The sequence below is a fragment of the Candoia aspera genome, chromosome 2, assembly GCF_035149785.1.
Source record: "Candoia aspera isolate rCanAsp1 chromosome 2, rCanAsp1.hap2, whole genome shotgun sequence".
Lineage (NCBI taxonomy): Eukaryota > Metazoa > Chordata > Lepidosauria > Squamata > Boidae > Candoia > Candoia aspera.
In genome coordinates, this window is record NC_086154.1 from 96722996 (window position 1) to 96945133 (window position 222138).

The 222138-nt window shown below is 41.1% G+C and overlaps 8 protein-coding genes and 1 long non-coding RNA gene across 13 annotated transcripts; 5 read left to right on the forward strand and 4 right to left on the reverse strand.

Moving 5' to 3' along the window:
- The first annotated feature begins 15992 nt into the window (after positions 1-15992).
- Positions 15993-38646, forward strand: PWWP2A (PWWP domain containing 2A). Of its 3 annotated transcripts, none has more exons than XM_063292475.1 (3): positions 15993-16716; positions 25427-26391; positions 36279-38646. In XM_063292475.1, exons 1-3 carry the CDS (start codon positions 16058-16060, stop codon positions 36290-36292), a joined length of 1638 nt encoding a protein of 545 aa, XP_063148545.1. In that variant the 5' UTR covers positions 15993-16057; the 3' UTR covers positions 36293-38646. The 3 variants fall into 3 exon arrangements, with proteins under 3 accessions (XP_063148545.1, XP_063148544.1, XP_063148543.1); XM_063292474.1 differs by having other exon boundaries at positions 15997-16716; positions 25427-27138; XM_063292473.1 differs by lacking the exon at positions 36279-38646 and having other exon boundaries at positions 15997-16716; positions 25427-28257.
- A 4460-nt stretch (positions 38647-43106) lies between these two features.
- TTC1 (tetratricopeptide repeat domain 1) lies at positions 43107-62977 on the reverse strand. 2 transcript variants are annotated; one of them, XM_063292476.1, is made up of 8 exons: positions 62876-62977; positions 61232-61538; positions 56231-56291; positions 49562-49674; positions 48598-48634; positions 47616-47764; positions 46174-46228; positions 43107-43677 (listed from the first exon to the last, which is right to left on the reverse strand). In XM_063292476.1, exons 2-8 carry the CDS (start codon positions 61529-61531, stop codon positions 43541-43543), a joined length of 852 nt encoding a protein of 283 aa, XP_063148546.1. In that variant the 5' UTR covers positions 61532-61538; positions 62876-62977; the 3' UTR covers positions 43107-43540. The 2 variants fall into 2 exon arrangements, with proteins under 2 accessions (XP_063148546.1, XP_063148547.1); XM_063292477.1 differs by having other exon boundaries at positions 62794-62904.
- Positions 62978-69480: 6503 nt separating this feature from the next.
- Positions 69481-95577, forward strand: RTBDN (retbindin). The gene is made up of 6 exons (XM_063292478.1): positions 69481-69606; positions 78853-79020; positions 89598-89682; positions 89903-90031; positions 91127-91223; positions 94697-95577. The coding sequence occupies exons 2-6, from the start codon at positions 78855-78857 to the stop codon at positions 94991-94993; spliced, it is 774 nt and encodes a 257-aa protein (XP_063148548.1). The 5' UTR covers positions 69481-69606; positions 78853-78854; the 3' UTR covers positions 94994-95577.
- Positions 95578-97779: 2202 nt separating this feature from the next.
- On the reverse strand, positions 97780-102909 carry RNASEH2A (ribonuclease H2 subunit A). The gene is made up of 8 exons (XM_063292479.1): positions 102737-102909; positions 102110-102181; positions 101799-101925; positions 100934-101021; positions 100712-100849; positions 100336-100423; positions 99452-99575; positions 97780-98521 (listed from the first exon to the last, which is right to left on the reverse strand). The coding sequence occupies exons 1-8, from the start codon at positions 102861-102863 to the stop codon at positions 98398-98400; spliced, it is 888 nt and encodes a 295-aa protein (XP_063148549.1). The 5' UTR covers positions 102864-102909; the 3' UTR covers positions 97780-98397.
- Positions 102910-103985: 1076 nt separating this feature from the next.
- PRDX2 (peroxiredoxin 2) lies at positions 103986-113527 on the forward strand. Its single transcript, XM_063292480.1, has 6 exons — positions 103986-104125; positions 107144-107249; positions 108091-108244; positions 108951-109073; positions 109602-109732; positions 113229-113527. The coding sequence occupies exons 2-6, from the start codon at positions 107147-107149 to the stop codon at positions 113312-113314; spliced, it is 597 nt and encodes a 198-aa protein (XP_063148550.1). The 5' UTR covers positions 103986-104125; positions 107144-107146; the 3' UTR covers positions 113315-113527.
- Positions 113528-125043: 11516 nt separating this feature from the next.
- JUNB (JunB proto-oncogene, AP-1 transcription factor subunit) lies at positions 125044-127003 on the reverse strand. Its single transcript, XM_063292481.1, has one exon. The coding sequence runs from the start codon at positions 126610-126612 to the stop codon at positions 125671-125673; it is 942 nt and encodes a 313-aa protein (XP_063148551.1). The 5' UTR covers positions 126613-127003; the 3' UTR covers positions 125044-125670.
- Positions 127004-127217: 214 nt separating this feature from the next.
- Positions 127218-142347, forward strand: LOC134492309 (uncharacterized). Its single transcript, XR_010067424.1, has 2 exons — positions 127218-127404; positions 142109-142347. It is a non-coding gene; the product is annotated as an uncharacterized LOC134492309 (long non-coding RNA).
- Positions 142348-159464: 17117 nt separating this feature from the next.
- On the forward strand, positions 159465-192085 carry HOOK2 (hook microtubule tethering protein 2). 2 transcript variants are annotated; one of them, XM_063292482.1, is made up of 22 exons: positions 159465-159581; positions 167912-167997; positions 169283-169355; positions 171100-171150; positions 171786-171918; positions 172422-172489; positions 172791-172853; positions 173043-173123; positions 175040-175197; positions 175553-175693; positions 177368-177569; positions 178199-178309; positions 178491-178578; positions 179531-179600; positions 180749-180886; positions 182145-182232; positions 185719-185753; positions 185998-186080; positions 186301-186404; positions 187282-187419; positions 189555-189626; positions 190786-192085. In XM_063292482.1, exons 1-22 carry the CDS (start codon positions 159534-159536, stop codon positions 190921-190923), a joined length of 2169 nt encoding a protein of 722 aa, XP_063148552.1. In that variant the 5' UTR covers positions 159465-159533; the 3' UTR covers positions 190924-192085. The 2 variants fall into 2 exon arrangements, with proteins under 2 accessions (XP_063148552.1, XP_063148553.1); XM_063292483.1 differs by having other exon boundaries at positions 187282-187389.
- Positions 192086-195057: 2972 nt separating this feature from the next.
- Positions 195058-205653, reverse strand: BEST2 (bestrophin 2). The gene is made up of 9 exons (XM_063296484.1): positions 205502-205653; positions 204753-204847; positions 203675-203908; positions 203151-203305; positions 200462-200539; positions 197286-197438; positions 196730-196810; positions 196354-196508; positions 195058-196032 (listed from the first exon to the last, which is right to left on the reverse strand). The coding sequence occupies exons 1-9, from the start codon at positions 205651-205653 to the stop codon at positions 195417-195419; spliced, it is 1719 nt and encodes a 572-aa protein (XP_063152554.1). The 3' UTR covers positions 195058-195416.
- Between the last annotated feature and the right edge of the window lie 16485 nt (positions 205654-222138).

Here is a 222138-nt window from a genome sequence, read left to right on the forward strand (position 1 = left end):
AGAGCCATATAGGGCCTTAAAAAGGTGATAATCAGCACCTTGAATCATACCCAGAAGCTGACTGGCAACCAACGTAACTGCCAAAGCAGTGGCATCACCCAAGAATATCTTTTACTGCCCGGGCCACTCATTCTGTACCTGCTGTAGCTTCAAATGCTCTTCAACAACAGCCACATGTATAGTGCATTACAGTAATCCCAATGGGAGGTGACTAGGGAACAAGTGATTGTGAACAAAGCCTCCCAGTCCAGGAATGGATGCAATTGGTGCAAAGATATAGCTATGCAAAAACCCTCCTACCCAGAGCTGCAGGAGTTGTAAGCCCAGGAGAACCCCAAACTGCAGACCACCTCTGAATGAGGTAGTACAACCCCATACTGAATCAAGGTGGAATTTCCTTGGAATCCTTAGATCCACAAACCCAAAGCCACTCTGTCTTGGAAAGATTCATTCAGAGTCTGTTCTTCCCCATCCAAAACCTGATAGCCTCCAGGCACTAGATCAACATTTCCACCTCATCACCACTTCAGTCCAGTGACAAGATATATAATTGGGTATCATCAGCAAGTTGAAGATACTGAACCCAGTGCTAACAGATGATCTCCCCCAGCATTTTCATGGAATGGAGAGACCCCTGAGGTACTCCCCAAAGTAGAGGTCTCCAGGCTGATATCTCCTCTCCTGCCATCAATAAATGGAACTGCCCCTTCAGGAAGGAGAACCATAGCAGATGGTCCCTTGGAGATGGTTCAGAAGAATACCATGGTAAGTGGTATCAAAACTTCTGAGAGATCAAGGAGGACCATGGTGGTGCAGTACCACTACCTAAGTGTTAGCTCCAAACCCCAGTGGGCAGATTTCTGAGAGAGGAACTTTTCTGAACTCCCATGTGGGGAGCAGCTCCCAGGGGACTGTTGCTGATGTAGTCCAGCAACCAAACTGTCCCAGGTTGCACTCCAATTCCAGACAATAGAAAGAGGACTATGCAATCAGGAAACACGCTGCTCCAGACCAGCCTCCAGAGCAATCTGGAGGTAACAAACAGTCCCTAGAGCAAAGTCCAACTGGAAAATTCACAGTTTAAAGCCAGCCTTCTACCAGCAGCCACCGCCTACCTAGACCTCCTAGAACTTGTGCAATACTTTCCTCAAAGGTCTTGTCCACTACCACTGCTAGTAAGCTCAGGCTTCTGCAAGACAGACAAGATGGTGACTGCTGGACTACAGCCACCCCAAACTCCAGCACCAGAAGAGGGGCTAATCAGCCTTCCAGTACTTGGAATGAGCACCAGGCAAGATCTATAACTCAGGCCATAGCTCCTCATTTCTTCCCCGCTAAACAGGCTGACAGAGGGCTCTGCTGCTCTTCTCTGGTGCTCCATACATTGTGTTCTAACAACATTGTTGCCTCTCAGATGGGAAGCATGTCTGCACTCTCACCCACCAATGCCCCAAACCAGGAGGCTAGTCATGCTCTGCACCCTAAAACCTATTTAACAGCCACCCTATAAGTTAACTCCGAAATCCAGCAATTTGCCCAGCTCAGTTTTGCTGTATTGTATTACATAAGTTAAACCCCAAATGGTTCTAGTTTGTCTTCCTACCTTGATTACCATACCCTTAAACTGATCTAGCTGCTAATGTTCAGTTCAAAGCCAAGGCCTATAAAATGAATTTGCCCAGTCTCAGAAACTCAGTTAAACTGAGCCTCTATCTAAAAAGCAGATATATACCAAAAGTTCATTACTCAGTAAAAGTTCTGAAATAGAAATGGATTTGATAGCGTATAGAGAACCATGTCCATAAATATCTAGTTTTATATTTTGGGGCTTTTATCTTTATTCTCCAAATCTCAGAAACCTATCCAAGTATTCACACAAGCACAAGGCTATAACTGAAATCAAAGGAAAATGGACAACATGGATAGCCCTGCCTTATATCACAAAGCAATAGCCAACCAAACTAGCAGAAATGCATGCACAAACTTTGGAGTTTTCAGGGAGCATCTACCATCACCCACTGTATTCAGTCTACAATCTCTGTCTTAAAATTGATTCTGAACAGATTGCATCCCTCACAGCTGGCCTAATTTTTGGACTTTCTTGCTTTGCCGTTTTTTGCTATAATCTGTATAATGAAGATCTCCAGTGAACTCAAAACCTTCCACACATTTTGTTTTTGATTGGCATGGTATTCGTGAGCTACCAAGACCTTCAAGAGCCAGCACTGACAGGCAAGCCTAGTGAAATGATGTCCATCAATCCGATCAGGAAGAGCCAGAAGTGACTGAAGGACTAAACAACAACAGTCATGGGACTGTTCTACTAGGGACACTGGATTTCTTTTTCTCATGGACCAATGTGGCTATCATTATGGTTTCAATACTACTCTGTAAATGGCTTTGCCTGCCAAGCAACTGTTACAAAGCATAAGACTTCTGCCAAGAAGAGGAGAAAGTGGCCCACAAAGGACTTACTTTTCTAATCATGTAAATTGACCGGCTTGCAGGAAATAAATCTGCCGATTAAGGCAGGGTGCAAAGAGTGCCAAGAGCTATTGCTCATGCTGGGAGCGGAGTGAAGGAAGCAGAAGAGAGGGGAGGTTCTATATGTGCCCCACAGTTTTCAAAGGCTTCCTCCACCTATTAGATCACCCTTCCCCCAACATCATACCCTGTAACTCCCACAATTCCCAGCAAGAATAACTGACAGGCTGTGATAAGTCCAAAATGTTTAGGTTGCATTAAATAATTTGGTGCAAAACAGAACACAGTTGCTGAAGAATTCATTTTCAAGTCGAAAATCTACAACCGTCATTAGCAGGTGTTTCTTGATACAAGCATTTCTCCTTCAACCATGGGCACTTGCCTATCAAAAGAGAAGCTTGTCCTGATGCCTGCTTCTTCTCCCACTGAAGCCCATTTCTGACTGCTGGCAGACCTCTACTGGAAGTAAAAATTTGCACCATCTGTATCCTAGGAGAAGTTCTTTTTGCTCAATTTTTATTTTTCATGGGCTGCTAAAGGCACAAACAAGAGCCTACAAGAGAAAAGAAACTGGCAATGGCAGCCCTAATTGCTTGGCCCAGTATATATTTTGAATGCTACCATTCTTCTTTCATCTTCTAGCTAATATTGGCCAGCACTGAGGCAGGAAATAGCTTTTCATCTCCTGTAGTAACAAAAGTCACTGTGCTTCCAAAACACCTCTTAAGAGATACCTGGCAGCAATCTGTCCCCAAAGGCTAATGGGGTTGGGCTTTCAGTTCAACAGATCTTCCTGGTGCATACAACTCTTTGTTTAGAAGGTCTGTCAGCTGAAAAACACATGCTTGTCATGCTTTTCCAGTTAAAGGCTTACCCAACAAATACAGCAAACTTTTTCCCCCAGAATGTCCTTTTAGGGGGCAGAGATAGATACCAAACAGCAACCTGTTCCTCTCTTTCTCTTTGAGTGTTTTATAGATATATATTTACAGTTCCCTGTGTTGGTCTCTCACCTTTTGCCAGCACTCTATTACTCAGCAATTAGCAGAGAGGAAAGAAGAAGCCATCTCAATTACCACAGTTAAGAAGCGGATGTTTGCAGAATAAAAGGATAAGCAAAGGAATGGTTAATGTCACTATAGTAACCACAGAGGCACACATCCTTCTTGTGCTGGGGGGCTCCCCTTCCCACACTTTTGCTAATGATCTTACAGCTGTATCTTACAGGGTTATTTTATTGATTTCTCCTTCCTTTGACTTTCTTTCTTTCTTTCTTTCTTTCTTTCTTTCTTTCTTTCTTTCTTTTTCTTTCTTTCTTTCTCTTATCCAGACTAGAATGCCCTGTACAGCAAAAATACTGTACCAATATTAGCAGTAACCAGGTTTGTCTTCTTATGGAAAATACTTTTTTCACTTTTAACCCTTCCATAATCACAAAGCAGATGTTTTCATACCAGATAAAAGCCAGAGTAACATGGCTATCAGCTTTCTTTCTGGGCCAAGGGAAAACTGACGCAAATATGATTCACAGTAACTCTTCGGCAGATTTATGTTTCAAAGTACAAAACACCTCGTGAAGAATTGCTTACCGGCCAACCTCACACAAATGAGGGCAGGAATTCACATTATCCTAGGACAACATTAACTTTTGTGTGATACATTAAATAATAGCTTTTTTTCACATAAGCCATATGGACTGGTTTGCCCTTCATTTGATGCACAGAATATATTCATATAGGTGCATTTTCTTAAGAGTCAGCTGCCAGTATATTTATTTTTAGTTAACTCAATGCAGTCACAACCACAAAGCCTATGCTACAATACATCTGGCTTGATTAGTTCTGACATAACATATTGTATCAACTCAGCCAAATGAAACTTGTAAACCATTATAGCATGTGTTCTGGGAACTCAACCATTTTTTATTTATTCAGTATATCAAGGTTAAGCAAACTGTAGTTATGACATGCAAACCTGCTCTCTGTTGGCTCTCTTATTACTTTGCCCATTCTTCTATTTACTATTCAGGGCTTTTCTGGCTGGGGAGTTCTGAGAGTTGAAGTCCACGCAGTTTAAAGTTGTCAAGATTGAAAAACACTGCTCCAGTCTATATAGAGACATGCACAACACAATACCCTAGAAAAGTGCATCATACATGGCCTTAGCACAAGGGTTAATAAATGGATGTGTCGTGTGACCTAACCATTATGATTTATAGATTAAAGTTTATGGTTTAACATGTATAAATCTAGCCAATTGTAGCTCATTCAGGTTTTTAATGTTTTTTTTAATATTTATATCATACCTTTCCTTCAGGCTCTCAAGGTGGTCTACATAACACTCCCTTCAATTTCCACCCCCAACAAGGTCACCAAGTAAATTTCCATCAAGCTGAGAGTAGAGTTGAACCTGGGTCTCCCCTTTCCTAGTCAATAATGGCTTTCTAAATATTCACCACTGCCTTCTTAATTTAAGGGGTGTTCTACTTTTCAACAAATTTTAGTTGGATTAAAGTCCTTCCAGAAATTTAACTGATAAAAACACAGTTAAGAAAACCACACCCCCACCCACACTGACAGGGCAAGCTTCTATCTATCTATCTATCTATCTATCTATCTATCTATCTATCTATCTATCTATCTACACATATATCATTTTTATAAATATAAATATTATATTATCCTGCCTTTATTATTTTTATAAATAACTCAAGGTGGCAAACATACCTAATACTCCTTCCTCCTCCTATTTTCCCCACAACAACAACCCTGTGAGGTGAGTTGGGCTGAGAGAAAGTGACTGGCCCAAGGTCACCCAGCCGGCTTTCATGCCTAAGGCGGGACTAGAATACACAGCCTTCTGGTTTCTAGCCCATTGCTTTAACCACTCGCCAAACTGGCAAACAGTTAACAGGTACACAGGTTAACAGGTTAACAGTTAACAGGTAAACAGGGAGCAAAACCCCACACTCACTGGCACCAGTGATGTTACCTAGTTGGGTAATGAAATGTCTGCAAGCAAACAACCAAGCTCGGAGAGCACTAAGGACTCCACAGTTCAGAGCTACAGATACTCTCTTCTGTTGATGAAAACACACACAGATACTTAAGTGCATTGTTACAAAGGCCATTGAAAAGTTGACAACCCTATTTCCATCTTAATGGGGTTGAGAAGCACCTAGGTACATGTGCAGTCATTCAGAGGTAATTTGCATTAGACTCTTGCACGTATGGCTTGCCAACCCATACGTGCAAGATAAGCTCAGAGACAAGAGGGTGGCATTCATTTATTGCTACATCTTGCATGATCCAAATTAACCTTCTGGGGAGGTATCAAAAAAACTATGACTGTATGATTGGCATACAGAGAACACATCCTCTGAAAAGGGGTGTCCAATTACATTATTCCACATTATGTATTGTGTAGGCATGCACACCATAAATCATTCAGGTATAAAACAGGGTTCTTCTTAAGTTCTTCTTAAGTTATGCAATATCCTTTTTGCTGTGGCAAATTATTTATGCTATGTTCACACGTACTAGTTTGGTGTAAAGTCAGTCAGTAGCCCCTGCCACAGTCTACCACCCAGGAACTCCCTGATAGTTTCTCGTCCAGTTCTAATCTGATCAGGCACTGCTTAGCTTCCAAGCCCAGACAAGCTCAGCCAAATGCTGCCGCCTGCTGAGGCTGCAGCACCTCCCATAACAGCAAAAGGTGGTGGTATGATAAGGATATAGATGACATGGTTGGAGGTGGACTGTGGCAATCTAGGTTCATGCCCCTGCTCAGCTATGGAGACCATGGGGTTATTTGGGGTCAGGTCCTTTTTTTAGTTCAACCTCTTATCAACTGTCACCTCTTATCTCAATCACACACACACACACACACACAGGTTGTTTTGTGGATGAGGGGAGACCACCATGTGTGTGTGTGTGTGTGTGTGTGTGTACACACACACACACACACACACACATTTCTTGCCCTTTTAGCAGCTGTGAGCACTTTGGGGAGGTGAAGTTTTCAGAAGGCAAGGTGATAAAGCAGAATGACTTGGGCTGTATCACAGATATGGGCAGGATTAGGATTATCTAGAATTCCACCACCACCACCACCACCACCGCAACAGGTTTTTAAGAACTGTTTTAAGTCTCCCACAAATTTTCACCAGAAAAATCAGCCTTCTCTTTCTCACCTTTCCTGCCCCTGATTTTCTTTCTTCCTCCTATGGTGCCTAAAGCAACATGAACTTCATCCTCTGCCATTCATAACCTGTTTTCTCTGTTGAATTCATTGCTGTCTTAAACTCTTCTTGGTCAGATGGCAACCAGGAAATATCTTCTCAGGATAGCATCATCCTCATGAGTAGGGGCCATTACCTGTTCTAGTTGTGGGTTTCCTTTTCCCAGATCAAAGCAGCAAATCCCTTTAACTTCCTCTTTCTTTTTCTTTTTTACTGTCAGGACTATGATTATGTTGCAAAAAAATTGATACCTGGCCTCACCATAGATATGCTCCTACCCAGTTCTTTTTCACTGTGGCCCCTTGGTCTTCGCTTCTTCTGTTCCTTTTCTTCCCATAGACCCATTCATTCCTTTCTTCTCAAGGCTCACCCTCTTTACTTCAGTGGTCTCCTCTGCTCTTTTTTATTTGTTTCTTTTCTTTTCTTTTTCTCATCATGTCCCAACCCACTGTTTTCTACCTCCTCCTCCCTTTCTCCCTTCATCCCACAAACACTGGTACAGGTCACCTGTCCACTATTCTCCACCTATAATCCTATTGTCCAATCAAAAGGCAAGAGAGAGACAGGAAGAGCTGGCAGATAGGCACTGGAGCAGCACTGGTTAAGGAGATAATTTTAGTTAATTTTTCAATAGTATAAATCGACCCATTCCATGGATTTATACTACTGTTAATATGTCAGGCCTCCAGGAACAGCCTTAAGAACCCAGCCTTGAAATGTACCAAATGGCAGTATTTCCCTGCTTCAGATGATCACTAGAGGAATATAAACTGAGAATAGCTTCTATGGTAGCCACCTCCAGGCTCTTGCATCGTGAGGCCATACTTTTAGGGCTATCACATCTGGCTGCAGAAATCTGGATGAACACCCTGTTTAACAGTCCAGTACCACCCCAGATCTGGTAGTCCTATTAGTTTCTATCAACCATTTTAAATTAAATGCTTGATTTTTATTTTCTATTAGTTTTAGTTTTTATGTTCTTCATAAAACTTTTAATAAATTTTATTTTTAAAAAAACATTTTAAAATAAAACCACAATGTCCTCACTCATGACACACAAAATGCATTCTATTATTCCAATACAGAACAGAATGTATGATGGCAAAGATTGGTATCTTTTTATCAGAATAAATAGTGAAAATGTTATCTAGGAGGAGGGATTACTGTCAGTTAGCTTCATCTGGACTAGTGAAGAAATTAAAATCACATTTCAAAACATGTTTCTAAAGCAGTTGTAATTTTTTAAACTTGCCATTAGAGGTTTGAGATAAAATCACAAGAAGGAGCAAAGCAGTTTTTCCACTGCATTTTTCTTAATATTGATGTTTACTTCCCCCACTAATTATCTCTTCCATTGAAATAAGCATGTTCAAATATGAAGGTAGCTGGTAAACTCTTCTGCAGCTATTTTCTCTCAGTATCCAGTGGAGTCTTTCTATCCATCTGGATCAAGTTTGTTCAAGAATGACTCGTGAAGGTCATGTTCCAGAGAGGAAGTATAATATTGGAGATATTTCACTGATATTATCATTAGGTCTGCAACACCTTATTGCATTGGACTCAATCTAAAAAATATATTTAATTTCAGAGAGGCAGTTTGATCTAATGGTTAAGGCTCCAAGTTAGAAACCAGGAGACTGTGAGTTCTGGTCCCGCCTTAGGCATGAAAGCCAGCTGGGTGACTTTGGGCCAGTCACTCTCTCTCCGCCCAACTCACTTCACAGGTTCTTATTGTGGGGAAAATAAGAGGAGGAAGGAGTATTAGGTATGTTCCCCACCTTGAGCAGTTTATAAAAATAAGAAAGGTGGAATAAAAAAATCCTAAATAATAAAATTTCAGTTAAAATGAATACGACCAGCAATGGATCTCTTAGTTCATTCCTACAACCATCTACTGTATATTGACTTTACAAGACCGCATCAGTTAGAAAGAGTCACTGCACAGCTATTGTGCAGTCACTTAACTATTCAAAATGCTTCTTTTGGTTTTAATCCTTTTTCTTTTCATGAAAAGAGTAAAAATCAAGGTATTCGTCTCCTGAAGGTCTTACACCTTCCAAACTAGCAAAACCCCTTATTTTGTAAACAATCCCCCTCCCCAGCTTTTCAAAATTTCAAATTATGCTGTGAATAAGATACTTTACATCATGATTGAGGCAGAATCAATTCTTTTCATTTGCTGACTCTGCTACAATGAAGAGAGTTTAACAACCTGTCATTGATCATAGACCCAGATATACCTGTATTTAGTTGCTGAATTAAAAGATATTCTCAGCATTTGGTGCTCAATCCTCTAATTTGTGTGTTTGATTTGAGCTGTCTTTTGCTCAATTTTTGTTTGGCTCAATACGTCTATTACTTGTAAATCTGTTTTGCGTGGGATCCAAATATCCTTCTCCCAGGTTGCCTTTTTGTGTGGGGAGGACTGCAATCCTATACTTTCTTGAGCATAAGGCCCACTCAACTAAATGGGACCTAATATCTGATTCAATGCACTTATTTGAACACTAAAGATCCCCTCCTCCTGTAAGGGGTCATAATGTACCAAAACAAGACAGAGCCTTTTGGAATGTGACAATGTAAGTGAAATAGGCATGCATTTGGCAGCAGCTGTGTCAGTGCTGTGGATAAACGGTACGAATTCCCTCCCATCACTGATTAGGAAAAGCACAGGGTATTTTGGTTTGTTTGCCAAGTGTATGGATGGTGATTCCTAAAAGTATCTGAAAAATGTAGCTGCATTCTGACACAGCTGCATCTTCCAGGATGAGAAGTTATAAAGCACATCTGATATGCTACAATCAGGCTCCAGCAAAGTGTGCAGATGATTCCACACACCCAAGGAGATTTGGCATTCCTGTTTTCAAACTGCAGTTCTCCAGGGCTTCTAACATTGTAGGAGAGCCATGTCTACGGTGGCAAAAAAAATTAGGAATCTGGTAGCACCTTTTCCATCTAAATATGTTAGTCAGAAAAGGTGCTACCAGACTCCTGATTTTTCATGCCTTCTGAAAATGTTTCTGAGACTGAATCAAAAGCAATTCATGGTAAGACATGTGAATCTGAAATTCAGACCAAAAAGGTTTGTAAAAACCCCTCTTATGGAAAGGAGGGGGGAAAAAACCTGCTAGAGTCTTACTAAAATAGGTATCAGGACCCTGCCCTATATTTCCAGTGAGTACAAAAGAGGAGCATCTTGTGAACTTCCTTTTCCAACAATTTAATAATTTATTGATCCATTATCAAAGTGTTTGATAATAGATTAGTATGATGAAATACAGTATTTTTTCCATTACAATTAAAAATAACTAGAAAAAATATAAATGTCAAAAACTGTTCAGGGCTATTAATTTCCTTTATCCATTTGAGTGCTATTTCTTTTTAACTTTTTATAAATATAAAAGCTTGAGACCTGGCTGTTCTTTCCTCATTAGAAAATCCTTTTGTCTTCATTTAAAATTACTGGTGGCACTGTCCATTGTATACTGTAATTAAGTACCTACATAGTGACTGAGGTTTTTGTAGTAAATTTTATTAGACGTTTTAAAGAGAACTTAAAAAAATAACACTAATACAAATCAGAGAGGAGAGAGAGAGAAGGAAAAAAACAAAAAAACAAAAGTAACTGAGATCTAATGAACTTCAACATGTAACAGTTCAGCTTGGATTTAGAAAATAAGATCATTCTGTAGCCTAAAGCAAATCATTATGGTAACTGGATTCATACATTGCATTAAACCATTATCTACTTAATAATAGTTTAGCGAACAAATCACAATTGGCTGGATCCAAACCCAATATAACCACGTTATGTTTTATCACATAGTATGAACCCAGTTCTTCAGCAAAGGATCGTTACCTTGTCGTGGTGCTGGAGCTTGAGCACCTCAATGATGCCATGAGCTAAACCGTGAAAGGCCACCCAAGACGGGAAGGTCATGACAGAGAGGTCAGACTAAATGCGATCCCTGGGGAAGGTAATGGCAACCCACCCCAGTATTCTTGCCGTGAAGACTAAATGGATCAGTACAACCAGAGATTTGTCGGTATACCATCGGAAGATGAGACCCCCAGGTCGGAAGATAGTCAAAATGCTACTGGGGAGGAACAGAGGATGAGTTCAACTAGCCCCAGACGTGATGACGCAGCTAGCTCAAAGCTGAAAGGACGGCTAGCGGCCAAAGGTGCTGGTGGTGAACGGCAAATCCGATGTTCTAAGGATCAACACGCCATTGGAACCTGGAATGTAAGATCTATGAGCCAGGGCAAATTGGATGTGGTTATTGGTGAGATGTCCAGATTAAAGATAGACATTTTGGGCATCAGTGAACTGAAATGGACTGGAATGGGCCACTTCACATCAAATGACCACCAGATCTACTACTGTGGACAAGAGGACCACAGAACAAATGGAGTAGCCTTCATAATTAATAGTAAAGTGGCTAAAGCAGTGCTTGGATACAATCCAAAAAATGATAGAATGATCTCAATTTGAATTCAAGGCAAGCCATCTAACATCACAGTGATCCAAATATACGCCCCAACCACAGATGCTGAAGAAGCTGAAGTAGAGCAGTTCTATGAGGATCTGCAGCACCTACTGGACAATATACCTAAAAGAGATGTTATTTTTGTCACAGGAGACTGGAATGCTAAGGTGGGCAGTCAGATGACACCTGGAATTACAGGTAAGCATGGCCTAGGAGAACAAAACGAAGCAGGACATAGGCTGATAGAATTTTGCCAAGACAACTCAATGTGCATAACAAACACTCTCTTCCAGCAACCTAAGAGATGGCTTTATACATGGACTTCACCAGATGGACAACACCAAAATCAGATTGACTACATCCTTTGCAGCCAAAGGTGGCGGACATCTGTACAGTCGGTAAAAACAAGACCTGGAGCTGACTGTAGTTCCGATCACGAACTTCTTCTTGCACAATTTAGGATCAGACTAAAGAGATTAGGGAAGACTCACAGATCAGCTAGATATGAGCTCACTAATATTCCTAAGGAATATGCAGTGGAGGTGAAGAATAGATTTAAGGGACTGGACTTAGTAGATAGGGTCCCGGAAGAACTATGGACAGACGTTCGCAACATTGTTCAGGAGGCGGCAACAAAATACATCCCAAAGAAAGAGAAAACCAAGAAGGCAAAATGGCTGTCTGCTGAGACACTAGAAGTAGCCCAAGAAAGAAGGAAAGCAAAAGGCAACAGCGATAGGGGGAGATATGCCCAATTAAATGCAAAATTCCAGAGGTTAGCCAGAAGAGATAAGGAATTATTTTTAAACAAGCAATGCGCGGAAGTGGAAGAAGACAATAGAATAGGAAGGACAAGAGACCTCTTCCAGAAATTTAGAAACATTGGAGGTAAATTCCAGGCAAAAATGGGTATGATTGAAAACAAAGATGGCAAGGACCTAACAGAAGAAGAAGAGATCAAGAAGAGGTGGCAAGAATATACAGAAGACCTGTCTAGGAAGGATAACAATATTGGGGATAACTTTGATGGTGTGGTCAGTGAGCTAGAGCCAGACATCCTGAAGAGTGAGGTTGAATGGGCCTTAAGAAGCATTGCTAATAACAAGGCAGGAGGAGACGACGGCATCCCAGCTGAACTGTTCAAAATCTTGCAAGATGATGCTGTCAAGGTAATGCATGCTATATGCCAGCAAATTTGGAAAACACAAGAATGGCCATCAGACTGGAAAAAATCAACTTATATCCCCATACCAAAAAAGGGAAACACTAAAGAATGTTCAAACTATTGAACAGTGGCACTCATTTCACATGCCAGTAAGGTAATGCTCAAGACCCTGCAAGGTAGACTTCAGCAATTCATGGAGCGAGAATTGCCAGATGTACAAGCTGGGTTTAGAAAAGGCAGAGGAACTCGGGACCAAATTGCCAATATCCGCTGGATAATGGAAAAAGCCAGGGAGTTTCAGAAAAACACCTATTTCTGTTTTATTGACTATTCTAAAGCCTTTGACTGTGTGGACCATAACAAATTGTGGCAAGTTCTTAGTGGTATGGGGATACCAACTCATCTTGTATGCCTCCTGAGGAATCTGTATAACGACCAAGTAGCAACAGTAAGAACAGACCACGGAACAACAGACTGGTTTAAGATTGGGAAAGGAGTACGGCAGGGCTGTATACTCTCACCCTACCTATTCAACTTGTATGCAGAACACATCATGCGACATGCTGGGCTTGAGGAATCCAAGGCTGGAGTTAAAATTGCTGGAAGAAACATTAACAATCTCAGATATGCAGATGATACCACTTTGATGGCTGAAAGTGAAGAGGAACTGAGGAGCCTTATGATGAAGGTGAAAGAAGAAAGTGCAAAAGCTGGCTTGCAGCTAAACCTCAAAAAAACCAAGATTATGGCAACCAGCTTGATTGATAAATGGCAAATAGAGGGAGAAAATGTAGAAGCAGTGAAAGACTTTATATTTCTAGGTGCGAAGATTACTGCGGATGCTGACTGCAGTCAGGAAATCAGAAGACGCTTAATCCTTGGGAGAAGAGCAATGACCAATCTCGATAAAATAGTTAAGAGCAGAGACATCACACTGACAACAAAGGTCCGCATAGTTAAAGCAATGGTGTTCCCCGTAGTAACATATGGCTGCGAGAGCTGGACTGTAAGGAAGGCTGAGAGAAGATCGATGCTTTTGAACTGTGGTGTTGGAGGAAACTTCTGAGAGTGCCTTGGACTGCAAGAAGATCAAACCAGTCCATCCTCCAGGAAATCAAGCCAGACTGCTCACTTGAGGGAATGATATTAAAGGCAAAACTGAAATACTTTGGCCACATAATGAGAAGACAGGACACCCTGGAGAAGATGCTGATGCTAGGGAGAATGGAGGGCAAAAGGAAGAGGGGCCGACCAAGGGCAAGGTGGATGGATGACATTCTAGAGGTGACGGACTAGTCCCTGGGGGAGCTGGGGGTGTTGACGACCGACAGGAAGCTCTGGTGTGGGCTGGTCCATGAAGTCACAAAGAGTCGGAAGCGACTGAACGAATAAACAACAACGTGAACCCAGTTATTGAATCTTCCAAAACGATGAGGTAGACTATGAGTTAGCAACACGTGGCTCTCTACTTATTGTTAAAGAATATGTAGACCTGCCATATTTGGGCTGCAAAAATGTGGACAGTTTCATGGCTACCATCTAGTTGTTGTCCAGAATTATGCTGCCAGATCTGGAAGCCCTAGTATATAGCAGGGTTCAGGGGCTGCTACCTAGTTGGACGTGCATACTTAGTATCTTCTAAAACAAGAGCATCATATCTCCAGCATGATTGCTCCCAAAAGTCGCCTATGGTATGAAATAAGGGCTATATATTCAGCCAATTATTGTAATTTTACAATAATTTTTAAGATTTTTTACAATAATGTTTAAGATTTTATTGTAACTATGAAATTATTGTCCTTTGAAGCAAGATGAAGAGTATAGAATGATTGTTTAATGGAGGGTTATTATTATCCCACCTTTATTTTTATAAATAACTCAAGGCAGGGAACATACCTAATACTCCTTCCTCCTCCTGTTTTCCCCACAACAGCAACCCTGTGAGGTGGGTTGGGCTGAGAGAGAGTGACTGGCCCAAGGTCACCCAGCCGGCTTTCATGCCTAAGGTGGGAACTCTCAGTCTCCTGGTTTCTAGCCCAGCACCTTAACCACTGGACCAAACTAGCTCTCTATCTCTTTATGAGGCTTAGGTCCCTTTATGCAGGGACTGCGCAGCTGGTATGCTGGGTTAGCATAACGTGATCTGGATATGTATTTACTTCTTTGAAATAGGCACAGTGATGTAGCCTTTCCTTCATCAAGTATGTGTGTGTTGCACTTTCCAGCTGGGTTTGCATGACACACTGAACCCCAGTTCACCACAGCATGTTGTGAGAAGCCAGCCTGTGGGTTAGATAATATCTTAGGGTATTGCATAATCCATGAATTTTGGACTGAGTACAGCATGTTAGTTAACCATAAGAAATCATGTCATGAAAACACAACTCCCAAAATAACCTGGAAACCATGTTCTTAATATTAAATGCATTTTGAAAGGGAAAAGGCCATCAATAGCTTTTGATACAGTTAACTTTAGTTCCACCAGACTATATTAACTCTATGTCTTCATCTTTTACAAAACTTAAAGCAAAGAGAAAAATTCCTGATCACCTGCAGCTAGGCATGAAAAGCCAACTGAGTGACTTTGGGCCAGTCCCGCTCTCTCTCAGTCCAACTCACCTCACAGGGGTGTTGTTGTTGTGGGGAAAAGAGGAGGAGGAAGGAGTTCTAGGTATGTTGCCACTTTGAGTTATTTACAAAAATAATAAAGGCGGGATAAAAAAAAAATAAAACATTTCAGGGACTGTGAAGAAGAGAAACCAAAACAACAGAAGGTTTAGATAATTAGATACTTCCCAGTTTGGGGATTTATAACCATGCTAATCAGGGCCCTAAGCCTCCCGTTCCTTCCGCCGTTGTGCAGCCGGCTCCCAGGCGTCTACTCGAGCGAACTGTTCCATTCAGCCGAACTGAGCACGCTCCCAGGTCCAGGCGCAGCGCTTTCCATACATACGCCGGTTCCCACCCTCTCCAGAGCCCACCTTTTCCAATACGGCCCAAGGGCAACGCTAAAAAGGGTTTCTCTCCCCGCCCTCTTGAGGCTGGCATGGCTAACGCTACCCAGAGCACTTTCCATGTGTTCTAACTACAGCGCAGCTCCGGGCTCCCTCCCTCCCAAAGCACCCTGGAAGTTCGGGCTTCCTGCAACGCTGTGCCTTTGACTGGCCGTCCCAAGCCCGAGATCAAGCGAGCTTCGGGGAAGGGGAAAGCCCGTCCCTCCGTTCTCTCGCATCTCCTTCACGGCATCCCACTCCGGCGCAGATCCAGAGGAAAAAAGAGGAAGCGACCACAGCTGCTAGTCTCCTCTGAAACCTACATTTCGCTAGACGTCTTGCAGGGCCAATGAGACGCTTCCTCGAGATGGGCGGGCTCTTCTTTCCCCCCACAAATAGAAGAGCTGCTCATTAACCTGCCCCCTTTTGATCTTTGTCGACACAGATACCGGGAACTCCGCCCTCTTTTCCTCTTCCTGCCCTCAACATCAACGTTTCCTCTCCGGACCAATGGGAAGTTATATCTAGGCTTGATGGATCTTTCCCGTCCCCAATAGGAGCTTAGAATCAGCAAGGTCCTGCCTCCCCAGTAGGCGGTGTCCCCCTCCCTAAGCAGGCGGGCGAGGAAGGCCACGGTTATCGATCCTGCTGCTGGTAGAGGGAGGAGGAAGCGACACCAGAGAAAATGGCGGCAGTGGCTGCGACTGCGGCGGTGCCGGGTGATGGGGGAGCTGGCGAGGTCGAGCCCATGCCAGGCAGCGAAGCCGGCGCAGACGCGCTCCCTGCCGGCACTCAGGCCGCCGTGGAGTCGGCGGTGCTCGACGCCAGGGAGGATCCCGAGCCAGCCCCGGGCGAAGAGGCTCAGCAGCCGCCGCCGCCCAAGAGCCCAGCGGGGACCCGAGACCTGCCGCAGGCCCAGCCCAATCCGGACCCCGTGGGAGAGCCTCTTCAGCCGCGCTCGCTAACGGCGGCGCTCTCCGGCCATTCTGAAAGGGAAGAGGAAGACGAGCAGTCCCCGCAGCCCGGCTTGCCGCTAGTACCTCCGCCGCTGCTTGCAGCTGGGGGCCCCGCGGGGCCGGAGCCCGGGGAGGAGCCGCCCCGGCCGGAGGAGGAGGAGCCGGATGCTGCCGCCGCCGCGAGTACTACCACAACCGTTGCAAAGCAGCCGGAGCTTTCGGTGACTGTGGAGCCGGTGGCTGCCGGAGCAGCGGAGGAGGAGACGCTGTTGCTGCCGGGCTCAGAGGTGCTGGTCACCCTGGATCACATCATCGAGGATGCGCTGGTTGTGTCGTTCCGGTTCGGGGAGAAGCTCTTCTCTGGAGTCCTCATGGATCTCTCCAAAAGGTGAGCGAGGCTGCCCGGCCGCGCCCTGTCGTCGCTCTAGTCCTTCCTCTCCCACCGGACCTCCAGGCTGTTGAAAGGAGACGCATCGGCCGCTGCCCTCGTCACCCAGAGTGGCTTTGGACTCCTCTAACCTTCAGCTGCTGCTGCTGCTACTGCTGCTTGTTCTTTTTTTTTCCCTTGTAGTGTCTGCCGAGTCGAGGCCTTGATCGTCTCCTGGGCGGCTGCACAGAGAGGTGGGGCGAGCCATGAGGTGTAGGGCTTCCTGGCTCCACCAAGGGGGCGCGAGTGGCCTGTCGCGAGTAGCCTCGTGGCCCAACTCGGAGCCACGAAGGCCTCCCTTTCCCTTCCGACCTCAATTACGGCTAGCCATTATTAACTTTTTGTCCTTCGTTTAGTTTTTAGATTCCTTCTCCCCCAACTTTGGTTCTAACTTAAGTGAAGAAGTGAATTGTACAATCAGGGCTGGAAGACCACCATCTGTCCTACATGGTGTGAATATACATTTTTCTCCATGCCTCTGAGCTTGAGAGGATACTGGCATCTTGTAGCTGTGGCAAAAAAAAAAAGACTGTTCTCACCAAACAGTATAGGTTTGTCCTGCCTTGTTGCTGTAGGTATTTGAGTGTTCCATCATTTGGTTATCCTTCCTTCCTAGTTTTACAGTACTGCAGAAATGATCAGTTGCTATGCTGGGAGGAAAAAAAAAAGATAGAATGTCTCCTGATACAGGTATACACATTAGAAAGATATTGTGTATATAGGCTTCCTTCCTGCAGGCAGGATGAAAACTACTCATTTGTATATTGCAAGGTAACTTCTTCAGGCATAAGCATTAATTGTCCTGGTTCTGAGGAACTTGCATGAGAGAATTCTGTGAATGCCCTTTAATTCAGTTCATCAGGTTGAAGTATATTTGTAAACACTCCCAATATCATCTACCTTATAGCTTTCTTTGGAAAAGATTTTAATTTTTACATGCACACCCAAATGCATAAAGAAATTACATGGCACTGGAGGAAGCAGTCTTATTTGTCTTTTCCATAGTGTACTTGATTGGCAAAAATCAGTCATATCCATCCCTATGTGGTAGGGTTGAGCCTGTTCCCTTATTTACAGAAAGAAACAGCTTGTGTCTTTAGATCTTAGCTAAGATGAATCTGAGGTCATATAGCAGGATTTCTGAGAACTTCAGCATGTGAGTCAATCTTTCAATTCCTAAGAGGAATATGAATACTGTCAATTTAAGAGAATATCTGTAGCTCAGGGTTGAACTGTGGAGTCCTTGGTGTTCTCTGAGCTTGGTGGTGTAGGTAGGGGTGTTGTCTACCAAGAAGAGAGCAACACCCCCACCAACACTGTCAGGGCAAGCTACTGTATATAAACAGAGAGCAAACCCCACTCCCTTCCAGCGCTGAAGATGTTGCCTAGCTGAAGATGTTTCCTAGTCGGGCAATGAAACGTCTGCAGGAAAACAACCAAGCTCAGAGAACACCAAGGACTCCACTGTCAATTTATACCATAAATTGTTTTGCATTTTTAATTCATTCTTGTGGGCTAAGCATTTCCAGGCGCATTCTATAAGTCTCTGCTTTCATGCTTAAAAATTTAAATCATGCAGAAGGAACCTTGTGAGATACAAAAGGGCTTGGAAAGCCTGCTACTTAAAAAAAAATGGAAGGAGGAACTCGGGAATTGAAAAAGATACAGGTGGTTGGGGACAGTAGCCTTTTAAAATTGCAATACTGCAAATTAACACGGTGGTTAAGAGGATGACAAGCAAGGTGGATTGCCTGAATTACAGTGGCAATGGGTGCACCCATGGAAATCCTTAAGAGCCAGGTTGGGGACAGATCATCCTGGAGAAGGTCTGTTTATGTGGTTGCTAAGAGTCAACACTGACTTGATGGCATATAATCAATGTAGGGTGCATTGCTCGTTATAAGAGGTGATTGACTTTTCCCTTGCAACACTATCCACATACATGGAATGTATATATTTCCCCCCCCCCTTTTTTTTTTTGTAATTGGTATATTTTATCTGGCGCTAAATAGATCCATGCTGGCTCTTGTCTTAAACAGATGGCACTATCTGGTACCTTATCTCACCTGAGTCTATCCTGGAGGGTCAGCCAGGTTTCTAAAGGAGTTTGAAGTGTGGTATCTAGCAATATTAGTTTTCTGGTAGGTGGGTGTATTGGGCTGTTTTATCAACTCTAGAACATGTAGCATGAGCAAAAGTCTTAAAACATTTCTGACTACCTGCCAAAATTTCAGGTACATACTTTAATTGTCCAATGTATAGAATTTTTCATATTGGTTACTATCTTTTAGTATATGAAGTATGACCATTCTTATAGCCTTACTTGTAAACAAATATAGGAAATGCTATTTCTAGCTCCTTCAGAGTATATAGTAAGCAGTTTATAAAATGTGATTGAACAATAATTATGCAACACTTGCAGCTATAGGAAGGCTGGTTCTTGTGATGTGTGAGAGGGTGGTACAATGAATTATATTTCCAGTATACACATTGTCATAGTCCACAAAGTATTTAAAGAGTATATTATATAGAATTGATCGTGTACTGCCATTGACGCTGGTGGGAGGTATAGTCCAGCATTTGAAGAAGAGAAAATATAGGCAGTGCTTATTCATAGCAGTCTAGGACCTAATGTGCATGCATTTTTCCCGCATATATAGCCTTAATGGATCTGGTAAAGTGTCTTACCTTACATTTTCTTTTGCAGGTATGATATCGGAACTATGCAGAGCTGAAGTAGGGTTGGAAAACAGTAACACCAGTGCTCTTGGTTTAGCTGGATAAAGCAAAACTCAAACCCATGAAAGAAAAAAAAATTAAAACAGCAAGTTGTTTCTCACACCAAGCATGTATATTGCACACCCTTAAACAGTGTTGTATTAGTAGCTTGTCTGCTCTCTGATGTTTCTGCAGCTATCATTAACATTCTTCTTTAACAAAGGATAGGAAACTTTGCCTCTGCTCCTTGCTTAGTTGATAAGCCATTTGATATAGGTGTAGGTAGGTGTTATTGTTTCATTTACTTCAAAGAACAGTAGTGCTTTTTGAGCTTCCTCTGTTCTGTTATATAGTGGATAGATAAATAGATGACACACACGCACACACAGGGGAGAGGATAGGGAAAGGACAGGGGGCATGCAGCTTTTAATCTGGTTGGCAAATTTGAAGCATGTTATAGCTTCAAATTAAATCACAAAACATCCTGTTAGCAAAATGCAGCCTGGAGAGATTGCTTCCTGCCCATTCACCCTGCTCATTTTAGCTTTCTTATTTTGTGCACTTATTTCAAAACCAAGTAGTGGGTGCAGTATTCTTAGAAATAAACATCATGCTGGATGTTAGTATTTTGCTGTGTAATGTGCCACCTACTTAAAATGAAAGAATCTTTTAAAATAATGGCACAGAGAAATTGCTGATGCTAAGGAAACTGTGTGCGTGTGTTGGTGCTTTTAGGTGCCAGGTTATTAAGTCTGGAAATAGTTCAGATATAATACGGTTTTGCAGTTCTGTACAGTTTTATAATAAAACATGACTAAAGCTTAACATTTTTATGAAATGCATATGTTTACCTACAGAACAATAACATTATTGAGGTGATTGTAACAAGCACGTTGTTATAAGGCATTATCTTACAAAGCTAAGATAATATTCATCTGATCACAGATTCCTCATAAGCCACATTCATAGGGCATCATAGTTAACCAAACATACTTGCTTACATTAGTAAGGCTCTTTGGGGTTTGATATTTGAAAACTCTGTGCCTAACACCTACAAGTTTTTCAAATGATCTTGGCTTGTTCAAATTGCAGTAAAAATGACTTTGCCTTTACATTTCAATGATTGTGATATAATTTAGAATGAGTGGGTTTGAATTACCCTTTTTTGTCCATTGAGCTGGTTGGAATAATATACAAAGATGGTCTTTTGCTGCTATGTGTATTAAGTAAACATTCTTGTGTGGAAGTCATAGTGAAGAGTTTGTGCTTAAAAGGTGTTAAAATGAAAAGGTGAACAATCATTTGATGGCTGGATCCTCAGTGTGCTTGGCAGTGGAGGTAGAGTGGGCAGGACCATGTGACATGCATCTGTGAGGCCAGGATTTTCTGATTTAATGTTTCCTGAGTTTTGAGGAAGAATTTTAAGTGTTCCTTTTAAAAATTAAGTCATTTTAAGCTCACACTGCAATATTCATGCATTACTTGCCTCAAACTGCCAAGAAATTTATGTTGTCAATTTTTGACAATTGTAGATGCATTCAGGGATCTCAGATTACAGAATTCTTATATATAATTACCTTGATGATTAGGGCTAGTATAACCAAGGAATACTGTAACACTGTCTTTTGGTGCAAAACCTTTAACCACTTTGTCTCCTGCATATGGTTTAAGTTCTCTTAAATCAGCTTGTGATGGAAAACAATCTCTGCATTATTCAACCCAGCCTTACTATCTATGTCTAGCCAATTTTATATCAAATATATATTTTGTAACACTATCGTATAGGTAATTCTAATTTTCAGATAATCAAGTTTAGATACCAGATTTTAATGGCATGGTAAACCTTCAATTAAGAAGACTTCAAATGCAATAGACAAAGCTGTCTTGATATTATATGCTTCTGCACATGCATAGAATCCCATTTACCATTTTATGCATATATACAATACATGAATATGCAAGTATAAAATCCCACTTGGATTTAACAGACATTCTGCTTTCACAGATACTTCCCTCCCCCCAAGTCCTTTGCATGGATGGCTATTACATACAGTATGGAAGCGCTACAGGCTTTCAAATCCATATACTTTTTTTTTCAGCCGTAACTATTTTTGATATATCCATGTATCTTGAGCTAGTATGTGTGTGATTTACCATATTATGAATGTACCATGTGGTTGCTAGAATAACTCCAGATTATCTTCCTTGAATTATATTAACTGTGTGGCTTGTGTCCTTGTGTAACATCCCTCTCATCCTGCTGCTTAGTGGTCATCTGAAACTTTGGTTTCATAAAGAGATTTTTTGGGGCTGGAGTTACTAGCAGACCAAAGGTTAACATAATTCAGGATGACTCTGAATTAAGAACAAAACAAAATTCCTTAAATTTACTTTCCAAAGCCCTCTGTAAGCAGGCAGTTCAGACTTCTAGCAAAGGTAATCTTATCTTTCCCAGCAGCCAGCTATATGAGAAGGATGAAAGAGCCAAAAAGAAAAGAATGGCAAAGACAAATGGTGGCTCTTCTTACCATTTGCTTCAACCCTTTTACCGTAGAGGTGTAATGGAGGCCTGAACAAGTTACTTCCCCAAAGGTGGCCCTTAATAAAAATAAAGGTTGCCCACCTTACCTTAGAACATTGCCAGGGTAGCAGCCTGTCATGTGACTTGCATAACTGAATCGGTGTAAGAATTCTCTGGCTAAGATGATACTCTAACAGTGGTACCTGTCTTTCCAGATATTGCTGACCTTCACTTCTAGCAGTCCAGCTAAGAGGGTCAATGGTGAAGGATGCTGGAAGGAACATTTTTCCATACCTGAGCTACACTAGGCTTGTTTTCTCTCTTGAATGTTTGCAATTTTAAACTCCCATTTTTTAAAACAACGAATATACAAATAGTTACAGAACTGTGCTACAAAAGTATCCTGCAAAGAAATATTTAAGCATCTTTTTTGTAGGTTCAGATGACTCTTAGGAGTATCACAGATGAAACTCAGATTCCCGAAGTGGAATGTTAAGGGAGGCTAAGGAAAGACAATGGTAGGTAGGACCAGCCACAAAACATTCATTTGCTAGGAGAATTGCATCATTAGGATGCTCTCTGCTACTCCAGAGGGCCTGTTCTGGGCCAGAGACATAGCTACAAATAAAGCACTATGCTGGAGGCTGGCGCTTTTTTAAAAAAGTCAAGTGGGATAAGGTGTCTAGTGAAAACAAAAGTAAAGTTTCTGTAGCCACAGGCACCATAGTTGTTACACAGATCACTGGCGGAGGAGGAGGGGGCCCTCTCCAGGGGGAAAAGTGCACAGGCAGTGTGAAAACCCTTGGGCTCCCAGCCAAGAAGATCAGAAAGGAACCGCCTTAGTGTTCTGGAGTTTTTAGTTTGGTTTCAGTTTTGCAGGATTCTGCCTAGGGTAGAACAATAAGTACTAGAATCCAATTCCTGATTCAGCGTAGTTCTTCGCCCTAAATTCCTAACAACAGTATGTAGTTTGCCATTAGGATAAATAAAGCGGTGTCCCAAAGCAAGCAGAGTTGGGACAAATAGTTATTTTACCAGGTCTGCTACAAGCCATGAAATAGCTGCTACTCTGCCCCTCTTAATAATGGCTGTAGGAAAGAAGCAGGGAAAGGTGTGTCTTGAATTAAGGCAGCAATACAGATTGTTGAGAGGGAGGAGAGCAGTTAGAGCCTGGGAGGAGGGAAGTTACATGTTTGTATTTATTTATTTTTTTTGGTACATGTATAAAACTAATATGGCAACTAACTATTAGCCTGGAATTCTATGAAAGCATCTTGACATTGAAATTACTGATATCTCTGTGTTACTGCATTGAATTCTGCTGAAAAAGGTACATTGGCAGCAGTTGTGGCTCACTGTTCAAAAGCTATTGTATGTTGGTACAGATCTAAAAACCCATAAGATGTTGGCCTGGCATGTCATTTTCAGGTGTTAATTTCAATTTTCCCAGCCCAGGAGTTCATAAAAATAAGTAATAAAATATAATATGTTCGATAGATCTAATCATAGAGAAGCTGAATGACAGTCTGATGTCCTTGAAAAGAGCTGAAATGTGGATTAAATATAGTCCATTATTAGATTTCCTCACAATTGTCAGGTTTCCAAAAAAGGTACAACATCAAATTGGTAAGTTAGCTAGAAATCAGCTGAATTTCTAATGTTAGGGAGAATAATCAATGCAAATTTAAGCCTTAAGCCTTCTTGATTTCAATGAAAAAGTTAAATATACATCTTCTATTGGAACTTTAAAAGTGCTTGGCATTGTCTAGATTGTGCCGGGAGAGTTCAGTATATATTTTTAATTTGGATTACATCTCCCATCATCACTGATCATGCTGGATTGGGCTGATGGAAGTCTAAAATGTTTGGGATGGAGGAGACATTTTCAACATTGGTTTTGAGATGTTGAAAATCAGCAGAACTTTCACATGGAAATATGTATGACAAATTCAGTAAGACATTTTTATAAGGAGACAAATATATATTCAGTTATAGTGGTTTAATGCTTCTAAATAAAAAGAATAGCAAAAGTTCCATATTTAAAGCGAAACATTGATAGTACAGCAATAAATACTGACTTGGTTCTTTAAGTTCATAGTTCCGTCAATGAGGTATAATAGGATGGGTAGTTTAGGAATATCTAATAATTGGCAGTCTCAGCTGAGCATCTCAGTACCTCTCTTATCCTGTAACATATGCTAGAGCATGGATTCCACATCTCAGTAGCACTTTCCCTTTTTAATATTTCGAGACCCTCAGCTTCCCTATCTGTACATGCCCCAAAGTATACATCAGGCCTCCACTGTCCCCTCCCCATTTTTGCAATGGTCTGTTGCCAATCTTCCTATCATCCTGCCCAGCCCCAGTCTTCCTGCCACACACCTGCCAAACTTAACAACACTTCCTTTCCTCCCATCAGCCTGCCCAGTCTTCCCAGTCTGTTAGATCTTCATTTGAAAATCACTGCCTTTTTAATGCTAAGTTTCCAAAAAATTCTTATCACAAAGATCCCATGGAATTTCTTCATGTCCCAGCCAGTTTGGAAATTCCTGTGTAGGTAATATTACCTACTACATAATATTAGGAGAGAAACAAGTGATCTTGTTTAAATCATGTTGAATGATACAAAGCTGTTAGGCAATACTCTGAAATAATTTTAAATTGGACAAACTAATTTTTATGCCAGTTACATAATTCTCCAGTGTAGGTATAAAATGTTGCTACTATCAAACAGCACTTTGCTTATTAAGCAAAGTTATTTCAAGTCATTAAATCATTTATGATTGTGTGCTTTGTGTTCTTCACTTGAACTGATTATATTGATTTGAAAACAGATGAGAGGCCCACACATTTTGACTAGACTTTCATTGTTAGTCATCTGGGTTATTACAGGATAGAATGGAAAGGAGTATTTCAGTTCTCAGGTTTTGTATATACAGGATGCAGCCAGAAAGAGTCTTGTGTATACTGGGCCTGTGTATGGGCTGCATAATCATGTAGTGAATTGGCACTTTCTAATGAGAAAAGCAATTTCTTTGAATGAGAGCTTGCCTATCTCTAATGTTGTGCAGTGCACATCCCCAAAACTCAGTCACAGTCCTCTACCATTTGAATTCTCTCCCAGTTCATATGGGGTTTGGACAAGCAGATCAGGGCACAAAGTGGTATTTCAGGACTGACAATTTCAAATCCACTGCCTTAGATCATAAAGTCAAAGAAAATGTGAACATCAAATTTAAACTCTTGATTTTTTTTTTTAAGCCATTCAAGACAAAGTTGAACAGTCCTCATGTGTGATAAAGAGGCAGTTGAACCATATGGAATGCCCATTAAATTCTAGTATATTATGGTATTCAAAATGATCCTCATATAAACTACTAGAAAGTGACAAATGGAGATTTGTGGTTAACTGTGTGTTTCTTTCTTGTTAAGGTTTGGACCTCATGGAATTCCTGTGACTATATTTCCCAAACGGGAATACAAGGATAAACCTGAAACCATGCAGCTCCAAAGTAAACCATTCCAAGATGAGACACAAGTGAAATGTGAAGCTAACGGTGTAGTTACAGACTCTTCTCCCATCCAGCCATCAGAACCTAGCCTGGCTAAAAGCCTGTGGACTTCCAAGCCGCCTCCCCTTTTCCATGAGGGGGCACCATACCCTCCTCCTTTGTTTATCAGGGACACATATAACCAATCAATACCTCAACCTCCACCTCGAAAAATTAAGCGGCCCAAGCGAAAATTGTACAGGGAGGAACCCACTTCTATTATGAATGCTATCAAACTACGACCCAGACAGGTCTTATGTGACAAATGTAAGAACAGTATTGTTGCAGAAAAGAAAGAAATTAAGAAGGGCAGCAATGCAAGCGACTCCTCAAGATATGAGGATACTAGGAAACGAAGAAATGAGAGCATAACTACTGTGAATAAAAAAATTAAAACTGATAATAAAGTTGATGGGAAAAGTCAGAATGAAAGCCAGAAAAAGAATTCTATGGTCAAAGTTGCAAATATTGTCCACAGCCGAAGCAGAGTAGTCAAAGTTCCCACTCAAGCAAATACATCAAAAACTCAATTAAATACTAAAAAAGTTCTCCAGAGCAAAAACATGGATCATGCAAAAGCTAGAGAAGTTTTGAAAATAGCCAAAGAAAAGGCACAAAAGAAACAGAGTGCAACTTCAACTTCCAAAAATGCACATTCAAAGGTCCACTTCACACGGCGTCTTCAGAACACCAGCTCAGGTTCCCTGCCTCCACGGTTGCGTCTCAAGCCACAAAGGTACCGAAATGAAGAAAATGACTCCTCTCTCAAGACAGGGCTGGAGAAATTGCAGAGTGGCAAGATGGCAGCTAAGCCCCAGTCTCGCTGCTCGTCTACCCGCTCAGCAGGTGAGGCCCCTTCAGAAAATCAGAGCCCCTCAGAAGGTCCTGAAGAGGCCAACAGTGAGGTTCAGGACACAAATGAAGTGCATGTACCTGTTGATCAGGATGAACAGCAGACCATGGGCAAGAGAGGCAGCAAAAGCAATATTACAGTTTACATGACCCTTAATAAAAAGAAATCTGACTCTTCCAGTGCATCAGTGTGTAGTAGTGATAGCACAGATGACTTGAAGTCCACCAATTCTGAGTGTAGCACTACTGAAAGCTTTGATTTTCCTCCAGGCAGCATGCATGCACCTTCCTCCTCCTCCTCCTCCTCCTCCTCCTCCACCTCCTCCTCTTTAAAGGAAGAGAAAAAGCTCAGTAATTCTTTGAAAATGAAAGTCTTTTCAAAAAATGTCTCTAAATGTGTCACACCAGATGGCAGGACCATATGTGTAGGAGACATTGTTTGGGCCAAGATATATGGCTTCCCATGGTGGCCAGCCCGTATTCTTACTATAACTGTGAGCCGAAAAGATAATGGCCTTTTAGTCCGACAGGAAGCTCGTATTTCATGGTTTGGGTCCCCAACAACATCTTTTCTTGCTCTTTCACAGCTCTCCCCCTTTTTAGAAAATTTTCAGTCGCGATTTAATAAGAAGAGAAAAGGTCTTTACCGCAAGGCCATTACAGAAGCAGCCAAGGCTGCTAAGCAGCTAACTCCTGAAGTTCGGGCCCTGCTGACACAGTTTGAAACATGAACAAAGTAAGGTAGGCAAGAAATGTGGAGGCTCCATGAAATGTCTAACCTAGTTAACTATTTTGAAGGACTTGGGCCAATTAGACACACACAAAAATGCACTCAGTTGGCTGCTTTTTATACTGAAATTTCCATTTGTAGCAATGTCTTGACTGAAAGTTAACCTTAACAAAGTTGTACATGCAATCAGATTAACCTAAAGTGAGAGCTCAGTATTTTTCAAGAGAACTCTTTATGTTTTTTTGTAAAAGTTAAAAGTTCCTTTGCCCACCCCATGCACGGGAGCCATAACCTCAGCTGAAGAGCAGTTTATTTGCAGGGAATTTTTACTAGTTTCTACCCACTATATATACCATTTCAGTGTGGAAAGGGGAGAGGGCAGGGGAGGGAAATTAATCCAAGAGATGGAATTTGCAGGCTTAACTTGGATAGTCCACCTTAAATGCAGAATCCTAGGTCCTATCTCACTCGTAAGCTTTATTTCTGTAGTTTTACCCAAACTACTTTTACTAGTGTAGGTGGGCCCAGAAAGGTCACCTATGCCTAAAAATGCTTCTGTTCCTGCTGGCCACTTTAATTCCTTTAGAAAACAGTCTGACTGGAACTCCGGTAGACTTGTTTGATCGTTAATAAATGAGTCTGTGGTCACTTCTTCTTTTCAAATGCTCGAAATTATGCTATGCACCCATGGATAAACATACAAACTTCAGGTTTTGGCAAGTTTAAGAGAAAGCCAGTTGCTCACATCAGATCTGGACAGTCCTTCCATGTATGGAGTCAAGGGCTGTTAATGCTGCATTAGGTGTGAATTATATAACTTCCTGTTGGGGAGGGGAGGGTGCTCCTAGGACACTTGTTCTGAGGGTTAGCTTGAGAATTTTGTGTTGTGTAAATAATTAGTCAGATTTTTTTTCCTGACTACTTGTTCTTAAATCCTTAGGATACGTCCCAGTAAATTACACTTTGTGAACTGTCAGATGTGTAATTGTTGCATTTGGATGTATCAAACTGCATATTTTTTTTAAATATTTCCATTTAAGGTATCTGTTTGCAGGTCAGAAAATATGGAAAATGTAATTGTGTAATGCTCTGAAATGTACAAAAATGTAAATAAAATTGACTAAATCTAATTATTTGTGTGTGTTTCTCAAAAAGCCTTGAAGAAAAATCAGGAAGTGAGGCTGGTCTGTTTATGCAGTTCTTAGATATTCTGAAGGAAATAATTCTTTTTTTGCTCAACATTAACTAAACTGGCTTCATTAGCTGCTTATAAAATAGTGGTGCTCAAAATAACAGAAGTTCTAATTTTTATAAATTCAATTGTTTCCATAAATGTTTATCAGTAATTCTGCAAGAAGTACCTTCCTAGATGATATTTCCCACCTGTGTTATTGAATGTTCCTGCTCTCAGATATTCTGCTTGTCTCATGCTTTGCACTGGGCAGTGAAATGGAGTTAATTCAGCTAGATAGCGTGCTTCTGTGCAACAGACTCTGCTACTTGGTGTTTAACTGCTATGAGAGGGCCTAATTTTATTGCCCAAAAATTTACACCTGAGTTTTATGAGTAGACATTTTCTAAAAAACAAAAAACAAACGAAAATCAGGCTAACATATGGAGTCCAAAGAAATAATGACTAAAAGCTCTGTTGTGACTGTTTGATGCTAAGGTATGTTTCTCGTTATAATCAAATGTTATTCAATTTTTCCAAAATACTTGAGTTTTAAACTGGTTGCTGTATACCTACTTTAGAAATACGCTTTAGAAAGTTTCTCTGCTTTCCTGAGGAACTCCATTTGACAAAGCTCACAATCAATTATTGTAAATTTCCAGATCTATTGAGAAATAAAGTTGTATTCAGTCAGCCAGTGCTTTTTGAAATTAAAGAACACACAAAATGGCATGCAGTCCTATTTCAGTCCTGTACTGTGTATTCTCTTTCCTGCAAACAGAAACCAATGTAGTATTTAAATGAGCAAAACATGCTATGTCTTTTTTTAAAAGGCAGGCTGTGCTCAGGATTATTTTTTAACATACACTGTCAGTAAATTTGAAAATATAGCTCGGCTTAGGGTTGCTGTGGACAATCTGAAAGTTTGTTCTGAATTTGTAATGGATGGATTAACCCTTCAGACATGGTCAAAGTTGAACATTAATACTAGCTTATGGAAGTACTCTCAACGAGATGCTTGCTCCTTCCACCTTGGAATCCTATTTCCAAACCAGTTCTTCTAATAAATTAAGAAGCTAATTTAAACTATTTATCTTCCAAATTAATGCTGTTTCCAATATAGAACAGGAATGCATAATTTTTTCCAAGACAAGGAATGGGCTTGAAGTGGCGTGTTGGGGGTACACTCCCAAGAATTAGGCTGGGGACAGGATAAATGTTTGACTTGTTTTCATTTACACTGAAAATTAAAGATAATGGATATGATTACTCCCTAATCAGGGTTTTTTTTTGCCACATTAAAAAAAAAACAATTTTGGAGGTCTCTAGATCATACCAAAGGCTTGCAGGAGCCACGTGGCTCTGGGTTGTGCATCTTTGCTATGAAAATGAAATTCTCTGTTCTGCTCACAGATTACAGTATGGAAGGTAATATACAACTTTACCAGTATCAAGCAGGAATTTATTAATATTTTTTCTTGTATAACCTGCTTCAGACTGGTGCCTTTTAAAAAGTTTGTTCTAAATGTGTTTGAATTCTGGAGTTGTTAATGGCATTCTGATGCCCTTGGCCATGACTTCATGTCATTTTATGTCCTATGAAAGTCTTCATTTACATGGTTAATTTTTTTAAATCGTATAGATGTCATACAATATGTAATGAATATCACACTGTTTGTTGCAAGGCATCAAGCTGATTAATGTGATTTATTCTGGATGATGCTTAGACTGGGAGGGAGAAAGCAACTGCTGAAGATCAAAATGAAATAAACACCGGCTTGGAGTTCCAGCCATTTGAGGAGAAAGTGCCTTTCTCATGCAGAATATTGTGGATTTTCATTCAATTACAGCTCTGTGGGTCCGTAATGTGGGGTTAATCACCCCTACTGCCCATGTAGCTTTTCAGAGGCTGAAGAAGCTGCAGAGGAGACTGATAGGATAACATACAATTTTCATGAGCAGGTTCTTTGTATACAAACTCAGATAAAGTACAATTTGATTACATCTTTTGATTAAACTTGGTATCAGGGACTACTGCAGCTTCTGTGAAGCCTTGTGGTTTGCGTAGCATATTGGACAAATTGTTTAAGGCAATTTCTTATGCCATTTCAGCAATCTCTTTAATGAAAGAAATAGTGACTGTGCTCTTGCATCAGTATGAATGAGGCGAAACTAATTCCCTTCATACGTAAGTTGAAGTGTCTCTCACCTTACTGTGAGAATCTTACCACAATCCTACACAAGTTGTATGCTCACATTTTAGTGGAAATTAGTTGCACAGACTTGCTGCATTGGTTTGCTGAATTACAACTTCTATAGGGCTGTTGGCAGATTAAAGAGAAGCTTTTCATGCAACTTGTAATTGATCTATTTTTAGTCTGCATAGTTGTAGTAACTATAATCAAAACTACACTAGCTTACTTCAGCAAAAGCAATGAAGAATCTTGTACAACTTCAAAATTGCCCATTTATTATGGTAGAAGCTCTCAAACTATTGTTCATTTCATCTCAGTTTTTAAGTTGACGATTTCATTTATGTCCTGCTTTTTCTGTGAAAGCCCAAGCCCAAGGTACAGTGGAGTTTTCCCTGATTTCATCCCCACAACAACATGGGGACAATCCTATGAGGTAGGTGAGGCTCGGAGAGTCACCCAGTGAGCTCCATGTGTAAATAAAAACATAAATGTGTATAAATAACTTACTTAACTTACATATTTATATTTAGTGTATATAATATCTATTACATTTATATATAATTTATATAAATATGTGTTTATATTTCTTTCACACTTGCCTTTTACACTTTTATGTGTTACGTATATTCAAGTGGAGATTTGAGGCCGGCTTTCTCTGGGCCAAGTCCAGAATCCTCCTACTACGCTGCTTATGTCTTAATTATATCAGGCTGCAAGCTAAAAATCAAGAAAAGCATAATGTGTATCCTAACTCCAAGAAATCTTAAAATGACTTGGCATTTGTCAGATTTAGCATAATTCCTCTCAGATGCTATTGTTTAGCTAATCTATGGCCTAATGATCACACATATTTAGAGCAATCTTTAGAATAAAAGTAACATTAGCACACAGAATGTATGTGCATGACCCTTTGGATTATGACCTTAATAATTTGTCCATAGAAATGTTTTAATCAGGATTGTGCTAGCATGTTTATTTTAACAACCTTTTATTGCATGTTAATCTGCACAGTAAATGAGTCCCCTTGGAGCCTGGTGTTGGGTCAAAAGTGTACTTGGGAAAGGACAAGTGTACGTCATTGAGAGTTGTCAAGTAGTTAATATAATAACACACTAATTTAAATGAAATGAGAAAACTGCTAGTTCCAAGCTCAAAAAAAGGAAAAGGAAATGATAAATAGGCCAGAGCTTGTATCTAGAGGAGCTGGCAGTGAATGAAATGATACTCCTGTGCAACTGGAAAGGCAGCAAGGAAGTACAATTAAATATGGAAAGTAATGGAATTACACCAGTAGCTTGGAATGAGTTCATACATAAAGAGTTCCACTCATGCCTTAATAGTAATCCAGCTATGAATAATAGGTCAACACTAGATTGAACTAAAATTGAGTACTTTCAGGTTTTGTTTTAGTGACCACTGGATTAATTTGTCTATCTAAATTTGCCCAATAAAAATGGCAAATTGCTTAGGAAAGGAGATAAAATGCAAGCTTTGAATTTATAATGGGAAAACACAAATATCTTAATGGACTAGGCAAGCAATTCACTTTGCCAGTGATCTCTACAGGAGGGATGTTCTAAGCTTTTCCATTGCCATCAGTCCAACAAGAACAAACTGCATGCCTTGCTGAACTAGACAGTATAACACACACTTGTGTGCATTTTAAACTCTTAAGTATTTATATATGTACACACACATACCCAAACTGAGTTCGAGCCTTGGAGACAATCAATCTTGTTACCAGGGCTGGATTTAAAGTTTTAATTAGACAAAAGAATGAAAGTTAAGGCTACCCTTTAACCATGCTAATAATGGCAGCTATATACCTTTAGGATCAAAAACATCTGAAAACAAGCCCTGGGGAACAGGAATGTGCTGGTGTGTTATATCTGGAGGAAGGAGTATTAGGTACGTTCACTGCCTTGAGTTATTTATAAAAATAATAAAAGTGGGATAAAAATAAAAAAATAAGATAGGTCTTTGGTCTGATCCACCATGGCTCCTCTTATGCTATTAAACCACAGGGCTATACAAAGAGGAACAGGTTTATCATTCTTAATGGTGGAGCAACCCAAGATAAGGTCAAGTCAACTGCAATCTTGTATTTTCTCTCATACATCTGTCACACGGGTTTCCTTTATGCTAGCCAAAGAATTACTAATTTTTACATAGGAAATATTTCTTCTTTAAGTGATGAAGTGAACATCAGTGAATCAAATTAAGGGCATTTGGTATTAGTACAAGAATATTAGAAGCAGAGAGGCTGAAAAATAGGATGTTAATTATAGCGGTATTAGACATCTTAAATCAGAATTCTTTGCTGTTTCTCCCATTAAGTAGGACTGACTCTATGGAGCAACCTCAGCAACATACATCATTTAGCCACTACTAATCACAGAGGAAGGTTCATCTGAAATCTAGCCTGTATGAAGGTTTTTGTTTCTTCGGTATGGTATGGTCTTCTAATGTTCTAAGTTGCAGTCATGACTTTCCTCATTTCCAATAGCTTCATTATCTAAAATCCTTTTGAGAGTAGTGGTTCCTAACAGTACTGTCTGAAATTTGGACATTCTAGTTTTTCAAAGTAGAAGTGTCCCCGTTGCTCTTTCTCATTCCCAGCTGGCCTGGTTTGCAGGCGTGTACCTTCATCGTGGACAGTCTCCTGGAGTAGTTGGAACAAATATAATTGCTGCTCTTCCCACTTTGAGCAGCATGAAGTAGTACTGTAATGAGGAAGCTCTAGAATATAACGCCTCTGTCCTTGGTCATAGTACAGCGTACTACTCTGCCTGCAGTGCTAATGCCTGTTTCTCCTGCAAGCTGAGACTCTTGGCAGATTTTGTCTTAACTTTGTGACTTTTTTCCCCAGCTTATGCTTCCTTGCTTCCAGTGTCATACTAGCCTAATACCTCAGTAGTTATGGGCTATATAATGTAGTGTGTTAGGGAGTCTATTGCTGGAGCCGAAGATACAGAAAAATTATCATTAGATGCAGGATTTCTGTTGGCTATTTTAGAATTTTCTGTTTTTGCATATAGGAGTTTCGGATTGCTCACATCAGTGCAAGTATTACAGTGGCATCATGGCTAACCTCACAAATTCTGACACAAATTATTTCAAAGCATGTAACTGTATGGATGATGCTCTCCTAGCAGATCTTGTCATGATGAAGTAGACATACTGAACTACTTGCTCTTCACTGAAACTTTAATTTATGAGCAAGATCTTTCAGGACAAATCTCCTACATTTTAGCTGTATTAGAGGACTCTGGATTATTAGAATAAATTTTCTCCATGTCTTTTTCCACATTCCACATTTTATGTATCACTCAGTTTTGTTCTAGGTTGAAACGAATTAAAAGTTTCATATATTATTCATAGGGAAGATGTTGCAATGCTTTTTTTCCATTTTGGTAGCTGCTCTTTACACCCTTTTTATAGTATTACCAACAGAATTCACCATCCTCATGGCAGTCATAAATTGAGTCAGCGTTTTTGTTAAAGCATCCCCAGCACATTCTCTTAGATTCCATGGATGGAGTTTCCACCCAAATATGAATTACCTCACTTTTTAATAAGGATTTTCCCTCCAATTTAGAGAAACCCTTTTGAGACTTTTCATCATCCTATTGAATGCTTTTTAACTTCAGATAATTTAAAAAGCATAAGCTCCAGTAATGACCTTGTCTACATCTCTCCATTGGGAGAACTGAACATTTATTCTTATCCACCTGTTCTTCAGGCTTCTGTCAATCCAAGAGTTACCTTTTCATGTCATGGCCGTAAGTATCAAGGGGTGGGGGGAATGCCACATGCATCATATCACATAAATGATGCAAATTATGCAAGCTGCCTCCTTGGCATGATAACATGCCTCACTGTAGTTTGGATCAGATGCTATGGTCACAATGGCTATAATTTAACAGACTCAAACATGGATTAGAGGCTTTGTTAAAAGCTTTTTGGAAATCTATCAGAAGACAGACAATATGATGTGGTGAGCACCAAGCATCATGATAATTTGCACCCGTGCCTTTGGGCCCCACTGGGATGGAAGAGAGCTTCCTAGGGATCCAATTCACCTTCTAGCAAAGTGTTTTGTGACTACAAATACCTACAATGGGTGCCGTTTGATGGATAAGCAGGTCTCCCTGTGGCTATTTTGAATGCGTGCCTAACACACGCTCTCAAATTCAAGTGTGCCCCCCCCCCACAAATAACTTGTATGTTCCTGACCTAAACACGCATTTACCATCTCTTTCCTTTCTATTTGTGAGATGTTAGTGGGATAAAACTTACCTTTTAATAGATAATGTTGATTTTTCTTCTACAAGACTTGTTCTTCCACCAATCTCTCAGACTAGATATTAACTCTAGCATTATGCTGACCATTTTCCCCAGTTGTTTTAATACAATCAATCTAGGGTAGTACCACCTATTTTTATTTAAAAAATCAACCATTTTATACTTGAATTAAGAACTCTAACACAGATACCATCTGGATCTAGCTTTGGGGGGAATAATAGTCTGGATCCAGCTTTGGAGGCGTAATAATGTGTATTAGAATATAATCCCTGGTCACAAATATTTGCCTTAATTCCTCAAATTGCTTTCCTAAAAATTGCAGTTTAGACATGAGTATCTGCTCTACTAATTCTGTAATAGGCAACCACAAAGATTATTTTCAGCTTTTCTGCAATTACCTTATTCTTCTTTAATATTATTTTAATGTCCATGTTGCCGAATAATTTAATTGCCTCTTAGATGGTTACCTCCCTCTGATATAGTTAAATATTTTTGTCATTGATTGTCCATCTTAATACGAAAAGTTATATGGCCCTCAAAATCTTTTTTTGACTATCTTATCAAATATGGTAATTTTCTTGACTTCTGATTTAAGCAAGAAAAATGATATTTTTCATTTTTAACAAATCCAATTACATGAGAACCCTTATTTTTTATCACTGATGGTATGCCTCAGAAATGAGACCTGATGCAATGTAGTATTTTAAATGTGTGCAATAAGTTAGGAGGTTACCTGTCCTACAAACTCACTAGATGGTCTTCAAAGCACACTCATCTCCACTTTTCTGTGGAGTATGGGAATACAGGTAGTCTTCACTTAACAATGGTAATTGAGCCTGGAATATCTGTCGATAAGCCATGCAGTTGTATAGTAAAATGGCATCGCTTAGTGATGGCAATCCTAGCAATTCCCCTTGCCATTGTTAAGTGCATTTTACCCATTGTTAGCCTAAGCACCCACCCCAATCCAAGCCATTCCAGATGGCCTTGCGCAGCGTGGCTGGGCTTGCTGTCCCTCAAGGCAGGGTGCAAGGCTTCCAAGAGGGCAGAGATGGGGGGAGATAGGTAGGGTGGGGGGAGTTGAAGCTCCCCTGCAGTTTTTAAATGCAGGCGGGCTGCCAAGTGCCCAAATTTTGATCATGTGACTGCGAGGGAGCTGTAACAGTCGTAATTTCGGGCATAGGTCGTAAGGCCATTTTTTCATAATTTCATAATTTTGAATGGTCGCTGAACAAATGGTCATTAAGTGAAGACTACCTGTACTGACCAGTCTTAGGGAATTATTTTATAAAGGTTATAAAATATGTTAAACAAATGCTGATAAGGACACATTGTGTTAACTTTCATATTGAGTTTAAATTTCTGCAATACTGTTTCAGTGGAATAAGCTCATATCCATTTTTTAAAAACTGATCTATAATAATAGTATGAACATGTGGAAATAAGCTTACACTATTAATTCATACTTTTTCTTTTTCAGCTCAGAGACATTAATCATCTGCTGTATTTATAGAACTCTTTTGCACTGGCATGAAGACCGTCAGCTAACCAGGAATTACATACACCAGAAATGCCACTTTCCTCTGAAATCCAGAACATGGTGTACACTGATACTTTTAAAAAAAGAATTGTACCCCTTTTCCAGGAAGATCTGTATGTATTGTAAATTTAATTTCAAATCCAAAATATTGACAATATTTTATAAACTATTTTTGCAATAAATAAGGCATGAGCCAAGGAGCCTATTCAACATGAACACAGAAGGAACCACTTGAAGTACCAGAATGAAGAATCACAAAGTGTACTCTTACTCTTCAAATGCAATTGTCTGAATGGGCACCGGCAACTGATCAAGACATCTGGAAAGTTGGCTGTAAAATTCTGAATATTTACTTTTGTTCTTAGTGTGTTACATTTTACATCTTAACAAATATTACTCTTTAGTGCAGGTGTTAGCCAAGCTGTAACCCTTTACTGGAAGCATGTCCAAATTCAGCTGTGTTAATAAGTACTGACAGATTTGTTTTGAGACAAAGGTTTCCACAAAGAAAGCAGCAAGGGTAAGAATAAATAACTCTACCTTGAGTAATTATGGCAAAGACCATCCCTTTTGGAAATAGTTTGTTGGCTAGAACAGAGGGTCATTTTTAAAATGAGCAGTGAAGGAGGCTGCATCAGTGTACAGATCTTGTATCTGCTTGCGTTCATCTAGCAGTATCTGCCACGAAGAACAGGTATGGTTAAGATGGAATAGTAATTGGTATCCAAAGTCATGATATGTCTTTTTCTAGCACAGTGGTATATTGCACATTAAGTTAGTCCTAACTAACATGTTCCACTGAGACTTCCTTAGCATTTTAAGATTAGTTGGTTTACACAGATTCCTGTCCCAGGAAGCTTCAAATCTGTTCTCAACAGGACTTGAGTTTTTAACAGCAATATGTTTTCACATTTCAATGAGAACAGGTTATGCCAAATTTTCACAGGATTACACTGACAGCCTAAAAGAGTTACTTGTTCAGTATTTTTAAACTGCTTCTCATTTTGAAAGTATGCAAACAATTGAATCAGCAGCAAGATTCACCAGTTAGCTTGACAAAGTGATGTCAAAATAAATGCACAATATAAAGATTGATATAATTAACAGTTTTCATGTCAATACAAGGATGCCTTCTAATATATAGATTTGAGTCTTGTAGGATATTAAAATACATTAATAAGAAAAATATTTTCTAAAATTATGTATTTTAGAAAATATTCCAGCAAATACAGCAAGTGTCCAATTCATATTTTCCAAGTTGCAATCATAACTTTCCCTCTTTATTTTATTTAGCAACAGATTTATATTTTAAATAGCATTTGAAGCAAGGGAAAGATGTTTATTATGATACAAGTCTATATTAAAAAATTTAATAATTGTCTGTGAAAACATTTTTAAAAAGTATTTATAAAGATTCCAGAGCACCTACTTAAAAAAAACCCCTACATAACAATGATTAATAGTAATTTCAACTATGCCACTTTTCAGAAAAAATTTGGTGACTTTTAAAGGTTCTGCAGTACTCTTTTCACTGACGTTAAAGTGAGAGAGAAATGGTGTAGGCTTTTCTCACAATTTTTCATTCAAAAAGATTATTAGAAACTAATTTGGAGGTTAAAAGATACTGCAATGAGATAATGCAGTGTTGTCTGCCTTTGGAGGGAAAAATGCTTTTTTAAAAGCATCTTTTTAATTTAAAATGGTGTGTTTTCACTTGAAAAGTTGCATAAAGCTTGAGGGGGTCACCATGGCACAAAGTGATAGTTTCTACTCAGGAAAATGGTATCAAGCTATACAAACAAGGGTACATATTTGATTATGGGCAGAGCCAATAGTGCCTGCATAGACAACATCCCACTGTTAGCCAGAGCTCTAATTTTTTTTCTTCAAGAGCACCGATTCTGCCTATTTTACCACCATAATTCAATATGTGGAGAAGCCACAGTCTACCTTATGTGTAAAAAAGAAGGGGCTAAGTTTGAAAAAGACACAAGATGGCTACTTTATATTGCTCATGAAGAATTGAATTGCAACCACCTTGTTTTTCATTTTGAGATGATGCTGTCAGGGAAAATTTTAGTGGTAGAAGTATGTATTGCTTTTCACTTTTTTCTTTGGTTGCTTAATATTTAAGCTTTGCTCCATATTACCTTTTATGTCCATATATTATGTCACCATGCCTCCTTTATTTGGTAGACTTGAATAAGGAAAAATATTATTCAACTTTTACAGTTTTGCCTGAAGTTAAATATTCAAGAATTGTTGTGTACCATATTTTCAAATAAAGCCTTGATTTGTTTTCTCTGCACTTTTAAAAAGTTATCCCAAGCAATGTTGCCATCTCTTCATCTGTTTGCTTCTTTGACAGTAAAAAGATTAATGAATGAAAGTTGTAAAGTTAAACAGACTATCTAACAGGAATTCCCACAGGAGACAATGGATTTCTAAACAATGTAGATTATGGCACTTCTAGAGTTTAGGGGAGGGAATACTCCCTCCACTGCCGCCAAACCTAGTGAAATCTTTCTGCAGCAGGGGAACACATGTCTCCCCATGCTTTTTAAATAGATGGTATTACTTTCCTCATTATCCTCTGGTCTAGTCTGCTTACAATTGTAATTTAATTTGTGTCAGTGTTAAGTGGTTAAGCCATTTAATGGGCTAGATACCTTGAAAACTTTGGTGAAACAGACACTGTAGATAGGGATTGGAGAATTCTCAGACGCAATCCCATTGAGAGTCCAAGTAGTCTCCCGTTGCCAAGCTGTGGGTAGTTACTCAAGTGCCCACCAGAATCCACCTGGATCCATAAAGCATCTGGGACAGGCCATATGAATGCTCTTGTTCACCCCACTGAGGTCCCAGGCAGCAGCCAATGCTACCTAGGCCAGGAAGTGATCTGATCAGGGCAAAGAACCAAATGTTATACTCTCCATATGCAGATCACTAAACTACTCTGAGGCCAACATAAGTTCAAGCATACATGCCTGAAAGTGCTCAGCCTGAGATCACAAGGGACAAGGCCGTGGTTGCATGGAGGTCATGCGCTCCCAAATCTGTCCAAACCCAACACCCAAGACATGGTAGCTGAAGCTGCCCAGCATAAATTGGCAAAATGCCAGCAACAAGATCAGGTCCAGAAATGCATAATTTCTGGAAGGAATCACGCTGGTCAGCATAACAGCCAGTATACCAGCAGGACCCTTAACTCGTTCCTATAGCTCAATGTAATAAATTGGCACTTATATTTGCTCACTGCATTTTTATAGATCAGTGCCACCACTCCCTTCCTGACCCTGGAATCAAGGTTGATGAACAACATGAAACACAATAGGATGAATCTCCAAGATGGCAACATTGGTGCCCTTGCCCAGACAGGTCCCGGTAATACACATGAGATCTGCCTGTTCATCCTCCATCAAGTTATAGATAACCAAAGCCTTATTAAAGATAGGTCTGGCATCAACTAGAGGCCAACAGCACCAACAATCCAGCTACCAAAACCCAGGTTTGGGGCCACTTTGCCAGAAGTGGAAATTACTAGCAATCTCCCCCTGGAGTGGCAAACCTGGCATTCCCCCATCATATCTTCCTCAACCTGTCACTACCAGGATCACATCACTCTCCCCACTACTAACTACTATTCCCTCAATCCAAGGCCACCAACTAATTTCAATCACCTCACTCAAACAATCCACCAATCACACATGGAGATCAGTAATCTGGCAATACCACATGACTCGGTGCCCAATTCACTACTTTTTCTCAACATCTAACATCACTCGGGAATCTCCAAATCGTGGATCACCCTCCCACTCTGCTCTGAGAGAATCCCCCCTCCCCCTACAATCTCACTCAGGTGGGACCATCTATCAGTTCACACCCAGTGAACTTTCCTGTCTGTATACAAAGGCAGCACACTTAAGAGAGAATTTTTAGCTTAGAAATACTGTGTAGATGAAAATCAGAAGCATCACCACTGCCTTAAGTACCAAGAGACTCAGGCTTCTAAAGATTCATCCACAAATGTTCGACACCTTGGCCAGACAACATACCTCCCTTTGTACTGAGTCCCAAAATGAAGGCAGTATTCCATGTTGCCGCTTTCTGGCCAACCCAGGGAGAAATAATAGGGATTCCCGCTCCCAACTCCACCACCCTCTACCTGAAACACAGTAGCGCATACTAATGTACTGTTGATGTTCTTAGTCTCTTTCTTCTACATTTTTGCTTACTGTATACCAGACTGATGAACAATCCTTAAACTTCCTTGCCAACTGCCAACTCATCAAAACACCCTCTGTCAGCATCTCCAACCACTAGTAATTACAAATTGGCTGATAATGAGCCTCTCCCCAGCTCTGGTCCTGTCTTTGTCTCTCCTACCAGAACTTGTGTAAGGTAAGTGTGTGACAGCTACCACGTCACACTCACCACATCTCAGGCTATACCAACATCTCTGATCCTGTATATTTCCACACTGGGCAGTCTAATAATTACATTTCCAGTCCCCACTCCAATCCATCAATATGAAGCAGGTCAACTGAGAATATTTACAAATTCCAGCATAGTCAGCAGATCTCAGTGACAGGGAAATGTCACTGTAGATGTAAAACAGCTTCCAGTTATAATCTCTCAGTCACATTCCATTCTTTGCCCCATCCTAACTCTTTCAGCTCCTTCCAAATTTTCTCCTAGCACTCTCAATTTAACTGATTAATTTTTTCCAACCACATAACCAAAAATTAAACCAACTAAACCAAAACCACATCATCTCTCACTAATTACATGGCATACTATAAATGCCATCTTGAACAAAAATGTAGGTACAAGTTTAGCCAACTCTAATCGAAATGTATGTTTCAATGAATCCCTGTATGAATAGAAGTTAACACAACCTCTACATGGTAAAGTTAAACGTACTGTATTATCTTTCCATAAATTTGAAGGTTGTTTCCAGATTCAAAATAAGGTAACAGTGAATGTAGCAAGTGCCAAAGTCTTATTTTAAGACCCCTCCTTTGGCAGAAATAACTTCCATATGCTTCTGTAGACAGCTAATAGTCTTTCTATTCTAGCTTTTGACATTTTTTCCCACTCTTGCTTGCAGCTTGTAGCTGAAAATACTTCTTAGGTCTCCCTGTATGCACTTCAAGTTGAGATCTCACAGATGTTCCATTTTCAAGTCTGGAGACGGTTACAGGTGATTTTTCAGCTTCTTTTCAAATTCAATTCTTTCACTAACTATGGACATTAGTTTTTAGGTATCTTAATATTTGGTTTCATCCATTCATTCTTCCACCCACAAAATGTTTCCTCTGCCAGTGGCTGCCACATAATCCCAAAGCCCCCTGTGCTTAACATTGAGAAAGGTATTTTCTTTTCTTCAAATGTTTCACCTCTTTTTTTCTCCAAATACATCTTGTGTGGCTGTGGCCAAATAATTTTTCTTTCATCAGCGCAAAACACTTTTTTCTAAAATGTTTCAGGCTTATCAAGGATTTCTCTTGCATACTTTAGACAATTACTTTTGAGATGAGGTTAAGGAAAAGGTTTCCTTCTGCAAACTCTTCCATGCAAATCACTGTTGTATAAGCAACTCTGTGAACCATGAAGTATTTATTAGAAAGAAAAATAAACATTTTAGAATGGCCTACAATTCCCAGACATTAATACTATTAAAAATCTGTGGGGAGATCTCAAATAAGCAGTGTGTGGAAGAAGATTCAATAATCTTTTGAACTAAGAGTTCTGCAAAGAAAAATAAAAAAATTCCAAAAGCAGGAATAGAAAGACTCTTAGTTAGCTACAGGAACGATTTGGAAGCTGTTATTCCTGTCAAAGATGTTACAAGGTACTAACAGAAAGGATGTCAAAATGTTTGCATCTGCCATATTCACTGTTTCCTTACTCTGAATCTGTAACATAAATACTAAGTATGCATTCAAATTTGCAAAAAGATGTTTTACCATGTAGAATTTCAGTCAGTTTCACTTAAGGATTCAATGAAACATACAATCTGATCAAAAATGGCTAAATAGTTGTTTACCTTATATGATAGCCAAATCATTTCTTTCAGATTTAAAAATCCATGAATTGACAAACAAGTGCAGGAACTGATATAGGAAGAAATGAATATACAGTATTTTCTTTTTTTTTAATCAAGTCTATCTAGAATTCACTGAAAAGAAGGCTGTGTAGTAACAATGTTTGAACACTTAGCTAATAATGGTGCTTGGTCCAAATTATACAATTGTATTCCATTACTTAAAGGCGAAACCAAATACAATAAAAGCACATTTAAACAGTTTAATACGCTTTTTAATGATACTGACAGAGATTACAACAAGCTGCCTATATATATCTTCTGCAGAAAAAGATACATTTTGCTGAGACCAATCTGATAAAGCACAAAGGCTTGGAAGGCATGTCTAAGTCAGGGATAAGAAGCTTTCTTTACAACCAGAGAAAGTTGCAAATAAATTACACACATTTCTGGTGATCAAGAGCTGGAATTGTTTTATCAGATGCCCCCTAATTTTTTGGATTTTCAAAAAAATAAAATAGATGTGTTTAAAAGTCTATTAATGTGTCTTCTAAAAAAAATTGGCATAAAATCACATGGGGAGCGCTTGGAGTACCCAATGAAGAATATGCAGGTGCTAATAATCACCTTCCTCATCTAAATGAATTCATGCTATTATGCAACATTTATCAAACACTGAAAAGGCTACTTTGAATAAAAAGGCAACAAAATGCAGGCACCAGTACCATTAATGATTTATTATCCATAAGGTAAAAGTATATTCTCTGAATAGAGAAACACTTCTGTATCCTTCAAAAAGACCTCCACATTTCACAAATGATGAAATGAGTGTACTATGGCTAAAGGTTTACGCGCACTGAAATTTTTCTAATTTGCAAAGCTAAACCCCACCCCTCCTCGAAAGGAAGATGTAGAGTACCCAAAGTGCATAAAACATCACTGCAAAGATCAGGTAACTGTCCTCTTCTGCCCACCTCTTTTGAAAGAATCTCACACACACACACACACTAAATGCATGGGTCTCAGTTCAAATCCTCTCATTTTAAAGAATGGTGTTATGCATTAAATGTTTACTCATCCTTTTTGCATTCGCTGAAACCACATCACCATTAAGCTTCAAAGCCCAACATTTTGCCACATGCAGTCTGCGCTCGTGTTATCGGTTGTTATTATTTGGATTTTGAACAAAGTTGATAGAATACGATCCAGTTGAAGAATCTTGCTTCACTTGGAAGTTCTCTGTTGATAGGCCAAAGGGACGGAGAACCAGGTTCCCAAGATCCTTCAGCTTGCCTGCAATGCATATACATGAAAAATATATATCTCCAACTACATTTTAAAAATTATGCAGGATCACAGTAATGGAAGGAGTGTCTTATAGCACTGATATGATATAGAACGAGAAAGTCTTAAAAGGGCTATAAGAACTCTATTCAAGAAATGCCAACATAAGCAGGATGATATTCTTTATATCATCCACCTCCAACAGTAGATGGTCATTTAAAACAGACTCCAATGGAAAAGATGCTGCATGTCTGAAATCTGCCCCACCATTATGCATTACATGCAGTTTTTCCCCTTTGAATTTACAGCTGCACTAGTATAACTCCTGTGGGGTTTGAAAGGCCCATAGCAGGTTTTTGACATGAAGGCCTCAACAGATCAGTAGTAAACAGAACACCTGTTTTCAGACTGAAAGACTCTGTTTGCAAATAGCAACTTGCCTTTTTACTCCAGTTATTTACAGCTAATCTGTTTATCGGCAATTCTAGAATTCCTTTGTTACCTTTTTTTTAAAAGGGGGGGAAAGAGCCCATGCTATCCTCCAAAATAGTACTGCAATTAGACATTACAAAGTACATGAAGAATTGAAACTGGGAGCAGCCCAAATTAAGCCTGCATTAAGACCATGAGGAACTAAAACAAAACCAAGCATGCGGATGAAAGATAAGAGGGCAAAGTCTGAGCTGGGTAAGCCTTCTTTGCCCAAAACAAACAATTCAAGTTTGTATAAACTGACATCAGCTACCCACAAAGAGTAAGACTAAATGATTGTAGACAAGCACAGACCTAGCACAAAACTCTGTCTATTGTTTTGGAAAATAATACTTTAAATAACAGTTTCACTATTATTTAACCATAAGAACATTTTTTTAAGTAAAATCCAGCTAAAATTACAACATCACTACCAGTATGTTTTCAATTTCGGACAAAAACGTTGTTCTATCTGGTTTCGAACCATTCACAAACACCTTGAACAACTGTGTGTAGCGCTGTAAGATTCAGCATTATATTCGGACAGACACCCATCCCTTCTGAAGGGCTGCAAATACTGAAGCAAAAGCTAGATTCTGATGAAAAGGAATTGGGCATGGAAAGGAATTGGATGTGTTTCCATTCATTGACCTTTCAACAGCTATTATCTACTCCCTACAGGTACTCCAGAGTGAAATGACCTTTTGCACTTCCCAGAGTCTTTTGAGAAGAGTGGGTGGCTATGATAAATCTAAAAAATAATAATAATAGCAGCAGCAGCAGCAGCAGCAGCAAAGGGCTAGAAGTCCCCCTTCTCTGTCTCTTCATACACATGCACATGCACCCTGCATGCCTCCAACTCCACAACGGCCATTAGGTTTTTCACCAAAATTTAATAGCAGCATGAAAGAGGCGGGAGAGGGGCAGGGCAGAATTTCATTTGTGCTTTTTCATCTCCTCCATCAGCAAGGGAGGCTTTTGTCTTCTTATTCAGAATATGCAAGAGTTCCTAAGCTCTAGGTGAAACTCAAAGGCTCCTGGCCAAACACAGAGCAGAAAGAAATATTACACTAATTTTATCAGAAAAGCCAAAAGATAATTTGGGATGATACACTATGTAAAAAGTGAATTAAACCAAACTGTACAGAATAATTGGTTAGGGGGCCATGAATCCTCAGAACATTAAATCTCTCTTCAAGGTTGTTAAAATTTTCCTCTAGATGCATATTCAATATTGGATGTTGCTGAGAGTCAGGCAGCATACAAGTTTTATTTATCATCATTTTCTAAGGAACATAACAATATCAAGTATAGCGCCCTAGAAGGGCCTTTTTGCACTCACGAACTGAGATACTACCTTAGCCATCAGGATTTTATTACATATTATATTTTATTGTCTATTTATATTTATATATTTATATTCATTGTATTTATATGGACATTGAATTTTAAATTTTGTTTTGTTGTAAACCACCCAGAGTCCACCTTGTGGGGGGAGATGGGCGGTGTTAAAAATTTGATAAATAAATAAATAAAATAAAGTATACCACCACAAAAGAACTGGCTCGTTGAAGATAAAAACAATTGTCTTTGTACCCAAATGCTACATATAACCTACAACAAACATGCAACTAGCCTCTGCATCCAGTCTATAATTCCCATCTTCAGAATTAATTTAAGCTGCAGATCTCCTGGCAGAAGCAACTTGCCATTTGCTTTTACACAAAAGCTTATTTCTCACTTCCAAAATGAATAACCTGCTGCAGTAGTGGGGGTGCTTCTATTCTTGTTCCCATAGAGATCAGGGTGACCCAGTACAGACAGTTTTTTCCTTACTGATCTGACAAGATACCTATACATATACATAAACCCTCCTTTTTTGAAAGATGGGAGACTCTGAAACAAGTCTGTAGTAGTATGGAATTCTGCAAATTCTACAAAAAAGGCAGTTTAAGAAAACCATGGTGTTTTACACATATACCTCTACAGAAACCATTATACAGCATAAGCAAAGTATATACAAAATTTACTTACCTAACATTTCAGCTTTAAGTTTTTCATTACGTTCTTCTATTTGTTTTGGCAGTCTCTAAAACAAAAAGCACACAGAAGACCAATTCTACAAACATAGTAAGCAACTTTATTTACTAACTATACAGCGTGCAGAGTTTGATATATCACTTGATGATGAAAGATCAGGAGGACAAAATTACTGTCAGTACTTGCTTTTAGTTCACATATAACTCAGGCCATTATCTGATATTAGAGACCCATGCACCCCAATCAAAGAGCAATTCTGCTCCCACCTAAGACAGAGAAATAGCTCAGTGGATGCATTCTTGGGTCTCTTAATCCAAGAGGTGTCCATCATATAACTACAGACTTAGATTTTCTTTCAAGTCATATCCATAGACAGTCCCTTCATACCTGCATTTAAAAAACTTCAAAGCCATTTGTTTAAAAGCCTACAGCTAAGTGTTAAAGATGTTACATAAAGGAAAGTAACATCTTTAACATCTTCCAATGTGTAATATACAGGAAATATATGAAGATGTTCCCCCATAAGAACATCCTGATTTTGTGATGTTTCCATATTTTAGACAGCTCTCCTCACGCCCCCTTTAAAAGTAGCTATTAGGACCACACATTGCTAACATTAAAAAGCAAATTATTGTGGAAGGGACCAAAGGCCTACGGTTTTATCTTCTGTTCTGAAGAATGTGAAAGTAAATGCTCTTCAAAAAGCCCCCCAAAAGAACACTGCATTAATCAACAAGGCCTTTTGTTCCTCCACAGTAGATTTTTCCCACACTTAAAGACTGAACCACATCTGTGTCCTCCATTCCATATCTGTTAAAAGGGCAAAACATCTACTTCCACCAGAACAATGAAAGAAACTAAATATTAAGGTATAAATGATATGAGATATATGTGCTATAGAATTACAGTACAACATGCTAGCCTTATGGCAAATGCAGAATACTTTTGTTGATCACCTGCCCCTGCCCCCAGTAACTTTACAGTGTTAAAATAGATAATCAATGCTTGCAAAAGTCCAAAAACTGAGCTAAATTGACAGCATTGTTTCAGTACATAGAAAGGTCTGCCACTCGCTGAGAATCATGAACACCTGGATTTGGTCATTCCACTCAACAGATAGTGATAATAGAAAATCTGCAGACAATCACAGCCAATCAGGGCAGCTGCCCTCCTTTAATTCCAAAGTTGTGTTTGCCCACAACTGAAATAGAAGCTTCAATTCAAGAAGCTTGTTGTTAGAATGATCTTCCCTCATCTCTTATAACTGATCCTTCAACTTGAAATCAGGGTTATTGTTTCAGTGCCTGTCCTTCTCTTCACTCCCCACTCCTTTGGATCATGCTTCTTAGACTGGCATCTTTTACCAGTATCCAGAAAAGTTCTCTGCTTTACAGGTATTACTATAATCATCTCCTTCATTACAAAAATTAGTTTACCATGCAAGCTTCCCTTGCTTGATATACCGATGGATCTTTTTCCAACAGGTTTTTGTAATCCTCTAAGGCTTCATCTAGCTTTTCTGTTTTTTCATACAGTTCTGCCCTCCTCAGCAGTGCTTTGATATAGTTTGGGTTTAACTCTAGGGCTGAAAAACAAAAAGAGAGCAACAATACAAACACTTTACTTGCAGTATTTCTACAAGATCATGTAAAATCATGCCACAGTATTATTTAGCAACTCCACTGATTTCATTACACGATATGCTAAATAGCAAATAGACTAAGCAGATATAAGTATCAAGATATTTTCTTACATGTTTGCTAGTTAGAACTCAGCATTTCTAACTCTATATCATATTGAACCTGAATCTATATTCATAGGACTGAAAACAATAGTTTGTCTGCTTTCATTTTTACACGCTGTATGAACCAACAATGTAGTTCATAAATTATCAGATTAATGGCTTAATATTCTGTGTGAACCCAGCCCATTATTATTTATTCAGTAAGCCATAGCTTAGCATGATACATGGATCTCAGTTAACAGTCATGGAAATCAACCTGGTTCCAGTGTTATTGGCTCTGTTCCATTCTATCCAGCCTATTTCCAAATCCCTCTAAACCTGCCCACCTCCTCATTTATTCTTTTAAAGTCAGATAAACTTAGCCCAATTATTTTCCATATACTGTACCTTCCTAGTTTTATGCTCAGTTGAAAGCTTAGAGACAAGCTTCATCAATCATGAAGTATTTCTTTGGCTTTCTGCTTATTTCAATCACCAAATCTTTCTAAAATAAACCAAATATTTGAGGGAGGCGGAAGGGAAAATTTACAGTGCCACTGACCAGACTTCATCCTAGCAAGCACAGATGATAATATCGGATATCTGTCAGATTCCCTGTATCCTCTCCCATGTCTAGTCTCCAAACATAAACATAATAATATCCTGACAAAGAGCAAAAGCAAAGAAGAAAATACCTTTGCTGCAATCACTTATAGCCATTTCTTTCTTGTCCTAAATAAGAGATAATATTGACATTTAATGTAAAATGTATTTTTCTAACATTCTTAAAGATTGGGAAAGATTATATGACAGCATAAAAAGATTGTGCTCAGCGTCTTAATCCAGAACTACGGGACAATAAGTCAGTGAAACCAGAGGCTAAGAAAGGTATGCTTAGCATCTGTAGGCAAAATCTAACCTATTCCAAGATACCCAAGAATTTTCCATTTACTAGAAAATAAAACAAACCAGGTCATAAAAGATACAACCCTAATTAATAGCTTTGACTGCAAAAATCAATTACCACCTTCATTGCATGGTGGGCAGGGATTTTCAACTTTGGGTCAAGTGAAAAAACATTACACTCATCCCTGCTTCCCCCTTTCAGGCAAACCCCTCCATCAGCCTTTTTCAGGGAACATGCCAGGGAGAAGGGGAGATGAGCTGGCAGAAGGCCTATTCACTAGGTTAGCAGCATCCAGTCCTCCTCCACCACATGAAAATGTCCAACAGGAAGACAAGTTTGCCTTTCTATAGCATACTGGCTGGGGAATTCTGGGAGTGGAAGTCCATACATTTTAAAGTTGCCAAGGTTGAAAAACACTGCTATAGCAAAGTCTCTTTCCCAGCATTCCTTTCAAGTGAGGGTGGGAATATGGCAAGGGATCACAGTTCAGCTTTAGACAGTCTCACCCACAACTCTACAGCTGCAGAGGAAGGCTGGCCAGTTAGCAAATGCTGGCAACACACCACTCTGCTGCAGCAGAATTGCTCAGATTTAATACAGTTGCACTGATATCTGAAATAACAGATCAACTTTTTTTCTGGTGTTATTCCCCCCCGCCCGCCCCCCCTCCCATAGCACGTAAAAGTTCTGACACAACCAAATATCAGTCTTATCAAAACTTGCCACTTTACAGTCTTGGAAATCAGCATTACCTGCTTCATTCTTGCTGCAGCTCTATTTGAATACAAAATGGATCTGTCTGTGTTACAAGAGGCTGGACAGACCTGCAGGGCTTTTGCGTATGAGTCTTCTGCTTCTTTATACTCTGAAGTTAGAACAGAAAAAAAACAAATTGTTTCAGCGACAATTTTTTTCTGAGAACACAAAACAATGCAGAAATATGACAAAAACAACACTAATATGGTTATGACTCATTTGTGGGACACAATATACTTCCCTAGTGCAAGTTCAAAACAGTACTTTTTCTTTTGGAATTAAAAGCAAAGCATCAACACATAACTTTTAAACATAGTTCAGATTCAGGATAATGGTATCTTTCAGCTACGAAAAACATTTACATACAAGGAGCTTCCTGAGCAAGGAAACACACAGTATGTTAATGTCATGCTAACATGAAAATACTACATAATAGAACTTTGATTTTCTGAGGTTATATATTTTTATGTTAACACTTGATTTAGATAGCCAGAATCCAATTAAAGATTAATAAAAGCTTGTCAGAAGCAAGCATTTACAAAACTGGTGGAGTTTTAAGTAGAAGATAACTTTATAGACATTACAAAAGGGACAAACTCACTGGCTGAGATTAGGACTCTACTATTCTGGCTAATATTAATAATTGATATTTATTAATGATATTAATATGCAGAATATAGACATCTTCCAGAATGAAATTTCTACCCACAACTAGTGAAAGTCTTCTAATTGCAACTTTTCTAATGAAGGATGCACACAATTAAAATATTGCATATCTTCTTTCACTTCTTTTGCTTGATACTTCTGTGAAAAATAGGAAAAAACCAGCCTATATCTGAAACTGTACAGATGTGTGGAAGAGATCAGAAGTACCACCATTCATGGTCCAAACCCTCCTGGTTCCAAATCTCTGCAGAACTACTAAAATTGTAAATTATACCGTTCATTGACAGCTCGGCACCATCTACTGATACATGAACCAATAGAGCCTGCAACTTTAGGCTTTTCTCAGCCAAGCATTAATCGACAATGAGATGGTAAACATAGCATGGGTGTATTATCTGCATTAAAACTGTCAATTCTTTTGTTTTGTTTTGTTTCCCTTTGTAGAATGATTTGGGACAATTGTTTATGGGATTAAGAAGAGATACTGATGAAATGCAAAGCTACATACAATAAAACCTTGATTTAAAGGACCAACTGGGGTAAGAGTATCCATTAGAGTTGAAAGGCCATTAGATAGGAGTGTGTGTGTGTGTGTGTTTTAATCACAAAAAATATAGGTGTCATTTTAAACTACTCTCAGACTTTGGGATATGCTGAAGGGATGAAAAATGGCATCAAGAGGGGGAAAGAGAATGTTCCACTTTATCTGAATAAAACATATATCCCAGTTCCAGTGTTAATCATTAAGAATCAACAGAAGTCTTACTATTACTAAACGTAAAAAAGTATTTTCCTTCCTGAGTTTCAGCAGCAGCCGTAACATGATATAATAGTCTCCAAATCAAGCTGATAAGGAGTCTGTAATACTAGGGCGTGCCATTCTGAATGACTGGCAAAGAGCGCATGTCTAAAAGTGTTCCAAGACAGAAAGGAAAAGCCAGTTAGGAATGTGGGTTAGAGTAGGAGCCAAAGAAAAGATCTGATAGCAACTGAGAATTCAATTTCTAGTTAAGAGGGTATTTCTCAGCCAGGAGACATTTGGCTCTTTACTAAGGGTTTTTGTTTGTTTGTTTGTTTGTTTATTTTCATTTGCTGGCTTCAGCTGGCATATATCTTTTTCCAGAGAAAAACTCAGGTGGACACTAATACACAAGAGCACTTTTTTTTAAAAGTGTAAGCAAAGCATGTCTCGGCATCTGGCTGTAGCTGACTAGATTAATCTGGGCTCGGAAGCTAAGCAGGGCGAGGCCTGATTAGTACTTGCAGAGGTACCATCAGAGAATCCCAGCACTGAAGGTTAGGCTGAGTAACTGAAAAAGCATCCTGAAGGAAATCAAGACCAAACTACTTCCATACTGTTGTCAAGAACCATGTGGTCTCCAGGGGTTTTGTTTCTACCTTTAACTAAGCAAAACACTCAGGAAATTGAAATGCTCTGCAGAACCTGGAGAGAAGCAGGTACTGTTCTGACAAAGTACTCCTGCAGGGAAGAACATCTGCAAACCCTCCCGAAGAATGCATCCAACATCACGCTTTCCCTAAGAGTCTTCTCTTTAGCTTTCTTTCCACTTACTTCTCCTCAAAAATTGTACACTTATTGCCTTTACTACTTTCTTCTATCTTCTTTACAAAAGTAGAGAGTGGACACCTCTGCAAAAAATACTGCCGAGATGGTTTTCTAGTTATGCTCTTGTTCTAACGCAAACACTTCCACTGGATTTTGCTACATGACTATGCTTTTCATGTATATTATGTTTATGCAGAAGTCCCATGATACGTTACTCTCAGTTTAATGTTCAATTCTAATGTCTGTTTTGAGCTTGCTGTTTTATGGTCTTCTTTCAAAACCCAGCTATTACTTACAGAGGTTTGTGTGAGATATTTTGGAATACCAGATTTTCATTAAGTGGCTATGGTTCTCAAACGTTTTGGTCTCAGGATCCTTTACATTCTTAAAAATGATTGAGGATTCCAAAGAGCTTTGGTTTATGTGGGTTATATCTATTAACATGTACTGTATTAGAAATTAAAACTGAGAAATGTTAAAATATTTATTTATTTGACTTCATGGGTCCCCAGACCAACTTTGAAAGTTGCTGCTCTACAGGATAGTTCATAGTTATTATTATGATTGATTATATGCCGTTGAGTCGTTTTTGACTCTAGCAAGCACACAGATATTTTTCATGACAATCTATCCCTGCCATAGTTATACCAAGCACAGATTTTAGAAAGTATCAAAACCAGGAAAAAATTGTGGACAACCATAGTAACAGACTCATTTACAAAGGGCCAATTCTTATATAGCCAAAACAGCACCGTTCAGGAACCAAAACGGGATGTGAACAGTTTGAAAACATCAAGTATTTCCTTGGTTTGATATTTCAGACTAGCTTTGCTGTTGGCTCACACACACACACGCACACACAAACTTCCCACTTCACTCTTTGTAAGGATCTCATTAACTCCGTCTTACTGCAACTTGTGTGATCCTTCCCTTGCTCTTGACCTCTTCATTCTTTAATTTCATTCATTCTTTCTATACTGTATGATCAAACCACCAACACTCACTTTTATGTTCAATCCACATTTATTCAGCACCATTAATTCTTGGCACTCTCTCTTCTTGTTTTACCACACAGTTTTTCAGTACCTTATTTTCACTGCATTCCACTTACTTCTGTGTGCTTTTTCTGACATACCCAACTCTCACTTCTTTTGACAAGCATTAATTCTTTGCAACAGGCTACCTACTATCCATTGCCTTTCTACCATCATTTGAACATCTTAAAATGTCTCCATCCATTATCCCACATTTAGTAAACAGTATATCAAAGTATGTAAATTGCTCTCTTTTTCTATCATTTATGTACAACTAGCAATTTTGCTTATCAAGCAGTCATCTTGCTCTCTGATACATTAATTTGGAGGTCCAAGTTCCTCTTGAGTCATAGAGTTAATCTAGCACTTGATGCAAATGAGTCAGGTTCTTAGCCAACGATTCAGCATTGTCTACATACAAAAATACATGCACATTTGTATCTCTGTCCAACACGCCTCTAACGTTCTCACAAGCATTCTTTATTCATCCATAAATACATAAACAACCAAGGAGACAACATATAATCTTGGCTTACTCCCTAAACCACATTTCATTTACTCTCATCCATGCTTTGCTTCCACCCTATAGCATTTCTACAGCATTCAGCAACCTATCTTCAACTCCATATTTGTGCAAGCATTCCACAATTCAAGCCTATTCATTTTATCATATATGCTCTCCAAATCAATACATGAACAATAAACTTTTTTCTCACATTCATGTTTTCTAAAGTGACCTTGGTTCTGTAAGAAAGATGCAAGGGAAGATATATTATGTAAGAGAGGGAAACATATATTCTACTTGGGTGGAAGTGCAATAGCCCTTGTATTTCTTTAGAGGCAGTTTACTATATTTCCAGCAGCTGCCAAGCCTGGATACTATTTGTAGATATTAAAATTGACATTATACAACTAAAAAATATCTTGTTTTTATATCATGAGAATATCTATTGCTAATTTATTAAAATAGAATCAACAACTTATAGGACAGTTCCTCAAAAATACCCCAGGCCATGGCAATGGTGGGGACATCAGAAACTGTAACTATTAGTTCTATATAAGGATAGCAAAAATGGAAGACAAAGAAAGGAAACTTAGGTAGGAAGAGTGCATTATCCACTGTTCTCTGGAAAAGAACTGACCATACCACTATCGATCCATATCCCTGTAAATCATAAGGTATCTATCCTGTACTCAAGAATATGAAAGATGATACCATAAACTAGTATTATGCTAGGATCAACAGCAGGAGCCATGTGATAGAGAAACACTCCAAGGATCCTCTCAACAAAGGAAAGCAGCCATGATGCCACCATGTTATTAAGAACTGCAGGAACAATAATATCTAGAACCAAGCACTCAAGGATGTGGCAATTCTCAGAGTTCATTTCTGAAAGTGAGCCTAATCTGTCTTCCACCTGAAAAGGTTCAACAGACTTTGCTATCAGGGGATCCAGAAACTTTGGAAGCACTGGAATCAAGACTGGGCAAGGAATTAAAGGAATTAAATTAATTTGCTGCAAGGAATTAAAGGAGACTAGACAACCCATGACTGTTGGGTCATCATTTCAGAGATATTTCCTTACCAGATTCCTCAGTGCCTTCAACAATGGCAGAGCTTCTAATGTACTGGGAAAGTTCTTAAAAATTGAGGGAGAGATATATCTGCCTTGAAAGTAGCCAGTGTTGAACATCAGGAGTTGACCACAGGAACTATTTTATGACATTTTGTATTGTCATAAAATGTTTTATAAAATTTGCCCAATTTCAATTCCACGGGAGTCATGGGTCCCAAATTTTGGACAAATTCTAGAAGTTGGCCCATTTGAGGTACTTGGTTCAAAAACTGTCAACCTATGATGCACCGTTTTGCCCAGTTAAAGGCTACAAACAGACACAAGAGTTTTAGTAGTATATAGATAATGTTCCAGTGAAGATAAAGGAGATGATAACATTGCTGCCTTTTTTCCATTTTTCCCATGTAGAAGGGCAGACTCTCTTTTTGACTCTCAGTACCATTCCATTTATACAGAATGACCTGTGCTGTATTAATTCCTGGATCAATATGGTTAACTCAACATCATCCACAAGGTAGCTGTGTTGATATTCATGAAGAACCAGCCAACTTTTCTGCCAAGGGCAGAGGCTTTCAACCAATGGAAGCCAAAGGAAGGGCAATGGTTGTACGGTCCATCATGCCTGTTGTCATGGTGCTCATTCCCAAAGGAGTGCCTGCAAGTATGATTTCTAAGGGCTTTCTTGATGACTTCTGGCAGCATATAATAACAACTGCAACTACAATTACAGCTATTACAACTATAACAAATATTTGCCTGCTGACATAATTTACCGGCACAGTGGGAGTACTTTTGAAAAGGTGCTCTACAGCCCATAGACCTTAGCTATGACAAGATGGCTCAAACCCCCAAAGTCTGCATTTTGACATTAACTCTTATGAATCATTCAATATCAGAAGCCCTCAGAACATGGAGAAATACAACAATCCAACTTAAGATATTTTTTTTAATTAAGCAAGCAACCCTCAGCTATGCAAACAAGTAGAAAGTAGAACAGATTAAGTTCCTTAAGATGTAATTACTGTAACAGCTGGGAGAAGCAACCAGGAGCGCGTACAATAATAATATGTTTCCTGTCCAAAATCACCTCAGTTATAGCAAGTTGCCCATCAGCACAAGCACGGGACCCGTAAGTCTGAGGCACAAAGACAAGGAAGCAGCCATGGACTTCATTTCAGTCATTTTAAGGCAGAAACCATTGAGAGGTTATGCCCCGGAACCGTGTTAGTCTTAACAGCTGCCAAAAGACTCATGTTTATCTCTATCAAGAAGTGGCTCTCACTGAATCCAACAATTATAAGATCTAAATGCAAGCAACCTTGCAGCCTTTTTCCAGCACAGGAAGGTTTTCATCAACAGGGAGATAATATCATCCTCCTTCATCCCCCACCCCAAACCAAAATCTGCTTTGGACCACTGTGGCAAGTTTGGAATAAATAACGTGTGCTGCACAAGTAGAAGTCCACTTATACAATATTAGATTTCATTCCTAAATCCTTAATGGACAGAATCTAAAGATAACTTCTAAATACCATGGTAAAATCTTATAATGAAACAGTTCTGGAGGATATATCCCAAAGATACCCAGTTAAAAGAAAGACTAGATAAATTCCCTGAGGATTTCATTGATTACTATATTGCACTGACTCCTAGTCTTGTGCTACCAGATGTCCAGATCTGTTGGATTCTTATTAATCTGGGCCATACTAGCTGGGATAATGGAAGAATTATTCTGCATACCTTAGAATCTGCCTTTAGACAACATCTAGGAGGCCCAAACAGTAATAGAATTTTGGATATTATAAGAAGCCATTTGCTTACCTCCATTTTTAAACTGTTTATTTCCTTCTTCTTTTAATTTTGTGCTTTCATTTCTCCTTTTCTACAAGAAAAATATGTGCTAATGAATTAATACAATAATTAAGATTTGATAGCACAGTTTGAAATTAAAATCAATTATCCATGACACATAGCAACCACTACCAAGTTTTCTACTGTCTAATATCTTACCTCCCTACTTTGTGGTTATTTTTTAAATTTCTTAGGAACCATACTTCAAAAATTTAGATGGAGTCTCCCAACCACTACTACTACCACAAATTATTTAACATTCTGGAAATGAATAATTTTCTAATGATATCTTCAGTGCTGGATGGGGTTGCACTGCCCCAGACAGTCCCGGAGCGGAATCTGGGGGTCCTCCTGGACTCACGACTCCTGCTCGAGGAGCAGGTGGCAGCTGTGGCCAGGAGGGCCTTTGCACAACTTCGTGTTGTGCGCCAGTTGCGCCCTTTCCTGGACTGAGAGGCCCTCCAAACAGTCATTCATGCCCTGGTCATCTCCCACATAGACTACTGTAATGCGCTCTACATGGGGCTACCCTTGAAGAGTATCCGGGAGCTAGAGCTGGTCCAAAATGCAGCCACGCGGGTAATTCTTGGTGCCCCAAGATTGGCACACATAACACCTTTGTTGTGTGAGCTGCACTGGGTTCCAGTCTGCTTCTGGGTCCAATTCAAGGTGTTGGGTATCACCTTTAAAGCCCTACATGGCATGGGACCAGGATATTTGAGGGACCGTCTCATCCCTATTACATTGACCCGCCCCATCTGGTCATGCAGGGAGGGCATGTTATGGGCCCCATCTATAAAAGAATTCCATCTAGCGGGGTCTCGGAAGCATGCCTTCTCTGCAGTAGCTCCCGCCCTTTGGAACATCCTTCCCCCAGAGGTGAGACAGGCCCCCTCACTCCTGGACTTTTGCAAAAGATTAAAGACCTGGTTTTGCCAGCAGGCTTGGAACAGGAAGGGGAACAGCCACACCTGGAGATGGCTAGAGCCCTAGAGTGATTTTCAATGTACCTATTACACTCACAGTCTGATAAAGAACTCTCAGCCGTTTAGATTTCATCACATTTTTATTTTTATTGTATTTATTGTATTTTAATTGTCCTGAATTTTAATTTTGTTTTTACTGTAAACCGCCCAGAGTCCCTCCTTGGGAGGGAGATGGGCGGTGATAAAGTTTGATTGATTGATTGATTGATTGATAAATAAATAAATAAATGTCTAGAGGTAAACTATATATTTTTTTTAGTTTAAATAGTTCATGGGACATACATTAAGAACCAATTGGTATCTAATAATACAATGTCAATTGTTTATTTTATTTTATTTATTTAAAAAGACTTATCTAGCCACTCGTATTGTAACAACAACCCTGGATGGCACAATAAACAGTAAAAATAACAAAAAAATCCAAACCATAAAATAAAAACTCATGGCACCATGGGCTGGCACTCTCCTATACATCCACACAACGTCTTGCTGGGCTCTACCCTCCCCCTCCCCCAAAGCTTGTGGGAAAAGCCAGCCCTCCAGGGCCTTTCAGAAGGCACAGAGGGTGGGGGCCTGCTTTATCTCCAGGGGAATGGTGTTCCACAGGGCAGGGCAGCTACAAAAAAGGTGCACTTCCTGTCCTGCTAGATCACAACATTTAAGGGAAGGGACCTGGACCCTGCCCACCCTTTCTGACCTGGTGAGACAGGCAGATACCCAAAGGGAGAGGTGGTCCTGCAAGTACCCTGGTCCCATGCCTTTTAGGGCTTTAAAGGTAATAACCAGCACTTTGAATTGCACCTGGAAAGAAATTGGAAGCCAGTGCAGTTCATGCCACAGTGGTGTAATATGGGGAAAAAGTAGAACACCCAGAACTTTGTACACCACTAGTTATAGTTTCTGGATGGTCTTCAAGGGCAGCCCCATGTAGAGTGCATTGCAATAATCCAACCAGGAAATGACCTGGGCATAAGTGATTGTAAGGCCTCCCGGTCCAGGAATGGCTACAATTGGTGCACAAGATGGATCTGTGCAATGGCCTCCCTAGCCACAGCTGCCACCTGCTCTTTGAGCAGGAGCCATTAGTCCAGGTGGACTCCCAAATTGCTCACCAACTCTGTCCAGGGAAGTGCTACCCAGGCAAGAGTCACAGATGACATATCACTGGACCCAGGAGGCCCAAAAACCCAGAGCCACTGTGTCTTACTAGGGTTGAGTTGGCCAGTTCCTCCCCGTCCAAACCGTTACAGCCCCCAGGCACTTGGCCAGTGCTGGGATAGTATTGCTTGGCCAGCGAGGGGTGGCAATGTGTAATTGGGTACCACACCTCATGCCACCAGGTGATCTCTCCCAGCAGTCTCATGTAGATATTAAAAAGGAGGAGTGAGAGACTCAAGCCCTGAGGCACGCCATTTTTTGAACTTACTCCTGCAACTGCAACCCTTAACCACAAAGTCTAGTCACAAAGTGTAAAATATGACGTAATACATATAAACAAGGGTTTTTAAAAAGTAATTTTTACTGTTCACATGTCATTGATGTTTCTAACAAAATTTATTTTTAGCTCTTTGAATAAGTCAATATTTGTAGAAAAACAAACCTTATTTGCTACCAATCTCATACACTTTTCAGTCTCCAAGCCTTGATAAAGATTACAGTGAATAATTTATGAAACTACCACTTAAGCAATAGTTGGACTGGGAAAGAGGTTTGACAAAAGGAAGTTGTACAGTTCCCAACACATGTAACTTTGTTTGTTTCTCAACTTCCTCTCCCTTCACCTCCTAGTCCCTCACTCTTTTCGTAGCCCTTTCGTTCTAATTCATCTGCCATATTCTCTACCCCAACGTCCCTCTGGCACTCACTCCCCCGTTGTCCTTTTCTCCTTACATCCATGATAGCCAGGGTCCATTCCTTAATAATCTTGGCTCTGTCCCACATCTGCTTCCCTGATCAGGCCCTATGACATCACAAGAACTCAACCAGTTTCAAGGCAACAGTCTACCCTGACCAATGGATACAAGTAATACACATTTCAGGTCCTGTTTTAATACAAAACCACCTAAAACAACCCACATACTGTATAACACTGCTACCAAAACATACAGTAGATAACAGTCATCTACAACATCAAATAGCTTGGCTGATTTTCATTTTGAAAAATAGACTGCTTCAAAAACATTCAATTATATTGATTTTTTACATGAATACATTTGAATTTCCAAGCACATTAATATTAACAGAGTACTGCAAGCTTTATCAATGCTTCAAACATTATTTCCTTTTAGAAGCATAACAGCAAAAATATTTCATTCCACCCCCAAACAATACAGTATCCAATGAATTAAAATTAAGCTAAAATGCATATTGAGAGGGCCAAAATTTAAGAGTCAGGGAAGATATTCAAAGATTAAAAATTGATTTTTGTTCAGTGGTATTAATTATGTATTCCCCCCACCCATTCTTTGATATTCATCCAGAATGAATACAAATTAAACAAACCCCAGAACAATCTTCCACATCTTACCCTCCAAACATACTAGATTACAATTCTCATCATTCCCAGCTAGCATAGCTAACACATCTGGAAGGAAGCAAGCTGGGGAATTCTAGACCAAGGAATAGGAGTTTCAACACAGTCAGGTTACAACGTTCTGTGCAGCTTCTCAATAAGTGACAAAAAGGATTAGACAAAGCAAATTTCTACAGAGTTGCTTATTGTGTATATTTTACGTGTGACTTCAGCCTCCTCAGACACAAGTTGCGTGCTGACTGGAAAAACTTAAATGGAAAATTCCATGCTTATGTATATATTTTGCTGAATCACACATCCTTTTCACTCTCGTGGAAAACACACAAGCAGTCCAATTCTATCTGCACACAGGAACTTTGAACAATGCTTCACCTGTGCTTTGATTCTCTTTATGAACTGGATTTCATTAAAAAGTTACAAAAATAATCTCCCATCAGAATGGCAATTTAAAGCTGTATGACAGAAATATTAATGCTTCTGTTAAATGGGAGGCATAACAAAATGCTTAAATATTAATATGGACATGGATATTCTTGAAGCTCAGTGAAAGCTAAAAAACCTGAATCTAGAAAATTAAGCTCCAAACAAAAAGTTCATACTACTTGGAGGCATCATGGTTAGCACCTCTTGTCAGTAAGGCTATTCTCACTCCAAGAGTCTTCTTTACAATGGACCAAAACACTGAACCCAACCACCAGTATAAGCTGCTGTTTCATCCAGCTCTTGTTTTGAACTGTAATTAATTAAGTCAAACTACACTGAGACTTGAAGGTCCATGAGAGTCTCTTACACTCAAAATCTAAGAAAAACATATACTGCATTCAGCACACTGAATGATGATGCACACTGCCCCTTTCAGATGTAGAGAATGACAAGCAAAACATAATGTAATACGTAGAACTGAAATAAACAGAAGGCAAGCAAAACTAATCAAGACTGTGATAAAAGAAAAACCTAACATGGGACACTTAAATATATGAGCAAATAATGACAATGCTTGCAAATTATACATAGCAGGACCAGAAATGTCTTTGCAGATTCCTTTATCAATCAAACACAATAGATATGAAACAGGGGGAAAGGGGGAAAAGAAATCAGAGTGCTGTTACAGTATTTATCCCCAAAATGTTATATATTAAAAGATTTCCTAACAGATTGCAACCTGAATGTCTATACATATGAACTAGGAAATAGATTCTATGCAGCTCTGTGAGAATACTGAATGAATGAATATGAAGACAGGCTGCAATCTCATGCAGTTATTTGGAACTCATTTTGAAAGAAAATTTGGACTGAGCTGCAAGGAATGTTTAATGGCTTATTAGCGTTCCAAGTAGAAATACAGAAATATTTTTGGCAAACAACTGCAGTCATTTCCAAGCAAACATATTTAGAGTCACAGCAATAGTAAATAACATTTAAAAATAGTTGCAGCTTTATATTAAAACATACCTCTTTTTCTTCCTCTGACATGTTTTTTTCCAGTTCTAGCAATTCTTTTTCATCTAGATCCACTTCATTTTCTGAAGAACCTGTCTCATTGTTGTGATTCTCTTCTACCACTCCTGATTCAAAAGAGTCATTACAATCATGGAAGAGATCATCATCTTCTCTACCTGAGTCAGACAACTGACTCACACCTTCTTCAATGACTCTGGGGACATATGTATTACATGCTGGACTGCTCTGGTCTTCTGAGAGTTTCAAATCCTCAATTAATTTTTCGGGAGCAATAGCATCTTCAGAATCCATGCTGAACCTGCAATCCAAGACAAAGAAAAAAAATATTACACAAGGCAATAGCCTTCACAGTATCTTTAAATAAAGATAGAAAGATATTTTAAATATATATATATAGATGGATAATTATGTAAAAACTGATATTCATGCCTAAGAACATGTTTACCATCTGTTTTTGCCTCATCTAGAAAACTCTATAAGAATACTTACCTATTTCAAGGCATGCTTTTGGAGCAGGTTAAATGATAAAATGATCTATACATATTTCTAGATTGAAAAAAGTCTAATTATACTACTTTTGATACTTTATATTGCTCAACATCACTCAAAGTGGCAAAAAGATAACCAAAGAACTAATAATAACTAATTTAAATCCATTTTGCCTCTGTACAACAGATGGGAAATGGTCACTAACTGCAACTACTCTCAAGGAAAATATTAAACTGTAAAGAACTATATTGGCTATATTTGCAAGATACCCTGAACCACACTTATCCTTATTTAGCAAAGCTTATGCAAACCCCACCCATATTGTTAGTACATTATTAAGTATGTTATGCAAAATCAGAAAACAGAGATCATTGAATAAACCATGATTTAGTTAATCACTGGTAAGCAAGTTGTGTGAACACAGCCCTTAAATTAGACCATGCTGACTCATGCTGTAAATGCCACTAGTTTTCTGCAGTCTGATACAAGGCCTTTTCAAACCATTTTCTTTATTGTACTGGAGATACTAGGAACTGAAACTGTTGCAGTTTTATCATTTAAAGGGTGTCCTCCACCAATGAATTATGTTTCTTTAATGGAGTCATATAATACCTTCAAGATCCCCCTCCCCCAAAGACTTCTAGCTCACTTTTAGCCCCCCCTCACATACGCTGTTCTCTAATATGAATCCAGTAATTTCCATTTCCAAAGCAACAAGCCCGACCTAAACTGCACAGAGTAGACAACAGAAGAGCAGCGCCTTTGCACCATCTCCTAACCGAAAGACAAAACCATGGGACTGGAAATCAAGAAAAACAAAGCCCCAACTCTGTTTCATTAGTGCTATTAAATGCACAGAACACAACTCCTGAACATTTTAAAATCAGGAACCAGAGGCTCCCCCAGAATTTTCCAATGCCAGTCTGGACGGAAAACGTATCAGCAAGAACGTCGAAATCTCTGGCAAGCTGGTCTGGGTCCCACGCTTTTCCAAACCAGACTGGGATCCCTTCCCTACCCTTCTGCTTGCCTGAATCTACCAGGCCTCTAATTTTTCCCCTCACCAGCAACCCCCTTCTGCTCCAACCACCCCCGATCTCCAGCGAACCACCCCAACCCCGCTCCCGCACGAGCAGGCCACTCAACCTCAGCCTGCCGACTTCACTTCACGCTAACTTCTTCCTGCAAGCAGGTCTCCCACAAACACGCCACTTCCGGTTTCCCGGCCAAGGCAATTAATACGTAAATCGCCGGGCGGCGCCGAAAGCTCCAGTCGGACTTCTTCGGACGAAGGGGACGACGTGACGTCATATGCAAATCGTAGGGAGGAGCCAATTGCCGCAGACGAGGCGGGATGTTAAAAACAGGAGCAGAAAGCGAAGCATTTTTTTATATATGGGGCGATTTTACAAATGTTCTTGATCTAATTTCTTTATATTGTTGCGTCCTATATTAAGGTTAATGAGGGAGCAGTGGATCAATAAGGAATGATCCCAACAATGACTGCTCTGTCCAGACCAGGGTCATTCAGGCGAAACCCATGAAGCGGGGGCTGAGCTTTGTTGCTTTTTTCTCTTTCGTTTCCCTGAAGTTTCCTCGGTTCTCACGTAACTGCGCGGCAGGCAGGAATTCAGAGCAACATCTGTTAAGGAGCTTGGCAGCTGGGTTTTTGTACTTCTGAGCGTATGTAGAGTGTCTTTCCCCGCAGTCATTTACTAAGAGAATCTTCACAACCAGCTTTTGACGCGCGTGTTGCCTTTTCTATAGTGAAACAATTAACTTGGCTGGAAATACAAACCAGGCGACTGAGTTTCCGGCTGCTTTGCATGTGGGCCTGCCTTCCTGCTTTAGGAATAGCTTCACAATGGTGGCCTGAGATAAAACAATAGTCAGCACACTGTCCAGATCAAACGTTTGGGTGGATTGCACTGGCTGACTGAAAAGCAATGTTAATATAAGAAATGTTTTTAGAAGGCCACCCAGAAACTTCCTTCTCACAGGTAAATCTTAATCTATTAGGTCACAGCAGGTGGCTGCACTTAGCTGACTTTGGCTGATCTCAGGAACAGCTTAACTAAGGATCAACTCTGGTTAGTGTTTAAATGAGTGACCATCAGAAAAATCCCAGGGCAGTAGTTTAGCTAGGGAACTTGAAAAGTAGTTCTGAAACAAGGTGGCAGCAAATGATTTTTACTTTGTTGCCAAGAAAACTAGTAGTTATCAGCCTTAGATAGTGTGATATTTTATCAAGGAAACCCCCCAGCATGCACACACCCAATCAAAATTACTTAAACAGATTTAGATTAAGACTAGAGATCTGGGCTGCATAAACCCAGATGATCACCAGCTGGCAGCAATGAGATTCAGCACACCTCTAATTCTCTGCTGCCATCTAGTGGTCATCTGGATTGTTGCAACCCAACCATAATGAAATTAAAAATAACCCTAAATAATAACCACAGTCACACCAGCCTTCACATAACGGCAGGAAAACTATAGGAAACAAAGAATAAAACAAGAAACAGATGGTATGAGGTAGAGAGACTCAAGGAAAGATCCTCCAAAACAACAGATATCTTGAACCAGGACTAGCCCAGGACTTTCTCAATGTATCTTGAGAACACTGGTGTGGTCTTAAAAAACAAAGATAAAAAGTGGTGATATGCTAGCCTCTGGACAGAGCTATGTCCTCCATATGACCTGGTTCACACATCACTAAATCATGGTTTATAGGGTCCTGAATAAATCACGATCAGATGGACTAGCAACATTCTAAACCAAAAAACATTCTTTATAGACCACTATGGGAAGGTTCATACAGCACATTAAGCCCAAGCCAACAAACTATGTTTTGACTAAACATTTTTTTGTGACCCAGATCCTTAAGCTGATGTTAAAGCATAACTAGAGAAGATGCATGTCCTTGCCATTAAAAGCCAATAGATGTAGCACTTAGAGGGTTGGGCTAGAGTTGGGGATAACCAAATTCAAAGCTCCACTGCGTCATGAAGCTATCTAAGTCTCACCAACAGCCTATGCTACCTACATTGCGGTTGTGTGAATGAAAGGAGAATGGGGAGAAAGTGAAGTATGAATGTTACTTTGCACTCTAGAGAAGATGAGATAGACGTGTAACTGCCAAATAAAAACAGAAAACAAAGCAATACTTTATTTTATTAAAAGTTGTGGTCCCTGGCTTCTTCCAGGTAGACAAAAGCCAGGGTGCTGCATTAACTCATAATGCGATGCTGAGCTACCCAAACTTACGGGTGGTGGTGGAGCCGGTGCACACACAGGCCCACTAGTCAATCTTACAGCTTTAGAATGACCTAGAAACTGGCCTAAGCTGCTTTAAGCCTTTCCAAAAGAGACATCATTTGATATCCCTTTAGGGCAGTGGTCATCTGCATAGTTACCACTGGGGGAAACACATTGAAGATGCAGAGACTTAGAAGTGAGTAAAAGCACACATAATTGTGCTGTACAGCACTTTAAAGAAAGAAAGACGACCTCACTAATTGGTTCTTACAATGTAACAAAGCATGCAAAACTTGGAGTTTAATTTAACACCTGGCATCTATCACAAAGTAAATGCATCTGGGACTGGGCTGCAAATCTTGGCAATTCACTCAATTTCTCCAAGTAAACAATTTGTTCCTTTTACTTTAGATACTTGGAACTGCTGTCATCCCATCCTTGCCTATTTTTTTCTCTAAAAATGTTCTTTAACTATATTTCATGTGTTGCATGATCTAACTCTTAGTCATCTTTGTCTTTCTTTTTGATCTCCCATTTTTTAACCCTGAAATGGTGACAAACCTGCACAAACATTTAAAAACTTTGCAGAGCAATATAGCTTCAGTTGGCATCTTGTCTTCTACAGCCCTCTGCTGACTGTGAATGCAATCCTTGATTCATCTTTGTGCCTCAATTACTATGTTTTCCTATCCCTTTAATTTCTGGAAACTTTTTAAAAGGAATACGTTTTTTCATTGTAACAATCAGATGTCCAATGTCTGTCTTATATCAACTAAAAGTGTTCACCATCTGTAGTAGACCCAAAAGTACACAAAATGCCCTTTTCCTATGAATGAATTTATATATCATAGATCAGGAAAATAAACTGTTGATAACTGCAACATGTGGCATATATACATATGCACACTGAGTTTTTGGTTCAAGACTCTTCTGTATGTCAGCCACACGTGATTTGTACATCTAATTTGCCACCTGGAGGTATTTAAGCTATGATATTATTTGATTTTGACTTAACATGTTTGAAACCAGTTCATTGTGGATTCAAATCACAATTTCAAGAAACCCTAGTTCAACCGGACCATATCTTATTGCAGTGTGTGATCTGGCCTGTGTATTTCTTTAAACAAAGTAAAATAAGATTAAAGCTGGCCTTTAGGCACATTAACAGTGCAAAGTTTCCTAACTTTATAAGTATATAAGCATATTTAATAAAAATATACTTCATTAGAGAGCCCAAATTACTTAGACATAAGTTCATCAGTTCCTATTTTTTTTAAGTTGAAAGATGATTAGATAAGCCAACACAGATGGGTAAATTTGAAAAATCTGAAGGAAATAATGTTGACATAACATACAGCAAGTTATTGTTTAAAGAAGTTTCTAATTTACTTGGCCATCTAGGCTGATTATATTTGGAATATAAATGGCATTTTGACCTTAAGACAATTTCGGTTGAGATCCTTTTAAAAGAATTTATATCCTCATCTGGGAGAGAAAAAAATGTCCATGTAAATGGGGGACATTTAGACTAAAAAGAATAAAATATTAATAACATATTTTATTTATATTATCTGCATAAAATAATATAGTTCTTATAGGGTACTAACCCATAATTGGTTTAACTGTGGTTTGCCAGATAAACCAAACTGGCTGGGTTTACACAGCATGCTAAGCTTTCAACTCAGGTTATAACACCAATGGACTAAGGTCATACAACATGCTAAGTCACAAATAAGCAAGACATATTATCTCTTAAGATCTTGTGTGAGTCAGATCACAGATGGGGTTCACACTTCGCACTAAGAGGGTGAGTATGGTGTAGTGGCTTGAGACTGCCCTCAGCTATGGAAGCACACGGGGGGACTTTGGGATACTGTAGTCATTCTCTGCCAGCCCCGCCCCCCCTTTTCATGATGGTTTTTGTTCTGGGGAAAAATAGGGGGAGGGCACACTAAATATGCCGCCTGGAGCTCCTGAAGGAAAGACAAGATATAACTCAAACAAATAAATAAATACGTCGCGGCTAACAAATTGATTGCAATTTTAAAAAAAGACAAGACAATACAAACTCAGAAAGGAGAAGAGAAAGAGAGAATAGGAAGTGCAAGAAATGAGGGGGAAAAGGAAAATGAAAGAAAGAAAAAATAAGAAAAAGAGAGAAGAAATATTTGAAGAGGTGACTTCCGATCTTCATCACAATACGAACAAACTTAGTAATTCTTCACCCCCATAAGGTTGCATGCAAATCTCTCTTCTTCCCATAACTCACCCTTTATCAACCTTTTGATCCTGGAAGAACCCTTAAATATTTTTCAGGCCTTGGGGGCCCCCCTGCACATTCAGGCTCAAATATAGGCCAGAAGTTACAAAATGATTATATTCATTTCATGCGTAGGCCTGTATATATGCATTAATAGTGTTCTTAAACTAAAAATAAAGAATGAAATTTACTGTCTCCCTTTTTTTTTCCTTTTATACCGAGAATCTTTAGTCCCCTCTGGTGTCCAATTTCTGAAATCATAAAGTCTCAAATTTCTGTTATGACTTAAGGTAGACTAAACAACTGAGTTCCCACGAAGGTTCTGTTTATTCATCTGGGCCCTTAATTCATTTCTAACTTTCTTGAATTAAAGTCTGATTTAGCTATTTGCCATTTATTTCAAATTCTTTAAATTCTTAAGTTTACAGTTAATTTTTCTTTTACTCTGGAATGAACCTGCTCGAAACTGCTGTCCTGCAGTCTCCTCATGAAGATCAGCTGTCCAGAGCATAAGTAGGCAATCTCCCATCCTCTCCGTATTCAGAGGGGTTCCATGGGACCAGTCTACTTGCCAGTCCTTTGGTCGTGGCATCATCTCATTAGGAGACATGCTAGCTCACCATTCCTCACCCAGAAGTCCTGATCTTGAGTGGTTTCTCATGGCATTGTTGTCAATGCAGCTGCCCAGAGTCTGGCAAAGGAAGGAAATCGATGTAATGGCAGCCCCATTATCTTGTCTGATCTTGACAAACTAAGCAGGGTTGGACTGAATGTATACCTGAATGAGAGATCAGGAGCAAAGCCCAAGGATGCAGCCAAATAAACATCCGAGAAAAAGGCAACAGCACATTTCTTCCATGTTATGGCCAAGGAACTACATGAATGTGTCCATAAAGTCACCAGGAGTCAAGCTTATTTCCTTTAGACTAGTCCTCCAGTGAAGCCAGTGAAAAGAATCTGATGTTTTAAATGGAATTTACTGTTTCTATTATGCCTTTTAAGTGCATTATATTCCTCACTCTCTTTCAGTTCAGCCCTGTGAAGTGAAGTGAATTCCCCAGCATGGCTGGCTGGGGGATTCTGGGAGTTGAAGTCCATACATCTTAAAGTTGCCAGGGTTGAGAAACCCTGGCCTAAGTGATTGTGGATGAGGTCCACTTACATCTGTCCTGCAGGATGCTTTGAACTTTAACTACATTAGATGTCACTCATTTTTTTCAGCTGGATCAGCACTTCCAGCAGCAACTTAAAAACATGACAGCTATATCACCGTCTGATGATGGGTGAGTCTGAACCCAGCTGGGACCATTAAGCAGAGTCTTCTATTTGTGATAGCAGAACCACATCAGAATGTGAGATGTTCCCTGCTGGGTCAGACCAAAGGCCAGTCTGGCAGAGTTTCCTGCAGGCTCAAAGCTGCGTCTCGCATTTTAAAAAAGAATCACACTGCAAAGGCTCAAGGTTCCAAACTACTGATGGACAAAGTGAAAATAGCTGCCCTATATAAAAATGGCTGCATAAATAAATACGTTAATTTCATGTAGCCCTGTTGATCCTGCCATTTTAGGAGCAGAAAGAAACATCTTAAGCAGATAAAATGCAGTCTGCTTATGCACACTAAAGAACTTTCTTCTTCCCCAATAACTTCAAGTGAGGCAGTAGATCCAGGAGGTGACATGTAATGCCTTATGGAACTTGTTGCCAAAAGAGGTAACTGGTGATGGTTAAACCCAGTAACTTCTTCTTTTTTAAGGATTAGATAACTTCATGACTGAGAGCCAGTTTGGTGCATGGTTAAGGCACTGGGCCAGAAACCGGGAGACTGTGAGTTCTAGTCCCCCCCACCCCACCCCCGTTAGGCACAAAGCCAGCTGGGGGACCTTCGGACTTTCTCTCAGCCCTAGGAAGCAGGCAATGGCAAACCACTTCTGAAAAACCTTGCCAAGAAAACTGCGGGGACTTGTCCTAGCATCGGACGCGATTGAACGGATTTAAAAAAAAAATCTACCGGTGGCTTCCGTCTAAATGGAAAAGGTTATCTCTCCTTCTGCTGAGGACAAAGACTTGTTACTGGGGTCAGTGCGAGGGCCCCTAGGCCCGATCCAATACAAAAGTCTTCGGCGGAGAAAGCCTTTTATCTTTCGCCCAACCAGCCGCCGCCTTGGGAACCTGCCCGAGGGCTGACGGGCGGGCGTCTAGCGCCGATTGGGACAGGCAAACGAACGCCAGAGGGGCGGGGGGGAGAGGGCTGGTATATTGCCGCAGCGGCGGTGGCGGCAGCTCGGCTTCCTTGCTCCAAAGCAGAGCGCGGTCGGAGCGGCAGCAGCGACGCAGTTCCTCCCGGTTCAGAGATTCGGAGGTCGGGGCGCGTTCGGTCGAAGCTCCGGAGGCGGGAACGAGGCGAGATCAGAGAAGGAGAAATAATTCTCATTGTGCAGCTCGCGCGGCTTAACAGGTAGGCGTCTCGCCGAGCCGCGGGGGTCCGTGCCCCGTCAGAACTGCGAAATCCGTCTGGAGTCGAGAAGCGACTCCAAGCAGGGTCGCAACGATCGCCCCGCGTCCTCTTGGCTTGCAACGCAGCCCGCGGAAGGCTCCGGTGGGGTGCAAGAAGGCGAAGCCGGTAGAAGTGGCTGCGGTGAGGGGGGGCGCTCCTTGGTACGCGGAGGAGCCAGTTCGGTTTCGATAGCGGGGTGGGGGCGCTGAAAAGTTAACCCTCGACTCTCTGCAGACCCTCCACCACCAGCAGCGCCTGGGTGGGGGCTGCTGAAAGTAGAGGTGTCTTTTTTCCCTCGCGCCTGTAAGAACGGGCGGGCGGCTGCAGTGCGGGTTCAACCCGTGTCTGAAGGCTGCTGAGAGCAGATCGGGGACCAGATTCCTTGTTTTTCCGAATCGATTTTTCGGAAGGAAAAGAGCGCGAGAGCGATTCTTCATGTATCAGCCTTAGGCTGGTCTCAGGAGGTTTCAGGGCAGGGAAACGGAGAAACTCTTGCTCGATCTTTCTTCCTTGGGTATCAGGAGCGGGTGCAATTTTTCTTACTGACATTATTTTAACTTAAAATAGCGTCGGATGCATAGCGCACGGCGGGTTGGAAGCTCCGATGAAATCAAAATCGCCGTGTTGCAGAGTTATAACCAAGTATAAGAGAGGACAGCTCACTAGTATAAAGGGTGCGTTAAAGAAAACCTGCTAGTGTTTGTGAAGTATGGATGTAATAGCAAATCAGTTCACTCGTTTGGTATCGGTGCGACAGTGGGATTTAACTATAATCTTGGGCTGCAGTTTAATTCAGGGGATTCAACAGGCATAACCTGTTGAAAAGCTTTTTAATCTATTAAAATACATCCCTACATATAGAATATTCCACAGAAGGATTTTCAGAAACTGTTGTGAGTGACAAGAAACATCATCCACTATTCCAAGATCGACCCCCCATCTCAACTGAATGGTGGGAAAGTTTATTGTTTGTTTGTTTATTTAGACATTTTATATGGCCACCCATCTTACATATGAACTCTGGGCAGCTAACAACAAAAAACACAAACCATATAATTAAAACCTCTAATACTCAAACAAATGACACCACAATAAAATGCTATAATACAATTGCCCAGGCACCATAAAACTCCATCACACGCATGGTACCTGTGTTGGGCTCACTCCACATTCTGGCCCAACACCTGGGAGAAAAACCAGGTCTTCACAGGCTTCTGGAAAGCCAGAATGACTGGAGCCCTCCAGATCTTGGCGGAAGGGGGTTGCTCTTCCACTGGGCAGGCTCTGTGACATAAACTCTCACCCCCACTTCAGAGGAAAGTGTGCATAATGGAGCTTATGTAGAGTTAGCATGAATAAATGAAACTAATTATAATTTATGAACAGGTATTTGTTGGCAGCAGTTTTAATATAACCTGCATCTTATTGTAAGTATGGAACTCTGTGATGGTTAAGGAAGAGAAGAGACTTCCGTAATTGTGTAAACTGGGGAGCAGAAGAGGATTTTCAATCAGAATGCATGCACATCTATGTAGCTGAATAATATTTTCCTAAAAAAGGACAAGATGCCCAGTTTTCTCCAAATATTTAGCTCTGTATGTGTGTGTGAGAAGGGCACATAGCTTATTAACAAACTATTGTGTTGAACATAGGCCCCAAATAAACAAAGTTTACTGTACCAATTTCTAATAGTGTAAATTTTAGATTAAGAAAATAGGCAAGTATATGGAATGAAGTAAGAATTTAATGTTACTTGAAAAATTGCTTGAAGGAATGGGCATACTCTAAAGTAAGCATCCATTCTTAATTCATTCTGCCTATCTGCCAACTCTTAAATCAATAGATGGTGGTTTAGTGAGAATGCAATCATATACACAGTGGCCTGGAGAGAAATGCTATTGAACTATATGAGACTTCCTTTTAGATAAGGACATTTATAGTTATAGATTCTAAAAAATGTTCATTTTCTGTGCATGATATGTTATTTATTTTCCAAATCAATGTATTCTATAGAATATACTGGCAGAGATTTATGGATCCCTGAAACTTGAAAAGTGAGTTGCTACATAGACATGGTGCAGGATTGAATTATGTGAGTGAAACCATAAGCATTTATCTTGAGAAGGAGAAAAACACCACACACATCCTATTCCCTGTGCATCTGTTTTTGGTGCTAGAAATTAAAACATTAAAATGGAATTCAGTTTTGTTCATAAGCCTACTGGAATATAATGGATTCATAATCAGGAAAAGCACTTAATGATCAGAGGAATCTTTTGCTCTGATTTAAAACAAAAAAACTAAACTCTGGAGGTGAGCTTTGATTCAAATTAAACCCAAATTAAGATGCTGTTTTTACAGCCATGGATGGAATCCTATTAATTCTAACCTGAACTGATACATTTTGCCTATCTCTGGGAAATGTCTGGCAAATCAGACTTGTTCATAAAACACTCCAGAAAAATGAGCAGGGGAGTCTAATATTCTTGACATGTGTGCATAGGACTTTTTACTTCTGAGGGTTGCCTTCTTGTGCTCCACTGTGATCACTGGAGGAATTGATCACTATAATTGCAGGAGCAAGGATGACAGTTGTTCAGGAAAACCTGTCCCTAATCTGTGTTGAGATTGAGGCCATCAGTATTTTCCAGGCTCTGTGCCAGGGAATAAAAGGATGGTTCATAATAAAGCCATGTGAGAGTCACTGTTCAATGTCAGCCAAGAAAGGAAGGTTTATTAATGGATGACCCTTTTGTGCTCCCAGGCCTGGACAATATCCTTCCATAAAGATTTAGCCATTCAGCACTAAAGTGGACAGAACTGGGTCTTACTGGGTAGGGGGCAATGGAGGGATTGCCTCCAACTCTGAGGATGGCAGTCTCTTGAAATCTGAATTCATTCAAGCTAGCAAAATTAGACACACAAATGATGATGCCAAGAGTTATTTTTAAATGTTGGGTCTCCCACCTTCCAGCCGATGGGACTATTGGTTTCAACTGGCAAAGCACCGTAAGGGAAATCAAATTACATCTCTTTAGGACAGTGTTTCTCAACCTTAGCCATTTTAAGATTTAAGAAATTCTGGGATTTGAAGTCCACACGTCGTAAAATGGCTAAGGTTGAGAAACACTGGTATAGGATCCAACAAGAAGCAAGTGTGTAAAGTGAGCTTCGACAAATATTCCAACTCCAGGTCTCTCAGAGTTCAAGAAAGATGCTGGAACTGGGATTGCTTACAATCGAATGGGGAGCCCATGAAAAATGAGAAACCAATGGAAACTTGCTGGAATAGACTTGAAAGAACTGAATTCAAATCTATGGCCACTTGGAAGGTTCCTGGCTCAGTTTTGATGATCTGATTATGATTATGTCAATAAACCACATTATGGTTTATTGGCAAACACTTACTGGCTCTTCCACAAGCAGACCGGCTAACATAGCACAGGTGACTCCAGTCATGGTTTATTTAGTTTGTCATCTGAAGCTGGAATTCTGGTTTGTCCCTTTTCAAACAATCCAGGAGGGGGGTGACAAGAATAAGGAAGAGGCACTGGTTTCTGCAGCTAGCCTTGATAACACCAAAAGGATGAAGAATGTCATGCCATCACAATGCAACTTCTGCCTTTTTGTACACATAAGAGGTAGAGTTTGTGCGTGACACAAGTATCACTTCCCTCCCTTTTGTGTGTACATAGACACCCAAGACAGGAGGAACTCCTGTCAAGAATTCTCTTTTATGACTGACCTTGGTACTGAATGTATCCGTGTTGTATCAAAAGGTAAAGTCTCCTTTGAGTTAAGTTTGACTCCTGGGGATTTCATAGACATGTGCATGTAGCTTCCTTGGCAGCAGCATGAAAAGTGGTTGCTGTTGCCTTCCTCCAGGATATCTTTCAATCTCCCAGTCTAACCTACAGCCCTGGAATTTTCTGATAAGTCTCCCATTCATGTACTAGCCAGACCTGACCCCAAATTAGCTTTTGAGGTTAATTAAGTGCTGCCACCTGTTGAGGTAAAGGGGAAAAATACTGGCAAGTACTATGAGCATCAAAACAGCTGATAATTAGTATTTTATGAAGGAAGGCTTATGAGACAGGGCTTGAAGTGGAAGCACAGGGTTAATTAATGACAGCTGAAGCAGAGAAATGACCAACACTCAATGTGGAGTAACAAATGCAGATAAGATGATTCTACACTGATGGTTCTCCCACACATGGGTTTTCAAAGCAGCTGCAGCGCCCTTTTTTCATGCTTGAACTTTCAAAGTTTATGGATGCATCTGGGTAGAAAGAAGTCCCTGAGATCTTGCCACAATTCCCATCCCTCCCAGTCTTGTCCTTCTGGAAAGTTTGGGAGAGGCCACAGAAAATTGTCCTTTCCCAGACAGCTAATCAGGGATTTTGGTTGAAACTGAGGTTTTTCTCTCCATTGGCTGCTTTGTTTCTCCACTGTTTCATATCCTGCAATGTAGTTTCTTTTTTCTCACCGCCACCATTAATTTTCCATACTCTGCATGTACATTCTTCTTCAGTTTTTATGTTTTTTAATGCTAAAATGCAAGAGCCCCAACAAAACATGAGATTAACTAAATTTATTTGACAACATATATATTCACGTTTTACTTTTTTCTTTACAGCTTGGAATTGCAGTTTGCTAAAGTGATCATGGTCCTTCTACATTTACTGCTAGGTTGTAGGGATGGCACCATAATTGCCATGATAGAACTTCTTCTAATTGGCTGCAGGTATCTCACTATCACCAAAAGATCTGTAACCTAAAGGGGACATACTATTATGTAGATTCTGTTTGAATTAAACTGATGAAAATTAAGCATTTTACTCATGGCATGGCAACTAACTCTTTGATCTTGGAGGGAATCCTTTAAGGCTTGAAGCAGCATGTTCAGAGTTCAGAAAGTACTGTGGGTTTTTTTTAATCTGTTCAATCGTGTCTGATTCTCGGAGACTGCCTGGACTATTCCCTGCAGTTTTCTTGGCAAGGTTTTTCAGAAGTGGTTTGCCATTGCCTCCTTCCTAGGGCTGAGAGAAAGTGACTGGGTCAAGGTCCCCCAGCTGCAGTCTCCCAGTTTCTAGCCTGGGGCCTTAACCACTACACCAAACTGGCTCTCACATTCACACCTTTTTCTGAGAATACGAATTCTTGAATCAAAATTTCTCTCACATTAAGAAAGATAGAAGAAACTGTCCATATAAAGTCAGTTATTCTTCCTCTCATATTGCTGAATGGTTGGAGATAAAGATGAAGGGATCTGGACTATGTGAATGCCTGTGCCAGCTCAAGGGTATATGGTACCCCTAGGCCAAATTGACTGATAATGCCAACTCCTGCCAATGCGAAGTTTTGCATTTTTAGAATGATTCAGAAGGAGGGGAGGCATTGGTGCCCCCTAAATTTTGGCGCTCTAGACCTGTCATGAGTCAGGATGGCGAGCAGGGGGCTCCCATCCAGACTGTCAAGCGCATGCGTAGCACTGAGGAATTGGTCAGCCATTCAAAGAGACACAGATCAGGACCGCCTTAACCCTTGGGGGTTATATGTCTGGGTTTTCCCACGCTTCTTCAGTTTGTTAGGATTCCTGTTAAGTACTAGCAATAAATATTAGAGACCAGTTCCTTGTCTCAGTGTGTTTCCTGGTTGTTAGGACAAGACCAGTGCTTACTTGTCCTTACCCTAAAGCCAGCCCTGGTGAATGGTGACAAAGATGGCACCCTTTTTATTACTATTGAGCTTCAGATAATGTCTTAAATATTAGCAAACATTATAAGGAAGACCAGAGCTGAATGATACGCAGCAAGAAGTAGAAAACAGCCTGGATGATAAAAATATTGGACTCCCACTAAAAAGCTGAGAAATGGAAACATTAGTTCTAGTTCTGTGGGATGTCACTGGCTATTTCTCATGCAGATTAGTAGGTGACTTCCCATAGTTCTGATGCCTACATCATTCTATTCTTTATTCATCATATTTTTATTACCGCCCATCTCCCCCACTCGGGGGATGCATGCAGGGTGAATGTGGCTTAGGTTGAACACATAGGCCAAATTCACATAATACAATATATTTCATGATGCGGTTTGCTACATTTAGTCTTAGTGTGTTAGGTGAACCTACCCACTGGGAAAAAAAACTTGGTTTTAAAAGGTAGCATGTATTTATTTTAAAAATAAATAAAATTGAAGATTGTAAACCATGATTTAAAAAGAGCCTCGTGTGGTGCAGAATGGTAGGCAGCAGTGTTGCAACCAAAACTCTCCCCGTGACCCAAGTTCGATCCCAGCAGAAGCTGGATTCTCAGGTAGCCGGCTCAGGTCGACTCAGCCTTCCATCCTTCCGAGGTGGGTAAAACGAGTACCCAGCTTGCTGGGGAAGGTGATAACTGGGGAAGGCAATGGCAAACCACCCCGCTATAGTCTGCCAAGAAAACATCGCGAAAGTGGCATCCCCCCAAAGGGTCAGACATGACTCGGTGCTCGCACAGGGGACCAGTCACCTTTCACTTCAAACCATGATTTATGCTTTAGAGTGCTAGGTAAACCCAACACATTGTGTTTTATTCAAAAAGCGTACTTGAGAACTCATGGTACACCATGGTATGCAAACGTGGCCAAAAATACGATTTATTTGATTTTGGCTTAGCATAGTGCTTGAGCTTAACCAATTAATTTATTCACCAACTTATGGTTAAAGAAATAATGGTTTGATGTGAGGGGATCAGATTATTCTTTATATGGCTTAGATGGGAGGCTTTACACAACTGGCTTTATTCATTATCCATTGCTTTTCAAACAAAGATCTGTCAAATTTCTGCATCCTAATACTTAAGATGACTCTGTTTCTAGGGAGCTGGACTTGTATTTCACCTTATTTCATGGTCTGCCTCATCGAAATCTGATACAGCAAAGGAAAGGACGGGGTAGAGAGTCACCTTGCCTTGAAAATGGTTGCTGCTGTAGTGAGATTTTGTCCTCTGGCACACTTTGTTCTAAGACACAACAACAAAAGCAGCAGGGAGTATGGATCAAATGTTCACCAATATTAGTTTTTGAAAAGAAATCTAGATATATTTTCCCCTCTGCTAGAAAATAAATGGCAGAGGATGTTTGGAACCTATAACTTGGAAGTGGGGAGACCTCTATTTTTCTTCTATCATTTTTAATAGGGTTCAGTGCTTTTCAGGATCTGCAGGGCTCAAATTGCAGAAAGTATGTGAGGAATTTGACAGGGGACAAGAAAAGAGATAACATTCCTAAAACCAAAGTAATTTCTGTATGTCAAAAATGCACAGTCTTCTTGTCTATGTCCCCAATATCTGGACTTCGTTAACTTGATTGCTCATGTATCAATATTTCTTGCAATGGGCAGGGGTTGCCAAAGAACTAAAATGCCACATTGAAAAGATAAATTGAGACCTGACATGCAGCAGTGGCAGAAAATCCTAGACAGACAGGCATATTTTTTTTTGTCAAAGTTTAAACTAATTGTTTTGCTTGCAATTACATATTTCCATGAACTTTTTTATTTTCTAATTACATAGTACATAGGGTCTTTGTAGTTGTCACCCTTGAAATATATCAACTTGGTATTTACATTTCTTGTTGCTGTCGCAGTATTTTATGAATTCAATAAAACAAAAATGAACAGTCAAATTTGGAAGAAGGTGTAGAAGCAGGAACTGAGACATGATGGGCTTTATGTTTGTCCATTAAACATCTTGTATCTCTGCTGTTTCTCTGTCTCTAGTGGTACCAGATTCACTAGAGCCTCCTTCCTTTTTTTCACAGTTCTATTGCAATGCTCTCTCCAGGCTTATCAGAACACTGTGCAAACATTAATTAAAGCCCACGTGTTCCCACAGATGAGACTCTGAGAGATAGAATTGACACACACAAGATGTGTGTGTCCACAGGCGGCAGTCAACACACGCTGAGCCTCAGGACTCTGAGTGCACTGCTGCACTGATACCCCCAGTCAGCATCAGGTTTTCTGACTGACCATAAAAATCTCTCCTTCATCTGTGTTTTGTTTTTTTTCACTGCATGAGGAGGAGAAAGAATGATTACTAAATATTTGAGAATTTTTCTATCCAAAGAAGCAGGAAAACTAGAAGTGGAAGAGACGTCAGATGTGGTCTGAAGTGGCCAAGTTTTCAACATTCTCATATTGAGATTATATTCCTCAGATGGATCAGAGCCTTCCCTGGGTTTTTCTGCTGAAAATTGTCCCCTCCCTCCCTGTTATTTAACCTGTCCCTCAAGGTAAGGTTTACAGCCAACAGCAAGTGGGGTCCCAGAGCAGCCAAGTGGGTGTTCGTTTCAGCAAAATACCACTGCAGGGCCAGACCGCACTCTCCATCAGGGGCATGTTTATAACTGGGACACCTCTCCATGCATTGCTTGTGACATCCCTTTTACTTAAGCTCTTCAACAGTGACTTTTATGTCAAGTCATAAAGCAATTGGCACTTCCTACAGCATGGGGATAGCTTACTCCAAATTGCTGCAGGCTGAGCCCTTGTGAAAACCTCAACCCTCTCCTCTTCAACTCTTCTCCTCCACCTAATATCAGTCTCTCCTGGAAGTGTATCCTTCCCCCAGTCTTGTGCTTGGTTACATAAAGGAGCAACTTGCTTACACATTTCTTAATTTCTCCATGAAGATGGAGGCATTGTCTCACACATTCTTCTTAAAAATAACTTTTCTTTAAGAAGGGAGCTGCTAGTGTTTCTCATGCCAGCCAGCCCTAATCTGGGTGCTGTAGAATTGCCTGCAGTTGGCTGCCTTGGATTACCTGGCAATGGGAATGGACAGAGCTGCAGATGTCAAACAATGAACAATGGGAAGAATGTAACTGCAGCCTCTTAGCAGCTTATCAAGAAGGAAGGAAGATTCAGGGAACTGTTGGGCAGAGATGAAAGTATGAGGTATCCAGGGATGTATGCCGGGGTGGGGGTGGGGGTGGGGGCAGGGGGGGAGATATGCCTGGGGGTTGGGGGTCCATCTCCTGTAATCTGATTGGCTGACTGACATGCTTAAAAACAGGAGAAGTGATCCTGTCCATAATGATTCAGTTTCCTCTGCCTTTGATGTTCTAGCCATGAGAGGTGGTGGCAACACCAACTGGGTAGTGGTGATAGCTTCGGCACTGACCATGCTTTGGGCCAGTGCAAAGGACATAGAAGATCATTGCTTGCCTGGAGGGAAGCACAAAGCCAATCCAAGCCCAGAAGGACAGTTGGGTGTCTGCCAGATTTATGCAGAGAGTAAGTACTGCTTCACTATAGAAGCTTGTAGAATTATGTGGTGGGGAGAGAAAATGAGGGTGCTGTAGGATGAGGGAGGGGTATAAAATATCCATAATATTTGTTGTTGTTATGATGATTTCAATTTTGAGAGACACACTCCACAGTAACTCTGGGTTCCTTACAATTAAAAAATTAAACAGAAAACAAGTTATGTCAAGGAAAAAGAATACAACTGTTGACTTGCTGGGAATTTCTATAACCTGATTACTACTAGTAGTAATCTATTTCTGTTTTATTGACTATTCTAAAGCCTTTGTGTGGACCATAACAAATTGTGGCAAGTTCTTAGTGGTATGGGGATACCAAGTCATCTTGTCTGCCTCCTGAGGAATCTGTATAACGACCAAGTAGCAACAGTAAGAACAGACCACGGAACAACAGACTGGTTTAAGATTGGGAAAGGAGTACGGCAGGGTTGTATACTCTCACCCTACCTATTCAACTTGTACGCAGAACACATCATGCGATGTGCTATGCCGGATGAATCCAAGGCTGGGGTTAAGATCTCTGTAAGAAACATTAACAATCTCAGATATGCAGATGATACCACTTTGATGGCTGAAAGCGAAGAGGAACTGAGGAGCCTCATGATGAAGGTGAAAAAAGAAAATGCAAAAGCTGGCTTGCAGCTAAACCTCAAAAAAACCAAGTGTAGTGATTGCCTATTCTAAAACACCATCAGGCTCATAAGTAGGAATTCAAAGATATCTGATTTATTAAAGAACAGCATGCAGGATCACAAAGAAAGCTGAGAATGATGAAAGCGCGCCAAATTCAAACTAAAAACCCTCAGTGCAAATGAAATCCCTCCCCCCATAGAATCTTCTCAAGTTCACAATCCCAGGTGCTCCTAACGGTTTCTCATGGTCTGCGGGAAAAGTCCTTGAACAGATAACATAACCCAAACACATTCCATTGTACTGATTTCACATACAGAGCTTAGTACAAGGTCTCACATCAGCTCCCTCCCAAACAGAAACATGCGTCAGCGCCATGGCATGTGAAACGTTACGATGTATAAACTACATTGAATCAGTGAACATGACATACTGCCCCCGCAAAACAAAGATTACATTAAGCAGCAGGCTTTAAAGGATAAGCAAGGTGGAAATAGTTAACTAAATGAGGAGCGTTAACATGGTGGGCAGACACCCATTCAGGATGAGGAAAGTGTTTCCATCGGACCAGGTACTGCAGGGTGCCACAAAGCTTGCGAGAATCAACGATGTCCTTGACTTCAAAGTGTTGTTGGCCGTCAATCATAACTGAAGCAGGGGGAGGAGGTTGAGGGTGCCAATGTGGCGAGTGGTGCACAGGCTTAAGCAAGCTGCAATGGAAAACAGGGTGCAAGCATTTCAAATTGTGAGGCAGGTCCAATTTAACAGTAACTGGATTGATAATTTGAACAACAGGAAAAGGACCAATAAATTTGGAAGCAAGTTTTTTAGAAGGTTGAGGTGATTTGATAAATTTAGTAGATAGATACACCTGATCCCCAATCTTGAAGTCGTGTTGTAAAGAACGATGCTTATCAGCTTGAGACTTGTAAGCAGCCTGGGCATCAGCCAAAGCTTGTTGAATTACTGGCCAGGAATCAGACAGCTTAACAGCCCAGTCAGATGCAGAACATGTGTGGGAAGGTGGCTGTGGTAGTTCAGGGATGGGAACAAAGTCGTGACCAGAAACCACACGAAAAGGGGTTTGGCCGGTACTTTGATGCACAGCATTGTTGTAAGCCACTTCAGCAAAAGATAACAACTCCACCCAATTGTCTTGATGGTAGTTGATGTATGCTCTGAGAAACTGTTCAAGAGTGGAATTTAAAATTTCAGTAGAACCGTCAGTCTGAGGATGGGACGATGTGGACAGTGCTTGTGTAGTGCCAATCAATTTTAAAAATGATTTCCAAAATTGGGAAGTAAACTGTGTGCCGTGTCAGAAATTAAATGGGAGGGGCTACCGTGGAGGCGGTAGATGTGGTGGAGAAAAAGGCGCGCTAATTGTGGGGCTGATGGGATGGATGCACATGGAATGAAATGAGCTTGTTCAGGGAAAAAAATCCTTCACAACCCAAATGACAATTTTCTTCTGACTGGGAGGAAGGTCCACAATGAAATCCATAGAAATCTCATTCCAGGGGTGGGATGGGCTGGCCACTGGCTGTAACAGCCCCTGTGGTTTCCCCCCTTTTCGTTTTGACATGGCACAAACAGGACAGGAAGCAACATAGTCTTTTACATCATGTCTTAAGGTTGGCCACCAAAATTGATGGCGAACCAAATGCAAGGTTTTGACAAAACCAAAGTGTCCAGCAAGTTTATCATCATGGGAACGCTGCAAAACAGCAGCCCTTAAAGTTTCAGGCACATAAAGGCGGTGTTCCACCCACGCCAGACCGTTTTCAAAAGGAATATTGTCTCTATTAGCTAGCAACCGAGTGTCAGATTTCAGTGCCTGGAGAAAGTCCTCCTGTAACTGACAAGAAACTTGCACTTTCCGCTTCCCAGGCTGGGCTGGGGGCAGGGTTGCCTGCGCACAGGTCTGGCTCTGAGTGACAGCAACCAAGCCCAGCTATGGTTCAGTGAGAACAGTCCCAACCACATCTGCCACCTGGTCAAGGTCCTGAGGTAAACGTGACAAAGCATCAGCCAGAAAGTTTTTCTTTCCCAGAATAAATTTTAACTGGAAGTTAAAGCGACTGAAAAACTGACCCCAGCGAATCTGTTTAGGGCTGAGACGTCGTGGGGTGAGGAGGGCTTCTAAATTCCTGTGATCGGTCCAAACCTCAAAAGGGCATTTAGCACTTTCAAGGAGATGGCGCCAGGTTTCTAAAGCTGCTTTTACAGCAAACGCCTCCTTTTCCCAAACATGCCAATGGCGTTCTGTTTCAGAAAATTTCCTGGATAGATAAGCGCAGGGTTTTAAGCAATTTTCTGAATCCCTTTGTAACAAAATAGCCCCGATAGAGGAGTCAGAAGCATCAATTTGGACCAAAAAGGGGCACTCAGGATCAGGGTGCTGTAGAATAGGTTCAGCAGTGAAAAGGGTTCTTAATTTCTCAAAGGCTGCCTGGCATTCAGGCGTCGAAGTCAGCACTGCCCCAGGGTTTTTTACTTTGTGTGTCTCCCCCAAACCCTTGGTTTGGAGCAAATCAGTGAGGGGCAGAGCAATCTCAGCAAACCCCTGGATAAATTGCCGATAGAAATTACTGAACCCTAGGAAACTTTGTAATTGCCTCTGGGTGCGGGGGCATTCCCAACTTAGAATCGCCTGAATTTTTGCAGGGTCCATTTCTATGCCCCAGTCAGACACTCGATAGCCCAGATAGTCAAGTTGGGTTTTGTGAAACTCACATTTGGAAAGTTTGGCATAGAGTCTGGCATCCCTAAGCTTGCGTAACACCTGTCTGAGGAGGCGTTCGTGTTCCTCCTCAGTTTCAGCGTAAATGAGGACATCATCTAAATAAACCAGAACCCCTTTAAACAAATAATCATGTAATACTTCATTAATTGCATGAAGACTCCGGGCACCCCCGCCAACCCAAAAGGCAGGACTTTGTATTGAAACGACCCTAGTGGGCAATTAAAAGCAGTTTTCCATTCATCCCCAGCTTTTATGCGAATGCGGAAGTAGACTTCGCGAAGATCGAGCTTGGAGAAAATCTTGCCCTTAGACAAATGAACTAACATGTCTTTCATGAGAGGTAGAGTGTACTTGTTGACAATAGAGACAGAATTTAACCCTCGATAGTCCGTACAGAGTTGAAGCGTGCCATCTTTCTTTTCCCGGAATAACACAGGAGCCCCAACTGGGGAATTTTGTTGTTTATTCATTCAGTCGCTTCCGACTCTTCGTGACTTCATGGACCAGCCCACGCCAGAGCTTCCTGTCGGTCGTCAACACCCCCAGTTCCCCCAGGGACGGGTCTGTCACCTCTAGAATATCATCCATCCACCTTGCCCTTGGTCGGCCCCTCTTCCTTTGGCCTTCCACTCTCCCTAGCATCAGCATCTTCTCCAGGGTGTCCTGTCTTCTCATTGTGTGGCCAAAGTATTTCAGTTTTGCCTTGAATATCATTCCCTCAAGTGAGCAGTCTGGCTTAATTTCCTGGAGGATGGACTGGTTTGATCTTCTGGCAGTCCAAGGCACTCTCTGAATTTTTCTCCAACACCACAGTTCCAAAGCATCTATCTTCCTTCTCTCAGCCTTCCTTATGCTCCAGCTCTCGCAGCCATATGTTACAACGGGGAACACCATTGCTTTAACAATGCGGACCTTTGTTGTCAGTGCAATGTCTCTGCTCTTAACTATTTTATCGAGATTTGTCATTGCTCTTCTCCCAAGGATTAAGCGTCTTCTGATTTCCTGACTGCAGTCAGCATCTGCAGTAATCTTCGCACCTAGAAATACAAAGACTTTCACTGCTTCTACATTTTCTCCCTCTATTTGCCAGTTATTGATCAAGCTGGTTGCCATAATCTTGGTTTTTTTGAGGTTTAGTTGCAAGCCAGCTTTTGCACTGTCTTCTTTCACCTTCATCATAAGGCTCCTCAGTTCCTCTTCGCTTTCAGCCATCAAAGTGGTATCATCTGCATATCTGAGATTGTTAATGTTTCTTCCAGCGATTTTAACTCCAGCCTTGGATTCCTCAAGCCCAGCATGTCGCATGATGTGTTCTGCGTACAAGTTGTAGGGTGAGAGTATACAGCCCTGCCGTACTCCTTTCCCAATCTTAAACCAGTCCGTTGTTCCGTGGTCTGTTCTTACTGTTGCTACTTGGTCGTTATACAGATTCTTCAGGAGGCAGACAAGATGACTTGGTATCCCCATACCGCTAAGAACTTGCCACAATTTGTTATGGTCCACACAGTCAAAGGCTTTAGGATAGTCAATAAAACAGAAATAGATGTTTTTCTGAAACTCCCTGGCTTTTTCCATTATCCAGCGGATATTGGCAATTTGGTCCCTAGTTCCTCTGCCTTTTCTAAACCCAGCTTGTACATCTGGCAATTCTCGCTCCATGAATTGCTGAAGTCTACCTTGCAGGACCTTGAGCATTACCTCACTGGCATGTGAAATGAGTGCCACTGTTCGATAGTTTGAACATTCTTTAGTGTTTCCCTTTTTTGGTATGGGGATATAAGTTGATTTTTTCCAATCTGATGGCCATTCCTGTGTTTTCCAAATTTGCTGGCATATAGCATGCATTACCTTGACAGCATCATCTTGCAAGATTTTGAACAGTTCAGCTGGGATGTCGTCGTCTCCTGCTGCCTTGTTATTAGCAATGCTTCTTAAGGCCCATTCAACCTCACTCTTCAGGATGTCTGGCTCTAGCTCACTGACCACACCGTCAAAGCTATCCCCAATATTGTTATCCTTCCTATACAGATCTTCTGTATATTCTTGCCACCTTTTCTTGATCTCTTCTTCTTCTGTTAGGTCCTTGCCATCTTTGTTTTTGATCATACCCATTTTTGCCTGGAATTTACCTCCAATGTTTCTAATTTTCTGGAAGAGGTCTCTTGTCCTTCCTATTCTATTGTCTTCTTCCACTTCCGCGCATTGCTTGTTTAAAAATAATTCCTTATCTCTTCTGGCTAACCTCTGGAATTTTGCATTTAATTGGGCATATCTCCCCCTATCACTGTTGCCTTTTGCTTTCCTTCTTTCTTGGGCTACTTCTAGTGTCTCAGCAGACAGCCACTTTGCCTTCTTGGTTTTCTCTTTCTTTGGGATGTATTTTGTTGCCGCCTCCTGAACAATGTTGCGAACTTCTGTCCAGAGTTCTTCCGGGACCCTATCTACTAAGTCCAGTCCCTTAAATCGATTCTTTACCTCCACTGCATATTCCTGAGGGATATTAGTGAGCTCATATCTAGCTGATCTGTGGGTCTTCCCTAATCTCTTTAGTCTGATCCTAAATTGTGCAAGAAGAAGTTCGTGATCGGAACTACAGTCAGCTCCAGATCTTGTTTTTACCGACTGTATAGATGACCGCCACCTTTGGCTGCAAAGGATGTAGTCAATCTGATTTCGGTGTTGTCCATCTGGTGAAGTCCATGTATAAAGCCGTCTCTTAGGTTGTTGGAAGAGAGTGTTCGTTATGCAGAGTGAGTTGTCTTGGCAAAATTCTATCAGCCTATGTCCTGCTTCATTTTGTTCTCCCAGGCCATGCTTACCTGTAATTCCAGGTGTCATTTGACTGCCCACCTTAGCATTCCAGTCTCCTGTGATGAAAATAAAATCTCTTTTAGGCATGTTGTCCAGTAAGTGCTGCAGATCCTCATAGAACTGCTCTACTTCAGCTTCTTCAGCATCTGTGGTTGGGGCGTATATTTGGATCACTGTGATGTTAGATGGCTTGCCTGAATTCGAATTGAGCTCATTCTATCGTTTTTTGGATTGTATCCAAGCACTGCTTTAGCCACTTTACTAGTAATTATGAAGGCTACTCCATTTCTTCTGTGGTCCTCTTGTCCACAGTAGTAGATCTGGTGGTCATTTGATGTGAAGTGGCTCATTCCAGTCCATTTCAGTTCGCTGATGCCCAAAATGTCTATCTTTAATCTTGACATCTCACCAATAACCACATCCAATTTGCCCTGGCTCATAGATCTTACATTCCAGGTTCCAATGGCGTGTTGATCCTTAGAACATCGGATTCGCCGTTCACCACCAGCACCGTCGGCCGCTAACCGTCCTTTTGGCTTTGAGCTAGCTGCGTCATCACGTCTGGGGCTAGTTGAACTCATCCTCTGTTCCTCCCCAGTAGCATTTTGACCATCTTCCGACCTGGGGGTCTCATCTTCCGATGGTATACCGACATATCTCTGGTTGTACTGATCCATTTAGTTTTCATGGCAAGAATACTGGGGTGGGTTGCCATTACCTTCCCCAGGGATCGCATTTAGTCTGACCTCTCTGTCATGACCTTCCCGTCTTTGGTGGCCCTTCACGGTTTAGCTCATGGCATCATTGAGGTGCTCAAGCTCCAGCACCATGACAAGGTAACGATCCTTTGCTGAAGAACTGGGGAATTAGCAGGTTGAATAAACCCCCTTGACAGATTTTTGTCAATGAAGTCCTGTAATGCCTCAAGCTCCTTCTGAGTCATTGGATAAATTTTTGGCTTGGGCAATTGAGCATTGGGGACCAACTCTATTGCACAGTCAGTTTTCCGGTGTGGAGGTAACTGATCTGCTTCCATCTCCCCAAGTACATCTGCAAATTCTTGGTATTGAGCAGGCAAGCCTTCTAAATGTGGCAAGTCAGGGCACGGCGTGGCTATCGCAGCCCTTCCAACCCCCGCTCATGCAACTATATCTGCTGTAGGAGCTTGATAAAATCCATCTGCAAAAGTCACAGTTCTGTGCTCCCAGTTTATATAGGGGCTTCGATAGGTCAACCATGGGATCCCCAGGATTACCAAGGGATTACCAACAGGTGCTACCACGAATTTCAAAGTCTCACGGTGACTGCCCATTTGCATTGCCACAGTTCCAGTGAAATGGGTTGCTGCCCCCCCCCCCCGCTGTTGAACCATCCAACTGTGTGAAGATCAAAGGATGCTGGAGGGGGAAACTAGGCAGGTCCAAAGCAGCAACCAGATCAGGGTGAATTAAACACCTGGAACACCCAGAGTCAAGTAAAGCCCATACCTCTGTAGTTCTTGTGTGGGGACCCAATTTCACTTTTACTGCTAAAGTGGGACAGTCAGCACTCACCATAGCATCTTCGTGCCCATCCTCTTCCACCTGTCCGGTGGTGCCCTTCATGGCAGGTGGCTGGCATTTCCCGCCGGCTCCTTAGAGTCGTCTTCAGCCTCTCCCGAGAAGTATATTACTTCTTCAGCATCGGCTGTCCCTTTGGCTGCTGTCATTTGCCGCGAGGGCAGGGTGATTTGGCCGGCGGCTTCCCCGCTCGATCTCCAGCCTTGGCTTTTGGGCAATCAGCTGCTCAATGGCCCTCCTTTCCACATCAGAGACACTGACCCCTCGCGTAGCGCCGATCTCTCTTCTCATCCCAGGCTCTATAGCTTGGCCGGGCAGCAGTCGCAGCACTTTGGGGTCCCCTCGTGGTGGGTGGTTTTTCAGATTTTCTAGTTTGCATGAAGGTATGCTAAGCATGCTCAGCCTTTCCTGCCAGACAGATCCAGTCATACAATGACTCGGGGTCGTCTCTACACAATGCCCACCGCAGGACATCCCGGTTGAGTCCCTCTTTAAAAGGCTCTATTAGAGTGGACTCAGACCAGTCAGTGATTTTCCCAGCCAGAGCTTTAAACTCTAGGGCATAATCAGCTACTGACATTTGGCCCTGGGTAAGATCCTTCAGTGCCTTCTTAGCTCTTGCCTTGGCCAGAGGATCTTCAAAATGCAGCTTTAACACCCACATGAAATCATCAAAATCATCAAGTGCAGGGGAGTCAGCATCACTTAATTGAACATACCAGTCAGCCACTTGACCCTTCAACTTGGTGGCAATAGCAGTTATCTTAGCCTCTTCGGAAGGGAAGCATGCCCCAAATTGCCTCATATAACTTTTGGCATTTGTTAAAAACAAAGATAATTTTGTTGGATCCCCATCAAATCTGACAGAAAAGTCTCTCACTCCACCTCTGGTTGGAGTGGGACCAGCAGGCACTTGAGTGGTTTGGCCCCAGGTTACAGTAGCTTTCCCCTTACAGGGTGGGGATACTGATGGCCGGGCTCTGCAGGGTGGAGATTCATCCCGGAGTCATCTCCGGCCCCACTGGCGGTCTGGATGGGAGGATGGGGGATGGTTGCAGGAAGCTGGGATCTCCTCCGCATCTCCCCTGCCCCTCCAGTGATAAAGACAGGTTTTTCAACATGTACTCCATCGATTCTATTTTGGCTTCCACCACTCTTAGTCTCTCAGGGTTCGAGAGTCCCCTCTCCTTCATGGGCCCGGTTTCCTCTCAGTTGACACCATAGTAGATTCTTTGTCTGGGGTTAGCGGGAACCGATACTTCCAGGACGCCCCCAACATCCCTGGTTGGGGTTCCCCCACCTCATCCAAGGTGATCAACTCTGTGAGTAATTTGCTGGGTGCCTGTTGCTTTGGCTCTTCCCTGTTGTCAGATTCCTCTGCATCAGAATTGGAACTTGATTCATCCCTTGACAGGTCTTGGGATTCTGAAGGTTCTGGGGTGAGATTCAGTTCTCCGCTCTTGACCGTCGACTCGGGCATCACGCTAGCTGTCTCCTTGAGTCCCCCGGCCGTAGATTTTGACTCAGCCATCGTTAACTATTTTCCCTCACAAGAAACTGATCTTGGTAGGAGCTAACGGTACAACTTTGGGGATTCTCAGCTTTATGTAGTGATTGCCTATTCTAAAACACCATCAGGCTCATAAGTAGGAATTCAAAGATATCTGATTTATTAAAGAACAGCATGCAGGATCACAAAGAAAGCTGAGAATGATGAAAGCGCGCCAAATTCAAACTAAAAACCCTCAGTGCAAATGAAATCCCTCCCCCCATAGAATCTTCTCAAGTTCACAATCCCAGGTGCTCCTAATGGTTTCTCATGGTCTGCGGGAAAAGTCCTTGAACAGATAACATAACTCAAACACATTCCATTGTACTGATTTCACATACAGAGCTTAGTACAAGGTCTCACAGCAGCTCCCTCCCAAACAGAAACACGCATCAGTGCGATGGCATGTGAAACGTTACGATGTATAAACTACATTGAATCAGTGAACATGACACCAAGATTATGGCAACCAGCTTGATTGATAACTGGCAAATAGAGGGAGAAAACAGAGGCAGTGACAGACTTTGTATTTCTAGGCACAAAGATTACTGCAGATGCTGACTGCAGTCAGGAAATCAGAAGACGCTTAATCCTTGGGAGAAGAGCAATGACCAATCTCGATAAAATAGTTAAGAGCAGAGACATCACACTGCAAAAAAGGTCCACATAGTTAAAGCAATGGTGTTCCCAGTAGTAACATATGGCTGTGAGAACTGGAGCATAAGGAAGGCTGAGAGAAGGAAGATAGATGCTTTTGAACTGTGGTGTTGGAGGAAAATTCTGAGTGTGCCTTGGACTGCAAGATCAAACCAGTCCATCCTCCAGGAAATAAAGCCAGACTGCTCCCCTGAGGGAATGATATTAAAGGCAAAGCTGAAGTACTTTGGCCACATAATGAGAAGACAGGACACCCTGGAGAAGATGCTGATGCTGGGAAAAGTGGAAGGCAAAAGGAAGAGGGGCCGACCAAGGGCAAGGTGGATGAATGATATTCTAGAGGTGACAGACTCGACCTTGTGGGAGCTGGGGGTGGTGACAACTGACATGAAGCTCTGGCGTGGGCTGGTCCATGAAGTCACGAAGAGTCAGAAGTGACTAAACAAATAAACAACAACACTAGTAGTAATTGTTCATCTGGCATCCATCTTCCTGGGTCTGGACTGCAATTGTTGGAGGGGTGGTTTGCCAGAAGGCTACTAGTTCCTTTCTCTCCAAAGAAATGGGAGGTGCTGACAGAAGGTTTCTTTCTACAGATGCCTGTTGCTCACCAGAATTTGCCCAGGAACTTTCCAAAGCCAATGCCAGAACCTGGAATCATTGCGGGAGCGTCAGCATCAGGTTGGCCCCAAACCTGCTCTTCTGCAAAGAAGTGGGCCCCAGTCATGGGCCCTTCTTCCCCATGGGCTGCGGAGCTGGGCCCTATCTCATGACCTTGCCTCAGCCAGCCTTACTTACCACTAAGCACCAGGATGGGGGGAGCTGCTGCCTGGTTGGCTTTTTTCCCCCTGCACCCTAGGGTCAATATTTATGACTGCTGTTGCTTCATTCCTTTTGGCAGATGTGAGGAGTACCTTCAGCAACTGGATTGTTTCTACCACTGCTCCCCCATTGCTGCTCAATGGCCTCATCCTCAACGACACACAGCCCTGCTGGCTGTGCCCCTCTGCCAGAGTTTCTGTGACCAGTGGTAAGTTATCACATGTCTCCACATCTAGAAGAGGCCATCCTGAAAGGGAGGAAGAAATAAGTACAACTCCTGTTGGAGGTAGGAGACACTATAGAAGCTTAGCAAGTGGCTCTGTCTTCTTTTCTGTAATTGAAGGCACGCATACAGACATTAGTCTAAATAGGACCATGATCCTTTACCTGCTGATCTGAGAAGAAGAGCCATCTTTCTGAAGAGATACACATATTTAGGGCTATTATTTAAGTAGTGTTATTTAGGACTACCATGTTTGGGCTGCAAAAATCTGGAAAAGCACTAGATGACAGCAAAGAATGTCTGCTACCACCTATTAGACAACCAGATTTTTGCAGCCCAGATACAGCAGCCTGATATTGTTGCAATGTAATTTGCAAGTCTTCTTAGGCCATAGGCACTTCTCTTTCATCACTCTAAGCCATTATGTGTTTCATTTGGTTTTGATTCACTGTATTGTATGTAACTGTTTCAGCTGTGGTTTATTCAACAAACCATGATTTAACAAAACATGGCTTAGTGTGAAGTAGGAAGGTCATATGTTTCCCTGATCCTTAAAAAGACAAAGCTTCTTTAAATTTGGGAGAACTAGTATCTCTATCAGTTTAACCCTGCTATTAGGGGAAATATATTTATAAAACTCGTATTTTCCTGACAAGGTAACTCATTCCATTCTGGAAAATCAACATCAGGCAAAAAAGGTGATTTAGGTTTGGAAGTTTGACTTGGGTAATAAAGTTGTTTGGAGGACATTCCTGTCTTCTTGCTTTTATTATTCTGTTAGCCAATGTGATAAAATGTAATATTTAATTTAAAAAATAAATAAATGGGAGTGGGGGCCTCAGAGGAAGGCAGAGATGCTATCAGCAACTATTTTAAGAGTTAACCCAGCAAGGAAAGAGGATGTAGGTGGTTTTTTTGGTAGAATATAGAAAGCTGAGATCCTCTCCTGAACTGAAGAGGATGGGGGCTACTCTGGAAAGCTTCAGATTCAGACTTCTAGTTAATCATAAGTCTCACTGAGTGACTCTGGGCCTGTTGATAAGCTGTCTTTCTTACTACCGGAACATACTGTCCACTCAGGTACGATGCTTGCAGAGAAGATCTGCCCTGCCCTGGTAACTGGCCCTGGGGAGCTGATGGACATAACTGCAGTCGGGAATGTCATTCCTATGGCCAGGTGAGGACGCTAAAGGTGCTGCTTAGTTCTGAGCAGAACAATCCCTTCTGTTGCTGTAGCCTGAAGGTAGGCGTACCTTTCTGGCCAAGGGCCAGGCTCAGCAGCTGTTGGAGACAACCTTCCAAAAAGTAGGCAGAGCCAGAGCAAAAGAGGAATTGGGCCAGGACAAACATACATACAATTTAATCAAAGCCACTTCTGGTGATTAATCTCCTTCAGCTTAATAGTTTCCCCCTTCAGAGGTGGGGGCTGAAAAGTACAAAAGTCTTGAGCTATGGAGTACAGTAGTTTCAGAAATGTAGAAAACCTAATTTCAGAATTAAAACAAATGTTTTTATTTCAAGATTTGTGAAACTGTATGCATTGGATGAGATCATAGCATGTTTATGTGAAAGAGCATATGGTATATGTTTGTACAGGGCCTGAAAATGATGCGTAGGCTGTGGTTTCCGAGCATGTTTGGGAAGAGTAATTGTGGAAGGTGGGGAGAAAAACAGGAACTGCATTTTCCCAAAAGGCACCAATTATACTAAAAAACCAATCCAAAGATTTCAGTGCTAATGAACTCAAATTGTGTGGGAAAGGTGTTATTTTATTTTAACTCATGTGACTTTTATAGAAAAATTTGCTTTTTCTCTAATCTGAATGATTTCCAGCATTCAAGAAAAAAAAATCAAAGAAAAGTATTCTTGGAGGATGGGGAAATAGGGAATGGGAAGGAAAAAGAAAATGCCAGATATATCCAAACACATAAACGTAAATGTCTTCTTCCTGTATGTTTTCTCAATTTCCCACAGCCTTGCATTTCCTAATGGTCTCCCATCCAAAAACTCCACAATTCACTGTGTTTAAATTTACTTCTCCTAATGGCTTGTATAAATAAAAAATCTGCAGTTTTTTCAGAGTGGCAAATTTGAATGAAAAATACCTGAAAGTTAAAGTTTATATAGTAGTAACTTTTCATTGCTAACTCCTTGCAATAATTGTGTTTGTCTTCTTGAAATATTGTGGAACTTAGAAAGCAAGAGTTCAATTTGTGGATATAAACAAATGTGCACTACTGGGGTAGTTATTGGAAAATAAAGGTTATTTACCAAGAAATATAGAGATTGGGAGAAGCAAGAATTGTCTGTGATTTTCTACTGACCTCCTGACTGAAAAACAGTTGGATTATCTCTTTCCGCAACATACAGCTTATATACAGAAATAGAAATGCAGTCAAGGGGAGGACAGTGGCTATTCTTTGAGCTAATATGAAAGATACATCTATCTATATACTAAAACTCTCCTGTTTGTCTGTCTGTAACCTTCAGTTGGGCAAAACGGTGCCTCATAGGGCAACAATTTTTGAATCAAAGTACCTCAGATGGGCTAACTTAAAGAATGCGTCCAAAATCCAGAAGCCATTACTTCTGTGAGATTGAAATTTGGAAACATTGTGGCCGCTTGAGAGCTGCCACGCTGCTGTGGTCAGCCAGTCATGTGATCATCATTTCCAATGCTCACTGCCAGCTTCCCACAAGTCAATGGGGAAGCTGGCAGGAAGTAGGAACTCTTCTGAGGTGAAATTGGTACCATATACCTCAGGGACTGAAATTTGGCAAAGTAAGCCAGCAGGAAGTCTGAACTCTTCTGAGGTGATGTCGGCACCATATAGCATTGTGGTAAAAAAAATTAAATAAAAAATAAATAAAAATATACCATCAGCCTAATTATGCTACATGGAAAGAAAGGAGGGCTGTCATGGTCAACAGATGACACCAAATATTGTTGGGAAGCAGCAAGGGGGAGAAGAGAACAAGAATCGGATGAGGCTGGGGCCACATGACTCCAGAATCAGTCAGGACAAATAACACGAGAGAAGGAGAGACAGAGGAGGAGAGGCATGCACTTCTCCAGAATGACAACCGAGGCACAGAAGGAGGAGAGAGGAAGAGACAAAGGAGCAGAGAAATGCACGTCTCCAGGATCAGAGACAAAGAACAAATAGCAAAAGATACAAACAAACGGAGGATGAAAGGGCTCCACATCTCCAGAATGACAATGAAAGCCACAGACTGAGGACACAAGAAAAATGGAGGAAAGGGAAGCTCAACTCGAGAATATGTGGCAAACAGTAGTTACTGCGAGAGTTCCTCAACACGACAATCACCGCCTTTGACGACAAGACCTCAACAGAGAAAGAGCAAGGGAAAGTGCACGACTCGCACGGCGTAATATTTCTGCTGATGTTGGTGCGATGGCCAAAGTCTGCCCTCACGGTAGAGCCTTCCAATTCCCTGGTGAAACCGCCAGTTTCTGCTGTATGAAAGGAAAGGTCAGGATAGGCAATTTGCAACCTCTACCTAATGAACTCCTCAATTTATACAGCAGTGATGAACCTATGGCAAACAAGTTCAGGAAGAACATCAGTCAATAAAACTGCCTCTTCCAAACGACATCCTTTGGTGCCAAAGAAGTCCTTCCAACAAGGAACAGATGGAATCCTTCTGTGATTATTCAAGGGCAAATCCATCATTTCATCTGACATTTAATGCCACACCCCAACCAGCAAGCCAAAATCCTTGAAATTTACTTCATGGATCCTCAAGACAGTGTAGTAGAAAATCCTGTGACCCATTGGGTCATCCTTTGAGAGAAAGATTAGTGCAATTTGATGTTACCAGAATGAACATTAAATTTTAGGCTGACCATATTTTTTTTACCCCAATGCTGGATGGTCCCGTGATCATCTATGAAGAGTATACATATATCCTAAATGGAAAAATAATTGTAGTGGCAAACAAACTTCAATAATAAGTCAGTATTTACTTATCTAAACAGATGAAGAGAATGACCACAGGTGGGCAAAAAAGCAGTGGGAGTGGGAGCGGCTTCAGACTTTCTGCTGGCTTCCCCGTTGATTTTCCTTGTGGGAAGCTGGCAGGGAGGTCGGAAATCACAGTCACGTGACCGTGGGGATGCTGTCCACCTGTGCTCGTTCTCTTTCTCTGCCTAGGTAAGGAAATATTTCTGAAACGATGACCCAGTGGTTCATGGGTTGTCTAGTTAGAAATGGGTGGTGGCTGTATGAAGGGTATGGATGCACCTGCCATGTCTAACCCTTTCCTTCTCCATGCCAGGATCTGTACAGCATTTATAAATGAAGAAGTACCTTTAATGGTATGAAGACTATCATGGTATTCCCACACAGAAATGTCAGTTATATTCCACACAACAAGGAATAATCACCATGTGGGGACATGAGCATGACTTCCTGGAAAAGTTAAGTCACAATGGCTCTCATTTTTAGAAGTCAAGCCATGTTAGACTGCTTGATCTCATGCATTTTTTGGGAAGACTGCATACTTTTCACACTCCTAGGTTTCCAACCTTCAGAATCTATCCCAGTTGGCTTTCAAACCTGAGTGGGGTTAGAGCAGTACCCCCTAAGGAAGAAGTATTTTGTAACATAGGGCTTCTTCTTTTCTCAGATGTACAGGGACGGCAAGGAGCTATGTGAGAACATCTGGGATGAAGCTTTCACAGTCAGCACTGACCCCTGCCAGTGCCTGATGCTGGGTGCCTCTGACACAGCCTTCTCCACCTCTTATTCTCACCTCAAAGAGAGCAACAGCCTGAAGGAAGCAGACATCAGCAAGGAAGGCAAGGAAAGAAAAGGTCACGTGAGCCCTTGCACAGGCAACCTTTTGCTCCAACGTCTGAGAAGGAATCTGCAGAAACGTTCTATTTTTGTGGAAGACATGGAGGGAAGTGGAAGTGGATTCTAATCCAAGGTAGCCACCCTTCCAAAAGAAAAAGCCCCCTCTCCAGTTATTGCCTGGGGCTTGGGGGGATCGCTTGTGATCTATGCAATTCTGTTACATCCCATACTACCAGCTTCCTGCCATCTTGTACAACTCTGTGCATCTCATGGCATAGGTTATGAATCTGGCACCTTCCAGGGCTCTGAGCCCTATGCCCTAGCAGTAGTTTAGACCATTAGGGCACCTCATCTCTTAGGTACTTGCCTATCACCAAGGTTTTCCCCAAACACTCAAGAGTAGAAAAGGCATTACAGAACAGTAAGCATTTTCCTCTCCATATTCTTCATGTCCTAAGAGAAGGCCCAAGGAAGAATCATCCTAGAAGGCAAAAGGCAAGAGCAGCCTTAACAGGCGTTGGCTGAAGGAAAATATTTGCTGGGGGGAGAGAATGAACAAGGGGGGAAAAACGTGAACTAATCAGTGCTGGAAAAATTAGCCTCAGTTGTTGCCATGGCTTCAAATACAATTGCAAGTAGGACTCAAGTAAAATGGAAGGATCTTCCTGAGCGACAAATGAAAAGGGGAAAATAGGGAAGGGCACTATCCATAAGGTTGTTGTTGTTTATTCGTTTAGTCACTCCCGACTCTTCGTGACTTCATGGACCAGCCCACGCCAGAGCTTCCTGTCAGTCGTCAACACCCCCAGCTCCCCCAGGGACGAGTTAGGTGGGCGAAGGTTAGGTGGGCTTTTCTGTTGCAGTTGTATGCTTGAAAGCAATGGTTACTGGGGGACCAGCATTGCTAGCTTACTAAACTGGCTTACACCCAAAACTGAATTTATTTTTCAAAGCAAGCCCATCTGAGGGGGGTGGGAGGAGAGAGGTTGTGCAAAAGAGCATGATTAAATAATAAACAATCCATATATCAAGGAAAAGGTTTGAGACATTTGATATAATACACATAGCATCTGAACAGAAGTAGTCAGGGTCGATATATGCCGGTCAGAAAAACATCTAATCAGTGATGGCAGCAAGACTCCAAGGGTTGTCATGCTTTTGCCTATCACATCTTTACACAGTGCTCCTTGAACTTCACCCAACCAACTCACCTTCTCCATGCTAAACACTACACAAATCCCCTTTATAATACTGTACACCCAAAACAGACCCACTTCCATCCATCCATCATTTATCAGCTACATTTCACACTCTTGTGTGTTTACCTTGGCTACGCTTACTGCAAATTTCACATTATGGATTGATTCAAACCTATGAATGTTGTGGGGAAATTAAAAAAATGGAATGTGCATGTTTGTATTGTATTATGAGAATGTGTAAAGAAATCAATATAGAAGACTGGAACTTAGTGATTATTCACTAGCAAGTATGCAAGTATACAGTTCTGAAAAGAAGAATCTCTGTCCAATTTATCATACACCAGATAAAAGAAGAGTTGTAATATCATGAAACCTTGCCAATACTCTCCTGGTGCAAGGGCTTATGGGATATCAGGCATTTCCTGGAGAAATTGTATATTCCACATTCCCAAAAAGGTGTGCTACCAGAACCACAGGTAAGATTTGACCAGGGAAACAGCCAACTGAGTTAAGTGTGTAATGACACTATGGCCAATGGCAAATTAAACAGAAATGAGGCAAAATTTCTATTCATAGTTCAGAATACCCCTTTTTGATGATTCACACATCATAACCCACTTTACAAAATACAATGGCTGTGGTCACACACTATATGAAGGCATACTGTCGTATGGGCTGTTGGCACTGTAGTAAAAACATTATTGTTTGAAATGACAGAGTATTTATGTAAATAATGGTCTTTTTCCCATTGTTCCACTTGATAACAATGAGAAACCATAGGCTATTTAGATGTTGGTGAATTACAACTCCCAATGTATCTCACCATTATCAGTGCTATCTGGAGCTGCTGGGAATTAGAGTTCAACAGCATCTGAAGGGCCACAAGCTACCTATCTATGGTCTACACTAACCTTTCAGGATTGGATTATATAAGCCTGGAACAGGATTGTTATATCCTGCTGAACAGGCCATGTTCTATCACTGCCAAGGGGTGATACAACAAAAATGCCTTAGCCTCTGCAGAAAGGAAAGGTAGATGGAAAGCGTGGAAGTTCATTTAGACAGATAAGAAGGGAGGATGGATAGTCAAAAGCAAGTACACTAATATTCACCTACTGCAAAAGAGGCTTGGTAGAGAAGCAGATCTTGGAAGTTCTTGAAGAGAAATGAAAGGAGTTTGACCAAAGCAGGTGCGGGGTGGGGGGGAATGTTGTCTTACAAACAGAGAGAAACATGTCAGGCTTGCAGCCGGGAAAGAGATGAGGAACTGAAGTAGAAAAGCATGTACAAACTTGGAAGATAAAATGAGATCATATACCTCACTGGGGTAGCTTGTCCAGAAAGATAATACGTTATTAAAAATAAAGGCCAGCTATAAGCAAAAAGTTGACTCTCCGCCACATGAAGGCAGTGTCATATCATTGTCAAGCAACAGCAATAACAGCACTTAGCATTTAGATGGTGTTTCCTTTAAGTTTCTTCTGTAACACCTCTGGAATGGGGATAAATATGATGCCTGGAGACGGAGGTTGAAAGGCCAACAAATCAGTTTGTGACTAAGTGGAATTTCAGACAGAGACTTTCACTTCAGTTTCATGAACACAAATAGCTTGTTCAGCCCTTGACCTTTCTCAAGAGGATTTAAGAAACCGGGGCCCATCTCCGCTTCAAGGATACCACTAAGACTGGGCAAAAAATGTGAAACAACAAAAAATTCTTATCTAAGCAGGCTTTCCTGGCAGTGATTTTATTTCTACCGTAACAGAAGTAAAATTTCATTAATTTCATTAAGCAGCCCAGCCTCATATATCAGGACAAACCAAATTCACTTCCAGATTAGCAGCACAAAACTGATCCCATGCCACGTTGAGGTTCAAAATGACAGCAACTGGAGTGGACCAATCATCTTCTCTTTCAGGCAGGGGACAAGGAGTCTTTGCCTTGCAATGAGAGGCCATTTAAGAAAAGTGTGATCTTTCACTTGCAGCTTTTCCTGGCATTCGTGCATCTCAGTCCCTTAAGATCAGCTTTAATTAAGCATCATCTATTAATGTACATCAAACAAGAAGTCTAGCAACTGGTTTTTGTTAATTTATTAATTAAAAAGGAATTAATCACAAGGTTAGGAGGGCCTCCAGGAAGAAAATTTACCAGATTCTTTCTCTGTTAAAATTTGTACCTTTCACTTGAACCTTCGGGTTTCACACTATTTTGTAGCTATGACTCAAAGGATTTGCGACTGCCAATCAAAAACTAAATGTCACATCAGGAAAGTTTCCCGGGAAGCCGAAGTAAGAGGATCTTCAGCAAGAAGAAAACCACCTGCTACCGACTACAGGCTGGTCACCGTCTCAAGTTTGCGTTCGTAAAAGAAGCGATGGGGTGTTCGCTTCCGGGCAAAGTAGCTCAGCAAGGACTTTGCACTGTGCTGGGACGGGTCATCTTCAGTATCATCCCTGAAGAAGGAAGCAAAGATAGGGAGACGTGAAAGACTGGGGTGTAGCAAATGCCTACTTTACTGTCATGTTCTTCTGTGCTAGTTTTGTTGAGAAATATACTCAATGGTTCTTGCTGTAACCACTGAACACTGCTTTCTCAGAATCATCTCAGTTCTTAGGACTATCTTAGTAGAAAGTGCCTCAGTATCTAGCCCTTTTTCCTTCAACCAACCAGTCTAGGGTTGCTGCTACATCTATCTAGGGAGAAGGTAAACTGTCTGCATCTCCAGCTCCCGTACCTTCTTGCGTTACTGCCAAGGTCATTTTGAGATGGCAGACAGAAATAATACTGGCCGCACTTTGAATTTAAATGGGAGAGCTCCTTGATAGCTCTCTCAAGAGTTATGAGAACTAGTGAAAGGAGTCCTAATTATTCCTTGGAATCAGCAATTCCTACCTGCAGTGTTTTGGACAGGCCCCATCTATTCCTATGATCACGCAGAGAACAAGGCATGAGGGAATAAGCCAAACAACCAGCCTTGAAGGGAGATGGGGATCCCCTTGCTCATAAATGATAAATCACTCTGAGGAATACTTTTTACAGAGAGAAAGCTGACCCATTCAGACCAAATACAATCCTCCTCCACATCCCTACTATTTAAATAGAAACCCAAACTCTTCACCTACTTTTAGTCATCCATATTCACCTCATCCTACATACTCAGTGTCCAATCAGTACCAGTATGCCATGCACTTCCTGCTCTCCAACTCCCCAACTCAACTGCTGCCTTAGAGAAAGTGTATTTCCTTCTGCAATGATTAAACTAAAAGAATGGAATGGAACTCTTGACACATCACAGTACATGGCAGTGGTAGTGTATAGTAGCTTCTGTGGTCCCCTTAACTCTCCATTATAATCTTTATCTCACAGCTTTTCCATCCACTTACCAATGAACAGGCACAGCTTTGCTCTCCAGAATGATCTGAGCTGTGCTCCAGCTAAATCGTACAAACTGTGAATAGCCAAAGACTGGGTCCAGGCTTTGAATGAGCCATTCTTTAGTCTTGGGATCTGGGGAGAGGAGGGATGGCTAAGAGACCCTGCATATTAATGCTGTCCTTACATCAAAGAATAAATTTCAGTCTACTAGCTCTGTTATAAGAGCAGAAATTGAGGTGTAAAACAAACATTTAAGATAACTCTGTTCTCTTCCCATCCTCCTCTATAGTTGTAACATATGTTACAGCTCCACTTTCACATTACAACCTCACCTCAGTTGTAGGGTTTGGAAATTTAGTCCCAGCATAACTACATCAGATGCAACCCATGGCATCAGGTGAACAACAGTGAAGTTTTACCACCATAACCACCTACCCTAATGGAGTGATAAATGATGACATCTCATCAGGAAAAAAATCATTTAACTAAGACTAAGACTGTGTGTGTGTGTATGATTCAAAGACAAGACTGGGGAAAGACTCTTAGGAATGCCAAAAATAATGTCTTTGCTTTTCAATGCTCCTTCGTAGGAACATAAAGCCCTATTAGGTCAGGGCATGAAAACAACTCTATTGTGGCTCCCTACAATTGGTATTCATATCACCCTCATTTTCAAGTGCAGAACCTTAGGTGGCTAGAAGGGCATTATAGAATGGAGTATCCTAAAACATAGCATGCCTAGCCAGCTGTCCCCTGAACTAGGGTTCTTCACAAAGCAATCATTTTCTGTTCATCTAATCTTCTTTTAAAGCCATCTGACCAAAACACAACTATCCCTTTACACAGCTCCAAATGTACAGAGATGGAAATGAATGAATAAACTACAATTTACCATTGGGATAGCCAGAGCCATAATCCAATTCCACATCTTCTAGGTTTTCCAAGAATTTCCAATTCTTTACAATCCGGTCCCTTGCTACCTAGATATTGTAAGAGATAAGAACATAGGAACCAACTTCCTGTACCAGATGAAAAGTCCATGTCATCTAGCATTCTTTCTTCAATAATGGACAAATTATTGCCTAAGTGAAGAAAAGCCTGATGGTTACTGGTAACACCATCCCCTTACTCGCTGCATCTTGTAATCAGTGACATTCTAGGTTTATAGATGGAAGTTCCATTTTGCTGATGGACCAAGTGGTGCATCTCTCCAGATGCAATAGCATACAGAGAGCTGGAGACAAAGAGGTCCTCTGCCTTGCATTCACCTTGGCACAGATGCTGGCTGCACTTACAGCAGCGAAGAGAGAGTCTGCCTTGGCCTTCACTGTAACCTCCATATCAGGAAACTGCTGCTTCAGCTTTTCTTGGTATTTCTCTGCTGGTCCCACTGTGTCTACAAAAACCTGAAAGAAAAGGGGCCCATGAAGGATTTAAGAGGGGGGACTTCTTGCTACTTCCTGACAGGCTAGGGCACTAAGCAGGTTCACCTCTGCAACGTGCACTCCAGAATCTAGTGCATGCTGGATTAGGCCAATGGCTGTATCATGTGATAGTGCATTCAAGTTGTACTTCGTCCTGCAAGGAAAAGGAAATCACGTTGACTGATGAGCACAGACTTAGCCATCAAAAAAGGGGTGGATAGAAACTGAGAGCCAAGATTAGCTGGACAATGTGATTTGTCATTAAGGTGTCCAACTAGGACAAGAGGAATCCAGGTTCTAATCCCCACTTGCCTATACAGCCCTCAGGGTGACCTGAGGACTTCAGTCCAATCTACCTCAGTGGATTGTTGTTCTGCCTTGAGCTTGTTGAAGGATAAGTGGAATATACATATACAAAGAAATATAAACAGAGCAAAATGCCACTGCTCCATTCACCCACGGTCAGCAGCAGCTGCAGTGTTCATACAACAAATACAAATTAATGATTCCCATTCTGGGCAAATAAAAATAATTAGAAATAGGACGATCCATGTCCTGTGTGCTACAATCAATGAAACATAACTTTTTTTTGTAATTTTTGGTCACATTTACAAAATATGGATATATCATGTGTCTGCTTTGCTTTAGACAATTTGGAGGTTTTTTTTCATTTACATAAACATTATATTCCACTCTTCTAAAGCTTATATACCACTCAGGGTGGTTAATAACAATTAAACCAACTCTCCAGTTATGTATTATATATAATGACACCACACTGGAATTAGATCCAGTGATCTAATGAGACTTGTGTTCCAATTCTAGTGAGATGTAAGGCATGGGAATGATCTTAGACTAATGTGTGGCATATTTTCAAAGCTAAGATTTGATCCACCTAATAGAGGGACTGTCATGTCTCTGCCACACTCACCGCCTCTGCATGCTAGTTGAGATGAAGTTGGGGGAGAGGATGTGGAGGGCCCAGCCTACAAAATCCTTAGCTGCATCTAGTTTCTCAAAGAGTTCTTCCCGCTGAGCTTCTGTCAGAGTTTTAGAATCTGTAAGCAAGTGGAAAAAGATCATTTCCAGGTGAAGTGGCATAAGATAAATAAAAATTATTCCCCTAGCTTGTTCCCCCAATAAAAGCAGAGTCATTTCTTTCTCCTTTTTGTACAGATCAGATGTCCTGTGACACAGCTGCACTACCACTGAAGTACAATCTCAATTTGACACTCTTTTTACCTGCTACTTTCAATGTCTCTAGGTCTCCCTGCCGAGACACAGGACAGAAACAGATCCCGTAGACCATGGGACCTGGCAAGAAAGCAAAAACCAAAACAGCTACTCAGTCTCAGCTACTATGATCCACCTACAATAGGTATAATATCGGCTGATGTCCTTGTAAGATAATTAGGCAATACAAATGAAATGGCTTTAAAAAAATGCTATGACAGTATTTAAGCTACAAGACAACACTAATCCTACAATAGGTAACCCTCCACAACATTCTTTTACAATAACCTTTATATTACATTACATTCCTTCAAGCTCTCAGAGATGAAGAACGTGCACATAATAAAAGTCACAGGAGGACATTTGTGGATTTAATAAGCAGAAGCATATTGGCACAAAATGAGAACAAGAAGGGCTGCAAATCAAGACTGCATTAATTACTATTTCTACAAGAAGGACCTGCAGTATGTCATTTATCTTCACCCCAACAGGCAGCGATGTACTCCAGACTACCTGGGAAATCCATACAATCCACTGAGTTACGAGATACCCCCGCACGATGCTTTCGGGCCATATTTAGTACAGTGCTCAGGACCCCAAAGATTCTAGCTTTCCCTCATATATTTGAGCCCATACCCAATACTGGTCCCCTGCCTGCCTCATCGATGCCCAGAGCACAAGGCTCAGTCCGGCAAACAGGAGGCACCGCCGAGGCCAACAAACAATTCACCGAGTTGTCCCGTTCGAATTCGCTGAAATCCATATTCGCGCGGGCCCTGGAAACATCCGGCCGACGACACAAGAAAGGGAAGCCCAGAGAGTGCATGGCCTTATGGGAAGCGTAGTTTGTGATATGAGACGAGTCGCTACTCAGTTCCAGCGCTGGTGAAGCGCTGCGCGATCTCCACTGTAAAAAGCAAGAATAGGGAAAGGCAAGACATTCATTAAGAGTTCCAGTTTGTCTACGTTTGTGAGTAAAGTTCGGAATACTTTAATACGGTTCTGCCTCCAGAGGTTCTGCCTGTCCTTGATGAAAGTATGAAACTGACGGTGTTTGATTTGGTCCATCCCAGCTGTCTGTTCCGTCTGGCGGAGGCTTTCGGAATCTTTAGCACCCGTTTTGTGAGAACACGTTCGCTAGAAATTCAAATGGGATCAAACCTGGAATCGGGTCACGGAACGCATTGTAGCATTGAGAAATGCTCTCTGCACCCCACCCCACCCCATAGCTCTTGACTGTATAGCCATAGCAGAAAGAATGAGTATCTTAATTAACATGGAGCATCTACGGGAGACAATGCCATAGCGCGGGAGTAACGCTAAGAAGATCTACGGAAGACAATGAAAGAACTGCCTCTATTCGCGTACCGTAGTGGATTTCCTAAAGCATCATGACCTCCATGTAAGGCTATCCCTTTATTCTGCAAAAACGCCCAATGTCTTTTTCGAGAACCCGTTATACCAAGGATAGCTTTCCCACAGCGTTCAGCGTTAAAGAGATTTCCCTGTTGGTTGGCCGCCCGACAGGCACAGGGACACTACTGGAGGGCAAATTAGGAATCTTGGCTTTCGTACAGGGACAGCGAGCGGAAAGCGTGCATAGCTATAAACAGAACGGCGGGGTGGGGGGTTGCTCTTTTTGTTTCGGGAATTGCTTTTATTAGCAGAGCGAAGATTGAACCAGCACAGTTTGGACTGCGCTTCAAGCGTTGACCGTCTGTCCTCACAACCCACGAATCTATCAGCAAAGGGCCGGAGGACAGTAAAAATCCCAACCAATGATGGAGCTTCCAGCACTGCATATAGAATCACGCGCTGACCGCCTTTGTTCTTGGGCCGAAGCCCTCTTTTTGGGTACGGTCGAGACCACGTGCGCCGCTACCGAGAAGCAGAATTCCCACCGTGCCCCGCCTTTCCGGCGTGCAGCCCATAAAACCCGCACCAGGCGCGGCTTCGTTTGCTGGTGCCACACCTCCTTCGTTGGGAAGCGGTTGCTCTCTGTTCGTGCTGTTCGCGAAGGCTGAGGTAGGTTGGAGCAGCCGGGAGGTTTAATGCTTTATGAGGCTCATAAAAACCATAGAGGGCGTTTTTGATGCTCCAGCCTGGCATTTGGGCTTGGTAAGGTTTCGGGGCGGGTGGGCCTGAAGCGCTTTGCCCCATCTTCAGCCTTGACGAGGGTTCCGGAGGGTCCTTTCTTTTTTCAGAGGCGTGAAACCGGGAGAGGAGGGGGAACGCTGATTGGATTGAGTGCCCTGCCCGCTAGGCTGTCTTTCTTCGAATAAAATTGCAGTCTGCAGGAGAGGAGGAGGGCTCTCTTTCTGTTCCGAGCGATGATGGGGAAAAAAAGGATGCCTACCCGCTTCTTTTTTTTTTTTTTAATAAAAATTAGATTCCCCCGTTCTTCTTTACCTTTCCGTGTTGCTGGTTTTTCTCCTGGCCTTTTCCCATCCCAATCCTCGGGAAAATGGGGAAGCTTTCTAGGCTGGCCTAATTTCTGTCGCAAGGCAGAAGAGGTAACCATGATACTTCAAACGGGGTTTCTAGCCCCTGAAAAACACAAACCTAAGTTCAGCTAAGAAGCCATGGAACCTGTGCTTTAAAACTGCCTTCCACTGCTTTGGCGTTGGCATGGTGTTGAACTACCCGATTTCTAGAATGCCTAACTCTGCTGGCTGTATCCCAGCAGCTCTGAAAGAATGCTTTAAAAAATAAAGAGGCATGCATATTTTAAGAACATAGAATGGCATAAGGTATCTTTGTATCTCAATTTTCAGTTTAAATATTTAAACTTACCATATAAGGTTTTCTGAAAACATTTGCTTTCAGAAGGTTTAAGGAAATAGTGATGGCTGTGGTGTGTGAGAGACTCCCATGATTTTGTCCTGAGTATCATCTTGTTCAATGCAGCTGCACCAATAAATACAGATTATGCAAACAGGTGTTCTGCCTTATCCCTATTAGTGCACATTTCACTTTTCTAAACTACAAGATAATTGTGCAAGGCTGGGTTTTATTTCTGTAATGCCAGAGTCTGGGGAATGCTAATAAAGTTTATCAGAACACCTAGGAAAAAAGACACCCTCTCAAAATTAGGGTTATTCAGAGCATCTTCTCTCTATCACCTGCTCATGTTATGATCTCTAACAAGTAGGGCTTGGTTGCTAACAATCAAATCTTGGGATACACTGTAATATAGTGCTGAAAGGTATTGGCTGCAGGAACACTTTATCGGAAGAGGTAACAGAATTCTTACTACTGAACAACCACAGGTCTGGAATGGCCAAGGTTGGAAAACACTGCAAAGTATCAATGGTACTGACTACATACAATCAGTCCCTGTGTTTGGGCATACCTTCTCTATACTTCTTCAAGCATATTTCAAATGATGGCAATTATCTGAAATAACCTATTGATCAAAACTAAGTAGTACACTAAAAGTTACTGCCCCTTTGCAGCTAAGCCAGTTGGTTTTGGCCCTTGTTCTAGCAGAGTGTGATGTTTGGCAGTGCAGGGATCAGCTGTACACTTAAAATGCTCATGAACGATGTGTGCCGCCTGTAACAATCAACAGCACTTATTTATGTCCTGTTAGGCCCTTGTCGAGGCCACCATTTAGAACTGTAGTAGTTTGAAAAGGCAGCCAGTCTGTGAAATGGTGATATCATCTAAGGTGGGGGAATTGTAGGGTTTCTTTTTACATATAGGGATAATCGTGCCTCAAGCCTAAAATAAGGTTTTTGCATTTCTTTTTCTGCCAAGAAAAGCATGAAATTGTACTGCAGTTCCTGGATTTGCCACTGAAATTGGGACAACTTGGGAACTACCCCCGCCCCCCAAAAGACCCAAGAGTTTTAATGCAGAGAGGAACATGAAAGTTGAATAGTAAAATGAAAATATTTAATTTATCATATTTTTATCACCGCCCATCTCCCTCATACTGGGGACTCTGGGTGGTTCACAATAAAACAGTTTAAAATTTGATAAAATCATATCAATCTATCAATATCAATAAATAAATATAAAATGTAATGAGATCCAAGTGATGGCAGATCTAATACCCAGAGGGGAACAAGACCGGCCTCAGCAGGACTAGGGAGCCAACCAACCCCAAGAATGGCTCTTCCTCTCCCCACTCCAGGCATGGTGACCAAAGAGGAGGCTAGCCTCACTTCCAGGGAGTGCAATACCAGTCATCTCCTTTATACCATACATTTATCATCTATTCTCTCTCTCGCGTGCGCGCGCACACACACACACACACACAACACTAAACTATAGGGAGGGAAAGATACGTATCTTTTGAAAACAATGAATTGTAAACTGCTGTGAGGGCTGAAAAGGAGAAGATACATAAGTTTGGCTTTGATTTGGTCATTGTCCCTGCATGCATCTGAGGCTGACCCAAACAATAGCATTTCATATCCTTGAAGTATGAATCTATTCTGACTTTGCTTGGTCTGTTGCTGCTGCTGCTGTTTTTTAAACACTACCTCTTGGGGAGGCTGTAAAAAATAAACTGCATTTGTCTCTGGTTAGCCAGATAGCACTACCTACTCAGTTTTGTCTGTGTTTTAGCATGTTGGTTTCCTGGAAGCAGCTTTGTGCTAAACTACTTCTTTCTATAATTTGCAAGATGGAGGAGCCCACCTGAACCAAAAAACTGCAATGTATTGTTCCTCAAAAGAATAAGGGCACCTAGTGATGTCATCTTGCATGCCTCAGGGATTGCCATGGATTTAAAAGCATTATTGATGTTTTTAAATCCATGCTGTACAACTAACCAGTTCCTGTGACTAGGGCTTTGTATGGCATTATGCTGGATTGGTAGACTCTGCTCTTTCTCTGAGTTTACAGGCTCCAACTGGATAGGAACTTTAAAAGCTGTGGTGAGAAAATGGGGAAAGAGTTGCAAGCCAAAATAGTGCTGCCTATTTTAAAATCATCAAAAGGCAACAAGATAGTACTTATCCTGAATCAAACCCCTTCATTCCTGAGATGTGGCCCAGTTGCCAACTTAAGGCTTGCATCATTCTGATATTTCAGGAAATGGCCTCTGGTAAAGCACATATTGGGAAACCAGTTCCAGATTTTCATGCTACAGCAGTGGTGGATGGCACCATCAAGGATATAAAGTTATCAGACTACAGAGGTAAGATACTGTTGCTTCTATTAGGTTTTTAATTGTGTGTCCATTGAATTACATAGTGTTTTACATAGCCTGTCTAGAATTTGTGGGAAGGCTAAGCTATAAAAACAATGTCGTTTGAACCAACTTTAGCAATGTCGCATCTTCAGCAATATTGGGGCAATTAAGCTCTAATATGCACAAACATCAAGAAAACCATGCAATTCAGGATACATTTCTAGTTTAAGATGTAATCTATCATACTCAAATCAGTGAGCTTAATGGCCAAAGAAGAGCCAGTTTGGTGTGGTGGTTAAGGCAACGGGCTGGAAACTGGAGACTGAGTTCTAGTCCCGCCTTAGGCACAAAGCCAGCTGGGTGACCTTGGGCCAGTCTCTCTCTCTCAGCCCTAGGAAGGAGGCAGTGGCAAACCACTTCCCAAAAACCTTGCCAAGAAAATTGCAGGGAGTTGTCTAGGCAGTTGCCAGGAGTCAAAAACTGATTCGAAGGAACCCCCTGCAAAAAAAAAAAGTCAAAGAATAGATAGCTGACAGTTCGTAGTACTATTTTCAAATTAATGATGTTATGACTATGAATGAAGCACAACAACATATTCAGTCTAGATGACCATTGCAATAATATGCATAGATAAATGGTGGTTGGTTGGTTGGTTTTGTAACTGGAGGAAGAGTCCTGATTTGATCTGGATAAGATACAACTATTTTGAGTATTCTGTTCTAATGATTTCAAGTCTTGCCCCATTTATAAACTTTAATAGAGATGCTGTCCAAAAGACTATGGGAGTGCAAGGCTTCTGGGACTCTTGATTGTGGTTGTCTTACTGATGCCCATTTCTTCCATACAGGCAAATACGTGGTTCTCTTCTTCTACCCACTGGATTTTACCTTTGTCTGTCCCACTGAGATCATAGCTTTCAGCGATCGAGTTGAAGAGTTCCACAAGATTAATTGTGAGGTTATTGCTGCTTCTGTCGACTCGCAGTTTACCCACTTGGCCTGGTGAGACTCCTAGCTTATAATAATTCATAGAAGTTCTTCTGCTGAAAAACTAGTACCAGAGGTACCAGCATATTAAAGGCTGGCTAATAATAGGACATTATCCAAAAGGAATAACAGTGCTTCCTGAGGAGCATTCTCTGGCCTGGGTCTTGCTGATAATGTGGAGATCTTTTGTCAGATCTCAGTCTCGCCTTAGGAATTGGAAACAAGTCATACTCGGGCAGATGGCTAGAGCTGATATACCAGTCACAAGTATTGCTTGCAATTCTGCTGAGAAGCAGTTAGGCAGAAGTTAACTGACAGATGGGTGTGGAGGTCTCCACCAACTTTATCTAGCAAACTTGGTTGTTGGTTAGGGGTTTATCAGCTGGCTGACATTAGCTGGATGTATAGTTAATGCTGGACATGAAATGGGTGCAGAGAACTCTATGCACCTCTTTGGGCCAGCAAAGTGAACTATAAAAAACACTTTTGAGTTGTCTCCCTTGAAAATCCACTTTTTTAGTGAGGAGGGAAATGATCTACCCATTTTTCAGATGCAGTTACATTCACAAAGTTTTGTGTTTAGTTTTGGACCAAAAGCTAGGAAAATATTTTTTCTCTGTAAAGTTCCTGGTTAATTTAATTTCTAAAATCTAAGTGGCTTGAGTGTAGTGAGATGATTAAAACAGTATCATTGCAGATATTAATGCTAGTTTTCTTGTAGGATCAATACCGCAAGAAAGGAGGGTGGCTTGGGTTCCACAAATATCCCATTGGTGGCAGACATCAACCACAACATTTGTAAAGACTATGGTGTGCTCAAGGAAGAGGATGGCATTGCATACAGGTATGGAGAAGTTGGTTCTAAATGAGTTTGGAAGGACCTGTGGTAGCTGATGGGCATCTTGGTAGTTGGTATAGTTCAGTTAGCGTATGTTTCTAGTGGTGTAAGTAGAGTGATCAGCCCTAATGCCACAGGACTAATATCCATTCTGTTTATTAGCTACATCTAGCTAATAAATCCATGTTGTTCAAGCAGCAATATCCTGGTCAGGTGAATATAGGAAGGCTATAGTAATCTAGTTCTTAGCAAATATGGATTTGGAGGCTCTCCAAGATAAAAGAGTGCCTGTGATTCAAAGAATTTACTGGATTTATCTGTCCTTGCCCTAGCTTTCTTCTAGCTTAATTCTTTAAATTGAGATGGCTGCATATGCAAAAATTCAAAATACCCACAATTCATCTGATCCTGGTCCTATGTCCTATTGATAAGGATAATAGAAGATAGGCATAAGGTTCTAATAGGTTCCTATAGCCTGTAATTTTTAAAAAGATGCTTATGCTTGCAATTAGTATTGTCCCTTTTCTCCCTCAGAGGTCTGTTCATAATAGATGATAAAGGCATCCTGCGACAGATCACAGTGAATGACCTACCTGTGGGACGTTCTGTGGATGAGACACTGCGCCTGGTTCAAGCCTTCCAATTCACAGACCAGCATGGTGAAGGTAAGTGATAGGTCATGGGATAATGGAATGAATACAGAAAGATGTAGCAGTAGTATTCTGGAAATGATGGTAGATTCAGTATTGGTTCATTGTGCCTTGTTTATCTTTATGGGACAACGATAGGTCTGAGTGAGATAGTGGGGACTGCATAGCAGCTTTCAAGCAATGTTTTAGCAAAAAGATAAAGCCAAATTTAAGTTAACTTAAAAGCAGCTTTCTTCCCCAATCTAATCTCCTCCAGGTGATTTAGACTTCAGTTCTTACCATCCCTTAGTCAACATAATCAACAGCCATGTTATGGGAAGGCTACAATAAGAGGTTGTCATTTAGTAACACAAAGGCCAGGAATCTTCTCATCTACTGTATACATTTTGCAAAATTACCAAATTTCAGTGTTCTCCCATTGGTTTTGGTGATTTCAGAAGGCTTTGGCCAGTCATATATATATGACACTGAATATATGTATGTATAACTATGGATGGGTGGATAGATTTATTTATTTATTAGATTTATATAGCCACCCATCTCATACATGTGACTCCAGGTTGCTGACAAATTAGAAAAAATACATAGTATAAAAAAGCACATAGCAGCCAAACATCATAAAACAATTATTAACATAGCAAGGAGATGGGCTCTGTCACAAACCCAGGACCCCAAGCTCAGGTACAAAACCAAGTTTCCAGGGCCTTATGGAAGGTGAGCAGGGGCAGGGCTAATCTAGTCTCAGAGGGGATAATGTTCCAAAGGGTGGGCTTCACTGTAGAAAAGGCTCTCCTTCTGGGCCCTGCCAGCCAACACTCCTTAGCCGATGATACCCAGAGTGTGCCCCTCCTGCTGGATCGGGGAGAGAAGGTTCTGTAAGTAACCCTGTAGATAGAGAGTTGCTGACACTATTACAGAAGGTAATTAATGTTTTATACTCAGCAGTGCTATATAGTGAACCTCTAGTAGAGCCTTTCAAAATATGTAAAATTTCTCAGATCTACAGTTAGCAACACTTTTACCAATTTTTGCCTAGAGCGAGCTGCAACGTAGCTTGGTATCTTTCCATTTCTCATGCTGTGTCTTGGAGACAGTTTCAAGAATGAACATGAAATCACTTTGATCCGATGTAACAATCTCAACTTGCAGAACCAGTAATAGCATGTACAGAAATAGATAGATTAAACCCAGTTGTGTCCTCTAATTTAGATAATGCATCTAGAGTGCGGATCACTGTCCAAAATGTTCCATAAAATAAACAACTTGTAATCAATTAACTATTGGTAATTAAGCCTGTAAAGAAGCATGAGTTTTGAGGCATTTGCTTTCCCAGACAGAGGCATGCATATTCTGAAGCCAGAATAGGAGCTGCTAGATCCAAACTGGAAGTGGGGTGCAGGGAGTCTAACAGTGTGCATAGACAATATATCCTTAACCTCAGAGGCAAGAAGATCTTATCTTAATTTGTCTTAACTGACTACATTAAATCCCAGAGTTAGAAAGAATATTTTTAGTGGGCTATAATGTGTTTGGATATATTGGCAACCCTGCTTCATATTGTATGAGCCAGGAATATGGGTGTTTTCTTCTATGAACAAACATGAATTCTTTGCCCAAACAATTCCCAGATAGCATGAAGTCATCCTGGTTTGCTTAGCCATTTCTGCCAATGCAAGTTATTAATTACCAGATTCTATAATCCTTGCTGATTATGTCTTCTAATCTATAGTACACCCACATCTTTAACCATGCTTCCCCAGCAGAGGGTAAAAAAATAACAAGTAACAATTTTTATTTCTTTGGGTGGGAGAGAGAGAAAGTAAGGCTCAATGTCACTGCTTCATGCAAATGGATTTCAGCAGAACAGCCCAACCTCTGGTTTGGGTGCTTTCTAATTAAATTCAGCTGTTTTGAACTTGATGAAAGACTTTTGAGAGGGCCTTGGAATGCCTAGTGATTTGCTTTAAAAGCAATTCTGCCAAGAGTATCCTAATCATAGAACTGTGTAAGGTACAAACCAGCTTTGACAATCCTTTCTTTAGAAATCCTTTTTGGTACCAGAGCAGATAGACCCAGCAGACCCATGTGCCAAGCCCTTTGGCCCATTATACTTGGCTTTTATTGTCCACCCTCCTTCCTGAGTTCATACAACACACTAAGCCATACAATGGCTTATTTGGTTTTCTCTAGTGTACTGTTGAATCCAGCCAATTGTAGTTTCTTTAATGAACTGTGGTTAAGCAAATGCAGTCATATGCTTCCAATGTCATTCCTCCCTAGCTATGCTTCCTCCTTTAACATGCTACATCACAACTCAGTTTCAAAAGTGATTGTTATCTCTACCTAACCAATTATCTTTAAGATGTCTTGCTCATCTACCAGGCTAAGCCAATTTTGTTCACATGACATGTGCCATTAAAATCTTCAACACTGCCATCTTGGATCCTCTTAAAAGAGATGTTGTACTTTAAGCTATATGTAGATTATAAGACTGAATAAGATAACAGTATTAACAATATGGTAAGCCAAAAAACCCAGCTAAAAGATTTACTCAATAACTTAGGTTTATAGCTAAATGTATAGTGTGAACATGACCCTTATGGCTTACAACAATTCAGCCACTTATTCCTGTTCTCTGAATAAACAGTATACAAAATCTCCAATCTTTGGGTTCTATGAGACTTTTTCCTTGAATCTACCCATCCTGTCAAGTCTTCCATGTTTACCTTTTCAAGCCTCAACTTGCCCCTCTGCTAAGTTCTTTCTTTTTTTGGGGGTGGTGGTGGTATAATTCTATCTCTTTTCCTTTTGACTTTTTTTTCCCAATCCTGTAATATTTCCTCACCTGACTTACACAATACCCACTGTCCCTGAACCTTCTCAGCCATTTAGATGCATCCTTCAACAAGGACTTTTCCTAGTACCAAATGGTTGAAGCTGGCAATGCTGGAAGTCCAAGTCTGTAAAATGGTCAGCTTTAACCAGTATACATTCACTTTGCATGTCACTGTGTGAGTTGCCTACAAAATGAATTGCAGGATGGCTCTGAGCAAGTATTATCTGCTATCATTTAGAACATTTTCTGGACATGTGAATATTTAGCAGTACGGACTAAATCTTGGCTGCAGAACTGTTGCTCTCCTGCCCTGCTTTTGGGCTTCCTAGAGGCATTTGCTTAGGCACACCTGGAAATATATTTTGAGCTGGAAGAATTGTTGTGGTCTAATACAGGTCTTACTGCCAACTGGAGCACAGTAGGAATTGCAACTATTGAGTTTTTTGGAATGCTGTCTTTTGTAGAAATTCTAAGTATGCATGTGCACACACAGCCATGTCATGAATTAGCTTGGGTGCCTCCCTGTGTTAGTTCAACTAGCCAGTTTTATCTCTTGTTAACAGAAATAAAGAAGAAGTGGCCTTGCTGCCTTATATTTGCTCTCTCTGTTGTCTTGAAAAATCCTTATTCCAATTTATTTACCTACTCTAACATCTCTTCCTGTTCTCACTACAGTGTGCCCAGCTGGCTGGCAACCTGGCAGTGACACCATCAAGCCTACCGTGAAAGACAGCAAGCTTTTCTTTGCCAAGCAACAGTAGATTTCTCCTCTTGTACGCTCACTCTATTACTGAAGGGATCTGGTTTAATGTGAAGGGATTCCCAGTAAATTCTCTAGAAGAAAGGTATTTGGGGGATAGTTTGTCTGTAAAAGTCTACTATAAGTAATTGTTCATAGAACTAGATTGAATGCAAATTTCATTTGGGCATCTTCATTCCTCAGTAAAATGATCATTAAAGGAAGCCTGATAGTACCTTCTAATGTCTGTATTGCTGAACTTATTTCAAAATAAGAAAACTGTTCCAAGGTCATAATGCTGAATTAGCATTTCATGGTTGTGTGGGAGATTGGGTTTTATATGCAGAAAGTGAAAATTCCCCAATCCTTCTATAGGATCCCTTTGGCCCTTGAACAGAAGCAGACAATGATGTCTGAGTTGGAAATGTCGCAGCATGCATTCTTGTTTGTCTTTGCCATCAAGTCTCTAGATGAGGTGTGTCAATGTAACTGGCTTCTGACACTGATTTTTAAAGTGATAAAATCCAGAGAAGATACAGCTGTTTCTTAGCTGACAAGCCACACATTAGCCACCTACTGGAGAAGAAAGATCTAAATCTGTTGAGATGGAACAATCAATCTTCTTTTGTCCATTGTCATCCAGTGCCAGGAAATACACAAATTCCCAGTGCAAGTTGTTGCTATCCTAATAGATTTTATTTGACCTCCCCCCTAGAAAACCCATTCCTGGAGGCTGAAGGAATTTTGAGGACCCTGAAATAATGGATGTGTGGAGAGAGTAAGAAAAATCAGCCCCTTTCTGTAAATAGGGAAGAACTTAACTGCATTTTTTACAACTGGTGTTTCAGTTTATTTTTTCTCTCTCCCACTTTTTTGTTTGTGTCATTTAGATTGTATGCCCTCCTATTATATATAAGCCTTTTTGGCTAAAGAGCAGCAGCAGCAGTAAATTGAATAGATTCAAACTGACTAACTATAGGGTTAGTCTATAGCCCTCTGTTTAAGGTACTGTGTATTTTCAAAGCTTGCTGGAGCTGCTGCTGAGATGTGGCTTAGAATATGATATGAACCTAGCCACTGTGATTAGCAATCATTTAGGGCTTATTATGCTTTGTGTTCAATTGTTTAATTTCACCATTCCTAACTATAATGGTCCAGACTCTTTATAAATGATGCATTCATCTTCCTAAGAAAGACAAACATGTAACGTAAGAAAAAAAATACTGGGTAGATTCCTTAGTTCAAAAAATACATCCTGATTCAGCATGTAGAAAATTTGCTGCAGACTGAGAAGTCTGGTCATATTTGTTAATTGTTATGAAAACTTAGAGCAAAAGTGTGTAGTCAGCACACCTCATCAGCCCTTTTGTGGTAGCCCCCAAATAAGCCTCCCCCAGTTCATACAGCCAAACTTGTGGAGAGGGCAGGTTTTTGTTTCTTAAGAAAAAAACTGCAAAGGCAGTTATTTTTCACTTAAAGAAAATGGTCATTTACCAAATTTTGGAGCCTACTTTTTCCTATAATACAGGCATATTGCTTACAGCCTTTAGAAACTAGAATAATCCTCTAGGCTCAGTCTCTGAGTACATAAAGATGCCCTCCCTTAGCTTGGGGAGGGGACCTTATCCCATGCTTTTCTAGATTTACTTGTATAATAGCCCAGTTCCGCCACTGCTAGAATGTAGGCAATATAACTGGTTTGGGCTGTATTTATAGTTTGTTAAATTCTGGTTTACTTAATCTTGATTTTGGGGGTGAGGGGAACACCACCAAATGGGATCACTCAACGTATTAGATCAGTGTTTCTCAACCTGGCTGGCTGGGGAATTCTGGAAGTTGAAGTCCACACATCTTCAAGCTGCCAAGGTTGACAAATACTGTGTTAGATTGTAAATAACCATTTGGCTGAATGTGTTATATGGACCTTGCCTAAACTTTACATGTCATTTGTGTAACTAACCAAGTATATCTTGGTACCATTCAGATGGGTGGGACTACAACTACATTGGGTATTCTGGCCCATTCTGGCAGTTGCAGTCGTACACCTTGTATTCAGTAGAACTAGACTTTTCATATTCTTTCAAAATAAATTACTGAAATACAAATATCATGTATTAGTTATTTAGTATTACTGAGGTAGATCTGACTTTGCATAAGCAATATTAGATGCTGCCTCTTTAATATTAAATTCTAGGTTAGAACACACATTGACATGAGTAGCTTTAAAAAGCATTTTTCTAAGTAGTAATGTGCTGCTCCTAGCTTGACTACTAGGAATTTCATGGGCATCATCTAGTTTTGTTGACAACAATGCAGAAGTGATTTCTCATTGCTGCCTTCTGTTTTGGCTTTGTTTTTTAAACGTTCCAATTTAGTCTACAACCCTGGTATTCCCTGAAAGTTTCTCAGCCAACTACTAACTAGGCTTGAACATGTCATTTTTCTAGATAGCTAAGAATTGTATCTGGATTTGAAAGGCAAAACCCCTCCTGCTGTACATGTTATGCCACCAGAGGACGCTATAGCTTCGCTGAATGGGTTTCTCATTTGTTTATCAAAACAAAGCAATGGGGTATAGTTACGCCAAGCTTTCTACTAACTTTAATTTTTTGGGGGGGGCTGCTTGAATGTGAAAAGGTGTATGCAGATAGTATGTGTCAAAACAGGACACAGAGTATGCCAAATTTTGTTAGTACTTAAAGCACTATTGGACCATAAGAGATAATATCACTATAGGAGGACAAGAAGTAGGGCTTCTTTGGGTGCAAAGGACTCAGTAGAATTTACTGGGGTTTCTTCAGAACTGAGAGAACTGTAGCTTCTGGAAATAAACTGCCTGCTGGTTTTGAGCAAGAAAGGCCTTTTTCCTCCACCTATTTCTTGTATTAGAACTGAAACAAAGTACTATTGGTTTTGACCCACTGAGCCTCATTGCAGCTGTTTTACCCTTGGTGGGGTGGAAAGCATTTGTTTGTTCTCTCTAGTGTTTAATCCTGGTTAATCTATGAGTTTTTATTTGCCTTTTCTCATTTAATCAAAATGACTATTACATACAGTTACACATATGTCATGTTTATATATGCTGGTTTTCCAATTCTGCTTTAATTCTGTAGACAGAGAAACATCTTAAACAGAAGCAGGTACAAAACAGACAGTGAATTACCTTCCATCCTACTATATCACCATGGCTTTTTCTACTTGTGTGCTCAAAAATATGCAGTGAAAGAGTTGACTTACAGTGTGAGTCTTTTATTCTGAACAGTTTGCAAAAGTTTTTTCAAACCAACAAGTCCTGTTTATGTGTCTCACCTATGCCAACTCAGTTCAGTCGTAGTTTACCCAGTTTATCAAAAACTGAGAACAAGAACAAGGGAAGGTGGTGCTTTCAGAGTTCATTTCTTAAAATTCTTTGTTGTCTATAATGACTAAAGATAGTCCTTGTTTAGCAACTGCCTCATTTAGTGGCGTTTTGCAGTTAGTGGTGATGAAAAAGTAACTTTGTGACCAATACCTGCATTTCCAACCTTCGCAGGTCTGTAAAGCAAAGGAAAGCTGAAGGTCATAAGGACAGTCATGGTTTCACTTAGTAACCGCTTTGCTTAACAACTGAGTTGCCAGTCCCAAATGTGGTTGTTAAACAAAGATGACCTGTACGGGCAACTTTCCAAGCTTTCAGCCAGAAGACTACCCCAGTCCTACCAGATGATGATTTTGACCCTAGAATCTTCAGTGTAGAAAGCATAAGCTGAATCACTGAGCTACAGTCTTTCACTTTTGTTACAGTTTAATCATGTGTATTAAAAAATGCATGGGTTTGCTCATACAGTACTAAAATTAGTGCATGGTTTTAGAGACCCAATATAATATTACCGTTCCTTTCTGCTTTTAAAAATCAATTTTAAATATTTATCGTAATCTGATGTTCTAATGATTTCTACAAATGAACTGTATTGTTGCATTACACTGGTTGGGCTGTCTACAAGGGGAAATTCAATACATCTAGGTGAACCAGCTTAGGGAAAACTGCTAGTGAAAGCAAACATTAGTTACTAGGTGTGCCAGCAGGAAGCACACTTGGCTAGCTTTGGGGATGACAGAATGAACAACTCTGATATTTGCACCATAACAGATTATAAGTAACAGGTCAACCTAGCACAGCATTACAAAGCCTCAGTCCTAAACCTTTTTGAAGCACACAGTGCAGAGAGCAAGGCCCACTCCCTCTTCGCACTGAAGATGTTGCCTAGTCTGGCAGTGAAACATCTGCAAGAGAACAACAAAGCTCAGAGAGCACCAGGGACTCCACAGTGCACTCACCTAGGCTGTTGCTGAGAACTCATACCAGACAGGTGAAGCCCCAAGTTTCTATATATAGTAGAAATGAAAATGAAACCCTCTTCTAAAGCTTTATTCTACATACAGTCTAACGAGTTCCTTAGGGCAAGGAAAAATGTTCTCACCCACTCCACCCAGTTGCATTCTACTTATCCTTGGTTAAATTATGTGCTTGCCTTGTGCAGCCCTGTGCCTAGGTTTTGCAAAATAACAAATGAGAACCAAAACCTGGGAGTCATGAGTTTTAGCTACATATGTTCCCAAGTATACTGAATTAAGGAAACAGATGGGACCAAAGAGATGATGTAACTACCACTGAGTAGGAGATTCTATCCCTTTAAAGAAAAAAGACGAATGGGTGTTTGTCTAAATTGTTCTTGTATGCTCTCCCAAGAGGAAATTCTATCATTTTTCTCTGTAAATTATCTTGCTGAGCTACTCTTTCCCCAATCCAACTCCTAGTATTTAGCTTACATCTACTTTCCTGTAGTTAAATGCATGTCTCACCTTGTCTAATCCCCAGAGCACAAGGTTTACCACCATTTACATTTTAGCTTTGTTTTTTTGCTGGTTCTTACTTCACTTGTCTGCCCAATCTGCTGCATGTGTGTATTCCTTGCCAATTGCTTTGTAATTTGCAATTGGATGAGAAAATACACAGGTGATCCTGTTTGTTAGTATATTAATTGCATACCCACTCCCTATCATCTTTGTATTTCTTCCTCAAATCTTTTCATAAGGCTATTATGTTGTGGAGATATTCAGTAACAATCGTCAAAATAAGTTATCCTATCAAAATGAGTCCTTTTGACTAAGCTGTTTATCATAATGCAGAAGCTAAATTGGTGCTATCCTTCAAAAAAACAAAACAAGTGCTCTGTTCCCTTTCTGGCCTTAAAGTCAAATTGCTTGATTTGTCCTAATACTTGTCCTAATACCTTACTAATTTTTTTAAAAAAAACTTGTCATTCCTTGAATCTTATTTTACTTTATAAAACCCTGGCAAAAGAGTTGTGATACCCACTGCTTCTGTTTCCTGTAGCTTGTGGATAAAGTTCAAGGTATTAACATTGACCTCTAGCTCTGTTATGCCTTGAGCACTGCCCATCTTAGCACTTCTCTTCAGTTGTTAGTATAACTGTGTCCAAGACAGGACTATTTTCTTGACTATACCATCTATGATTCAAGTTCACAGAGAGAAGGAATTGTTTATAAGGATACCCAACAATTGTGGAGTTCTCTTTTTTTCCAGATGTCCATGCTCCAGTGTCTTCCTAGAAGAGTGGTAAAATTTTCCTTGATCTTCCTCTAGTTCCCAGCCAGGTTCCCAGCCAGGTTCAATCTGTTATAACTGGTTGTTTTCAGCTTGTCTTACTTTTCCTGGTAGCTTTCCATTCTAAGCCCTCTGAAGAATCAAAATAAGTATCAAAACAAACAGAACTGTAGGGCCTGGCTCCTGTACATTTATCTTTAAGAAATTATCCCCACATCACCTTTAAGAGTCTTGAAGCACCAAGATCCAGCAACATGAGTTCAGATTGCCCAAGTATTTTGAATCATCAGCCTACCTTTTACCATCTTTGTTTTTGTCAGTACTATGTCTCACGGCAACTTCCTTCTTTGCAAAGAACGGCATATTGAGCAATCCTGACCTTACACAAACACAGGCACGCACACACACGTGCATCTGATCTCCTGCTTGTTTGGAGCTGAGCAACACAACTACTGCCCCATCCCCAGATTTAGTTTGGTTGCTAATATTTTTCTTACACTTCTCTGTTGTCCCCAATATCCTTTGTTAGTTACAACCTGTTTTGCAAGTTTGCTGTTCCAGTTTTGCCTCAGTATATTTATGCTACTTGTTCCTTGATGACCTGTTTTGCTTTTTACTTCAAGTTACCCTTATGATGTGTAATGGTATGTGGGAAAGACTGACATGATGTCAGAGCATTAAAGTGTTCTTAGTGCCGTACTTTACCTGCCCAATCTCAACCATTTAAACATTAAATGAGAGAGGAGAGGAAGATTGCCTGCCTGCCCTCTCTTCCCAACCCGATTCCCTTGCCCGGAGGAATAGATGAGGACAGGCACAAGGCACTGCCTCCTCTTCAGCTGGGCTGTAAATACTGCAGCCACATTCCATTCCACATCAGCTTGTCGTCCTTCCAGGGACAGCAGGTTACTCCGTATAACTCCAGGAAGGCCTAGCAAGGATCTTGCTGCATTCCTGTGGCTGACAGCAACAAGTAGTTAAGAACCCAAGAAGGCAGTGTAGACAGGAGGCATTTGGTACTCTGGTCCTAGCTATCCCTTACTGAAATCCAATCCCTCTCCCCAGTTGGAAAGGAGACTCAAGGAGCTGACTGCTGCAATTTCTGTCTTCTCGACAGACCTTCCTCAAAACTCTGACTCGTGGAGACTTTAAATATCCTTGCACCTATTGTATACCTGTTGTATTCCTAGCATGCCATTGCTATCCTCAGTTGGATCCATCTCTTGTAGAGACCAGTTGTAAAGATACAGCTCCTAAATCAAAAGCTAATTTCCCATTTGTTATTACATTTCTACCCTGCCTTTCAGCTTATTAAAGTATTTACTAACTAGGTTTCTCTGCACAGCCCTTGCTTCCAATAAAAGGAGGAATGAAAAGTAACAGCATGGTGCACGCTACTTAGTGAGTTCATGCATTGTCCTAAGTCACAATATCATGTTTGCGTTGATGTTTCATTCTAGCTTGTTCAGCAAATCATGGCTTCAGTAGCAAGTCTGAATCCTGCCAATTATAGCTCGGCTTAACAGAATTTCATACACCCAGAAGAATGGTTGAAATGCAAATATTCACATTTATTACCTCTTGGCTTGAGGAAGAGGAAGAGGAAGAGGAGAAATATAAAATTAAAAATAAACAAATAAAAATGTATTTGACAAAATTTTACCTGCTGCTTAATTCCTAAATAATCTAGCAAAGTTCCTAGTTGTTCTTAGCATGTTATTTTACAAGCTTTTATAAATAACATGATTTTCTTCTTCTTTTTTCTGGTGAAACATGTTTCACATCATGTACAATCAGAAACTATATATAAAAATCAAGAATAGTGGCTGCCAGTATTCCTTCCCCCAACTTCAGCATCTATACTGTGAGAAATAACCACGTCCTCCCCCAATTCAAAACCACTTTCTCTATGTCTCATACGCAAAGTCGGTGTTGCCTTTATGAACACTTTTAAAGTAACCTTTAAAGGACAAATTGCCAACATGAATTTGACCAGTCCCAGTCCAGGAAAAACCCAATGGCACTGTCTTTCTTCAGCCCTTGCTGTTAGCTGACTATAAATGTTCTCTAAGGTTCCACATCCCATTTACTTTTTTCTGAGTCACACTGACCTTTTGATCTGTGGCTGAATCGTGGACTAGCATTTTTTTAAGGCAAGAAAAGCTGGATACCACATCCTGCTGTTATGAGTAACTTTGTTTTGGCCCGCCCACAACTTCACTTACAAGTCCAGTTGGAAGCACATGCTGGATTTTTAGCAGGGGCATATCTGAAATATAGAATGCTTGGCATTCTATTGCTGAACAAAATTGCTAAACTAAAAGAAGCTGATACCAGGACTAAAATGCAATGGTCCAGGACACTATACTGTCTCCACTTCCTACAATTTTTCTGACATACAGCCTGTATTTATTCATCTTACTAAGCTATAATTTCTAACTTAGTGTCATTTTAACCCAGCCAAGTGTGATGTGACAAATCATAGTTAAAATAAGCCATAGTTTGATGTGATGTGTGGACCTAGCCATAGTCTTACCAAAGGCCATCATTCTGATGACACCAAGGAAAAGGATAGTCAAAGTGTGCTTACAAATTGACAGTATCCTTCCCAATTTTAGTATTTTGGAAGAAGGAACATCAGCAAAGACAATAAGCAATTAAAGACCCTCCAAATTTTCATGGAACAGAATTCAAGGATAATCATGACTGAAAGGGCATCTACTTCCAACATAGTTTGTGCATGACAGTAAGCTAGAGGCACACAACCTAATGCCCCAGGGTGTCTAGCAACCACCCAGGGTGTTTAAACATTATTACTAAATTGTAATCTTTCATATTTTTACTTGTAAGGCACTTAGAAACTCTTATACAGTGAGATGGGCAGTGTATAAATTTGTTCAATAAAATAAGATCAGAGGGAAGACTTCAATATACAATTAGAGAGCAACCATATTTAATTAAATATTCACTAGATTAAGTGAATTAGTATTTTGGAAGAAGGAACATCAGCAAAGACAATAAGCAATTAAAGACCCTCCAAATTTTCATGGAACAGAATAGTAGGGACGCGGTGGCGCTGCGGGTTAAACCGCTGAGCTGTCGATCGGAAGGTCGGCGGTTCGAAACCACGTGGCAGGGTGAGCTCCCGTTGTTAATCCCAGCTCCTGCTCACCTAGCAGTTCGAAAACATGCAAATGTGAGTAGATCAATAGGTACCACTTCGGTGGGAAGGTAACGGCGTTCTGTGTCGTCATGCTGGCCACATGACCCAGAAGTGTCTATGACAACGCCGGCTCCAAGGCTTAGAAACGGAGATGAGCACCGCCCCCTAGAGTCGGATTCGACTGGACTTTACGTCAAGGGAAACCTTTACCTTTACCTTTACCTAGATTAAGTGAAATCAAAATTAGTTTTTGTTCTGACCCCACCTATCATTTTTGGAGTATGGTTCTCAGCATGCCACTCAAAATCAAGAGTAGCCCCAAACCCAGGAAAGCTTTGACATATCCATAATGGGTAAGTTCACATCATGCCACTCACACATGCAAAATGCCTGACAATTTAGCGTTACATGTGAACCACTGATAGACAGTCAAGCAACAGAGCTGCAAGTAAAGCATTAGATACATTTTGTATGGGAAACTAGACTCCTAATTTGTATACCTCCATTGCTCATCTTTCTCTACAGACGCAGAAGTAAAAATATGGTCTTGAAAGTCCCTTAAGAAAAATTGCTTGTTCATAGTGCATAGCAAAGGTGGAGGTGATGATGCAACTTGTTTAGATCTGCCACTATGTTCCCATTATATAAAACAATGCACTTATTAAGCTTCCTCACATTTCTTCTTGTGTCCTGTCAGATGCACTCCCTGAAGTAAAGATAAAATAAAGAGTGAAGATGCACCCCCTGAAGTAAAAGACATCAGGAAGCAAATAGTGGAACAAAAACAATAGGTACAAGGAACCTATTCTGAGGCAAAGAAACCAATCATGCTCAGCACAAACTGTGGACTGTAGTTTGCTCCATTTACTTTTATTAAATTTACATCCTGTCTTTCTTCTTGGAGCTCATGGTGGTATGCATAGCAGTCCCTCCTCCCATTTTTCTGTACATCAACCACCCTGTGAGATAGACTGGGCTGAAAGAGAACAATTAGCCCGAAATCAGTGTTTCCACAACTGGGGACGGACTTAAACCTGGATTACCCCAATGCTACACCAACACTTTAGAACCACACTGGCTCTAAACACACAGGCATCTCAGGTTTGCGCCAACCATTCCTTATTAGTGGAAATAGAGGTCTGGACCATATAACATACTAACTCATGCGGTTTGTTTGATTTTGTCTTTTGTCTTAGCATGTTGTTTGAGTCCAGCCTGCTGTGGGTCATTCACATCTTGGCTTAACAATGCATAAAACTAGTCAGAAAGATTTGGTTCCCCCACCCATTAAACAGTTTGGTTCACTTCTATGTGTTGTGTGAAATCTGCTACAATTTGTGTCTAGTGTGGTATGTGAACCCAGTCAGTTTTATTCAACAAGCCATGATTAGATAAACTCTAGCTTAGAGCAATTGGTGAATCCAGTCAATGTCTTCTCTCTTGGGCCAATACTCACTGGGAGGGAGCATCAAAATAGAGATGGAACCTCAGCAAAGATTTTTACAGAACTGATACACAGCAAGAAAACCCTTCTCTGAAATCCTTCACCATATTAGTGAAACAAGAGTAATGGTAAGGTAAGAACCACTAACGAATCTTCTAAGCAGGTCTTCTGGAAGAGATGCCTTGCTTAGTCATGGGAGTGGCCAGGGACCCATTTAGGGTTTGAGAGCCAGAGTAGCCTCAGGTGCTAGTTCCTCACAGCTCCTGGATGAAGGATCACTGGGCTGTTGTAGGCCTGGCTTAGCTTTTCATTTTTGAAGGAAAATCGAAATCAGATATAATCGATCATTAAGGTTCTCTCTGTTTGTAGAAGCTGCCCATATGCATTGGATGCGCTCTCCAGTGGCAAGAGGCCACTTCTGAAAGGGAGCGGAGTGCGGCATTCTCTTTCCCCGCCAGCACGAACTCCGCGAGATTTACGGAACAATAATTCGGGTTGGCCACGCTGCGATTACCAGCAAGGGCAAGTATTATGGGAAAACTAACAGCAGAAGAAAACCCACAACCACGACCCTTCGACAGCTGGTGTGTTATTCCCCCGCAGGACAAACGTGTGAACCAGGCATCTGTGTTGCCCCCACGGGCCAAGCGCGCTCCACCCCAGCCAGTTCGCTGAGGTTCGTGGCTTTGCGGTGTCTTGGGACATTCCCAGCCCCCAAACGTCGCCCCCTTCCTTGTTTGGCTGGAAATTGATATAGTCCAGGGGCCTTTGCCTGGCAACGTGGGCGGGGGTTCCCGGAATGGAGCCTGACCAGAAAAAACGTCACGAGGCAGAAACTGACCAAATATGGCCATCTTCCCCTGCGTCAGCGCGAACCACCCCCCCCCCCTTTGCCCCGGAGGCTCCACCTACTGGAGCTGAAGTCAGAACTTGCGAGATCAAGGAAGTGAAGCTAGGCGTGTGGGAGGCCAAGCCCTGGGGCCCTTAGGCGCGCCCCCTCCCTTTCCCGTCCCTGAGGCTTTCTAAGCACCAGAGCTTTCGCATCAAAGCTGGGAGCTTTGCATCAAAAGGACAAACAGGGAGGGGGAAGGGAAACCGATTCCGAAAACCTCGGGAGAATGACGCGCAGCAGAGGGGGCATCGGGCACGGCGTCGCTGCGCACGCAGAGCTCAGATCCGGCTGATCACAGAAAAGATACCATACGGGGAGGCTGAGAAAAGGAAAGAAAATAAGAGGAAACGTGGTGAATTCCAGCGGGCACATGACGGCCGGTCTCATTAGGTTTATACTAACAGGTCCATTAGGAAGAACAAACATACACCGGAAAGGTTAATGACCAGGTACTGTCGCCAGGGCGTTTCAGAAATTAAATCTTCCCCATCTCTCTGCGTTTAATAGCTTCTCGAGGTACAGAGTTAGAAAGTGCCCGGGCCGTGTCCACGCCTGTATAGAAACCCACAAAATGAAGTTGTTTTTTTAATAGGCAAACGAATTGGCGATAAGTTGTGGCATATGAAAAGAGGCACACAGATAAAGTAGTTCGAACATGTTTACTTAAATAGTTTCAATAAAAAGTCAAAACACACAAATACAGTCATGGGGGGGATGAACTTGAGGACTCAAAAGTATTAAAAGCGCTAGTAAACAAACCCCCCTTCCCCTTCTTCGCCCTTTTGCCCACACAACGGCCTCTTGGGGGAAAAGAGGTGCTGAAATTCGGCACTTCCCTGACAAACTCTGTCCTGGTCCCTTTTCTTTCAGTTATAAATTAAATTAAGTCCATTTCTCTCTCTACTGGCATGAAGAAGACCAAAAGGCCAGTTCTCTGGGCTCTTTGTCTCCAGTACCTCCAGTTCCGCTGCACCATCCAGCGATGCAGCCGACAGCACGAGAGCAAGAGAAAAAAGCGTTTTTTAAATACACACATACGAAATCACGCTCACGGACAGATATAAAAAACTTGTACACACTCAGCACATATCGGGTTCTGGATCCACCAGACTGAGTCAAAGACATAACTTGGAACCCGGATTTCGGAACAGAGGCGTTCGGAACTCGGCGCGTCAGTCCGGCTCCATGTAAACTTTTGCGTGACAACTCCACTTCTTTCTCACTGCGGAAAAAGTCTGAGACGACGGCGATCGGCCTGGTCCTCCACCTCATCAGAATGACTGCTGCATCTTGGTGGTCAACAGGAGCTGGCAGCCGTTGTTCACGTGGTTCATTACTTTCTGCTTCAACTGCGCTACCTGGTCCCGGAGCGCACTGGCAGTGTTAGACAGTCCCGCGTTCTCGTTCTTTAGGCTCTTCACCTTCTCCTCCAGCCGAGCGATGCGCTCCAGCTTCCTTTTCCTGCATTTGGTGGCGGCCAGACGGTTGCGCAGCCGCTTCCTCTCCACCTTGATGCGCTCCTGGTCTTCCATGTTAATAGGAGACACGGGCGGGCTTTGCACATCCGGCACAGTCTGGGGTTCCTCTTTGAAGCCCCGCGCGGGGTGGGGCAAAGCTAGGCCGTGAGGCTGTGGCATGTAGCTCAGGTTGGCACTGGGGAAGCTGGACGTAGTACTCAGGGAGCCGGTGGGGTTGTAGCTGGTCAGGTTGGTGTAGATGGGAGGCGGCTCCTGGGGAAGGGAGGCACCATAGCCGCTACTGGCCGACGAAACTGCTACCGCGGCCCCGATCGAGACATTGGGGGGTGGCATGTGGTTCATCTTGTGCAGATCATCCAGTGCCTTGACAAAGCCGTCGGCGAAGCCCTCCTGCTCTTCGGTGGCTCCCCGCGGATAGTAGTACTGTCCCGGCGGCGTGGGAGTGGTGGTGATCACGCCGTTGCTGTTCTGAACGATAAGGCGCTCCAGCTCCGGAGCAGCCAGCTTAAGCGAGGAGCTCGCCGTTTCAGCCGGCTGTTGCTGAAGCGGGCCCGGAAAGTAGCCAGCCGGGCTGTCTTCTTGGCCGCGGAGGTGGTGGGGGAGCTGGGACTTCAGGCCGCGGAAGGGGTCGGCCGACAGGTTCAAAGCCATGCCCGACTTCAGCGCCTTGTAGTCCTGGCTGTAGCCGGAGAAAAAGGAGTCAGGGTAGAGAAGCTGCTCCATCTTCGTGCACATCAGCCGCGCGCTGGGAGGAGGGGGTGGATACCCAGGCTAGGACCGTCCGAGCAGGCTCGGGGCTCACAGGAAAGGCCTTCTCTATCTGCCTGCCTGGGGCGCGGGTCGAGCTCTTCTCCTGACACGAGGAGAGCGCGCTTCCGCCTCCCTCCCAAGCTTCACTTCCAGATTTCAGAGCGAGAGAGACAGAAGCGGGGGAAGAAACGCTTGTCTTTCCGGCGGCTTCTCCAACCACCCGCCCTGACTAAGCTCGGCTAGCGAGGATGATTCACGCTTGTCCCCCACAGAAGGCAAGCCCGCGGGACGAGCGTGCCGGCTTCAAGCCCTCCCCGAGAAGCAAAAGGAGCAGGTACCGTACCGGCCAAGGGGAGACTCCGGCGCGCTGATGCCACTTGTGAGTTATCTGGGCTGCAGCGTGCGCTTCCCGGCGCCTTTTATCCTGGCAGTACCCGCGGCGCTGGCGGAAGGGCGCCGTCATTGGCTGGAGAGCGCAGCACCTCCGCCCACCGCGGCGCACGCGAAAGGGGAACTGAGCTCATTGCTCGGCAGCTCGTGCTCCAGTAAACAGCCCGCGGGGCGGCGGGCGACCGCGCGTCAGAGTAACGGGGACGGGCGGGAGAGCGGGGAAACCGGGAGCGAAAGCAGAAAAGGGTGCAGCCACGGCGGGGACGCGGGGAGGCCGTGTGAGCAAAGGCGCGCAGGAAGCAGAGACGTGGGAGAGGTGGAGTTTGACGTTCTTTACGCTGGGGAACAAGTCTCCGTGAATTTAGGGCTGCTTGCTTCTACGCAAGAGTACGGTATTCTAACGGAGAGATAACAGAGATGGAGGGTGGCTTTCTGTTTTGGACAGACAGAGCTGAGAGGCGTCGCGCATAGGCCGCCGGTTGGGCATTAGGTTGGTATTAAGTACCTCCTAGAGGTTTAGGTTGCCTGTGTGATCTTTGGCACGTCCCTCCCTCAGCCTGCCAACTTCACAGAGTTATTGTAAGAAGGAGAAAAGTAAATAACGCCCATAAGGCAGCCAGCATTTCTTGGAAGAAAGGTGACAGATCAGTATGTTTTTTTATTTATTCGAAGGCAGAACAGTTTCATTCTCTAGGCGCCAAACCCTCCATCTGATTCTTCAGGGCTCCAAGAGCTTCCAGTGTTAGTAAATATCAGGGAAGCATTTCTTTGTAAGAATTGTTTCGCATTCTCTGTGAAGGTAAGATAGGTGCATTAACATAGTTCATAGATTCTAGAAATGCCTTCTGAACAGATACTTTGTAACACGAATCAGACTCTATCAAGATAATAGATCAAATGACAGTTATATCCAACCTCTGATACTAAATGCTCGCTTCTATAAATTATGAAAATTTAACTGGACACAAACGGTTCAGCCAGAATATTGAGAAATAAATGTACACTCTGAGATACAAACAGGTATGTATGAATGTCATAAAAATATGTAGAAATAATCCCATGTCAAATGCATATACTGAAATCAGAAACCACAGACAAATACCACTGGAAGGCATAACTCAGACATAAAGTTACACCCTGCCATATTCAAAATAAACACAGATGAACAACTTAAGAGAGATCTGCATACCACATTCAGATTCCAGAGAGAGAAAAGAAAACACGCCAAAAATTGTAATGTACACAAAAGCTCAGATTTTTTTACATGCACATAAAGTCATAAAGATGAAAATAGCTATGGGTGGATATTAGCATCGTTACCTTAATTGCTTGCAATAGTACAGCATAAGAATTAGGGGGTTAAGCTAAAGCTTTCACCCACAAAATAATTTTGAGGGAGAGGACAGATAATACATATAGCAAAGAGTCTTGTTCATACAGAGCTGTGTCAATCCTGATCCAATCTATTCACCCACAACTAGAAGTACAAGGTGAAAAGTTAGACTCAAGCCTGGTATCTAAATACTGGGAGGGTTGTCTTTTTCCACTAATCACAAGTATGTATTACATATATTCTCTATCTTAGCCTTTAATATACATATGTGATAGATACACACACACACGTGATATATATACATGTGTGTGTGTGTGCATGTATGTATACACATAGCCAAATAAAAAGTATTTGGAGAAAACTACTTATTAAATATTATCTCAGATAGTATAATAACAAACTTGTCTCCCAACCATCATATATCAGATTTAGTCTATCTGATGTCTAAGGAGGAAAAAATATGAGCTTTAATTACAAACATTTGCCCTCAGTAACTTTATTAGCCACGAAACAAGAAATAAAAGTGACATTAACAGCGAAATGTAGACGTGAAAGGAATATTTATTCAGAAGGTTGAGTTTAGATAGCTGTATGTGAATAAAAAAGGTGAGTGGAAAATATGTAGATATACATGGCATTCATAATTTCATAGCATTTCCCCAGATATTAACATAGGCACTTCGAAACAAACTTTTCTTACGCTCTGCCTGAGTGCACCCTAACATTTCACTCCTAAAGAAACTGCAATTAAATGATCATACAAAACACATAATGGAGCCAAAATTTAAAAGATTCCCAACTATTTGTACTGTTGGTAGAGACTTACTACTTTGGTGTCTGACATAAAAACAGATGTTTGTAATGAAGAAATGCTTGCTCATGCCCTGCCTCCCTTCTGGCCGTAAGAAAGAAACAATCTTTAAAAAGATTCTTGTACACAGTGCAATTAAGATATCCTCGTACAGAGTAAAATGGTCTCAACTTCTTCAGATTTAAATAGGACAGAACATGTATCTATATAAATGTCCATGTCTATATAGAGCAGCCTTTCTCAACCTTTTGACCCGGGAGGAACCCTTGAAATATTTTTCAGGCCTCGGTGAACCCCTGCACATTCAGGCTCAAAGATAGGTCAGAAGTGACAAAATTATTATATCCATTTCATGCACTAACACTGTTCTTAAACTAAAAATAAAGAATGAAACTTACCTTTGTAATGTGAAATTGCCTGAATTTGAAATAATTTTTAAAATAAATCGTGATCTCCCAGGGAACCCCTAGTGACCTCTTGTGGAACCCTAGGGCTCCACGGAACCCTGGTTGAGAAACTCTGATAGAGATACATGGTCCAGTAGCAAGAAACAAACAAAACCTCCAGTACAGTATTACGTTTTTAAAACAGTGCCTATAAAGAGACATCTCCTGGTTGGGAGAAAGACTATGACAGATTTAGACAAAACATTGAAGTGCAGGAACAACACACCAATAACAAGGTATCTACTGTCAAGGATACCTGTGAAATCTGGACCATGTGAAAGACAGAAAAAAGAAAAACTGATGCCTTTGAATTATGGTGGTGGAGAAAATTGTTGAGAATAACCTTGGACCACAAGGAAGACAAGTCATTCAAAACTAGATGAAGTAAAACCAGACTGCTCACTGGAAGCACTAATCATGAAGCTAATGTTTAAATATTTTGGACATATAAAGAAGGCAACAGACACTGCAGAAGACCCGAATGCATGGAAAAAGTAAAGACAATCAAAAAAAGAGGCAACAAAGACGAAGTAGCTAGGCACTATCACCAATTTCACAAACATAAGCTTATACAAACTCAAAGCAGGAAACAATCCTTGCAAAATTATGTCCATTGGGTCACAAAAAGTCAGAAGAAACTGAATGGCTGAATAATTAAAAAAAAAAAAAAAAAGCAGGGTCAGACCTAATTAATACCTGATCAAGAAATCAGGAGTTCTGGCTAGACAAAATTAGAAAAAGTATCCTGAAAGAAGGATGAGACACTTCTGTACTGTTGCTAAGAAGGAAACAACTTCCATATTGTTACCAAGAAAACTGCATGAGCTGTCCATGTAGTCTCCAGGAGTTGAGCTCAACTCAAGCAAATTTTGACTTGGATTTCTAAAATCAGAAGTGATGGGGATCAAGTTTTCTTAAATGGCCTTCATACCATCCCATGATATGTAAGGACCAGTAATTATTAGTCAGTAATGAATAAAAGACTCTTTAAACATGCTTACTTTATATATCCCAAGTTTGTCTAGCAAACTTGGAATATATATCTGTATCTATATCTGTATCCCATTCAATCGTGTCCATTCTCAGAGACTGCCTGGACAAATCCCTGCAATTTTCTTGGCAAGGTTTTTCAGAAGTGGTTTGCCATTGCCTCCTTCCTAGGGCTGAGAGTAACAGGCCCAAGGTTACCCAGCTGACTTTGTGCCTAAGGCAGGACAAGAACTCATGGTCTCCCAGTTTCTAGCCTGATGCCTTAACCACTTCACCAAACTGACTCTCTGAAATATATTTAATATAGGACAAACATTTGTGGACTAAAGCACTAGCAATTTTGACTCACATTAACTTGAGTTTAAATCCTCCAAACACAAAACAAAGAAGCCAAAAGTTAATGTCAGACATACCAATTTCTTTTGGGTCAAAGAACTACTGTATTAACAAATGGGAGAGAGAAAGGGAAAGGACAGAGAGAGAGAAAAGATGGATCCACCTACTTTGGACTCTGGCTACATCCACCTCTTGTATAGAGCCCTCAACAGACTGCACTCATAGGAATGCAGCTCTCTGCAGAAAACTGATATTGCACCCTGGCTTAGGAGCAATTTGATTATGTTGAGACAACCCTATTCCCGTCCACTCTCCCTGGATTCTTTTTGAAGAGACAGTTGAAATATGTGCAGAGGCTATTGAACTGATAGAACACAAGCTGTATGGGACTAAATAGCATGCAGAATGCAGGAAAGAGGGTACCAAATGGAGGGAAAGGGGAAGCAACCCCACAGATGCTGTTGCAAACATAATGCATAATATAAGTGATGAAAGGAGGTGTTCCAGATAAACAAACCTTGTAGGCTCTATCAGAATGAGAGTCAGCCTTAGATTTTGTTCTCTTCCCTAGTACCATAGCAGGAAGTGCCAGCCTCTGGCGTTGCCGTTTAATCGTTACCTTTGTTTGCCTGCTTAACCCAGGCATCAGGCAGAAGGGTGAAGGTTAGGGTGCGGCACGGAACACTCCCTTGTATGGCAAGCATCTAAAAGGTACCCAGCCTTGTGGGGCTTGCATAATGGGGCAGAGAGAGAGAAAGAACATAATATACAAAATAACTATTTTGCACTGAGGCAGCTTAGCAATAAAAGTTGCTGTATCCAAATGAGCTTTGTAAGGCAGTGCACGTTTCTCTCCTTTGCAACATGGTGCTAGATACTGATTAGCCTTTCAGTATTTCTCATAATTGAGTTCCATTTATTGCAGTTCATGACATGCAAAAGTATGGTCGCCCCTATAGCATTTTGTGTAGAATACGATGAAGCTTTCAAACAACCCAGGTATGTTAAGGTTGATGAAGTTACTTTTTTTAAACCTTCCTGATTTGAAAAGTATAATAAAAAGCAAGCAGGAATGTCAATCTGTGGTTTTGATTTTACGTTATGCTTATTTTCAAGGATTGTTGTGTTGTTTTTAGTTGTTATTTGTCATGTAAAGCACAGAATAAAAAAGTGTTCTACAATTTTAGAACAATGAAGGAAGCAAAGTCTTGGAGCAAAGTACATACATCCATGTACTATGATAATTTGGGGTAGGGATAAGGGGGAAGGGAGAAGTCGAGAACTAAAGTATATACTGGTCAATGCATTTTATAATGAGTGTATTCACACATTAACTATGGTCATAATGTGTTTTGTTTGACTTAGCTTGTTTGTGAACTCAGCCATTTATGGTATGTAAACTATGATTTGTTTATTTACTGTATTTCTATATTGGCATGCTCTTGGCAACTTATGAGTGAGTGTACTGTATGAACTCTAGTGACTGTATTTTATTCCATAAACAATGGATTAGCACATGTATGAGCTCAGCCACAGTTTTTACATAGTACATAGACTGGGAATTTCATATTCCATCAGTTAAGACTGGGATAGAAATAGTAAAACAGTAAAACAGTAGTAAAAAAAATAGAATTTTATTTTATTTTATTTTATTTCTATAGCCACCCATCTCAACAAGTGACTCTGGGCGGCTTACAATCATAAAAAACATAAAACAGTTAAAATAATTAAAAACAATTAAAAACACAAAATAAATATATATGGTTGCCAAATAAACAATGTATGGATGTTAATAGAACCAAGAAATGGGACCATTCACACATTCAGGGCCCCAGACCCAGGCACATAACCAGGTCTTCACGGCCTTATGAAAGGCCAATAGGGATGGGGACATCCTAATCTCTGGAGGGAGAATGTTCCAGAGGGCAGGCGCTACGGCAGAGAAGGCACGCCTTCTAGCCCCTGCCAACCGACATTCCTTGGCTGACAGGACCCATAGCATCCCCAACCTACAATTATGAGGAAGAAGCCCAGACAGAGGTAGAATTACTAGTCCAATCACAAATTTAAGTCAAGAATACAGTCCTATCTGTGAAAATACTTAAAACGTAGGGATAACCGTAACAGTGGAAGGTAAGGTAAGAATTCAGAAAAGCTGGAACCAAAGAAAAACTCTCTCTTGACTACGGAGCAACAAAAAATTGTTTATGCAGTTTATAATAGGATTGGCTGGTCCACTATGGAGGCCCCTTGCTGACTGCCAGAAAATGGAACTCAGAATCCCTTGACTTTGCTAGGCCTGAAGTGACTTTTATATCCTGAACACTAGGTTCACACACTGCACTCAACCATGATTTTCCCTGGTTTAATGAACAAATCAAAATGGCTGGATTAAACAACATGCAAAAAAAGGAAGTCACAAAATGGCTTGATATTGTGAGCCAAACTCTAGTCTTTGATTGCTCTTCTATCTAGATCCCAACCCCAGTCTTTGGTGCTTCCAGTCTGGCCCTAAAACTCCTAAGAACCTTTTGACATATAAAGGACAATGGCTGGACCAGGAAAGATGGTACAATTTCATCAACTGCTTTCTTGGTGTTTTTGAAATTGAGTATTTGGGGAACAATGTCAGTGAATGATAGAGAAGCATAATGATTTATCCTTGTTTTATATTATGCATTCTTGGGTTGTATTTGCATGACATACTCATTTATATACATTTCTTAGCAAACTTGTGTATAGCTCCATTTTTATCCTACAATGTGCAATGCTTTAACTGATGTTTCAGATTCATTGTGGTATTCAGACCCAAAACTACCAGTATAATGGATTATCTTAATTGTTAACATATCTGGGTTAAGATCCAGAATGGTGACGATTCTGGGTTTGACAGAAACAATGAGCCTGAAACCTCAACTGAAAAAGTATGCATTAGCTGAAGCTAGTACATATATCATGCAAATACTACCTTGGAGACTAGATTTGCAACAGTTTTGCTTTTCATACATCCAAGCACCACATGAATGTGCTAGAACTGTCAATCTGAATGTGCAATCAATACAGGCAAAAGGAAGCACTATTAAAATGATTAATTGTAGGTGGCTGTGAAACAACATAGATCTGAGGATATTTGGTTTGTGGCAGCTTTCCAAGCAACACTGGTTGTTGTTCTGGCTATGTTTCAGGTTTTCAAGAGCACAATTCTCAGAAATAACTTCTCTCCCCTTTTTTTTTGGTTCATCACTAACATTAGAGTGCATGCATTTGTCTAAAAAAAAAAGTACCACTACTTCTGAGTTAGAAATTGTTCTTATCAACTTTCTTTTAAAAATCACAATTAATATCCTATTAAAAACTACTTGCAATGTTTTCTCCTTTAGTGAAGCTGGACGGTATACAATATGAGCATAACAGTAACTGAAAGATTTCCTAGTCAGCTGTGTGTGCTAATCTGGCCTTTAGTGTATTGCTAAAATGTTCTTCCATAAGACTTCTAGCTAAAGTAATTAAAGTTAATAGGACATACACTTCAGTATATGTTGAATGACACTTCTGTCTTATAAATGATGCATGATATAAACTGTGATTAACTGTCTGTTTCAACAAAAATAAGTTACTAACTAGGTGAATTGATTTTCACAAACCAGTACTTGATTGTTCTGTAATTTCTGCCATGATATAGATTCCACAGAACCTTTAGAATACCTAAGGGCTTTAGCTTAAAGAACAAAGTATGGTAATTAAATAAATTATTGGGATTCTTGTATGGGGATAACTATGTGATTGCAAATCCCACTTCTTGGAAAGAGTTAAAGGGATCAGTAGGCCACATACTACTCATCCCTTTCCTAAAACCTTCCTCTGAATTAAGCAGCATTTACTCCAGTATGGATCCCCTATTTGAACTCCAGATTATTGTGTTTTTTCTCTGAATGAAATAATGCAATTGTATGTCGTTTACTAGGAGGTAAGCCCCACTGGCTGTATTTGCGTAGTCCACAATGTGTGCTGTGTGAATCCAGCCCATGGAAATAGTTTATGGCTCAGTGCAAACCTAGAAACCTGCGTTGAGCAACGTGAAGCATGAGGATGCATGTTGTATGAACACCAGCACTGTATTCAGATGAATCCCATGTTAGGTAGCTGCGCACAGGACCAGAGCCTTCAGTAACCTCAAGCATATTTACGTTAGCAACACAAGTCTTCTCTGAAAATAAAGTAAACATGAAAAGGAAAGGTTTGCACATGGATTAAAGCAATTCTGGTTATTATGTCCTCTGATAAGGGGATGAGGCTGTCTAGGTTTGGGAGGAGTTTGCAGTCAGGACTCTGAAGTTCTATTCCTGGGTCTCTTACTGATTCAGCATGTAAAGCTGAATGATTCACTTCCCCACTGTGGCCTCAGCTTCCCCATCAGTGGAAAGCCCTTTGGGATCACTGGATAGGAAGCACTAAATATAATACCCATCTCCACCCCCACTGAATTCTCCCAAAGAGGAAGGGGAAATGGCAGGACAGGGGCAGTTGTCCTACTCCAAAAGGCAAGCAGGTATCAAGAAAGAGAGAAATTAAAACATTTCCCAATGGTACAGGAAGGCAATAGCTAACAAAAGCACACATCATTTGCAGTTTGCAGGATAACCTGCTCTGAATATCACAGCTAGTGCCCTTCTGATATTTAGCTTCCAGGTTTAATATTTAGTAGGTGGTAAAATTTATAATATTTCCATTATTTATGCCATGGCATTTCTATTTAGTAGTTTGTTCATTCACTTTATGCCCTGCATTTAGTTTCACAGATCTTCTACAACGATTACTTAATAGCTATTGTATGATAATAACTCATCTTTTAAAAGTGAGGTTATAAAAAATACTCTCTATGAACACAAAGTCTTGGACTCTAACTTCAAATAATGCAAGGGCTGCCTGCCAAATGGCAGAAATACTCTCAACCTGTATGTGTATGTGTTAGTTTTGTATCCTGCCTTTTGATTCAGGAACTCAAGGCAGTGCACACAGTTCTCCTTCCTTCCATTTTTCCCCACAACCATCACCCTATAAGTAAGTTGGGCTGAGAGAGTATGATTGGTCAAACTCAGTGAGCTTCTGTGGCCTTTCCAGTGCAAATCCATCACCTTAACCACTATGCCACACTGGCTCTCTCATATATATTTGATTTTATTGTGACAATAAGGGAAATAACTAAGCTATTAATAAACTGAGACTCAAAAAAGCAACAGGAAAAGAAACCATTGCTTCTGCTATTTACAGATCCATCCTATATTCATGTCAGAGTAGCTGAGTCAGGAACTGTAGGATTGGGCAGAAAACAAGATACACCGGTGGAGCATAGACAAATGTATCTGCTGGTGAAAACAGGTTGACAGAACATTAAAAAAAATACAGAATCATGGTTGGGGAAGATGGTTAGGAAGAGAGTACCCTTATGATCATGGATAGGGGTCTTATTGGTTCTGGAACTTTACATTATCTCCAGATATTATGGGAGAAAGTTCCCCCATGTTGGCAAGGGCGGAATACACATAGATAGCTATATTCAGTGCCCCCCACTCCTTCCATTGAATCATAGCTACCTGGGTCCACAATTATCCTGCATTTCTTGCCATGATAAGAGCATAAAATATAGCAAACAGCAACATCCAATTGCAGCTTCCTAGCGCAGCTTATAAACCCTACACTGGGAAGCCATTACTCAGTTAACAGACTATTTCCTGAATTTCTGTTAAGGGGATTTTCCCTTCCCCTCTCAGAATGAGTGGCTATAGGATAAGACAACCATTTTGCCAAATGTAGCATCAGTGCTAAGAACTTGTCTCTCTCTTATTTACTCTTTATGTGTATATCCACTGTAAGTGCCCACTTACATAATGGCACATTAAACAGTTCTGCTTTAATTTAGAGTAGACATATTTACTCCATAGATGGTACACAAAAGATCCTTTAATGTGAAAGATTTGCCTATTTTAAAGACTCTAGTTCAGTATTTTTAGTTAAACCCAGTGTGATTAAGCATTACATCTTTCAATCGTTTTTAAAATTAAGTAATGGAAGTTAACCCGCTTTAGGAAAGATTGAACAAGACTGTTGGCAAACAGCTGCATAGCAGTAGAGAGTAGGAACTGGTTTCAGTAGGAAAGAGACACACAGGTGTTTTTATTTATAATGTGGCAAACATATGCCGAGAATCCCAGCTTGGAACTTAGAAATGATAAACACTGATTGTGACATAGCAGTAAAGTGTGATATTGTCTATGAATGAGAATTGGCACAAACTCAGCATAACATTTGCTGTTTCCATTGCCAATCCCTACTTCGTTTCTTCTGCTGAATGGTGTTGTCCTTATATTTATGAATGTGCCAATCATTATACTCAAAGCTTACTGGTTTTCTCGCCATCCCCTTTCAGCAAGCCACCACCCTGTGTGGAAAACCTCCAACTACAGCAGGAATGGGGTGGGTCTCACTTCATGATTCTGCCTGTCTTCCCTATGCTGGTTTGGCCGGCCCTTTCCACATACCCATTTTGGGTATCTTTCAAGTTAAAACAATATGGAATTAAAAAAAAAACCAAATGGGCAAACACCAGGGCAGAAATAGCCCAACAAAGGAGAGAAGCAGACTCTGCTATGATTGTTCAACTAGCTTGGTCCTTTGAGCAGGAGAAGTGAAACTGACTAAATGCTGGGCAACCCTTCTCCTGTTTTGTGGGGAGAAGAGGGAAGTGGGTGGAATTGACAGATGCAAGAAAACTGGCACAAACACAACAAAAGCCCACTTCAGTATCCATCCTTATTTTTTTGGACACTGCAATGAGGAAAAGAGGGGTTGCTGCATCTTCGGATAAAACATGTTTCAGAATACTATTAAAGTGAGATGGCAAAAATACAACCCTCTTCTTCTCCAAATAGGATAGTGGGGCTCTCCTCTCTTTTCTGTTGCTGGAAGCCTGGAGAAAAGTTAGCATCAAAAAGAAAGGGAAGCAGAGAGATAACAGAATGGAAAGAACTTAGAAAACAAAATGGCCAATGGAGGGCAAAGGCTGGAGCCTAGTAGCTATAGCAGAGACTGGACGATTACCATGTGTGACACCTCCTAACACTTCTAAAACATGTCTCTGGTCGTACCCTCAACAGGTCAACTGACATTCTCTCCAAGATAATGAGTGTAAGATACTACAGATTTTATATACTTTAGTAAGATTGTCCAGTTAAAGGGAAACTGTTACATTAAGTCTAGTGCACTTAATGACAACTTAAGGCTGTTTCACTCATAAGCTGGGATTGAGATGAAAGGTCTTTCCACACTTGCAACAAACCATGCCACAAACATACTCTGTCAACTTTTTTTTCCACTGTGGGCCCATCTTCTTATCTCCAGCACATACATGAGACAATCCTAAAGCAGCATTTTCCCCCTAATGCTGACACTGCCCAAGTGCAGCTTCATGGTGTGTAAATGTTAGGCTTTTTCACCCATTACCCTGAAGGAAACACAAGTGACTGCAGTAATTGGAAACAGAGGCAACAGAAGCAAGAATGGGCTCGGCAATAGGGCAGCCATTTCATGCTAATATAGTTTTCTACCAAGTTATGCTATCCACCAATTAGAGACAGGTGGGTAGCATTTCAACTGGTTGAATTATTTCAAGTAAGGAAAGGCCTAAAGACAATGTTGTGGGATCAAGTGGAAGACTGGTATTGTTAGGGCATGACTGTGTTAGTAAACTGCAAGTGGGGCCAGGCAGACAGACACTCAACTCTGTACAGTTCTAGATGAAATGTCAGAGCAAGTGAGGAATGTAGCAACTTCCTCTAAACTTGAACACGGCAGTGTGGAAGGACACAGTTGGCACCTATACATGGATGAATGAGTTACAAGGGGATCAACTGTGCTAATGCAGAGCATTTTGAGCCAACAGCCCTGAGCTGCCCTTTCCAAATCGAACGTGCACATGAAGCTCCCAGTGGAACAGTCTCAGATAAGCAAACTGGGTCTCCACCAATCTCCAGATTATCATAAAAACCAAGACCTGGTAGGACTCTTTATTAGAAGGGACAGGTAACAGAAGGTCAGGCAGAGCAGCACAGCCTAAATTTTATAAAAATACTCTTGTAGATCAACATTGATAGACAATATGACAATTGGCTCTCTACTTTAGGCTGTCAAGCCATTACAAAGCATGAAAGATGTACAGGTAAGAGTCTAAAAGGCTGTTTGGGGGGTTTAATGGGGAAGAGCAAAACTTGAATTGCTGCAGAGGGTGAGAGGAGGCAAGAGAAGAGCTGAGATTGGAATATTTCAGAGGCAAAGAAAATAGGAAACTCTCCCAAAGTCAAACTGAGAATCTGTCCAATCCTTAGTGTCCCCTTTCCTCCATATTGCTTAACCCTGAAGTGGTTTCAGTGAGTTGCTGCATATACTGTAGGACAGAATCCATAGTTAAATTACAGCCACAGCTGCCAGAATTTAACCTCATCACTGTTTTCCTGCACATTTATACCTGATGTATCTTTTTCTTAAATAGATGGGATATTTGTGTTTTTTAAAGTGTTTCTAAATTTCCAGCATTTATGATTACTAGGAAAATGATCAATAACAACTACATTGTATGTATCACTTAAAGCACTCTAAAAGATGGAACAATTCAGCTTTATAGCTTCCAGCCATTTGTTTTCTTCCTGCTGTAAAGATGGCAATGGAGCAATCTTCAAAGGACAGACTTGTTCCATATTTGAGTACATGGTTCCAGGTTCATAATCTTCTCCCTCCAAGAAGAAGAGGAAGCCTGGTTTAATAGTTTTATTGCTGTCTGGAAAAGGAAAAGAGTCAATATGGTGATCACATACTAAACCTGAGCAATATACTGCAGCCCTGTCATCCTAGATATCAACCATGACTAGTCATCTTAATTACTCATAAAACTATCAGAGTGGACTAGAGATGAAACAGGTAAACATGAATACACAGAGAAGCACAAGTTTGCATAGCTATGCAGAGAATTCTTAGAAAGCTGAAAAGAACAACTTCATGATGTTATTGTAGTCTTCCCCAATCTGGGAATTACAGATGTGTTAGTAATTGCAGTTCCAACTCATCGAGAAAGCACTAAGTGGGAGAAAGCTGTGTGAATAAACTGATACTGTTTGTATATATGTATGGTATATAAATGGGTTAGCAGAGAATACTATATATTCCCACATGCCTGCAGTTGGGCTGGCCCAATGTGTTCAGCTGCCTGAGCTGAATATAAAGATTACACTCATTTTACCAACTGCAAGGACTCTAGGCAAACTTATCAGTAATTTAGCTAAAAGCCAATCTGCATTAAAAAAGGGATGACCTTCCAATAATCAATGATCCATAAACCAAGCTGATTTCAAGCCAAACATGATGACATACATACAGTTACCTCAAAAAAGTAATTTTGGCCAAACAACAGGAGTTGCCAAGAATAGAGGGAAGAGAATATCAATTCAGTCACTCCAGAGTCACACATCATCCTAAACCATAGTGTGGTTCGTTTGATTTTGGTTTAGGCATGTTGTGTGAACCCAACTTCTGTAATTTGTAAAGCACTATTATGGTTTAGTGCAGATATGAAGAACTTATGCTTCCCCTGACCCTTGAGATCATACTGCTGAAATTCTATAGCAAAACTGCCAATTTCAGGCAGCATTATTTCACTTAAAAATGGTTTTGGGAGGTTTTAACAGTGGGAATGATTATGGTTTGCCATCCAGAGGCTTCCCACTCCTTTTCCTATCTTTAAAAATAACGTTTTGCCACTCCTAATTGTATCACTAACCAGATTGCTTTTTGTGGCCCTCCAGGACTGGAAGCTGAGTTGCAGTCCCTGACCCCTCCTAAATTGCCCACCTTGGATTTAGTGACTTAGATAATGTAATCAATGTGTGTTATGGAAAAGCTAAGCAGGGCCCATTTTTTTTTGGAGCCAATGGGCACATTCCACATTTTGAGATCATGGACTGAGCATGCAAATAAAATGGCTCCTGGGAGGTGGGGAAGGTCACTGTTTTTCAAAGGTGCCATAGTAGACATGGCTAGTCATAAAAAATCTAACTTAAATAAGAAGCAAACTGATAAGGCTACTCTTGATGCTTTGTCTAGCTGTCCAGGATACTATCAATCCCTACTCTGTCTTTTTTCCCCTACTCATCTGTAATCTTTATTTTGTAGGAATGCTTGAGAGGGCTATGTGGAATTCCAAGAGCATTCTTACAAATAGATAATTCTGGACACTGGTGATCTTGTAATGTTTCTTGGCACTATACCATCCTCCTTTATAATTTTATCTAAAATGAAAGTATAACACAATGGAGCAGAGGGGGCCCTATGTTAGGGATCCAGTAATTTTAAACAATCCATGCCTCAGTATGATGTGTGAACCAGGTCAGTTATTTAAACATATGAGGTTTATTTTTTTTACAAATATTAAGGCAGGCTGAAATTCAGAAGCATTTCCAGGCAGTGTAACGTAGGGGAGAGGGAAGCACATTCCTATTGAAGGGATGCCTGTAACAAGACCCCGGACCTCTGCTTATGGTATCTGCTGGCAAATCAAGCAGCAGCTATTGGACAGAGTCACTCAGGGGTTTTGATCAAGACCAAACGGAACAAGGCATCAGACCTCATTCCCTGGGAGGCTCCTCAGCTTGCAAAGTGCTGAGTGAAGCCACTGGGTATGTCAAACCTCTCTGTGGAGGAGGATCCATCTCACCAGAACTCCAGCCCAGCCTCACTCTACACAGGCACGTTCCACCCTGGAGAAACCTGCCCCTGCAGGTGCATCTGGGCCAGGGATGCCTCCCTGCCAGCCAGGGCTGGGCAGAGTATGGCGCCAGGCTGGCGTCATCTCCAGACTTTGCTACATTCTGAGGCCTGGCACCCAGACTGGCCATACCAGTGCATCTCAAGGACAGCAACGGGAAACAGGCAGCAAAGCCTGAGTCAGCATTTGAAATCCTTTAAATGGCCACACCTGGAGCTTTCCTAAGGCACAAGGATTGGGTAATTACAAAAGATATCCCTCCAGCCTGAACTGAATTTCAAACAGTGCCGTCTATCCAGTCCCCTTCCTTCTCACTGTTCCCCTCCAGTTCTGACTAACAGAATTTCTTATGCTCTTCTTGCCAGGAGATTCTCCATTGCAATTTGCCATGCACTTTGAAGTCCCCTGTGAACAAGGCTAATACAGTACCACACAAGGGACAATGCAATCTTTTACATGTCTACTCAGAAGAAAGTCTCACTGAATGCAGTGGAACTTACTTCCAAGTAACTGAATAAATGATTGCAGCTTTAGATAACAAAGTGCTGGAAATGTGTCTTTCAAATTTCTTTTCTTCATGCATATCCTTTCAGAGCATAGTAGGTCCTACAACTGGGAACAAAACTGTTAACTTGTATCAGATCCTCCAAAACAATATTGCAAATCCCCTCAGCTTCCTACACTATCTTCAATACAGGATACAGCTCAAAAGTGTTTTATTCTCTAGATATGTCTCCAAATTCTAACTAGAACTGCTTATAATTGGTTTTCTCCATCATGTTTCCCAGTCTCAGTAGGAATCATGATGCCAAGGCCCAAAAAACATCCTAGACTCTCTGGATCATAAAGATTTGCTCACTTAATTTTTTTTATATTAATGCTAGTCAAGATAGTGAGATTCATAATATGTATTTCTGACATACCATTATACAGCTATACAGAATGTGAGAAGTACTTTAGGAAAAAGGACAAATGTGTAATATAATTAAAGCACAGAATACTGAACTGGTATAAATATTTCCTAATTGCACCCTATCCTCAGTTGCAAGGACTGAACAAATAAACAAACTCTAAAGTAAATGAGCAATGTAACAAAAACTGAGAAAAAAAATATCCCCCCCACCCTGGCTAAATTCCTTTAAAATGTCATAGAATGGTCAAGAACTTTCTCTCTACCAAGGATCAACCCAAAGACAAAAGACAAAAAGGAGCTGTAAGCCACTGATGTCAAGTAATCCATATAATTGATTTCAATAGTCATCTGGTAGAAGTCTCTTACTGTGTTTAGAATTCATTTAAATAGCCTTCCAAATGGTTTCAACCAGCGCAACCTAATCTCCAAACTGCAAGTAAATGGAGAAGCTGGCTGTTAACTGATACAAAAGTCTTAATCAGAAGTCAGTAAACAGACGTCTATGTGGTGCCAAATGATAGAGATCTGTAAGGATTTGTCTTGGAAATCTGTCCTCAATATTAGTGCTCACCTTAACTATCCACGCTATTTAACAGTTGCTAAACAGGTGTGATCAAGTGTAAAGATGTAAATATTACTTCCAGAAATGTATGAATTATAATGGGATCACTACAGTTCAGTGATTTGAAAACCAGGATCCAGAAATTGAGCTATCCCAGAGCCTTCAGCAATGGGTGGAATACAAATAAAGTATGTACAACTTAAAAGTAAATAAAGAATTAATAAGGGCAGATTTTTGCATGCATTTACAGGATGTAATCGATTGTGAGACAAGGAAGGGCAACTGCAAGTAGATTCATGTCACACAAACAATTCCAGGTCTAAATTTTATTTTCTTCCTCTTCCTTTTTTCTTCCCTTACTTGACCACACCCATAACTTTTAAGGATGCTAAGGTCCACCAGCTTCTCATTCCTATACATATAATCCTAAGCACAGATGACAGAGTTGTGGGGGCAGCAGATGCAGTCATGGAAAAGGAAATTGGACATTTATTACTGTTGTTGCTGTTATCTACCTTTATTTCGTACTACTCAAGGCAGTGCACATAACGTTCCTACCTATTTTCCTCATAAGAACCCTGGGAGGTGCTGGACTAGAAACTCTTGAGCGACTGGCCCAAAGTCACCAGCTGGCTTCCACATCTAAGAGAGGACTAGAATTCATGGTCTCCTGGTTTCTAGTCCTGCACCTTAACCAGTGTACCTGACTGGCTCTTTTCTTTTCCTTTGGGGGGGGAAAGGAGTGCTACTTTCTTCATGAAGATAACACAAGACATAACAAAAGATTAAACTTCTAGTATAAGTATGGTAGAAATGATGGCACTCTGATGTACTTTCAAAAACTACTGAGTCAATAGCAGGGAGGAAATAAGTATCAAAAGCACAGAATGGACTGGCTTTTTGGTTTCTATCTGAACCTCTTGGGAGTTTAGAATTAGATGGTGTAGATTTGGATGGCTAGAAGGCAAAAATTAAGTAACAGATATATTGAGCCAGACAGGTTAAAGCAGGGGAGGGGAGTCAAGATTTGGATAGACTGATGTGAACATCAGTCTCTCCATTGCAAAGCTCTCATGAGATTTAGAAATAAAGAACCCCTAACCAAAAGCAAGCAAATCGGTTAAACAAAAGGTGGCTGTGTTTGTACAACTTGCTTACCCCTGGTTACATTAACCATAGCTTATTGAATTAACCAACATTTAGGGTTTATACAGCAGGCTGAGCCATAAAGTAGTCAGTGATAGTTTAGTAAAACATGTGTGAGAAAAAAAATTGGTGTGAATCCAGCCAGAATTATAAGGAGTAGCAACAACTTTTCCACAAATAGGTCTGCGAGTGACCTAGAGCCCAACTCTTTTGAAAACATTTTTGGTTCCTCTAGGTAACACTCCAATCCTATATTCAGGGAACTGTATGGTCCCCTACTTGATGGCTATAAAAATTAACATGGTCCAGGAAGCTGAAGCTATTATTAGTTCTAACTGTCCATTCCTAATCAGGCTGTAACCTCCCCATTACGATGCACCATATAATCCCTATGGAAGACCTTCATCCAAGCCATCTTGGATTTAGCAAATTCTATGCAACACTACTTGTTCTTATGTCTAAACTTTTCAGCTTTTCTCCAAATCGTGTACTTCAGAAGCACGGCCATGAAGCTGGTTATCTCAATTTGGATGTCTTAGAAATGCTACTATTTTCCCAACAAACGTGGCTCAGGCTATCTAACACAGCATTTAGAGAACTGTAAATAACTATGAGAGATGCCAATTATCTTTGGAAAAGCAGTGAAGCCATAATTGCTGGAGAAAAGGTCCCAGAGAGGAATAGCTAGGAATGGAAGAAGTTGAGGATGTCTGATATGGAACAAGACTGCTATATTTCTGAATAACCACATTTTCTGCTAGAAAGATACAAGAAAGCCAGCAATGTCTTTAAAAAATGCCCTGTCAGCCTCCAGCTATCTTCCAATCTGGTGTCCTCCAGATACTTTGGAGTTTAACTTATAGGATTCCCAGTCATAACACTTAACAATTTTGGGAGGACCAACACATCTAGGGAGAGCTATACTGGGGAAAAGACATTCAGGAAAAAAAAATGAGCAGATTATGAAAATCAAGTAGGAAAAAAAGGTGTGCTTTAGTCAGAATAGGAGACTGGAAAGGTATGAGAAAACTGGTTAAGACATGACAAACCACAGGACTGGACAGACTGAGAGGCCAAGAAGATTTAGGAAACCTAGAAGGATTTAGTCAGGTCAGTTCTGCAGGGAAGCTTTTAGACTATACATAAGTTAAAGCAAACAACCAGAAAGAATAGGTTCCCTCAGCACATTCCCCATCTTTCTATGAGAATCCAATGCCAATATTTTCCTGTGGTTTGAAGTGGGAGATACTGACTGTCTGGAGTGAAAAGCAGTAGCACTAGTCTCATTGATCTGATAATTCTTAACAAGTTTAGCCTAGAATCCTGCCACATTCACAATATCACTTCTGGGCTGCAGAAATCCAGAGGACTGCTAGATAGCAGCAGATAGAACTATTCAGAAAGCTCTAGCCCTTTGCTGCCATCTGCTGGTTCTTCAGATGTATGCAGTTCAGCTATAGTAATGGGTGTGTTTTTTAGAAAGACAGTAATTTTTACTGAATTTTTGAACTGACACAATAAATGACACAGGCACAAGTAACAATGCAAGTAATAACAGTTAAAAACAAAATAAAGTTCATTCCTAACAATTATTAAGTTAGTTACATACCAAAACAAAACTAGATATATTAGTTTAGGTTGGTACTGCTGCTCATTCACTACCAATTCTAATGACAAAATCAGTCATGCCTCTCTGCCTTAAACATGTAATGGGTAGGACTAATGGTTGCAAGCAGCATACATGAGGAATAAATGCTAGGGAGTGGTAGGGATTTTCCCAAGGAGTCAAGGGAGCCACTGGCAAAGCAGGAATAGAATTCAAACTTCCAACCTTCTTGCTCCTGTTTCTAGGACAGGGAGAGGGAAAGAAGGGATAAAGGATTCTAGAATGTCTAGCAAAGCAGAAGCAAAAATAATTCTGGGTTCTGTCTTCCCGTGTAGAAGACCAGGGGGAATATGCAGCAATACTAACCCACCATTCTCTTGCCATGTGCCTGCAAATATGTATTTTCTGAAAAGAATGAGTTGGTACTCAGGAAGTGGTTGCGAGTGAGAGGAAATGTTTCATGTCAGAGGCAGAGGCAGTTTCCCCAGGACTGCCAGCCTCCTCCTACTCAACATGAGAACAAAATAGGAGTTCTGATAAATCAGGCTACCAGTCCCCACATTGGCCAACTAGGTGCCTTACAGAAGTTCCCAAGAAGGACAGGAAGACAGTAGCTTCTATCCACTGTCATTCCTCAGCCATTAGTATTTAACATGTGCTGCTTATGATTTAGGAGGTAGTATATACATTCATCAAGACTAACAGCCAGTGCTTTTACCATTAGATACTAGAGATTCTAAACGTTCTTAAATTTGGAAAATATCCCTTATTTTTACTTTAAAGTTCTTCCACTCTGCAACATTTGGTCCCAAAGCAGTGATGTCTGCAGGGCTGTCAACAACTTCAAAATAGCAAACCCAATCAAAGCCCCCACTCTTTTAACATGCACTGCATGCATTGGGGCAGGCTTTCAATTGCCTGGTTGCATCTGTCATGTTGATATAATTGACAGCCCCTGTGGATACCTGTCATAGACTGGTTTCATACATTGCAGTAAGCCATACTTTCCTTAGCTATGGGTTGACTAAGCCACCACTGGCTGAGTTCACACAATATGCTGATCCATAAACAATGATTAACAAATCACAATTGCTGGGATCATCTAGCCCAATCTACTTCACATGGAAAAGTCAGGAGGAGGGAATGCTATGGATGCTGTTTGAGCTCCTGAATGAAAGACAAGATATAAATCTAACAAACAATAAAGGCACTAAAAGCAAATATTAGAACAATGTGTGAACCCATAGAATTTGTAGCTTAATCAACAGATGGTAATTAACAAAACAGTTTTGTAATATGCACTGTTTTCCAGATTGGTAGAGAGTATCCTATAGAGTATGTTTTTAAAAAACAACCCTATAATAACAGATCTAAGCCTATTCCTCCCCATATTGTTCTCTCTCCCTTAAATCCAACTAAGTGACACCCAGGAACTAACCTGAGAGCTACAACTGGCTGGGACTCTTTGGGGCATTGTAGAGTGAGCATCTTTTCCCACTTTGTACTACTGATGTTGCCCTCATCACCCCTTTAAAGGGGTAAGCTTAGTGTTGGTGATCACACAATTAAATTTTATGTGCATGTTCAATTATTACAACTTTCCAGTCTGCACAAAAATAAGAATTCTAGTTTATGGATCTCCATCAATTGGCTTTCTAGATTTAGGTTGGCGTGTGTGAAAAATCCCTGGTTTTTAAGAGGTAATATAAGCTTTAAGGGTGTCATCAAGATTTCCCACATCTGCTGTTTCTGAGATGTAGGCAGTAGCATTCAAATGGGCTTCCTGTTACACGGAGGCTCTATTCATACTGACTACCGACTGCTGGTTGCACACCACATAATTGTCTAACATACGATTGGTTTTTTGTTTGCACGCAAATCAGGAATATATATTCGGGTAAACCAAGATTGTTCGCCATGAGTAAGCATGTCTGTAAACACAGCGGATGTTGTCCGCAGTTGCCCATCCTACCAACTACCACTGTCAACCGTCCCGGGTGGCACGAGGACGGCCAACTGGGAAGAGACTGTGGCTCCCGGGCCCAGCCTGCTCAACGCTACGGAATGAGGTTCCGGGGCTTGCAGGCATCGACCGGCCCAGCGAGTTTAACTTCATTCCCTTAGCCATGCTCACATCCTGGAGGGGAGGGAAGGGCGAGAAGCACGCAAGGCGAGTGAACTCGCTGCCCTTTTGCGGGGGCAGAAAGAGTTCCGACAGAGCAGCTCCCGACGGGCCAATGGAGGAACGGGAGGGTTCTCCTGAAGCTCCAGTCAGCAGCAAGGAAGTGCTGAGTCAGCGGCGGGAGGGGGCATGGACGGCGATCAAACCCGCTTGATAGCCAGGGCGATCCCTTGCCGACCCCCCCCCCCATCTTTTCCCTTCCAAGCAGCTACCGCGGGAAACACTGCTCTTGTTTCCAGCATCCCTCGAAAGGCGGCTCTTCAGGGCTAGCAGCGCAGCCCGAGGGAGGGGGATCCAAGGGAACGCTCCTCCTCCCCCTTCCTCGCCTCCCTCCAGCAGCTGCATTGCTCCTGGCTAGCTTTCGGCTGAGTCACGGGCTGAATGCGGAGCAGATTCTACAGTCCGCTCCCCCAGTCCATCGATTTCCCCCCAAACGACCCCGACCGTCTAGCCATGATCTGGACAGACTCTAGATCCATTAAACGCGTCTTGCAACTCCCAGCCTACGTGGCGCAATCATTTGAAACGAGATGGAGCAGCCTTGTTTTATCATTTATCTACCACCGGCTACAACGAGTCTCTTCGGAAGCAGCACTTAACCCCTGGAACCTTTTTCCGAATCCTCTGTGCACGTGCAGAGTGCTTTTACACCTAAAAGCCCACATGGCCTTGGGTTAAACTTGTGTGGCAGAAACCTGTAATTTCCAGGGAGGAACCTTAGGGGATGTGTGTGCATTCTCATTCCTATACATCAATCTGTATGCCTGAACTGTAAATTTAGTACTAAAGGCAAAGGACATTCAGACCAGCTTGACTCATAAATGGGGAGGGCATATCAGGGAACCAGTATGTGTTGTGGAGTAGCAAAGCACACTTACTTTCTGATTATGTTACACAGATGTGCATGCATACAAAGGGAAATGGGGGAGAGAGGTCCTACAGTGTTCCAAAACCACACAGATGTTCTTTACTCCCAAACTGAAATATTTGACTAAATCCCTTGTGATTCTCAGTAGAGCACAGGTTGGATCTTATTCTGATTGGATAATCTTTACTTTTTGAACAATTTATAAAAATAAAAAATGGTGTAAAAATGCCACCATTCTTAAAATTAACAGTTCACATTCTAAAAACATAAATCCAAATGCTGATCAAATAAAGATTTAAACTTAAAAAAACAAAAGCTTAGGAACGGAATCTATATTGATATTATAACATATTCCCATATATGTTGTAATTTTTCCTTTCCTTTGACTGCAGCAGTGATCTCTGCCTGTGGAGTTATCACCTCAAGCTGTGATTGTGGTATACTGTTTGTGGCTGCTCCAGGATTTAGCCTTTATTAAAATGCAGCCTGTGACTGGGAGAGAGCAAGCTGGAAAACATGCCCTCATTAGCTTAGCTTTGGCCTAGTTTGTCAGGCATAGAGCAAAAGAAAACATGTTGACTGGGAAGCCCAAAGTTGCAGTGCACAGTTAATTTACTCTGGAGTAATACTGCTAAAGCAAGGATGGGTAACCAGTGACTCTAGGAGTACATATGGCTCATGGCTCCCCTTTTTGCAACCCATGGAAATCACCTCTGAGTATGAGAGCTGATCACTGAAAACAGAAAGCACAATTACCTACCATTTTGAGGTAGGAAAGATGAAAAGCCCCAAAATAAGTTCAGCCCAGTTAAGAAAATGAAAAACAACCCCTGCAAAACTGGACCTTGGCTACATGTGTGATATGGCCCCACCCACTTTGTGACCCTTATCTCTTCCCAATTATTAAAGGCAGCTTTTGGTTGCCAAAAGATTGTCCACCCCATGCTAAAGGCAGTCAATTTATTTAAATGAACTGGCCTAAATGACTGACAACGTAATTCCAAAAGAAGCCTAGAACTTCTTCCTCTGAAGTTTATGTTGATCCCATACATTAACATTCTCTTAGTCTTGCCTGCTTTGGGCATCAAATCCCAATTTCAGTAAGCAACCAAGGGTCCTCACAGCCCTATTCCTAATCCCAAATCATTATAAGATGCCAAATCTTTTTCTGATTCAGCCTGGATTCACACAGTTCCATTTGTGTACAGATGTAGATATTAGTATAACATAGAAACTAGGAGAGAGACATGTTAAAGCTGAATGAGTATTTTAGCTGCTGTGCATTTGCTATTGATACAGAGTATAAAAACTAATTTTTAGAAAAGCTTTTTTATAGGTACAGTACAATATACAGACTTTATCAATTTGTATGAGAGAAGGCCCATCATTTCAAAGAGGAGCATAATGAACAACAGTAAGAATCTGCCCAACAAAGACATCTGTCATCTTGTGAGTTAAGTGACTGTATTTCTTTTGCCTGTTTTAGAATCAAAAAAACAACCACAGCTCCCATTATGCCTGTATTCACATAATATACCAACCCCAAAACCTGAGCATGGAATGCTCCTTTACAATATTCCAGTTCCCTGTTGTTTTTAAACAAGGTTTAAAAATCACAGGACCATCCAAAGTTTGGATAAACACCCACTGTTTCCTGCTAAGTTCGTAACAGTATGCCTCAAACCATGGTTATAATTCATTATGCGATTAAATATGTTCTGAACATTCTTTAACCAAGTTACTAGCTTGTGCAAACAGAGCTATGGTAATTTACAAATAATTGCTTATAGCTTAGCATATTTTGTGAACTCAGCCACTTGCAATTTATTCAATACAATTAAGCAAACTATGGTTTAGCATGATGTGTGAACCCAGTCTAGGACTGGCAATAATCTTTAAGGAGAAGAAAACAGAGGCCAGGGGTTAACTAAGATTGGAAAACAAAGTATTTCCAGGCAATTCTGATTGAACTCAGATTGGAATCTATAGTAATGTGTATAAGCAAGAACTAAAAAGCAGAGTATCTCCCATGCTGTCTGCTGTAAAACATACTAAAAAGCTTTATTGAATTAAATGATTGTTCCTTGCTCAAAGAGCTGTATACAGTTCTTTGTACAGTGCAAGCAGCTGTTAATATAAGAAACACCTGCATGAAGATGCAGCTGTCTATGGGATGGAGAAAAAGCTTGCTGTTTAATTGCCACAGCCCTGTAGGGCAATTTAGGAATGGAAATTAAGGAGGTGGCTGGAATTATTCAAACTGAATCATTGCAAATGGCTACATGTTAGTGTTGTCAGAAGCAAGCACCTCCTACTGGAGCCCAGCATTGTATGATCAGATTAGTGGGCTAGGGGAGATGATGATGATGATGATGATGATGATAGTAGTAGTAATAGCAGTAGTAGTCTTCTCCTGAGTCTGCTCTTAACCAGCCTCATTACCTCTAAAATCACAGCACCTCCTGACACTGGAATGACAGGATGGAAGAGGCTCTGATGCTACAGGGAGTACCCTTGCAGCACCCTACTCTTTCCTTAGGGCTGTCACTTCCACATTTTCCCCTGATCTGACCTTGCTTAGCTTGCAAAATCTACATGGCTCCAAGCTGGAGGCTATACAGCTGCAAAGGGTGGAGGAGGGGCCCGGCAGGGAAAGACATGCTGAGCCAGATAGGGCGTATGAGGTGGATCAACTCAGTGGGAAGTTTCCCTCCCCCCCCCCCGCCCCAGAACCACCCCACAATCTGTCTGGAAAATCTACATTCATGCTCAGTAGTACTTTCTGTGAAGACTGTTTTATATCTTACATGTGTCTGCATGAGTGTGCTTGACATGAATATGAAAAGCAAAACGTATGCATGTAACAGCATTGCCTGAGGTTCTCCAATATTGTACATGCAGTGGTAACCATGAATATGCTAGTATATAATAAATGAATACAGAAAAGTGTGGAGAATTTTGGGAGTTTTAGTTGACTGAGCAAGCCTGATCACATTTTCTCCAAAGTTGTGACCCTCCCTCCAGGGGATCCTGACCCACTGTATAAGCCACCCCCACCCCCACCCCCACCCCCACCCCCACCCCCCTGCTTACAGAAGGGAACATTTAACTATTTTAACCCAAGGGCTTATCATATTTTTATAAATAAGGCACACAGAAAAATACATACCTGTATTTCACATCACATGACTCTCTGCTCCAGTATTGTAATCTGGCCACAGCCATTACTAAGCAAAGGGGAGAAAAGAAACAGAATCCCTCCCACAATTCTGCTAAGAGACCAATATGTTTTGGACCTTCTTGAACTGGTTTCTATCCTCGTCCTCTGTTTTAACTCCTTCCACCCCAATCCTTTTCTTTTTATCACATCTTTCAGATGGTAAGTTCAAGGACAGGAACTGACATTAATTTTTTTTATCTGTTTCAGAAGCCTTTTCACAAGATAATTTTAAAAAAGCATTTATGTATCAGTTCTTAATATACTGTAGAACTTTGGAAGACACCAGGCTAACATTCTTCTTAATGTTCTGAGCAATCTGCAACTAATTTATACCATGCCTGATAAGTGAGAATAGGGGATGTGTGAGGTCTTCGCTACTTTGAGAGCACATGTAGTGTTCCAATAACAAGTTTGGCTTCACGGTTTCAAATGGCTTGTCTTTGACCCAGTCTCCTGCTCTGTTTCCCCCATGGCTATTTTCCTGTTCTACACAGTGAAGACATACAGCTGGGGATCCTGATAGATAGGAGGGTGTCTCGATCCTGTATGAATCACTATCATTTGCCCACAGCACTGGAAGGATGTGCTGCCTCCCCCATAGATTGACACATCCTGTACGGATGCCCAGGGAAGGGTTAATTTAATTTGGGCGGCACTCCAAAGCCTGGGAGCTTCTCCCCACACCCCATCCCTGCGTCAGCTCTACTCCACTCCTTTTCCCAGCAGCTGCGCTAGACCAAGCCCAGAAAAGGGAGGGAAGCTGGGGGTGTTCTCAGATATCAAGCCCCACACTGGCATCAAGCCTGCCTCCTGCAGAGAGAGACAATCTGTAAGGCAGAAGGGATCTGGCCAGATAAGGAGCTATCCAGACCAGCACAGAATCTTAGGCTGAGGCTATTAGACTGGAAATCAGGCCAAATCACGGCGTATGTGCTATTATCAGAAGAGCACTAGCCCAGTGGTTATGTTGGTTAGGTGGATATTGTGCTGCTTTGGTCTGACATGTGACCTAGAGAGCTGCTGAACCCAATGCCCTGCAAGTAGGAAGGCCTCAGGTCCCATGCCCCAGCAGCCAACTCTGCCTATTCTTTTTCCATCCCCAGCTAGGATGTGCTTTCCCTTCTCTGACAGGAAGTTCATTGTTGAGGCCTTGGGATCTGTCAGACAATACAGGAAGCAGCTGCTACCATGGCAATGACGTGCGACAGAAGCGAAACTTGCGCCATAATGGGTGTGGGGATATGTCCCAATTCACAGTCTTCTTGCTGTCATGGGAACGGGGATATGTGCTACCAGGCTGTTTTCCTTGAACTCCTCCCATTGCAAGTCTTGACTGCTTCCCTTTGTACTCCACAGCAGAGGGTGAAGTAAACAAGGTCACTGGGTTCACTACCTGCCTTTACCCGTAGTTAAGGTGCACAAACATCTGGCTGCACAGCTGCCATAGATATACATGCACACAAACCACTTCCCAAAAGACAGAAGGCATAGAACATGTGTGACGTAGTGCCCTACAAGAAATAAAATCTACATATAAAGTAAGTTCCTCAGGGTAAAAATATATACATAAATATGTGGCCAAAAGACTTCCACCAACAACACTGGAATCCAAGCATACAGCACAGAGTTGCGGTAATTTAGCGCTAACAGTAACCTGGGTATGTATGCGGGTATGTGAACTCAGCTATCATTTGTCACATTACAGGAGAATTAATGATGAAGTAACACACAATATATTCTGCCTTTCTCAACCTCTCTGCCTGTCAGATTATGGAAGTTGTGATCCAAAACATCTGGAGAGCATCATCCTGGGGGACTGGTGTTTACCATACTCACAATCTGTAACAAATACAGGCCATATATGCATTCAAATTTATCACCACACTGCCTGTACAAAGAACACACACTTATAGGATTCGATAAAAATGTAGCATGCGTGTTTATGAAAAACTCACTGCCTGCACTGCACATGTGTGTTCCACGACAAATTTCCCTAATGTAAAGATAAATCTATTCAGTCGAGCTAGTCTGTGTGTATGTGTGTGTGTGTACGAGTGCTTGCATGCTGTGTTGCATCTCTCTCCTTGCTGTTATCTGGACTTGAGCCTTGTGGTGGCTGCGGTCTTGAAAGCAGGGGGGGTTGCCTCGCCCAGTGTGTGAGTCATAGAGAGCAGACTTCCCTTCCCAGCAGGGCCAAGGGCTCAGCCACTTGCCTGCCGGGAAAAGCTCACGGTGCTAGCTGGGGTCAGAGCCATGGCTGCTCTGAAGTGGCCACTGGAAGGGTGGGAAAGAAGTCCCTAGGGAAAACAGCTGTTGGTCTAGAAGGGAGGGAGATCATGTGCAAATCAATCCATCCAGTTTACACATATCTTTTCTACAGTCTGAAGCATAACAGGCTGTCTCTCCCTGTAACTATGTTCACAAAAATGCTTCTCCAATTGATGAGGCTGAATATCAGAACTTTTGGCTCAAAGGAAGTAGCAAATTAGCTAGCCATCTTTCCCGCCCCCCCCCAACATACACTTATCCCAGGAAGTCATCCTAAGTGTATGCCTAGATCTTGCATGACTGGTTGAAGGAATCATAACTGTTCAAGGGAAAGACCCTCTTCAGGATGTGTCATTCTCAACCTACCCCTGGGATATCAAATGGATCAGACATGCAAAATGCATATTAAAGGAGTATTTCTGTAATTACCTGTTCTGATCTTTTGGGGCAGCCCCACAGAACTTGCCTGTCCCTTATTGACAGTTGGGAAATCCCAGTAAGGGACAGAAGCAGAAGTTTATATTCATTCAGTTGGGTGCATCAAAGTGGGCCCCACAAAGGGATTCAATAATGTGGCTCCCACTTCCGCTTTACATCAGATTTACTTCTTCACTGTTGACGTCCATCCTCCTTCTTAACTGCTACACACTCTCCTGCCCATAAATATGCTTTGGAGTTCTCTGATCTTCTGGACACTGGCACCTGGCTGGTTCCTCCCTAGCCCAAGCTGTAATTACCAGCTATTAAAGGTAATTAACAAACTGGGAGTTAATGACTAGGTAGGAACAATTTGGCCACAGCATTTGGGGTGTTGGCTTCTTTACCTGCCTGTTTACAGCTTTGCCAAATACTGGAATACCATCATAAAGCATAGAGGGATGGCCAGTGCTTCCACTAAGTGGATGTGAGCAGAACAGACTCCAGTTTCCTTAGAGTCTATTAGGATTATGGAGACTTTGGGAAAAGGTAGATATTTACTTAGAATGAGCACTCATCTCAACTTCCTCATGTAGCATATAGGAATATGGAATCCTGTTTTTCCAAATCTCATAACCCTAGAATCACCTTCCCTGTTTGTATAATTAAACGTGTTTGACAGAAGATGGGGAGCAAACCAGAGAATTCTGACCCAATGCCACCATACTATTTCTGTTCCCTGATCCCTAAAATTCCCTGGTTGCTCTTCCTGGAATTAGTCATGTCCTGCTTCAGACCTGGGTGTTGTCCCCATACTGCTGGACTGGGTAGTACACTTCATTTTAGACACTGGTGGTAAGTAGACTATATTGTGTAACTAAATATATTTGCTCCCTAATTCCTAGTGTTACTGTCTCCCCCCATTCCACATTTACCCCAAAATAGAGAAAGCCAGCAACAAAATACTCTTTTCTTGACCTCTGATTCCCATTCCTAAATATCCTTCCTTTGCCTCCTCTGTTTGCTTTTCTGTGAAATCATCTGTTTTTAACTGTGGGCGGCTTCTCCAACTAGGACGTGCTTAGAGCAGAACAGCTGCCCAACAACCGCACGCCAGAGACAGGGTGTGTACATGCAACAAGAGGTTGCATATATGTGGTATAGAGTTTGTGATAGGATACATTGTGCAGAGGGTAAGTGGGTGTGTGCAAGATATACAAGATCATGTGAGAGAGGGTGATGAACAATCCATATGAGGTATTTGTTGGACTGAATCAAATGTTGTATGATTTGCTTACATTGTATAAATTTGTGGAGAGCAGAAGCATATCTCAAGCAACTGATGTAGAATGCATTTTAATTGGACAGCATATGTGGAAAAGTGTACTCTTGCAGAGTGTGATATAAAACCTGCATACTTGGAACTGTTATAAAGCATGAGCATTTACATGGTCCATGAAGAAGTTTTAGCTGAAATGTGTATCACCGTTTTGTCTGAGCATGAGCAAGAGTGTTTGAGGAGGGAACAGTAATAGTATTTCATACCAGTGTGTAAATTCCCATTAATCTGGCTACTTGCAATAAGAATCACTTCTAAGAATCCAATATGGAATCTTTACTGAAGCTGTTTCTTTCTATGCCACAAATCACCTACCACCAAGTGACAGGAGGGATCATAACACAAATCTTATAGAATACTATCATTCTAGTATTATTTCCAAGGCTGAATAGACTGCCTTGCAACTGAATTGCCATTCAGTTTCACTCCTCTGTATGGGAAGACCCTGCCAGAAAGCCCCATTTTAAACACTCTTATCTCCTCCTTGTTTCAGGGCAGATTTCCCTGTCAACAAAAAGTCCTAAAGGGTGAAAAGTGTAGTCTGAATAGCAATATATTCAGCATAGTTAGGCAAAAGAAAGATGATAGATCACCAGCTTTAAAAGATGCCATATTAAAAAGGGCCAGCTTTTAAAGGCTGACCCTTGAAAACCATATTGGTCAGGTAACAATCCAACTGAGAATTAAAGTTGTCATCAAAGCTGATGGGATGTCAAGGAAGGGAAGTCAAGAATCAGATCAAGTGTTGCTATGAAGAGATAGCAACCTGATAATTTATTGTTCTTTTCTTGATTGTTCAGAGTGCTTCACATATACATTATGTATTGCAGATGGAAGGCTAAAAGAGCGCTAACTAGTAAGGCCACCTAATGTTAATGGGAATTCAGTCAGGAATCCTCTGTGCTGTAATCCTAAGCCATCCTTCCTTAACCAGGTTGCCTTCCAGATGAACTTATACTGCAGTTTCCATAATTCTCAGCCAACCTAGCCAAAGGCAATTCGTTATGCTATCTGGGAATTATGGGATTTCTAATCCCAACATATCAGGAGGGTAACCAGGTTAGGGAAGGCTGCTCTGAAGTATTTAACTTATTGGAAAGATTAAAAATATAATAAATAAGTACAATAAACAGCTGTTAAGCATAACTTCAGAACAGAGATGAAATAATAGGGGTAGTAGTCATGGTCAGGACAGAAGATGACCCCCTAACCAGTAGAAGCACAAAAAGAACATACTATTTTTTTTTATGTACACATCATTTGAAACAAACTTGAAAAACTAATATATGGGTTAATACTAGACAGTCCCAGGAAGGGAAGCTGGGAGCAGACAGTGTCTGAGTTGCTCCTGAGTCACAGAGGCCGATAACACGTTTCCACCTAAGGTAGCCAAAATAACCCAGCTGGGAACTTTCCCACATGGAGTTTGTTTTCCATCTCAGTAGTTACAAGGAGAGGAGGACATGAGAAAATAAAACATACTGCCCTCCTGGTGACATATATATTTGCCAAAGGCTGCTAAGTAGTCAGTGTGGCACAACAGAGTGTGTTGGGGTTGAAGGCATAAAATATGGGTTCTAATCACTGTTCTGAAACATGATGGGTCATTCTGGGCAAAACTATCCCTCAGCTTTACCTATATAACAGTCTTTTGAGACTAAAACACATTTTGCATACCTTGAGATCCTTCTCTAACTTGGTGCCAACCAGATGTATTGGGACCACAACCCCCAGAATTCTCAGAGATACCAGGAATTGGTCAGTCATTCCAGGAGCTGCAGTCCCAAAACATCTGGTTGGAACCATCTTAGGAATGGTGATAGAGGAAAGATTCTATATACATATCATAAATATATTACTCACCCAAGACTATGGGCTTCTCTTATCTAAGCATGTTCTTTTAAAAGCCCCAAAGTTAACAGTAACCTAAAATGATTGAAGGTTGATATCTGGCAAGCTTGTCATTACTTGATCTATAGGATTTTTAGGTGTCTAGACATATCAGTTCTATACCAGTTTGAGAGCCAGTTTGGTGTAGTGGTTAAGGTGCTGGCCTAGAAACCAGGAGACTCTAAGTTTTAGGCCTGCCTTAGGCATGAAAGCTGGCTGGGTGACTTTGGGCAAGTCACTCTCTCCCAGCCCAACTCACCTCATAGGGTGGTTGTTGTCTCCTCATTGCCTGTTTTCCTTCTTCGTTCCCAGTTGCTGCCAATCCATGACTTCCCAGTACAGTAATGGGTAACAAAGCCTAACAGTTTTTACACTTGCCGAGGCTGTCCTTGATGGTTTCAGCATAAGGGTAATAGTATCAGGGTAGCTAACTACTTCTTAAGGCTCTCCCTCATGGGTTGGGGGTGAAATGAATGTAATGTGTGAACAAGAGACAAAATTGCTATAGTCGATAAATGATTGTGCCATCTTTAGGCACAAGTGGAGATTCAGCTAAGCCCAAACTGACAAATTACATCATGGCATAGCATGGTCCCTGCAGTCTTCAGGAAAATGTGATAGGCCACCTTTTTGTGTTATTTTTCTCTCTCTTCCAGCTTGTTAATAGTTGAAACTCAGCAATTAAACTATGGAATAAGCAGCCATTCTATTTATTTGCCTGTATCAAATTAAACGCTGACTGGGCTATGGAAGTCATTCCTTAGACTCATCGCTCACGTCAAAATCAAATTTCCTCTTATAGTAACTCAAAAGCGAGGCATGCTGCTACCCCCTAGTGGGGACTCTCCTACCTGAGACTATCCAACTCCTGCTTCTCCAAGGCGCGCCCTTTCGACAGATTTAATTCCTCGGCAGTTTAACATATCCCGGGAGAACCGGTTTATTGCTAACATTATTGGTGCAGAGCGCTTGGGTTATCTGTTGAAGATGAGGAGGCTGAACGGCCAGGAAATAGAAATCCAAACAAACCCTAGGAAATGGTTTTCTATACTAGGGGAACTTACATGAGAAAGCGATGAAATATGCCTCTGGGCATGTATAGAGCGCATCTGTGTTAAAACTGGCCACCCTGAAACCTATATCTCCCATAGGAGTATCCGCCCTCTTACGGTTAAAAAAGACGCCGAGCCAAACCCCGCCCCTGAGTGCTTCCTTCTTCGCCAAATGGAGTAATCAAGCTTAACTTCCTAGAGCGTCTCCAGAGGAATTTTTTTTCAGTTCCCCCGCCCTAATTGTACACTGCTGACGTCGCCGGGGCGCGAGGGCCGTTCTAGGAGGCGTGGCTCTTCGAAGACCGCTCCTGCGGCGGCGGCGGCGTCATGGGCGAGATGGGCCCGGGCGAGCGATGCGGGGCACTTCTCACTTGGGTAAGCCGCCGATGGGGCGCGGGAGGAGGTGGGCTCCTAGGCACGCGCTTTCGCCGCAGTCTCGTGCCATCTCCCGCAGAGCTCGCTCGCGCGACGCCTTCCTCCAGCCCCTGAGCCGCCGCCGCCGCCGCCGCCGCCGCAAGTGTTTCAACAGGTGCCCTCTTCCCAGGGCTACTCCGCACCCAGCCTTTACCCCTGGAACTATCCCGGGAGAAGAGGGTTCCCGTGGCCATCCTAACCCTTCCATTCTGAAGGCGCCTGCTGCTTGCACCCTTGCATCTGCGGTACTTGTCCGCGCCAGGCTCGCAGCTCCTGGCCTGCTCCGCTCATAAATAAGGAGAGGGAAAAAATCCGTTTCGGGCGGGCTTCCTAAATCCACCTGATTTGGAGACCTCCGAGCGTGCGTGAGGACAGAGGAATGCTGGCTTGAGCGTGCAGAAGGGTACATAGACCTCCTGCCGCGAAAGTCTCAGTCTCGCTGTTGACTTCTCAACACCAAACACCTCTTGAAGGTCTCTGGACGCTATAAGTCTGCATATAAGCATCGATCGCGCTTTTTTTGTAGCCTTTGCTTGGCTCAGCGTGACATTTATAGTCACTTTTCCTCGTTGTATGGTTGGTGGTTTTTCTCTTTCTCCTTCTCTCCTTTTTAAACTGAGTTTCTGGCTCCTTCAGGATTCTTACTTTTCTCTCCCACACGAAGAATCTTGTCCCACCTGCATTTTTGTGAGCACGACTGATAGCAACAGTCTATTGAAAGCCACCAGTGTAATAATATACGCGCCGCTAAACGATGTATACAGCACGGTATAATACAAAAGAAATCTACTTAAAGCTGTTTAAATATTCAAGGTCAGATCTCCTGATGGAGTTGAGCTGGTGACTACACAGACACCTGTGTATTTCTCTTAGCAATACGGAAGTGCTTTGCCATTGCTTCCTTTTCAGGGTGTGTGTTTTAACTGGCCTGAGGCCCTGGCATTCCTTAGCTATGAGCCCAGAAAAGATTGGCCAGATACTGCCACCTACTGAGGCTAACATATAAAGCCTTAAATAATATGTGATGGGGTCAGGTTACCAGGTGGATCACTGTCCTGTTATAGAGCTGGCTGATATCTGAGATCACTGGAGGAAGCCTTGTTGGCTGTACTATGACCTGCAGACTGTCATCTGGTACTAACAGGTGTAAGTAACAGGCTTTCTCTAGAATGATGCTCAGGGACTACACTGTCCCCATGTATTCAGACATGCTCCAACTATGGTGTGCTTTGTATTCCTATTAAAATTTGTCCTTTCCCTCAGGCTTGTTTTGGCTTGAATGTATTATTTAATTTAGATTCGCAGAGGGTTACAATATTTTTTTTTTGTTCTAAATGTTCACTAAGATTTTACAGTTCCTTATATTGTTTGATTTCTGCATTACAAAATTTTAATGTTTTATTTTGTTTATAATTGTACACTGTTTCAAGACTTTTTCTTATACCAAGCAGAATATGGTGATGAAATACATACAGAACTGTTGTCTATCAAGAGAACAGACTGGATCATTGGTCAAATGCAATTTATTTATTTATTTCAATTTCTATAGCCGCCCATCTCAACCAAGTGATTGTTTTAAGAACGCTTTTTTTAAAAACTGAGATTAGCCTTACGGTACTGTTAGGCCAGCCATCCCAGAGGCAAGTTTATATGATTAGAAATATGATTTTTTCATAACTTAACTAGTTTGTGAGGGAAGACTTTTTTTTGTTTTTTTTTGTTTTTTTAATGCTCTAGAGTCAAGCAATAGTTATAATGAAATGGTGAATATTTTTACAGTAGAAGTATTTAAATTTAAATAATTTAACTATCCACAATTGCATTAAAATTAAAACATAAAATACAGAAATATACAAGGACAAAACCCCAACAAGTATCAATCTGTTTCTTTCAACATACCCATTTCAGTGGTGAGATAAGTTACAAATCACTATATTTTAAATTAAAACTCCATACTTTTTAAGAACTATTTTCACTCTGTATGTTCTCAACCTTGTGCCCTCCAGATATGCAACTGGTAGTGGAATTGTTGCCCACATTCTCCACCATTAAATTTATATCTCACCTGTAGTCAATCAGTCTTCCTTTTGTCACCCATTGAAGTAACCACCTCTGCTATGTTTTGTGGCTTCTGAATGGCCAGAAACAGGCATCTTGTGATTGCTGGAGATGTAGCATTTGTCAATGATCAGGAGTTTATATAGAGAACACACACACCCCTTTAAGTAAGATACTAAGTTCTAAAGGATTGAGGACGAGCAAATAAATTACACTAAATGACGAGACAACAAACTAATAATCCTTTGTTAACTCCTGTAAAGAACAGAGGGAATGGCCTTGAGGGACAGGAGAAAGAGCCACTACCAAGGCAGTGGTCAGATAAAAGGGGCCTGAGTCCCAGGCAAGAATGTTAAATGAGTAAACATTTCAGACAAGCCCCTTCCTAGTTCACAAGAAGATGGAGGGAGGGGGGAAGCACATTCAGACTTGCAATATTCTGTTACTACAACTTTACAATAAAAATAGTACTGACCTACATGAAAATAGTACTTTCCTTGTCTGATCTACCTTGAAGGGCTGACAATTCCTTAGCTTTACTGTGTCCAATATAGCCAAATTTTGATTGAGCAATTTCACATGCTCAATGGAATCCCACCAAGCAACTCATTAAGAAGCCTGAGAGCTTCTGGACTGGTCTAGTTTCAAACTGGGTTACTCACTGGTGCTTCCATGTCTAAAGCCAGATTCCTTAGATTGCTTTGTTCTTTGGTTGCTTTCTTACTCTGTGTACTGTCTTTCTCTCATCAGGCTTTATCTTGTGTAGTTCTATTGTAATATTATGGACTTTAACTCTTGTAGTTGTCAAATGAGCAACACAGGGCAGTATTATTCAGTGCACTTGGAGGTACCTGGGGGGAAGCTAGTACAACTGAAAATCCTACTACAAATATATTTGCCTGCAGTTTCCAAATGATATGTATTGATTGGGAGGGGGAGAATTCTCTGGTACTCATGGCTGCTGCTAGAAGAGTAGCTGGAGGCCATGGCCAAGAGAACCTTTGCCCATCTTAGACTGTTGTGCCAGTTACAGCCCTTCCTGGACTGATGTTCTAGTGACAATGATTTGTGCTATTATCACCACATGTTTAAATTGGGGCCACCATATCTGGGGCCACCTTTGAAGACAATTCAGAAATTAAAATTGGTACAAAATATATCAGTCTGATCGTTAGTAGGTGAACTACTATTGCCACATAATACCATACTTTGGTTGCTACAATGTTTACCATTACATTTCCGAGACCAAGTAAAGGTGCCCCTTTTAACCTGTAAAACCCTCTATGGTGCAGCAGCAGAGTATCTTAGGAACTGTCTTCTGAAATGCCCCTATGTGCAGGAAGGGAGGAACTGCTTAGGATCCTAACTGTTGTGAGAAATCCACTCCCTTATATCAGAAACCAAAGAAATTGGAGATAGATGCAACAAAGTATACTTTTTATTAGACTCCACTAGGTGATCACTAGGCTCCTTGCCAGCAGATAGCAAGAGAAAAAGCCCATCTGTGTGGTGAGGCGATCATGATCCCAAAGGCATTCCTTCTCTGTGGCTCCGACACTGTGGAGCATCACACGCCTGGAGGTTCTCCTGGCCCCCTTGTTATCCATCTTCTGTAAAATGATCGTTTTGTTTAGGCAGGTTTTTAATCTGTAACTGTTGTTTGTAGTTTTTCATCAATGTGGATTTTAGTAGTAACACTGGGCACCTGATTTTCTGCTTTAATCGGTTTCACTGGTTTTATTGGTTTTTTAAAATTGATTTCGATTTTATGGTGTTCATCTTTAGAAACCACCCAGACACTTGAAAAGAATTTGAAATGGGGTAATATATAAATGAGTGCATAAACAAATAAAATGTCTTTATTTAAGAACTTGATTTGATTTCTGGCCCTTAAGGAGTAATATGAAGTAGTCATTTATTAGGGTGTCAGATTGGATTACTCTATCTGCTGCCCATTAGCTCCATACAGGTAATCCTCGCTTAACAACCCTAATTGGGACTGGAATTTCTGTTGCTAAGCAAAGTGGTCATTAGGTGAAACATCTCATGACGACACCACTTAGCGATAGTCCTGGTTGCAGTTGTTAGGCCAGGACCTCACACATCTCCTGCCCTGGTGCACTCGCCTTCACTTCAACTCCCCCGTCTGCCTATCTCCCCCCCCCCGCCCCACACCTCTGCCCTTTTGGCTGCCCTGCACTCTTCGCCCCCCGCTGATCTTCACCATCTTCTTCTTCCCACTGCTGATGAGGTGCATCCAGCCTGGCCCTTCGTGAGGCAGCTGCTGACCATGCGAGGCCTTCCCAAGGGTGGCAGGAGCAGTGGAGGGCAGGACAGGGCTGCCACAAGGGCAGAGGTGAGGGGGAGATAGGTGGGTGGAAGGAGTTGAAGCATACCCTGTGGTCATAAATGCAGGCAAGCTGCTAAGAACCCAAATTTTGATTGTGTGACTGCGGGAGCACTGCAATGCCCATAATTTCAAGGACTAGTCGTAAATATAATTCGTTCAGCGCCATTGTAACTTTGAATGGTCGCTGAACGAATGGTCATTAAGTGAGGACTGCCTGTACTAAAAGTCAGTTAAGCTGCTTTCTACTTCTGACATGTATTACAGCCTTTTTAATTGAGAGCAGCCTTACTTAATACTCTTTTTTTCACTATTTATTCAGATACCTTGATTTAATAAGAAATAGCATTTTGGAAACAAAATGGAATGCTGTTTAACACATCTAGTAGATTATATTCCCATTTCCAGAAGAATACTGTTTCTTATACAATTGGAGCCAACTGTGAGAAAATTTAAAATACTATTTTATCTTAAAATCTGTATTGTCACATTTCATGCTTAAGTAGGTTGTAGACATACAATTTCAAGATTCAGTTTTGCTGGCTGAGCAACTCCTGAATCAGCATTTTAAGAATGGCCGCCTAGAGCATGACTGCTCTGTTACCTTTTTTATCTTTAATAAGCAGTAGTTGCAAACCTTAGTCATCTTCTGCAGATACCCTTCCCTTTAGCTTATTTTGCATCATTGTCTAAAATGCCAGCTGTTACGCTTATCCTGAGAAAGAAAATATTACGGTTACTTGTTGCTAGATTTGGATTGACAGCTGTGTGATAAGGAAGGGCAGCTTTTAGTTCCACTGCAGCAATGAGAAACAAGAGGCTGCATTTGCCAAATACCATTTTTGCACATTTATTAAAGGAACAGAGTCCATCTTCTATAAAAATCTAGCAGATCAAAAGCTGTTGAAAGCTTCCTGCTAATAAGAAATAATATTTTATATACGAAACCTAGATATTCAGGAAAGAACTTGGTTGTAGAATGACTAGTACTTCTGCCACATTGAGAGTGGAATGGTCACCAACATATATTTACAATGAGAACCAGCCATCTTGTTCACTTTGTAAGAGAAGGGTGGAAGTGGTAGTGAAAGAAAAAGTGGTGGTCCGTATCCTGTTCCATTACTAGCCAGATTCACCCAGAGCTCTCAACAGTATATACTAGTTTGGTTTCATCTGACAAATCTAGTTATCCTGCTCCTAAGCTTAAGGGGAGCCTTTCACGCATGGAGATGAGTCCATGTCAAAGTCTTAAATTGTAAGACCTACAGGATAATATAGAGTGTAGTGTTTCAATGAAAGACGCCTTTGTTGAGACATTACACCATATAATGCCGTGTAAGTCTTATTGATTTTAATTTTTAATACAATAAATATTGATAAATATAACCCATACAAACAAAAGCTCTTTTGGGATCCTCCAAAATTTTTAAAAGTGGGAAGGGGTCCTGAGAGCAAAAAGTTTAAAAAACACTGCTATAGACTAGTTTAAACAAGATGATATTTAACCTATTGTTAAAGTAGTTTCGAAACTGGGAAAACATACAAATCTGGAAGACTGCACATTTAACAATAAAGTCATTCTTTTGTTTAAACCATAATCACAAAATATAGGTATAAATCAGAAGAGTAAATACAGAGTATGGGATTGACAGAACTATTTTCAATAGTACACACAAAATATGCACAACAATATCTACCTAATTATGACTGAGTCACTGAAAGAAATTAAGCTGAATGGGTTAACTCCTTAGGAAATGAAATTAGAAGCCGCAATAATAACTAATTTTAACTGGTTTGGAGCAATGTGTTTATTCTACAACTGGATAACTATCCAACTCACAATATTTGATTTGATAAACAAACTTTACCTGCTTCTGGGTGTTCTACTGTAGCTTCAGGAGTCCAAGGTCCAGCTTTTACATAACCTCTCTTTTCAAGAGCAATGACAAATCCTCCATCACCAGTCACAATTTCTCCAGCATCTAGGCATTCTAAAAAACCCTAAAATAACAACTTAGCATTTGTAAATTTTAGAAGGTTTAAAATTCTCTCAAATACAATTCTGTAGACAGATCATCATTATTCGTGCAAATGCGAAGTATATATTTGAATTTTCCCTACAAGTTACTGAATTCATGGCCAAAATGAAAAGTTTTTGCTTTTTGTAACTTGCTCTATTTGACGCTATACCATAGGTTCAGGTAAGTGAAACAGATTGCTGTATTACACATTTTTAAGGAAATTTTTTTATCTATTTTGTCTATTTCAAAGGCCTGATACAGCATATAGGCAGATTGTAATAGTATTTATTATGGAGTTTTAAATGTTTGTCTTATGGTTTATTTTTATTGTACACAGCCCAGAGTCACATACTGTGACATGTGCAGCTATATAAATATGAGGAATAAATAAATAAATCTAAGCCTCTGACATCAGGCTTATTAACTTCATGAGTAAAAGGGTTTCTATTCTTTAGTCCCCACATACCACTGGACCACAGTGTTTATCATCCCTGAACGTTATGCATGTTTGCTAATGGAATCACAGTTGGACAACATGTAGGAACTGAACATTATCAACCATTTCTTTGGTTCTAATTAATAAAAGAATTTCCTAAGTTGTTTTTCCCCCATGACTGAGAATTCTCTCTAACTTGAAATGTGTGAAAACTACACTATTAGTCACTTATAAGAATGAGTACAATTAAAGAGGTTGCCATTTAGATATTTGTTTGCAAGACTACTAGTTAGGAACCAAACTTTAAGAAGATCCTACCTTGCAACCCAGGAAGAGAAGTCTCTCCATAGATAATATTTGTGATTTGATAATCCAGCAGATTTGTTTGTTATTTGTTGTCAGGGAGGATAGAAAAAATGGCTGTTAATATTTATACCAGAAAAGTCCATGAATTCAATTATTGCAAATAAGGGAGACTGCTTATTTGTCCATGCAGTCTTTTATTCATTGTAAGAATTTACAGTTTTGCTTAAGCATATTGGAAGCATTTCAGGAAGTTGTGAGATAACTTGCTGGGGGTATTGTGCATATACTGCAGCAGAAATTCAAGATCACTTCCTGGGTTGATGTACAGCATTAACAAACCAAAAGGAACTACTTTTCAGTCTCTCTCTTGGCATGCCCAAGATATCCTAAGTATAAATCATGTTGTAGGTTTGAAGGTATCTTCTTCCCTTCAGAGGAAGAGGGTACTGAGACTGTTTTCTCATCATAGCTGAAAATGGCCTGGCTGTGAATGTGACAGCTGTACTATTTCTACTTGGTAATTCACAGTAAATAAGAATGGCATGCTGGCATGTGAGAATACTTGCATTTTGCTCATTGCATGTGGGACACTGTTGTCTTGATGCCCATTTATCTATAGGCGTAGATTTTAAGTTCTGGTAAGTGATTTGAGAAAGTGTAAATATTTTATATTGGTCTTAAGCAGATCTTGAGCACATCTATTTCTGCGTAGCAGTTTTCTCCAACCAGAATACCTTTGCTGTGTGGACATCAACTTCCAGAATTCTCAGCAGCAGCCCTGTGGCTGAGATTCTTGGCACTGAAGCGTACACATCTGGAAAATGTCCAGATGGGGAAAGGTTGCTGCATACAATTTTAGTTGGGCAAAAATAACATTCTGTGTAATAGCAGAGTTCTTACACTTTGTATCTCCTTGTATCTCCTTAAAATGAGAATTACAAGAAAGTGATAAAATCTTTTCTGTAGTCAACACTATCACCATGCCTGATAGAATCATGCTGGGTCATTTTTAGATATTGTATGGTTCAAAACTATGGTTTCTGTTTCAGAATAAACTACCCCTTTTCCAAATAGAGGACATTGCTTTTTGTCTGTGCTTACCAAGTTGATTTATTTTTTCCAGATGCAAACTTTCCATGTTCCATCACCATGTACCAAGATGGAAGATTTGACCAGTGGGGTTACAATTGCCCAGGTGCTACACAAGATGTGAGTTTCATGAAGAACCTAGTGGAAGATGGAAGTGGCTTAAAGAGGTTCTTACAAAGCCAATGATGGGGAAGTCTATCAGAAAATCCTCAACTATCCCCTAAAAGACTATTCTCTTCTTCCCCATCTTGCAAACTGCTAGCCTAAAAGCACTCAACAAGAGCTCTGAATGCCAAAATCAAAGTACTTTATTTTGGTCATTGACTAGCCTTACAAAGCATAAAACATAGAAATAAAAGATAATTAAAAGATAATTAAACAAAATGGACTAAAATGATAAATAGAGCACAGCTAGCACACGTGTAGCTTTCTTATTAAAGATAAACCACTTTGAACACTGAGACTATTAACTCTGAGGCTTCAGTGGAAAAAAAATGTAAATATAGCTAGAAACAGATAAGCAGCATTAACAGATTGTTTACTAAATGTGTGAACAATAACAGATTTATTACTAAATGTAAGGCAAGTCAAACTGTTCCTAAGAATACATCTCTGGTCAGGTAAGACTTAAGAATATATCTCTGGTCAGGTAAAAGGTAATTGAGATTAAAAAGTGGCAGTATTGCCTAGATATTGAGCTAATGAAGATGTGATAAATGTATATTACGAATCTTAGAACTGATAGTAAAGAAGCATGTGGACTATTGTTTCACTCGCTCCTGGTTTACAGTGACAGAGGTGTTGATTATCTGAGATTTTGTGGAATCTCCAAGATCCAGTTTGCGGGGCATTATCACATAAGAGTGTCAGAGCTATTTGGAATATTGGTATGATTATCAGATAAAAGTACTTAGCAAATTATGACTGGTAATTTGGTTGCTACATATCAAATATTCTTTGTCTGGATTTTCTCCTGGCCAGTTGTCATTTGTGCATGAGGAAAGAAGCCATAATGGTGCAGCTTGTCCTCTTTTTCCACTTTGAAATAAAGGGGTCGGGTAATACATGTGGGACTAAATCTACAAGAAAAGTAAACACTCTGAATACATTTTTACTTTTCCACAGTTTATAGCTGGACAATTTACTGCTAGGGTAGATCAGATCAGAAGGACAGCCAACAGCGTGGGAGACAATAAAACATATCTAGTTATCTTCTTTGTTACGGTGGGATCATGAGAAGAAATTTTTTGTTTCTGAGGTGCAGGGCAGGCTGAGTAGCTACGGTAAAGCATGTCACCTGGATTTTCTGTGATTGATCCTGGAATTACTGAATACTTGTGATCTGCTGTAAAGAGTTTACTTCCTACCCCCACAAGAGCAGAAGCTTTACATTTTCCCTTTCCAGAGACCCCTCTTGGTTCAATGAAACGTGGCTCCTGCGGATTAAAGATGACACTGGTAACAACTGGAGACTGAAGGTATGAAATGGGATTTAGTGAATTGATGTCCCAAAAGCATCTGTGTCCCAGATATTACCTCTCTTCTTTGGGGCTTGTATTTCTAACTGTGTTGGTAGACTACTACTCAGTGTTAGTGCATTCTGCTCTTCTTGAGCATGGGTAATAAATAAATTTAACATAAATATGTAGTGGAGAAACTATCCATTACTTGATCCTGGCTTTATCTTGCTGTGGTATACTTATCTCTGGTAAAGCAGGTCTCATGTTAGCATTGTTCAACTGAATACTGGGAGCCAAGTACATATGACTTGGATTGTTAAATATGTGAAGTCCAATGTCCTTAAATGCTCATAGAGAAACAGGAAGGGGTGAAGTGGAGCTTTTGCAGAAAAGAAAACATTTATTTGGAGATTGCTATATGGCAATGAGGCTTCCAAGAATGAGGTGATAGTATGGCTATGCAATATGGCTTCAGCCTCATAGAAAGTGGAGAGAAGGAAGAAATGCAGTAGGGCCAGAAGAGTGGAAGATAGACTTCCTGGAGAAGAAAGATCATAATCCAGCTTCCTTTTTAGGCTATGTCTGCATTTAGAAGAAAGGAACAGTGATTAACTACTGTATGTATTTGTGTACTAGTTGGGAGGTCTCAAGCTCAGAGAAGCAGAAATGAGAACCTGAGGAAGAAACTCAATAGTAGGCAGCCAGCCAGCTACAAATTTGGAGGTTTTGGTGTTCTAAAGCAGTTATATACTGCTTTATAAGGCATTTGAGATACAAAAAAGGAGCCCATTCTAAATTGTACAGGATTCTTGAGTCTGATTATCCTAAGAGTGGGATTTGTTTAAGTTAGTGGGTCGCAATATATATTGAATAGTGTCTTTTACTTCTGCATGCTCTCAGTAGCCAGTTAAAGACATGTACTGTGAATCTGATTGTAACAAGAAAGAAGTTTGGGTGTTTGCGATCTCTTAGGAGATCCTGTATCTTTTTTTTTTATCGTATGGCATAGCAGTTTGGTGTTCATGCTGGTTTTTCTTGCTGGGATATCCTTGTGAGGTCCAGCAGCCAGATGTGTAGACTATTTAGCTGTGGCAAGTCACATTGCCTGGGGTGCACCACAAGGAGGCTAGTCTACATTGCACTGAGTTGGGCTGAGAGAGAGTGACTGGCCCAAGGTCACCCAGCCAGCTTTCATGCCTAAGGCGGGACTAGAACTCACAGACTCCTGGTTTCTAGCCCAGAACCTTAACCACTAGACCAAACTGGCTCTCATCCTGTATCTGCTGAATAGCAAATGAGGCTGCTCCCTTATTTGTGCCAATAGTGATTGAGATCTTTGCAAAAAATGTCAGCTTGATCACCTTGATTCATCACCTTAGCTTAGCATTCCAAGGTGCTTTTTGAGGGGATCCATGAAATGAGTAGCAGAACTTTGCTTTCCAAACAGAGTCAGCTGTTTGGTTTGAAAATAAAGGTGGCATTTAGTGGTAAGCCATCTTCACCCAGCAGTGGCAATTGACCAGCCTTGCATCATGCTCTATTGCCTGCTAAATCATTATCACTCTTCTTCCTATCAAGGTAGCATTTAAGCTTGTTAAGAAGTAGCATGACTGCTCTTTTCTTGCCATTACAGCACTAGGAATATTGGATTCCAGTTTAGTGGCTTCTTGAACATACTTTCACTTGGGACTAGTTGAAAGCAGTTCTGTAATACTTGGGTAAATCAACAAATATATTGTTATCTTTACCCATTTTTCCCCAGGTGAGCAACCTGAAGAAGATCCTACAAAGTGTGGTTGAGTACTCCCAGGATGTGAGTATATTCTCTAGGCTGAGTTTGCTGGTACGGTGGCAACATAATTGTTAATACATTAAATAAGCAGGGGTATGCTGTCAAGTGGAGAATCTCAGATCACCCATTTTGGTCACAGTAAAGCCAGCACTGAAAATTAAGGGTTTGTAGCTTCAGCCCACATTCCTTGTTTTGTATCCATAGATTTCATTACTTGGCACTGCTTCAGATATGTTGAGTGTCATGTTTCATTTTCTATGAACATACAGGTTTGTTTGTTTCCCACTTCTTACTCTGTTGAGACTCATGGTGGGCTTAAGTTAGGGAGACCTTGGTTGGAATCCTTGCTTAGTCATGCTGATCCGGGATCATTTGGCCTGAAGGGTTTATGCACGGATGAAATTGGGAGGGGTTGGGGAACAGATCATACATGCCAATCTTTTTATTGGGCAAGTGGCTTTTTTTAGACAATTAAAGGTTCTTGAAATGTAACTTTCCAACTCCTGTATAGACTGCCCTGTCTTCAGTTCTGCTTGACAAGGATTGTGCTTCCAGCAGGTACGGTAAGCCCAGCTAAATAGGTAGTGATAGCTGGAATGTTAAAATGCCCTTTGGCTGCTAGGAGGTATTTTTACTGCTATTTGCATATCCCTAAGGTGCTGGGCCACCAAGTCCCAGAGCAGCTGTTGCCCGATGTAGCCTTGGTTGGAGAACTGTCTGATCTGGCTGAGCTTGGAAAATTACTACAGTTGGTACTAGGCTGTGCCATCAGCTGTGAGAAGAAGCAAGGTATTTGTGTGCAATTTGATAGTACGGTTGGGGGATGGGGCAATAGGGCTGTAGGGGCATCTTGCGAGGAGAAGTCTTTGCAATGAGTACTTTAAATGCTGGTATGGAGAGGCTAGCAAGCAGCTGTCCAAAATGTGGTATTGCTTTCCTGCTTACAGTAAATTCTTAACTTGCTTAGAATTTCATTAGAACTAAGTTTAGATTTTACAGAATCTGCTGATCCGTCCTATCTCTCCTCCTTTGAGTTTCCCCCTCCTGTTTCTTTTTTCCCCCCAATTCCATAGGGATATCGCCTGCTTAAAACTGACTGAGGCAAAACTCTTTGTGCTAACATCTGACATTCTGCCCTCCGCACTACCCCTTCTAGCCCTGTTCTCTAATGTGATGCTGTTCAACCATCATAGCATTATGATTCAAATGGACAGATAATTTGGGGCGTTGAATAGGGAAAGGAAGGAACAAATTAGACCTTACTTTGAGCCCCTAACTTCATCTATTTGTAGATCACATCCAGCAAATCATGACCTTGGAAGAATCTGTTCAGCATGTTGTTATGACAGCTATTCAGGAGGTAAGTATGGTTTCGGTCTGCCATCTGGCATGAAAATAATTCCGTTTGGAACTGGAAGCCTCCTTTTGGCTGCCCTTCACTCTCAATCCATAGTCGCGCCACCTTCCAGCCAGTGGTTCCACTGTAGTTTTAACTGAAATGAATAGTGGCCCCATGCCACAACATTTTGGTCTTCTCCAGGATGACCGTACACAGAGTCCCTTAGTTAATGTATACCTGCTTTTTACGATGTGTTGCTTGAAAGGTAATGTGTATATGTATGTGTAGCTAGATTCTACACTGATGCTTTCTTCTCTTGCAGCTGCTGACCAAAGATTCATCAGACTCATTAAGTTCAGAGACATATGGGAACTTCGACAGTCAGGTACCCACTGGATTATATAACTGGGAAATGGGCAAATGGTAATGCATATTACTTACATAGGAATGGAGAACTCCACCTTTTTCTGTGTCATGAGGTAGAGGAGGCACAACCTGCACTGGATTGAGTTACTTGAGTGTGTCTGTGGTCATGCAGTTTCTCCCTGATTCATTGCTCTGCCTTGACTTACAGTCTCGAAAGTATTACTTCCTCAGTGACGACCTAGAGGAGACAGATGACATGCGCCAACATTGTCATGACCTAGAGCATCAGGTGGGTTCCTTTTGGAGGCCAGGGTTTATAGTAGATAAAAACAGTGTTTCTACTTTGCTTTCCAAATATAGTTCCTAAATGTGCATCATGTGATTGCAATGAAGGGCCGTTGATATGAGTTCAGTAGTTCTCAGTCAGATGGAAATCCGGATGGCTTGCGGGGACTGCTAGTCTAGCAGTCCATGTAGGTAATTGGTGCATTGTGGGAATGATTACTGATGGCTTGGGAAAGTCTTGTTTAATATGTCCCTAAACATGAATTTTGGTACCTGCCCTACTCTGGGCACTTGAATAGTTGGTTCTACCTTGGAGAAAGTATAATGTTTCTCTCCTCCCAAGCCCCAGTACAATCCAGCATCTTGGGTTGAGGTGCAAATCCTTTGTTAATAGTGTGGGCTTGCTAGGCTGCATGGTACCAACTGGGTATGGCTGCAGTGTGGTGTATCCCTCCTGCTACCCTTCCTCCTAGTGCTCAGCTGTTTCTCCACTCCTTGTAGAGAGAGCAAATCCAGCATGGAGGTTTTGAGGCTACCCTGGGTCTGTTAACTTTGTCAGGTGACCTGTAACCCAGGTTTGTTGCTATGTGACTGAATTCATACATCTCATTAAACCACAATTTTCTTAACAAGCCATTGTGGCCTGGTTCATTCAAAATGCTAATCCATAGACCCTGGTATACAATCCAGAATGATTGGGTTTTTGAAAACAAACTACATTATGGCCCAGCACAGTATGTGACCCCAGCCTGTGCCTCTTCCACTTATCAAATAGTAGAAATAAGATTATCATCTTCTACAGCACTAAACTGCAACACATGCTGTAATTGTGAAGTTCTTTGGATTCTGCAGTAGTGGGAGTGTATGGGTGGTGAGGGATCTGAAAAAGGATAGGTTGATCTCTCTCCCTTAAACCCCCTCCCACTTTACTCCTCCAAGGTGCTAAAGTGCCCCTGGGTATGCAGTCCCTTTCAAGAAGGTAAGTGCCCTCCCTTTCCCCAAGCTCTTGCTTATGATAACTGAGATGCTTATCCAGCAGTGAAGCCCCATGCCTGGCGGGCTTGCCTAACCTCCTTGCATGAGCATGTACAATGCTGACAAGTTAACAGCTGCTTGAGAGTGCTCGGGGTCAGCTTGGGTGGCATACAGAATCTGGGGTGTGTCTGGCAGGGTAGAGGTTTCTGACCTCATAGCAATTCAGTTTTGAACACACAATTCTTTCCTTAAGCTTTAAACTTGCCTCTAAAGATTCTTGAAACGCTTAAGTTAAGGAGACGAATTCTAGTGAAGTAGAGATTGCAGCCTCTTCAGTTGGTAGTATTTAATCTTTGTAGAAACTGAGGATCATTGCCACAGGTAAACAGCTAGGTTTAATATAGCTTTTGCTTTGAGGAAGGACACACAACCTTTGGCAAGATTTCACTAGATCTGAAGGAGAAAGTGGACCTTCTTGCTTGCCTTGTACCATTGCAGAAAAGCTAGAAGTTCTAGCGTGAATGATAGAAGTCTACCCAGAAGATGGTGCAAGAGGAATCACAGTTATTTTTGTGTATGGGATAGGAGGTCTTGTGCATAGCACAGTTGTCTTTAGTCCTGTTTTATTACCAGCTGCAGACTTCCCTGATGTACGCAACCCAAGAATGCAGGAGCAAGTAACTGTCTATAGCTTCATGTATGTGTGTGATTAAGGAGAAGTTTGGCTTTTCCATTTTTGAGCCAAGCCAAAGAGGTAATAGCAAACCTATCCTGCCTCTTTGTTTTCTAGTGCACTTATAGGAAGAGGTTAAACTGTACAGGTTCTGAGGGCTTTGAGTCCCCTTGGAGATTAGCTGTAACAGAAACCTTGATGGCCACAGTATTAGAACTTCAAGGCCTTGTTGTTCCAAGTTGGTTGACATGTGCTCTCTTTTCGCCTTTTAGATCTCCATTTTAATGGAAGAAAAGAATTTACTGGTACTGGAGAACAAGACCCTTCGGGAGCAAAAAAGCTCTCTGGAGTCAGATGCTGCTGGACTCACTGGCAAGAAGTTGCTTTTGCTTCAGTCGCAGATAGAACAGCTGCAAGAGGAGAACTTCCGGTAGGGCAGGTACTTGTGGGGAGGGATGGGGGGGACTGGTATTCTCTGCTAAACACTGACACCAGTAGGGCCCAGTGTCATGAGTAAGGATGGCGAGCAGGGGGCTCCCACCCAGACTGTCAAGCGCATGCGTAGCACTGAGGAACTGTTCAGCCATTCAAAGAGACACAGATCGGGACCGCCTTAACCCTTGGGGTTTATATGGCTGGGTTTTTCCCACGCTTCCTCAGTTTGTTAGGATTCTTGTTAAGTACTACTAATAAATATTAGAGACCAAGTCATTGTCTCAGTGTGTTTCCTGGTAATCAGGACACCCAGGGAATTAGGTTTGTTTAACCAGGTGTCTTTGGGCCAGGCTGGAAAGTGGTAGAGATGATTTCCGGGTTCGCTGCGAAGATCTGGAGAAGGAGGTACAGGAGCTGCAACACCGCAATGAGGAGCTGACTAGCCTGGCAGAGGAAGCACAAGCCCTCAAAGATGAAATGGATGTACTTCGGTGAGTCTTTTGATACCTTGACCATGAGACTGCAAAATATTGTTTCTGTAGCTGTATTTGTGGCTGGCCTGGGAAGCAGGCTGTGCTCTGGGATAGGTCTGCTGTAGGTCAGACCTGCATGCATGTATATTGCAAACAAAAATCCAGATGATTTGTGGGCTGTATGTGCCAATGAATTGAAGAATGGCATTGAAGCTCTGAAGTGTAGTAGATTGGAGTAGCTGTAACTTGAGATTTAAGGAATTTTGTATGGGAATATGGAATAAGCTTCTTATTTAGAATCCAGTTTGGGCTGACCTATTGATGGAACTTGGACTAATTATAGAAGAGCCTCGAATTTGCTGGCAGTTTTTATAGGCTTAGTTGAGACTTGAGGGATGGAGTTCAGATTGAAGTTAACAGGCTGCCCCAACACAATAGAAATTGGATAAACGGGCATATGGGAACCAGCAAGTTATTTGCTAAATTTAACTATCCCTAAGCTGAGAATTGCATTCTTTAAAACAATATTCTTCCATCTGCACTTCTGCAAGGCAGGTATAGTAAAATCCCTGTGGTTGAGCGTATTTGCCCCTATGGTGAAGAGGAAGTTGAAACCATCTCACACGTACTATTATACTGTAAATTTTATAGGGACATTAGGTCAATCTACATTTTGCTCCTAATAGATAAATTCCCTGGGAATCCAGATAATTTTTATGTGAACCATCTTCTTCAGGATCTAAAACCATATATTACATGTGCTTTAGCGAAATTTTGTGTTGCCATAATGAAAATAAGACAAAACAGGCTAAAGAAGTAATTACCCTTGTTTCAAATATTATTTTTAAATTGAAATATCTTAATTAATAAATTGTCAGGGGATATATATTTTTATTTTTTATTTTATACTTGTTAATGTTTTAGACCCACTCTACCTGAGTAACAAATGTATTAATATAGTAATAGAGGAGTGAATGATATATTATGTGATCTGTTTTATTAGTTGGTAGTATATTATTGTATTTCTTTGCTTTACTTTGTTTTTCTCCTTTTAAATTTTGCTGGTCATTGACCAAATAAATATTATTGATTGATTGCATTTATTGTCTATACATTTCTAGGCTCCCTTCTCCTGTGTTTGAATTTTAACTCTGCACAAAGCATGCCATAAAATATCCTTGCAAATCTTGTGTTGTGTTCTGAATTCCAGAAGCAAAGTTTGTTTTTTAAACTAGTTTTTCAGATGGCTTTGTGTAGAAATTTAGGAGTTTTCCTTTAATTCTAAAAATATAGCATATAAATTGGTTTATCGGAGATTGTATATAAAATACATTTTTATTAAAGAAGTGACAGAGTGGGATCTTGCTGACTTTTGATCCATTCTTCAATCAGATTTGATTCCTACACCTAGAATGCATTGGTTGGGTGCCCATTAGGCTTTAAGGCCAAATTGGGAGCCAGAGCATAGGAGCATTGGGATTAATATGAATGGGACGCTTGTTTCTTATTGTTACTGTTTCAGTCTCTGGTACACACTGACCTTGCTGCAGCAATGTCATTGCTTTACACTGATGCTTCCTGTAGCCAAGATAGTTACTTTGCTGGGTAAAAAGCAGACAGTTGGATGAGAACTGGAGCTGATTTGATATTAAAATGTGTGAAAAATGTTACACTGACATTTTTCTGTTATAGCCATTCCTCAGACCGGGTGGGACGGCTGGAGGCCATGGTAGATTCTTACAAAAAGAAACTGGAAGACCTGGGGGACCTACGTCGGATGGTCCGCCTGCTCGAGGAGCGAAACACTGTTTATATGCAGCGCACCTGTGAGCTGGAGGAAGAGCTGCGGCGTGCCAATGCTGTGCGTGCGCAACTGGAAGCACATAAAAGACAGGTATGGCAGCAGAAGGTCGTATTTGCTGCCTTGCTTGGGGCAGGGAGGGGAGTAGTTATTCCTGGGGGTGGCTGGCCCCTTAGAGCTCTCCTCACTAAATTAGATCTCTTATGGCCACTTGGATTTTATATTTATTTTTACTTTTATATTTATATCTGGTAATTGTATTTATATATTAGATGTTATTTATGGTTATTGTTTTAATGTGCTAGTTTTATTGTAAACTGCCCAGAGTCCCTCTCTTCGGGGGAGATGGGCGGTGGCAAAATTTGAAAATAAATAAATAAATAATATTTGATCAGCTGGAAGCCTTGCAGGTAGTAAGGCCAGCATGCTGCTGTGGTAGGGCTGTTGAGAAGTAAAAATTATTTTTGCTTTGGGGAAAAGTCATTTGACCAGAACTAAACTGATTACTGTATCTGTGCTGTGGCTTTGGAGCAGAACAGTTGGGTTCACAATTGCAGCCTTGTGGTCAGTATAATTTTTGGCATATGAAAGCATGAAACGGAGACATGATGACGAAGAATGCTGCTGATACCTGCAAAAGGGAAAAAGGAGGAGGAGGAGGAGAAAGCAGAACAGACTATTGATAAAGTCCCCAAGCAGATCTCCATTCTTCTCCTACTTAGGTGCAAGAGCTCCACAGCAAGCATGGAGAGGAAGCCTTGAAGGCAGAGAAATGGCAATTTGAATATAAAAATCTGAAGGAGAAGTTTGAGGCGCTGGTAAAAGAAAAGAAGGTAATGCAGACCTGGTACTCCGATTGGGTACTCCTCCCCTGGCATGGTGGCAAGGACAGAATGATCTGGAGGGAAGAGGTGCCTTGGCATCCTAGTTCTGTTACTTCTTCAGGAAATAATTAATGATGGGCTGATGTTTTAAGTAGTTTTGAGGGGAGTGATGTCAAGAGTATTTTCACAGAGATTGATTGAAGAGCGGGAGGCCCTTCGGGAGGCTAATGACGAACTGCGATGTTCTCAAGTGCAGCAGAAATTCCTAAACCAAGCAGGTGAGTTGGGAGAAAAACTCCCAGTACCTGTTCACACAGAGGCTTCTCTGCATTACTTGGGGAGGGAAGCAGAACTGATCTCTTGAACAGTTCCAAATCACAGTGAGCAACCACAGGAAGGGAAGGGATCTGCTCACACGTTGGCTTGGTGCACACCGTAAATAACTCATAACACAGCTTGTTCAGTTTTTGCTTTGTTCGTTTTGTGAATCAGTGTCTTGAGAATGAGATTCCCCATCACACGAGACTAGTGTGTATGGACGTAGACTTTAAAGCAACCTTGGTCACTTTAAGCATGGCTGTCATGCTGGCTGGGGAATTCTGGGAGTTGAAGTCAACTCAACTTAAAGTAGTCAACATTGAGTCATACTGCTTTAAAGTATGAACATAACTGTTTGCTTGATCTGGTTTATGTATCAAATTTCTCTGCCGCCCATCTTCTATACAATGATTCTGGGTGGCTTACAGATAATAAAATATCTGGTTACTGAATTAAGCCATTTTTTTCTGGATATGTACAATATATTGTAGCATCAGTTAATTAAACCAACATGTTGAACTCACTAAGGCACAAAAAAGATGCTAGCTAGCCAAGCTTTGCTATCATGCAAATGCGGCAATTTAGTTTTGCATGTTGTGTAAGGTCACCAAGTTATTCATCTAAACCTATATAGCTTTTCTGAACTTGCATTTCTTCCTACTTGCACATTCTGAGAAATAATATCTCCATCATTTTTAGCACTGCTAGTCCATATAACTGCACTGATAAAGGTGTAGTGTACGGTGGACAAGCGGGAAAGCCTGGCTGAAAGACATAATTTGGAAAATTGTGACAATTATTTATAAGGTTGAACTTTCAGCATGTTAGTTGACAATCCCCCTCCCCAATACTCCTTTTTTTAAAAAAATAAAAAATAATAAAAGTAAATTTTTGTTCTCTACCTTATTGCAGATGCTATATTGGAAGAAATTTCTTCTCCAATGGATAATTTGGCAGCTGAAATCATGCCAGCAGAATTAAAGTAAAAATGCTGTTTTTTGATTATGTAAAATGTATATATATGATTACTTAATCCACCATCCTGATAGCTTTTGATGGTGATGGTTTTAATAATTATTATAAATATGAGTAATACTAAAATAAACTTTACTTCCTTGGGGATCTTTTATTTTCAGATATTTTTTATCCCCCTTTATTATTTTTATAAACAACTCAAGGTGGGGAACGTACGTAATACTCCTTCTTCCTCCTATTTTACCCACAACAACCCTGTGAGGTGAGTTGGGCTGAGCGGGAGTGACTGGCCCAAAGTCACTCCACTGGCTTTCATGCCTAAGGTAGGACTAGAACTCACAGTCTCCTGGTTTCTAGCTTGGTGCCTTAACCACTAGACCAAATTTTCTTACTTCTTATTTCTTTGAAATAAGACTAAAAGCCTCTGGGTCCTAATGAAGATCAGAGGCTTAACATTCTTCATTAATTATAATTGGCTGCTTCCATCAGCCAGAGATGTACATTAGTGTTGCTAGAAGATCCACACTAGGAAGAGTGCCAGGTGATTTCACTCTTCCTGGTGCCACTGGTGCAGTGAATGAGGAGCAGATGCTCTCTGGGTTGCTCTCCAACTTAGTACAGGTAGTCCTTGTCTAGCGACCACAGTTGGGACCAGCAACTCAATTGTTAAGTGAAGTGGTCAATAAGTGAAACTGCAACTGTGCTTATGATCTTCTTTCAGCTTTGCTTTACAGACCTAAAAAGGTCATAAACGTGAGGATTGGTCATAAAGTTACTTTTTTATCATCGTTGTAACTGCGAATGGTTGCTAAACAAGGCAGTTGCTAGAGGAGGACTACCTGTAGATAGAAAAGCATTGATCCCAAGGATGTCATCAGTTTCTTGGTCGTCATTCATGGCCATCTATCTCAGTGTGGATTGCTTTTGTGCTGGTTCCTCATGCATATTGATACATTTTAGAAGCAGTAATTTCTGAGAGCTATTTTATTTTCTAGCTGTCATCAGGTCACAAAGAGTTGAAAGCAGGTGAAACACTGAAAACAATAATTTGAATAAGGATTGTACTGAAACAGAATTCTTTTCCCCCATGGGCCAGAAGTCCAGATAAATCTGGTTCCCCTTCAATAATCCTAAAATTGGGTTTCTTGTGCTCAGGGAGACCATTGTGCGGCTGCAGCATGAAAATAAGATGTTATGTGCTCAAGAGGTGTCATACCAGCAGCAACAGGCTGAATTGCAAGGACTTCTGGAAGAATCAAACCGCACTAAAAACCAGTTGGAGGCACAGCAAAGGTATCCAGGAGAGCTGGAAAGTTTCATTTGCTGCAAGGAAATCTAGCTTTCCTTATTTAATCCCTAAACAGAGATTGTAGAAATTGTCACAAATTATTACTAAAACAGAAGCAAGCATGCCATGTAGTTGCATTAGCACTGGATATGCTAAGCTGCTCAAATTGGCGGTTTTAACACAGCGTTTCAGGTCAGTGTTACTTTCTTCTGGTTAGTGTTTTGAAGCTCATTGATATTTGCCTGTTATTTCAGACCTGTGGAGCAACCTTTTAGCTTTTATATTTAAGTAAGGGGGGGGGGACTTGAGCTTAATCATGCTTTGCCTGATGTAGTATGGATATAAAGCTAGTGAATTACCTTATAGTGCTTAAATTTTTAAATAGCAATGGTGAATTCCTTTCTGTTTGTACTGGAGTCACTCAGAAATGGAAAGCAGCCTTGGCCATTTGTTTCCTTAATTCTACCACCCTACCCCCGTTCATACCCAAAGGACTCAGAAATAGCATGCTGGTGGGGATTACAGAGCACTGTAAGGCCTCATAATTCAAGAGGCCTTCGAACGAGCTCTTCTCAGCACTGGAGCAGTCCTGTGTATCTAGAGAGCATGACTGTTTATGATTGCAGACTAGGCTGTAGAGAAACCCCAACAGTCCTGAGTTTTCTACAGCTAGGAGAAGACTTGGCAAGATCTTAGCTTTATAACATTTTCAGAAACAGCCATGAGTCAGGGATGTTTGAAAGCCCCACTATTTATGACTGTAAATTCTTCCTGCAATGAAAAGAGGCTTGGGCAATCTTCTGGTTGCACAAAACTGCCATTTTGAGGATTGGGGACTGGACTGAGTTCTTTTCCAGGCTTAATGTTTAACCAGTTGTAGGATAATTTGGGATTCAGTGGACTGATTCACACATCATGCCAAATCTTCCTGTGATTTGTTTGGTTTTTGTATACTGTATTGTGCAATGTGATTTATTCAATATGGTGTAATTAAGTGAGCCATGGTTTAGCATAACGTGTGAAGATTTAGTCTGAATCTCATATAAAAGCCAGGCTGGGTTATCTTGCTATTGGAAAACTAATTGAAAATGCAGTCTTAGACGTACCTACTCAGAAGTAAGGCCTGGTGTATGCAAGGAGGCTTATTTCTAGGAAAGTGAGCACAGGACCAAAAACTTAAAATGCAGAAGAAGATACGTTTGAACAATTGGTATTTACATTACTGGGCTTTGGCAGTGCTAATATCTTGCTTTCTCTGTCTAGGCTGAGCCAGCAACAGATCTCTGAGCTTAAGACACAAGTGGAGGAGCTCCAGCGTACCCTCCAAGAACAAGGAAGCAAGGCAGAAGATGTGAGTTTCTCTGAAAATGGGTTTGGAACATCTTAAGGGGGCAGAAAGCTGTCAAAGGAAAGCTTCGCAGAGGCGGATACTCTGCTATTCCCTACACCTCAGTGCTGAAGAACTCTTTACAAAAAGGCAGTAATAGGATTGGTATCAGTCACCTGCCAATTATGTAGAGCTGTTTTAAAAAGAAATGTGTCCCATGCTCTGCCATCTAATTCTGTGTTGAATTTTGAATATAAATTGGGACAATTGTTTATTTCCTGTTTATCCTTACCAGTTACTTCAGAACAACAGATGGAGAGCTAAGCCTTAAAATCGTGGGTGCCTTTTCACGTGTTTTTTTTTTAAGTGGATGGCAGAAAGTTTTTATTCCCCTCCTAATTACAGACTTCCAAGATAAGTGGCGCACACAAGGCCAACTCATAAAACTTGAAAGTTATTAAACTATAGTTTGGAGTAGCCATGCTGGACAAAGAGTGCTATATAGCTGAGAATGATACTTGCCTAAATATTGTGTTAATATCCTTAATGTCATTTCCCCATGTCCTGTCTTGAAATTCAACATGATCCCTCAGCCAGACCTCTGTTTCTCTCTGGGTTCCCACACACCCAATCCACTGTACTAATAGCCCTCTCTTTCTCCCCTCTGACTTGCTGGCCATCCTGCCTAGGCCATTGTAAGTACTTGCATATTCTGTATTGCTCCCATAATCTGTGTTACATTCCTAAAATGCACTGTTGTTGTTCTTCTGCTAGAGTTTGTTTTTTGTGCATTAACAAGGGGCAGTTATTTGGGTTTCCATGCCAAGCACTGATGTGGTCTGCTTAGAGTTGTTAGGGTAGTGTAGGGGCTTAGTGTTTGGAACGGGACTAGGGAGATGTTTGGCTTGTTTGCGTCTTACACAGCTTTGAACTCAGCCCAGTCTATCTCACGATCTTGGCATTATGAAGATGAAAAGAAAGAAGACTCCAACGGGTGCTACCTTGGGCTCCCAAGAGAAAGGCAGAATCTAAATATAATCATTAAATATAAAATAGTTATTCCAGTTTACACACTGATGATCCAAAAAGGTAGTGCTATGTTACTGTATGTATTACAAAATACCTCTGAGGAATTGCAGCTTCCCTTGTCCAGTCAGTAGCTGTTTCAGATACATACAGGATTTTGTGTTGAACAACAGATTATATTAGCTGAGTTACATTACAAATTCTATCTGTCGGGTTCTGTACTGCTTCTTAGAGGATCCAGTGCCTGTGGAACTGAATGGAATTCTTCAGCTGTGTCTTCATAAAGGATATTTCATGCTCAGAGTTGGACTCTGAGCATGAGGCAGTATCTGGGGTGATACCCGGGGAATGTTCTTGCCTTGTTATCTGGGAACAGTTTGATCCTGTTGGGCCTGAGGAAGTGGACAGGATCCTCCAGACTGTAAACACCACCACTTGCCAATTAGATCCATGCCCCTCCTGGCTGGTGAAGGCAGCTCGGGAGGGGACGTGTGGTTGGGTCCAGGCGATGATAAATGCATCCTTGAGAGAGAGGGTATTTCTGGTAGCCTTCAAGGAGGCGCTGGTGCGCCCCCTCCTCAAGAAACCATCGCTGGACCCCAGCATACTGGACAATTTTCACCCAGTCTCCCACCTCCCCTTTTTGGGGAAAGTGGTTGAGAAAGTGGTGGCATTGCAGCTCCAGAGGATCCTGCATGAAACGGATTATCTAGACCCCTTTCAGTCAGGTTTCAGACCCAGTTATGGGATGGAAACGGCATTGGTCGCACTTATGGATGATCTCTGGCGGGAGCAGGATGGAGGCAGTGCATCCATCCTGGCTCTTCTTGACCTCTCAGCGGCTTTTGATACCATCGACCATGGTATCCTTTTGGGTCGGCTCGGAGTTGGGTGGGCGGCATAGTCTTGCACTGGTTTGCCTCCTTCCTCCAGGGCCGGTCCCAGTTGGTGTTGATAGGGGAGGAGAGATCAGCCCCATGGCCCCTTCTTTGTGGGGTGCCACAGGGATCAGTACTCTCCCCTCTCCTTTTTAACATCTACATGAAACCACTGGGTGAGATCATTCGTCACCATGGGATGAGGTATCATCAGTATGCTGATGATACTCAATTGTATATCTCCATCCTGGGTGAAGTAAGTGACGCTGTGACCACCCTTTCCGAGTGTCTGGGGGCTGTGGGGGCCTGGATGGGGAACAACAGGCTTCGACTGAACCCTAGTAAGATGGAGTGGCTGTGGATTAATGGCACCTCGTGTCCCAGGAATTTGTCATCTTTAGTGCTGGATGGGGTTGCGCTGCCCCAGACAGATCCGGTGCGTAACTTGGGGGTCCTCTTGGACTCACGACTCCTGCTCGAAGAGCAGGTGGCAGTCGTGGCCAGGAGGGCCTTTGCTCAATTTCGTGTTGTGCACCAGTTACGCCCTTTCCTGGGCCGAGAGGCCCTCCAAACAGTCATTCATACCCTGGTCATCTCCCATATAGATTAGTGTAATGCGCTCTACATGGGGCTACCCTTGAAGAGTATCCGGGAGCTAGAGCTGGTCCAAAATGCAGCCACGCGGGTAATTCTTGGTGCCCCAAGATTGGCACACATAACACCTTTGTTGTGTGAGCTGCACTGGGTTCCAGTCTGCTTCTGGGTCCAATTCAAGGTGTTGGGTATCACCTTTAAAGCCCTACATGGCATGGGACCAGGATATTTGAGGGACTGTCTCATCCCTATTACATTGACCCGCCCCATCCAGTCATGCAGGGAGGGCATGTTATGGGCCCCATCTATAAAAGAATTCCATCTAGCGGGGTCTCGGAAGTGTGCCTTCTCTGCAGTAGCTCCCGCCCTTTGGAACATCCTTCCCCCAGAGGTGAGACAGGCCCCCTCACTCCTGGACTTTTGCAAAAGATTAAAGACCTGGTTTTGCCAGCAGGCTTGGAACAGGAAGGGGAACAGCCACACCTGGAGATGGCTAGAGCCCTAGAGTGATTTTCAATGTACCTATTACACTCACAGTCTGATAAAGAACTCTTCGCCATGCAGATTTTATTATATTTATATTTTTATTGTATTTTTAATTGTAATGGTTTTATATTTTAATTTTGTTTTATTGTAAGCCGCGTAGAGTCCCCCTGTTGGGGAGAGATGGGCGGTGAATAAATTTATAAATAAATAAATAAATAAAATATTTCAGTTCAGCGGCATCCCAACCTATTTTCCTTAGTTTGTGATCACAAATGTGAACTTACTCCTAGCGTCCCCAATATCCAGTCAGAGTGAAGCTTTCAAGCCCAGTGAATATATACAACAGGTTTCCAGGACTTTATGTACTGAATGCTATGAAAGTACATAAATTTTAATGTTTGATACCATGTACACTGAGCATAGCGTTACTCCTTCTAAGGGGCAAAGAGAGCATGGTAAGCTGTTCCAGTATGGCTTTCTCAGCATGAACGCAAATCTGAGCACTCATTTCTTCTTTTCTCTTTAGTCTTCCCTGTTGCAGAAGAAACTGGAAGAGCACTTGTAAGTGATTCCATTCACTGTGTTTTAAGGTGGGATTGGAAAAAGAATTCTATGAAGATAAAGCTTAAGAGGCTTGCTGTATTACATTGAAGGACTGTATTTTTCAGTCAGTTAAAGGCTCTAGCAGTACTGTTTGAATTATATTGGTTCTAATATACTTCCAAACCAGAACCTTTGACTTGCTGACTGTTATTCATCAAACCAGTTGTGTAACAGATTCCCATTTGTCTCATTTCCTAACCAGAGAAAAGTTGCATGAGGCTCATGCAGAGCTTCAAAAGAAGAAGGAATGCCTTGATGAGCTGGAACCCAAAGTAGACAGCAACAGTAAGTTGTTGGAAGTTGGTCCTTTTGCTTTAGATGCATAACAGATTGGCCTAATCTTTCTTGACCACCAAGTGACAGGAGGCGCTCCAGAGTGAAATTCTCAGCTGGGATACCCAGGGACCCTGAAGTCCCTGAGACTTGGAACAAAATTTCTTTCTTCCCTACCTCACCACCACAAACTGGAAACTATAGATAACAGTGTCCCTGCCTTTTTCAACAGCTGCCAAGAAAATTGATGAACTTCAGCAGATATTGAAGAAAAAGGATGAAGATATGAGAGCTATGGAGGAGCGGTATAAACGCTACATGGACAAAGCCTGTACAGTAAGCAAGGTCTTTGTACTTGCATTGCTATGTATGAACACAATGAACTGTGTAAATTAAGTCTTACGGAATTGGTGGCTTCATCTGTAATGCTGAACCAACATACGTTTCAGTCAAGATTTGTTGAAGAAGTAAGAGACTGTCTTTCAGTTAAGCAAAGTAATTATGACTTGTCTGGCTAATTCTTGGTTTGTTTACTTCTGTTTCTTTTGCATTATCTTAATGGTGTCTCCGATGTCCTAAGAGCAGTAAAGCACCATTTACCTGCTGGGGTTTTTGGAGGCACTTGGGAGTTTTTATGTAGCCATCTCTTTTACCTGTGTGCATTTTTCTGAGGATCGTGAGCTTTTTTTCTGTGGAATGGCCTTTTTGTGATAGCAAAAATACAGTTTAACGTGGAACTCAGACTTCCTCATTTGTCTTGTACTCAGAAAAGAGTTGGGGAGAACTATATGATTGCTAGGGATAGTGAGAAAAAGTGAGAAAATGCAGTGAGGTATGAGGAGCAGGTTGCTCTGTTTTCAGGCTGCTCTGCTGTTGTACATCCATGAGTTAGAAAAAGGCTTGGGCAGTTAACAGTATATGTCAGGATTCTGAGTTCAGGTATAATAAGTCATGGCTAAATAAGCCAGGGTTTATAAACCAAACCAAACAATTGTTTCAAACTGATATTTTTGCCTGGTTTGAATTCAGTGGTCAGACAGAAAGACTACTAATTGTGATTTACCATATATATGAACCAGGCCAATAACTTTGTGAATATGCTCTATGGTATTTAGGGTGACTCAAATCAAGAATGTTGTTTCTGAGCACTTTTAACTGGTCCACGTTCTCAAGAGGCTTAGTTATGATGGCAGCGGCTTCACTTCTTCCGCAGGTCATCAAGAAGCTAGACCCCAAGCAGCAGCCTCATGTAGTTCCTTTGGAGATTCAGGCATTAAAGAACCAGCTGCAAGAAAAAGATAAGAAAATAAGCCACCTAGAGGTGAGGTCCTCTTCCTTTGTTAAGGACAGGGTAAGCAACTTTTCCATGGCTAGGGGCCCCATTTAAACATTTTTGGATGGGTGGGGTGATGGATAATATGAAATCAGTAGGGCCAGGACTTAAAGGGTTTGCTTCCTAGGGTCTGGGAGAACGTTGGGGAAGAGTCTTTAATTTTCTCAAGCTACATCATGCTTATTTAGAGTTCACACTATAGTTTTTTACTGATTCTTCTTCAAACTGGAAGCCAGCTACGTCACTAGCTTTTTGGGACTGTAATCAGTGGTGGCTTCAGAGATCATAAAGGAAGGCCTTGAGGGTTTTGTGCCTTCCAGCCTCAGGTTGCCAGCCCTGATTAAGGACAGTAATTGCAGCCTTTCTTATATGTTGGCTAGATTCACATTTTGTACTAAACAATAATTTTTTTTAAAAAATTGCCTTAGGGTGACATGTGAACAAATAAACCATGATTTACTGAGTACACCAATCTCATATGTCATCTTGCATGGGAGGAGTGTCTTGTTCAGGGAACCGTAACATCAGCCTGTGTATTCAAATTACTGGAATATTTTATAAATCACACAGCCTTTTTTTCTGGCCTCCTGAGATAACTCACGGTAATAATTACCTATACATGACCTAGTTGTGGACTGTACAATACTTGACCTTCCATACATGAGGTTGTTTTGTCCATCCCATTTGACACCCTCTGGGCACCTGTGGAGCAGATGAAATAACATGTGAGAAAGCAAGTGACTGCTTTCTGCCCTGTTAACTTCCCAATCTCACTTCCCTGAAGCAGCGAGCCTGATAAGACTTATGAAACTGGCAAAGATCTATTGCAGATGCCTTCCCAGGCTGTTAATTCTTTCAAATGTGGCATGACTTGTCTTTCTGTCTTCTTTACAGCTTATGAAACTGCTTTTTCTTGCATGTTCCTTCTTTTTTCATTGGCAGACTTGGGGTCTACAGCAAAGCTGAAGAAATGCCCTTTCCATCTCACCCCTTGTTTTAGCTGGTCTTAAAATACCAGCTACAGTTTTACTGTCTTAATATAGCAGCAAATTGGTATATATGATTCCATATTGAAAGGACTTTTTCTTCTTTAGAAACTAGTTGGACCAGGCCAAATAGCACTGTCTAGAATGTCTAAGCAGTTCTGATGAAGACTTTTCAGAATGCAAGCAACCAAAACTCTGATAACATTATTTCCTGAATTGGGGCCTTTATTCTTTATGGTGAATATATTCACTTTTTCAGACTTCATTGTGCTCAGAATAAATGTGGGCTGATCAGGGGTGTTGATGGAATGGATTCTTGGAGAGCATCCCGAACAGCCCACATTCTTCTGGGGCAGTCACCAATCACTGCCCACCCCCACCCCCCTTTGTGAGCAGCAGTGCATGTTGAGCGTATAATCCCTCTCAGTCTGCTTTGTTGACTCTTTTTTTTTTCTTTCTCTTCGCTGGTTCTCATGGTTTTTTCTCCTCCCCATCCTGCCTTTTTTGGAGGCCCACTTTGCTTTACAGCCATCCTTTGGTTGCCTTGGTATAGTTTTTCCCAACCACCTTCAGCATTTTTTTGACCTTGAGGAATCATTTTTCTTTCATTTTCTCCCCTTCCTGAATTGGGCTGTGGAATATTGTGAGAAAAAGTGAATACGGCAATTGAAGGCCAGAGCTGTGCTTTAAAGCAGGGTTTTTCAAACGGTCTTCTATGGCTTTTTCAAGAACTTGGGGGTTCTTTGAGAGACGAAGGGCAAAAAAGATCACTTGGAAGCAGCCAATTTTCTATCACTAGAGCTTTGCCTCTTGGTCAGGGGTTTGGGGAATTATTTTTTAAGTAACTGGTTGAAGAATAAGTTTGAAAACCCTGCCCTGAGTGGAGTTTTCTTAAAATTTAAGATATAATGGGATCGAGTCCCTTTGCAGATGCTGAGGGGTATATAGGTACCCTTCATCCCGTGAGTCGCGCTTGGCTGTTCCAGGGTAAAGAGTTTCCCCTAGGAAAGGGAGAGATTTATTGAGGCCCATCTCTTTAGGGCATACCATTTGGAAGAGTGCTTCATAATATGTGAAGGATTTATTTTTTTAAACTTGTCTATAATGTTCCCAGCTGCCTGACATTTTTTGGTATTGTATTCCATTCTCACTTTCTCATTATATTAGTCTGATTTTGAGAAGACAAAATCTCAGCAGGAGCAAGAAGAAAAACTCATCATCACTGCCTGGTATAACATGGTAAGTCTGACCTGGGTTTGAGAGAAAGGCAGGAATGCAGTAAGAACCTGAATGTTACCAATAGCAGCAACAGCCACACGTAAGACATCACTGCATAGAAGTAGTTTATTCTGGACACAGATACAGGCTCATGATTCTGTACATAGAGTCAGGTCATGATACACAGTTTGCCATCCCAGAATTCTGAGTGATCATCTAGCCAATCCAGAGTTTGCTCTTGATGAAAAGTGTGTAAGAAGAGAGCCTTTTGACACTGTGGGGGCATGCAGGACATTGTTAATTTGAAAGAGGGCAATAGACTTATTTAGTAAGGTCAAGAGTTCTCCTAACCTCTTGACATTTCTAAATAGTCTAAATTCTATGCTACATGAATAGGTGAAAAAAAGGGGGGGAGCACAAAAAAATGGCAGTGTTAGTTTCCAAGCAACAGGCAGTTCTGAGAGAAGAATCTTAAAATAAATGGGAGCTTCTAAGATTCTCCACTGCTGGTGATTTGGGCTTAGGTGAAAGAGTTTATTTTCCTTGGCAGCAAAAATAGATTTAACTGTGACAATTGAACACTTAAGGTAGTCCTTGACTTATGACCACAATTAGGATCGTAACTTTGTTGCTAAGTGAGAATGTTGTTAAGTGAGTCATACCCAATTTTATGACCTTTTTGCTACAGTCATTAAGCAAATCACTGAGGTTGTTAAAGCAAATCTGGCTTCCCCCATTGACCTTGCTTGTCAGAAGCCAGCTGGGAAGGTCGCAAATGGTGATCATATGACCCCAGGATGCTGCAGCTGTTGTACACACATGCCGGTTGCCAAGCACCTGAATTTTGATCAAGTGACTGCAGGGATGCTGCGACGGCCATAAGTGTGAGGACCAGTCATAAGTCACTTTTTTCAGCACTGTCGTAACTTCAGATGGTCACTTAACAAATGGTTGTGAGTCGAGGACTACCTGTAAATATTTTATTGGCCCTTCTACAATGTAGGGGACTTAGACATTGTTACATGCTGCTTCAGGTCTGGTTTTCAGCAGCACTGAATATTATTAATTGTCTGGGCTGTTTGACATAATTAGGTTTTCTTCTGTTCAAAAGAGTATAAGAGAATTGTTACCCAAGTATCTGATGACACGAGTCAAAAGTCATTCCTCTTCCCTATTACAGGGCCTAGCGCTGCACCAACGAGCTACAGAAAAGCGATCATCCAATCCTCCAACAGTCCAGTCCTTTTTGGCCCAGCAAAGATTGGCCACCAACACCCGCCGGGGCCACCTGAGCCGAACTCAGCCCTTGTTGCTTTGATACAGATAAACCTTCTTAAGGATTGTAATCTGCAAAAACTGTTTAGTGCATGTGTGCTTTGAGTTTATCTAAAAGGAGGGCTGAATTTGAGCTCTTCCTCTGTGCAGTGGTATCTGTTTGGGAATTCCAGCCTCCGTCCATATTGCTGAAACTAATGTTCTGCTGCTCAAGAGTCGTCCTTCGCTGAGCCACAATGCTTTTGCTTCTAAAATTAGATGAATGTGGCATGGGGCAGCCAAGGATTGACTTTTCTCCATCAAACATAAACTTACCTGTCTTTTCTTTCACCACATGCTGCTGGGAACTGTTGAAAAACAAGACCCCTAGAGAGGTACCCTTCACCACTTCTTAGTTACCCCCCCCCCTACATTTTACATGGTGTGTGGCATTTGTGTAGTCTTAAGTTTGCTAGGTTAAAAGCTTATTTCATGCTACACAGAGGGTATTTTCAATTTCTGGTAATTCAGCTCTTTTGCTGGGATGACAGCACCAGTCTCACCCTGCCTGTCCTGAGAACTGAATGCACAAGGGTGAGGTGATAGCTTTGAACATGGACCTGTGATTAGAGCTTGAGTCCTTTGACAACTAGCAGCAGCCCTGACAGCTTCCCCTTCCACTATTGCAGCACCTGAAGCTCATCAAACATAGCTTTGCTTAATGGTTACCTTCCAAGAAGGGATTAGTGCAGAAAAAATACAGCTTGGATCTGTATAAATGCTACCTAGATACAGACTTAAAGAAAAAGGAAAGCTTGCAGTCCTGCCCTTAAATCATGTGCGTGTATTCCTATAGCCGTACTGTTTTCACAGCAATATTTAGAGTCTGGTGCTTTTTTTTAACAACAACAACAACAACAAACAGTTACTTTGTTTTATTCTGTTATTCTGTTTTATTCCTCGTCTAATTTTGGATAACCTTTCCATCCTGGAAGGAGTTGTAAGTAGCTGTTTCCTTTTAAAATCTGTTCTTTCGAGTTTATTTTTTATTTTTTTAGTAGATATAGTTTTAATGCTGTAAATGATACATTTTGTAAAGTGATTTGTTCATCTAGGCAGGTCTCTGCCTCTTTATTTTTCTACTGGGCAGAAACCTGGCATACAGTGATGTGGGGGGAAATATGTCTGTAGAACCTTTTCACTACAAATAAAGACTCTAAAACGTTGTCACATTATTCCTCTAGTAGTGCTGATTATTCCAGAGGCTAACTTCTTAACACCATGCTTTAGGAATTACGTTAAAGTTAAATTTTTGTCTTCCTATATAAAATAGACAAATGGTGCACGTTCCTTCGGTCTGAGAAGGGGCATCTTTGGGGGGAAATCTGAACTTGAGGATCTAAGATCATATGCTGCCATCAGGTAGAAGTCAAGATGGGACCCTTTTTTGTTTTCATTGCCATTTATACTACCCTTATTATTGCCACATGGTCACTAGTAATTTTTTGCTCTGAACATGGTATGTTCAACTGAGAAGCCACAAGGAATATCCCTTAAAGAACTTCATGCACTATTTTTAGCAGTAGGGTGGCAAGTGGGACAGTAGGCATCCAGGCTTGGAAAATCCCTGCTGTTGATATTAACTCTTTGCTAAGAGAGTGCTAACTCTCTTGAGAAAGAGAATTACCATAAAATAAAATCATAACAGTAGTACTGTCTCTTGCAGAATATTTGACAGAATACTGAATATTTTTAGGGACAAGTGTTTCTGAAATAATGTAATTTTTTGGTTTCAATAAAGTAAATTATTGACATAATAGGGGAAATGGGAATCCTTCCTGCCTTTCAGTCAGTATTTGAGTAAAGACCTTTGTCTGCTTTAAGGGAAACTCTCATGAAGAATTCCATCTGCCCTGCCTCTAAAAGATTGCAGTAGGACTTTGCAGCACTCTGACAATGCTCAGAGGATGCACGGCCGATTAGAACAAGCACAGTCTGTTACCTTCCAGAAGCTTCTAAAGTCCTTCATTTTGCATCTCTTAGCCTAATCTCAGTAGCAAGACCACTTTAATAAACTTGCAAAGATTCATACAGTCTGTTTTTTAATTCTTCTAGGTTATGTACAAACCACCATATTTTACCAAGTTGTCTAGCTTTGAAGTGAAAAGTGCAGCTAGCATTAACAGTCTTCATCATCTTTTATTACAAGTTTGGTTATGAAGATTAAAGGCTAGTATTCATGGCATACCAAACATTTTGAGCTTGAAACACCCTGCCCCAAGCCTAGAACAGCTGTTCTGCCCAAACTGAAAGAGCACAAACCTGGTGTTTTGAGCTCACAGTGTCAGTGAAACATTTCCAGTGATATTTCAAAACTGAAATGTTTTGTGTACTTGTACTTAATACTTCAGGGTTAGATACACAATAGATGATACAAGATTAAAATAGTAGACTCAGTTAACCGGTACCCATGGGGATTGGTAGATGCCAGATAAATGTAGTTTCTGGTTGCTTGAGAGTTACTATTAAACTTTATTTAAAGTATTATTTATTCGATTTTTTGCCGGTTGCTTGAGAGTGCCGGTTGCTTGAGTTCTGGTTAACTGAGAGTCTACTGTACTTGCATTTCCTTCTTTGCTATTATGGAACTCAGTGCAACATACAACGTTCTGGTCTGCTTTCCTGGTTGGTTTTGGCAAAGTTGCTGTATTATGTCCCTTTATTTGTATGACCACAATAGGCAAATCAAAGTCAGTCTGTTCTTTCTGTCATTTGGACCAATACAAATCAAGTCCATATTTTTCCAAGTTCAGCATCTAATAGGTAGGTGCCGGTTTGGTGCTACATTAGATTCTTAAGGCTATCCCTAGTTGTGTAGATCTTTTCTTCTTAAATGAAGTTAACTTAATTGCCACAATGCCCCATTATTAAAAATGTTCAAGTTCAGTGTTCATATGCTATAGATGACTTGGATATACGTTATCTGCCTTGATCTAATGATACGGTTTTAAAATTCAAGGGACCTTAAAGCCAATTTTTATTTAATTTGCTATTCCAGAGGTTAGGCATGATCAAACTGTATATTTAACTAAACACTTATCTCTTCAAGAAATAATAATGTTAAATCTGTGAAAACAAAACACCTGAGTCTGATGGGTATCGTATTCAAAAGTAAGACATCTGTTGGTAGTTGTATCGCCCCAGTGCTGCGGGAGGTTTATAATGAGACTTTTGGAAACCTAGCTGTGCCTGCCTCCTTCAGGAAGTCTTACATAAACATTCCAAAGGCTGCTAGAGACCCTGCTAGCTAGGCAGATCACCCGATTTTCTTGTTCAGTGTTGATGCTAAAATAATGACGATGCCTCTGGCATGAAAATTACAAATAATACTACCTTCAGTATTCATTTATTTTGGTGCCTTCAGGTCAGTGTTGACTCCTGCTGACTGCCTGGACAAGTCCCTGCAGTTTTCTTGGCAAGATTTCAGAAGTGGTTTGCCATGGCCTCCTCCTTCCCAGGGCAGAGAGAGTAACTGGCCCAAGGTCACCCAGCTGGCTCGGTGACTAAGGTGTCACGGTTACAAACCACCATATTTTACTAGGTTGCCCTGCCTCTAAAAGGTTGTAGTAGGACATTGCAGCACTATCACGGTTTCTAGCCTGGTGCCTTAACTGTGCACCAAACTGGCTCAAACCTTCAGTTATGCATCCTACATAATCTGGATTTATAAAATGTCAACAAGTGTTTAACAATATTAGATTATTGCTTGAATTAATATATGGTACTGTAATTCCTGTGCTAGGGTTATTTCCAGATGGAATAATTTCCTTATCAGTCAAGAAGAACTCATTAAGGATGCCCTGTTTGGATCTTAGTATGTCAACGTTAAGAACTCCTCTCCTGTTAAATTAGAAGGAGCCAAAAATGTCAGCCCAGTCCATTCAGTGACATTCCTGCCATTCCTCCTATGCTTTCCAGAGGCCAAAACAACATTTAAAAATGACAGGAGACTTTTGGCAGAATGAAGTTACTCACTGCTCTGTTAAAGGTGTAAGGAGTTATGGTAAGATGTAAAGTATCCAAAAGTCTTAACGTTTTACAAAGAAACATTTAATAAAACATCATAAAGGTGTAAGTTTTAAATCAGTTGAATCTATACAGGGTGGTGGGAAGGGTCCCACAGAATTCATTTACACCTCTTGGTTTTTTCCTTCTCAGCTCATCTTGATGAGAGGAAAGAATGAGAAACAGTCACCAGCAGCACTGCAAAGCAGCGTAATACTCATATCTACCCTCCTATGTTTGCACGTAGTCTATTAAGTTAAAAGCAAGGTTTAAAACTAGCATTTTCTTCGGCAGGGACAGAGTATTTGCTAATGGAATTAAGAGTGTCTAAACATCTCTTAAAATTCCCGAGCCCCTGCTGCAAAGGTGGATTTTAAAAAGTGGGTTCACATCTGCTGGTCCTTCCTTTCAGGGCCTACTTCCAACAAGATCTCCAAAACCAGGTGTCCCAGGCAGTAACTCCATCTCACCTGTGGAGACCCAATAACTGGGTCATGCCACATTTTCCTCCTCAATGGGGCTCTGCAGCCAGGGGGGATAGCTGACTGGTAGAAGACCCCCCTTGCCAGGCACCTCCTTTGGGTTGTGAAAGAAGGAAGTATTTGAAGAGTCATGTTCTAGGAGAGGCCAGGACAAGACATTACCAGTTGTGTGAACTGATGTATCCACAAGGGGCTCTGGGTCATGGGGGGCAGCTGCAACACTCCCCTGGTCCAGTGCGCTCTGAGACAGCTCACCCAGCTCAACAGCATGAGCCTCAGGGAGAACGCTGTATGCTTCCCTTCCTGGGCCAGGGGTATTGTGGCCAAGGCCGCCTTCCCCTTCTGGGATGAAGGGAATGCTGTTACTGCGCACCTGCTGCCTGGTGGGGGAGGCACACGTGCAGTCAGTGGCCTGCGTGTCCTGGCAAAGGCAGCTGTAGGTGGTTGATGGCTCTGAAACACAGCTGTTCTTGCGCTTGAGCAGAGAGAGTCGACGTCCAAAACCTCCTGGGGTAGGAGCCGTAGAGAGCAGTCGGTTCAAGAGGTGAGCAGGCACGTGGCAGTTCTGTTCAAGGCCCTTGGCAATCTCCTCCAGAGGCTGGAACTGCATATCTTCTTTGGCCAGTCTGGAAAGCAAGGACAAGTGGGTGAAGGGACTCGCTCAACCGGTGGCATTTTGCACCATCCTCAGATACTTCCGCTGTTGGACAGTAACAGGGCTCCTCTTATGTGGGAAATGCATAGTCACTACGCTTGCACAATCACGGGGTGCTTCATGCACACTGGGAGAAGATTGTTGATTTACCCCAAATAAAAAGGAAAACCCAAAAGGGAGAAAATAGGTAGACTGCTGCAGGTTCATCCCCTTGTGCTCCCCCTCGCCCAGTTAACAGGTTAATTATTTATATTCCCTTTTTCTGTGCTGCATGAAGAAAAAAAATCCTTACGTCACATCAAAAGTGGAGCCTTGGAATGACGGCTGTTGCAACAGAAAAACTGTGGCTGCCGTGTATGGGGCGCGTGGGTTTGAGGCATCCCAATACCTATCCTTCTCCAGGAGAGGCAGGTCCCCATACATCTCATCCACAGCCATCATGGAGACCTTCAGAAGAAAAGCAAACACGAAGAATTCCTTTTGCAGGCAGACAGTACTGCTGTCTGTCTGTCTGTGTGTATGTAAGTATGTCTGTACGGTGGTAGGGAGGGATAAGAATCTCAGCTGTAGGAGAGGGTTGGATTTGCAACTATTGGGTCATGGAAGAATTCATCTCTCCTGAATGTTGCTTTGCCGATCCTTAGCAGAAGAGGGGAGGTTGGGATTACCTGGAAGTTCCTGTCGATCAATAAATTGGTTTCAAAGTCATCATCATCCTCCCCAAAAGGGTTGATGAGTTGCTCAGCCACCTGCAGAGATCAACAGTGAGGAAAGGTTGTTTATTTAATTTATCTATTGATCAAATTTTTATCACCGCCCATCTCCCCACCACAAGAGATGTTTCCCCGAGAGTCTCTGTCCCCAGTCTTGTACACACCCTCCCAGTCTGCTGCCAGTTATACAAATAAGTGGAGGAAGGAGGCTTAATCTCTCAGCTGTTTCCTTCTGCCCCAAATCTGATTCACTGACTTGTCCCTGAGCAATTCTTTGCCATGCAGCAGCCTTCCAAGGTGGGGAATTCCCGTCATCCCCAGCTAAAATCACCATTACTCATACTGGCTCTCAATACCTAATAGTGCACTAGAAAGGACCAGGTTGGAGGCCACAGTAGTTGGGGATAATGAGCACTCTTGTTCAACACAAGGGCTGGACCTGCTTGAGGAAAGCTGCTATAGGAGACACTCCAGCAACCACTGCAATTTAACCAGCTCCTTTCTGTCCTACCTTGAGCCATCCGAAGTAGAAGAAGAACTGAAGCAGGGTGAAAACAGGGACCCACAGGTCTAGGTCGTATCCTTCATAACCTTGGGCTGGATCGAGGAACTGCCGCCCAATTAGACAAGAAAGGAAGAAGCTGTATACAGCAATGGTAACCACCTGTCAGAGCAGAGAAGGAAAGTGAAGCAGTGGAGAGCTTCTTGGCTCAAATAAGAGTTTTCTGAATAATTACTTCGGATGCCATTCCAGGCACAGCTTAAGCCTTGCTTAATCATCTTTCATTCAAAGAATTAGGATTGATAAGGAATAGAACAGCTTTTTGGTCTTCTTTCAGATCAATATCAATATAAGAAATTATGGTGATTCTAATTTTCAGATTATACATTTAATTTCAAAATAATTTAAAAATGCTAAGATATAATTATTTCTCATTCCCTATTTAGTTACCAGTGGAAATTAGGACTACAGCTCATGTAACCCTGAAAGAACAGAATAAAAAAAATTCACTTGTTGACCACCAATAAGAATGTATGCAGAAAGGCACCTGGTAACTAATTTAATCAAGCTCCATTAGTTACTTTTATATCATCCTGAGTTACATTTCTTAAGACAGTGACTGTAACTAAACAGCTGAAGTACAGCTATTCTAGACCAAGCTAAAGATCCTAGATACAAGGTTGTAAAGGATCTTGCAGCATTGCAACTCTGTAGATAAGATGTAAGGTTGATGGGCATAATTCACTGGTGGGCAGAGCAAAATTAACTGTCCCGCTAAACACACCACAGAGGGGCTTCTCAGCCACAAGGGAGCTTGTGCTCTGATGAAGTTATTCTGGAGCCATGTTCTCTGATGTACAGTAGTATATTACCTGTAGAATTCATGACATGCTTGTTGTTTCACATCTTAAGGTATGAGAGTTTTAAAATGCTCTAAATATACCAGCTCTGTTCTATGGCCAATTTTAGCTGTGGCTTTGGTGGCTTGCTGGTTTTAGACTTCGTACATTACCTTTCAGGGCAAAACCTTCCTAAGGCAGTTACATCACAATAAATAAATAAAACCATGCTACGTTACATATGTAATCATTGTGTCAGTAAAATTCACAATTCAAACCTGAACGTGGTTAAAGCATTCAATGTTTAAAGTAGCAGCAGCATTAGTATGCCCATGCTAATTATGCCTGAAATAACAACAGCAACAACAACAATAATAATAATGTATTAAATAATGATAGCAATACTATCATCATAGGATGTATGAGTTGGAAGGGTCCTTGCAGGTCATCTAGTTCAACACTCTGCTCCAACCAGGGCTCCATGAAGCTCTCCCCAACAAGTGGCCACCTGGCCTCTCTTGAAAACCTCTGGTGATGGGGAAGTCACCACAATTCTAAGCAACAGAATAGTTGCACTGCCTAACTGCTTCCTCCTAATATTCAGCATCAGTGTACTTTTTTTCACTTCAGCTTGGTCTTGTCCCTGGTTTCAACAGAGAACAGGTGTGCCTCCTTTTGCACATGGCAGTCTTTCATATATTTGTAAATCACTATCATAGCTCCCCTTGGGCTTCTCTTTTAGAAGCTGACTATGCCTGCTGCAGTAACCATTCTCCACAGGGCTTGCTTTCCAGACACTTTATCATCTGGGTAACTTCCTGCTGAATATGCTCCAGCTTATCTGTATCCCTTTTAAAGTACAGTACCAGATCTTGACACAGAACTCCAAATGCAATCTAAGCAGCACAGCATACATAGGGTTTTTAGCTGCTGCATCAAGCTACTTCGTGTTCAAATATTGGTTTGCTATTATACCTAAATTCTTCTTATGTGCACTGCTGCCAACTTGGGTTTCCCCAGTCCTGTATCTATGCATTTAGTTTTCCCTACCGTGCTTGTCACCGTTAAACATCATCCTGTCTGTTCAGTCTGTTGAGGTCATTTTTGTGATTTTGTACTCTAAGTTATTAGAGTTCAAAAGTTTTAGCTTGGTGTCATTTGCAAACTTAACAAGCATCCTTTCCATCCCATTCTTTAGATGATTTATCAAGTTTTTGAATAGAATTGAGCTAATAACAGAGCTCTGGGGATCTCACTTTATACTTCCCTTCAGAATGATACAGAATCATTTACAAGCACTATTTGGGTATGGCTGTCAATCAGTTAAACCTCAATGCTATGTACAAAAGCTATTCGTGCAGCACATAATTCTACAGAGGTTTCATCTCTGTTGTTCACTAATCTGATAGATACCTCTGATTTCTACTCTACACATTGCTGCAGATAGTCTGATGCTGTTTTCCTAGATATGGACTACAACTCCTAAATTCCCAACCAATGGCCATATATTTTGGGAATTCTCAACATTCCAGTCCCAATACACCAGGAGGACATTAGGAAAGACTCAGGGAGTAGAAGAAGAGCTTAATTTTTTTCTATCATCTACTGATTTTGTCTTTAAAAATGCAACCCCTTACATTTATAAGAATGTTCTTCCTGACTGGTCTCCGAAACCTGGACAAATAACTGGCTGTATAGAATACAGATGATCGATAGTCTAGATATTCATAAGATAGAATTGCTAGACATTAGAGATGGTAATCCTTCCCATCACCAATTTCCCCTTAAGAGTTTGGTCATTATCTCAGCAAACAAACACTGGGAACAAGTTCTTACAACTCCATGTTCCAGAAGCCCTAGCTGTGGAACATCCTGGTATGGCTTTATAAGTCTTTCGTAATTCTTTATCTTCCACTGGGAAATGTGCAAGATGATCAGAACAGACAGCCATCCTGTAAGGTAATCCAGGGGCACCTAAAAGCCCAGTCAAGAAGTTGATAGCCTTCCTTCACTTTTCCCCAAAGGAGGAATATGGAGGAGGTTCAGGTCAGAATCAGGCAGATAGGCGCTCCAGTTGTGAAAACTCCCTGTGCTGCTATCACCAAAGATGGGGACTTACTCAAGGTCCTGCTGGTTGACTGAGATGGTAGGCCAGATTAGACTCACAGGCTGCAGGTTCACTATTTTCACAGAAGCAACTAAGACAGTCTGGTTCCCACATACAGTATATCTAATCTGCCCTAGTCAGGAGGAAAAGGACGCATAAACCAGAAAAGCCGAAAAGAGGATAAACTTCATCATTCACCAGTGAAATAACATTTGTATATTCAGTGTCTGATACCTTACCTGAGTGTAGACTAATGGTACGCTGATCCAGTCATAGTGGTAAAGCATGCTGCAGTTGCCACGAAATTGATTCAGTTCCTGGAGGGAGAATACAATCACCATTACTTGTGTGAGGCATGAGAAGTTTCTACAACTACACATGACTTTCCACTATGCCTTCAGGCCTATGAAGAGCTTTGGTCAAATCAAAAAGTGACTTTTGCTGGAACGAAGCAGAGAAATGTTATCCTGCTGATTCTCCTGGACTTCTCAGTGACTTTTGATACAATTGACCATATATCTTCCAACTTGGAGGCATGGCGTTTCAGTAGTTCCACTACCTAGCTCTGGAAAGTTGTGTTAAGGTATTGTTGAGTAGTCTCATGGCAGTTACACTGTAAGCTCCCTAAAAGTCACATTTCCTCTCTCAAACTTTTCAACATCTATATGAAGCTTTCAGGAGAAATTGTGTGAAGAATAACGTGTAATCTGTAGAAGACAGCTGATTCTACTCCTCATTTACATCATAGTCAGAGGAAGCAATGGAAGTACTGAACAGGTGTTTGAGGGCACTAACCGAGTAGATAAAAAATTAAAAAATAAAAACTGAATCCTGAGAAGATGCAGGTGCTACTACTGGTAGGTGGTTCTTTTGCTGTGGGATATTCTGTTTAGACTTGTCTAAAGGAGCTGACTCCATTAAGGGTAAGTTTTGTTGTATTGGGATAAAGGCTTGTTCTAGGCCTAATGGTCTCAGTGGAACAGATCATAATTCGTCACTGAAACTAAAATATTTTCAGGGCACAAAAAGCTTGGCTACAGACTTTATGCAAATTTAGGTATCATCCAACATTAAATACCTTACACATACAGTAGTTCTTCCTTTGAAGATTGCTGAAAAATGACTGCTCAGAATAAGGCTGAGAACAAGGCTGTTCTATGTCTGAGAGCAAAACACTGAATAATGAAGTTGAAAGGGGACATTTCAGGTCATCTGCTCCAGCCTGAGTGCAGGAATTCAAATTAAAGCATTCCCCACAGACGGCTGCCTGGCCTCACTTAAACACATCACACGAAGGGGAGTCCATCGCTTTTCCAGGTAATGGTTCCATGGTTGGTTATTATGGTTACGTTTTTCTTTTTTTAACAGTCAGAAGCTCATTATTCTGTGTCCTGCTTTGTGGAATGAGAGGGAACAGCTTTTCTATAAGACATCTTTCAGTATTTGAAGAGCACTATCGTATCCGCCTTCAGTCACCTTTTTTCAAAGGTGAATATATCTAACTTTCTTCATAGGACTTAGTTTCTAATCCCCAATTCATCTTCATTTCCTCTTTCTGAACCTGTTGTAAATTGTCTGTATCCTTCCTAAAGTATAGTGCCCAGAATTGGACACAGAATACAAGGTGGGGTCTGACCAAAGCAAAATAAACTGCAACTATTATTTCTTATGATTTGGAAATTCTACTTCTATCAATGCAGCCAAAATTGCATTTGCCTTTTTTACATCATATTGCAGACTCATACTCAGTTTATAATCAACCACTATTCCAATATTTTTTCCACAGGTACTATTACCAAAAGCATGTATGTCCCATCTATGTATTTGATTTTTGTTTCCCAAAAGAACATTGCATTTGTCGCTGTTAAATTTTGTTGTGTTCTTTTCATCTCATTTCTGTAACCTATCACAATTGTTGTTATTATCTTCTAGGGCATTAGATATTTCACTGAATTTTGTGTCATCTGCAGATTTGATAAGCATTTCCTCTACTTCTTCACTCAAATTATTAAGGACAGCTTTGAAGAACACAGACCCAGACTGAACCTTGTGATTTTTTTATACATCTCTCTGATCTGGTGAGGAATTGTTGGTGAGTCTTCTCTGAATATGATGTTCAAGCCAGCTATACATCCACTTAATTTCACACCATCCAGCCCATACATAACCATCTCACTGATCAGAATGTCACAGGCTACTTAGTCAAATGCTTTGTGGAATTAAATAAACGACTTCCATAGCACTACCACAATCTGCTAAGGAAGAGGAAATAAGAATAAACCTTACAAGAGTAACCTTAATAAATCCATGATTTCTGGTTTCCACATTCTACAGTTCCACATTGTTTTCAAGGTTCTTACATAGTTACCTCTTTGTAACTAATCTACTCTAGATATTTCTCAGGTACCAAGATGATATAGTCTTGGAATTTAAACAGCCTTACTACTTTTCAGTGTCTCTCAAGACCTAACTGGAACCCTGATTGGATGGATGATAAAATGCTTGTTTCACATGAACCTACATATTCTATTTCAGGTGTCACTCTCCCTACTTGAGACAAAACAGATGATGACTAGGATAGGAGGTGGTGATGATGGCTCAGTGATGGAGATTTATTGATGCAACTCTCAGAAAGGTTCCCCTGGCCCTGCTTTGCAACACTAGATCTATAGAACAGAAGCAGACAGCCTGGTGCTTTCTAGATGTTTTGGACTACAATTCCTTGCTGCTGGCCATGTTGAAGGGAACTAATGGGAATCCTTCCAAAATATCAGTTCTCTGCTCTTATTGAAGAATTGTAAGCATTATGGCTGGCTGAGAAAGTGCTCAGATTTATTGGAACTCCAGAATCCAAAGGTTTCTGGGAAGTAGAAATAACTATTAAACTAATTTAAGTTTATAATCCAAAGGCTAGGATTCCAACCTCACCTCCATGAGCAATTTGAGGGCACAATTGTCACGGATGCGGCCTTCTTTACGTGCCTGTGCAGCTAAGTTGGTAAACCAAATGCAGGGGACCCAGTATCGATTGTAGGAGGAGTTGAGGTGTTCAAATTTCTTGCGTTCCTCACGAGTCATGAATCCTTGAAGCAGAGGCAAAGAAGTAGGTGTTATATATAATGCCACTCATGAGATTGGTGGAATTTTTGGGGAGACACATTATCACACTCTCATGCAGACTTTCATAGCCCAATATATTCAGGATGTGTTAGTCTACAATATTATTATCTCCATTGGCCATACTGACTATGGTTAATGGCTGTTGTAGCCCAAAATATCTGTATTGTACCAGGTTGGAGAAAGCTGAAAACAGTGTATTAGAGTGGCATTTACAGGCAACACCTTCCAATTTAAAAGGATGTTCAAAACAGTGCTTACACTTACTTTTTGCATTTTTCAGAACGTTCCCACTTCAGGTCAACAAGAAGACGGACCTCTGGTGTTACACTCACCTGCCTCCACTACATGGTCCATGGTGGGGAAGCGCTTGAACACAGCAATGCTAACTGAGCGCAAGATCAAGACTGCTGACAGGCTGCAGTAGCGCATGAGTGTCCGTCGATAAAGCCGCCCCTTCTCATCAGAACCATGCACATTTCCAGAGATGGCACACATCAGGCGATCTGGCATTGGCATGCTGGTGTATTGGCTCCACCAGCGGTTTACTACCAGTGTTACATAGAAGCCTGAGTAAGTCCAAGAGATGGGAAGAATTATATATTAATTTATTAAAATTATATTCTGACTTCCTTCCCAAATTACATTAGAATATGACTTCCACAGTCCAAATCTCATTCTGGGCTAGGATTATATTACCAGCCCTCCAAACATGTATAACAACAAAGAGTGGCAATTATAACAAAAGGTGTGAAGTGTTTTTATTCAGTTTTCTAGCCATACATTTTATTTGCATTCCACACTGATTATTCCTCCTTCCAACAGCATTTCATGCCCACTAAGCATGCTCAGTTCTTACTGGACTGTTTTAGATTCCCTTCCTTTCAAGATTTTTATTTTTAATTCCTTCTTTCTGCAAGCCCAATGATTACTCACTAGGAATCCAAGGATTCTTATGGAATTCTTATAATTCCATAGAATCAATATTCTGCAATAAAAATTCATTGTTAATGTGCATGAGTATTTCCCTGAGCAGATGCCATGTGCTTTCCTTTGAATACTGAGCAAAGGCCAATATATTGGAATTAAGGAAACTAGACTTCAGGGTTATACTTTTTGCTTACAGGAAGAATCAACACCTTGTAATCTGCTTAGTAATCAGTATCCTTTTTTGTGCCATCCCCTTGGCAGACTGGGGAAATGAAGGAGGTAGGATTCATATTCAGGTCTAAAACAAGAGAGTTGGGGAGATTTCATACCTAAAAGAGCACTGCATTTTGCCCATTATCCTTGAAGCAGATAAGGAGTAGGCAAGGCATTAGGACAGACTTTTAGAATGAAGGGCCTGCTCTACCAGCCAGGGGTTGGGATGGAAAGTGCAAGAGGGGGAGCCTAGGAAATCAAGCAACTCACCCAGAACAAAGGAGATAGGGATGAGATTGGCATAGTTGTTGCAATATATGACCACCTTTTCAAAGACTCGTTTCTGATCTTCTTTTAAGACATACCTAGAAATAGAAAGAAGAGCAAGATTAAGCAAGATTATTATTTGGCAGTGGCTGGCTTCCAAGGGCTTGGATTGAAAATTAGGATAATTGAAGGAACCGTTCATCCAGCAGAACGTATCAAGATAGACTGTTTTCACACAAGACTCTTCATTATCTACATTTGGTTTATTCAAGTTTCAACCTCAACCAGGAACAGAAAGACAGGCATGTCCACACAGTGCCCCAAGCAGTGGAAAGTGGAATCTCTTTTGCTTAAATAGGCTATAACCGACACAGGTAATTTCATAATGCCCAGGAACAGCTTAATTACCATTGCTGTTGAGACTGGGCAACATCTCATTTATATGTAGCCTCATTGCTTGTGTTAACTTACAACAGGGCTAGTAGTTGAGCCAAGGTTATATAGCAAAATTATATAAAATTATTTTAACAAAATATATCCTCATGCAAAAATACATTTTCTGGAATGAACAAGGCTTCTCACTTAAGGATGACACTTGGGAATTTAGTACTTCATCACAGTATGGTAACTCTTCAAATTAGAAAAGGAATTTCATTAAGCCTGACTGCAGGTGGAAGAGAGATGGCAACCCAAAATTCTTAGGATGTTCTGAGAAAATGGGGAAAAGGATGCCTACTTATATCCTGATTTACCGATACATAAGGCTTAGTCCCAAGTAGGAAACTGAGAAGACCAGGAACTCCTTGTACAGCAATTTGTAGATGCTTCCACGCCATAGGCTCAGCAGCTTGTAGAAGCCACCAAAGCGGGCATTGGCCACCCGAGCTGTATATGTAACAGTCATGCTAGGCAGAAAGAGGCTCAATGAATCTGCAACTAAAGGAGATGCAAAATTAGATCTTAGTAAATACAAACTTCCCATGCACATCACCTTCTTTACTTCTCACAAGAGGACTTACCGCAAGGAAAATGTTAGGTTCTTTCAGAGCCTTTCATTCCTTTTGGACAGAACAGCAGCCTCATTTTTGAGAACTGCATTCCCCAACCTGTTGCCCTCCAGATTTGTTCCTTTTTTCTCAGCACTTTCCTACAGGAAGAAGTCCTGTGGAATTCCTTGCAAGTCCCTGCTGAAAGACTCTATCCTCTGAGGATATTCTGTTGAGATCACTCCCTTGACTTTCAAATTGGGGTGTTTGTAAAAGAGCTCTTCTTGCCTGGGTGGTTGCCTCAACCCCTGTCAAAAGTGCCTTTCCTTTGGAAAAATGATAGTTATGAACAGGGAGTTGCATCAGCGAAGGCTTTTGCTCGGGAGGAGTTATTATAACATCCAAAACGCTAACTGTCACAGAAGGAAAAATGCTTATTATAATGAGGTCTTAAAAAAAACCTCCCTTTTACAAAACTTCTGACTTTAACTGGGTGGGAGATTCAGGCCCTCAAGCCATTTTTGCATGGGAACTCAGCTATCAGCTAGGAAGAATAGCCCCATTTTGCATCCTCCTTTCTCCTTTTATGTTCTCTACAATGGCACAGAGAAATAGGTTTCCTCCTTGAGATCATGGGTGTTCCTAGGACAGTAACTAGCACCCCAAATCAAAAGACAGAGTAACAATTCTGTATTTTTCTCCTTTTTTAATAATAATGTTAAAAGTGGCAGGAAAACACAGGATTACAAGTGGAAGATGACATCATCTGAACACCCAAACAATAATGTAAAGTTGTACCAGCATCTGCAGAAGATTGTACAATAAGCGAGTACATAGAACACCCTAGGCTAAGAAGTGGTTGGCTACTTTATGGTTCAGGGTGTTGTGTATAACGGGTTAATTCAGTAAACTGCAATTTGGATTAGCACGCTGTGTGAACACATCCTAGAAAACCTCCTCTGGAAGCACAATTATTTGTTACAACAGACAGACAAAAGCAAGAAAGGTTTATGTCATCTTAAAAATAAACATTTATGCCACATTGTTGGGCAGATTTTGCAGTATATAAAGTTGGTGTTAATAAGGTTACATATATAGGTAGTCCTTGCTTAACGACCACAATCGAGACCAGCAACACCATCACTATACATATATACTCATGCTCATCATCAGGGAAGGGAAAAAGTTTAAATAAAATTGAAGGTAGAATTGTGAAAGAAAGCAGCATTTCCTATGCCAAATACAATTAAATTAGTCACTTACTAACATCAGATCATGTTTGGTATGAGTTACAATAATGTAAATAAACACCTGAAACAGAAGGTGACACCTTTTGACCTAGTAAAGATTCTAGGGAGAATAGCAGGCATATCCTTCCTGCTCTACCAGTTTAATGCTGAAATTACCACTGCTTTGAATCTGAACATCCTTCACTGAAATAGTTTGGAAGATTTCAACATTAGACATTACTGTCAAAGGAAAGCACAGACTACCCAATCAAAAGGTATTAAACATCTTCTGTGCATCAAACTTGGGTCAGTATAACATGCCTCCCTCTCATTCATATTCTTTGTTGTTTTCTCTCTATCAAATGCTGCATGATGTGCTTCCTGGGGCAGAAACACACTGCCATTCTTACTGCTGGTGCTATAAACTCAACTCGTGGAAAAATAGCTCTGAGCATCTGGGGTGCTCCTTTTAATATGACATTGCTTTATTTAATAGAACTTGGAATCTGATGGTACCATCTGAACACCCAAACAATAATGTAAAGTTGTACCGGCATTTGCAGAAGATTGTACAATAAGCAGGTATGTAGAACACCCTAGGCTAAGAAGTGGTTGGCTACTTTATGGTTCAGGGTATTTGCCTCTATACTGTGCATGTTGTCAGAATAAGTTGTTTTATTTATTTTATTTTAAAATAGCTTGCCCTTTGCCTGCGATGATTGATTGCCTCTTCACCTCTTTTTCTTCCTAACCATCCTATGAAGTAGGGCAAGTTAGGCTGAGGAACAGTGACTGGCCCCATGATCTTTACTGATTGGGTCTGGACCCACATCTCTGCATGCTACATTTGGCCCTCCCACCACGGAATGGCACCACCTCTCTGCAGCTGTTGTTAGATGGAGCATCTTCTGTCGGCAAGAGAAAAAAGGGCTGCCATTCTCTGCAGAAAATATTGGGATGATGGACAAAAGTGACAGCAAATACAGCACCCAAATACAGAAATTTTAACAAGCGTTATGATGAACCCAGATGAAATAAAGGTCCCACGAGGGAACAAACTATGCAGCGTTCCTATGCTCAATATAAATATTCAAAAGAGTAAAAGCAGTCCTTTACACATTGTAGGCTATATACAAGAGGAAGGAGAGAAGTAAAACAAAATCTGCAGGGTTCCCACAACACTCCTTTGCTGTACTGGGATGACCTTGCCAAAGCCTCAGCCTTTTGTTTGAAGCAGTTTGGCTTAGAGGTGGTGGATCAAGGTGCTAGATACCAACTAGGTGACTTTGTGCCAATCACTCTCTCCCAGCCCAACCAAACTCCAAGACTGTTATTGGGGGGGGGGGGAGACAGGAATGCAGTGTATGCCACTTTGAGCTCCTCAAGGAAATGCAGGATACAAATCTAACAAAAGATCTTCTGTCCGTAGTACAGCAACTCAGGTGGATTACTGACATTTTCATTGGTAGGAGTTCTGCATTTGGCAAAATATGTAGCATTCAACAGATCTTCTCATGCAAAACCTTGGGGCTGTACAGTCTCTAGGATGTGGCTGCTTGACTTCATCCAAACTGAAACAATCCAGGAGATTTCAAATCATACCGTTGTGGCCCTTTCCCTTTTTATCATGAGTTAATTAGGTGCTCCTTCAAGCCAATAGCGCAAACCCTTGAACTCCAAAACAGACCTCTAAAATATACTTTGAAAGTGGTCTGATTTAATCTTTCACACGCACACCCTTACCTTGTCTCGATCTAGTAATGCTTCTCTCATCTGGTACACTCTTTTGAGAGATTTCCCCTCCCCACTTGCTTTTTCAAGAAGAATTGAGAAATCAGATTCCTTCCCCTGGGGGGACAGCAATCAAACCTTCTTGGATTAACAGTGGAAGGTAAAGCCTTTGAAGGAGGGCAACTTCCCAGGCTATCTAAATGAGCTCTTTCATTAATGAGTAAATGCTGAGCCAACTTTTTTTCCTTAACCAAAGGCTGGCTGTTGTACAATGGACCACTCACTGAGTTTCAACCCATAAACAAATACCAAAAGACCCTGAGTGTTCATCCTTCCTTCCTCCCTTCCAGGAGCAGCTGGGGGATGGGGAGAGGAGAATATGGGTGGGAGAAGACTGATCTTCAAACCAAAACATTGCTCTTAGGTGAGATGAGTCTTTACATCTTGGAAAAGGAGATAATGTGATAGCATCTTGGCTAGCAAGTTTGATCCACATACAGTTATGCTGGAGCCCATACTTGCAGAAGGTACATTTTCAGAGTTGGAAATTCCAGATGGTCCTAATGCCTGGAATCAAACTGATCACCTTAAGCACAGGTAAGTGCTCTGTATGCTGCGTCAAATGATGGAAGAGCTCAGCATACAAAAATATATTTAATTTATTTAAGAGATTTATATTGTCTAAGTCCCTTCATGAAATCACAAAGATTCTCATGGCATTTTATAGACCAAAGGATATAGATAATCTTTCCTGGATCTGCTATTAATGTAGTTCTCCCTCTGAAAATGGCCTCAAGAGAGACATTCAACATAGAATCTACCAGTTCAGGGAAGCAATTCAGGCAACAAGTACTGTCATTAGCCTGTCATTGCAAACACAGCACCAGACTCTGAAGGTGATATTAAAAGACTGCAAAAATAATTTAATTTTAGAATGATCCTATTAAGTATAGGATAGTCTGATAATTTCATTCATTCTTATTGTTGTTTATATATAATATGTTGCTTAAAGCAATTGGCATACACTATACTTAGAATGAGTATCAATATTGAATTAATACATTCCCTATGATATTCAAGCTTTCAGGGTCTCCAACTGGGCTAGAGCAGTATTTCTCAACCTTGGCAACTTGAAGATGGGTAGACTTCAGCTCCCAGAATTCCCATGCTGGCTAGGGGATTCTGGGAGTTGAAGTCTACCCATCATCAAGTTGCCAAGGTTGAGAAACACTGGGCTAGAGAAATGTAACAACTCTAAGCTAAATGACAGTATGGAAAAGACAGGATTTTCCTCCAGAGTTCAGTCCAAAATTCCATTCACTGGAATGGAATGACACAAATGCCTCCAAGGAGAAGTCCTTCTAGCTTTATCACTCTGATCCTATACTGCTCAAGGAGGAGAAGGCAAGAACTTTAAACATTACAACCTCCAACCCCGAACCACATGCAGGCCAACTAGAAACATCTGTAAGTAAGGTTTACTAATCATCTCAGCATACAATAGCTATTAAAGAAGCCACAAGCTTGTAACAACATTCACAGGATTCGAAACTTTACTAAGCAAGGAAAAAGAAACCAGTTCCTTGCAGGAAGAGGGAACCCCAAAGAAACCAATTTAACACTAACCTGTGCAAAAGGTTCTTTGCTGCCTTGCAGTCACCTTCAGCCAGGATACCTGCAGGAGTAGACTGGTTTGCAAACTTCTCTGACAATGATTTTCAGATCCAAACTTCACTAGGGATGCAAGTTTTAGAGATAAGGTGCCAAAAAAGGGGACAACTCAGACAGCCCCTACAGGTTTTTAAATACTTACATATCTAACCCTTTGGAATCTGAACTGACCTTTTACACCCCACCCACAGGTAAACTCTTTGATTGCTTGCCATCTGAACCTGGATTGAGAGGGGAGAGGTAAGAAACTGAACTGAAAGCTACAAGAGTTGATGCAGGCACAAAAAAGGCATGTTACTTTTGAGTTAGTTTTAAGAGGAAGGGGGAAGAATGTAGAATGTAGAAGTCAGGAAGGAAACCGCTAGGACAAGTAAAGAGACAACAGTCCTTAGGAAGTAATACAAATATTACAATAAATAAAGTATACTTGATGCATTTATTCAGATGTAAAAAGGAATACAGACCTGAACAAAAACAAATGCATAGTAGCATACAGTAAAAACAAGCAACCTATAAAGAAAATCTATTTCAGCCAAAATCTTAGTATAACAAAAACAACATACAAACACTTCAAAGGTGGAAGCCAAGTCTCAGGAAAGGGAATTCCAAAACTTGTGCTGCTACCAAAAAAGGATCAGTTGCATCTTTAAACACAGCTAGGGGATGGGTAAATTTATGAGATGAAAGACTAACCCTTAAATGTCCTGACCCCAACCCTAGGTCATGCAATTTTTTTGCATTGTGCTCAGAAATAAAATGTTACAGTAGTTTGAAAGGTTTCTGGGAAGAAGAGTTCAGTTGGAGGAAGGAAGACTCAGATACTAGGACATGCCCTTGAATCCTTACCATTCAGATTTCTCATCTGTCCTACTCATAAATTACAGTTTTTAAAATTGGTTTCTGCATTGATGACTTAGTTTGGGAATGAGCTGTGTATAGAAGTTGGATCTTTCTTTTCTTTTATTGGACAAGGTGGGAATCTTTCCAGGTGTTGGGAATGATGGACATTGGAAGCTGCCAATGTTAGGCTATTCTAAAACATCCAATAGTAGGCTTGTATAAGAATTTATAATCATCTTTTCTGCTTGAAACCTGATGGAACCATTCTCCCCTTTGGGCCTTGTTCTCTTCCAGTGTTTAACAAGTCAATACCCTCAGGGCTTGGTTTGTAGAACAAAGATGAGTCAAGCAAACAGCTATATTGCAGTGGAAACTAGTACAGAAAAATAAAAAAGAGGAGAGGCAAAGGAACTACTTTCTCACAAGCACACCTAAGTACTTGTATTTGCATACACAAAAGGATAAAACCCATCTCTTTTGCATTTTTTCCATCTATGGGAATAGGACTTCGATTTTGAGTAGGATGATGGAAATTATTATTCCTGTGTTCCTCAAAACATTTCCAATTATAGAGCTATAAACCAGCTGTACTGATTGTGGTGGTATGTTATCTCCTTGACAGTTGAATCTGCTATACAAATCCTATTTCTTGCATCTTTGTGGCTATGCCCTTTCCACTTGATACTATTAAATAGCTCATAATAGCAAACAGGCTACAAAGTTTATTGCTGAATTTATTTACTAGATTCATACCAAGCTTTTCTTCCAGGAAAAATACTTATAGAGGAATCTTCCTTAATTTTATCCTCACAACACATTTATGAGGTAAGCTGGGCTGAGTGTGAGTGAGTAGCCAAAGTCACCAAGTCAGTTTTCATAGCTGAGAATAGACTTGAGCTTGGTTCTCCCAAGTCCTAATCCTACCCTAATCACGACACCACACTGGCACTCTTAGGTGGTCCTTTGGAGAAGCGGATTGCCATAGACATGTGGTTTGTAACATTGATAGGAGAGTGCAAACACCACAAAACCAGTGTGCCCTAGCTTTGTTTCTTAGAGGACATGCCAATTATAGACTTTAAGCAGATCACAAAAGGCCTTGCTCAGAGTCACAGCCTAGCAGAGGGAGACTGTTCTCAGCCTTCTGTAGCAAAATAGATTGCATTTTAATCAGACCAGGAAGCATAACTCATAGGAATTGTATAATATACTAGGCTAAACTGTGATTTAGTTTGTCATTCAATGTATTGTGCAAACCCACCCACTATGGCTTTTTTATAGTTCAGTATATTGTGAGAGCCAGGCAATTGGGTTAATTCAACAAACCATGTTTCACTTAAATTTTGGTTAGCATTCCCAAAACCAGTTACAATGTTTGTTTTTAATTAATAAAACTGAACAGCTATTCAAACTACATTTTCTTTGTTTTTGTAATAATGTGATTAATTTTTTTCCTCATCCCTAAATTCAGGCATTAATTTTAATGTAAAATAGTAACAAACACAACAGTAGAAGTACTTTAGGCTCTGCATAAAGAAAATTAACTTACTCAAATGCATATTACAAGCTAAGAATTAAAATATTAATCTCCTAACACTTAGCCTTAAATCACAGTTCTTTCAATGTTACAAATGTGGAATTGGGCTTTAAGACTACTAAATTTTGTCACTGAGCTAGAATGTGTGTTGTACATCCAAAATAAAGCCTCTTTTGGTCAAATATCAACTACGTTCTGTTTTTTTCTACAAATGACAGTAACTCTGTCCTGGACAACAGCTATTCCTTTGCTCTAAAAGGCTTTGTCCTCAGTGATGCCCACCAGATGCACTGGACCTCAAGTCTCTACCGCCTGAGAATTAGGGAAGTCAAAGTCCAACACATCTGTACTGACCTACATAAACCTGTGGATAGAAAAAATTAGCATTCTCTACCCAGCAACAAGACAGTAGTGAGAAGCAAACCCTGCTTTGCCAACCCTTCACAGCCTCTATGGCCTAATCCATGCCCAATGCCCATTACGAACCTTATAGAAACTTCCAGAGATGCATCATCTGCATTCAACAGCTCCTGTAGTCAATGTGGTACGGGAAGCTTAACTGGTTATAAAGTAAACTGGGCAGGTACCTGCTAAAGCCCAACCCTAGCAATTGAGCGGATGCAAACTCCAGATAAATACTCTTTTAAGTGATCAGACTAGCATGGCAACCTCTAATTTCAAAGCTTCATACTAGGATATGGCTCGTTTTAGGCATGTAAGGGAGGAATATGCAAAACATTCTGTGATTAAGATGGGTCCATCGCAGAACTTATTGTAAGGAACTCTAACCATAATAAGATAAAATTTTGACCGAAACAACCTAATAAAGAAATAGTAGTTGAATAAAATTAAGAAGTTGGGAAAGGAGGAGATGAGTAACACCCAGTTATGTAATCCAGACAGCTCACTTTTCTTATACAGTATTATCACTGATAATATCTAAAATAAAATTGGTCTAAACTATGTCTAAGGGAGATTATGGCAACCAGCTTGATTGATGACTGGCAAATAGAGGGAGAAAATGTAGAAGCAGTGAAAGACTTTGTATTTCTAGGTGCGAAGATTACTGCAGATGCTGACTGCAGTCAGGAAATCAGAAGACACTTAATCCTTGGGAGAAGAGCAATGACAAATCTCGATAAAATAGTTAAGAGCAGAGACATCACACTGACAACAAAGGTCCGCATAGTTAAAGCAATGGTGTTCCCCGTAGTAACATATGGCTGCGAGAGCTGGACCATAAGGAAGGCTGAGAGAAGGAAGATCGATGCTTTTGAACTGTGGTGTTGGAGGAAAATTCTGAGAGTGCCTTGGACTGCAAGAAGATCAAACCAGTCCATACTCCAGGAAATCAAGCCAGACTGCTCACTTGAGGGAATGATATTAAAGGCAAAACTGAAATACTTTGGCCACATAATGAGAAGACAGGACACCCTGGAGAAGATGCTGATGCTAGGGAGAGTGGAGGGCAAAAGGAAGAGGGGCCAACCAAGGGCAAGATGGATGGATGATATTCTAGAGGTGACGGACTTGTCCCTGGGGGAGCTGGGGGTGTTGACAACTGACAGGAAGCTCTGGCGTGGGCTGGTCCATGAAGTCACAAAGAGTTGGAAGTGACTAAATGAATAAACAACAACAACATGTCTACGGGAAATTAGGCTGCACTAGTTTGCATTTTACATAGCACATGCAGGCCTTACCACTAAAACAAGAGCACTCGACATCAGGACTGTGCACAATTCTAGGACTGGCTCTGGACCTGAGTGATCTCTTAATGTCTGTTAGGGGAGTTGAATCAAATTATTTGATTCATTGGAACTTCAGCAAAGCTGCTATTTTCATTTGATTTTCTGTGGCTCTCCAGACCTGAAGATGGTCCATTTTTCCATTGGCAGGAACTTTTGCTTCATTCATCCTTCTAAGTCCTGGGCTCTTTCCCCAAACACACATTTGCCTGTGTGCATTGTTGAGAACTTCTCTCTTCCTTCTTAACCCAACTGCTGCGGCAATGTGCAAATATGATCACAGCTACTAAGAAAAGCGCCTGATCACAAATTGCCAAAGCATGATTATTACACCTTTGCAATTCATGGACTTCTAAGTTCAACAAAGGAATGGCAGCAAGATGGTCAGAAATGCTTTGGGAGATTTTGCTTACATTTTTATATTCCCTTTCCACTCTCTAGGTTGCTATCATAACACCTAACTGAACAACTTTTTGCAAACTACTAGACAGACATTAATGTACTGAAAAATGTGGAGGAAACAGCATGGTAGCTCAGGTGACAGGAAACAGATTATACAATATTCTTTCCATTCTCCTATTGGTCAGCTAGAGAAAGAGAAGGTGGGTACCAATTGCCTTATGGGGCTTGCTGCATGCTCTCTGTGCTTCTAGGTGGCAGTAGTGAAGACATTAAGGGGTTGATTTCAAACTGCTTTATGGAGGGGAAGAAAACAGTGGTGAGGATGATCTCCATGGGTTATGACCACTTGTTCAACGACCGTTCCAAGATACCATGGCGTTGAATAAGTGGTACTTACAACCAGTCCTTGAAGTTCCAGCCATTCCAGCACCCCTGCAGTCATGTGATTGCAATCTGGGCATTTGGCAACCCAGCTCGTACTTATGATGGTTGAAGTGTCCTGTAGTCATGGGACTGCCATTTATAACCCTCCCTGCCAGCTTCCCATAAGCAAAGTCAATGGGGAAGCCAACAGGAGGTTGCAAGTCACTCCTGCTCCAACTTTTTTGCCTGGCCACTTGCCCATGCTCCCTAGTGCCCACCTGCAGCACCTGCCAGCCTGCACTCCATAACACCTGCCACGGCACCTGCCTGCCTGCTTGACTGCGGCTCTCACCATTTCCCATGTTGCGGTCACACGAGGTACTCGCTTAACGACCCGTGCAGTACTGGGGTTACGATGCAATCGGGACTGCCAGGATTGCTGTTGCTAAGTGATGTGGTCACATGGCATCATGCTTTACTACCACATCGCTTACAGAAATTCCAGTCCCAATTACCATAATAACCCAAGGACTACTTATGCTTGACAGAATCCACTATGAAACCTTATTTACTTTGTATTAACTCTGGGGAGGCTTCACGCATTGCAGCAAGCCATAATGTGGCTTGTTTGCTACTGGCTTAGCATGTTGGGTGAAAACAGCCACTGAGGTTGTAAATCATCATGTATACTCAGCACATCAAATTATGTCTTCCATTAACAAATTATGCTAAAATATTATTTACTAAGGCTGACACGCTCCTCCAGTTGTATAGAACTCTGGCTTATGAATTCAGCCTGTGTTAGACTGCTGGCTAGGCCTCTCTTCCTCAACTTGGTGCTTTCTAGATACTTTGGAGATTTTTCCTGGGTAAGAATTCTGGAGATTGTAGTCTGTTTGGAGTGCACAAGGACTGGGGAAGGTTGGTTACCAACTCTAATCCATCCTTTACTGTTCTCAACCAATGTCTGCCATTGAGCCCAACAGCCTTGGCCTCTGCTTGCATAAGCATTTCTGCCCATTGTTCTGCAACAACATTACTTGATTCAGTGCCAAGGCTTTCTGTTTCACAATATGATGCTGTAATCTGTCATTACTAACTCCATTTGTGATTTGTAGTTTGGCTCAAAACTAGGCAACATCACAAAATGTCAACAATGGGTATTTGTTTGTATGTATATGATTGAGCACGTGTGGCAATGTCCATGGGTGTGTATGCTTCTAAGGACTGCTAATGTTGAATACAAAATATCCAGAACAGTAGGAAGCAGAGATACGTGACTGAACTAAAAGCACCTTTGATGAGGTCAAGTTCTCATGCTTAGTAATGTGTCCACCTCAGAAGGGTGCACCTTACCCAAACAATGTAACTTACATTGTTTCAGAATCTTAGATAACGGTGAAAATATTAAGATTTTATGTTAATATCAAAGTTATATTTACAGACTATGAATCTAAGTGACTCTATAATTTGACTTATTTTCTGAATGAATGTTGCCAGTTTTTAACCTTCTGTTGAAACACTGTGTATATGCACAAATGCAATTAATATACCCTTTCCCTTATTGTAATTGCTTCTTGCTTTGTACGTTTTACTGAAACTTGCATTCTACCCTGTATTTGGATTCTTATCTGTCTATCATACTTTAGATACTGGGAGAGAATAATCGGAGAGAATAATCGGAAAATAATAATGTTGTTGCAAGCATGCAGAAAGATACCCACCTTTATCTCTCTTAAAGTGATAAATCTAACAAAAGTCTGCGGGCAGTTAAGGCTGGCTGAAACTCTGGGGAGAAGTGATGAGGCAAGAGATCCTCCACTGGGGTTACAGACCACAGACTACCCACCTGTTCTGCAGAATTACGCTGTTGCGAGAGAGAATGAGAATAGGTGGGTTTTTTGTTAGTTTGCACTTGGGGTTACTCTACTCCAGTGGATTCAGCTGCTGAATTTAGCTGACCCTGTGGGATCATAGAAACTCAGAGCTCCCTCATGGAGAAGTGCCCAGAGATACTGCACTCTATCAGCGTAAATCAAATCAGTATGTAAAACGCACATTGTGTACTGCTTTCGCTCCAACTCTACTTTTTTCACTATCCCTTAAATGAGTTCTAGGAAAGTTCTCAAGCTGTTTTAAGCTCATGATCTTGTGTGTGTTTTGTATAGCACTTTGCACTTCTTTGGTAGGAAACATATATTTACAAGCAAAGGATCGTAAACATTCAGAAAGCGGTCTTGCTTCCAAACACACAGGTAGGATTAGAATGGCTGTTCCTCAAGCAGCGACCTCAGGCTGGTGGCAGAGGGGAGTTCCAGAACTCACGCCAAATGGCTCTCTGGAATGCATGGATATTGCCAATGAGATTTGTATCTTTTCTCCCTTTACACCTTCCTTCATATGCAAAGCTTCTGAATCTGCACTTTAAAACCAGTATCTCTAGGTCAGTGTTTCTCAACCTTAGCAACTTTAAGATGTGTGGACTTCAACTCCCAGAATTCCCCAGCCAGCATGGCAGCCATCTTAAAGCTGCTAAGGTTGAGAACCATTGCTCTAGGTAAACGTTAAACACTCAGTGGTGACTATATGGGTTAACAGAGGAATTATGCCTGAATGACCAAGAAAACCCTGTACGAGGGGTGGGGGGGAGTAAGGTGCAATAGCTGTTACATATTTACATATTACATATTTATCACAGATGTGTTCTAGACTTTTTCCAGTCAGTTTAGGAGGAGTTCCATTTTATCCTACAGTGATCTTGTGTAGAAGCTTGAGCTGAATTAGTTTTCCCACAGCAGTGCAATGGACTTCACATAAAAGTAAGTATCTCTGCTAATATTTCCACAATCTGAGTCTAACAAAATTGAGTTCAGCACAGCCAGGAACCCTGAGGATGTCTTTACTTTAAGAGTCAGAGAAACAGTTCTACCCTTTGGCAGTTTTGGAGGTCAAGAAACCTAGCCTCATTTTTCTGCAAAGGTTTTTCACCTGTACTATGTAAAAAAAATTCTCTCAATATGCATACCTAAAATATTATTTAAAGTTACATATATTTACAGTTCAATGAAAGCCTCAATATAATCATCTCAATCTATGGGAATGTTTTGGAAGAGGCAGCTGCAGGTTGAGGAGGACATGCCTGGACCACAGAAGCCAAAGGCTTTCACACACACACCCCAACTTTGTTCTTATTAAACCTCTGGAGCTGCTGGAGAGTGAAGCTGCAGTCATGCTGGACCGGTTTCAGGTGCTTGGCTGAGCGGCTGCTAATGAGTTTGGCAGCCTCTGGTTGAGACAGACAGTTCCAGACAGCACCAAAGCACCACTTACATAACAGCGCAGCTGCTGCTGCCACCACCCCAGGCATCTGTCTGAGCCGAACAACACACAAGGCTGCCACAAACACTTAGAGGATGCTGTGTTTCATAACCGGGTGGCTTGTACGCTAGTGGCAGCCAGTTCTGGGAGAAAAAGGCCTCAGCTGGCATTTGGCACTGAAAGGGAAGAAGGAATGAAGTGGTCGCCAGACACCTAAATTATCCAAGCAGGAGGAAAGTTTCCAATAGGAAGCCTGAAAAACAACCCTTAAAACTTTTTCTTCTTCACCAAGCAAGAGTAAAAATAAGTAGAGTTGCTTTAACGGATGTGAAGGAGTAGCAAGATAGAAGCATTTGCAAAGGAATCAAACTCCCTTCAAACACTCTTCACATTCCAAAGCCTATCATCTGCTTTAAGATTCCCCTCTATAAGTAGCTACATTTTTCAACATTAAGGGGGAAAATAACACCTCTGTATAGTTTCAAAACTTGCTAGATGCCATTTAGCAAATTTGAGAATCCATCAGAATGGTATATACAGTCCACCCTCCCTTAAGCTCTCATAGAGAGGAGATATATTTAATGATTTTACGTTACGTCATTATGTGCATGAGTGAGAGCAACAGGGTGTGTTTTATCAGCCCAATGGTGTCCATATGAAAAATTTATAAAGTGAAATTTTAGTATTCTTTGGAACTTGAAGCAAACATGAAGCACTTCTGTTCCTATCAAACACCAACATCATCTTCTAGCATTTGGTGGGGGGGGGGTTGGTCTTTTGGAATGTGTTTTGAAGTTTACAAAATGAGTTGGAAGACCTGGGGCTTTTAAGTCATTTCTCTAATCAGATTCTAAAACCACAGCATTCAAGTAAAGGAAGAGCAGCACTACACCTTCAAGCAAAACTCCATCTGTAAACTTCAAAAAGGTGAGCTAAGCCTGCTTTACAGGTGACCCACAGTCTGGGGTTCTCTAGCCAATATTCTTCACTCCCGTTCAACATTTTAATATCTCCCAAAAAGCTAGAATATGGTTTGCCAAGCTTTTTGAATCAGTGGGTATACTTGGAACCAAGAGTGATTAATGAGGTTTACTGATTCTCACTCACAACACTGTGATGAAAATAGGGCTTGTCCACTCACAAAAGGGCTGCAGTGCTGGTGTGGTCTTCCTAGAAAGCAAATGGTGAGGCTAAGAAAAATATTACCTAAAAACCTCAGTATAATGCAGGGTGTGGATCTGAGCCCCCGGTACCATACCAACTCACATTTGCCCCTTGAACCATGACATTATGTCTATGGAAAGTAAATGGGTAATGATGCTCAGAGCAAAAAACAAAGAAGCGAAAGTAGACAAAGCACATCCCACAAGTGGGCAAAGAATCTGTCCAGCAGGAGCATCCACAGAGGAGGTATTATAAAAGTCAAGATGGCGTCCACAAAGCCTTGTCCCTTTTTGTGTGGGTCATGGCACATGCAAAAAAGGAATGGGCTTCAACTGCATGGTTGTGACTGCCACCATGATTTTTTGCCCCTTCTGCAGACACCCCTGCTGACAAATATCAAGAGAGCTGCTTATAGACACACAAGTACTGAAAGACCCAATATTAGAGATCCTGGTGTTACCTTCTAACTTCCTCCAGCATCTATTTCAACAGGAAAAGAGACTTGACTATTTAATATTGTGTGGAGAAACTATATTTACAGGTCCTCTTAACTTTACTATAGATTCAAAGCAGAAAGCAGCAACAAAATATACACATAATAATTTTTTAAAAGTGTTGCTTTAGATCAGTGTCATGTAGCTTTTTCCAGGCCATGAATTACATTTGAGCTTTAAGTGGAGTATTGGTCCCTACATTCCAAGAAATATTAAAGAAAATGAAATTACTAAATTGAGTCTTCAGCAATATGTTTAATGGTTTCCCACATCTGTCACATTACAAATTACAGAAAAATTATTCAGGGCCCTACATCCTGGCATAACATAGCTTTTGTGAATTCTATTTAAAGCACCAAACAAAATGGAACCTGAATCAAACCCAGCCAGGGTTATCTTGTTGCAGCAACAAAAATTCTGATAGATGAGCAAGTTACAGGCAGGACATTCCAATTTTTGCTTTATATTTTGAAACCCAAACTAAGGACTTGAAAGGCTGTGGGTTCTAGCAGAATCTTAGCTGCAACAAACCAAGCTGGCTGGCCTTTCATACATGTTTCAGGTGCCCTCACCAGAAATTATGGTCCTATTTTATTCTTCTTTCCTGGCTAGAATGCATGGGATAAAGACCGATCAATATACCTATTTGATAACATACTTAATGATTACTTAGGGATGAGAAAATCAAGGTAATTCAATTGGGATACTCCATAATGAAAATCAACTGAATTAGCTTCACATCTGGATATTTTTTTGTTGCTAAAATATTTTTTAAAAGCTTATCTTCTGAGATAAGTGAATTTGTAGATCTGCCTAAACACCCTGCTGCAAGAACTCCCAACTGTGCTTTGCTATTAAGTTATGTTACTTTTGTTAAATAAGGAAAAATACCATGGTAGGTCATCCAGGTATCTATAGTGAGAGAAAACCTGTGAACTCTTTAAAACTATTCATGATTCTACGTATTGTGATCTACAATGTGATCAGAGCTCCATCTAAAGAGATTCTTCTTTAACAATCACCACCCAAAACCATGTATTGTATCATGTCTTTATTCACTGAATTTATATATTGCATTAATCTGCTAAGACAGCTACTGGTTAACAACATAACATACTGTACTCAGTATCAAAACATCCACAGTAAGCATAAGTTAGGAAAAAGTAATGACATTAAATAACCACCAACCACTGACAAATACAACCTTAAAATCCACTAACAACATTCAAAGCTAGATGGCATCCTCAGTCAACAAATGCTCCTTGGAAGAGCTTGTTTTTAGCACCAGCTGAAATGAAATCAAAGAGGGGAGAAATCTGATTTCATCAGGGTGGTGGCTTCAGTGGACAAGTGTTGCTATGAGAAGCAGCATCTCTGAATTTCAGCCCCACTTACTTCACAGAAGTAGGATACTACCAGCAGCTTCTCCAGAGATAAGCAAGTTGGAGAAGTCAATTCTTGTTGGAGAATGTGGCTCTGAAGGTATCCAGGTGCCAAGCCATATAGGACTTTAAAGATCAGAACGTCACTTTGAATTGTGCCTGGAAGCCCATATTTAGCCAATGTAGAGCCTGTATCACAGGTTTAAAATGCTCCTGACATTCGGACCTCCAAGTTGTGTTCTTTCCTGGACAGTGCTTCCTCATCAAGAGACACTGGGCTAACAGAAAGCCTCAATGCACAAACAGCAACTCCATCTATCTTGGGTTCAGTTTATGCCTGTTTTGACCCATCCAGACTCTTACACGGCAAAACTTCAACTGCATCTCTAGCATAACCTGGGTGGTGCTATAAAGCTAAGTATCATCAGCATACTGATGATACCATACCCCAGACTAACAGATGAGCCCTCTCAGCAGCTACATGTAAAACATTAGAGGCAAGAAGACTGAATCCAGAGGCATCCCAC

Bases quoted from the DNA above. Each gene is read 5' to 3' on its own strand.
- PWWP2A (XM_063292474.1), top strand. From the start codon at position 16,058: ATGGCGGCAGTGGCTGCGACTGCGGCGGTGCCGGGTGATGGGGGAGCT. The intron at 16,717-25,426 runs GTGAGCGAGGCT...TTTCTTGTTAAG, and splicing joins CTCATGGATCTCTCCAAAAG to GTTTGGACCTCATGGAATTC.
- TTC1 (XM_063292476.1), bottom strand. From the start codon at position 61,531: ATGGATTCTGAAGATGCTATTGCTCCCGAAAAATTAATTGAGGATTTG. The intron at 48,635-49,561 runs GTAATGCTGATT...TCTCTTATTTAG, and splicing joins CTGCAGCAAGAATGAAGCAG to GACAAGAAAGAAATGGCTAT. The intron at 47,765-48,597 runs GTATTTTCTTCT...TTTGTTTTTCAG, and splicing joins TATAAGTGATTGCAGCAAAG to CCCTAGAGTTAAACCCAAAC.
- RTBDN (XM_063292478.1), top strand. From the start codon at position 78,855: ATGAGAGGTGGTGGCAACACCAACTGGGTAGTGGTGATAGCTTCGGCA. The intron at 89,683-89,902 runs GTTGGCCCCAAA...TCCTTTTGGCAG, and splicing joins TGCGGGAGCGTCAGCATCAG to ATGTGAGGAGTACCTTCAGC. The intron at 91,224-94,696 runs GTGAGGACGCTA...TTCTTTTCTCAG, and splicing joins AATGTCATTCCTATGGCCAG to ATGTACAGGGACGGCAAGGA.
- RNASEH2A (XM_063292479.1), bottom strand. From the start codon at position 102,863: ATGGATTTCAGCGAATTCGAACGGGACAACTCGGTGAATTGTTTGTTG. The intron at 101,022-101,798 runs GTGAGTGTGGCA...TTTTCCTTGCAG, and splicing joins TCAACTAGCATGCAGAGGCG to GACGAAGTACAACTTGAATG. The intron at 99,576-100,335 runs GTAAATTGTAGT...TCCTCTCCCCAG, and splicing joins TGGCTCTGGCTATCCCAATG to ATCCCAAGACTAAAGAATGG.
- PRDX2 (XM_063292480.1), top strand. From the start codon at position 107,147: ATGGCCTCTGGTAAAGCACATATTGGGAAACCAGTTCCAGATTTTCAT. The intron at 108,245-108,950 runs GTGAGACTCCTA...GTTTTCTTGTAG, and splicing joins CAGTTTACCCACTTGGCCTG to GATCAATACCGCAAGAAAGG. The intron at 109,733-113,228 runs GTAAGTGATAGG...TTCTCACTACAG, and splicing joins CACAGACCAGCATGGTGAAG to TGTGCCCAGCTGGCTGGCAA.
- JUNB (XM_063292481.1), bottom strand. From the start codon at position 126,612: ATGTGCACGAAGATGGAGCAGCTTCTCTACCCTGACTCCTTTTTCTCC.
- HOOK2 (XM_063292482.1), top strand. From the start codon at position 159,534: ATGGGCGAGATGGGCCCGGGCGAGCGATGCGGGGCACTTCTCACTTGG. The intron at 175,198-175,552 runs GTAGGGCAGGTA...TCTTTGGGCCAG, and splicing joins CTGCAAGAGGAGAACTTCCG to GCTGGAAAGTGGTAGAGATG. The intron at 186,405-187,281 runs GTAAGCAAGGTC...CTTCTTCCGCAG, and splicing joins ACATGGACAAAGCCTGTACA to GTCATCAAGAAGCTAGACCC.
- BEST2 (XM_063296484.1), bottom strand. From the start codon at position 205,653: ATGACTGTTACATATACAGCTCGGGTGGCCAATGCCCGCTTTGGTGGC. The intron at 196,811-197,285 runs GTAGGACAGAAA...TGATCTCTGCAG, and splicing joins TCTACTTCGGATGGCTCAAG to GTGGCTGAGCAACTCATCAA. The intron at 196,033-196,353 runs GTAAGGATTTTT...CTTGCTTTCCAG, and splicing joins GGCTCCACTTTTGATGTGAC to ACTGGCCAAAGAAGATATGC.